The 262,823-nt window shown below is 34.2% G+C and overlaps 23 protein-coding genes, 8 long non-coding RNA genes and 4 pseudogenes across 51 annotated transcripts; 15 read left to right on the forward strand and 20 right to left on the reverse strand.

Annotated features, from left to right (window-relative positions):
• Window positions 1-13,699: 13,699 nt before the first annotated feature.
• On the reverse strand, window positions 13,700-14,421 carry LOC146943549 (chaperone protein dnaJ 20, chloroplastic-like; annotated as a pseudogene).
• Window positions 14,422-17,845: 3,424 nt separating this feature from the next.
• Window positions 17,846-19,009, reverse strand: LOC146943550 (non-specific lipid transfer protein GPI-anchored 11-like). Its single transcript, XM_085748766.1, has 3 exons — window positions 18,617-19,009; window positions 18,419-18,445; window positions 17,846-18,226 (listed from the first exon to the last, which is right to left on the reverse strand). Exons 1-3 carry the CDS (start codon window positions 18,948-18,950, stop codon window positions 18,075-18,077), a joined length of 513 nt encoding a protein of 170 aa, XP_085604892.1. The 5' UTR covers window positions 18,951-19,009; the 3' UTR covers window positions 17,846-18,074.
• A 7,542-nt stretch (window positions 19,010-26,551) lies between these two features.
• Window positions 26,552-30,208, forward strand: LOC146943551 (uncharacterized). The gene is made up of 3 exons (XM_085747719.1): window positions 26,552-26,689; window positions 28,736-29,080; window positions 29,159-30,208. The coding sequence occupies exons 1-3, from the start codon at window positions 26,552-26,554 to the stop codon at window positions 30,185-30,187; spliced, it is 1,512 nt and encodes a 503-aa protein (XP_085603845.1). The 3' UTR covers window positions 30,188-30,208.
• Window positions 30,209-35,181: 4,973 nt separating this feature from the next.
• Window positions 35,182-39,534, reverse strand: LOC146943552 (uncharacterized). Its single transcript, XM_085748767.1, has one exon. It carries the CDS (start codon window positions 38,861-38,863, stop codon window positions 35,201-35,203), a length of 3,663 nt encoding a protein of 1,220 aa, XP_085604893.1. The 5' UTR covers window positions 38,864-39,534; the 3' UTR covers window positions 35,182-35,200.
• Window positions 39,535-41,592: 2,058 nt separating this feature from the next.
• On the forward strand, window positions 41,593-44,919 carry LOC146943553 (uncharacterized). Of its 8 annotated transcripts, none has more exons than XR_015025606.1 (4): window positions 41,594-41,939; window positions 42,092-44,104; window positions 44,183-44,215; window positions 44,717-44,919. It is a non-coding gene; the product is annotated as an uncharacterized LOC146943553 (long non-coding RNA). The 8 variants fall into 8 exon arrangements; XR_015025605.1 differs by having other exon boundaries at window positions 44,722-44,919; XR_015025608.1 differs by lacking the exon at window positions 44,183-44,215 and having other exon boundaries at window positions 41,593-41,939.
• Window positions 44,920-55,903: 10,984 nt separating this feature from the next.
• On the reverse strand, window positions 55,904-57,751 carry LOC146943554 (non-specific lipid transfer protein GPI-anchored 29-like). Its single transcript, XM_085741833.1, has 3 exons — window positions 57,280-57,751; window positions 56,894-56,926; window positions 55,904-56,275 (listed from the first exon to the last, which is right to left on the reverse strand). Exons 1-3 carry the CDS (start codon window positions 57,620-57,622, stop codon window positions 56,061-56,063), a joined length of 591 nt encoding a protein of 196 aa, XP_085597959.1. The 5' UTR covers window positions 57,623-57,751; the 3' UTR covers window positions 55,904-56,060.
• Window positions 57,752-60,648: 2,897 nt separating this feature from the next.
• LOC146943555 (uncharacterized) lies at window positions 60,649-68,238 on the reverse strand. The gene is made up of 10 exons (XM_085741834.1): window positions 67,881-68,238; window positions 66,878-67,444; window positions 64,946-66,759; window positions 64,699-64,829; window positions 64,255-64,321; window positions 63,551-63,638; window positions 63,129-63,298; window positions 61,935-62,078; window positions 61,596-61,724; window positions 60,649-61,036 (listed from the first exon to the last, which is right to left on the reverse strand). Exons 1-10 carry the CDS (start codon window positions 68,116-68,118, stop codon window positions 60,875-60,877), a joined length of 3,510 nt encoding a protein of 1,169 aa, XP_085597960.1. The 5' UTR covers window positions 68,119-68,238; the 3' UTR covers window positions 60,649-60,874.
• A 1,229-nt stretch (window positions 68,239-69,467) lies between these two features.
• LHCB6 (light harvesting complex photosystem II subunit 6) lies at window positions 69,468-70,680 on the forward strand. The gene is made up of 2 exons (XM_085741835.1): window positions 69,468-69,776; window positions 70,016-70,680. Exons 1-2 carry the CDS (start codon window positions 69,541-69,543, stop codon window positions 70,563-70,565), a joined length of 786 nt encoding a protein of 261 aa, XP_085597961.1. The 5' UTR covers window positions 69,468-69,540; the 3' UTR covers window positions 70,566-70,680.
• A 126-nt stretch (window positions 70,681-70,806) lies between these two features.
• On the reverse strand, window positions 70,807-73,206 carry LOC146943557 (uncharacterized; annotated as a pseudogene). Its single transcript, XR_015025612.1, has 4 exons — window positions 72,865-73,206; window positions 72,621-72,670; window positions 72,394-72,538; window positions 70,807-71,261 (listed from the first exon to the last, which is right to left on the reverse strand). The product of XR_015025612.1 is annotated as an uncharacterized LOC146943557 (transcript).
• Window positions 73,207-74,245: 1,039 nt separating this feature from the next.
• Window positions 74,246-77,044, reverse strand: LOC146943558 (uncharacterized). Its single transcript, XR_015025613.1, has 2 exons — window positions 76,434-77,044; window positions 74,246-75,157 (listed from the first exon to the last, which is right to left on the reverse strand). It is a non-coding gene; the product is annotated as an uncharacterized LOC146943558 (long non-coding RNA).
• A 4,291-nt stretch (window positions 77,045-81,335) lies between these two features.
• On the reverse strand, window positions 81,336-82,883 carry LOC146943559 (cationic peroxidase 2-like; annotated as a pseudogene). Its single transcript, XR_015025614.1, has 3 exons — window positions 82,412-82,883; window positions 81,975-82,136; window positions 81,336-81,885 (listed from the first exon to the last, which is right to left on the reverse strand). The product of XR_015025614.1 is annotated as a cationic peroxidase 2-like (transcript).
• Window positions 82,884-83,275: 392 nt separating this feature from the next.
• Window positions 83,276-84,715, reverse strand: LOC146943560 (protein SIEVE ELEMENT OCCLUSION B-like). The gene is made up of 3 exons (XM_085741836.1): window positions 84,191-84,715; window positions 83,965-84,073; window positions 83,276-83,630 (listed from the first exon to the last, which is right to left on the reverse strand). The coding sequence occupies exons 1-2, from the start codon at window positions 84,592-84,594 to the stop codon at window positions 83,965-83,967; spliced, it is 513 nt and encodes a 170-aa protein (XP_085597962.1). The 5' UTR covers window positions 84,595-84,715; the 3' UTR covers window positions 83,276-83,630.
• Window positions 84,716-89,686: 4,971 nt separating this feature from the next.
• On the reverse strand, window positions 89,687-154,017 carry LOC146943561 (uncharacterized). The gene is made up of 2 exons (XM_085741837.1): window positions 153,559-154,017; window positions 89,687-90,182 (listed from the first exon to the last, which is right to left on the reverse strand). The coding sequence occupies exons 1-2, from the start codon at window positions 153,998-154,000 to the stop codon at window positions 89,920-89,922; spliced, it is 705 nt and encodes a 234-aa protein (XP_085597963.1). The 5' UTR covers window positions 154,001-154,017; the 3' UTR covers window positions 89,687-89,919.
• On the forward strand, window positions 106,708-110,102 carry LOC146943562 (uncharacterized). The gene is made up of 4 exons (XR_015025615.1): window positions 106,708-107,195; window positions 108,277-108,801; window positions 109,398-109,443; window positions 109,791-110,102. It is a non-coding gene; the product is annotated as an uncharacterized LOC146943562 (long non-coding RNA).
• Window positions 123,541-124,076, forward strand: LOC146943563 (uncharacterized). The gene is made up of 2 exons (XR_015028108.1): window positions 123,541-123,695; window positions 123,831-124,076. It is a non-coding gene; the product is annotated as an uncharacterized LOC146943563 (long non-coding RNA).
• LOC146943564 (cationic peroxidase 2-like) lies at window positions 138,951-142,570 on the reverse strand (annotated as a pseudogene). Its single transcript, XR_015027978.1, has 2 exons — window positions 141,312-142,570; window positions 138,951-141,112 (listed from the first exon to the last, which is right to left on the reverse strand). The product of XR_015027978.1 is annotated as a cationic peroxidase 2-like (transcript).
• On the reverse strand, window positions 144,002-147,162 carry LOC146943565 (uncharacterized). The gene is made up of 2 exons (XR_015025610.1): window positions 146,171-147,162; window positions 144,002-144,352 (listed from the first exon to the last, which is right to left on the reverse strand). It is a non-coding gene; the product is annotated as an uncharacterized LOC146943565 (long non-coding RNA).
• On the reverse strand, window positions 149,761-152,280 carry LOC146943566 (uncharacterized). The gene is made up of 2 exons (XR_015025611.1): window positions 151,933-152,280; window positions 149,761-150,111 (listed from the first exon to the last, which is right to left on the reverse strand). It is a non-coding gene; the product is annotated as an uncharacterized LOC146943566 (long non-coding RNA).
• A 4,744-nt stretch (window positions 154,018-158,761) lies between the features above and the next one.
• On the reverse strand, window positions 158,762-160,568 carry LOC146943567 (cationic peroxidase 2-like). Its single transcript, XM_085741838.1, has 3 exons — window positions 159,881-160,568; window positions 159,422-159,584; window positions 158,762-159,328 (listed from the first exon to the last, which is right to left on the reverse strand). Exons 1-3 carry the CDS (start codon window positions 160,274-160,276, stop codon window positions 158,907-158,909), a joined length of 981 nt encoding a protein of 326 aa, XP_085597964.1. The 5' UTR covers window positions 160,277-160,568; the 3' UTR covers window positions 158,762-158,906.
• Window positions 160,569-162,604: 2,036 nt separating this feature from the next.
• LOC146943568 (cationic peroxidase 2-like) lies at window positions 162,605-164,331 on the forward strand. Its single transcript, XM_085741839.1, has 3 exons — window positions 162,605-163,241; window positions 163,463-163,625; window positions 163,713-164,331. Exons 1-3 carry the CDS (start codon window positions 162,846-162,848, stop codon window positions 164,129-164,131), a joined length of 978 nt encoding a protein of 325 aa, XP_085597965.1. The 5' UTR covers window positions 162,605-162,845; the 3' UTR covers window positions 164,132-164,331.
• Window positions 164,332-164,637: 306 nt separating this feature from the next.
• On the forward strand, window positions 164,638-166,476 carry LOC146943569 (putative inactive receptor kinase At2g26730). The gene is made up of 2 exons (XM_085741849.1): window positions 164,638-165,286; window positions 165,683-166,476. Exons 1-2 carry the CDS (start codon window positions 164,638-164,640, stop codon window positions 166,357-166,359), a joined length of 1,326 nt encoding a protein of 441 aa, XP_085597975.1. The 3' UTR covers window positions 166,360-166,476.
• Window positions 166,477-166,791: 315 nt separating this feature from the next.
• Window positions 166,792-174,301, reverse strand: LOC146943570 (protein LNK1-like). 9 transcript variants are annotated; one of them, XM_085741842.1, is made up of 9 exons: window positions 174,199-174,301; window positions 172,110-172,206; window positions 170,991-171,138; window positions 169,897-170,432; window positions 169,432-169,783; window positions 168,048-168,707; window positions 167,614-167,762; window positions 167,217-167,352; window positions 166,792-167,131 (listed from the first exon to the last, which is right to left on the reverse strand). In XM_085741842.1, the coding sequence occupies exons 3-9, from the start codon at window positions 170,991-170,993 to the stop codon at window positions 167,030-167,032; spliced, it is 1,938 nt and encodes a 645-aa protein (XP_085597968.1). In that variant the 5' UTR covers window positions 170,994-171,138; window positions 172,110-172,206; window positions 174,199-174,301; the 3' UTR covers window positions 166,792-167,029. The 9 variants fall into 9 exon arrangements, with proteins under 9 accessions (XP_085597968.1, XP_085597969.1, XP_085597972.1 ...); XM_085741843.1 differs by having other exon boundaries at window positions 170,991-171,155; XM_085741846.1 differs by having other exon boundaries at window positions 170,991-171,175.
• A 1,062-nt stretch (window positions 174,302-175,363) lies between these two features.
• LOC146943571 (uncharacterized) lies at window positions 175,364-176,884 on the reverse strand. Its single transcript, XM_085747720.1, has 3 exons — window positions 176,383-176,884; window positions 176,131-176,264; window positions 175,364-176,047 (listed from the first exon to the last, which is right to left on the reverse strand). The coding sequence occupies exons 1-3, from the start codon at window positions 176,882-176,884 to the stop codon at window positions 175,364-175,366; spliced, it is 1,320 nt and encodes a 439-aa protein (XP_085603846.1).
• A 2,506-nt stretch (window positions 176,885-179,390) lies between these two features.
• LOC146943572 (uncharacterized) lies at window positions 179,391-186,228 on the reverse strand. The gene is made up of 5 exons (XM_085741850.1): window positions 184,420-186,228; window positions 184,133-184,295; window positions 180,492-180,655; window positions 180,045-180,303; window positions 179,391-179,782 (listed from the first exon to the last, which is right to left on the reverse strand). The coding sequence occupies exons 1-5, from the start codon at window positions 186,006-186,008 to the stop codon at window positions 179,675-179,677; spliced, it is 2,283 nt and encodes a 760-aa protein (XP_085597976.1). The 5' UTR covers window positions 186,009-186,228; the 3' UTR covers window positions 179,391-179,674.
• Window positions 186,229-188,863: 2,635 nt separating this feature from the next.
• LOC146943573 (uncharacterized) lies at window positions 188,864-189,776 on the reverse strand. The gene is made up of 2 exons (XM_085741851.1): window positions 189,670-189,776; window positions 188,864-189,405 (listed from the first exon to the last, which is right to left on the reverse strand). Exons 1-2 carry the CDS (start codon window positions 189,694-189,696, stop codon window positions 189,082-189,084), a joined length of 351 nt encoding a protein of 116 aa, XP_085597977.1. The 5' UTR covers window positions 189,697-189,776; the 3' UTR covers window positions 188,864-189,081.
• A 1,820-nt stretch (window positions 189,777-191,596) lies between these two features.
• Window positions 191,597-196,981, forward strand: LOC146943574 (CD2-binding protein-like protein). Its single transcript, XM_085741852.1, has 10 exons — window positions 191,597-191,735; window positions 191,862-192,069; window positions 193,124-193,249; window positions 193,340-193,492; window positions 194,121-194,247; window positions 194,426-194,467; window positions 194,925-195,092; window positions 195,191-195,233; window positions 195,410-195,487; window positions 196,333-196,981. Exons 1-10 carry the CDS (start codon window positions 191,656-191,658, stop codon window positions 196,397-196,399), a joined length of 1,092 nt encoding a protein of 363 aa, XP_085597978.1. The 5' UTR covers window positions 191,597-191,655; the 3' UTR covers window positions 196,400-196,981.
• Window positions 196,982-198,997: 2,016 nt separating this feature from the next.
• LOC146943575 (potassium transporter 7-like) lies at window positions 198,998-206,496 on the forward strand. The gene is made up of 10 exons (XM_085741854.1): window positions 198,998-199,339; window positions 200,737-200,965; window positions 201,287-201,535; window positions 201,748-201,798; window positions 202,764-203,024; window positions 203,190-203,242; window positions 203,328-203,442; window positions 203,557-203,811; window positions 204,448-204,970; window positions 205,578-206,496. The coding sequence occupies exons 1-10, from the start codon at window positions 199,070-199,072 to the stop codon at window positions 206,110-206,112; spliced, it is 2,541 nt and encodes an 846-aa protein (XP_085597980.1). The 5' UTR covers window positions 198,998-199,069; the 3' UTR covers window positions 206,113-206,496.
• Window positions 206,497-213,017: 6,521 nt separating this feature from the next.
• Window positions 213,018-225,113, forward strand: LOC146943576 (calmodulin-binding transcription activator 2-like). Its single transcript, XM_085741853.1, has 12 exons — window positions 213,018-213,168; window positions 215,752-215,871; window positions 216,798-216,913; window positions 217,095-217,183; window positions 217,632-217,671; window positions 218,769-218,946; window positions 219,160-219,455; window positions 220,110-220,637; window positions 221,124-221,815; window positions 222,541-223,126; window positions 224,179-224,502; window positions 224,614-225,113. Exons 1-12 carry the CDS (start codon window positions 213,129-213,131, stop codon window positions 224,725-224,727), a joined length of 3,123 nt encoding a protein of 1,040 aa, XP_085597979.1. The 5' UTR covers window positions 213,018-213,128; the 3' UTR covers window positions 224,728-225,113.
• A 3,361-nt stretch (window positions 225,114-228,474) lies between these two features.
• On the forward strand, window positions 228,475-231,851 carry LOC146943577 (putative protein phosphatase 2C 10). Of its 2 annotated transcripts, none has more exons than XM_085741856.1 (5): window positions 228,475-228,930; window positions 229,149-229,842; window positions 229,940-230,216; window positions 231,171-231,325; window positions 231,430-231,851. In XM_085741856.1, the coding sequence occupies exons 2-5, from the start codon at window positions 229,705-229,707 to the stop codon at window positions 231,565-231,567; spliced, it is 708 nt and encodes a 235-aa protein (XP_085597982.1). In that variant the 5' UTR covers window positions 228,475-228,930; window positions 229,149-229,704; the 3' UTR covers window positions 231,568-231,851. The 2 variants fall into 2 exon arrangements, with proteins under 2 accessions (XP_085597982.1, XP_085597981.1); XM_085741855.1 differs by having other exon boundaries at window positions 229,603-229,842.
• Window positions 231,852-238,730: 6,879 nt separating this feature from the next.
• LOC146943578 (ribosome biogenesis regulatory protein (RRS1) family protein) lies at window positions 238,731-241,932 on the forward strand. Its single transcript, XM_085741858.1, has 8 exons — window positions 238,731-238,928; window positions 239,038-239,188; window positions 239,314-239,365; window positions 239,488-239,616; window positions 240,240-240,357; window positions 241,184-241,367; window positions 241,486-241,599; window positions 241,685-241,932. Exons 1-8 carry the CDS (start codon window positions 238,828-238,830, stop codon window positions 241,823-241,825), a joined length of 990 nt encoding a protein of 329 aa, XP_085597984.1. The 5' UTR covers window positions 238,731-238,827; the 3' UTR covers window positions 241,826-241,932.
• Window positions 241,933-242,810: 878 nt separating this feature from the next.
• LOC146943579 (uncharacterized) lies at window positions 242,811-246,440 on the forward strand. The gene is made up of 3 exons (XM_085741859.1): window positions 242,811-242,951; window positions 245,136-245,486; window positions 245,581-246,440. The coding sequence occupies exons 2-3, from the start codon at window positions 245,136-245,138 to the stop codon at window positions 246,217-246,219; spliced, it is 990 nt and encodes a 329-aa protein (XP_085597985.1). The 5' UTR covers window positions 242,811-242,951; the 3' UTR covers window positions 246,220-246,440.
• Window positions 242,813-245,039, forward strand: LOC146943580 (uncharacterized). Its single transcript, XM_085741857.1, has 3 exons — window positions 242,813-242,951; window positions 243,623-244,395; window positions 244,477-245,039. Exons 1-3 carry the CDS (start codon window positions 242,887-242,889, stop codon window positions 244,926-244,928), a joined length of 1,290 nt encoding a protein of 429 aa, XP_085597983.1. The 5' UTR covers window positions 242,813-242,886; the 3' UTR covers window positions 244,929-245,039.
• A 4,162-nt stretch (window positions 246,441-250,602) lies between the features above and the next one.
• Window positions 250,603-254,578, forward strand: LOC146943581 (uncharacterized). Its single transcript, XM_085741860.1, has 5 exons — window positions 250,603-251,684; window positions 251,958-252,050; window positions 253,729-253,799; window positions 253,906-254,084; window positions 254,405-254,578. Exons 1-5 carry the CDS (start codon window positions 251,049-251,051, stop codon window positions 254,560-254,562), a joined length of 1,137 nt encoding a protein of 378 aa, XP_085597986.1. The 5' UTR covers window positions 250,603-251,048; the 3' UTR covers window positions 254,563-254,578.
• Window positions 252,264-256,378, reverse strand: LOC146943582 (uncharacterized). 2 transcript variants are annotated; one of them, XR_015025617.1, is made up of 4 exons: window positions 255,152-256,378; window positions 253,692-254,608; window positions 253,459-253,589; window positions 252,264-253,353 (listed from the first exon to the last, which is right to left on the reverse strand). It is a non-coding gene; the product is annotated as an uncharacterized LOC146943582 (long non-coding RNA). The 2 variants fall into 2 exon arrangements; XR_015025618.1 differs by having other exon boundaries at window positions 253,692-254,600; window positions 255,152-256,353.
• A 2,783-nt stretch (window positions 256,379-259,161) lies between these two features.
• Window positions 259,162-259,598, reverse strand: LOC146943583 (uncharacterized). The gene is made up of 2 exons (XR_015025616.1): window positions 259,460-259,598; window positions 259,162-259,373 (listed from the first exon to the last, which is right to left on the reverse strand). It is a non-coding gene; the product is annotated as an uncharacterized LOC146943583 (long non-coding RNA).
• Between the last annotated feature and the right edge of the window lie 3,225 nt (window positions 259,599-262,823).

The raw sequence follows: 262,823 nt of genomic DNA on the forward strand, positions 1-262,823 counted from the left end.
TCTCAAACAATAATATTAAACATATAGAGTACATTCAACAACTTAAACATCATTAACATATCTTATACTCCATTAACTAGCATCATTAATCTCCTACATTAGTTATACACTTCATCTTATATCATCTTAATTATAGATGTAAACATCATCATATAACATCAATTACTAATTCATAAACATCAGCATACATCATCAAATATTAATTACAAACATCAACACATATATTAATCACAAACATCAACACATATAATGATCATAAGCATCAACATCTAACACCAAATATAATCATAAGCATCATCATGTATTTCACATAAGTATCATTATCAAAGCATATCATTTATCGAAAACAACTTCATAATTAAGTTCGTAATCAACTTCTTAAACAAACATCATCATTAAATCATCATCAAATATAAGTTATGACGACTCTACAATGCAACAACATCTTCAACAACAACTTAGACAACTTCAACAACAACTTAGACAACTTCAATATGCATGTGGTACCACCAGGGCATTAAGCCCCCTTCGCTAAGGTCATAGTTGGACCTGTCGGGCATTAAGCCCCCATCGCTAAGGTCATAAAGAACCTATCGGGCATTAAGCCCCCATCACTAAGGTCATAAAGAACCTGTCGGGCATTAAGCCCCCATCACTGACTATGCAACGACACAATCTTCCTACAACTTGGACAACAACGTGAACATCTTATACAATTCCATTAAAATGGACAACTTCTTAAATCATGACAACTTAGACCGACTTATACATCTTCACTAAGATTCAGCAGCAACAAACAGCTACAATTGCAGCATATAACAGTGCTAGAATATCATATCATCAATAAGAAATGAATCATATCAACTTAACATCATAGAACATAATAATATTATGTATCATACAATACTCACATAATGTATTCCAACATATCAACAACAATAACCACATATACATTAATCAATTACATTCATATCAAAGTCCAAAACATTCTTCAAAAGCAAATCAAGTTTGATCAATGAGACATAAGCCAAATACTCATAAAACACCTCAACTAAATCCCTAATACTTAAGTTGAAGTTGGGAAACCAACCATAAGTTTTTTGACTAACTTGAGATTAGTTATGCTAAGTTTTCTTAAAGTTTTCTGAAGACCCACTTGACCTATTTTCATCATAACTCAAAAACTATGAATCATTTTCATGTCAAACCAAAACCATTAGAAAGCTAACTCAAATATCTACAACTTTTTTGTTTACACCGAAAGCTAATTCGACACGGAAAGGGGTGAAAAAGACACAAGAACGCAACAATCAAAGTTCTGACAGCACGCAACGAAAACACAACAAGCAGTCACCCATGAGGGGCTCCCTTGCTGCGCCCAGGAGTGGAAAACTGCGCCCAGGCGTGGGAAGGCAGTAGGCCACCTGCGACGCAGCTCTGTGCAGTCCCATTTTTTTGGTTTCACCGTTTCGTCCGTAAAAACCTAACCGTTACTCCGAATTCGATTCCGTTTTCGCCTACGCGTTCTATTCGACAAATCCTATCATATTTTACTGAAAAATCATATTTTTAAATCTCCAAAACAGCTTATCCTAGAATCACTTATTTCTTAAAAACACTTAAAATCACTTTTTCTCAGAATCTCAACTTTTCATCCATTCTCATGTTTCTAACCATCAAACTACTTCTAATAACATTCCTATAGGATATCTAAGGTTTGTTCATGATTCTCTCATCAATTCTACGGTTCTTCATCATCTAATCATCAAAATCGCTCATAAATCCTAATTCTTAAACTCACCGACTTCTCATCTAATCTTATGTTTTAAACCTCAAAACTATTCCAATAATCATTCTACGGATTATCTAAGGACTGTTCACAGTTTCTACATCAATCTAACAATTTTCATCCATTAATCCTCAATTCTTCACTCAAAACCCTAATCCTCTTAATCTCACAAACTCTCCCCAACTTTGTTAGATGTAATCTAATGATTTACAACTTAATATTAAAGCAAGACAGTCTCACCCTTACCTTAATTTTGCAGAAATCGCAGCTCTCTCTTCTTCTCTTCTTCTCTGGGCTTTTCTCCTCTTTTCTCCAAAACTTGAACGTACGTTGTCAACTATTCTCTCAACCTAGCTTCCTATATTTATAACTTTCTATTCTTTCTAAATCTATTTGGGCCCAACAACTTAATCTCCTTTCTATTCTAACCCATAATTCTACTTACACTAATAATTCTCATATTCTAATAAATAATAGAAATATGCCACGTAATAAAATACTAACACCTCTTATAAATAATTAAATCACATAAATAAATTCTAACTTAATAAAAATAATTAAATAAAAGGGAGGGCATTACAACTCTCCCCAACTTAAAAGAATTTCGTCCTCGAAATTCAAAGAACAAGAGAAAATAAATTTAGTTATTGCTTCTTCAAACAAAACACAAAACCACATCAAAGTTAGTCAGTTAAACATGATCACATAATAAAACAAAACTACTAACTAGTAAACATGACGACACAACACAACGACTCATCTACTTGGCCGGACGGACCGACCTGCTCTGATACCAATTGTAACACCCCGTTTTTCCAACATAAAAATTTCATATTAAATCAGAGTATTTAAATCATAAACGGAATGTCACATACTACTTTAAAGTCATAAAATAGATATTAATAAATATCCTTCCATGTTCAACATCATAAAAGTCTGGAAATACGCAGTGGAAATAGTTCGACATGAATAAAGTCTTGGCACGCAGGCCTTATCAGAAAATCTCATAATTTGGTTCAATACTTATTCATAAAAAGTTCATAAAAGACACATAAGGAATATATATGAAAGTAAGTCCCATTCCGTTACGTATCAGAGCACCTAGACACAAGTGAGGAGTCCACTCACGAACACTTCTAGTCTTTATTACCTGCAAGCTACCCATACGAAGAGCAACATTTTCAAGCAGAAGGGGTGAGATTTCTCAAACAATAATATTAAACATATAGAGTACATTCAACAACTTAAACATCATTAACATATCTTATACTCCATTAACTAGCATCATTAATCTCCTACATTAGTTATACACTTCATCTTATATCATCTTAATTATAGATGTAAACATCATCATATAACATCAATTACTAATTCATAAACATCAGCATACATCATCAAATATTAATTACAAACATTAACACATATATTAATCACAAACATCAACACATATAATGATCATAAGCATCAACATCTAACACCAAATATAATCATAAGCATCATCATGTATTTCACATAAGTATCATTATCAAAGCATATCATTTATCGAAAACAACTTCATAATTAAGTTCGTAATCAACTTCTTAAACAAACATCATCATTAAATCATCATCAAATATAAGTTATGACGACTCTACAATGCAACAACATCTTCAACAACAACTTAGACAACTTCAACAACAACTTAGACAACTTCAATATGCATGTGGTACCACTAGGGCATTAAGCCCCCTTCGCTAAGGTCATAGTTGGACCTGTCGGGCATTAAGCCCCCATCGCTAAGGTCATAAAGAACCTGTCGGGCATTAAGCCCCCATCACTGACTATGCAACGACACAATCTTCCTACAACTTGGACAACAACGTGAACATCTTATACAATTCCATTAAAATGGACAACTTCTTAAATCATGACAACTTAGACCGACTTATACATCTTCACTAAGATTCAGCAGCAACAAACAGCTACAATTGCAGCATATAACAGTGCTAGAATATCATATCATCAATAAGAAATGAATCATATCAACTTAACATCATAGAACATAATAATATTATGTATCATACAATACTCACATAATGTATTCCAACATATCAACAACAATAACCACATATACATTAATCAATTACATTCATATCAAAGTCCAAAACATTCTTCAAAAGCAAATCAAGTTTGATCAATGAGACATAAGCCAAATACTCATAAAACACCTCAACTAAATCCCTAATACTTAAGTTGAAGTTGGGAAACCAACCATAAGTTTTTTGACTAACTTGAGATTAGTTATGCTAAGTTTTCTTAAAGTTTTCTGAAGACCCACTTGACCTATTTTCATCATAACTCAAAAACTATGAATCATTTTCATGTCAAACCAAAACCATTAGAAAGCTAACTCAAATATCTACAACTTTTTTGTTTACACCGAAAGCTAATTCGACACGGAAAGGGGTGAAAAAGACACAAGAACGCAACAATCAAAGTTCTGACAGCACGCAACGAAAACACAACAAGCAGTCACCCATGAGGGGCTGCCTTGCTGCGCCCAGGCGTGGGAAGGCAGTAGCCCACCTGCGACGCAGCTCTGTGCAGTCCCATTTTTTTTGGTTTCACCGTTTCGTCCGTAAAAACCTAACCGTTACTCCGAATTCGATTCCGTTTTCGCCTACGCGTTCTATTCGACAAATCCTATCATATTTTACTGAAAAATCATATTTTTAAATCTCCAAAACAGCTTATCCTAGAATCACTTATTTCTTAAAATCACTTAAAATCACTTTTTCTCAGAATCTCAACTTTTCATCCATTCTCATGTTTCTAACCATCAAACTACTTCTAATAACATTCCTATAGGATATCTAAGGTTTGTTCATGATTCTCTCATCAATTCTACGGTTCTTCATCATCTAATCATCAAAATCGCTCATAAACCCTAATTCTTAAACTCACTGACTTCTCATCTAATCTTATGTTTTAAACCTCAAAACTATTCCAATAATCATTCTACGGATTATCTAAGGACTGTTCACAGTTTCTACATCAATCTAACAATTTTCATCCATTAATCCTCAATTCTTCACTCAAAACCCTAATCCTCTTAATCTCACAAACTCTCCCCAACTTTGTTAGATGTAATCTAATGATTTACAACTTAATATTAAAGCAAGATAGTCTCACCCTTACCTTAATTTTGCAGAAATCGTAGCTCTCTCTTCTTCTCTTCTTCTCTGGGCTTTTCTCCTCTTTTCTCCAAAACTTGAACGTACGTTGTCAACTATTCTCTCAACCTAGCTTCCTATATTTATAACTTTCTATTCTTTCTAAATCTATTTGGGCCCAACAACTTAATCTCCTTTCTATTCTAACCCCCAATTCTACTTACACCAATAATTCTCATATTCTAATAAATAATAGAAATATGCCACGTAATAAAATACTAACACCTCTTATAAATAATTAAATCTCATAAATAAATTCTAACTTAATAAAAATAATTAAATAAAAGGGAGGGCATTACAACTCTCCCCAACTTAAAAGAATTTCGTCCTCGAAATTCAAAGAACAAGAGAAAATAAATTTAGTTATTGCTTCTTCAAACAAAACACAAAACCACATCAAAGTTAGTCAGTTAAACATGATCACATAATAAAACAAAACTACTAACTAGTAAACATGACGACACAACACAACGACTCATCTACTTGGCCGGACGGACCGACCTGCTCTGATACCAATTGTAACACCCCGTTTTTCCAACATAAAAATTTCATATTAAATCAGAGTATTTAAATCATAAACGGAATGTCACATACTACTTTAAAGTCATAAAATAGATATTAATAAATATCCTTCCATGTTCAACATCATAAAAGTCTGGAAATACGCAGTGGAAATAGTTCGACATGAATAAAGTCTTGGCACGCAGGTCTTATCAGAAAATCTCATAATTTGGTTCAATACTTATTCATAAAAAGTTCATAAAAGACACATAAGGAATAGATATGAAAGTAAGTCCCATTCCGTTACGTATCAGAGCACCTAGACACAAGTGAGGAGTCCACTCACGAACACTTCTAGTCTTTATTACCTGCAAGCTACCCATACGAAGAGCAACATTTTCAAGCAAAAGGGTGAGATTTCTCAAACAATAATATTAAACATATAGAGTACATTCAACAACTTAAACATCATTAACATATCTTATACTCCATTAACTAGCATCATTAATCTCCTACATTAGTTATACACTTCATCTTATATCATCTTAATTATAGATGTAAACATCATCATATAACATCAATTACTAATTCATAAACATCAGCATATATCATCAAATATTAATTACAAACATTAACACATATATTAATCACAAACATCAACACATATAATGAACATAAGCATCAACATCTAACACCAAATATAATCATAAGCATCATCATGTATTTCACATAAGTATCATTATCAAAGCATATCATTTATCGAAAACAACTTCATAATTAAGTTCGTAATCAACTTCTTAAACAAACATCATCATTAAATCATCATCAAATATAAGTTATGACGACTCTACAATGCAACAACATCTTCAACAACAACTTAGACAACTTCAACAACAACTTAGACAACTTCAATATGCATGTGGTACCACTAGGGCATTAAGCCCCCTTCGCTAAGGTCATAGTTGGACCTGTCGGGCATTAAGCCCCCATCGCTAAGGTCATAAAGAACTTGTCGGGCATTAAGCCCCCATCACTGACTATGCAACGACACAATCTTCCTACAACTTGGACAACAACGTGAACATCTTATACAATTCCATTAAAATGGACAACTTCTTAAATCATGACAACTTAGACCGACTTATACATCTTCACTAAGATTCAGCAGCAACAAACAGCTACAATTGCAGCATATAACAGTGCTAGAATATCATATCATCAATAAGAAATGAATCTTATCAACTTAACATCATAGAACATCATAATATTATGCATCATACAATACTCACATAATGTATTCCAACATATCAACAACAATAACCACATATACATTAATCAATTACATTCATATCAAAGTCCAAAACATTCTTCAAAAGCAAATCAAGTTTGATCAATGAGACATAAGCCAAATACTCAAAAAACACCTCAACTAAATCCCTAATACTTAAGTTGAAGTTGGGAAACCAACCATAAGTTTTTGGACTAACTTGGGATTAGTTATGCTAAGTTTTCTTAAAGTTTTCTGAAGACCCACTTGGACTATTTTCATCATAACTCAAAAACTGTGAATCATTTTCATGTAAAACAAAACCATTAGAAAGCTAACTCAAATATCTACAACTGTTATGTTTACACTGAAAGCTAATTCAACACGGAAAGGGGTGAAAAAGACACAAGAACGCAACAATCGAAGTTCTGACAGCACGCAACGAAAACACAACAAGCAGTCACCCATGAGGGGCTGCCTTGCTGCGCCCAGGCGTGGAAAACTGCGCCCAGGCGTGGGAAGGCAGTAGCCCACCTGCGACGCAGCTCTGTGCAGTCCCATTTTTTTTGGTTTCACCGTTTCGTCCGTAAAAACCTAACCGTTACTCCGAATTCGATTCCGTTTTCGCCTACGCGTTCTATTCGACAAATCCTATCATATTTTACTGAAAAATCATATTTTTAAATCTCCAAAACAGCTTATCCTAGAATCACTTATTTCTCAAAAACACTTAAAATCACTTTTTCTCAGAATCTCAACTTTTCATCCATTCTCATGTTTCTAACCATCAAACTACTTCTAATAACATTCCTATAGGATATCTAAGGTTTGTTCATGATTCTCTCATCAATTCTACGGTTCTTCATCATCTAATCATCAAAATCGCTCATAAACCCTAATTCTTAAACTCACCGACTTCTCATCTAATCATATGTTTTAAACCTCAAAACTATTCCGATAATCATTCTACGGATTATCTAAGGACTGTTCACAGTTTCTACATCAATCTAACAATTTTCATCCATTAATCCTCAATTCTTCACTCAAAACCCTAATCCTCTTAATCTCACAAACTCTCCCCAACTTTGTTAGATGTAATCTAATGATTTACAACTTAATATTAAAGCAATATAGTCTCACCCTTACCTTAATTTTGCAGAAATCGCAGCTCTCTCTTCTTCTCTGGGCTTTTCTCCTCTTTTCTCCAAAACTTGAACGTACGTTGTCAACTATTCTCTCAACCTAGCTTCCTCTATTTATAAATTTCTATTCTTTCTAAATCTATTTGGGCCCAACAACTTAATCTCCTTTCTATTCTAACTCCCAATTCTACTTACACTAATAATTCTCATATTCTAATAAATAATAGAAATATGCCACGTAATAAAATACTAACACCTCTTATAAAATAATTAAATCACATAAATAAATTCTAACTTAATAAAAATAATTAAATAAAAGGGAGGGCATTATAACTCTCCCCAACTTAAAAGAATTTCGTCCTCGAAATTCAAAGAACAAGAGAAAATAAATTTAGTTATTGCTTCTTCAAACAAAACACAAAACCACATCAAAGTTAGTCAGTTAAACATGATCACATAATAAAACATAACTACTAACTAGAAAACATGACGACACGACACAACGACTCATCTACTTGGCCGGACGGACCGACCTGCTCTGATACCAATTGTAACACCCCGTTTTTCCAACATAAAAATTTCATATTAAATCAGAGTATTTAAATCATAAACGGAATGTCACATACTACTTTAAAGTCATAAAATAGATATTAATAAATATCCTTCCAGGTTCAACATCATAAAAGTCTGGAAATACGCAGTGGAAATAGTTCGACATGAATAAAGTCTTGGCACGCAGGCCTTATCAGAAAATCTCATAATTTGGTTCAATACTTATTCATAAAAAGTTCATAAAAGACACATAAGGAATAGATATGAAAGTAAGTCCCATTCCGTTACGTATCAGAGCACCTAGACACAAGTGAGGAGTCCACTCACGAACACTTCTAGTCTTTATTACCTGCAAACTACCCATACGAAGAGCAACATTTTCAAGCAGAAGGGGTGAGATTTCTCAAACAATAATATTAAACATATAGAGTACATTCAACAACTTAAACATCATTAACATATCTTATACTCCATTAACTAGCATCATTAATCTCCTACATTAGTTATACACTTCATCTTATATCATCTTAATTATAGATGTAAACATCATCATATAACATCAATTACTAATTCATAAACATCAGCATACATCATCAAATATTAATTACAAACATTAACACATATATTAATCACAAACATCAACACATATAATGATCATAAGCATCAACATCTAACACCAAATATAATCATAAGCATCATCATGTATTTCACATAAGTATCATTATCAAAGCATATCATTTATCGAAAACAACTTCATAATAAAGTTCTTAATCAACTTCTTAAACAAACATCATCATTAAATCATCATCAAATATAAGTTATGACGACTCTACAATGCAACAACATCTTCAACAACAACTTAGACAACTTCAACAACAACTTAGACAACTTCAATATGCATGTGGTACCACTAGGGCATTAAGCCCCCTTCGCTAAGGTCATAGTTGGACATGTCGTGCATTAAGCCCCCATCGCTAAGGTCATAAAAAACCTGTCGGGCATTAAGCCCCCATCACTGCCTATGCAACGACACAATCTTCCTACAACTTGGACAACAACGTGAACATCTTATACAATTCCATTAAAATGGACAACTTCTTAAATCATGACAACTTAGACCGACTCATAAACCCTAATTCTTAAACTCACCGACTTCTCATCTAATCATATGTTTTAAACCTCAAAACTATTCCAATAGTCATTCTACGGATTATCTAAGGACTGTTCACAGTTTCTACATCAATCTAACAATTTTCATCCATTAATCCTCAATTCTTCACTCAAAACCCTAATCCTCTTAATCTCACAAACTCTCCCCAACTTTGTTAGATGTAATCTAATGATTTACAACTTAATATTAAAGCAAGATAGTCTCACCCTTACCTTAATTTTGCAGAAATCGCAGCTCTCTCTTCTTCTCTTCTTCTCTGGGATTTTCTCCTCTTTTCTCCAAAACTTGAACGTACGTTGTCAACTATTCTCTCAACCTAGCTTCCTCTATTTATAACCTTTCTATTCTTTCTAAATCTATTTGGGCCCAACAACTTAATCTCCTTTCTATTCTAACCCCCAATTGTACTTACACTAATAATTCTCATATTCTAATAAATAATAGAAATATGCCACGTAATAAAATACTAACACCTCTTATAAATAATTAAATCACATAAATAAATTCTAACTTAATAAAAATAATTAAATAAAAGGGAGGGCGTTACATCATTCATCCAAGATCCTAAAGGGAGTAGTAAATGTAGCATACCAGGACTCGGTGGAGAATTCATTGTTTGAGCTCTAGCCCCTCTATATCAACGTCCTTGTAGCTATTAATTGAGTTATATAATAACACCAAAAACTCTCTTTTACTTTACTCTATAATAATGAAATTAATATATACCTCAAATCATGTTACTCAATCGGCTTTTTTGTTCCATATTGCCCATCTTATATCCATTTAGGTATTAACTATTAAGTGGTGGCTTTATTGTAGGTCTTTGCTATGCTATACTTGTGTCATCAAGTGAGCATTTGAATGGGTAAGCACGTCACTAAAAAAAGGTACCCTGTATTTAAGGCCAAGCTAGCTGTGCTAAGATCCAACGATCACGGTGCACACAAAGTTTGGCAGCTAGTTTTGTTTAAAACCAATTATACCCTAGAGGATATATATTGTTAAATCAAATAAAAACATTTGGATGATGGTTTCAGTGGACAAAATTAATGCCATATTGTATGCCGTGCATTTTAATTTTTTATATATCATGAGAACAATTCAAATATAAGTATTCTGCTTTTCCTAGCTAATAGACTAAAAAAAAAAAAAACCATATATACTGGCTTTATTGTTTTGTAGTTTGAGAGATAAATTCAAGGAACCATACAACCATGATCCAATAAGTGTCCATGGCCTTCCATTGCAATCAATCTGTCAACCCCCAAAATAGGAAGAAAGATAGAGACGGAGAAAGAAATCAACAGGAAGTGTGTAAAGGAAAGCATATGGTATTTGGCATGGTGACCCAGACATATACTAAACACGACACTGATATGTCAACATTTATTGTGTAATTTGAGAAAATAACAAAATTGAATGTAATCACATGTGTTGGTGTTGAATACATACACATGTCAGACTCCAAAACACACATTTGATCAGAAGTATCGATGTTACAAACACGATGACTCCCACTACAAAAATACATAGAGCATATTTAAGACACGGATAATGATTAAGGAAAAATAACGATTTTATAAATTTAAAAGTAAAGGGTCATGCTAACCAGACATTGGTTAAGAAAGCCAAAAGTAAGAATTTTTAAGTTGGAAATGACACTTTTGAAGTTTTTGAAGAATTAACCCCATGAGAAGTTACAAACTGTTCGTTTGAGATCGAGAGTTACAAACAATCCCTAGATCAGGAATTACACCGAAGCATAATTCAACACACGAGCACTTGACACAAAATCACACTTCAACACTTTCAAACACACTCAACATTCAAAATTCAATCAATATTAAAATACCATAAAATTGTGTGGGATTCATTCAAAAGTGAAAATATTTAATACACATTCAAGGGGAATTGTTGAGGTATTAAAATAACAATACACAACATTCATGATTGAAAAAAAATCAAAATATATATAAATTCATTGAAACGCCGTCTCTTATGTGTGACTTGATACTGAGTGGCCAACTTTGTTTAATCGACAATCTACTGGAGAACACCGTATAGATAATTGTACGTGGTATACTTGTTTTCATCCCATCCAATTAAATGTTTCTTACCCTCCTAAATAGCTTCAAGGTGTCCAAAGTATCCATGGCATGCTCTTCTTCTATCAGAACCTCCACATTTGCTGGCTTAGGCAGATCTCCCTTGATTGGAACCACTACTTTGGAATGAAATACACTATACCCTTGATTGGAGTCACTACTTTGGAATGAAATACCCTATAGAACCAGGAAATGTAATCCGATATGCACTTTTAGTTTGTCTATTTGGAAGACATTCATCTCTGATATGACGGAAGGAACCCTCTGAATGGTACTAATACATCCATATTGTGTCATCACAAGTTCAACAAAGTGGCGATAAATTATCTTGCGGTTGCACTATCTAACTAGAGTACCTACATATGTCGTCGAATAGACACGTATGACGATGTTCATCATAAGGGTTGAAGATCACGTCGTTGACCTCTAAATGATCAAAGAAAGTATTGTAATTGTCTGATGATTTGCTGCTCGTGCCATGAACGAACCGCACTGCATATGTCATTTCGATGATATAGTTGTGGTCGATATCATAGTGATATATACCAATGAAATGCCCCAATCCATAGCTTAGACCTTAAAGACACTTACAAACATAAACACATACTACAAACACCAATACATATTAAATTAAAAATACTTATTAAAATACAATTTTCTTAAATATTACAAAAACAAAGTAATTAAACAAATATTACCAAACCAACTCCTCATAAATACTGAGCATTGTCATTAGGACAAACTTAGCAGATACATATAGATTTTTAGGGTCTGATTGGTGCGCATGATATGACAGAGATATGATAAGATTAGAAAATGGATAAAGATATGATATGATAGTGACAAGATAGACAATTATCCTATCATGTGTTTGGTGCACACATGATAAGAAAGATGATAGCATTATTTTATCCTATCATGTGTTTGGTGCACACTTGTTATTGACATGATAAATAAATAAAATTAGATACACATATCCATCTCCACCGTCCGTCCCCTTTGTCATTCCATCAAACCAGATTCATCCCCAATTCATGGGCAATTGTCTCGTGTTGCCGACATCAAAATAGTTCACAATGCAACAGTCAAATCCCTAATTCATGTGCAGCAACCAATTTTTCTATACACAACTTTAATTTTACACACATAATTAGATCAGATTCATATATCCTTTAATTTCATCCGGTTGAAATTGATTGGGATAAAAAAAATTGAAATCAATTTTCTCAATCAATTAGGAACAAGAAACAAAAATTAACATGAAGAAAATTGATTGGAAAGAACAAGAAACAAGAGTGTAATTCATAATATCAGGTTGGGAAGATATAGATTGGGAACGAAAAAACCAAGAAAATTCATTGGGAAGATATCAGGTTTGTAATTTATTCTACAGGGAACAAAAAAAATAACAAGAAACAATTTTCTCGTTTGAAAATTGGAAAGAAAATTAAAATAATTAACAAAGAACAAAACATGAAGAAACATGGAAAAAGAGGGGGTCGAAGGTTTTACTACGAATGGAGGACGCGCACTTGACAGTTGTATGCTACCATGTTGCTGACCCACCAAAAACTAAGGATAAGAACAATAAAGGATGAGTATGATATAGGATTAGAAATAAGTTAAACTTATCATTTTCGGTTGGTGCACCAAACAACAGATTTAGTCAGAATATAATCTAATCATATACTGTCTCGTTATCATGCGCATCAAATATGCCGTTAAGGTTTAATATATTCTCACATAGTGAAGCGGTACAGTAACATATGGGAATGCACCAACATCTCGAAACTTTTGAGTGAGATTTTTGCCATAAATTATGATTCCAATTTCCATCCACTTCAATAGATCAATATCTACCGTAGTGCGCCGAAAATACCAATTTACACAAAAAATAATAGCAATCCGATTATAATAGTTTGGAGGCCGCTCACAAGTCACAAATAAAAACCACCATATATTTTGAAGAAGTTGCACGTAAATAAATGAAAGAATGTTCTTTGGATCAATACATGAATGAATGTGATGTTAATTATATGAAACAATACATCAACAAAATAATCACATGCAAAAGGAAGCTAATTAAAAGAGTAGTTGTTATCATGATCATCTTTGGTTACATTGTTTTTGGCCCTCATTCTACTACCCCATGATGATGATGATCCAGCCTCACGTGTATGAGACCTTCTATTCAATTCAACCATTTGTTCCATCCATCTACTTCTTCTCAAACCCAAACTCAACTCAAAGTCATATTCTTCTTTAAGCTTTGGATTTGACAAAGTCTCATAAGCTGCATTGAGTTGTACAAACATCCTCGTTGATTCCTCTTTCTTCAAACGATCATGACACACATCAGGATGATACTGAAGAGCCATTGTTCTATATGCTCTCTTTATGTCATCCATTGTTGCACTTTTAGGACTCAAACGTAGTATCTTATACAAGTTGCCATCATCATCATCATTCAACTCGTGATGAATTGGATTTTTTTTTTGTGGCTCTGCATGAAACGCAAAACTGCATACGAGGTTGTCTATTTGAGAGTGGAAGGATATGATGTTGATATGGTTTGGAAATGCTAATTAGGCCTGAGTTTAAGGATGATAAAACATCCATAATTTTGCTTGTTGTTTTTCTCTATGTGGGTGTATAGATTTACATTACACACAATTCTGATATTTATAGTTAAAAGAATTTTGTTTGAACTCGTCTTATTGTTAATTGATTTATATTAGACCATAAGAATACTTAATAATTAAGTCAACAAAATAATTTTATTTACTAATCAATTATTCAATGCTTTACGCGTTTTCGACAGACAATTATTTTCTATGGGTAATACCGGACACGGATTTGGTGCTGTAAGTTTTGCGACAGTTTTATTCTTGGCTATTGGATGGGTTTATGTCAAAAGTCTCAAAATTTTGTAATCCAATCCAATGGTCTGAATTAAAAATTGTGTGTAACTGTGGGATAATTATTCAACTGCAGCAAATCCTAGTTCGGGTAATACCCCTAGTATATAAGAGCTGTATGAGTGTTTGCACATCTTTTTCTTTTTTAGGGGCGCACATATTTTCCTAATTAGTTTTTTTTTTACTAAATTTTTCGTAATTTACTTGGAAATTTGTTTATAAAAGAGTCCATTGCAAATTAGTCTCTGATTTATTATAAAAGAGAGTCTAATTTATCTCAAGTTTAAAAATCATCAACGACTAGTTTGATAATATTTTTGGTCAAATTGACTTGTGAGAAAATTGTCAAGGGCCAATTAATTTTTTTTAATTGTTTTTAGATAGACAATGACTTATTGAAAACCGACACATAAATGAAAGAGTTGGTGATGATTATTCTTTCTCTTCTCTCAAGGGCCAAGATGTGGTAGTAATAAGAAAGACAAATTATTATTCTTTCTCTTCTCTCAACTTGGTCCTCTAAAAGTGTCACTAATAGCATTATTATTCTAAGAGGAGCCGAATTCGAAGATTCCCTAATATGTAATATTAAAATGTTGATCTTAATAATCTTTTTGTCCCTTTCAAAAAAAAAAATCTTTTTGTCAATTGGGGTGGAAACCGTCCTTGGTGCATGTTACACGGTTTTTTTTTTAAAGGAAATGTTACACGGTGTTTTGTCTTGTTTCTTGAGAAATTATTGCACTAAGTTTAAGTTAGAAATCTCATATTGAATTTAAAAGTGAATATTGAATAACGTACAAATGAGATGACTTATATATAATATTTTAAAAATTTAGATAAAAATGTGGTGTCAAATTCTTTTTGTGGAGTTGCTTTTAGTTCAATATGATGACCTCGTGGTTCCTCTTATGACACAAAAGTGGTAAGAGCCGATGATACTAAAGTGATCAATTCATTGTATCGAAAGTATTATGGGCGCGGTCATGTAGCATGTATCATTGATGTGACGATAAACTATGGTTTATTCATGAATAAATAAAATGAATGGTTGGACTCACATTTGAGGGTGTGTTGGGTGAATTTGTCAAAAAAAACTAACATGCATGGATTGTGACCCCTAATCATATTTAATTTTCTCTTATTTAAAACAAGCTCGTGAACAATTAGCATTAGATCATCGTTATAGTGCAGAAACCTAAAACATGATTATGTTGTAATGAAAGTATACAAACAGTAAAATCCAAAGGAAATGGCAACCCTGTTTGGCTGGTACAAACAACCCAATTTGGTCTGTTTACATATATAGTCTGCCGGCAGGGTCAAATGGCTCATTTTATAGGGAAAAAATATAATATAGAGGCAGGCAATGAACAAAACATAATTGTCCTAATCTCTTCCTCTTTTCACAATCAAATCCAATGAATGTATCAAGTTTCTGTTTACATAAGACCAAACAAATTCAAAAGGAAGATAAAATTGGTTTGTCTTTAAAAACAAAAATGAAGAAAAGAGAGCATTACATTAGTATTTGGCAAGATAAATGTTGGATAAATTTGATTAGCTGGGACCCACAAGGGAATGAGACAGCAGCTACATGACATGCATACTAGATCGGCTATATTGAAATATGATTGGTCCTTTTCTAAATCATACCACTAATTATAGGTTTTTTTTGTAGACAAGTGAGAAACCATAACTTGTACATATATAGCTGAAGGTGACATTTAGGCCAAAAATGAGGTCGCATTGTCTCTTATTACGAACTTTCTAGGAGCATGCACATGCTAGTGAGCTAAAACCTTATCAGATTGAGGAAAAATAAAGAGAACTTGTTCAATTACACGTGCACCTAATTTGGAGGGGAATATTATTTAAGACAAAAGATAGTCACTTGACCTAATATAGGTGAAGCTTAATATTTAACTTAAGTATGAGAATATTAATCACCCTTTTTTTTTTTTTTTTACGATATACCAATTTGGTTGTTGAAATTGTGGTAACAATTTGTACCTTAAAGTTTAAATTGTTGAAATTCTAAAATTAATTGTGAAATTCCTTTAAAAAAAAACTTAATTGTGAAATTGAAAAATCTCAATCACAATTTCGATAGTGAATGTTAGGATTTTGCTTTATTTACTGTGTCATGTTCAAATTGAAAATATATACATTGTGTTTGGATACTCTACACGATCGAATGTTCGTTATCAATTACTCCCTCCGTTCTCTTTTAAGTGTCGTTTTAGATTTTTAACATAAAAATAGCTAAGTGAATTTTTGCACATCTTTTTCCTGTTATACCCTCGTTTTAATCCACTAATAATTTTTTATTTTTTTGCACACACTTTATCTTTTCAATAAATTTAATATGTAACAAACAATTGTTAGTTACTACTCTCTTTTTCCAACAAATTTCTATTTTTTTGCGCGCTTTATCTTTCTCTTAGATATGTTCTTTTACTTTGCACTTGAAATTTTTAACAAGTATTGCTCATCTTATTTATAGAATTTTAACTCTTCATGAAACCATTATCATAGGTAACAAAATTTTGTTTAAATTTGAAGATAACAAGAAACAAATTTTGTTTTAAAACAAAACAAACTGACTTTGTTTAAAAAAACAAACTTTAGTTTTCCAAATATATAGCATTAATTAGTTTTATTTAAAAATATAAGAGTAATTGATAAAGGGTATAATTGACAAATCATACCCTTAAAAATACCAAAATGACAGTTAAATAGAAACGAAAAATTCACCGTAAAAAGACACTTAAAAAAGAATGGAGGGAGTAACTACTAGATGCCGGTATGTACGTACACTCTAATATATTTTTACCGTAAAAATTGTTTTTTTTTTTTTGAAGGACCGTAAAAATTATTTTGAAAAATAGTTTAACAATAAAAATCATCATCTTCACTAGGTGTAGTGTGCCTATTATTCAGTTTCGTGAGAAGTCAAGAATCATAATATTAGTTGATGATTTGAAAAAGCCCCTAAAATCTTTGTCTCTAACAATGGAATTATTTTTCTTTCAAAAACTATACCTTTGGTTTACCCAAAAACTATATACTGTGAATTAGTTCAATAAGCTTGGATTAAAATCATTTATCAATGTAGACCGTTTTGTTAATTAAAAGCTTAAATTAAACGGTTAAAGCAATGAAACCCGAATGTAACATGCATGCGATTCCATTGTGTCTCTTGACATATGTACATGTCCACGACACACCAAATAGATCACATTCACACCAAATAATAATAATGCTAAGTACACCATGAATTTTATCTAAATTCAAGTCGCACAGGGATTGAAAATAACTCTAATGGTAAATACTCAAAAACAAAAAACATCAAAATTCAAAATAGTTCCTCATGTAATAATCTTCCTAATATTCCAAAATGGAATTAGAGATGGCTCAAATGCTTGAGAATAGAGATAAAAGGCAAACAAGAAGGGATCCAACTGAAATAGGGAGCAATGCTGATGCTGCGCTCTTGCCACTCGGTGGTGCGGCTGCCGGTGTTTCAGCAGAAGTAGTAGGAGAATATGTTGGGGAGAGGCTTACACCTATAATAATTTTTTTCATAATGATTCAAATTAGAGAATCCAATAATCATGTGAAAATCTAACTCCAAACATCAAATGGTTCAAGACTTCTAATATACAGCACAATTACTTATCAAATGGCATATAGGTATTCGGATTTTAATGTGGAAACGAGAATGATCAAAATGTGTTACATAAGATAAGGACACATACCAGGAGCAGCAGCAGAGGCATTAGGCACTGCAAAAAACAACAATAACTCATTACAAATATATATATAGAAACACAAACTTAAGATTAAAAAGAATGTAAATTTTTCTTCAACAATACATTTAATGAAACAAGGGAATAAAAATCTGAGTAAACTCAAATGGGACATTATAAGCATGAGAAGAAGAAAAAGGAACTCACATCGACAGTTAGAGATAGAAGGAGCAGAAACTTTGCAAGCAAAAGGAAGAGTCAAAGCCTTTGAAACATTCAAAACAACACCTAAATGAGCATTGCTTTTGAAAGCCCCACAAAGACAAGATGGAGCAGTGTTGACGATAGTTTTGAGGCCAGAACAGCATGATCCTTCTGGTTGGATTAGGGTGCTGCCATTTGTAAGAAATGAGAAACAATCAGTCATGGCGAGAACAAGTTTTGAACACTCACCGGAGGGTGATGATGAAGCACCATTGGTAAAATCAAGGGCACATATGCCAAAAATGATGCATAGAATGAGTGAAAACTTTGATGCCATGGGATCAGAGATAGTAGGGTTTAACACTTTGGAATGATTTATTCCTAAGTCAAAGGCTGGTCTTAAATAATGAAGGTGAAATAAAATATTTTTCATGAATCAAAGATAGATTAATTATAAAAGAAAACAATGAAAGCATTTTGAACCTCTAGAAGCACATAGAAATAATACCCACGGATTCTCCAACAAGATTTATTGAACTTTAATGATTATTTTCATCTTATAATATTAATCATTAATTTTAAAAAAATAACTAATGGTTAATAATATAAATACAAATTAATAACACAAAGTATGGTCTTTAGTAAACAAAAAATACAAAATACGGTTTAATCTGAGATCTCTCAACTCTCAAGCAACCTCTCTAGAAATGCTTATGTGGTATCATTTCAATTTCAAAGCTTTCAAAATAACTTAATATGTGAAAATGTAAAAAAAAAATAAAAAAAAAATAAAAATTAGTGAAAATCATTAAAATAAGAGATATAGAAATTAAAAATATTGATTATTTTCTTCGTTCTTCAAAGTTTTTGGAATATTTCTTGCATGCATTAGATAAAAATGAAATTATAATTTAAAAACACAATTAAAAAGAAAGATTTTACTTTTTTTAGTCGATAAGGACTTTGTAACTAAAATAAAAAAAATTCAAATCAAACACTTGAACTAAAGTGGTTAATGAACTTCACCAAAGACAAATTGTTCAAATGAATCAATTTTTTGCCGGACAAACTCCGGAATATTATGAAGATTCATTTCTCTTGACAATTGGGGGGTTAACACCAAAAATAAAATAAAAAATTGGATCAAGTGATACTTATTATTACAAATTTCAATGTTAACTTAAATATCCGATATTAAGATTCGTAAGGTATGGGATATCCATTTTCTATATTTAAATCTCCAAAATAAAATGTTAGTTCAAATATTTAAAATTAAAGTAATAAGAGTAGCACATTATTTCCCTCAAAAATGAAAAGAAAAGAGTAGCACGTTATTATCTTAACATCCTTAAATTTATTCACGCGCGTTAAATTTAACATCACTCGTGAGCATGATCTTTCATACCTAAACGATTGGTGTAATGAATAGTCTTCAACACCCATAAAATAAAATCAATAACAAATCAAAACACCAAATAAGATTATACAATCATCATCAATGAATCATGTATAAGAAATTTCTTTGAAAAATATTCATCACTCAAAGCATGCTTTAAAACGTCAAAAAGAAGCTTTAAGTTAATTAAAAACAACTAAAAAACACTTTAATTGATAATCCCAATTTTTTATGTTACTTTTATAAGTTTTAAACCAAACTTACGTTTATAAAAATGTGGCACTAAAACAAACCTGAGTTTAGTTTATCGTGCAAACGATGACTAACGTGATACGAAAGTATATTGCTAAAGTCGAAGGGGAATTTTTCTTTCAGACAACAGTAAAACCAACGATGTAGCTAGTATGGAAGTGTTGGATGGTGAAGAACCAACACGAGGATAAAATAATTGTAGCGAAAAATGAGTATTTTGAATTGAATGTGTGTTATGACTACATGAAGAACATCAGTAAAGATGATGAGAGAGAGAGAGAGAGTGAGTGAGAGAGAGAGAGAGAGAGAGAGAGAGTTGGGATAGCAACAACGGTAGAAAAGATGGTGCAAAATAGAGGATAGTCAGATTATTAGAGATGGAGGAGGACCTAAAAAAACCATAAGAGAAACTATTATAAAAGATTTAGAAATTAATGAGTTGAACTGAAATATGATTTATTATGACGTAATTCAATCCATGTAACCTACCTTAATGGAAAAAAAAACTTTATCCTTTATTATAAAAGCTAGACTTGGTTAGCAAACATGTTGCCCTAATTTGCCCTAATCCCTAGCATTTTTCCCTCCTACACATGTTAATCTAATCTCACCCGTTGATTCGATCTCTATTCTCAAACTCCTCATTTTCTCTCATATAACTTAGTTAATGCTAATTGAAAACGATTAACACACTTTTAATGCAATTGAAAACGAATAACACACTTTTAATGGCAATTGAAAACGTAGTTAATGTCAATTCGATTAACAACCCACTTTTTCTCTCACGCGTAGCAACACAAACCCTTCTCTTCTCCTTCAAAAACAAACACCAACCCTTCATCTTCTGCCTTCATTTTGATCATTTTTTTGTCCACCACGTCGCTGTACACCACGTTGGAATTCGCTCTTCATTGCGTCGGGGTCGCTCTCGGAAGCTTCTTTTACTTTGCAAGGTTAATTGTTAATTTCAGCTTTTGTATTCCTCATTTCTAATATTGAATAATTCATTGTTATTCATTTTGTTTTTTGTTTGGTTTTTTGCATTCAATTCAATGAATTTGTCGTAAACGTGATCAAGGGGTTATTGGCATGTATGATGCAGATGTGATATTCATCAACGACTTATTTTTAATTGTTTTCTTTTATGCATTTTTCTATTTAGTTTGAGTATTTATCTTCTGTGTTGATGGTTTTGTAATCCAAAAAACATCTATGGATAAAATTTATAATTCTGCACTTCTGTTTCAAGTTCTATTTCATAATTTTTTTTCGAGTAATATGTGTGATCTGTTCTGAAGTCAACGATGGCTAATCACATGTATTTACAATTAGGCTAAAACTCTGAAAAACAGTATTATTCAAAACTTATTTCAGTGGTTATTTCGACTCGACAACTAAGGCTTTGTACATACCTTCACTTCTTAGATGTGCCTGAAGTATAACATTTTTGATTTAAATATACTGTCAACGTATTAGCATGTCAAAAAGTTTATGTCAACATAAAACAGTTTGAAATATAACATATAACAATTAAGTATGGTTAGGAAAGGATAATTAGTTTATTTCCATACATACGTTGTTCATCAAGTCTAACATTTTTCAAATATCATTTGCAAGTACTAAACCTTCTTCAATCACGTCATTCATATAGAACTTAATGAAACTTAATGATATTAGTTATAGCTTATAGGCGACACCAGTCAAATTTGAAAACACATTTAAAGACCTACAATTCGAATTTCAAATATTTATGGAACTTAATGATATGCAATTGTGAATAAAAGATAAATCAATACTTATTATTGCAGAGGTCAAATTATTTCAATCAATAGATAGTTCATTAATGCTATCCAATGGCCACGCCAAATGTCAACTATTGGTATTTATGATTGACACTAACAGCTTTTGGAATTGGAAACGTCATAATGCATTACAAAACACTTGACAATAATTGCTTTTATGGCTACAATGAATATGAATTATTACTGCAAGAAGTGAATGATCATTGACATGTAACACTTTCTATATATTGGTGCCGTCTCCTTATAATTTAGTTGCAGATTTTCAAATATCATTTGTAAGTACTAAACCTTCTTCAATCACGTCATTCATATGGAACTTAATGATATTAATTATAGCTTATAGGCGGCACCAGTCGAATTTGAAAACACATTTAAAGACCTACAATTCGAATTTCAAATATTTATAGAACTTAATGATATGCAATTGTGAATAAAAGATAAATCAATACTTATTATTGCAGATGTCAAATTATTTCAATCAATAGATAGTTCATTAATGCTATCCAATGGCCACGCCAAATGTCAACTATTGGTATTTATGATTGACACTAACAACTTTTGGAATTGGAAACGGCATAATGCATTACAAAGCATTTGACAGTAATTGCTTTTATGGCTGCAGTGAATATGAATTATTACTGCAAGAAGTGAATGGTCATTCACACGTAATACTTTCTATATATTGCCGTCGTCTCCTTATAATTTAGTTGCAGATTTTCAAATCAAAATACTAAACAGCCAGAAGATCCTGTAAATCAATCATGTTAGATCTTAAGTCAACTATTATAGTTTAGGCTATTGTGACTAAACTTCTATCTTATTAATGCAAGCCATTATTCTTCCTTTTTTTTTAACACAAACAACATGCCTACAAAATGTTTTTTTTAAGCTTCGTAGAATGGTGTCCTTAATATAGTGACAATACATCCGCAATAAGAAAAGTCATAATATTGCTACATTATTGATGCAACTTATTATTCTACATTTTTTTTTAACACAAAGTTTGTGCCTACAATTTTTTATTTTTTTTAAATTCTAAGAATGGTTTCCTTAATATAGTGAGAATGCAACCGCAAGAACAAAAGTTGTAATATATTTCAAGGTATTATACTTTTTTTTTCTCGATATTCACCTGAATTTTAAAAAGTGATGTTGCGTTGCTAATTATAATGTACGGGTCTATTTGAGCACGGATCTTTTAAATGTTTATAAAACTTTTATTAATTATATATGATTGCATTGTTGCAACTTATTCGATTAACTTCTAAGCGGTAGGACCCGTGCAGTAGCACGGGTCAAGAGTCTAGTTGTTATTAATGTCTGATGTCCATGGAGCTCAGATATATGTTAACCTAGGAATTATAACCCTACATATTCATTTTTTCGGCCATTCTGTTAATTTGTTGGGTATATGTATCTATAAAAAGTTTATATGGGTGAACAAAAGTATGTTGGAACAAAATGTGTTTAACAATGAACCTTAAAAAGTTTTGATGATAACAAGGTATTAAAAATTGTAAATTGGACTAGCTAATATTTGTTCAAGTGTACAGGACCATAATTATAAAGTTACATCATCATTGGTTCTGAATGAGCAAATAAAGAGCAAAGGAAATGAAGCTTAGATGATTCTGAAGGCAAAGCGCTCCTGAAGTCAAGCTGCTCCTGAAGAAATAGCGCTCCTGAAGAATAGTGCTTCTGAAGACAAGAGGTCCAGAAGCCACATCATCAGAAGCTGCGTCACCAGAAGCTGCAGAAATCATATCATCAGAAGTTGCATCATCAGAAGCTGCCTCATCAGAAGCTATTTCACCAGAAGCTGAACCTCAACTGGATTTACAAAAGATTCAAGATTTGAAGAATTATCAATGCAAAAGCTGTCTATTGGATTCGAAAACACAAACGAAGGATTAGTGGAGTTTTGCAACGGTCATTTCAAAGGTGTTTGAAGGCTTGTGCTTGCAATTTGGACGAAAGCGTTGACATTGTACTTTGTACGAATTGTACAACCACGTTCTCCACTACTCTGTTTTGTGTCCACGCTACAAGACAAGAAAACAGCTCCAGAATACAGCTTCGCCTGCATAGATGTTCCTTTGGATAAGGAATGGATTTCAAATTTGTTCTTCATAGGACAACAACCAAATCAGGCAAAAGATCATTGGTGAAAGATCAAGCTTCAACAACGACTCTTTGGTGTGCTGGCAATTTCACAACGTCTCTTTCACACCTCTATATAAAGGAGTGAAGAATTAGAGTTTTGGTAATGCAAGAACGCTGAACGAAAGACTCACAAGATTTTCACAAGTACCAAACCTCTGCTGAAATTGTTCTGCATTCACTTAGAATTTCTGTGTCTCAAAGTCATATCTTAGAAATTCTTAAGTCCATTGAGTCTGTATCTGATTTGTATTGTGAGCACCTCTGATTGTATATCAAGTGTTCAACCTTAAACAATTTTCTGTGTAATTTTGTTTAGTTAGGAAGTCTCTTGCAGTTGTGCTTGAGCAGGAAGTCTCTTGATTGTGTTCTTGAGCAAAGGAAGTCTCTTGCTTGTGTGCTTGAGCATTGGAAGTCTCTTGCTTGTATGCTTGAGCATTTGTAATCAGATATTACTCATAGTGAAATCTCCTTGGAAGTGCAAGGGGGACTGGACTACTTCCGGATTGTGGAAGGAACCAGTATAATTGCTTTGTGTCGTTCTTCTTCTCTCTCTCTCTCTGTTTTATTCCGCTGCATTTAGATTCTGATTATCACTTCAGAAGCTGTCTCGCTTAGCTTCTGATCAGTGTGTTCAGTTTTTAGGAGAAACGAAGAATTTTTCTAAAACACAATTCAACCCCCCTTCTTGTGTTTTTCTCACCTTCAATTGGTATCTAGAGCCTTGGTCTGTTGTGTAACACTTAACCGTGCAACAGTCAAAGATCTGAGAAAAACATGTCTACTCCTCCTCCTACTGGTTCTAGTGATACTAGCTATAAACATGTCTCACATGATTATAGTGATAGTAAGAAAACCAGTGTTGGAAAAGTTCCAAAGTTCAATGGAGATGCTGAAGAGTTCTCTTGGTGGAAGACCAACTTTTACAGTTACATCATGAGCCTGGATGAAGAATTATGGGATATTCTGGAAGATGGTGTTGGTGATTTAGTCCTTGATGAAGAAGGAGCTGCTGTGGATAGAAAGAAACATACTCCAGAACTGAGGAAACTCTACAAGAAGCATCATATTATCAGAGGAGCTCTTGTCACTGCCATACCCAAAGCAGAATACATGAAGATGAGTGACAAATCCACTGCTAAAGCTATGTTTGCTTCTCTCTGTTCAAATTATGAAGGGAGCAAGAAGGTCAAAGAAGCAAAGGCTCTCCTGCTTGTACATCAGTATGAGCTATTCAAGATGAAGGATGATGAAACCATTGAGGAGATTGTTTACGTTGGATTTTCGTAAACAACCGCTGGTTTACAAATGGTAACTTGCAAGATCAACCAGTAAATCTTAGGACATATTGTGTTTGTTCTTGTTGTTAGAAATTCTGCGTTTTTGATGTCAAAAATATAAGAAATATGATAAAAACAATCGAATTCAATCCACTTGAACTCAATCGAACTTAATAAAGTAAAGTGCAAGAACACTTAAAGAACAAAGGGTAAATTGCATTGATTAAACAAAGGTTGGTACACAGATTCATACATTGCAACTTGTGACTCGTTTCTCGCTTCCATACGGATACTTTGAGTATAAGTTTGTATGACGGAATTGTGACCTGTTTTTCCTATGAAAAACTACTATTTATACTAAGTCTAGAAATAACTACACTTCTTTGAAATTCAAACTACAACTGCCACAAGTCGACAGTTTTACTTATTTGAAAACAAACTTAAAATAAAAACTGACTTAAAGAATAACTGTTGATAACCACCTTCGAAAACTGCTTTATCGAAGTCTTCTAGCATCTTCGAACCCATATTTGCTTTCAACACAACACTCTGTTCGAATCTTCTTTAAATCTAGGTCAACTACACTTTGACCACATTTATTACAGCTAGTAAAATATATTGGCTAACAAATTGCCCCCCAGAAACGCCATTTTCGATTTCACTGAAGGAGAAAAAGACGTTTTTGAAAAAAAAAACTAACATTCTCCATCGAAATGAATGATGTCAGTATTTAATTCAAAACTAATTCAAATTTCCTTTAAATACTGACCCCACAATCTTAGTTAGTGGGCCACGTTCTCTATCATTGGAAAAGACAACGCTTTAATGGTAAAACTGTTAAAATAAGATCTTGACATGTGTCATGATCAAAGGTCCATATAGAAGCAAACTCACCTTTACTCTTTTCACTTTTCACCATTTCATTTTCACTTTCACTGTTCCTCTTCTCCGCCAAAAAAGTTTTCTCGAAGAAAAAACTTTGAACTTTCTGCAACTCCTATCTTTAAACACGAACTATTCATCAAATTCTCACAAAAACACTTAAACAATGACGAATGCAGCAGGAACCTCTCATGTGTATCGCGAAGAACCCATTGATTTTACTAAAGAAATCGCTAATGCTGCTCCTGCTTTTATGAACGAACCAGAGATCAATGAAGCTGAAAAAGCTATCTGGAAAACCCAGGTAATCATCCCTTGTACTGATACTCCATATGCATTTTTAGGCCCCATTTCTCTAGAACCTGAAACTCCAGAGATTAACTCTCTTTTCCCATGCATTGAAACTCAACCTCCTTTAATTTTCACAAAAGGTCCTTTTGACCTAAGTTTTGTAAAATCCAAAATTAGGACTGAACCGAAAACTTATCCAGAATACATTGCTTGGTTAGACAAAGTTCAAAAACAAAAGGGCCAATTTTGGAAAGAGAAAGGGATTTTTGATCTCATCCAAATATCTCGATATGGTCCAAAATACCATAATGAATTAATATTTGCTGCTTTACATTTTTGGAACCCATCGAACAACAGCCTTCACTTGAAATGTGGAATGCTCACTCCTACCCTTTTAGATGTGGCTGGCCTTACTAGCTTAAAACCAACTGGATACACCTTTAATCCAGATGTTACCACTTCTCAATACTCAGTAAATTTCGATAGCCCTGCCTATGGTTTATTTATAGCTAACAACCATGATACCGAATGTGCTGAAGTATCTGCAGATGAACATGTAGCTTTTTTGACCTACTGGTTATCTATGCATGTTTTTTGCTCAAGGTCAGTACAAGTCCCAAAGAAATTCATGTGTCTAGCTAGTCAGTTGCATGAAGGAACAGATATCTGTTTAAACAAACTGATTCTAGGTTCTTTATATGAAACCCTTAACCAAACAACTAATAATCTTAGAGATTATCCCCAAACTGGTGGAAATTTAGTTGTATCAGGACCCATATGGTTGTTTCAACTATGGCTTTTAGCCACTTTTGGATCAAAACTTGCTTCGATCCTACCTTCCTCTTACACATCAGCATACTCAGACAAGACCACTGAAGGTATAGGCTTAGCTATGTTTCACCCCGATGGGAACAAGTCTTCACAACAACTTTTTGAAAATGCTTATACAACCCTGCTTGATTGTTCCATTTTCACCCCTATGATGGCACCATTTACCACTAGGAAATATGGACCTAACTGGTTCAAAGAGGACTTTCCTACTACTTCGAAAAAAGCCAATAAAACAGAAATCAATGCTATATGGGAAGCTTATTTGACCCCTACCTATCTATCTAGCAGACTTACACCTGGTAGCCCTTATGGAGTATATGGTTATCAACCTAACCATGTAGCTAGACAGTTTGGTATGGTTCAATCAAAACCCAGCTCCTTGTTCAAAAGTATAAGTGAATGGAAAATTCCTCTGATCGAACCTGTGTGGAAATCCATAATTCAAGCCAAGAGAACAACTGTGTTCGAGCCTACATATTTCTCAACATCATTTGCATGCTCTGAAGCATTCTTTCGATGGTGGCGAAATTATTACATACGCCAATCCAATCGAGGGAATCCCGATGAATTGCTGCCTCAACTGACCAGTACTTTTCACACTTTGCAGAACAAAGACAAGAAGACTAGAGGTACGCACATTAAAGAAATTCAGCAATTTCAAAGATATTATCAAACAACATATGACCCTTTACATCCAAAGAGGACAGTATATTATGCTGCTCAAACTCTGAGAGATAAAGTTCGAGAGAAAATTTCAGAAACAATTTTTCCCCCTGGAACACCCAATAAATATCTTTATGTTTTAGAAAAGAAAATGAGACTAGCAAGACTTCCATCTTGTAATCTTGCTTTGGCCTTCAGGCCACCATACCCAAAATGGTTACTTTATAATTTCAAATTCCCACAAAATAATTTAGTAACCTATGCTAAATGCAATTTATACCAATATAATGGTGAACTTGGCTATGAATTATCCCAAGTTCGAATCGAAACTCCCAGTATCATGGGTATGATTTTTTCTTTCGCTAAAACACATTAATACTATTGTTAAAAGAAATAGTACTTATCTGTATAATCACATATTTCAGCTTTGCCTTTAACTCCAGGAGAAGCAAAGCTCGATGATGCCAGCACCCAGAACACTTCGAAAAGCAAGTCTGACAAGAAGAAAAAGAAAGCTTCCCAAACTAAAGAAGTTGAATCGAAGAAATCTGAGGCTGCATCGAAGGAACCTCCTAAATCAAAGGAACCCAAAGTGAAAACAACTTCATCAAAAGGACATTCTAGATTGAAGAGCAAGAAAGAACAAGCAACTGTCGATCTCTCTGATGATGATAGTGAGGTGGAGATAACTAAAGAACAGATCGAAGCTTCCAAAGTAACACTTCCCAAAGTCCATACTGAAGGAAGAAGGAAAAGAAAACAAGAACAAATATCACTTGTCCAAGAAAAGGAAGTCGAAGTGGAAGCTTCTGAAAGTTCTCCCCCCATCTCACCATCTAAACCATTCAAACGTCGTCGAAAGACTTCTCATTCTAGTGCTCATTCACATGTTGGTGATAATGGTTCGAAGGTATTTTATCGAAACCATATTTTATACGAAATATCTCTAAATGTCTTGTTTTTTAAGCATCTATCTTATTCTTTTTAGGGTATCGAACAAGAACAAACTAATCCATCACAACATGGGCAAGTTCTTCCTTCTTCGAAGACCACTTCACCAATTGCTGAAGACAAAGAGGATGAGCATGATGATGCTAGCAGTCCAGAAGGTCTTAAAGTGGATCCTCCTCAACAACAACAGGCAGAAACACCCACTGATGACTTGGTAAATGATGAATCACTTAACAATGACCAATCTCATTCTGCACCCACCCTTGGAGATAATGTATCGAACTTTGCTACTGAAGATACAAACATAACTACTCAACAAGATGCTCCTGGTGATGCAGAGATGATTGCTCAACAAGATGCCCCTATGATCGATCTGGAAGAAATCGATCGATTGGCCAAAGATGATCCTTTCAATGCCTTTGCCTTGATAGCTAAGAGTAATACTCTTTTCTCAACTAGCACTGGCCAAACTTCTGATTCATCCAAGGGAAATCCCTCTGAGACTTCAAAGAACAACCTGCTAGCAGAATTTCAAAAGAAGATCATCGAAGCCAACTTGCTAGAGTTGATTGAAAAAGATGCTGGAGCTCTTGCTGAAATCAAGAGTTTATTTGAAAAACTTGGTGCTCTCCCAACTGGTTGGAAGTTTCGAAACCTGTTTAATTATCTTGAACCAATGTTGGAGAGTGCTAATCAAAATTTCCAGAAGAGGAAAACTGGTCAAGCTCAAATGGCAGAGAAGAAAGCGCATCATGATCAAATTGTGATCGAACTGTCATCCTTCCAAGAGAAATTTAGAATTCTTCAACAAGAAAGAAACAATGCGAAGCAGCAAGTGGTTGACATCGATGCCAAGATTAAAGAACTGGAAGCTCAGAAAGCTGAAATTTTGGCTAAGGATGAAGCCAGAAATCGAGAAGCCAATGAAGCTGTTAACAAATTCAAGCTCTCCAAGGAACTAGAGTCTACCATTGCTCAACTTGCAAATGACAACCATGCTCTCGATACCCAATTGGCTGAATACAAAAGCCAAATTGAGAAACTCATCTCATCATTTGAGATTTAGTTCTGTTTCCATTTTATTCTCTAAGACTTTTATTTTATTTCAGCCTTATCGAATATCTTGGTCTATAATGTTTTTATAACAATTTGTGGACCATTTTCTATTTCGAACGACAATTTCTTTTCAATCATCGAAATTCCTTTCTTATTTTCTTGTATCGAATTTAAATTTTATTTAAATCCAAATAAGATTGGAACAATTTCCAAGACATTTTAATGATGAGGAAACAAAAAAGTAACTTTTTGTTTAACCCAACAAGTTAAACTTGCCTAGGAAGTTGAAAAGAAATAAAACAAATAAATGACCTTTTAACACAAATTAATCCTTTTTAAAATAAAACCTTTAAAACTTCCCTCAGATTACGAAGTTAAGTAACCATTGGCCATCGGAATAACTGTTCCCACGTGTCATCATCTTCAAAGCAAGAAGAACCGTTTGATTGAGCCACTTCTTTCAACTTCCCTCCATTATAAATATGATTTTCCCTTTTATAAAAATCACTCTTTTCTTTGTTTCGTCTTCGTCTGAAAAATCTTTCTTACTCAAAGCTTTTCTTTCTTAAATCATCATGACCACCATTGATAATCTGAGTGATGATCTTTTAGTCAAGATTGCTGCAAAGATTGCTGCTCAAAGCAGGAAAGATCTTTTCGCCTTTCGCCATACCAATAGCAGGCATTGGCGCGTCAGTGAAGATTCTGAAATTTCTAGGGCTTTTGGAAATGATGTCCTCTACTTCCTCTACGACCCCAATGAATGGTACAACAATGCTATGGTGGCTCATTCTAAGTTTGCTTTTAAACTTAGACTCTGGAATCATGGCAACGCCATGTTCTGTATTCTTCGAAGCACTCAACACATGTTGGATGCTAATCCAAACATTGAAGAAATGAAACGCCTCCTTACTACTGCTATCAATGCCACTGGCTCTCTGAGTGCAAGGTACTACCTTCTTCTCATCAATGCGCTCTCCATGCCTATGCCAGAAAACATCCTCGAAGACTTCAAAGATCTTGCATGGACACATCGATTGGCAGAATTTCGAAGCGACATTTTGGGAGGAACTTCAACTTATCGATTTCGCTGTCCTTGGTGGAATAGGCCCATGCCTATTTGGCTTACTAGGCGTCGTTTTTGCAACAACTACCACAACTGTGCAGGAGATGGGAGAATTGGAGGCTGGTATTCACTTCTACCTGGGCCAGATCATGACTACTACTTGGTCAATGCTTGCTTCAGGTGTCGTCTCGATACAGAAATTCGCTGGTTTCTCGATCGTTTTGGGATTGTAACTGAATGGTGAAAACCATTTCTAAATGCTTTCTAGACTTTAAGTACTTTGTGTTTTCTTCTGTAATGGTTTTTCCATTTTAAGCATTTCAATGTAACCTGCCCATCAGTTGGCATTTTTAAATTAATGCCAAGTTTTTATTTCGAATCAAATTACTCTTGTGTAATTTTAATTTCTTGTAACATCGGTTTATATTTTTTCAAATATTTACCGTTTATGCGTAGAATTCTCTGATCTTCTTGTAGTTCCTCGATCTCATACGCATTATTCGAAAAAACTCTTAGAATTTTCCATGGTCCTTCCCAACTAGGAGACCATTTTCCTAAACATCGATCCTTTTTATCCATAGGCAAAATAACTTTCCAAACTAAGTCTCCTTGCAGGAATAATTTCGATTTAACTCTTTTGTTATAGGCTTTTGCTATTCTTTCTTTTTGCTTTGTAAGCACTTCTAAAGCCATCAATCTTTCTTCATCAATATCTACTAATTCATCCAACATCATATCCAAATATTGATTTGTTGGAATTTCGATTTGTCTTTGAATTCGAGTAGATTGAAGTAAGATTTCTGTTGGCAATACAGCATCATGGCCATATGTTAATCGAAAAGGAGTAGTATTTATAGATTCTTTAGGAGAAGTTCGAACTGCCCATAAAGCTTCATAAAGAAACTCATGCCATTCTTTGGGTTTTTTCTTTTGGCTAGCTTTTCTTTTGATTATAGTAATCAAATTCTTATTTGCTGCTTCTACCTGACCATTTGCCTGAGCATAATATGGTGTTGAAGTCAACAATTTATATCCCATTTCTTCAGCAAATTTTACCATCTTTCGACCAGTGAATACAGATCCTTGATCTGTAGTAATAGTTTCTGGTATGCCAAATCTATAAACAATAAATTTTTGAATGAAGTTTATAACTTCATCTTGAGTAACATCTTTTAGTGGAACAGCTTCTATCCATTTAGTGAAATAATCTATTCCAACCAAAATATATTTGTAGCCTTTGGATGACTTAGGTTTGATTTCCCCAATTACATCTAAGGCCCATCCTCTGAATGGCCAAGGTTTTACTATTGAATGTAATTCACTAGCTGGTACTTTTTGAATTCCAGCATGTTCTTGACATTCTTTACAACCTTTAGCAAAGTTTATGCAATCTTTTAATATGGTTGGCCAATAAACACCTTGTCGAAACAAAAGCCATTTTATTTTATGGCCTGCTTGATGTGTACCACAAGCACCACTATGAGTATTCGATACAGCCAAATATGCTTCTGCTTCACTAAGGCATTTAAGTAAAACTCCTTCTGGAGTCTTTTTAAATAATTCATTGCCTATTATCACATAACTCAAGGCTCTATATTTGACTTTTCTACAAGTTGTGCCATCTGGATTTTCCAAAAAATTGACTATGGGTTTTCGCCAATCATCATCATCCAAATTGTTAATGACCAAAATTTCAGAAAATTTTGCACTCTGAAGGTATCCTTGAGATGTTTCCATGCCCCCAAGTTTTGGTCTTAACAATTTGTTAGGCACAATGTCCATCGAATTACGCTTTGTTTTAATTTCAATAACCTCTTGCTCTTGTTCCTTCGAAAGTTTGTACCCAGAAGCCAATTGAGCTAAATCATTAGCTTCTTGATTTTCTGCTCTAGGAACATGTTGAACTTCAATTTGAACAAAATGTTTAAGTAATGCATTAACTATAGTGTAATACATTATCAAAGTTTCTTTGAGGCATTTATATTCTTTTGTTATTTGCTTTATTACTAATTCAGAATCACCTCTAATAATTAAACATTTTGCCCCCAGTCCGAGCAAAATCTCTAAACCATTTATTAAGGCTTCATATTCTGCCTCATTATTCAAACAATATTGGCTAATTCGAAATTTATATTTGGTTACCTCATTTGTTGGTGAAACAATAACTATACCTATTCCAGAACCATTTTTATGACTAGACCCATCGAAATACAATGTCCATGGAAATGTTTCGATGCCCCCAGTCACAGGTTCTTCAATGGAATGATCAGCAATAAAATCAGCCACTATTTGGCCTTTCACAGTTTTCAAAGATTGATAAGTTAAAGAATATTCTGTGAGTGCCAAAGCCCATTTACCAACTCTACTATGCAGAATAGGTTTAGATAACATGTGCTTAATAATATCGAAATGGGAATAAACATAAACATCAAAAGGCTTTATATAATGTTTAAGTTTCATACATGAGAAATATAAACAAAGACATAGTTTCTCACTAGGATGATATCTTGTTTCAACATCACTTAAAACTCTACTAAGATAATAAATGGCTCTTTCTATACCATTTTCATCCTCCTGTGCTAACATACTCCCTATAGTTCTTTCAGATGATGCTATATATAACTTCATCTTTTTGTTTTTCAACAAAGGTGAAAGAATAGGAGGATTAGATAAATATGACTTTATGTCTTCAAATGCCTTTTGATGTTCAGGCTCCCATCTAAAAGTTTCCTCTTTCTTTAATCGAAGTAATGACGAGAATGCTTGCGCTCTGCCACTGAGATTAGAGATAAATCTTCTGAGGAAATTTATTTTGCCTAATAAAGACTGCAACTCTTTTTTGGTAGAGGGTGCTTTAGCCTCCATTATAGCTTTAGTCTTATTTTGATTGATTTCGATGCCCTTTTTATGGACAACAAATCCTAAAAAATCACCTGCACAAACACCAAACGCACATTTTAATGGATTCATTTTTAATCCATATTGTCTCATCCTTTCGAATGATAACCGTAAATGTTCTAAGTGTTTGTTTTCAGAAGATGATTTCACAACAATATCATCAATGTAAATTTGCATAAAATCTTCAATAAAATCATGAAACATTGAATTCATTGCTCTTTGATATATAGCACCAGCATTTTTAAGACCAAATGGCATTACTATCCACTCATAACATCCTAATGCCCCTGGGCATCGAAATGCTGTTTTAGAAACATCTTCTTCAGCAATAAATATTTGATTATAACCTGAATAACCATCAAGCATACTCAAATATTCGAAACCTGCTGCAGAATCTACCAACATTTCTGCTACTGGCATAGGATATTCATCTTTGGGAGTAGCGAGATTTAAATCTCTAAAATCAATACAAACTCTTATACTACCATTTTTCTTTTTAACAGGAACTACATTAGCTAACCAATCAACATACCTTGCAGGCCTGATGAAGCCACATTTGAGGAGTCTTTCGATTTCTTCTTTTATTTTTGGTAGAATCTCTGGTGCAAACCTTCTTGGAATTTGCTTCACTGGTTTCTTGTCTGTCCTGATTGGCAATTGCAACTCTACTACCTTTCTACTCAAACCAGGCATCTCATGATAATCCCAAGCAAAGCAATCCTTGTAATTTTTCAAAAGCGCCACAATTCGATCTTTGAAGCTCTTAGGAATCTTTGAACTTATGTATGTTGGTCTTTTTACAGAACCATCTCCTATATCCACTTCTTCAAGAGGATCTTGGGCCTTCATTTTTATTGTAGATCCCATTGGATCTTCTTCAAAACCCAAAGGTTCATCATCATAAATACAATCTAATTTTTTATCATCAATGAGGTCATCAGAATTATTTTCCACTGAAGCATCGAAGACCTCTTCTTCTTTGGCTGTTTCAGCCAAATCGAAGTTCTTCTCGGCTACATAAGCCGTAATCTTTTCCCATATGCTGGGCTCAACCATTGATCACTTATTGATATCCCACCTAGTTGGTGAGATTCCATTTGCTGAACATCCTTGGTCATCAGTGACCCTCTTGTACGAAGTACTTCTTGTCTTCAGCAAATCTTTTTCCTTTACAGGTATCTTCTCATGGCAATCTTCGTTGTTCACCACTACGAAGTCATCGTCGAATGCAGTTTTCCAACGAAAACCCCATTCTGGTGCAAGTTTTACAAAGAATTTTTCTTCTTTAGTCATAGAACTTGATGCATCATTTTCCATGAATGGTGCAATAAATTGAAGCTGTTTGTCAAAGTTCTTTTTGTTGATATCTTGATTATCAACTTCAGCTTTAAAATAATAACTCTGATCAGCCTCAATATTCTCTACCAAACCATCTTTCCTCCAAATCACAATCCTTTGATGCATTGTAGAAGGAACTGCACCTACAGCATGGATCCATTCCCTTCCTAATAATGCATTGAAATTGGCTTTAGAAGGAACTACCAAAAACACAGTTGCTCTGGTTATGCTTCCTACTACCAATTCTAGTTCGATAGCACCAAGAGATTGTCCAGTAGATCCCTCATAATTAGTGAGCACTACATTATGTGGTTTCAAATCACATTCAGAAATACCAAGTTTCCTTAGAAAAGATTGTGGTAAGAGATTAACAGTAGCACCACCATCTACCAACACTTTGTTAATTCCAACACCATTTAATTTAGCTTGAATAAACAAAGGCTTTAAATGAAGCTTCATGCTATCATCAGGTTTCTCGAACACTGCATGTTGATCTTCGATGCAGCCATTATTCATAACATAATAACATAGAGGTCTATGACGAGCCATTTCCTCAGTGAAATCACATTCATCATCATGATTGGCCTTCGAAGATACATCATGTGCATATTCAATTGGTAGTACAGAAACCACACATATAATGTCAAGACTTGGTTCAGAATCTGAAAAAGTAGAAGTTAGAATATCATCATCCCCTTTAGGGATGTTTAAAGCAGAAGATAATGGAGGGAAAATTCTTTCAGTAGCTGGTTTTTTAACCATTTCGAAAACTATTGGTTGTTTTCCCTTACTTTTGTCACCATTAGTGACATCTTTTAAAACTCCTTCCTTTTTCTGGCGTTGAAAACGGCGCCATTGAGTTCTAGTCATAGGATTCTTACCTTTATAGTTATTTTTGTAAGCATACTTGTTAGGATTAGAACTCTCTGGTTGGTCTGGAACTTTGACAGCTCTTTTTACCCATTTTGTTGGTGGTGCTGGAGGCGCAGAATGACCAGTTTTCTTGCCTCCAGAGAAAACCCAAGTATCAATAGGAGACTTCGATGAAGGAACGAACGTCTTCTTATGGTTCTTCATTTGATACTTCTCTGAAGTTTTCATCTTGTAAGGAACACCTCTTTTGTTAAAGCCAAACTTAGAACGGTTCTCGAACCACCCTCCTTTACGTTTTGTTTGAGGTTGATATCCTTCAACTGATTTCGCAGCTTCTTTATCGAACACTGCACTACATCGAGGACAAAGCATAGCATGGGTGTTAGATATTTTACATCGGTTTAAAAAATCAACCAAATCTTCTTCAGCCTTTGGATATGCTTTCTCCATTTCCTTGGCCAATTGATCATCAGTAACCACTGGCTCTTCAATTCGATGGTCCTCAGTAACCATTTCTACATCAATATTATCTGAAATTTCCACCATATTGATAGAAATATCAGCAAACATGGACTCTGCCTTTTTCATAGGATCTCCATCCACTTGTTGTTTTGGTTTTTCTCCGAATTTTAGCCTCCCTTCATCAAGAGCTTTTTGTACAGAATCCCTGAAACGAGTACATCGAGATAGGTTATGACCTAAAAAACCATGGAATTTACAAAATCCTCTTTTCTTCCTTTGTTCCAAAGGAGGTAACTTCATATTAGGTGGCACCAATATTATGCCATCATTAACTAATAGATCAAAAATTTCTTCACTTTTAGTAATATCAAAAGTATAAGTTTTAGAAGGATATTTGTCACTCTTGGGATCTTCAGGATTTTTTCCATTGGATGGCCTCAACATTTTACAAGCATATGGAGGTCCGTCTTTTAATTCTGCCAGGTTTATATCATTGTCTTCAACGATATCTAAACCCCAATCGAATTCGGTTTCACTATCTCCTGTTTCTATATAGGCAATTTTTTCTTTTTTAGAAAATTTGTTATGAGTTCTAGTTTTTTCAGCTTTAAGTCTTTCAACTTGTCGAACTCTGTCTGCCAATTGGGCCATGTCTCTTAAGTACTGGGTATCTAATTTCTTTCGAACAGAATAATCGAGGCCACCAGCAGCCATTTCGACTAATTCATATTCTGGAACAGAAGTAAAACATCTAGCCTTAAGGAGACGAAACCTATTGAGATAATCATCTATTGACTCATGACTTTTACGTCGAACACTGGCCAATTCTTTCAAACTAATCTTAGATTGACCCATGTAAAATTGTTCATGAAAAGCTTTTTCTAATTGGTTCCAACTATAAATTGAATGAGGAGGTAAAGTTGTAAACCAAGTAAAAGCATTTTTTGTCAAAGAACTTGGGAAATATTTCATTCTCAAATTTTCATTTTCTGCAATATTTCCTGCTTCCATGAGAAACCTAGCAATGTGTTCGACAGTAGATTCATCAGTTTCTCCAGCAAATTTGGTAAACTTTGGAATTTTCCAATTTCTAGGCAATTCAGCATCTAAAACATATTCAGACAAAGGAGACACAAAATTTGGTCGACGTAAACCCATATTAAAACCATTTTGGGCTAACAAGGCCTCGACAATACCCGCTATATTATTCTGACCATCGAAATTGTTCCGACGGGCTTGTAAAACCACTTGATCGGCATCCTGGTTTCTATTAACCAAAATGGGTTGCCTTTCAGGTTCTGCCTGAACTTGTGGTCGTACTACTTGTGGTTGGACAATATTTTCATGATTTCGAACCATTGGTTCATCAGCAATTATTTCAATTGCCCTCACATTTCGATTTTGAGGCAATTGGGTATTTTGGATTGGTGGAGCGCCAAAGAAATTGGCAATTCTTTCCATTTGATCAGACAACCGTTGATAACTAGTGTTGGTGTCTCGAATTAAAGGATTTATGACAGTACCAATTTGTTGGGTCATCATATTAATCATATCATGATTAGTTTCTTCCATAGTTTGCCTAATAGCAGCCATAGAAGCGTTGGTTAAATTTTGTTGGGGACTTCTATATGTTGTAGATACCCCAGGACCAAAAAGTTGTGGTAATGAAACATTTAAATTCTCTGAAAACATATTACCACTAGTTTGTAAGCCTTGCATTAATGATGATGGCATACCATATGGCATTGATCTATGATCCCAAACTCCTTGAATAGAAGTATTATTTGGATAATCATGTGAAGTTTGGGTAACCATCGAAGGCATGGCTTGAGAAATTACTGTGGCCATCGAAGGCATGGCCTGAGACGATGTTTGAATGACTGTATTACTAGTTGGAATAGCCTGGGATGTTCTAACATTCCCTGGGGATGAAACATCATCTTCAACCGTCACTTGATCCACATCTTCATTTGAAGATGTTGGATTTGTTTTCTTTTGGTTGTTAGCGCGTGTCATATTAAGAAGCAATTTCTTGTTTCTTAATTGCATACACAACAAAACAAACCAGAATTAAAAGAAACTCTAACAAAAACTATAAACAAAAACACAAACGGTCCCACTGGGCGTGCCAATTTGTTTACGTTGGATTTTCGTAAACAACCGCTGGTTTACAAATGGTAACTTGCAAGATCAACCAGTAAATCTTAGGACATATTGTGTTTGTTCTTGTTGTTAGAAATTCTGCGTTTTTGATGTCAAAAATATAAGAAATATGATAAAAACAATCGAATTCAATCCACTTGAACTCAATCGAACTTAATAAAGTAAAGTGCAAGAACACTTAAAGAACAAAGGGTAAATTGCATTGATTAAACAAAGGTTGGTACACAGATTCATACATTGCAACTTGTGACTCGTTTCTCGCTTCCATACGGATACTTTGAGTATAAGTTTGTATGACGGAATTGTGACCTGTTTTTCCTATGAAAAACTACTATTTATACTAAGTCTAGAAATAACTACACTTCTTTGAAATTCAAACTACAACTGCCACAAGTCGACAGTTTTACTTATTTGAAAACAAACTTAAAATAAAAACTGACTTAAAGAATAACTGTTGATAACCACCTTCGAAAACTGCTTTATCGAAGTCTTCTAGCATCTTCGAACCCATATTTGCTTTCAACACAACACTCTGTTCGAATCTTCTTTAAATCTAGGTCAACTACACTTTGACCACATTTATTACAGCTAGTAAAATATATTGGCTAACAGAGATGTACTCAAGGTTTCAAACCTTAGTTTCTGGGCTACAGATTCTAAAGAAGAGCTATGTTGCTTCTGATCATGTAAGCAAGATACTCAGAAGCTTACCTGCCAGATGGAGACCAAAGGTGACTGCCATTGAGGAAGCTAAAGATTTAAACACTTTAAGTGTCGAAGATCTTGTTAGTTCTCTCAAAGTTCATGAGTTAAGTCTTAATGAACATGAGTCTACTAAGAAGAGTAAATCAATAGCTCTTCCATCCAAAGGCAAGTCATCAAAAGCTCTCAAAGTAGTTGAATCTGAAGAGGAAGAACAGTCAAGTTCAGATTCTGAACCAGATGCTGCTGAAATGGCCATGCTCTCAAACAGACTTCAATATCTGGCCAAGAAGAACAGAAAGTTTCTCTCCAGAAGGGGTAACTCCAGAAGCTCAAAGAAAGAAGATCAGAAGGGATGCTTCAACTGTAAGAAGCCTGGACACTTCATTGCTGAATGCCCTGATCTTCAAAAAGAAAAGTCAAAGGACAAGTCAAAGAGGTCTACATTCAAACCAAGCAAACTCAAGAAGCAGATCAAGCAGAGTTTAATGGCAACCTGGGATGATTTGGGTAGTGAATCTGGATCTGATAAAGAGGAAGCTGATGAAGATGCAAAGGTAGCTGTTGGGTTGGTAGCAACAGCAACTTCAGAAGCTGGATCAGATTCAGACTCAGAAGATGAAAACGAGGTATATTCCAAAATTCCCAGAAATGAACTTGTTGAGTCACTTAAAGAACTTCTTACACATTTTGAAGTAAGAACCAATGAGTTGAAGGATTTAAAAGAAAAATATGCTGATTTGGTACAACAGCAAAAATCAACTCTATTGGATCTGAAAGCTTCTGAACAAGGACTTAGGGGCTTTGACTTCATGTGTAAAACATATGAAGATCAGCTCAGGTTCTTATGTCAGAAGCTACAAGAAAAGTGTAATGAAAAACCTTTAAGTAACCATGAAATTGCTCTTGAAGATTTTATTATATCTGGCATTGACAGAAGCAGAGTGGCTTCTATGATTTATAGCATTTACAAGAACAATGGCAGAGGAATTGGTTTTCCAGAAGTGAAACTTGAGAAAACCAATCTAAAATCTTGTTGTGAATGCATCAAGGAAGGTCTGAAAACATTCTTTGTACCAGAAGGGGCTGAATTGGAAACTGTTGTTCAATCAGAACCTGAAGCTTCTAGTTCTAAGGCTAAGGTTACTTCAAATCCAAAGAACTCTAAGTCAAAGGCTATGATCAAATCTGATTCCAAGACCTCAAAGGTCAGGATCCTGAAAAGATCAGAACCTATTCCTCAGAGTCTGGTGAAACCAAAATCTGGGGTTCTGAAGTCTAAGTTTCAGAAGAAGACAGTTGCTGCTTCTGAAGTACCAAAACCTAAGGTGATGGTTAATCAGAAGCAACCCAACTCACAGCACAAGGTACAAGAAGTGAAGAGTAAAGCCTTAAGTACTAACCTTCCAGGACCCATAGAACAATGGGTACCTAAATCTAAAAATGTCAATGATGCAGGTATGTCTAAGAGCAGTGCCAAAGCAAAGATCATGGTACCTAGACAGCGGTTGCTCAAGACACATGACAGGAGACAAGTCCATGTTCCTCAGCCTAACAATGAAAGAGGGAGGCACTACAAAAAAACGCGTTAATTCTGGCGGTTTTGTACCGGCGGTCACTGTAAACCGCCACTATATCCGGTGTATTGCGGCAGTTTTTCTAGCCGCCGCTTTATACAGTACATTACGGCGGTTTTAACTGCCAGTATTAACAAAATTTAATGGCACAATTTTTATTGTATATTGAGGCATTTTAAACTGCCGCTATTAGCCTTTTTAATTTTTCAACTGAACATCATTGGCGCACTAACTTCCCTCTTATTTTTTCCCAATTTTTTAGGCGCACTAACTTCCCTCTTTTTTCCCCAATTTTTTTAGAAAATTCATCCATATTTTTCTTTTTAACATAAAATAAAATATTTTATAACAAAACATCAAAACCTTCTCACCGATTCCAAACCTTCTCCAAGCTTCCAAAGTTCCAAACCTTTTCCATCACTACAAAAACACCATGCTTTTCACCACATCCTAATCTTCAAACCTTCAATCCCTTCGATTCCTTCCATCAATCTTCGATTCCTTCCTGAATCTTCAAACCATGTTTTTCAATTGATTCCAAAAAACCCTCAAACACCCAAACTCATTCGATTCCCTCAAACCTCTAGTTCCCTAATCTTCAACCGATTTCAAAAACCTCAAACACCCAAACCTATCAATTCCATCTGTGGTCCCTGTCGAACTCTTCTCTCAACATGGTGATGGTGAGTATGAAGTTTGCTTAATCTGAAATACCCAAACCCTCATCTCTGTATTATTCTTGATTTGAGTTCAGTTTTGATTATAAGATTGAAGATTTACTGCTGTTGTGAATTTTTTTTCGTTTTTGATTTTTTTGTTTTTGTTTTGTTGGTAGAAAAACTGAGGTTTGTGAAAAGAAACAAGCGGATCTACTGTTATTTGAGGTGGTTTGCTGCGACCCATCACTGTTATCACTGTTATTTGGTGAGGATATGAGTTATTTAAATTTCTTGTTTTGTTTGAGTTATTTCTTAAAAACCATATCAGGAATAATGCATTTTTTTTAAATAATGTTGAATGGTACTGATACGGTGCATACGAAATTTCAAGACTGATTTGATTTCTCCTATGTACCATATACCTATTTTGTCGGTTTCTAAGAAATAAATAAGTTGATTTCTCCTGTGTACCTACTTTGCTTTGAAAATATTTTAACATCCTGGTAATGATGTAACTTGGAATGTGTAAACCATTATTCTAGATTTATTTTCAATCACTAAGTTTTCAAAAAATAATGAAGCATGCTTCTGTTGTAAGTGGTTTCTATAACACAAAGATTGTATTAATTAGAATATATCAACCTCAATGTGTTTAACTTTTTTTTTTCTCTCCTAAGGTTTCATTATTCAATGTATATTTCTTACTCTCGCAAAGAGTATTATAGGTATGTGGGTGTTCAGATAACAATTTTCAATCCAAATATTGTTTTGTACTTTAATAGTGTCTAGTGGTCAGATAGTGTGACCTTTATTGGGTCAGTGACATGGTAATGGAACTTATGTTTACCCTGGAGGTTGAAGATCATGCCTACAGAAACACTGTAAATACCAAATTTTAGCAGCCCTCACATGCTTACATACAATAATATACCATAAACTGCAGATCTCCACCAGATACGGTACATCATTTTCTTTTTATGATTTTTTTTGTTTGCTTATTCAGTTAAACCTGAAAGATTATCAGTTTTGAGATTCTGGGCTGTGCAATATTTTGGGTTTTCATGTTGCTTTTTGTTGTTTTGAATTTTAACATTTATATTCTAAATGTGTGGTATTCTTTTCATTTTGGAAATAAGGCCTTCTCAATTAAAACTTGGGTTATATGTTTACTTTGTACTAACTTTGAATTGTATGTTATTTTTTATATTTTTGGGTTTTGCATATCTGAAAGCACCAGTATTTATTTTATGTATTGGGGTTTGGCAATTGTGAATGGACTGTTTTATGTTTGACATGTATTATACTTTCTGTACGGTTATGAATCTTAATTATGGTTTATTGGTTTCAGATTTCAATAGCACTATTGACCTTTTGTCCACTTTATTTGCAATTCTTCCTAGCTGAAATTGTGAAATGGACTTCAACAATGAACAAAGAGTTAGGCTTCTGTACTAGAGTTTTTTATGTTCTTAACTGAAGATACAAATCTATAATGAATGCCGCGGAAATAGTAATCTTCAGGTTGATTTCTCATGTTAAGTATCAATACTTTTTTGAACTTGTATTGATGAATCCTAAACACTTATATTAGTTCTGTTATTTCTTATTTTCAAAGCTTGTACTTAATTGAGTAATTTCTTTTACCTTAATTCCATAGTTTAATTAACAGTCTCATAATTCATACGCAGTACTATTTGAAAATTGTTTTTGGCTTTAACAAAAATCAGTTCTCGGAACATCTGATGATGGTCGAAATTGGTTCAATCTTTTCTTTTGTATAACAATTCTCAGAAGAAATTTCTTCCTTTGATCCTTCCATACTAATGATTGTAATGATTATAGTTAAAGAAAGCTAGCTAGTTTGTTCTGCCATTCTTCTTTATAAGGATAAGTGTGTATAACAGAATTTTCTCATAATAAATCTAGGTTGAATTGAATGTGTCTTTCTTTCCATAATCATATTGGTCTCTATTTCTTTGCTCTATATCAGTTTTTTCATTTCTATAACTTTAGAGTTTAATCTGACTTCTTTTGATGTTTGATAAGCTGGTTATGGTTAGGTTGAGTTTCTAGTTTGAAGTACCTACTATAATAAGCTGGCTTTCTAGATTGTGTTGCTTCCAATACTTAATACTTTGGTTGGAGAGAAAGTGATTCTTTGCTCAGCCTCACTTGCATCAACAACATATGTAAGTTATCTTTCTTTTACTTCTTATTACATGCTTCCTAATATCTATAAGCTCTTTTCATAATATATTTTGGTGTAGGCTTGGCTTTCTGGATTAGCATGGGCACCTTGGGTAAAATTGATAACTTTCTATATCAAGTTTTACTTTTACTATGCATCATGTACTTTTACAGTGCCCTTATACAAATTTATATGCTTATATGGCTTGCTTAAAATTTCATTACCTGCATTTCCATGATAAAAGTTCACTATTGTAGGTACCATACTTAGGTGGGTCATTTGGCATTATCTATTTCCTTGAGAAACCTGATATGCATGTTAGATTAGCTTTCCTCATATTGTTATAGTTAGAATCAATTGTCCTGACTCCTGATATTGATAAAAGTTCACTATGTGTTATTTATTACCATCCTGTTATATAATCTATATAGTTTTGCATCTCTTTCCTTTTGGGGAGTTATTGATAGAAAGACAATTGATCAATGAGAGGCTGATTTTGAAACTCTAGTTCCTCTTTTAATACATTGTTTTTTATCAAGTTGCTATTGTTGTTTTGTGAAATAGCATTATGTGAACCTTATTTGATCCATATGTATGTGTTTGCATGTACAAGAGAAGTTGGAGATCATAAAATTAGGGGAATGAGGAGGACCACACATACATGGAAGAGATCAGAGATAAACTCTACAACATAATTAAAGAGCTTAAGTTTATTTTATAAACGTTCACGAGTTTGTTGGACTGTGTTACACATTGTAATATTACAATTTATGTATAAAAATACTTTATACTATTTCTAATAATTGTTATTTAGGTGATTTGTTCAGGTTTTTAATTTTTTTTTTTTTAAAAAAAGGCAATTGTGGCGGCTCAAACTGCCACTATTTGTAATTTTTTTTTTAATTCTAAAATGGCTATTACGGCAGTTCAAAGTGCCACTATGCACACTTTTTTTGTTGTGAATTGTGTATATTCCGGCGGTTCAAACCGCCGTATTAACCAACCAATTAGCCGCCATTATATTCAATGTGTATTGCGGCAGTCTGCATGGCGGTCCGTATTAAACTGCCATTTTAAACTTTGTGGCAGGAAAAATTTCGGCAGTTTTGAAACCGCCAGTCTGGTATATAGTGGCGGCTAAAACTGCCGCAATATGCGATTTTTAGCCGCCGCAATTCACGTGATTTTTTGTAGTGAGGAAATGTGAAATTTGGAGGCAACCAGTCAGGCAAGATCATAGGTACAGGAACTATTGGTAATTCCTCTACCTCAATTAATAATGTATGGTTGGTAGATGGTCTTGAACATAACCTTTTGAGCATTAGTCAATTTTGTGATAATGGTTATGATGTGCTTTTTGAAAAACCCAACTGTACAGTAATCAACAAGGAAGACAAATCCATTGTGTTCAAGGGAAAGAGAATTGACAATGTCTATAAAATCAATTTTTCTGAACTGGCTGATCAGAAGGTGGTTTGCCTACTATCAGTGAATGATAAGAAATGGATGTGGCACAGAAGGTTGGGACATGCTAACTGGAGGTTAATCTCTAAGCTTAGTAAGTTACAACTTGTGAAAGGGCTACCAGACATTGACTATCATTCAGATGCACTCTGTGGTGCATGTCAGAGAGGGAAAATTGTGAAATCATCTTTTAAAACCAAAGACATTGTTTCAACCTCAAGACCTTTAGAATTACTCCATATTGATTTATTTGGACCAGTGAGTACTGCATCCTTATATGGAAGTAGATATGGATTAGTCATTGTTGATGATTACAGCAGATGGACTTGGGTGAAATTCATAAAGAGTAAAGATGTTGCGTGTGATGTATTCAGTAGCTTCTGCACTCAAATTCAATCTGAAAAAGAATCAAAAATTTTGAAAGTCAGAAGTGATCATGGTGGAGAATTTGAAAATGAGCCATTTGAAGCTTTTTGTGAAAAACATGGAATTTTCCATGAATTCTCTTCTCCTAGAACACCACAACAAAATGGGGTTGTAGAGAGAAAGAATAGAACTTTACAAGAAATGGCCAGAACCATGATTCATGAAAACAATTTACCAAAACATTTTTGGGCAGAAGCAGTGAATACAGCATGCTATGTTCAAAACAGGATCTATATTAGACCTATTTTGGAGAAAACAGCATATGAACTCTTTAAAGGAAGAAAACCCAATATCTCTTACTTTCATCAATTTGGATGTACATGTTACATTCTGAACAACAAGCTCTACCTAAAGAAATTTGATGTCAAGGCCCAAAGAGGAATCTTTTTAGGTTACTCTGAAAGGTCAAAGGCATACAGAGTGTATAATTCAGAAACACTTTGTGTTGAAGAATCTATGCACGTTAAATTTGATGACAAGGAGCTTGAAGATAAAACTTCAAAGCAAGGTGAAAGTTTTGCAGAGATACAGGTTCCTGAAGCTACTCAAGAACCTGATCAGATAGCTGAATCTGAAGATAGTCCAGAAGCTGAACCCACATCAGAAGCGCAAGATAAAGCTGCTTCTGATGAAGCACAAGATGGCTCACATCAAGCAGATCCACCCAGAAACACATTCAAACACAAGTCTTCACATCCTGAGGAGCTAATCATTGGAAACAAAGATAGTCCAAGAAGAACAAGATCATATTTCAGACAAGAGGAGTCAATGATTGGACTAATCTCAATGATTGAACCTACAACAGTTGATGAAGCACTTTCAGATGATGGATGGATCCTAGCTATGCAAGAAGAGTTGAATCAATTTCAAAGAAATGATGTGTGGGATCTGGTACCCAAACCTCAGCACAAGAACATTATTGGAACAAAATGGGTATTCAGAAACAAGCTGAATGAGCAAGGTGAAGTAACAAGAAACAAAGCCAGGCTTGTTGCACAAGGGTATAGTCAACAAGAAGGCATTGATTACACTGAAACGTTTGCTCCAGTTGCAAGATTGGAAGCAATTAGGTTACTTCTTTCCTATGCAGTTAATCATGGCATAATATTATATCAAATGGATGTCAAGGGTGCATTTCTAAATGGTGTCATAGAAGAAGAAGTGTATGTCAAGCAACCTCCTGGATTTGAGGATATTAAATATCTTGACCATGTTTTTAAACTGAAGAAATCACTATATGGCTTGAAACAAGCTCCCAGAGCTTGGTATGATAGACTAAGTAATTTCTTAATCAAAAATGATTTTAAAAGAGGACAGGTTGATACTACACTCTTCAGAAGGACCCTTGAGAAAGATATTCTTGTTGTGCAAATATATGTTGATGATATAATATTTGGTTCTACTAATGCATCTCTTTGCAAGGAATTTTCTGAGTTAATGCAGGATGAATTTGAAATGAGCATGATGGGAGAGCTGAAGTTCTTCCTGGGCATTCAAATCAATCAATGCAAAGATGGAGTCTATGTTCATCAATCAAAGTACACAAAGGAGCTTCTGAAGAAGTTCAAACTTGAAGATTGTAAAGTGATGAACACTCCAATGCACCCTACATGCACCTTAAGCAAAGAAGATGAATGAGCTAAAGTAGATCAGAAGCTGTATAGAGGTATGATTGGTTCTTTGTTATACCTTACTGCATCTAGGCCAGATATTTTATTCAGTGTATGCTTGTGTGCAAGATTCCAATCAGATCCTAGAGAATCTCATATGACTGCTGTCAAGAGAATCTTCAGGTATTTGAAAGGAACAACTAATCTTGGACTCCTTTATAGGAAATCCTTAGATTATAAGCTAATTGGATTCTGTGATGCTGATTATGCTGGTGATAGGATTGAAAGAAAGTCAACCAGTGGCAATTGTCAATTTCTGGGTGATAATCTTATATCCTGGGCTAGCAAAAGACAAACAACTATTGCTATGTCTACAGCAGAAGCAGAATACATTTCAGCTGCAAGTTGTTGTACACAACTACTTTGGATGAAACATCAGTTGGAAGATTATCAGATAACTGCTAACAGTATTCCCATTTATTGTGATAATACTGCTGCTATTTGTTTGTCTAAAAATCCAATTTTGCATTCAAGAGCGAAGCACATTGAAATCAAACACCATTTTATCAGAGATTATGTTCAAAAAGGAATTTTAGATATACAATTCATTGATACTGAAAATCAATGGGCTGATATATTTACTAAGCCTTTAACTGTTGAAAGATTTGATTTTATAAAGAAAAATTTGAACATGCACTTTGTATCTGATTAAATGCTTGCTTGCTCCTGAATAGGATTTTAGGTTCTGAAGTTAGTTCAGAAGCGGTAGTCCATCAGAAGCTCTTTATTGAGGTTCTGAGGAAAACTCGCTTCTGATGATGACGTCAGCATCTGAAGTCCAGAAGCTGGATTTGTTGCTTCTGAATAGTTGAATTAGTGGAAACGTTGGAAGTTACCTTTTAAAAAAAAAAAAGTAACTTCTGACCCACTAAATTGGTAGTTACTCTGTGAACTTCTTACGTGGCCTGTATGTGTTGGTGTATAACTAAAAGGGCAATGATGATTTAATAGCTTTGAAAGTACTTTTCACGCGCCCCCAATTTTTGTCATTAATGTTATGTTTGTTTGTCTCTTTTGAATTGCAATCGTTTTACTTTTAACACTTTGTCAATTCACACACTACTCACTCACAACAAACACATTTGCTCTCAAACCTCTTGCGAAGTAAGCGCATTCTTCTCAACCTTAGAACCCTAAAATCTTCATCTTCTTCAAATCTTCGTCAATCATCAAATGGCATCATCAAGCTCGCAACGAAAAGTTTCAGAATCTACATCAAACAAGCAAAGCGTATCAGAATCTGGGTCCATCTACAAAGAGAAGACTATGGATATTCCATGGGAATCCTTAGTAGTTCAAGTAGAGTCACCGGTGGATTTTGCTTCACTCAAGAAGTATGAAGTAAACATGGAAGGATTGATAGAGACTCAGATGTTGTCTGAGTATTTCAAGATGCTAAATGGGCCAACATACGTGAACTTGGTCAAGGACTTTTGGTTAAAAGCTGAAGTGTACAATGAAAAGCCTGCAAAAGTCGTAAGCAAACAAGCTGGGTCAAAGAAAGGGAAAATGATCATGGATATGAATCCTACATCATTTGATAGCTTAGAAATAAGGTCTGAAGTGATGGGCATTCCTATAACCATCACTGAGGACGTTATAGCTAAAGCTTGTAGGATGGATGCAGAGGGAAGATTCCAAGAAATAGTCAGGAAGGAAGATGTCCTGCTACAAGGTTACTACAACACTCTTTTGGGTGGGAAGAAAGATGCAAAGCCTTCTGAAATGGAGATTCACAACAGGATGTTGGTGAAATTCAGTAATGATTGCTTCTTTCAAAGAGCAGGAGGATCTGACCAACCCAACAATCAACAGAAGCTAGCAATTTACTTCATGGCTATTCTGGAAAAGATAAACTTCCCAAGATATGTAATGGATCATCTCTGCTGGGCCATAAATGAAAGCACTATCAGAGGAAGAAAACAAGTACCCTATGGAAGATTGCTGTCTGAAATCTTTTATCAAGGAAGGGTGCTGGAGTTCTTAAAAAGGACAAGGAGTGCTTCTGATAGATGTTTCGAAGTCTCTACTGCTGAAAGGACTATCAGTAGCAGGAGCTTATGCTCTATGAAGTTCATCAAAGAAGCCCCTAAAGATGAAAAGTGGTTAGAGATGACAACTGCTGAAACTGAGATAATCAGGGACTTTCCTCCCATCTTTAAGGAAAGTGACTCTGATTTCCTAGTTCAATCAGTAGCTGAGTACGTCTTGGAGGAAGATGCGAGGTCTCAGGAGGAAGCTGCTCTTGCTAAAGGGAAAGGCAAGAAGGCCAAAGCAGTTGCTGTGTCAGAAGCTGCTGTTTCTGATGCACCTAAAGGGAAAAGGGCCAGAACTAGTTCTGAATCTGATGCTGCTCCTACTAAAGGAAAGAAGGCCAGAACTAGTACTGAGTCAGAAGCTGCTAAACCTGTTTCTATCAAGGAAAAAGGAAAGATGCAGAAGGTTGGTGCTGCCTCTATTCCTCAGAAAAGAAGAAAAGGTAAGGCAGATTTGGTAATCACCCAAGAGCAGCTGGAGGAAGCTCTTGAAGAAATGGAGAAAGAAGAGGCTGATCCCAAGCTGAAGAAGAAGAAGGCTCCCCTTCAACTTGTGAGTCCTATGGTTGAGATGACTCCAATAAGGAAAAGGATGGCAGATGAACGTGCTTCTGATCTTATATCAGACAGAAAGGAACAAAAAGCACAATACATTCATCAAAGAAATGAAAAGATCAAGGCCTTGGGATTGGAAGATTGTGATAGGTTCTACAAAGATAAATTGGCTGAAGTAAGAGCCATTGCTGGTAAGCCTACTGAAGACAATGAGGAAGACGATATGATGCTCATTTTTGAAAATGCTCCAGAAGAGGGAACTTCCGAAGTAGTTCCTCAAGCTGCTGATCCACAAAAGATCACTTCTGAAGCTGGCCCTGCAGATCAGGTAATTCAGATTCCAGTCACCTCTCTCCCCATTTCACCCTCTTCACCATCAGCACCTGAACCAATAGAAGACACTTCTGTCTTAGACAATCTTGCTCTCCACTACTCAGGTGAGTTACCTTTAGACAAATTTACCTCAGAAAAGGCCTCTGAAGCAACTCCAGAAGCAGCTGCTTCTGAAAATGTTGTTTCAGAAAACCCCCATCAACAAACATCGGAACCACATAAACCCACAACACCTCCACAATCACCAACAGCTACCATTGACCCCCAACTCAACACTCATACATCAACTTCACCACAACAACCACCAACTGAAACTGAATTTCAACCTTTACCTGAACACTCCCCAGAACCAACTCCCATGGATGTTGACATCTCTCTAGTCAATGTTCAAGCCTCAACCACTACCACTCACATTGCCTCTGACCAGCCTTCATCTTCAAACACACAAACACACTTTACCATTCCAGTTCCTAACCCTGTTCAAGATTTGGAAATCAGTGATTCTGATCTTGAAATCCTTGAACAATCACCCTCAAACATCTTGGAATCTGGATATATTACTTCTGAGCTTCTGACAATCCTTAGTCAATTGCATAATCTTGTGGATCAACGAAGGACAATTGATCTCACAAGTGCATATGAAGACTCCTGGGCATCACTTCAGAACCGGGCAACTGAGCTAATTGAAAGCTTAAGGGCTAAGTGCATCAGAAGCAAGGAAGCTTCTGTCAGGAAGTTAATGGAGCATCTGAATCAGAGTATCAGAGTAAGAAGTTCTACACTGCTCCTGGCAAACCAGCCTTTCTTCTCAGAAACGGACTACTTGACCAGAGAAGCCAGGTTGTGTAAGCTTCTGAAGAAACAGATGGCACAGCAGCAGCAAGAAGCCAGAGAAAGGGAACAAGCTCTTCTCCAGAGGCAACAACAGCTTGAAGAAATGTTGCAGAAGAAAATTGAAGAAATGGAGGAGATGAAGAAACAACAACAAACCAACCCTTAGTTGCACACCTTAGTGTTATCTTTTGTTTGTTGTTTGTTTTAAATTCTTAGTCCTTGTTTCTGAAACCATCTTGTTTTACTTTTCTATGCTTCTGAATGCTTACTGCTTCTGACTGTTTAGCTGCTTCTGATTTTTTAGATATTCATGTTCATATATTTTTTGATCTGATTAAATTCTTGTATACTCTCTTTTGTTTGAGTTTTTCTCAAATCTTTTTGTCTTTTATGCTTATTTTTTACCTTTTTTTTGATAATGACAAAAGGGGGAGTATATGTGACAAGTATTTAAAGGCTCTGAGCCCCATTAATGGCATTTGAAATTTTTGAAAAACTTCTATCATTTTTTTTACCTTATTGGTATAAGCTATGAACGAACGAAGAAGTATCAAAATTCAAGTAAAATTAATTGAACCATTCTTCTTATCTATAAGTTAATTCTGAATGAGTGTATATGTGTTTAACAATGAACCTTAAAAAGTTTTGATGATAACAAGGTATTAAAAATTGTAAATTGGACTAGCTAATATTTGTTCAAGTGTACAGGACCATAATTATAAAGTTACATCATCATTGGTTCTGAATGAGCAAATAAAGAGCAAAGGAAATGAAGCTTAGATGATTCTGAAGGCAAAGCGCTCCTGAAGTCAAGCTGCTCCTGAAGAAATAGCGCTCCTGAAGAATAGTGCTTCTGAAGACAAGAGGTCCAGAAGCCACATCATCAGAAGCTGCGTCACCAGAAGCTGCAGAAATCATATCATCAGAAGCTGCATCATCAGAAGCTGCCTCATCAGAAGCTATTTCACCAGAAGCTGAACCTCAACTGGATTTACAAAAGATTCAAGATTTGAAGAATTATCAATGCAAAAGCTGTCTATTGGATTCGAAAACACAAACGAAGGATTAGTGGAGTTTTGCAACGGTCATTTCAAAGGTGTTTGAAGGCTTGTGCTTGCAATTTGGACGAAAGCGTTGACATTGTACTTTGTACGAATTGTACAACCACGTTCTCCACTACTCTGTTTTGTGTCCACGCTACAAGACAAGAAAACAGCTCCAGAATACAGCTTCGCCTGCATAGATGTTCCTTTGGATAAGGAATGGATTTCAAATTTGTTCTTCATAGGACAACAACCAAATCAGGCAAAAGATCATTGGTGAAAGATCAAGCTTCAACAACGACTCTTTGGTGTGCTGGCAATTTCACAACGTCTCTTTCACACCTCTATATAAAGGAGTGAAGAATTAGAGTTTTGGTAATGCAAGAACGCTGAACGAAAGACTCACAAGATTTTCACAAGTACCAAACCTCTGCTGAAATTGTTCTGCATTCACTTAGAATTTCTGTGTCTCAAAGTCATATCTTAGAAATTCTTAAGTCCATTGAGTCTGTATCTGATTTGTATTGTGAGCACCTCTGATTGTATATCAAGTGTTCAACCTTAAACAATTTTCTGTGTAATTTTGTTTAGTTAGGAAGTCTCTTGCAGTTGTGCTTGAGCAGGAAGTCTCTTGATTGTGTTCTTGAGCAAAGGAAGTCTCTTGCTTGTGTGCTTGAGCATTGGAAGTCTCTTGCTTGTGTGCTTGAGCATTTGTAATCAGATATTACTCATAGTGAAATCTCCTTGGAAGTGCAAGGGGGACTGGACTACTTCCGGATTGTGGAAGGAACCAGTATAATTGCTTTGTGTCGTTCTTCTTCTCTCTCTCTGTTTTATTCCGCTGCATTTAGATTCTGATTATCACTTCAGAAGCTGTCTCGCTTAGCTTCTGATCAGTGTGTTCAGTTTTTAGGAGAAACGAAGAATTTTTCTAAAACACAATTCAACCCCCCTTCTTGTGTTTTTCTCACCTTCAAAGTATTTTCACACGCAACTAGACTTATCATTTAAAGTGCTTAACTCAGTTGGTAAGGACATAATATATGCAAGGTCCGGGGTTCAAACCTCGGCCATCACAAAGAAAAAAAAGACTTATCATTTAAAATAATTTATATTCATTCATAAATTAACTTACCTCTCTCAACTAGTGCATCGGTTAGTGATTGAATCCTGAATCAAATAGTTAAAATACACAGGCTGGTGTATTATTAATTAGTAAATTAATGTGCCGTTTTATTTAGTTCGAAAAGATGGAAAATTCAAGTGTTTCCAATTTCCCTTTCGCTGTTTATTTGGCGTCTATATGGATGCCACATGGAAACAACGACGAAATTGTTCTGCCATTTACCAATGAATCACAGAAACATACATAATATTCAAAAATGGGAAACTGATTAGAAGCGTGATTGCTGGATATCCCAACGTATAAGCTACCCATCTCATGAACCCTATAATAGTCCAAATTAATTAAAACTGGAGAATTGATTCTAAGCAAAAATTGGGGTGGACAATGCACATTGCAAATCAACGTAGTACACAATCCAAGTGGATAGTGCAGGTCAATCTTACCACTACTACATGAGTATCTCACTCTCTAGCTGGTACACTCGATGAATATTTGATCCTTCAAATATTACTCTATCACCAACTTATTTCCTAAACTATATCACCAATCTTTATTCAGAAAAAAATCCCTTCATGTGTCAAAGAAAAAAAGGAAGAATTTAACTTACACTCTAGAATTTCATTACCTCAAAAAAAAAAAAAACTTTTATCTAAATCAACATACTCTAAGAACATATTTAATGTCTAAAAAAGTTTCATAGGGAAAAAAAATGCTCCTTAATAAAAAACACAAGTCAACCTTAAATAAGTAACTAACGTGTGATTTGGGGACTGGACCAACTAATTGATTGTGATGAGCAAAGTAATGGGTGTAACGGTGGTTCTTTTGAAACTGCTTTCAAATCTATAATAGCATCCCAAGGTATTGTCACCGAAGATGAATATCCATATATACCAAGAAAATTCTCAGACATGTCTATTAAATGATCAAATGAAAGTTGCAGCCCAAATAAATAGTTATGAGGTTGTAACTGACAATGATGAACAACAACTACTACAACTTGTTGCAAAACAACCAATATCAGTTTCCATCGCGTCGGTGATGAATTTACAAAATACAAAAGAGGAGTTTATTCAGGAACATGTGGTTACTCTCAGAATCATGCGGTTACTATAATTGGTTATGGGATAAGTGAAGAAGGGGAGAAGTATTGGTTGATTAAGGGGTGAAAACTGGGGTGAGAGTGGCTACATGAGGTTGCTAAGGGAAAGTGAAGATGCTGGAGGTCAATGTGGAATTGCTAAGCATGTTGGTTATCCCATTATATAGTACTTCCAAGTTTGAAATGAATTTCATTGTGCTGTTATTATAAATAAGTTTTCTATGTTGTCCTTAATTTCCTTTTTCTAAAGTTGTGCTTTTATTGTATTGAATTCAACATATATGTGTGTATGTATGTTAATCAATGAAAAATAAACATTATAATACATTATGTGTTAAATATGACGGATTGTTTTGTAGTAATATTTCCGATATAACATGTTGTGACTTCAAATTTACATCATTGTGTTTAAAAAGTATTGTTTGTTTTAGGACTTTGTGTGAGTCGGGACGGACCCAAGATTCAATGGTGAAAGTAACTATTAACATTTGCTATTCAAAATAAAAAGTGTAACTTTATGATATTCAAAAACTTAGCCAACGACAATTAATAAAAGTAACTATATTAGAAGAAAAATATCAAGAATCCACGTTTAGTAAATAATTTTGCAGAAAAAAGTAGCTGTGGACTTGTGGTGGCCACCATAAAAAGAACCTTCAATGTAAAAAGATCATAAGCAATGAGATCATGCATGTTATTAGTTGGAGTTCAACTACAAGACAATGCAACATTCCGGTCCTGTGTGTCTCTTGACACATGTACTTGTCACCAAGAAACCAATTCCATGACATTCAAACCCATATCAAAATCACTATCAAAATATAAATAACAATAATAATGCTAAACTAGACTTTTGACCAGTGCGTCGCATGAGATTTCTCGACTATAATAGAGATCAATAAATAATCTTTAACCCGTAAGATCGTTGATATGGTAGAAAATATTTTCTTCAAAAAAAAGGCAAGCGGATAGGAATGAAATTGGTGTGCAATGCATTTTTTTAGATGAAATTTGTTAGGTTAAATAATTGCAAACCTAATAAAGCAAATGAGCGGAAAAAAATTAGGTTAAGTTGATGCAGACGTTACAAAATTAATAAATAAGGATTTATTTACGATTGTGGTGCATTGGTATTTTTATTGATGTATTCATATTTATATATGTGGACCGTTACCGTTGTTGTAAACAAACACCAACCTGAATGTCAACACTTTGATTAAAGCAAAAAAGTTCTATTATTGATTATTTAAACACATTCCTCCCCGTGCAACCACGGTGTGAAAAACTAGTACTCAAGAAAACATCAAAAATTCAAAATAGACCCTTATGCTATAACCTTCCTAAACTCAAAATGAAACTAGAAATGGCTCAAATGCTTGAGAATAGAGATAAAAGGCAAACAAGGAGGGATCCAGCTGGAATAGGGAGCAATGTTGATGCTGCGCTCTTGACATTCGATGGTGCCTCTGCCGAAGTTGTGGCTGCTGGTGTTGTGGTTGCGGGTGCTGTAGATGGACCATGCATAGGAGTGGTCCCACCTGGTGCATGAGCAGCTGGTGGGGAAGGTGGGGAAATGCTTCCACCTATAATTTTTTTATTCATAATGATTCATAACATGTATACACAACACAAGAAATTATCAATGCAAGGAAAGCATAACATGTATGAAAAAAGTGATTGAAAGTAATACCAATGCAAAAGAATGAAAATTAGAACAACACTTGTTAATTTTGAGATACCTTGTTGATTCCTACATTTCATTACTAATAGGAGAAAATGTAAATCATGTAGTTTTCAAACAATCTACCATGGTATAAGTAAGATTGAATTATTAACATTAACACCAGACAAGCCCACAATTAACAACATTAAAGCATCGACAATTCCTTAAACTGAGTTGACAGGTATAAATAAAAATCTGTAGAACACATGAACTGAAAAGGACACAACAATTTGCAACAACATATATATGAGACAAAAACAGCAAAATTGGATACGGTATCGATAATTTGGTGGTTGATCTGAATAGATAGAATCTGATATCATATTAAATTTTTATATTACGGGTTTAACCCATTCTTACAAAATTCAATACAAAATATCATATGAATCAAGCATATATGACTCCATTTTTAATTTGGAACAAAATTCAATACAAAATATCAAAACCAAAGATTTGTAAATGGCATAAGGAAACATACCAGGAGTAGCAGCACCAACAGGGGCGATAGACACTGTAAACAAAAACAATTATTCATCATTGTCATGTCACAAACCTAGGATCAAGAACAAAAAGTGAAATTTTTTCTTCAACAAACATTTAAAAAATCAAACTTTACAATAAAAAATAAATCAAGCAAATGAAAAATTAAGGAAACAGAATGGTGGGCACAGACACTCCTCGGATTACGTGTCTTCCAGTGTCAAACACGCTTTGACATGTCGATGTCTGACACCAACACCAACACCACACAGATATATATGATTGCACTGAATTATGTCAATTTTTTAAAAATTATCAAGGTGTCGGTGTTCGTGTTGTTTCAGGTGTCTGTGTCTAAATGAAATGAAAAACAGAAAAACTCACGTCCACAGTTAGAGAGAGGAGGAGCAGAGAGACTGCAAGCAGCAGGAAGAGTGACAGCTTTTGTAACATTCAAAACAACACCAAGATTAGCACTGTTTTTGAGAGCATCACAGAGACAAGTAGGAGATGTTTTCAGAACAGTTTTCAAGCCAGAACAGCATAACACTGATGGTTTGGTTGCGGTACTGTCATTTGAAACAAATGACAAACAATCAGCCATGGTGACGACAATGGTTGAACAATCAGCAGAGGGTGATGGAGCATCGCGTGCTGATGAAGCACTCGGAAAATCAATGGCCCAGATGGCAAAAATGCAGAGAATGATTGAAAACTTTAACGCCATGATGAAGAAAATGGAGAAGAAAGAGAGATTGTTGTGATGTGGAATTGGTTATATAAAGAGTAGTGGAGAATTGTGAAGTGGAGAGTAATGAGGGGAGTTTGAAGAGAATGACTCGGTGTGTGTTAACTGTCTTTGTGATGTGTATAAAATGCATGGAAAAAGGATTGTCTTGAGATAGGGATTAGACCTTACGTATTCACATGGTCAACATATATCTCGAATTAAAATTGGATGGTTTAGATTTTAAATTTTGTAAAATAAAAATTCAAATTTAAAATTTAGATTATCTGATTCCAATTCAACGATCATGAATGTATTGACCGTGTAAATGTGTTGGATATTGATTACAAAAAATTCAAGTTGGTGTGGAAATCGGATTTTTTTTTGGTAGTGTAAATCAGATTTTTTAGTTAAAAGGAAAATAATTTCTAAAATAAATTGATTTTATCCTTATCTATATCTAAATTTTCTGTAGAAAGAAGGTATTTATTTGTTATTATTATTATGTAAAGAGAATGATAAATTTAACTCTTTTTTTTTTTTTTTTTTAAGAAAAGTTGGCAATAACTTAAAAATAAATTATGTGTTTATGGCTGCTGATTTTCGATAATAACCTAGCATTTTTAGAAAATGTATGTAAAGTCTAACTATCATGTTGTCTATTGTAGCATTTTAGGGAGTTTGGACACATCATTTCTGTTTGGCTCAAATCTAAATATGGAGTGAGGCCCTTACTGAAGATTCCTCTCCAAGATGACGTACAGAGGAATATGGCGCTTAGTGTACTTAAGAAGCCTTTTTGCTGATATGACGACTTCTTTGGTGCTCTTGATTTGTTGTATATAGCTTTTCTATTGATTTTGGTCATGGTCGGTTGTGTTCAGCTCTTATGTTGCTTTAGGTCTTGGTCAAACATGTTTATGTTGCGGTTTAGATTGATTTTGAGACAAAAAAGTTATACTATGATCCAAAGAAATAAGTAAATTAATGTGATATATCATCATCATACTAATAAAGAAAAATAAATAAGTAATAGAATATATGTATGTAGCCTAGTTCATTTTAGTTTTGATTTTGAAAATGAATCTAAAATCTGATCCAATCAATTCTTACAAAAATACATTATAACACATCAATGCATTATAACACATCAAATAATATTTGATTTTGTGCAATTTGTTAAAAGTAATCTCAAGAATACAAATCTTCTTAAAGACTAATTATCTATATAGATAGATAGATATAGACTAAACTCTAGAGAGTGGAATTGAATTACACCATCAAAGGATATTAGGTTGGGTGTATTTCACTCCTACATAGAGGGCATAAATTGGTATGCCGTGTGTTTCGGGCATCTTGGTTAGTTAGAAGAGGAGTAGAAGTAGAAGAAAGTAGAATTGCATCTTACGTTTGTAGTTACCCACAAGTACAAGTAGACTCCAGAGAGTGTACGTATCTTACTATTCCAAATTTCACACACTACCACCACTACTCACGTTTGTATTATTAACCCACAACTTTGAGTGTGTTCTTTGAAAGTATCAATGCGAACATGGTGAGTTAGATGTTGCTTTCCAAGACAAATTCGGGCTTCTTGACAGTTTTCATTCTTCTGGAGTTAAACACCATATGTGCACCTTTTTACGAAAGCTAAGTGGACTTTCAATCAAATAATCTCCTTACATCCCAAAATAACTGAGTCATTTGCAATAAAATATGGTACCAAAATAACGGATCAATTTCACTTTTTAATGTAATATCAATTAATTTTTTCAATTATACTCTATAATTAATACTACTTTTATCATTCTCAATTTAACATCATTCACTCTGCATTTATGATAATGTTGAATGTACAAATATTTGACAAGAACACTAAAAACTCTCTCTCTCTCTCTCTCTCTCTCTCATAGATTTTTCTTAATATGTGTATGTGTGAAATGAACAAAAACTCACATATTATGGAACAGAGGGAGTATAGATATCTCTTTCTTACACGGCTAAGTCAACAAGAAAATTAGATTTGGGTTAATCAATTTTTACATTATTGTAATCAAGAGATTAACTTGATTAAAGAGTTTCACCGAATAATGAATTGTTCTTGATAATTCAAATTCAAAAAATTTAATTAGATCTTACTTATTTTCTGATCGAATTTCAGGTTACTAGCCCCTTCCCCTAAGAACCATAAGATCAACACAAACCAAAAAAAAAGACTTTAGGTGGCGTTTGTTTCACGGATGTGAAATGTATGCCCAAGAATAATATACTTAGCAATAGCTGAAATCATAATTTTGGGTACTTTTCAATAAAAAGAAAAAGATGTTTGGTGAGTATTTTATTCTCACCCATTTCCTTGGAAATAAAAGCACCTCGCATATTTTATACCAAAAATTAATTTCCTAACTTTGTCACAAACGGTGCCTATCTTTGTAACTTCTATATTCTGGTGAATAATTTTTACAACCATGAAAAAAACACCGCCTTACGGTACCATATTGCCACCCATCATGTATCTCAATCATCAACGGAAGAGCATAGCTCATTTTTTTAGCTCCCATCTTGTGTTTTATGAATTTTGTTCAAATCATATAGCTAACTTCATGTTTTTAAACCCTTTAATGGATGATATCTATAGGTACCTTCTTTATTCCGGCCATTGATTCCAAAAAAACTATACATGTGTTCAGAATCATACTTCTTCTGCACGGAAAAATTTGTTTTTGGATACATTTTAGGAGTGAAAAAAAAGAAATCACTATGTATGTTTTACTTCAGTTGTGCGTAGCAAACCTCAAATGATCATGACTTTTAGTTTGATCTGAATCCAAGTAGAGGTGCATGACCATGACTATATTATCACTTGGACCCAATTTTTAAAAACCGGACAGGCAATCGAACCGGCAGAATGTACATATATTTCATTTAGAGCGCAGAAGTTGTTTCCATAATGCATTTGATTCTCCCTTTTGGAACTTTTCCATTCAGTAATGTTATTTAATATAGAAATGAGAATAGACAATGGATGAGGTGGAATGAATGTCATCACTTTGCATTCCATTCTATTATTTATTTTTTAATTTTCAAACAGTGGAATGCCATAACATTCCATTCCATTATATACAGTAATAATCCCTACATAGGTGGGAAGTTCATTGGAAAAATTGCATCTCTTCAGTATCATGTTTACCAAACTGGTTGTATGTGCAGGTGAAATATAAATAAATAATGAGATGAATAAACTAGAAATAGCTATGTAGTTTGAACCAATGACACTATAACAGTTACATCATCAAGCTTGCCACCTGCATAACCCACATAGCCTAAAGCCTGAGCTGCATCACCAAAGGGACTTCTAGTGGATCTTGATCTTCCAACCTCTTGTGCCGTCGTCGCCAATATTTCTGCTATTTCCTGCAAGTTATACGTATATGTTAGCATAAGCTACCAGATGTTTTAAGCACATGGTAAACTTGATATTGACCATGATTTTGCCAAGCTAACAAGTTAGCAATAGGTTGGTTGTGTTTGCTCTCACTTTCATAGATGATTTTTTTTCGAAATGTTCTCTACTTTTCTCTTCAACAAGGTAGTAATGTTTTTCTTTTCTTTATTAAAAAAAATCAAGATAAGGAAGAGCTTTGACGCATTGGTAAGGTTGCTACCTTGGGACCAAGAGATCGCATGTTCAAATTTTACACAAAAGCCTCTCCACTTGTGGTGGTAAGACTACTCACATCTACCCTCTTCAGACCCCACTTGGTGGGAGCCTAGCGCTCAAGGCCACACTTTATTCAAAATATCAAAATGATGGAATTTGAAACACGTGTGGAATAAAGTACATTTTATATAATGTGGAGAATAAAATAATCAACTAAAGAATATTTTTTCACTACTCATCATCGCTAAATGTAAGCATTAGAAAAATAGACAGATCCAGATGGAAAAGAAAGAAATAAAGGCGAGAATCAACCTCAGGTTTCAGGCTAGCTTGTAGTGATTTTGATACAGTTGATGCTATTTCTTTCTCATAAAGATTGTCAAAAAGACCATTTGTGCCAAATACAATCACATCACCATCGTTTAGATCGATCTTGTACTCCTGAAACACATTTTGCTTTGAGTTTCAATCGTATTCAATCAATGTATACAAATTATTTTTGTAGGTTTAATGAATATTATTAATTAGTTAGTAATCTAAAATCCTCCAAGCCACCTCTATAATTTTGAGCCTCAATGTTCAAATGAAGTATGCTCAAACATTTCTCAGATCATGTGAAAATGAGGAAATGTTAGGAGGTAGATTACATACCTCAATGATTTCTGAGTGGTCGTCGCCTTTAACTATATGTATCGGAAAACTGAATTCATGAAACATGGCATTTGATGTTTTGAAGATGGAGCCATGTCTTATAATGATAAATCCAGTGTTCCCAACGTTAGCTGCATGGAGGGCCTGCAAATAAATTGCTATACATGATTCACATCGCTGAGCAGAAGATAACACAAAAGTAAAGACACAATTATGATTGCAACCTAAATCTAAGTTGCCAGTAAACAAAATCTATGTCTGCCGGGGATTAACTAATGGGACACCAGCAGCTTATTTAACTGCACATATTTCATATTATCTAAATATAATATGTACAAGCTTCATGACGTGCAAAACAATGGTTTGGCCTCTTTGCTTTTTCCTTCCGAATGAAACGGTTATTTCAAAAGCTTAAGCTTCAAAGGAATGGGACAAAGATGCAAATTATTGCATTTTATAGACCTTATAAACCAAGGGCAGTTCTTACATTACACGGTGGTTTTAAATGGTTACGTTAAGCCCAAGATAAATTCTAAGTTGGTATCAGAGCTTATACTAGATCAGCTGTTGGGTTGCTTGCATCGTCAACACTCCAAGCTCAATGGGCCTCGATGTGAGAGGGTTGGATATTCCACTCTAATTGAGGCCTTCCCCTAGCCACCTAATTGCTGCATTTGGGTTGTGTCGTCTTTGCAACCTCCAACACCTTCATTGTGTTGGGTGTGAAGGGTAGGTTTATTCCCACATTGTCTCGAGATATGGCCTAAGTAGTATAAAGTTTGGACAATTCTCCCCTTACAAGCCGATTTTATATGGTAGAGTTATGCTCAACCCAAATTCTAAGATTTATTTTTATAAACTAGGATAATTCCTCAAATGGCACTTACAAACATGAACAATATCTTAATCAAAGAATACAACACAGTATATATTTACTCATACAGAAGCATGTTAGATATGTAGGAAAGCTGATACACAAAATAGCATAGCGAACTCAAATCACACTAGCAGTACTATAACATAATTCCGGACATATTGACACAAACGTAATACTATGAGGTAACTTAGAATGTAGTATCAATTGAATGAATAACTAAAACGTCACTCAATCTGGCACTGCCTTATCATTCATTTGAGCTACCCACTTATTCTGTTCAAATTTGAACTATTTCGCACAAACAGAAAATCATTTACCAGTCCATCAAAATAAGCAACCAAAACAGAAGATGACCCTGGAGAATGTGTTTCAGCGGTGCTTCTGATAAGAACTTCTGCAGGTTTTATCGTTGAAATGTTATCACAATTTGACACGATATCTTCACAATTTCCCATGAGTTCCCTGATATACACTCCAGTATTACTCCCTGCATAATTATTTCTGGTCTATAAATCTAGTTTACAACTGAAAAATACAAGATCAGAGGTTTGATAATGGAACCTTGAAAAGATACTCTTTACTCAGTCCAACAAATGGAAATAATGTTTTCATAATAGTAAACACAAGTTCACAAATTACAACGAGGAAAATAAAAATATATTTGGTAGATATCAATTTGATGATTCAATTGTACTATCGGAGTTTGAATTTAAACTAACATTCTGTGCAGAAAGGATACCTTCAAGTGACCACTGACCAACTCCATCAGCCACAACTAGCCAGTTTAGGGGAGAAATAATATAAGCATCTTCTCGACTAGTCAGTTCCTGAAAGATGTTATTAGTAGGATTATTTTCCATCTACTTTAAGGATTCAAGCCAAAATCACTTAAAATATAACAAGCGTAGGCGGTCAAATTTCTCATCAGAATGATTTGCAATTACATATTGCGGGCTACATCACTTCTAGACTTGAGTAAATAAATCATTTGGGAGATTCAACAACTAACAACATAGATGCTAAATCCCACAGCTGAGGACAAACCAAGACACACAAGTACTCCTAGAAATTTAACAATTTCATTACGTTCCAAATTTCATCTACTTCTATCACTCGACACACACAAGTACTCGCAGAAATTTATGGTGTAGCTTGTCATTTAAAAACATCAAACATATCAACAACACCAAAACAGAAACAAAAGCAATGACAATAACAATTTTTTCAATACCATAATTTTATAAGCTAGAACAAGGGAAAATCACAAATTTGCAATAATGATTAATTATTAACAGAAAGCAACCCTGCATTATGCCCTAGCAAAATTAAGAAAATATATCTTTTCAAAGTTTGATTAAATTAGGGTACTGAAATTCAGGCATTCAGTCATTTGCAAGTTTAACCTGACTTCATTTCTAATCCCTATTAATGCCAGGACGGTACCTCAGAGGGATGAGGCAAGCAAGCAGCACCAGAAACTAGAAAAAGCTCCGTTCTTGAAATATTTTCCCTGTACACATTCAATTAATCAACCAGCAAGAGCCATGAAAAAGGGTTTGATGAGCATCAAACCTAGATAATAGTATTTCAACAATGATAGTTTTTGTCTATTGCTTGAGATGACAATTAAAAAATCAATGTTTCATTCCTAACAAATCCCATATTTAAATTGCACCATAAAGAACCTCTATATCATTCTCAGACTTTGAAAATTGTAGCTTTATTACCAAATTCAGCAACTAGAATGTTGCCCAGAAACATTTCTTTTCAACGAAAAAGGTGAAAGTTTTACCAGTGTGAATACATTTACCTAACCACATACTGAAGACCGTGTGCAGAAAGAGCAAACGTAATTTAGAATACAGAAAAGAGAAATAGTTGGCATACCCATCACTAGCCATCTGAACTGAATGTATCTCTGGTACCGTATTAAGTATTGGATTTTCATAATCACTTCTTTCAATATTTCCAACATCTATTTTGTTTGCCAAGTCTGAGGATGGAACCAAATCATCCAACTAAACACAAAATTGACACAGAAATCATATTAAAAATGTTAATGCACTCAAAGAAAATCATACACCCAGTAAAGTGTGAATTATAGCCCTCCATAAGGAAAGGAAATAAAACTAACCAATGCTGACTTTTTCATTTCACTTGCATCAACTGAGTCATCCACGACATGGCGATTGCTTTCATCATCGTCAGACCCCAAAGAAGTAGATACCGGTGCCGACTCACATAAGTCAGTATCAACACCGCCTGTCAAGTTGCCTGTTGTACTATAATTAGCTTGTTCAGGTTCTAAGGAAGTGGATAATGGCACCAGTTCACTTAACTCGGTATCAACAACGGCAGTCAGGTTGTCCGTTGCACTATAATCAACTTGTTCAGCCTCTAAAGAAGTGGATATTGGCACGGCCTCACTAAACTCAGCATCAACACCATCAATCTGGTGGATTGTTTCTCTATTAACAGACGGTTCAGAGTCTAAAGAAGTCGGTACTGGCACCAACTCACTTGTTATGCCGTCATCAACATTACCAGTCAGGTTGTCAGTTGCACCATAATCAACTTGTTTAGACTCTAAAGTAGATATTGGCACCAAATCAATATTGTCAGCATCAACACTTCCAGCCAGATTGTCTGTTGCACTGTAATCAACTTGTTTGGACTCTAAGGAAGGGGATACTTGCACCAATTCATTTATTGTGGCATCAGCACTGCCAGTCAGGTTGTCTGTTGCACTATAATCAACTTGCTCAGACTCTAAAGAAGTCGACATTGGCACCAATTCACTATCATTAGTATCAACACTGCCAGCCAGATCGTCTGTTGCACTATAATCAACTTGTTTGGACTCTAAAGATGTGGATATTGACACTAATTCACTATTTTCAGCATCGACACAGCCAGCCATATCATTTGTTTCGCTATCATTAGCTTGTACGGACTCTAAAGAGAAGGATTCTGGCACCAATTCACTTCTTGCAATATCAAGACTGCCAGTTAGGTTGTCTGTTGCACTATAATCGACTTGTTCCGATTCCAAGGAAGTGGATAATGGCACAACTCCATTCATGTCAGGATCGACACTGCCAGTCTCATTGTCTGTTGCACTATAATCAACTTGTTCAGAGTCTGAAGAAGTGGATACTGGCACAAATTCAGTTTTGTCAGCATCAACACTGCCAGTAAGATTGTCTGTTTCACTGTAACCAACTTCTTCAGACTCTAAGGTAGTGGATACTGGCACCAAATCACTCATTTCAGCATCGACACTGCCACTCAGATTGTCTGTTTCAATATAACCAACTTGTTCAGACTCTATGGTAGTGGATACTGGCATTGATTCACTCATGTCAACATCGACACTGCCAGTCAGATTGCTTGTTGCACTAAAACCATCTTGTTCAGACTCTGAAAAAGTGGATACCAGCGCAGATTCAGTTATGTCAGACTCAACACTGCCAGTCAGATTGTCTGTTGCAATATAACCATCTTGCTCAGACTGTAAAGAAGTGGATACATGTTCCAGTTCACTTATGTCAGTACAGACACTACCAGTCACATTGTCTGTTGCACCATAACCAACTTGCTCTGACTCTGAAGAAATTGATACTGGCACCGATTCACTTGTTTTGGCATCAATGCTGCCAGTCAGATTTTCTCTTGCATTACAATCAACTTGTTCAGACCCTGAAGAAGTGGACTCTGGTACCGATTCAGATATGTCAACATCAACACTACCACTAAGATTGTCTGTTGCACTGTAACCATCTTGCTCGGTCTCTAAAGAAGTGGATACTTGTTCCAATTCACTTCTGTCGGCATCAACACTACCAGACTCTAAAGAAGTGGATACTTCCACCAATTCAGTCAAGTCAGCAGCATCAATACCACCTGCTACGCCGTTTGCTGCTCTATCCACACTATTGCCATTGTCAACTGTAGAGAGATGAGCAACTTCAATGTTAGCCTTCTACCTGACAAACAGAACAATAACTATCAAAAACTTCAATGGACAATGTTGTTTACGGAGACACCACATAAGTCAAAATATCACCTTCTTCTTTCTCTTCAGTTTCCAAAGAAGGACCACTACTCAGATCAGAAAACACATCTGACTCTGCTGGAGAAACTGTTGAAACGACAACTTCTTCTTTGTGACTACCAACTTGAGAATCTTCTTCCTCAGACACACTCGGAACAACATTATGCTCAACAGCAGCAGCAGCAACATCTTCACTACAAACTCCATGTTGATCATCACTATCATCAACTGAATCCAACTTAAAATGTTTATCAATTACTTGCAAGTCATTGATCACAGGTGTCTCACTCTCAGGTTCGCTATCAAGAACAACACTGCTTTCGTTTTCACTCTCGAGAAGCGGAGGATTTTGATCAGCAACACCAACTACCACAGTTGAAGATGATTCAATTTCTCCCCTTAAGTTACTATCATCCTCATTGCTCATTTGTTCAACACCATCATCACTTGCCAAAACACTAACACCTTCTTCATCAACACCACCCTCAGGCACGAGTTTCTGTTTGTTTAACTCGGCTATCTTTTCTCTAATCTCGCTAGCATTGCCAAATGTGAACAAAAAACTTCCATCCGGATGCTCTGTCAAAGCAAACAAATCCTCAAGTATGATGAACAAACCACAAGTATCAACGAAAAATACCCTTTTTCAAAGTAGTAGATTTGAATGTTAGTTATACTAATTAGTTACACACATTAGTTAGTTAGTTAGTTACACTTGAATAACTAACTAACTCTTCTTTTTTTTGTCAAATAGTGTGACGAAAATCACACACCGTAATTGGGAATTGCAGGTTCGAATCTACGCACCAACAGATCAAATGTATTTGTAGACATAACTAACTTTTATGTCTAATACTTTAATAAAATAATTAGTGTAACTAATTAGTATAACTAACTTTTATATGAAGAAAAAAAAAATTAAAAAACACCTCACTAACCAAAATGGAAAATAGACAAAAACCCAAGAAAGAAAAAGGAAAAAAAACTAAAAGCTTGAGAGTTAGATGAAGCTTACCAGTTGAAGAGATGACATCAAGTTCTTCATGTTCTTCTTGAGGAGAAGGGGTTGAAGATGAAGTTGAATTGAGAAGTGTAGGGGTGTGGTGAGTAGTGGTGAAGGTGAAGAATCTTCTGGGAAGTGGGGTTGGAGTAGAAAATGGAAGAAGGGTTTGAGAAGGTGGTGGTTTAGGAGAAGGAAGATTGGAGCATGGAAACCATAGACAGTGGAAGCTTCTTGAGAATAGGTTGGACATTTCATCAATCTTTGATTAACATAAACATTAATTCATGGATTATGTTTCTGGGTTTTTGAGTTGTTTAATGTTTGCAATTGCACCTGTGTAAGAAAAAATGAATGAACAAAGGTCACGTGTGAAAAGTTCTGCACCATACATGTCATTAACTAATTGATCCATGTGGATATTTTTATTTTTTTAATTTGAGGTTTATAGTTTATACAGATTGTTTTTACCTTTTCCCTTTATTTTATTTAGATTCTTTTATTATGCTTAACTTAAGATTTAAGTTTACTTAAGTTGAATTATTTGAATTTAACATGGCTTTGAATTTTAGTTGAAACAATATTTGATCATGTTTGATCATGTTTACTTGTCTTTTGACGAGCTATCTGCTCATAATGAATTGGGAGGGTTGAGACTTGAGAGAAGAAAAAAACAAAAACAACTTTGGAGTACATTTATTCATTTATTTATGCTGCTATTTTATTCATTAATAGTCATTATAACCTTTTTTACATTTTTTGTTTTGGAAAGAAACCTTTTTCCCAATATAATTTTCCTTTTTTCCTCCTCACCCATCTGGTAAAGGAAAATATTTGGGTGTCATTGACCTTTGGTGCCATTGGTACCATTAGTTTATCTTAATTAAGATAGAATGATGAATGAATGATTAAAATAAATTATTTAGAGGAGTGAGGATAAGTGGTTAAGAGAAAGATAGAAACAAGAATAATGTTAGCAACACTCACTTTTAAATATTCTATCTAATAGTCACTCTCTTATTGGTTTAAATCATTATGAGTCTACACTTTAAAAATTGAATTCATGCAAAATAGTGGGACATAAGTTGATTTCATCCAATGGCACCAAAAAAATATAAAATTCCAAACCATTTTAAAAAATTTGTTAGAATATCGAATAAAAAATAAAGGTTGTAATAGCGTCCAAATAAGTTACTCTCTGAAGATAATTTTGTTGCTTTTGTTAGATATATACTGTGTGAAAAAAACACAGCAGATATATTGATACCATTTTTTTGTGTGGTCAAGAAGCACCCAATGATGAGAGCCTCAGACACACCTTTGCTTCATTAAATTGGGTTTTGTTTGGATTTGTATGTCTTCCAAATTATCTTTCATAATAGCAAAAGATAGAAAGAGCACAGTGGAGTGGAACATGGTGTCCACGTGGTTGGAAGCCAAATCAGCTTAGGATGGAAATCCATTTCCTATTGGTCCAAAATCTATCCACGATATACCTTAAGATTTCTTGTTTAGATTTCATTGTCCTACATGGCCTTCTTTGAAAACCCCTTCAGGTTCTCTCTCACACACATAAAATACTCTCTAACTAGTTCAATTGCCAAGTGAACTACAAAACCAGTCTCTATTAGACTATTACTCTTCATCTCTATAGTGAGTGTAAAAGATAAGACAAATGGCAGCTGCAACATCTGGTGCTGTGTTGAATGGTTTGGGATCTTCCTTCTTATCTGGAGGTAAGAGGAGCCAAACCTTGTTAGCTACTACTGCTATTGGAGCCAAAGGTGGTGCTGCAGCTGGTAGTCCTAAAAGACTTATTGTTGCTGCTGCTGCTTCTGCACCAAAGAAGTCATGGATCCCTGGTGTTAGATTTGGTGGAAACCTCGTCGACCCAGAATGGCTCGATGGATCGTAAGTCCACTTAACTTAAATCGATTTTACCTTTAGAATTGATTATTTTTTCACAATTTGTAGCTTTTGCTTCTATAATGATTTTTAGCCTTCCACACGTTTACTTAAATTTATTCAAACATAAATCATTTTATGTTCAACGCAGTTCTCACTGAATCAATTATACAAAATTAGTTAACTCAAAATCAATTGTTATTCACTGAATCAATTATGACTTGTTTAATGTTTTTCAATTGTAGATTACCAGGTGACTTTGGTTTTGACCCACTAGGCCTTGGCAAGGACCCAGCATTTCTCAAATGGTACAGAGAAGCTGAGCTTATTCATGGAAGGTGGGCAATGGCTGCAGTTCTAGGCATCTTTGTTGGTCAGGCATGGAGTGGAGTTCCATGGTTTGAGGCTGGAGCTGACCCCAATGCAATTGCTCCATTCTCCTTTGGTACTCTTCTAGGCACTCAGTTGATTCTCATGGGGTGGGTAGAGAGCAAGAGATGGGTCGATTTCTTCAACCCGGATTCACAGTCAATCGAATGGGCCACTCCATGGTCAAAAACCGCCGAGAACTTTGCTAATGCAACCGGAGAACAAGGCTACCCAGGGGGAAAATTCTTCGACCCATTGTCCCTTGCTGGTACCATCGAAAACGGAGTTTACATTCCAGATACAGAGAAGCTAGAGAGATTGAAACTGGCTGAGATTAAGCATGCTAGGCTTGCTATGTTGGCTATGCTGATTTTCTACTTTGAAGCTGGACAAGGGAAGACCCCCCTTGGTGCTCTTGGCTTGTAAACAAAAACAATTTATGTAGATAATTGAACTGAGATGCTAGACAGTTGCAAATGAAGCTTTTTCCTAAGTGTGCTACTCCATGACAAATTTAATTCATGTTCTAATGTTGGATGCATTTATCTTGTCTGTTCTTAGATGTAGTCATTGTAGATAAACCTTGCATTTACCTATATATCTGTTTGATCCATACATGTGTAGCCAATATGCATACAAAGTCTAACCTTTGTCATAAGCAAGAAGATAAAACAAATGTAACGATAAATTGGATTGCATAAGTATTCAGATAGATTCCTTTTTCAAAGTCACAAAGAACAAAATATTTAGATAGATTTCATTGAGAATGCATAAATTAAACGTTCACAAAGTCCTGCATTCAATAGCAAGAGCAGTAAACTAAAAGATGAAGCAAATTCATCTAGGAAGGAAGGAATGAATGTGCTATACTTATTAGCTCCCCATAGCCATCAAAAACTCACCCTCGCATACAACTTCACCACCAACATATGCCTTACCATCCATCTTGGCAATTCCAAATCGCTTCTGCAGCTTGGTAAGTGTCATTATCATAACTAAGGTGTCCCCTGCAATCACGGGTTTACGAAATCGCACTTTGTCTATTCCGGCAAAGAAGAAGTTTGCACGAGAACCACCCACATCAGGCTGTAACATTACCAAACCACCAACTTGTGCCATTGCCTGCAACAAAGATCTCACATTCATGTCCGCTTTTAAAGTACATCATAACATAAACCATATTTCTTTTTTCCTGTTATGTTGTTTGCATAAAACAACAGTTCTCAAGCTAATCCGCAAACTCTGGAAAATTGCATACATTGGTTGTTTATATCCACTCCAAAGGTCTTTCAACTTTTGAGAAATTGGAATCTAAGTAGTATGATTAATGATCTGTACCGTCTTACAAGGAATCAAAGGTTATTGTAAACTGGTTCAATGAAGAAAACAAGACACTAGTTTCAGATGGATATTGAGCTCTTTCTGGTGTTTTTATCAAATTTAAACACTAGTTTTAGACTCCTAATCCTAATCTATCAAGGAAACAAACCATAAAATATAAAGAAATATGGAAACCGATCCTTAGAGATGATTTAGGATATTGTAAATTATTAAGGTACATCTCCAACATTATGCGACATCTGTTTGCATATTCTAACACTACTCTACAAGCTAAAGCTTACTAACCTTGAAGCTTGTTATAACTTATAAATAAAACCTTAAAAAATGACAAATATAATATGTGCTGCACAAAGCATGGTTGGAAAGACAACTCGAGGAGGGTATTGCAGATGTTGGAAAGATGATCATTACTGGAAAGACAACTCAGCAAGATGGTAAGGATGACAACTAGTTTGGATGTTATATAACCAAGGAAGAAAAAGATTTGTTTGAATGATCGTCAGCAAAAGTATTTTGGCAGGCAATTACAATTTATGCACAGAAAGAACTAAAACTTCTTTAAATCGACCAAGAACAACATTTCAAAGCCATCAATATGATTCACAGTGAGAAGCTGGTACGAATCATTGTTTATTAGCCAGTGCCCAGTACTATGGAATGATCGTAGTCCAACAGAGATGGCAAAAGGCTGCTAAAAGGATGTGAATATCAGACCTGTGAGTGTTTACATTGATGGTGGAGAGGGTTTGAAAAGCTAGGTAACACCGAAACCAATCGATAAAGACATATGTAATTATATTCAATTACTTCTATTTTTCAAGTTATTATCAGTGTCGATGTGTCTGGAGTTTTGCATCTGGTATATGTGCGAGTGATTCAATGAATTTAAAGAGAAAAAGAGCAGAGTTGTAACCTCAACCATGAGAACACCCGGCATGATAGGTCTTTCATGAAAATGACCAGGAAAGAAATTGTCATTGATTGTAACATTCTTTATAGCAACAGCAGAAACTCCAGGATTGTATTCAATCACTCTATCTACCAATAAAAAAGGAAACCTGAAACAAGAAACAAGGTGAAGAGTTTGCTTGTTGATTCACAAATGTTTGTTGAGTTGAGTTGAGTTAGCTTACTGCTTACCTATGAGGCAAAATTTCAAGAATCTTATCGATATGCAACAACAGGATACCCTACAAAATATAACCATGGACAAAGTATAATGTTGTCAATTCTCGTAAACTTAGTAGCACCAACACTTCTAATTAAATGTGTGTCAGACAAATATATTCAACTATGTCATTTTCTCAAATTACATGTGTTGGTGTCCGTGTCTATACTGCATAGAGCATACATAAATAAATAAGTGGTAATGAAAGAGACATACTTAATTCAATGGGAATAGTGTGTTGTTGAGGAGGAGCATTAGCTGCGGCGGCATGGGAGGAACAAAAAGTGGTGGTTAGTGGTGGTTGTTTGAAATGGGATCTTGGGAAATTGATGATGAGTGGAAGACAATTGGGTTTGGAAGGAGAATGAGAAGAAATGGGAGAAAGAAATAATGTGTTGGAGAAAGTAGTAGAGGCTGCCATTGAATTGTGTTGATGCTTTTCCTCTTCTAATTACACTTAACACTAATGAGTTTAAGTGTTGCGACATAAACGATGGTAACATCCAACCATATCTACCAGTTTCATTTCAGTTATGGTGGATCCTCCATCGTTGTTCTTGTTTATTCACATTCACACTTTATTGTTGTTTCTGTTCAACTATTCAACCATGACGAAAAAATACAACCAACCAAGCACATACACTCTTTATATCAGAGGTGTCCCCATATCTACACCGACACATAATTACACTGAATTGTAAGATTTTATTAAATTGTTGACGATATTGGTGTGTCAATGTCTATGTCGTGTCCGATGTCAGTATTTGTTTCATAGAAAGAAAAAAAATATATATATATATATATATAAATTGGACAAGATCAGGTGTATATCATCATTCAATCCAAGTTACATTTTTATATTTTAGCTGCAGAAATCGATATTTAACCAAACTCTAAGGTTATTCAAAAAAAAAAAAAAAAACTCTACGTGTAGGAAAATAAATTTGAGCCTTAAAATTTATTGATTTTGTTCGGCTTTTATCATCTTTGCTTTTGAAATCTGAACCAAACCAAATCGATAATGAATGATTTGGTTTGTTTTGATTTAACCAGGCTGATATTTTTCAAATATTATTTTTACAAATCTATGAAAAAAAAATTAATCAATAGTTATAGATTTGTTTTATACTTCAAACAAACAAATAAACTAAAATAAATGAAAATTACATGAATGAACATACCATATTTTATAAGAGAACACTTCTAATATAGTGCCAAATAAAAGAAATGGTCTAGTTAACAAGGGTCTCTGAAGCATTCTTTAAGAATTCTAAAATAAACCATTATTCTTTTAAAAAGTCAAATATTTTGATTTCCAATGCATTAATTACATACATTTTCATAAATACTTATTACTTATTGTCCTTGAAGAATGCTCCGGGCACTCGTTAACAATAAAGTATAATCCAGTTCATGTTTTGAGTGATTTGTTTAGAATGATGTGAAACAGATACATACTAGATCGTATACCCGTGCTACCGCACGGGTCATATATATTCAAACAGTAAGTAACATATTATTCATGGAGAAACTCATTTAACAATATGCAGATTGGCACTACTTCAAAAACAAAATGCAGATTGGCACGTAAACTCAATTTCTGAATAATGTCTTTCAATATAGGACATGCTTTCCAAATATCAATTTGGAAAGTAAATATCAATTTTCAACAAACATCAAAATAGTTGGTAGCTTTTTTAAATATATTAAGCAAAGCTAGCGCAAGAAGCACTATGCTTGCACGGAGGAAAAGAGTACAAATAGGCACCAATAACATAAGGCAACCAAAGAGTACAAATAGGCACCAATAACATAAGGCAACCAAACTGTCACCACCTAAAGCTCATTAAAAAACCTCCTATGTTCCATTCTAACAGATAACAGGAACAAAACAAAACACAAACAGCAGGAGCAAATAGCAAAGGAAATCCTATAAAGCTCCCAAAAAAACAGGACTGCATCACAGTGGCATAAACACGCTTCAGCCATCACCAAACCTGCCAGGCAGCAGCACAACAACCAGCACATAGCAGAAAAGCAAACGCACTCTACAGCTAGCTCCCACCCTGTTGAAGTGGTCACTGCAATCACTGATCAATAACTTTGGTGTCGATCTCTCCCTCTCCTGCTCTTGTTCCTCTAAAAAAAATGCAGAGAAATTTTTAGATGAATTAGAATGTGCCTTTGCTAAAGCAGCAATGAAATTTGAAGAGAAACATGAAGAAGAGAGAGACTAACACTCATATCCTAACTCTAAAAACAAATATTTGGAGATGTGTGGAAATTCAAATTTTTGAGTTAAGAAAGGGAGAAAAAAAATAGATTATAAGGAAAGGAAATGTTGGATCATTCAAGTCTGCAAACCATCTTAATTCAGAACCGAGAATTTCGACCAATTGTCGCAGATGGAGTACTTTAGATAAATGGAAATAAACAGTTAGATAAAAGCACGAACTATAAACCAATTGTCACGATCACCCGTCAATAGTAGCTGACCAATCCACTTTTGCTGCACAAAGACAAACAAACATTAATCTAAATCAACATGCATATGCAATGATTCATAAATGAATGTAATTTTGCTATGTATGTTCCAGATTCATTTTTTACTTTAAAAAAAAAAACCAAACTTTTAGATCGTTGATATTATAATTATAAGTTCAATTATAGGCATAGTTTGCTTGGAAAACATAAGCTACTTTAACAAAAATCTCAAAACAGATAATGAATGATGTTGGGCGTGTGGTGACATTAAAATTGTGTGGTAATATCATATAAAAAACAAACCGCAATTAAGGTCTACCCTACACCAATCATAACTAACTATAGAAACAACACAAAGGAGGACTACCAATTAAACGCAGGAGCATATTGTGATTCATAAATGATGTGTTCAGTATAGAATTTCTGTTTAAAAGCATGTTACTATAAAAGCACTACATTATAACAGGAAGATCATGAAGGCATGTTAAGTATTGAATTTCTGTTTTGATATATTGTATTTAGATTTGTGGTTGCTTTTTTTTTTTAAATTTACTTGTTCATTTCTGTAACTAATTATAATTGGCAATCATATTTTCAATTTATAAACACATAGTGAAGAGGAAAGCACAATCATTAAAGGTCAGCATCAATCGACATATTGGTGTGTTTGAAAAGAAAAAATACACATGATATTTTAAAGTATCAATCAATTTATTAACATTATAATACATTATGGTAAAATCTAGTTAAATATCATCAATTCACTTGCAAACAAACCAAACATGTAATGGAATAAATAAAGTTAGAGAAAAAATTACAGGAACAACATCATAATAGATGTGGATTTAGGATCAAATATATAGTAGCAGTTTGATTTATTGTATATGATAATTCTGTGCACAATGAAAACAAATTGTTATGATCATAAAAAACACCTTGATACATTAATATTGGATGACAAAAATGTCTGCATCAATCCAAACTACACCATTTGTTCATGGAGATTAACGCAGATAGGCAAAACAAAATGCAATAAGACCTAACATGACACCAAAACTCAAAACACGCCACAACAGAATTCTTAAAGATCTGCAAAGGCAATCCCAAACGCTTGACACCGAAATTGCAGGAGTTTTTTTTAATCACACTTACCTTGATGATTCCAAAAAATTACATAAAGAAATCAACAAAAAAATCAACAAAAGAAATTGGAATTGTGAACAAAAATAAGTAATTAAAGTTTTCGATGGATGAATCCTATATGATAACTATAGAGAGATATGGAGAGAGAGAGAGAGTACGAAATTGACAGGAAATGGAGGAGAATCAACGTGAAGCTACATGTTATTTAACTTCTTGTGGGATGCGACCATGGTCTTGCCTTGCCGATGACAGAAGTTTCGAAGTCGGAGCGAGATACAACGCCAACAATGAATTAAATCTTCCTAATACACTTATCTGAATGCACCTGTATTGAATAATCATTCAACAATGTTCTTCCTTTTTACTGAACACAAAGGGGCGTATCTAGGCATATAAGGATATGTATACAGATGAGATGCAGAAGAAGAAACCTAGAGGAAGAAGTGGAGACACAGATGTAGAAGCCGAAGCCGAGAGGAAGAAGTGGAAGAATCACGATTTACAAAGTGGTGGAAAGATGTTTATTGAGAATAGGAGTAGAGAGATCTGTTTAAGTGGCTACCTAATTGAAATGGCAGACATTGTCATTGTTTATTGGTGATAGTATTTAATGGGTATTGTGATGTGTGAATGCAGATTAACGGCTGTGATGCAGTTGGCGCCCAAAGAAAGTGAGATGGAATGTGTGGAGATCTGTTCTGATGGAATCAACGGCCAGCATTACTTCCCGCTTAAACTCATTAGGATTAGGGTTAAGCATCATTGTTAGCATGTATGTTAAGATTAGAAATAAGTATGATAGGCAGATAAAGGTTAAGTTTGATTGGTTTGGTTCAATTTAAATTTGAATATGAATAAACACTCAATCTATTTAATTTGTTTGGATTTGATCTCTAGGATCTTCAGGTCGCCGATTTGGTTGTTACGCCCCCTAGTTCTCATGGGGAAAAATTAACATGGTTTTGTAGGCATTCGGATACCCGCTTGATGATCAAAATAAGAGACATGGATATGAATTTAAGAGCCCGTTTGTTATAGTTTTTTTTTAAAAAAAATCACTTATTTAAAAAAAAATAATCACTTTTAAGAGTTTTGTATCCGTTTGTTACAGCTTTTTAAAAAAATCAGAATTTAAAAAAAATCTAAAAACAGCTTCAAATGAGAAGCTGTTAAGAGCAGCTTCTCAAAAAATAGATTTTTTTTAGAGGAGAGAGAAAATATTGTTTAAAAGATTGAGCTAATTTTGTAACAAAAAATCCCTTTTATATAGTTGTATCCAAACAAACTAGATTATTTGTTTAAAAAAAGTGATTTTTATTACGGTAAACAAACGCAAAATAGATTATGATTTTTCATAAAATCTCTAAAATATAATCTCTAAATTATTTTATGTCAAAATCACTTTTATTTTAATCCGTAACAAACGGGCCCTAAATGTTTTAACAAATTAAATATAACTAGACTTTTGACCCGTGCGTCGCACGAGTTTTCTCGACTATAATAGAGACCAATAAATAATCTTTAACCCGTAAGATCATTGATATGGTAGGAAATATTTTCTTCAAAAAAAAAGGCAAGCGGATAGGAATGAAATTGGTGTGGAATGCATTTTTTTTAGATGAAATTTGTTAGGTTAAATAATTGCAAACCTAATAAAGCAAATGAGCGGGAAAAAAATTAGGTTAAGTTGCTACAGACGTAGCAAAATTAATAAAAGCAAATGAGCGGGAAAAAATTAGGTTAAGTTGTTGTAGACGTAACAAAATTAATAAATAAAGATGTATAAAAAAGGCATGAAATTAAAAAAAATCCAAAAAAAAAGTGTAAAATTCTTGACCAAAAAAAAAGTATAAAATAGAAGGATCGTACGTGATTATTGATATGGTAGAAAATATTTTCTTCAAAAAAAAAAGCAAGCGGATAAGAATGAAATTGGTGTGCAATGCATTTTTTTAGATGGAATTTGTTAGGTTAAATAATTGCAAACCTAATAAAGCAAATGAGCGGGAAAAAATTAGGCTAAGTTGTTGTAGACATAACAAAATTAATAAATAAGGATGTAAATAAAAAAAGGCATGAAATTAAAAAAAAATCCAAAAAAAAAGTGTAAAATTCTTGACAAAAAAAAGAGTATAAAATAGAAGGATCATACGTGATCATTGATATGGTAGAAAATATTTTCTTCAAAAAAGAAAGCAAGCGGATAGGAATGAAATTGGTGTGCAATGCATTTTTTTAGATGGAATTTATTAGGTTAAATAATTGTAAACCTAATAAAGCAAATGAGCGGGAAAAAATTAGGTTAAGTTGCTGCAGACGTAACAAAATTAATGAATAAGGATAAGGATGTCAAAAAAAAGGCATGAAATTAAAAAAAATAAAAAAAAAGTGTAAATTCTTGACAAAAAAAAATATAAAATAGAAGGATCATACGTGATCATTGATATGGTAGAAAATATTTTCTTCAAAAAAAAAGGCAAGCGGATAGAAATGAAATTGATGTGCAATGCATTTTTTAGATGGAATTTGTTAGGTTAAATAATTGCAAACCTAATAAAGCAAATGAGCGGGGAAAAATTAGGTTAAGTTGGACGTAACAAAATTAATGAATAAGGATAAGGATGTCAAAAAAAAGGCATGAAATTAAAAAAAATAAAAAAAAGTGTAAATTCTTGACAAAAAAAAACATAAAATAGAAGGATCATACGTGATCATTGATATGGTAGAAAATATTTTCTTCAAAAAAAAAAAGGCAAGCAGATAGAAATGAAATTGATGTGCAATGCATTTTTTAGATGGAATTTGTTAGGTTAAATAATTGCAAACCTAATAAAGTAAATGAGCGGGAAAAAATTAGGTTAAGTTGTTGCAGACGTAACAAAATTAATAAATAAGGATTTTCTTGAAAGGGTAGTTTTAAAATTTACTTATAACTAGATTTTTGACCCGTGCTCCGCTCGGGTTTATTGTAAAGAAATTGACATACGAATAATAAAATGCAATATATAATTGGTAACGGTGAAAAAAATAACACGTGATAATCTGTAGTAGACAAAATAAAACACTTCATAAAATGTATGAAATCTGAAAATATTATAAAAGAAAATTAGGTTAAGTTGCTGCAAAATTAATAAATAAGGATTAGAATAGAAAATATTTGATTCAATAAAAAAGGCAAGAGGATAGGAATAAAATTGGTGCGATGCATTTTTTTAGATGAAATTTGTTAGGTTAAATAATTGCAACCCTAACTTGCAAATAAGCGGGAAAAAATTAGGTTAAGTTGTTGCAGACTTAACAAAATTACAAGACTTTTGACCCGTGCGTCGCACGGGTTTTCTTGACTATAATAGAGACCAATAAATAATATTTAACCCGTAAGATCATTGATATGCTAGAAAATATTTTCTTCAAAAAAAAAGGCAAGAGGATAGGAATGAAATTGGTGTGCAATGCATTTTTTAGATGAAATTTGTTAGGTTGAATAATTGCAAACCTAATAATGCAAGTAAGCGGAAAAAAATTAGGTTAAGTTGTTGCAGACGTAACAAAATTAATAAATAAGGATTACGGTAGAAAATATTTTCTTCAAAAAAAAAAGGCAAGAGGATAGGAATAAAATTGGTGCGATGCATTTTTTTTAGATGGAATTTGTTAGGTTAAATAATTGCAAACCTAAAAGTGTAGAAAATATTTTCTTCAAAAAAAAAGGCAAGAGGATAGGAATGAAATTGGTGCGATGCATTTTTTTTTTAGATGTAATTTGTTAGGTTAAATAATTGCAAACCTAATTTGCAAATGAGCGGGAAAAAATTAGGTATATTTGCTTCAAAAACAAAAAGGCAAGAGGATAGGAATGAAATTGGTGCGATGCATTTTTTTAAATGGAATTTGGTAGGTTAAATAATTGCAAACCTAATTTAGAAATGAATGGGAAAAAATTAGGTTAAGTTGCTGCAGACTTAACAAAATTAATAAATAAGGATATATATCACATATTTATTATTTAGCTTGTCTAGTATATATAATAAAATTGCGTATATATATTAGAATTATTTTTTGAAAGAATATATATTAGAATTATTTATTCGCTAATATTTTTTTAGAAATATTTTAAAATTATTTATATATATTGTAGTGTCATTGACTATTTTGGATATATAATTATGTGTGTCATGTCATTACGAGGTATGTACCAAAATATGATATGATAACTTAATTTTATCATGTTTGTTATATTGAGTGCATCAAATATATAATATGAAGTGTTTTACTCTGCCCATATAATATAATATGATTATCTAGCTCTATATTCTATTTTATCTCTATCAAATCTTCATCGTCAAACATAAACTTAGTGTTTGTTTGGTATCATGATGAGTTTGGCAAAATCATGGTTAGCTGCGTTGATTTGGTCCAACTCACTTTGATACCAAACATGCTCTTAGTTATTTAGTATCACTCAATTTTGGTATAGTATAGGTGAGCTCTGGGAACACCACTTGGGTACCATTGCGATACCAATGTTATATAACATTGGCCAATGAAGGTGTGCCACATAGCACATATTTTCTCTTTCCTCTTTACACCTTTCTATGTGGCACACCTTCATTGACCAATGTTATATAACATTGATATCCCAATGGTACACAAGTGGTATCCGTGCTCTGGTCCGACAAGTTTGATTACATAAATAGGTCAAATTACTAGTCTACTTGTTGTTATGCCGTAAATATTAAAGAAAATTGCTCTTTATGCACTCATGGTCTGCTCTCAGACACTCAAAACTGACAGAAATAACTTCAACGGCCGTTAATTATTGTTTAGAGGATTTGTAAATTGATTAAACAGATTTAAAAAGTTATTAAACCGATCTAAAAAATGTCGTATGTCAATTAACTCCCGCATTTTAGAGCAAGTAGAGGGTGTCTGAACAGCAACATACAACATTAAATCTAGTAAGTTCAATTATTATGAGTTACGTAAAGAAGCCAAATAAAAAGGACAGGTTGTTTGGTTAAAAACAAGAACCACTTTTATATGTATCACATTATCCTCGAATAATAATTTTATACTTTCAACATATTTCTTTTGATCAAGAAGAAAAAAAAGAAGACTGCAGGTAAATATTATACACTTAATGGCAAATATGCCAACAATACAAACTAATTGAATAAAACATCTTTTGTATTCAGTTAAAAGCAGAACATATCTTGCGGATTTCACCATCAGTACCAGTCTTCACTCCAATGTTGCTCATTTTTACCATTGATTTTCCAAATTCTACGTTAAATGTTAATCCAAGCAACCCTCTTAATCCCAAGTATCTTTGCACAAATGTCTTTGTGGAAGCATCATTCCACAGGGCTTGATCAGATTGAAGAATTCCACGCCCGTTCCTCAGATTAGCATAGTAAGAATTATCAAATTTATTTTAACTTACAGTATCCAATGCAATTCTATTCATGGCACCACTGTTTTGAGGACAAAGTGTTTGTAATTGTGAAAGAAATTAAGGATCTATTGAAGGGTCAGCTGCACCATTTGTAGTGAAGTTTCTCAATCTATTGCTGAAGAACTGACATGCTGTTGTACCTATTGTATGTCCACCTGTGATATATTCATAGAATATTAATGTGAATGCAACTTCAATATGTAATTCGAAAGTGATAAATAAATTTTGAAAATATCTCACTTACCAACTAGGGTGACAAGATCTTGAGTGTTGAGGCCTTTTGCTGCAAACTTTTGTTTCTGCTCATCAACAGAATCACTAGGAGCGGGCAAGCTATTGACATCAGAAGCCTGTGACACGCGGCCGTCTCTGCGCCGGTAGGAATTTGCCAACTAAGACCACCACTCTACAATGCACACATAAATCAATTAGGTCCATCTTTCAACAAATTATGAACTTATTACACTAAGTAATATATTCAACTTATGTCAATTTTATTGATCGAATTTTCTGTACTATTAAAAAGGTTGAATTATTAATATAAAAGAAATGAATATTGATCTTTAATTTTGATGCTTCTAATAGATTAATGACTAAATTCATGAACATAAAATTTTTATTTGTGTATCTAATTCAACATTTTCTAGCAGTATATATAATATGGTTAAGTTAGATGATTACCAGAACAACGGAATCACGAGCAGCAAGGGCAAGGATATCAGCCTCGAGTTTTGTCTTAGCATCATCAATAACTTCAAAACCTCTTAAACCAAGGTTTGGAAGTGCTGTTTTCTAAGAGCCCGGTCCGGCAATGAGAACAGAAGCGTCACAACCTTGGACAAAACAATCATGAAAGTGCATCCTAAGTAAACCAGGAGCTAAAGAAGAATCAGAGTTAGCATGAGATGTAACTGTGGACTTAACAATGGATTCAGCTTGAGAACATGTACTTGAATAGAATCCTACACGTGTCCCTTGGCCATGCACTAATGTATTCACAATACCCAAAACAAGTAAAATAAACACAACCTTAAACAAACTACCCTGCATCTCATGCTCCTCCTCGCAAATTCAGATGCGAAAATGTGTGGCAGCTGGAGCCGGGTTTTAGGGAAATGGTAACTGATTCTTGGAATCTGCATCTAACCGATTCTATTACTCCTAACATTAGTGCAGAAAACACTTTTTAAATCAGGTGAATATGACTTTTTAAATCGGGTGAACATCCGATTTATAGGTGGCCGATTTATAGGTGGCCGATTTAAAAAGTGGATTTGATTTTAAGTCAGCCCCCTTTACCCGATTTAAAATCATTTAATTTAAATCGGTTGAACCCATCTAAAATCTTTTAATTTAAATCGGATGAAACCACTTAAAAAAGGGTGAACTAAGGGCATAAAAAATTCTAGATTTTAAGTCTGTTCTTTGATCCGATTTAATAAACATAATTTAAATCTGTTCAACCCATTTAAAAACTCTTTTTTTTTTTATATATACCACGATTATGGTGCATAATTTAATATAATAACCAAAAATTTCATAAACTTAGCAGCTAATATGAAATATCATATGATCAAATTTCATTACTGACCTGTCATTGTTACAGTATCAAACAAATCCAAAGTTACAATATCATAAAATTAAACAAAAGCTAAACATTGTCTCAAAACCACCATGTATTATCAAAGTACAACAGAGACATACGTAAACAAGCAGAATATGCCAGTGCAGTACAATTGTACCGCATCACATCCCTAGATCACCACAAGCTAACTATGCATTCTCTCCTCTTAGAACAGCCAGCATGCCCTTCCCCTTTTATCACCTAGTATTTACCGAATTACTGCAACTCATGAACCATGCTTATTAATCAAGCTATTTAAGCATTTCGCCGTAGTACCTAAGAAGACAAAACCACAGCCACATTTATATACCAGAGAATTCATAGACAAAACAACAAATTATCAAACACAGCTCAGGGTAGCTTAGTCTACTCTGTTCAAAGACAATTTTCCTTCTAACAGTAAGGATTGTTAAACTTTATTTTGATACAAAGTTTAAATTTCTTGTTGAGAATAAAATTTTGCAATAAGAATCTTTAATTCAGGTTAAAGACAGCTCTCTTCCGGTACACCAAAAAGTTCCATATTGCTAAACACAATATCTCATAAAAGTGGTGAAAAAGACTCAAATTCAGTAGATTATCCAAATTATGTTTTCTACAATGAACTCACCTATAGCTTGGTAGCAAATAGCAAGTTGGTTCTTGAGATGCTCATAGATACTAGTGACTTGTGAGCAAGACTAGATAACTCCCATGCTTCTGAGGCTGATGAAATAGCCCTGCAAAAAGAAGGGTCATCATAGTCATTACCTTAATTATCATTTCAAAAAAATGATTGATTTGATTCAAGTGATGAAAATGTATTATTTATATCATATGCTAATTAGCTAGCTTACCTATTTCTCATCCCTATGAGACTTGCAATTTGTGAAGCACAAGCCACAGTACTTCTGATGACCCAATAGGTAGCAATAGGAATATGAGCACTTGCAACAGACATAGGAGGAGCATCTTCTGAAATATATTCAGATGGTAAATCCTTGAATTCAACAATGCACATAGTAACATCAAGTGCAGCCTTCACTAGCTTATTGAGTGTATCAAACTGTGGTCTCAATGGAACAGAATTCTCTACAATGTCAGGTAGTTGCTTAAGGAGAGCCACAGATTTGGCAAGTGTGTTTGAAACACTTGATTGAGCAACAAGCCAAAACTCTCCAAAAATAACAGCAAATGCTGCTAAGGTTAACACAACTTTTGCATGCCATGGATAGCTAGATAGGTAATTCACTAACACCATTGTTGATGCATGTGCATCTCCACCTCCAGAGCATTTGCATGATAGCTGCCAATATAATTTTTCCAATGGATCATTTTCATTTTAGGCTTTAGAGACCGAAATTTCGACAAAAATGACACATATACTAATCAAAATTTCGAAATTTCGAAAAATACGAATGAAAATTTCAAAAATGATTAATCTTTTTTGAAAATTTCGAATTTTTTTTAAATATTTTCCAGAATATTTTTTATTTTCCATAATTTTTTCATTTTATTAGATTATTTTATTTTTTAATCATTTTTTATTTTTATTAATTTTTCTAGATTTTTTTTAATTTTTTCCTTTTTTTTCAATTTTTTTCATTTTTATTAATTTTTCAATTTTCCAGAATTTTTTTAATATTTTTTTTTCAATTTTTTTATTGATTTTTCATTTTTCCAGAGTTTTTTAATTTTTTTTATTAATTTTTCAATTTTCCAGAATTTTTAAATATTTTTTTAAAACAAAAATGCCACGTGTACCCTAATAAAAAAATAAAAAAAATTATACAGTCAGCGCGCCACGTCAGCAGAATCTGCTGACGTCGCGTGCCACATAGGAGATTCTGCTGACTCAACTGGCTCAGGGGGCAAAACCGAAGAATCTTCATTTTACGAGGACGAAATCTAAAAAAAAAAATTTACAGGGGGCAAAATCAAAAGTCGCCTATATTACAGGGGGTAAAAGCCTATTAACCCTTTAATTTATGCTTAAATTCTTGAGTTTTTGAACAATTTTTTGCAGACGTGTTAAGAACATTACTAAAAGTTCTTCTGCAAAAAATTGTAGCAAAATTTGATTTCTACGTCCAGATTTTGTTAATTTTATTTTTAATTTTTTCCGTTTTAAAAAATTCATATTTAATTCGTTGCATGTTAAAAAATTCTAAATTTTAGTAAATGAACCTTTCGTAGTGTTCTAAACTTGTCTCAAAAAAATCGTTCAAAAATTTAAGAGTTTAAGGATAATTAAACAAACTTTGTTGTAACATGGACTAAAATTAGAAGTAATTTTTTTTGTAGGGACTAAAAAACCTATTAAAATTAAGTAAGGACTAAACTTAGAAGTTCAAAATTTTATAGGGATCAAAAACATATCTAACCCTTATTTTTATTAACTTAATTAAATAAATGGGTGTGGAGGAGGCGCCTTTTGGCTTGGGAGGAGGAGTCTGTTACAGGATGTTCTTTCTTGCTGCATGATATTGTTTTGCATGACCATGTTCAGGATAGATGGCGGTGGCTCCTTGATTGTCGGTTACTCCGTTAAAGGGACATATCATTATCTTACGACATCAGTTGTCCCTGTGGAACGTGGTATGTTTGATGCGGTGTGGCAAAGGCACGTTCCTCTTAAGGTTTCCATGTTTGTTTGGAGGCTCCTTCGTGATAGACTTCCGACCAAAGATAACCTTCTTCGTAGGGGAATTATTCATCAGGACGGCATCTCTTGCATTGGAGGGTGCGGATCACCTGAGACCGTGGCGCACTTCCTATTTCGTTGTGACATCTTTGGTATTGTGTGGCACCATTTATATCAGTGGGTAGGCATTTCTTTGATTGAATCTGTTTCAGTTGGTGATCACCTTCATCAGTTTGGTCAGTTGGCGGGATTACCGAGATTTACTCATTCTTTTCTGACAGTAATCTGACATGTTAGTGTCTGGGTTATATGGAAGGAAAGAAATAACAGGATTTTTCAGCATAAGTCTTTGGAATCAGATCGTTTAGCATACAGTGTCAAGTCTATGTCTTTTACTTGGCTTAAGGCAAATATGTCGACCTTCGCTTTCAGTTATAACGACTGGTGGCGACCCTTTTATGTTGTATGGGTGTTTTGGTGTAGCTTTTTGTGTCTGTTTTATTCCATTTTGCCTTGTTAAAAAAAATATTTACATAGATATTAGTATTGTCAAGTAAAAATTCACATGAAAACCATATCACTGCACTCAGTGTGTAAGGGAGAGATATAAAATAAATGACATGAACCGCACATTATTTCAAAATTGAAAAAAAGTTTTCTCTCCTAGGGTTTGTGACTCACAGATACATTGGTACGAGTTTGATACGAGTATTTCTTTTTTATGGTTTTTCTTTTTGATCATCAAGAGGTGTGTCTCGTCGTCATCCTGAAGCAAGTCGGTATTCATGTCCTTGATTTCAATGCAAAATGGGTTAATTTATTCACATAGCCATCCAAGTAAGGTAATTGGTACATATACTTGTTTTGATTCATCATTGACTATTTCGTTGAGGTTCTTTTGATATATGGCTTGGTTAATTCAATTGGCTTGGTTAATTAAAGTGATGTGTGTTCAACTGACTTGGTTCATTCAATCATCATGTTTTGCTTCAATCATCTAGCCATCGAAATTGTTATGTGGTTTTTGACTTGTTTGCTTTATTATTTTTCATTTCTTTCGAGCGGTGTGCCATGCTAGCAATTGAGTTTTGGTTTACAACAAACTTGTTAGGATAATTTACGTCAGACGGAAACTAAGCAAAACAACCACGAGATATCGGGGATACTATTGTAGGCATGAATGTTAGTAATGGGGATGCTAGTATGAATGTAAACAATAATCCTATGTTTGATGAGTTTGATGTATCGGCGTGTCTTGAAACTCAGGCATGCCGCGATCCATGAGTATCATAGGATGGAATTTCCGAGGTTTAGGTAGCCCGAGTGTGATTCCTGATTTAAAGTACCTAGACCAGCGCTTCAATCCGGACCTTCTATTCTTAGGTGAGACTCTAGTCCACCGAAATAAAATTGAAACTTTTCGTTATGTTCTTGGTTTTGATTCTTGCATTTCTGTAGACCGCCCCAGTAGAAGCGGGGTCTTGCTCTTTTTTGGCGGTCTTCTTTAAATTGCAATAACCATATTACTGTTGAAATTGTTGACTCTACTCTTGGTGCTTGGTGGCTTACCGGCTACTACGAGTACCCTAATGGGGAACGTAGGTGTGCTGTGTGGGATTTCCTCCGTAATTTGTCTGAACAATATGCAGGTCCTTGGTATATTTTCGGAGACTTCATGATATATTGGATAACAGTGAAAAAAGAGGACGTGCTACAAGACCGCAATGGTTAATAAATGGATTTCGTCAAGCTATTCTTGACTCTGGTCTATCTCATGGTCCTGTGGAAGGCTATCCGTTCACCTGGTTTAAAAGCTTGGGGACACCTCGTGTGGTTGAGGAAAGGTTAGATCGAGCACTTGCTAATAATTCTTGGTTAAATCAATTTTCGAATGCATTGTTGGAAAATCTTGTAGCTCCGGTTTCTAACCATTACCCTCTTCTCTTGCACCGTTGTTATGTGTCTCGGCCTCATGCTCCTCCTCGCAAATTCAGATACGAAAATGTGTGGCAGTTGGAGCCCGGTTTTATGGAAATAGTAACTGATTCTTGGAATTTGCATCTAACTGATTCTATTACTCCTAAGTTGTTTGCTTGTGCAGATGATATTTCGGTGTGGAGTAACACCCATTGTCGCAAGTTGAAATCCAATATTGAGGATTGTCATCGTAAGCTAAAGCTTCTTCGTGGTAATAATGCAGGTATGATGCAAGCTGGATTGCTAGAATTGCGTTAGAAAATGCAACGGTTACTCGCTCAAGATGATGCTTATTGGAAACACAGAGCAAAAACACATTGGTACAAATACGGTGATAGAAACACAAAAGTCTTTCATGCTTCCGCAACTGCTAGAAAAAAGGTAAATCGAATTCTATCTATTGATGATAATCATGGGAATAAAATCACTGATACTCGCGGCAGGCAAGAAGCGGCTGGAAATTATTTTGTGTAGCTTTTTCAGAAGCAAGGTAATGTTACCCAGCCCGTCATTGACGTTGTCCGTCAATGTATATCCGCACATGATAATGAGCTTCTCACGGCTCCTTTCTACAAGTGTGAATTGGGAAATACTTGTGTGAATTTCATGGTGGATTTGAGAAAATCTGTAAGGAATCGCGCACAATTCTCATAGATGGTGCCAATGTCTTATCCGAGAACAAAGCTTAAGATGGCGTGATCTCATATCTAGATTCAAAACTAAAATTCTCATATCGATCTTCTCACTATCTAGATTCAACGTATTGTTTGTATCCATGGCAGAAGAGTTAAACTTCCCACTAATTAATTTTGTTTATAAAAAATAAATATTGATTGAATCCGACTAATTGATTATTAATAAGACTTCAATTTAGTTCATTAGATTAAATAAATGAAAGGTGTAACTCTTTAAATTACTTTTTTTTTTTTATTTTGAGGAGAACTCTATAAAATTACTTTGAAATTACTTTTGAAGTTGGTAGATCCTCCTCGTATAAAATAATAGACTTGTTAATGTTATACCATCTCTCGTTTATCCGTTATTGACTTTTAGCAAGTTGGTTTTTTTTTAAAGTTAAAATATGTATATATCAAATAAAACTTTTCATAATAATTATTGCCCTCTCATTAACAAAAAACTATTGTCCTCACATAAAAATAATTGTTGCCAAAGAAACTAGTGCACTTAAAAGAAAAGGGAACACATTGGATGTTATAATATACTAGTAGATATAGTATTTCCTTTTAAAGCAGGGTCGACCTAACCTTCAAATTTTGGGTAAAATAATAGGCGTTCAAAAATAATTTGGTTATATATTTATAATATATTAGATAGTTTATTGACATTACATAGCTTAATTGGTTATGAAAAAAGGCTCATGTACTCTTGGTCAACACCTTAGTCAATACAAAATCAATTTCTTTTAATGTCTTTTTATAAGTGCTTGGTTAAAAAAAAAATGCTAATAAGTGCCCTTAGGCTATTGTTTAAGCATCAAAAGTAGCAACTTTTACCTTGACTTTTACATGTGTTTGACTTGTATTTTCAAAACAAAGTTTCTTCTTGTAGATTTCTTAAACAATGCCCTTAGGGCAATTGTTATCAAGACCCTCTATCTCTTAGGCCGGCCCTGTTTTAAAGTAACACATTTTGTATAAAACAAATAAAATTGCACTTAGAATGAAACTTTTTATATCAAAATAAATGATAAGGCAAATATGAGGAAGAAAGGAAGACCAAATTCATAATTCTTGCAATCAAAATATGATGATTTACTCTAACAAAATTTATAATAAGGCGCTAGATCCTTATTTTTATTATTCAATCAACATAAATTGAGGTACAAGTTAAGAGTATTATTCTCATCACTAAATTGTTTTTTTTCTTCTTTTGCGGTAGATGTTGCATGTGTTACATACAACTTATCGATTATAAGGAAAACTTTATGAAGACGCCTCCTTAATCCTACATGTAGGTAATTGGAGGAGTGTTCCCGCCTACTGGAGGAACAATCGGAGGAATGACCCCACCTACTGGAGGAACAATCGGAGGAATGATCCCGCCTACTGGAGGAACAATCGGAGGAATGATCCCGCCTACTGGAGGAACAATGGGAGGAATGACCCCGCCTACTGGAGGAACAATCGGAGGAATGACCCCTCCTACTGGAGGAACAATCGGAGGAATGATCCCGCCTACTGGAGGAACAATCGGAGGAATGACCCCGCCTACTGGAGGAATGACCCCACCTACTGGAGGAACAATCGGAGGAATGATTGGAGGAATAATTGGAGGAATGACCCCACCTAATGGAGGAACAATCGGAGGAATGATTGGAGGAAAAATTGGAGGAAGAATTTGACCATTTGTGAACTGCAAAGCAACTAAAATAATTAGTAACATTGGAATTGAGAAAGCAACTTTGGAGATTGAAACCATCATACTTAAGAAATAGAGAAATGATATATTTGTATTGAAACATATATGATCTACTTCTTGTTATATATAGCGACGAACATGATGAAGAAAAATATTTTTTTCTTTAAAAATTATTAATTTTTTTCTTCATATTAATTAGCTATTTGACCATATCGGCGGTATACTAATTAACCATTTGACCGTATAGTAAATAAAAATATTGTTTTTTTATATGAATAATATTGTTGTTAATAGTAAAAATAATATCAATAAAAAAGAAGTTTCTGAGTTGGTCAAAAAAATTGACTAAATGTAATTAACCATTTGCATGAAAAAACATTGTATGAAAAAATTGACTAAATGTAATTAACCATTTTGATCGGTTGTGTATGCAAAGTTTTTATAGACCTCCTTAAAAAAAAATTAAACCGTCAACCCACCACCATTTAACTCACACACACACACACACACACATATATATATATATATATATAGAGAGAGAGAGAGAGAGAGAGAGAGAGAGAGAGAGAGAGAGAGAGAGAGAGAGAGAGAGAGAGAGAGAGAGAGAGAGACTAGCGTTAAGACGGACATTTCATACTCGTCTGTCCGCTCTTCTTATTGCGTTAATGCGCATAAATTATAAAAGGTGGTTTTTATGAAATTTTGATTAAAATTAATTTGATTTTTATTAAAATTATAGTGTAGATATTAGATATTTTGTACTTTCAGCATATTAAGCATGTCTCCATTTTGCTTTGCTTGGTGCTGCCTTTCTTCCATTTCGAATTCCTTAAGCCGACTTTGATGCTTTTTATGTAATGCTAGCTTCTCTTCATACTGTGATACTCTAGCATCCCTTTTTTCCCTGGTATTTCTCAAACAAAGAAAAAGGGATCGGGCCTACCCTTGTTTCTCTCATGGCAGCCTCCAACTTTGGATCACCTTCAATGCCAGTTTGTCATACCTTTCACAAGGTTGATGTTGTTCCACTCCTTGTTGGTGTCGCCTAGGCACTGCATGTGGTGCCCATGGTGTGCCAGTTGAACTATCCCACATCCATAGCATTTGCTTTCCTTTGTGTTAGATCGTTACTTTCGCCTTTAATTAACACATGTTCTTTCACAAAGAGCATTTATAATGCTACAATGACCAAAGGTGAAAAGTGTTCCTTCCTTCATTAACTATCCTTCTCAAACTCTCATCTATAAACCACCTCAGATCAATGTCATCCCCATTTAGAATTGCATGTACTGCAACAACCCTTATCAGTCGAAACTCGGATGAACTTCCATTACTTTTTAATGTTTTCACAAGAAACGTAGCCCACACCCTTGGCAATGATTTCATATACTTCAAACTGAAATTATTTGGTAACATACCAACAGTGTGCTTCAGCCATGGTGCTCCTTCTACACACAACTCCTACCTTATGTCCTCCAACTTCTCAATTTCATCCAGACTCTTAATTGCATAAAGTGCATCTCTTCTTTTTTAAATTCCACAACCTATTGGTGTTGGAGTTTCAAGTAAAGTGTTAATAGTATCTGGGTTGAACCTTACATGCTTCCCACACACAAAAGAAACATAAGGATTTGTATCCTTCTTAGTTTGGAACGTGTTTGCAAATAATTCAATTGCAACAGAGCGATTGGAATGTTGAATTATGCTATTCAACTTACTCCATCCTCTCCTTTCAAGCTCCTCTTGAATTCCCGGAATTGCATACTTCCCACTTTGAAAAGCTTTCTCTTCCCCAAATTGCAAATGCTTGAACTTGTTGTATCTCTTATTTTGTGCCTCTCCCATAAAAAGAATTGAACAATCTCTTCCTCTTTTCAGGATCAATTGAGATTGAATTGAAAACAAAAGGGTTTCTTGAATGAAAAATGGTGAAAAAGGGTTAGAAAAGTGTGGTTTATTTTGTAGAGTTTAATGGTGGTGGGTTGACGGTTCAAAACAACTTTACACACAACCAATCAAAATATTTATAATCGTAAGATCAATTATTTAGAATCGTCAAATCAATTAATTTTTTTAATTTATGTGGGATCATTTCACCAACACTGACTTGCTTGATCGCATCAACACTTTTACTTTTTCTAAGGATGGCCTAGTTGATTGACTTATTTTTTTATTCAATTAAAAAATTGAGTGAATTATTATACTCCATCCGTTTTAAAATGAGTGTCGTTTTAGATGTTTACACACATATTAAGAAATGCAATGATTAAGAGAAAGAAAATGATTATTTTACCAAATTATCCTTATTAACTATTGGTTAGTTTTAAAAGTAATACTTTGGAAATAGTATGCAGATGATAAGTGTTTAAAAGTGATATATTTCGCATAGGAGTTTAGTCGTTTTAGTGACTTGTTTTGCAAGATTCTCTATGGAAAACTCCAAATATTGTGTTAATATGTCATTTATGCTTTTGAGCCTTAGTCTACCCTTTTTGTGCAGGAAATTACAAGCAAGGAGCAAGAAATGTCAAAGTTCATGAAGCTACGCCATTAGCGTGTCCTACGCTATTGGCGTGATGAAGAAATACCCAAGGCCAGAGGGATACGCCATTAGCGCACCTGGGGCGTGGATCTGGAGCTCTCTTGAAGAGTACGCTAATAGCGTATTCTGCGCTATTAGCGTACAATGTCCAGAGAGCTACGCTATATGCGTACCTGGAGCGTGGAAGCAGAAGCTGGGTTTGAAGAGCTACGCTATTAGCGTATTTCACGCTATTAGCGTAAATGCTCCAGAGAGCCACGCTATTAGCGTGGCTGGAGCGTAGCAGCAGGGCAAGAACAATGTGGCAGGCTCCCATTGGCCAAATTATAGGCCGCCTTACCACGCTATTAGCGTGAGATGCGCTATTAGCGCAGGTGCAAAAACACAGGCCATTTAAATAGCATTTTTACCTCTCTTTTAGGTATTCACTATTCCATTAAAACATTTGACACATTTCTAGAGAGAGGTTAGAGCTATTTCATAGAGAGAAACACAAAGCAAGTGATTAAGGAGTAGATTCAACCCTAGATTCATTGAGACATCAAGGATCTTGGCATGGAATCTTCATCTTTCCTTCATTCCTTGCATTAGTTTACATGTCTATATGTAACTAACCTTCTTTGTAGTATTGAGGTAACTATCAAGCTATTATGTAATCTTTTGATCTTTTAATATATAAGGTTCTAGCTTAATGATTCAATATTGTTGTTATTCTTGCTTTTAATGCTTTCAAAGAGATTCAAGATGATTTGGACACAAACCCTTGAATCTAGACCTAGAATAACAATCTATCTTATGTTATATCATTCTTGACAAGTTTGTAAACCTTTGATAATTACTTTTAATCAAGCTTTTAATGCTTTCGGATACTTAATCAGGCTGGACACGGTCGATTAAGTCATCCGATCGACTTTGTTATCGTTTAAGGAATTTGGACACGAATGTTTAAACGATAACCTAGAAATAACGATGTCACTTTGGACACGAAGGATATTGTAGAAATGATTGTAATAATATTGGTTATAAAGCTAGAGTCTGTTAATCGATCGAGAGATTGCTGCTGTTATGCTTGCTCGTTATCTTATACCGCAAGCGAAATAGTTCGATCCCCTCTCGTTTTTACTTAAATGTCAAATATGGATATAGTGTTACAAACAAACAATTTATATCCAAACCCTTAATGTGAACGATTGTGTAAATGCTTATGATTAACGTAACTCCCTGTGGAAACGATCCTATATATACTCACGTGTACATAGTTATATGACGTGTAGGAAAAATCTCACATCAAAATGGCGCCGTTGCCGGGGAGTAACGGAAATTTTTATCATAAGTATTGAAACAATTTTGTCATGTTAAGTCAATTTTGCACAAAATTCTTTCATGCATATACTTATACACTTATGTCATTCATTATTTTTTATGCTAACCACCTGGTATAGTCTTGGTGAACTTTGTTTATGCGAGGTACCGTTGATAAGGAAGACCTACAATTTGATCCTGAAATTGAGAAAACTGCTAGGTTACTTAGAAAGCAAGCAAAGGAAGCTAGGAGATTAGCCAGGCTGGCTCAGCCGGAATCTTTACTTTTTATTCCTTCTCCGTCAGGTTCGGTGCATACTATATCACTAGGTGATTCTTCATCACATTCTTCTGCACATTCATCTCCGAGGAGTGATCCAGAAGTAGTCATGGCTAATGAAGATGAGAATGCTCTACCTATGTGGGTTAGTCCGAGGAGGCTAGCTAATCTTGGCAACCGTAATGCCAAATCTTTTGAGCTTAAGTCTGGGTTGATAAACTTGATAACTCATAACCAGTTTACCGGTATGGATCATGAGGATCCATATAGACATCTTACCAACTTCTATGTTACCGCCGGTACACTTGGTATGAAAGAAGATGAGGAAGAGGGTGTGTTTGTGCAATTGTTCCCTCATTCTTTGATCGGGAAGGCTAAGGAGTGGTATCTTGATCAACCAACTTCTTTGATGGAAAATTGGGGTGAGCTAGAGAAAGCATTTCAAGAACGGTTCTTTCCGGAGGATAGGCATCTTGAGGCTAAAACTTCAATTACAACTTTTGCTCAAGGCCAAAGTGAGACTCTTTGTGAAGCTTGGGAGCGCTATAAATCATTGCTAAGGAATTGTCCAAAGCATGGTTTTGATAGCCAAATGCAACTATATCTTTTTCGTCAAGGGCTTCAAGACATGTCCAAGACGATGCTAGATGCAAGTGCTGGAGGTTCTATTGCTTTGAAAAACCCAGCTGAAGCTGTCAGAATCATTAACCAAATGGCGCTCAACACAAGAAAATCTTCTCACAATCGGAATCCTAATCAAAGGAAAGCCGGTATTCTTGAGCTTGAAGCAAATGATGCGGTCTTAGCTCAAAATAAGCTTCTCACTCAACAATTAGAAGCTATGCAAAAGGAGATGAAAGCTATGCCTAAACAAATTCTTGAATCTCTCAAGCAAGAAGGAGGAACCGCTCAAGTCTATACTTGTGGACTATGTACGGGGGATCATCCCACCGGCTATTGTCCCGAGCCCGGTTCTTTTGAAGGGGAAGAGGTCAACTATGTGGGAAACCAACAAAGGCCTAACCAATCACAACAAGCCGGAACCTCACAACAAAATCCGGGTACTTCCAACTTCCAAGGAAGGTATCCGGCCAACCAGAACCAACAAAGACCTTGGAGAACACCGTACAATAATAACTATCAATATCCACCATCAAACTACTACCAACAACCTTACCAACAACCATTCAATAATCAATACCAAAATCCACCACCAAATAACCCCCAACAACCAAATAATTCCCAAAGCACCGAGGAGGTCTTGAAACAATTCATGCAAGTGTCCATGGCTAACCAGAAAAACACCGACGCGTCCATCAAAGGCCTTGAAACGCAAGTTGGTCAGTTAGCTCAACAAATGGCTCAAGGTCCTCCGCAAGGTGGAGCTTTCACCGCTAACACTCAACCAAATCCTAAGGAGCACAACAAGGCATAGCAGTCAAAAGCTATAGCTACAAGAAGTGGGAGAGTAGTAGGTATAGGGGTAGGTGATGATATTGTTGTTGAGGAAAAGGATGATGAGGTTGTCAATAAAGAGGAGTTCGAGGAGGATAGTGTAGAGATAGAGGAGGAAGTGTATATAAAGAATAAAGAAGCATTAGTTGAAAAAGAAAAAAATCAAAAAAGAGATCTAGAGTTACAAGAGGAGATGGAGAGGAAGAATAAAGATGTGGGGAGAGATAAAGGGAAGAAACAAGTAGTTGAGAAGCAAGAGGTGGCTCAACGCTTACCATACCCACATGCTCCATCGAAGAAAGACAAAGAGCGGCAATACGCAAGGTTTCTTGAACTCTTCAAGAAGTTGCAAATTGATATACCATTCTCGGAAGCCTTGGAGCAAATGCCGGTCTATGCAAAGTTCATGAAAGATATCCTTTCCAAGAAAAGAAGAATCAACGATGAAGAGACGATCCAAATCGATGCCAATTGTAGTGCTATTATTCAAAGAACATTGCCAAAGAAAGAGCAAGATCCGGGAAGAGTCACTCTACCGGTAGCTATTGGCACAACACATGTAGGTAAAGCACTACTTGATCTTGGATCAAGCATCAATCTCATGCCTTTGTCCGTTGCCAAAAGAGTTGGTGACCTTTGTATAAAGCGGACTAGGATGATGTTGCAATTGGCCGACAAATCCTTTGCAAAACCACTAGGTATGGCCGAAGATGTTCTTGTAAAAGTGGACAAATTTATTTTTCCGGCTGATTTTGTGGTTATGGATGTCGAAGAAGATGAGGATGTGCCTATCTTAATGGGAAGGAATTTCATGCAAACGGCTCGGATGATGATTGATCTTGATGATAATATCATGAAGGTCAAGGTAAATGATGAAGAGGTTACCTTCAACATCCGAGAAGCTTTGAAGTACTCGAAAGACAAGGGTGCATGTTTCAAAATGGATGCAACCGAAGAAGTCATCTTGACTACTCGGAAGCAAATGCACAATAGAACACCCCTTGAGAGTGCTTTGGTGGACGCACTCAATGCTATTGATGAAGACGAAGCAAGTGCCATTGAAGAGTGTTTGAAGGAGCTAGATTCCTTGAAGGAGGTTCTTCCTAATCAAGCCATACTTGAAGATTTGAAAGAAGAATCCAAGGAAGAAGCCAAAGTTGATGACACCAAGGTAGAATTAAAAGTTTTACCATCTAATTTGAAATTTGTTTTTCTTGAGAAAGATGGTACAAAACCGGTGATCATTAGTAGCTCCTTGTCCATCGATGAAGAAACAAAGTTGGTAGAGGTTCTCAAGGCCAACAAGGAAGCAATAGGGTGGAAGCTATCCGACTTGAAAGGGATAAGTCCATCTTATTGTATGCACAAGATCATGATGGAAGAAAACTTTAAACCGGTAGCACAACCGCAACGCCGCTTGAATCCAAACATGAAAGAGGTGGTGCGAAAGGAAGTAGTGAAGTTGCTTGAAGCCGGCATGATCTATCCTATCTCGGATAGTGCTTGGGTAAGCCCGGTTCAAGTAGTTCCCAAGAAAGGAGGAATGACGGTGATCACTAATGATAAAGATGAGTTGATCCCAACTAGAACCGTCACCGGATGGAGGATGTGTATAGATTATAGAAGACTCAATCAAGCAACAAGGAAGGATCACTTTCCCTTGCCCTTCATGGACCAAATGCTTGAAAGACTCTCCGGTCAATCCTTTTATTGCTTCCTAGATGGTTACTCCGGTTACAATCAAATCGCCATGAACCCAGATGATCACGAGAAGACGGCTTTCACTTGCCCCTTTGGTATTTTTGCTTATCGAAGAATGCCATTTGGCTTGTGTAATGCACCCGCAACTTTTCAACGGTGTGTTCAAGCAATCTTCTCCAAACTTATTGGAAAATGCATGGAGGTGTTCATGGATGATTTCTCAGTTTTCGGTTCGTCATTTGATACGTGTTTGAATAGCTTGGATACCGTGCTGAAGCGGTGTATTGAAACTAGCTTGGTGCTCAATTGGGAGAAATGTCACTTCATGGTTACCGAGGGTATTGTCCTTGGTCATAAGATTTCTGCTAAGGGTATTGAGGTAGACCAAGCAAAGGTCGATGTCATAGGAAAGCTTCCACCACCGGTGAATGTCAAAGGTGTTCGGAGTTTTCTTGGTCATGCCGGTTTCTACCGGAGATTCATCAAAGACTTCTCAAAGATTGCAAAGCCTATGAGCAACTTGCTCAACAAAGATAAGTCTTTTGTTTTTGATAATGAATGTCTTGATGCATTTGAATCTTTAAAAGAAAAGTTGACCACCGCACCAATAATCATTGCTCCTAATTGGGATTTAAATTTTGAATTAATGTGTGATGCAAGTGATTATGCTGTTGGTGCGGTCTTGGGTCAACGTAAGGATAAAATTTTTCATGCTATTCACTATGCAAGTAAGGTTTTAAATGAGGCACAAATCAATTATGCCACAACTGAAAAAGAGTTACTTGCAATAGTTTATGCAATGGAGAAATTTCGTTCTTACTTTGTAGGTTCCAAAATTGTTGTTTATACTGACCATGCAGCTATCAAGTATCTCCTTACTAAGTCCGACTCAAAGCCTAGACTCATCCGGTGGATGTTGTTGCTTCAAGAGTTTGACTTAGAGATCAAGGATAAGAAAGGCACGGAGAATCTTGTAGCTGATCACCTTTCAAGGTTGACAAACAATGAGGTAACCAAGAATGAACCGGAGGTTCGTGAAGAATTTCCAGATGAACGGTTGCTAGCAATCAATGTGAGACCGTGGTTTGCCGACATGGTGAACTACAAAGCAACCGGGTTCATTCCGGAAGATTTTGAATGGCAACAACGCAAGAAGTTCCTCCATGATGCTAACCACTTTGTGTGGGATGAGCCCTATTTGTTCAAAATTGGAGCGGACAATCTCTTGCGTAGGTGTGTGGATGATGAAGAGGCAAAGAAGATCCTATGGCAATGTCATAATTCGCCCTATGGAGGTCACTTCAACGGGGAGAGAACAGCCGCAAAGGTACTTCAATCCGGGTTCTATTGGCCAACTTTATTCAAAGATGCCAACTTACATTGCAAGCATTGTGATGAATGCCAAAGAACCGGATCAATGTCAAAAAGAAATGAGATGCCTCTACAACTCATCCTTGAAGTGGAAGTGTTCGATTGTTGGGGTATAGATTTTGTTGGCCCTTTCCCTTCATCATATTCAAATGAGTACATCTTGGTCGCTGTTGATTATGTGTCAAAGTGGGTGGAAGCCGTAGCATCGCCTAAAGCCGATAGCAAGACGGTGGTGAAGTTCCTAAAGAAGAATATTTTCACCCGGTTTGGTACACCAAGAGTGCTTATTAGTGATGGAGGATCACACTTTTGCAACGCACAACTTGCCAAGGCCCTAGATCATTATGGAGTCAAGCACAAAGTAGCATCACCGTATCATCCGCAAACGAATGGACAAGCCGAAGTTTCTAACCGGGAGGTCAAACGCATACTTGAGAAGACGGTCTCTACATCTCGGAAGGATTGGTCGGCTAAACTTGATGAAGCTTTGTGGGCATATAGGACTGCATACAAGTCTCCTATAGGCCTCACTCCTTTCCAAATGGTTTATGGCAAATCTTGTCATTTACCGGTCGAGCTCGAACATAAAGCCTTTTGGGCATTGAAGTTCCTAAACTTCGATCAAGAGAAAGCCGGTGAAAGAAGAAAAGTTCAAATGCATGAGCTTGAAGAATTGAGAAATCAAGCTTATGAATCTTCAAAGCTCTACAAAGAAAGGACCAAGAAGTATCATGACAAGAAGATCACTCTGAGACAATTCATGCCGGGACAAATGGTATTACTTTTCAATTCAAGACTGAGGTTGTTTCCGGGCAAATTAAAGTCTAAGTGGTCCGGACCTTTCATGGTTAAAGAGGTCAAACCATACGGAGCTGTGGAACTTGAGGACCCAGTCACCAAAGCCAACTGGATTGTTAATGGGCAAAGGCTTAAGCCCTACTTCGGTGGTGAAATTGATCGGTGTTTGACGACAATTTCACTAATCGAGCCATGATTTCTTCAAAATGCGTCAAGCTAAGGACGTAAAACAAGCTCTTGCTGGGAGGCACACCCAGTTTTGTAAGTATTTTTATGGTTATTGCATATAGTAGTAGTACATATACATTTACAGCAGAAATGAAAGACTTTGAAAAACTGATCCTGAAGCCTCACGCCAATAGCGAAATTTGCGCTATTAGCGTGAGAGCTCCAGAGAGCCACGCTATAAGCGTGAGTTTGGCGTGGGAGAAAAAAATTTTGTGGGCCCAGGGGATTAACTCCCCTTAACTTCCCACAACCCCTCTTTTTCCCCTTTTACGGTTTCATTTGTCCATTATCTCATAACCACACATAAAAACTTCTCTCCCATTCCCTAACCCTAGAAATCAAACCCACTTTTCATTTTGGTTCAAGCATCCATTTTTGCATCATTTCTTCTTGCATTTGTGTTGCTTCTCTCTGCATTAACAAGGTTTGATCTTCTCTTCCTATCTTTGTTCTTAAATTTGAAAAATCCATGTTTTTGACATGATTAGAGATGGTTAGGTTAGGGTTAGAGTTTTGATTTGTGAATAGAGATTGTTCTTCATTGATAATAGTTGGAAAAGGAACAATAATCATAACCCACATGCAACAAACATTCATCTTTTGATTTTGACCCATTTTGTAAATTTGAAAAATAAGGGTTTTGAATGATTTGTATGCCAATGATGTGATTTTGATTCCTTTTCATGATTCTATTGTGTTTTAGAGACATAGGATGAAACCTAGGGTTGAAATATGCTGGATTGTGCTGAGAAATTGCAGGAACAAAGATTTTGAAAATTTGAAAATTGCAGGTACGAAGAGCTACGCTAATAGCGAAAATTACGCTAATAGCGCAACTTTTCCAGAAAATTTCGCTATTAGCGTATTCTACGCTAATAGCGAAAGTTTCCCAGAAAAATTTCGCTATTAGCGTGGCAGGCGCTAATAGCGTAGATCTTCTTACTTGCCCAGATTTTCAAAATTTTTGATATTTTTAAATGACCAATTGTATTTTGTGCTAATATTTTCTATGCAATATGTTGGTGTTTCCTGGTTTTGTTGCAGATGGCACCGAAAAATGTTGAAAAAACTACCGGGACTAAGCGTCCTAGAGGCAAAGGTGCCTCTTCCTCTGCTGCACCTGCAATCCCAAACCGTTTCCCCACCCCTGCCCACTCTGCCAGGTTTAAGAAAATGGTGCAGTACAAAACCTGGCACGAGAAAACTTTTGATATTCATCCTAGTGGTGAGCATTCTGATATGCTCCACATTTTCACTGGTCGCAAATGGACCAAACTCCTCGTGCCTGCAACCGAGATTAACACCGACCTAATCAGGGAGTTTTATTGTAATGCTGTCCCTGATGCCTCACCCGCTACCTTTGCTGAGACTTTCTCTTGGACTTCTTACGTCCGAGGAAAGCAAATCCCTTTTGATAGGGATGCAATCAATGATTTCCTTGAAAATGCTTTAAACCTTGAGCCATCTGAGGACCCCACAATGCCCACCTTGTGTACCTATGCTAAGAGAAACGCTCAAGGAAATTGGAAATATCAGCAAATTGAGCGTGATATAATGAACAAGGGTAGGCTATTTGTCAAAAATGACAAGGGAGAGATTAGGCATGCACTTACCAAGGAGATGACAGCTACTGCCCGCTTAATTTTCCAATTCCTTGTCCACAATGCCCTTCCAAGAGCCCATACTTCCGATGCCCCAAAAGCCGTTCTACCACTCATCTGGTGCATTATGAAAGAAGTGCCTGTTGATATTGCTCGCATCATTGCTAATGAGATGAAGGCTGTGGCTTTGAAAGTAGCCACTGGTGCTAAGAAGGTGGCTTTGTTCTACCCGGGTTTGATTATGGGATTGCTGAAGGCTTATGGAGTGCCTATTTCTGGACCCTATGATGAAGATATTGAAGGGGTCATTACTGACACTCATATTCGCACCTGGGAGAAAACAGAGCAAAGGGCAGCTCAATACCATTTCTCTGATGATGAAGGTGGCCCATCTGAGGCTGCTGGTTCTTTTGACTTTTCAGGTTTGCAGACCTTTATGCTGGAGCAGCAGATGCATAACCAGTACGTGAGGGACCAGAACAGCTTCTTGATGGACCAGAATGAAGCAATTTGGAGGAGTAACATGGGCATACACCAGGACCTCTACAATGCTCACATGCATCCGGGAAATGCTGAGTACCCGGTTATGACTCCTGAGCAGTACCAGACTTATGTTCATTGGCCTGAGGGCAGGCCAAATCCTTATGTGGGGGTGGCTGATGCTGTTGATGATGAGGCGACACCTGATGATGCTGGAGTCGTGGGTGATGATGATGATGTGTACCAGGATCTTGATATGGATGATGCTGGAGAGGATGATCAGTGAACTTGAGTTTTTAGTGATGTTTTTCTTTTTGCTTTATAACTCTATGTTTTTATTTCATGTTGGAACATCTGTTTATTTTGGTTGTATTTTGTACTCTTCAAGCACTGTGGTTTTTAGTGCTTGATTTGTTACTTTGTTACTTTGTTACTTTATATTTGGTTTAATAACTTAGCTTTTTAGTTTAATAACTTATGCTTTGGATGAAATTTTTGTTACATCTTGCTTGTGTCTCTCAAAAGAAAATTGCTCATGAACAATAAATCTTAAAGTGCTCCATGGAGCCATGTTTGAGCAAAAGCAGGTGAGTGATAATGATATTACTTGTGATAAAGCGTAAGGCCAAGGTATTGGTTTTCTTTTATTCTAGGTTTTTAATAAGAATTTGAAACTTGTACTTTGCACAAATATATATCATTTAATTCTTTTCATAGACATAAATATTTTTGAACCACTTAGTACTTAACATAAATGTGAGGTAGCTTCAATCTGTTGTATATATGCTGGAGACCAATAATCACCGTCTAACTTGTTTTAGTTATGTTAAATCTGATAATTATTTTGAATTGTTTGAAAGCATGGAAAGGATCAAGGCACTTTTTGAATTGAGAGTAACCAACTTGACCACATAAAGCCTACCTGTGAGAAGAGCGAGTATCTGATACCCCAATCCGAGCCTAATGAATCAAGTCCTCAAACATGAACTGTCAATATTCATAAGCACAATGCTTGTTGAATTTGCCTGGAATTTTTCAAAAAAATCCAGTTCATGCTTGAATCTTATAGGACTTTGATATTTTTACTTTGTTGAACCCTTAACCTTTTTGTACTTTGTCCCTTGCCTTATGATAGGGGAACATTCAATTAGAGTTTTTGTTGTATTCAAGTTGGGGAGAAAAAGGAGGCATTATTTGTTAAGTTCTGGTGAAGTTGTAAAATAACCTGACAACGTTGAATCAAAGAAAAAATTGTACATTTGAAAAAAAAAAAAAAAAAAAAAGAAAAAAAGAAAAGAAAAGAAAAAGGAAGTGAAAAATCAAAAAGAGAATAAGTTGTCAAGGTTATAAGTTTTATTGTTAATCACCAAAGGTTTTAATTCTTGGTAGGGAAGTATATGGATTTCAAGTTGTGATACAAAAAAATGTTCCTCTTTGATAGGCTTTCTGATCAATTGCCCCACATATGACATTTCTTTTGTAGCCCGGCCAAGTTATAACCCTTGCAAGACCTTTTGATCCATGCTTTTATGCTTTTTGAGACGATATTTGGATGGACACCTAACTTAAATAGGATGTTAGCATGATTGTTGGATGTGTGTTCATTACCTCATTCATTGTTATCATTATATTGCATTTACTTTCAAAGAAGTGTGTTAGGTGTGGTTCATAGATAGTTATGTTTATGTATTGAAGTTTATGATGTATAGTTTGTGCTTAGGACATTTTTCGCATTCTTAGTTTGAACCTAGAGTAGCGGAGGACTTCATGCTTGTCCACGCAATCATTTTTGAATCACCCTTTGTTTATTTTTGTTTTGAATTGTTTGACACCATGTTGAAAACCTTGTCCAAAGCCTTGTTAGTTTCCTTTTCAATTAATTTGTTTGAGGACAAACAAAAAGCCAAGTTGGGGAGAGTTTGATAAGTGTTTAAAAGTGATATATTTCGCATAGGAGTTTAGTCGTTTTAGTGACTTGTTTTGCAAGATTCTCTATGGAAAACTCCAAATATTGTGTTAATATGTCATTTATGCTTTTGAGCCTTAGTCTACCCTTTTTGTGCAGGAAATTACAAGCAAGGAGCAAGAAATGTCAAAGTTCATGAAGCTACGCCATTAGCGTGTCCTACGCTATTGGCGTGATGAAGAAATACCCAAGGCCAGAGGGATACGCCATTAGCGCACCTGGGGCGTGGATCTGGAGCTCTCTTGAAGAGTACGCTAATAGCGTATTCTGCGCTATTAGCGTACAATGTCCAGAGAGCTACGCTATATGCGTACCTGGAGCGTGGAAGCAGAAGCTGGGTTTGAAGAGCTACGCTATTAGCGTATTTCACGCTATTAGCGTAAATGCTCCAGAGAGCCACGCTATTAGCGTGGCTGGAGCGTAGCAGCAGGGCAAGAACAACGTGGCAGGCTCCCATTGGCCAAATTATAGGCCGCCTTACCACGCTATTAGCGTGAGATGCGCTATTAGCGCAGGTGCAAAAACACAGGCCATTTAAATAGCATTTTTACCTCTCTTTTAGGTATTCACTATTCCATTAAAACATTTGACACATTTCTAGAGAGAGGTTAGAGCTATTTCATAGAGAGAAACACAAAGCAAGTGATTAAGGAGTAGATTCAACCCTAGATTCATTGAGACATCAAGGATCTTGGCATGGAATCTTCATCTTTCCTTCATTCCTTGCATTAGTTTACATGTCTATATGTAACTAACCTTCTTTGTAGTATTGAGGTAACTATCAAGCTATTATGTAATCTTTTGATCTTTTAATATATAAGGTTCTAGCTTAATGATTCAATATTGTTGTTATTCTTGCTTTTAATGCTTTCAAAGAGATTCAAGATGATTTGGACACAAACCCTTGAATCTAGACCTAGAATAACAATCTATCTTATGTTATATCATTCTTGACAAGTTTGTAAACCTTTGATAATTACTTTTAATCAAGCTTTTAATGCTTTCGGATACTTAATCAGGCTGGACACGGTCGATTAAGTCATCCGATCGACTTTGTTATCGTTTAAGGAATTTGGACACGAATGTTTAAACGATAACCTAGAAATAACGATGTCACTTTGGACACGAAGGATATTGTAGAAATGATTGTAATAATATTGGTTATAAAGCTAGAGTCTGTTAATCGATCGAGAGATTGCTGCTGTTATGCTTGCTCGTTATCTTATACCGCAAGCGAAATAGTTCGATCCCCTCTCGTTTTTACTTAAATGTCAAATATGGATATAGTGTTACAAACAAACAATTTATATCCAAACCCTTAATGTGAACGATTGTGTAAATGCTTATGATTAACGTAACTCCCTGTGGAAACGATCCTATATATACTCACGTGTACATAGTTATATGACGTGTAGGAAAAATCTCACATCAGCAGAGTATTAATTGGAGGGTACAATTGAAAAGAAAAAGTTATTATTGCATTGGAAATTGAAAGCGACACTCATTTTGAAACAATTTTTTTTGACTAAAGCGACACTCATTTTGAAACGGAGGGAGTATATTCTCTCAAGTATGTCAATTTGTATTTGAATTTCATTAATTGAATGGTATATTTGCTTTTGAATTTCAACACCGTCCATTAAAACATTCATTTATTAATTTTTAGGGGTGTTCAAATTCAAATTGATCCAAATAAAAGCGGCAAACCGATAAGAAAACGAAAACCGCATAAAAACAAATAGTATTGGATGTGTTTGAATGTCATTTAATACAAATCGCTCGGATTGGATCGAACTTTTGATTTATTTTTCGAAACCAAACCAAACCACATACATATAATTTAGGCTAAATTACACCAGAGGTCCTTTAAGTTTGAGGTTTGTAACAAATTGGTCATTTAAGTTAGTTTGGTCACACATAAGTCCTTTTAAGTTTGAGGTTTGTAACAGATTTGTCGTTTAGGTTATTTTGGTCACACATAAGTCCTTTAGGTTTGTAAACATTTTCAATCTAGTCTTTATGTTAACCAAACATCACAAAAACGATGATGTGGTGGAAAGACTAAATCGAAAATGTTTACAAACTTAAAAGACTTATGTGTGACCAAAATAACTTAAAAAGGACCAATCTGTTACAAACCTCAAACTTAAAGACTTATGGTTGATCAAAATAATTTAAAAGACCAATTTATTACAAACCTCAAGCTTAAAAAACCGGGGTGTAATTTAACCTATAATTTGATACATATTTACATTTTTTTTATGAGTATGATATATTATATTAAGTTTTTTTTTCTTTCTTTCTATAATCTTTTTTCGGAGATTTATGACTAAGTGGCATCTAAGCTTGCATCATGGAAAGACAAACTCCTAAATAAACATGAGAGAATCACTCTTGATGAAGTTGTTTTACATCTCTACCTATTTATGGTATGCTTCTGTTGTTTCGACAAAATGGGTTTGAGACTAGTACAAAAAACACTTATTAAATCAAGGATTTTAAATGGGTTGCTATCCACATGACTTAAAAAGCTGGGTGTATGGAAATTTTTTACTTCTAATGATATTAAATTGTTTGACCCCATTTAAAAACTATTTGTCAAAATTCAAAGTTTAAACCAAATGTAAAGCGCTACTCCTAAAAAAATTTTACTTTTCATTATCCCTCCCACTTTCCCACTTTTCCCTTTTCCCTTTTCTCCCCTTCACTCGTGAAACTCTCCAAACCCCAAACCGTTCTCAATCGAACACCATCCCTCTAACCTCTCTCTCTTTCTCTCGCTTTCTCGAAACCCTTATTGCCATCCCTCTCTCAACATGAACTCTCTCTATGAAAACCCCATCGGAGAACCTTCACCAAGTCTGATTTCAACAACATCATCAACACAGTCGATTTATTCAAGCTTAAATCAATCCGTTCATATCAAACCCAAGTCAAAAGCACAAAGCTGAGTTCGGATCGAGCATGATAGAAGAATGAACTGAACCAAACAGCAAAGGTAACCGAATTCACGAAGGAAGAAGAAGAAATCGCTTTCAGACGAGATCGGAGTTCAACAACAATAAACACAAGCTGTCGGAAGCAGCTCGAATCCGAAGAAGAGGAAAAGAATAGAGCCGTTTTCGTGGAAGAACAGAGGTAATTTTTGTTTGATTTTGTTTCATAGATCTAGGTTGTGATGTGCATATTTTCGTGTTTTTGTTTGAAGAAATGAGTTTAGAAAGTGAAGGAGATGTAGATCCGTGAAAAACTTTGAAGAAAATAAGAGTTTGAAACTCCGGCGCGGTGGTGCCACCACCGGCCACCACGCCGGAATAGAAAATCTCGTTGGATAAATTTGCATTGGTAAATTTTAAGTGTAATTATCAACTTTGTGTTGAATTGTAATTTTAATTGTTATAGGTATTATGATTTGTAAAATTGATTTAAAAAATATCTTCGCAATCATTCTGGTGAGCGGGAATTTAAAAAGAAAGGTTAGGAACACCTCTCTGCAATGGGGCATAGTGTGGAAAAATTTTACAACCCATAATCACGGTGAAATACTAACTTAACTTATATATTTATCCAAACAATTTATAAATTAATCAACTAAAATATCTTTATGATGGTATCAAGTATCTTTATTTGATAGAGTAGTGTCATTTATAAATAATCAACTAAAATATATAATGTCACTCGATTGCACTATATGTGTGGTGAATCCTCTCTAAAGTGAAAATGCATCAATATATGTAGCTTCTGTTTGCAGGTAGAAGAAAAAAATGCATCAATATATGTAGCTTCTTGAAAATGCATCAATGTATTCTATCTTTTAGTTTCTGTTTGCACTATATGTAGTGACTGAATTTCAATGACTTTTGATAGACAAAAATGCATTTATAATATACATTTCCGAAAAAGCTTGATCTCATTTATCTCAAATATCTAAAAGGTAAATGAATTGAGTAATATCAATCAAATACTGACATTAGCCCTTCCCTTCCAATGATTTTATGAATTGTGTACATGATGTCATAAGAATGGAACTTAAATAGGTTTTCTACATTTCTCTGATTCACGCATCTGAAGCCTATTATAGCTCACTGAAACGCATTCTCACTCAGGTTGCTCAGATCCATGCTATTCGATTTGGTTCCCTTGAAAATTTTGCATCTAGATTGTTAGTTTTTTTTTTTATTTCGTTTGTGATTTTTGCTATAATTTTTTATAATTTCAGGTTGCTAAAAAGAGTGAGTTGATGATTTCGTTTCTGCAGTTGACGTTCTCGCTGATTTCCTTCACTACGTTCAGGTTATGCTTGCTGGTTGAATTGAATTTTATTTCATTTGCGATCTTTGTTATAATTTTGAATAGATTGTTGATGTTACTATTTTGATTTCATTTTTGTTCCAATTTGATTTGTAATTTTTGCTATAATTGTGTATTAATCTTTTACCAAATTCATGAAGAAAAGAGATAAATTTAACTTGTTGTTGATGTAAGCGTTAACCCCTTTTTCCCCTTTTTAATTTGTTGTCAAAGAATTAGGGTTTTGGGATGCTTAATTGAAGCTTCAGTTGGATGCGAAATCAGTTTTGGAGTATGCCGTGTCGAGGGAGATGAAATGGTTGAGATTCCTGATCAATATAGGGCTTTGGAATGAGCAGTTTCTGATTTGGGTGTGTAGTTGCTGGTCAGGAGGAATGAAGCCCTTTCGCTACTGAACATTGATAGTTCGTTCATGGATGTCTTTCAATTGCATGTATGGTACTTACACTTCTAATTATCTTTTGATGGCAACTGATGATGATACTGTAAAGTAGTAATTTCTGTTAGATTTTGAATGTTAGTAAGAAAAAAATTAAAATAAATGCTAGTTGATATGATATGCAAAGTAGTAGGTTTCTAATTATCTTTTGAAGGTTTAAACCCTTGCAACTAACATAACCACAAACATTCTAACATTTGTCTATCAATAAAATTAAAATAAATGCTAGTTGATATGATGTGTTAATTCAAATCATAATCTTTGATTCTAATCTTAATAATAAATATATGTATTTGATTTTAGCATATATAATTCATAAAGGTTTTAACAAATCATATATAATTCATAAAGGTTTTAACAAATGGTCAACGGCGTCAACCCCATCCCCACTGCAGTTACGCCACATTAGCAGTATTTGGCAATTTTTTTTTTACAATATCAACAATGTTTATGCGACCTTGATCATGGCAGTAGAATTCTGACACTTTTTTCTCCTTCTGATTTCAGTATCGGTCATCTATTTGTTTTTGAAATCATTTGTGGGATATTGTTCTACTTATGCTTATACCATGTTTCTTAAATGTGTGCAGGGCATCGATACATATACTCCTCTCCTAGTCTCAATAAACATGAGAGGTATTCAAATTTATGTATTTTTATATTGTAAAAGCATATCATTGTTGATCTTGTCCTTATCATTGGATTTCATTTGAAGTTTGAGCCTAATATGCAGTACCATCTATATCTTAAAATATGTTTTGTTGATTACTTATTTTCATGTTAGATTGCTTTCTCTTCATAACAATGAACATGCTCATTTTTTTGGGTAGATTACGTGCTCATTTATTTAATCTAGATCATATGAAAGGGGTGATGTTAAATGCCAACATGTTTAGTAGGCATGCCCCATTCTTTCATATAATGCTGAATTTATAAAATGAAAATATAAGTAGAGTCTAAAACATGCTTTCTTAATTGTACAGGTTCAAGTAATGATTACTGCAATTGATTCAGTTGATGCTTTGGGCAATAGTGAGGTTATTGGCAAGGAGGAAAAATAGAAGGCCGATGATAAGACTTTGCAAATTCTAGGTTCTAAAGCTAGTGAATTGATTTCTACTAGTAAGGCTGTCCATGTCATGTTAATGGCTTATTTTGTTAGATGAACAATATTTCTCTTATTTTTTATGTTTACATGACGAGACACTGTGGTCTAGAATTATTTTGTAATTTGACATGTACTAGTAAGCACGCATTAAGTTTTAGTAAATTAATATTATTGTTTTATACCTTCATTGATCATATGAAATTTCATATTATATTCAGTACCATAATCGTGTATAAAAAAAAATATAGAGAGAATTTAAATGGGGTGAACCGATTTAAATTCAAAGATTTTTGTCTCTTGTTAGCCTTTTTTAAATGGGTTCAACCGATTTAAATTAAAAGATTTTAGATGGGTTCAACCGATTTAAATTAAATGATTTTAAATCGGGTAAAGGGGGCTGACTTAAAATCAAATACACTTTTTAAATCGGCCACCTATAAATCGGATGTTCACCCGATTTAAAAAGTCATATTCACCTGATTTAAAAAGTGTTTTCTGCACTAGTAGACATTGGATAGAATTATGAGAAGGTTTATCTGGCTTAGGTGATGATTAAAACTATTTTTATTAACTTAATTAAATCAATACTTATATAGATATATATTAGTATTGTTGGTAAAAATTCACATGAAAACCATATCACTGCACTCCGTGTAAGGGAGAGAGATAAAATAAATGACATGAACCACACATGGATAAAGTTAATTGCAAATTTGCAAATTAAAATTTAAAAAAGTTATGATAACCATAGAGTTTTTGAACGCAAGTTGTGCTTGATGCTATTAGGTTGAGGGCACGTCTGCATGAGTGTCATATATCGAATGAAGAAAAGAAAGTAACAAAAAAAAAAAAAAACTCTTAGAGGTGCCACAAAACAACTATAGAAACAAAAGTGTATATCCAACCAATAATATTGACACTGTAGATTGCGTGTACAACAAAATGCATGATAATAAAAGATCAATAAGGTGATCATCAATCTTTACAATTAAAAATAAGAGCAATGATATTTTGACAACAAAAAATCAACTTTTGCTTACATTGTGTATGCCATAAAGCAATTCTAAGCTTGCACATAATCCAAGGTGGTATGAAAATATTAAAAAAATCAGTTTGTATTCAAAACTGTATTAATTTACGGTGGAAGACAATCTTTTGGTTGTCAATTTATCATTTCTCTAAAAATAAATAAAACAAATGTAACTTGATGATGAATATATTAATAAAAAACTTATAATTTACAAATACACAAAAATAGTTTTTTTTTTTTTTTAGGGAACAAAAATAGAAGTTATAATTTTGAATTTATCCGAACATGTATGGGTGGATGCATAGACTATGTATATGATGACGTGGATAGCCTGGATGAAGCATCCGAACGAGATGATTGAAACAAGCAAAATAATAACATTTGCTTGCATCAACTCGTAATGTTACCATAGGGTGGAGTTGAAGATTGCCATCAAGTATGGCAATGTAGAGAACTCATCAGTGCTTTTCTTTTTGTATATTGCTTTATATGTCATGCTGCATTAGTACATTCATGTCAAATAGGGATGACAATAAATTGAGTCAACTTGAACAAATTTCAAAATTCGACTCGATTATTAACACATTGAACTGGTTCATAAACCAAAATGCGGTGAACTTGTGCTGAAAATGAAGTTTTTTAATTAAATGAGTTGAACTTAAACTATATATTGGTCCACTCATTTCGTTCATAAGCAACTTGGATCCCTTAGGATCCAAATTGCACTCTTAGGTATTTCTTCTCTCTTCTATACTAGAGAAATGTCATATTTCTTTCTTATTTCTCTCTCACGTATTTCTCTTTGATAAATCTATCAAAAACAATGTGTAAAACAAAATCATTAAATTAACTTAAATTGACACTAGTAAAACAATGTGTAAAACAAACTCATTAAATAAAAATTTAATCATTAAATTCACTTCACTTTAAATTTACTTGCATCTAGGGTCGGTCCTTTAAATTTAGATGTCTTGAGCGAATCAAGAGAGTGATGCCCCTGTAAATACCAACTCCTATCTTGCTTTTCTCCATTAGAACAATAACGAATATAACATGATGATGAGAAATGCCTACCAGGAGTATCTTTAGGACCATTCACAAGTGACACATCTCTTTTAGGACCATTTCTTAGTAATTCATCTCTTAAGTCATTGCTAAGGCTATTCCATGTTCTTGGATCATAATTGTTCAAAAAAAAAATGTTCTTGGATCATAAATGTCCAATAAAATAGACTGGTTGGACTGTTCACCAACAAAAACAGGTATGTGTTCATTTATAACCTTCATCATCAAAATATTCAGCTTCATCATGATGATCATCTTCATTTTCATAAAATATTTCGCTCTTCAACAATCCTATTTAGTTGTTCACTTTCTAAAAAAAAAAATCTGTTCAAGGTTCAAATTATCTAGGTTTGCATCATTCGGAATAGAAATTTTAGGATGTTTGCCAAATTTTTATCAAGAGCGTCCTTTTGAGAACTAGAAAGAAAGGAGACTGATCTTAAAGTAGCTAAGGTAAAATAATGTGACTTTTAAGTGATAATATGTTGTACCAGAGAAGTGAGTGGTGGTGGGAGAAGTGTACTTCAGAGACTATAATACTAACTAAAGAAGTGAACTCTAGAGAAGAGAATGTTCACTTGACAAAGGAAAACAAGAAAATCACTCACTGTACGTAATTAACATTTAGATTTTAGAATATGGTCGATAATCAAGAATCTATCAGGCTAACGTACGTAGCATTGACTTTCAGGTGGACATTCTCTTTACATTTTCTTCAATTAAACAGAAAATAAAAGAAAAGAAAACAATATAATCATTCAACTTACACACGGGTTATTACACGTACTGCTATACTATTGCATGTAACATGGAACCACACGTGCAGAGGTTGACAAGGGTAAACCCCAATCTTGAAGAACATTGTTATGATCATTAAGTTGCTCTTTAATGCATTCAGTGCATCAACTAGTAGCGGAGCCAGAAATTTTAACTAGTGGAGGCATAATTGTTCTCTATGATTTGCCATTTTTTTTTAAATATTGAATGATTTTCTCATTTGACAAGGGTCGACCATTTGAAAATAGTATCTCCTAATTTTTTCTCCATCACTTGGATGATAATCTGAAAGTCTTGGCCTCAACCCATGATCACCGGAAAGCTTTTCCAAATCCAATTCTAAAATTCTTTTTTTTTTTTTTTTTTTTAAAGATGGACCCAATTTTATACTTCCACATTCATCAAGTGTTTGAGGATTAATTGTTGATGATTGCTCTAAACTTGACTTTTTTTTTTTTTGAATATTTATCCATTGTACATAATTTACTAGAAATAACAAGTTTATTGATCACAATCAACTATAAACACTACTATTTTTTTATAACTACCCTATTAGAGAGATAAGAATGAAACACTAGGGTGTGTTTGTTTCAAGTTTACCAAATTTATTCCTAGGAATAATATTCCTTGGAACATAAAGATGGAAATATTATTCCAAGATATTTAGAAAAAAAATGTTTGTTTAACATTATAATATTCCTGAAAACCATAAAAATATGAATTATAATAGAAAATTACTCATGAACTTATTCTCATCTCCATGAGAACTTTATTCCCACCCTTTTCATTGGGAAATTTTTTTCTATTCCCAAAAACATTTTATACCCGGTAATAAAATTTAGTAAACTTGTAACAAACATAGGTACGTGTATTCCTATCGTTTTATTTCCAGGAATCTACGAAGATAACTTGAAACAAACGCACCCTAAGGGAAGGAAAATGAAATTCTTTGATAGAAAGGTTGATGTGGTTGATTTTTTTATGCATGAAACAAGGATGAAGGGCGTTGTTTGGTTCACTGAGAAGAGAGAGAATTTCGCATGGGTGGGATGGATGTGTGTGATATATGGGGGCTTTGTTTATTTATTAAAAAAAAACTTAAAAAATATGAAAGAGAGAAATGGTTGGTTTCGTCATAATGGGTGGGGGTTTGAGTATTGACCATCAATATATGTATATGTAGTATGTATATATATGAAAGTAGTGCAAGGTAGACCATCAATATATGTATATGTATATATATTTGTGTGTGGCTCCGCCACTGGCATCAATTACTGTGCTAAAAGGAACACAGGTCTAAAAAAGAAAAAATTTGGTTACACACACGTCTATAATATAAGTAGCCTCCCATTTTGGTGTAAAATTTTAGAGGAACTTGTGATCAAAATTAAGTTCTTTCATTAAATGAGTTGAACTTAAACTATATATTTGATTTACAAGTTAGATCGATTATATATATGTGAGCGAGCGCGTGTGTTTGTTGAATTACGAGAGTTTTTTTTTTTATATTCCACTTAGTTATTTCTTCTCTCTTCTATACTAGAGAAATATCATATTTATTTCGTATTTCTCTCTCACATATTTCTCTTTGAAAAATCTATCAAAACAAACAATGTGTAAAACAAGTTCATTAAATTAACTTAAGTTGACACCAGTAAAACAATGTGTAAAACAAACTCATTAAACTAAATTTTTATTATTAAAATCACTTCAGTTTAAATTTACTTACACTGGGGTAAAAATACCGAGAATGAAATAAAATTTACTGCATACAAAACAATATAAAAATCTGTCAATTCTCTATTTTTTATAGGAACAAAAAACAAAATAAAAAATATTTTGAGTATGTTTACCTATTAGGCCGAAGGAAGTGATCATCAAACGACGAAACACATACAGCCATCGGTGAGTGAGTGATGGTGGACGAATGGAGCCTACTACTACTGCTGGTTGATTTATGTATGCATTGTAGAGTGGTGGTTTTAGTTGGCAATTAGTTCCTGCTTGACGTAGAGACGGACGCGTGTCATAAGCATATGATGTCAAAAATACATTTAAGTCTTATTTTTATTAATTTAATTAAATAGATATTTACATAGATATAAATATTGTCCAGGAGGAAGCCGTAGAAAAGCATATAGTGTGAATGGTCTGAACCGCACACTGTGTGTATGAACCCCTCCTCCAAAGCAACATGAGCGATATGGTCCTCCCTTGGTGTTTTTGGATTTCCAAACTGTTGTATTTGGATTTCCAAATTCTATTATCTACCGAAGTTGTTACTAGGTTGAGTTACGACCAGGTCGCTCTCTTTAAGACGTTTCGTGGCACTACCCAAAATTGTGCAAGGTAGACTATCAACCACGCCGCCTCCAGGATAAAACAAGCCCAACTACAACTGTGCGGTTAACTACTGCACCGTAGAAAACCGTTCGAGAATTACACCCTCAAATATGGTACTAGGACCACTCTTTAATACTTAAACCACTTTAATATGGTATTGTTACCACTCTATTATGGTGTCAAGACCACTCAAATATGGTGTTACCACCATTCTAACCTTAATTTCTCCAAAGTATCAATATGGCACTACGACCACTCAAATATGGTGTTACCACCATTTCTCCTCAAATAAAAATATTGAATAATTTTTATATACCGTTAAGATCATTCTTGATTCCGACGGGACATTGTTTATTCCAAATAAGGACTATGATCTTAAAAGCACTCTTCCAAAGGGACATATATTATCGAAGGGACTATGAACTTAAGACCATTCTTAATTCCGAAGGGACATTAAACCGAAAAGGGACTATGGTCTTAAGAACACTCTTAATTCCGAAGGAACAGAAAGGAGTAGAAAAAGGAGAAGGACTTGTCAAACAAGTCGAAGGAGGGAGAAGAGATGAAAGACTCGTCAACACAAGTCAAAAAAGGGAGAAGAGAGAAAGAGTTCCCGACAACTCAATGAAACTCTTTGGTGTGTGGAATGCACTGTGTGAGCTCTCTATTTATAGAGAAAATTCACAACTAATAAGTGAGAAACTTTCGGAACAAGTAATATGAGAAACTATATTACTTTGCGATTAAGTAATTCACATATTAGATCTAGTACAAAAAATATCTTAATTGAGTACTAAAATATATTAAATTTAGTACAAAAATATATCATATTATGTACCAAAATATTTTAGCAAAACTTGGGGACTAAGAAAACACTTTCCAATAATGATTAAATTAATTATTTAATTTATCATTTCCAAATAATAAAATATATATCAATATATTTTTTCTCTAGTGCTTATGTGCCCCCATTAATTAGAGGTACACCCCCACTATATAAATACTACTAATGTGTGTGTTCCATCCGACGTGGGACTTCCACTTTTTTCAATTCACACAACACTAGTTCTACCCAACATGAGAATTTGTGTTTAGTGTTTTTTACTCAATTTCCACACATGTTCCAACAATCCCCCACTTGAATTTAAAAAATGGTTTCAGAAATAACGTCAAAGACGTCTCCATAAGATTTGCTAGTAAACAAAGGTGTCGTCTACAACTTGAACCTTTGCATAGCGAGTAAAATTTGATTAACAAGAGTTGCTTACAGCATTGAACTCTATCTCAGAGATAGAACCCACACACAAACCTTTTCATAAGGTGTATTCTAAAAGCCCGTGCGTTTATGGCCTTGCACGTGTATCCCAGTTTTAACGAACGCTCTAGGTATTCTGCCCCGAATCCCATAGGAACCGGCCCTTAGTTCCACATTCGTATAGGTGAGTCTATCAAGAGTACTCCTGTAGCTATGTACTCCACTCCAAATAGAGTATAGATCTCATTAAGAGTTTCTATTATCTCATCCTTCTATCGCTCCAGGAATCATGCTTTCTTACTTTTAACATAGCATGTTCTATCACTTGTGACTTGTTATTACCCATTGAACCTATTTCTTGGGATCTCCAGTCATGTAGGTCGGGTTACCATCACTTGTGACCTTTGGGCATTAGTCCCATCCTATTGGATGTGTTTAGGACTTTCTTTTTAGTAATTCCTTTCGTCAAAGGATTGACTAATTCTTTATCAGTACGTACATGATCTACTTTAACCGTTCCTTTTGAGAGTAGCTAGCTCTCTAATCTTTTATGTGTTCATGCCTTAATTATCGTCTCTAACGATTCTCAATTTTTGTAATAGCTGCAGACTATCACAATGATTTAACACTTCTGGAAACGGTTTTATCCACTAAGGGATCTCAATTAGCAAGCATCTTGTCAACTTGCTTCTTCACTAGTTTCCTCTAGTGTTCTCATCTCAGATTCATTCCATAGTGGACTGAGTCAATATTATTTGTTTTAACAAACAACTCCTCTAGTGATGCTCAATGTGCAAACACTAGTCGCTAAATATTCATCTGAAAGATGTTCTATTTTATATCTTGTACCATTTAAGTACAATAGGTTACTCCTAGTGAAGTAATCCTAAAGTCATAGTCTTCTTAAGGCACCTCATGACTCTTTCTATAGCATGGCAATGCTTCTCATCCGTCTACTAGTAAACTTGCACAAGAGTTTTACGACATCGGCAATGTCGGGTCTAATACATTCAGTGGCATACCAAAGTATTGCCAATGATGCTCACATTTGTTTTTCTAACTCCATCTCAAGTGTTCTTACACTTGATCATAATATATGATTGCAAGTTTACGGTGAAATAATTACATTTCCTTAAGAACTTATTTTAGACCATACAAATAATTATCTAACTTACAGACCTTGTTTTCTTGTCCATGAATCGCAAAACTTTCAGGTTGTTTCATATAGATTTGTTCTTCTAGTTCACCATAAAAAGAGGCAACTTTCACATCCATTTGGAGTACTATCGAGTTATGAACGACGGCTAAAGGGACTAGTACACTTATGGATATGATTTTCGTGACTGGTGAATGAATGTCGAAGAAGTCTATATTTTTCTCTGTCTAAAACCTTTGACTACAAGGAGAGCCTTGTATTCATCAACCGTTCCATCAGGTTTTAGTTCCTTTTTCCAAAATCCAAATACAACCGATTGATTTTGCAACTATGAGACAAGTCAACCAAGTGTCATGTTTTGTTAGACTCTAGAAGATACATTTCATCGTTTATTGCTTTTTGCCATAATTCAGCATCCAATGAGGATATAACTTCTTTAAGGCTTAATGAATCTTCTTCCAATGTATAAACCAAGTTCATACTCTTTAGCAATTTTAGCTTTCTTACCTCCTTGAGGTTCTATAACATCTCGTATGATGTTTTCATAACTATTTCTAATTACATGAATGTGATTAGATATAGTGCCCCCACTAGTTCTTAATTTTTAGAAGGGAAATTAGTTTACCCCCACTAGTGCCCCCACTATTCTTTAATTTACAGGGGTACTTACTTCATAGAAATCAGCATCTTTTAATTATATGATCACTTTAACATTTAGGTCCTAAAACCTATATGCTTCGTTATTTATAACATACCTAATGAATACACATTCATAGGCTCTACTAGTGAGTTTAACTCTCTTGGGGTCCTGAAGCCAAATGTAGTCCGGACAATCCCAAGTTCAAAAATAAGACAAGTTGGATTGTCTTTTCTTCAAAATTTCTTAATTAGAATTTTTGTTCTTAGACTTGGGTACTCTATAAATTTCAATTTTCGTTATAAAAATTGAACACTCAAGCATATCAATTTTATTTTCCAAAATTCACAGTCATCAATAAATATGATAAAAACATCATTTTATCATTTCTAATTTATGTGTCATCAAATTCACACATATCATAATTTATTATGTTTAGAGATTCATATTCTCTAAATTCTGATTTATATGAACTTTTGGTTCATATTTCTTGACTGCAATAAATAAAATTGTCTAATCATATAACGTTGGAATTAAGTCCAAATTACTCAAGTTTAAAATTAAACGCTTGTTCACACAATAAATTTTGATATGTCAAATATTAAAATCAAACAACTAATAAAATAGAAGGAGATTTTAATTAATTTTGAACATACCATCAAAGGTGCAATCTTTTTGCACAAGAATGTATGGTAGACAAGTCTCTCTTTAAGTCTGAGTCAACTCAGTCTTATTCAGTAGAAATCTGAAATTCAGATTCTTTCTTATTTTTAGAACATGCAACATGTCTATATACCCAATATGCCATAAAGTTTATGACAATTCTTGTTATTGTTTTAAACAATAACTCACGTAAGTACCAGCCAATAAAAAAAACTTTATCAATTCTTGTTACTGTTTAGTAACAAACGGAACCAAACATTTTCTTTTCAGCTCACAACGCTTGTTACGTGACAGCTCGCATTTTTTTTATTTTTAGCTCCAAACATTTTTTTTTGTCTCGTTTCTTTTGTTTTGTAACAAAATAAACTCGTTTGGTTCTGTAACAAATAATTTGTTTTGTAACAAATTATTGTTTCACTATATGGCTTTGATTTCAAAACCATATTTCAAACAAATTCAACGTATTTGAATTTTTTTAGTGTTGTTATTTAAAACAACAATCACTTCATCGTTTCAGTCAAAAGATGTATTTCTATAGCATGATTTATCCTTAATATATTTAGGGACAATTGAACCTTAATAAGTAACTTCTTCGGTAGACATAGCATATCGAAACGTCTTAAAATTGTTGTTTTTGGATTTCCAAACTGTTGTATTTGGATTTCCAAATTCTATTATCTACCGAAGTTGTTACTAGGTTGAGTCACGACCAGGTCGCTCTCTTTAAGACGTTTCGTGGCACTACCCAAAATTGTGCAAGGTAGACTATCAACCACGCCGCCTCCAGGATAAAACAAGCCCAACTACAACTGTTCGGTTAACTACTGCACCGTAGAAAACCGTTCGAGAATTACACCCTCAAATATGGTACTAGGACCACTCTTTAATACTTAAACCACTTTAATATGGTATTGTTACCACTCTATTATGGTGCTAAGACCACTCAAATATGGTGTTACCACCATTCTAACCTTAATTTCTCCAAAGTATCAATATGGCACTACGACCACTCAAATATGGTGTTACCACCATTTCTCCTCAAATAAAAATATTGAATAATTTTTATATACCGTTAAGATCATTCTTGATTTCGACGGGACATTGTTTATTCCAAATAAGGACTATGATCTTAAAAGTACTCTTCCAAAGGGACATATATTATCGAAGGGACTATGAACTTAAGACCATTCTTAATTCCGAAGGGACATTAAACCGAAAAGGGACTATGGTCTTAAGAACACTCTTAATTCCGAAGGGATAGAAAGGAGTAGAAAAAGGAGAAGGACTTGTCAAACAAGTCGAAGGAGGGAGAAGAGATGAAAGACTCGTCAACACAAGTCAAAAAAGGGAGAAGAGAGAAAGAGTTCCCGACAACTCAATGAAACTCTTTGGTGTGTGAAATGCACTGTGTGAGCTCTCTATTTATAGAGAAAATTCACAACTAATAAGTGAGAAACTTTCGAAACAAGTAATATGAGAAACTATATTACTTTGCGATTAAGTAATTCACATATTAGATCTAGTACAAAAAATATCTTAATTGAGTACTAAAATATATTAAATTTAGTACAAAAATATATCATATTATGTACCAAAATATTTTAGCAAAACTTGGGGACTAAGAAAACACTTTCCAATAATGATTAAATTAATTATTTAATTTATCATTTTCAAATAATAATATATATATATCAATATATTTTTTCTCTAGTGCTTATGTGCCCCCATTAATTAGAGGTACACCCCCACTATATAAACACTACTAATGTGTGTGTTCCATCCGATGTGGGACTTCCACTTTTTTCAATTCACACAACACTAGTTCTACCCAACACGGGAATTTGTGTTTAGTCTTTTTTACTCAATTTCCACACATGTTCCAACACCCTCTACAACACCATGATCAACCTCTCCCACAACGATATGATCAACGTCTAGAACATGCTCCTCCCCATCTACTCTCTCTTCCTCAGCGATCTCCCTCTCTACAACAACATGACCAACCTCCCCCTCGGCCATGTGATCAACCTCTACAACATGCTCCTCGCAAGCCACTCGCCCATCCCCCTCTAGATCAACCTCCCCCTCTACAACAACATGACCAACCTTCCCCTCGGCCATATGATCTACAACATGCTCCTCTCCAAGTACTCTCTCGTCCCTCTCCTTGGAGATCTCCCCATCTACAACAACATAATCAACCTCCCCTGAGTGGTATGATCAACCCGAATATGATCCTCCTCGTATACTAGCCCCCCCCCCCCCCCCCCCCCCCCCCGAGTGGTATGATCAACCCGAATATGATCCTCCTCTGAATGGCCCCCAACGTGAATCCAAACACGTTGGGGAGCTGCAATATATATATATATATAGCTGGGAAAAAAACATCAATGAAAAATATGTAAATATGAATGATAAAAAAATAAATTAAATCTTAATTTTATTAATTAAATTAAATTGATACTTACATAAATATATATATATATATATAAATATTCTCCAGTAGGAAGTCGTAGAAAAACCATATCACGACACTCACGGTAAGCGAGAGTGACAACGTGAATGGCATGAACTACACACTCCGTGTATCAACTACCTTTATCTGCAAAACGATTGTTACACAAAGTTAGTGGTGAATTCAAAATTTTAAATTTATAAAAAATGATCATGGTAAATTTGACTTACCGCAACATTCAGGGGTGCCGCAAAGCCACCAATCGATACAGATGTCCAACCAACGATGCTGACGCGGTAGATCGTAGATACAACAAAGTATGTGATGATAAAAATCAGCGCAGCCGTACCCACATTCATACCCGCGATGAGTATGGAAGTCTCTACAAATAAAAATAAATAAACAGATATAACTTAATGAGAAATATAATTAATAAAAATTAGAATGTATAAGTATTAAAGTAAAAAATGTTATAATTTAGAATTTACCCGAGCAAGTGCAGGTGTATAGACTATATATATGAGATATATAGTCTCAATAAATGCGGTGAAGGTTAGGATACACAAGACACTCTTTTTGTGTACCATACAAAAAAAAAAAATTTAACCCTTAATAATAGGTGAACCAGTTTTATATGTATTTCTAAATTGACCCTTTTGTTGTTTAAATCAAAATATCTCCCCAAAACAACCTAATATGCTACTTTGGCCAAATTAATTTCTTCAATATATTTTTTATTAATTGTCAAAAAATCACTTGAAGAACATTTCACCAACATCAACACCAATCTGAATTTCTTCTTTCTCATAGGTTTTCACTCTCACACCAGCATTTAGGGTTGTCACTTTCACCTTCACCGTCATTCCACTTTCTCTAGCTTCACTCTATTTTATTTTTTCAATAAACAAAAAATAAAATAAAAAAATATTTTGAGTATATTAGGCCGTACGAAGTGATCATCAAGACGAAGCGCAACCGTAGGTAATACTGCCATCAGTGGATGAGTGATGATGGTGGGACTCGGGGGATAGCCTAAGGAAATAGGAAATGGCGATAGGATCGTAGATCTGGAAATCATAGAGTAATTTGAGATTTCCAAACACAAGTTATATTTTTGGTGGTGGCCGGGGTTCGAACCCTGGACCTTTGCATATTTTATGCATTGTCCCTTTCAACTGAGTTAAGCTCACGAGGACCAAACACAAGTTATATGTATGTTGCAGTTCGGTCCAGACTCAGTTTGGCCCAATTTGAGATTGCTAAATTTAACATCCTTTCATCATCAATTTTGTTATTGTGTTATTTTACACCGTTGAATTATGTTTCGTATTTTTTTCCCTATGTATGATCAAAAAGATCAACATGGTTGTACGTACGTTCATAGACACAATGAATGTGATGGCCAATCTTTACAATTCAAAATAAAGAAAACAAATGTAGCTTGATGATAAATATATTAATAAAAATTATAATTTATAAATATAAAAAAATAAGTCCCCTAAAAGCAGTAATAATTTTGAATTTTTCCAAGCATGTATAAGATGACGTGTATAACCTAGATGAAGCATCCAAACGAGTTGGTTGAAACAAGCAAAATAGCATTTGCTTGCATCAACCCGACTGCAACAATAGTGTGGAGCTGAACATTGCCACCACGTATGGCAATATAGAGAACTCTTTGGTGCTTTTCTTTTTGTATAATGTTATAAACGTCAGGTTATAGAATATTCATTTCAAATATAGAGACGACAATGAATCGAGTCAACTCGAACAAAGTTCAGAATTTAACTCAATTATTAAGACGTTGAACTTGGTTCATGAACCAAACGAGATGAACTTTAGCTGAAAATTAAGTTTGTTAACTAAATGAACTGAAGTTGAACTATGTATAAGTCCACTTATTTGGTTTATAAGTTAGCTCGATTATATGTATGTGTGAGTGTTTGCGCGCGCGTGTGCAAGCCTGCATGCATGTCTTTGTGAAAATACATGTACTAGTTTTAGTGTGCTTTTGCAAAGTTGTTTTAGGTTCTTTGTAGCTTGATATGTGTTTAGTTTTCTACATTTATCAACATATTTATACACGTATAAATTTTATATCTGTGTTTGTCCTTTAAACCATAACTTTTATTTTAATCCAACTTTTTCCTTTTTAAAAGAAAAGTTAAAAGGTCAAAGATATAAAAGAAAACAATATATTTTAGGAAAATCCTATTCCCACAAATGGCTCATCCCAGTTGTGATCGCCGCCATGATTCTTCTTTTGGTGGCCTCCGTTATCCTTGTCCTTCTGTTCATACGCCACAGCCGCCACAAACAACCAGCATCCACACCCACTACTAGTTGGTTCTCTCTTCGTCCCTTCCCCTCCGCTCCTCCGCTCCCAGAGACATAATGAGGTACTGTTCTCTAATTCCTTGTTTATTTTTTTATTAGATTATCTCGCTGAAGTTGTTAATATATGTGAAGGAATTATATCATAAAAACATCTATTGAATTGACTTTGTAACTTCTATTCTTTTTATTTGCAATAGGTTTTGGATGCTATATTCCAATAATATCGAGACTTAAAGGTGGAAGTTTGAAGTTGGAAACTAGGACATTAAGTGGGCATGATTTTTTCTTCTTCTTCTTTTTCACATTGTTATATATAAGGATAAGGATTTGTATGCCTGTTACATGACCAAAAGCTATATTTGTATGCCTATTAGTATAATGCTTTAAAGTATCAACGATCAACATGGTTTTGCTATTGTTAATTTCAGGGCCGTCTTAAACAATTTAGAGACCCTTTTATAATTTAAGATATTGGCCCCCAAAAAGAAGCACACAAAAAATTGATGGTTTAAAAAAAATTGGGGTCCACTACTATATAGGGAAAAATACATACATATGAAGAAAAAAAAGACTAAATTTATTAAAAAAGAGTCTGCTGGGGCTTGAACCCAGGTGAGGGAAGCAAAAATTCATAGAGACAACCGCTAGACTATGGAACTTTCTTTGTCATGTACCCAACATTGAACATATATAAAGTATTATTTATGGCCTTGCATATTAAAAAAAAAAATTCGGGCCCCCAAAAATTCGAGGCCCGGTGTCATAGCCTCGCCTCGACGGGCTATGGGCCGGCCCTGGTTAATTTATATGTTTGCAAGACTATGTTAATTTTATATATCGCCTCAGCCGTGATGTTATTTTCAATCATTTGTCATTTGTCACATGATCAACCTTCCCTCGGTGTTATGATCAACCCCTAGAACATGATCCTCCCCATCTACTAGCTCATCCGCCTCCTCAGTGCCATGATCCTCCCCCTGTGCAACGACATGATCAACTCCATACTTTCAATAATATCCGTACAACGCCATCTGAATGGCCCCCAACGTGAATCCAAACACGTTGGTGAGCATGCACTATATATATTACTATTTACCTATGTCACCCGTGCGAAGTTACCACCACATCATTAATGAGGGAGCAACGTCATTAAAATTGTTGTGGGTTTAAAAAATTTCATTGACTTTTTTTACTAAGGGGACCAAAAAGCTGGTCTTAGAAAGAAAAAAAAAGTAGACTAAAAGTTCAAAAATATGTAAATAGGAGGATAAAAAATACATTTAAGTCGTATTCTTTTTAATTTAATTAAATAGATACTTACATAGATATAAATATTGTCTAATAGGAAGCCGTAGAAAAACCATATCACGACACTCACAGTACGCGAGAGTGATAATGTGAATGGCATGAACCGCACACTCGGTCTTGTATCTCAAAACGATTGATACATAAAATTAGTGGCAACCTTGCAATTTTAAATTTATAAAAATGATGATGGTAAAGTTGACTTACCACAACGCTCAAGGGTGTCACAAAGACACCGATCGATACAGATGTACAAATCCAACCAACAATACTGACGTGGTAGATCGTAGGTACAACAAAGTATGTGATAATAAAAATCCGCGCAAATACCCACATTCATACCTGCAATGAGTATGATGGGAAGTCTCTACAATTAAAAATAAATAAACAAATATAACTTAATGAGGAATATAATTAATAAAAATTAGAATTTATAAGTATAAAAGTAAAAAATGTTATAATTTAGAATTTACCCCAGCAAGTGCAGGTGTATAGACTATATATATAATGAGATATATAGTCTCAATAAAGCATCCAAAAGAATTGATCCCGTAGTACAGCCAAAGAGTACAGCTAAATAAAGCAACTGAGTATGGCAATGCTGAATACTCTCCCGTGCTTTTCATTCTATATTTTCTTATGAAAGTAGGGCTGCAAAAGCAAATAGTGTATATTCATGTCAAAAAACGAAAAGAAAAGACAACTATAAATCATAATTGAACAGTGGATGAATATAAAAAAGAAAATTAAAAGTGTGATTGTTGTTGCTTCTGTTTTTTTTGTGGGGTATATTTTTTTTTTAAATGTTAACGAGTGCTTCATAACACTCTTCAAAGATCTTAAATAATATGATTTTACGAAAATATATAGCATTTGCTTGCATCAACTCGAATGCAACAATAGTGTGGAGATGAACATTGCCACCAAGTATGGCAATATAGAGAACTCTTTCGTGCTTTTCTTTTTGTATAATGTTATAAACGTCCGGTTGTAGTAGCATATTCATGTCAAATATAGAGACAACAATGAATCGAGTCAACTCAAACAAAGTTCAGAATTCGACTCAATTATTAAGACATTGAACTTGGTTCATGAACCAAACGAGATGAACTTTAGCTGAAAATTAAGTTTGTTAACTAAATGAAATGAACTTGAACTATATATAAGTCCACTCATTTTAAGTTAGCTCGATTATATGTATGTGGGTGAGTTTGTGCGCGCGTGTGCAAGCGAACATACGTGTCTTTGGAATTACATGTACTAGTTTTAGTGTGCTTTTGCATCATTGTTTTTGGTTTTTTGTAGCTTGATATGTGTTTAGTTTTCTATATTTATATTTGTGTTTGTCTTTTAAACAATATAGATTTATGATAACTTTTATTTTAATCCAACTTTTCCTTTTTAAAGAAAAGTTAAAAGGTCAAAGATATAGAAGAAAACAATATATTTTAGGAAAATGCTAAGAATTGGGGCAAGGTAGAAGACACTTAGCAAAGGTCAAAGACATAAAAAGAAAGGAAATCTATCAGACTATCCAATACACGCGAATTTATCCCGACCTTTTTTTTATTCCACCAAGTTGTTTTCCTTTTTTACTTGAATAATGCTGATTGTCCCGAGAGCAGATTTCAAGAATTTGTCCCGAGCGTGTATTCACCCCACTACCAGCTTTTTTTTTTTTTTTTGAGAGGACCCCACTACCAACCCCACTACCTCCTTGTATTGTGGAAAAGCATGGGTTTTTATTGGTTCAATTGCTGTCGGGATGGTTTCGGGAAATACTGTTTCGGGAGATATAGCACTGCTGTTTTTACTTCCACCTTTTACCAACACTTCCCATGTAATCCGGCCATGTGCAATTTTTATTGGTTAGTTTTTATGTTTGTGATGCTTTCGGGATCAATTAGTCGCTGTATTTAGCAAAGCTCAGAAAGAAATCTATCAGACTATCCAATAGCATTAACTTTCAGGTATCCGACTTTCGTGACTTTCTCACCTATTTTTCTCTTTAAATTTCTTCTTAGATTCAAACAGAAAATGAAAGAACGAAAGAATATACACTATTGAACAGTGTAGCCGCACTATGTTGAACAGTGGATGAATATACACTATGATTGTTGTTACCACATTCATACAACAGTGGAAAACAGAAAAGAATATACTACTTTGCAATAGTGTATTTACCTATTAGGCGGAACTTGACCTATATATAAGTCCACTCATTTGGTTCATAAGTTAGCTCGATTATAGGTGTGTGGGTGCGCGTGCGCGAGCGAACATGCGTTTCTTTGTGGAATTACATGTACTAGTTTTAGTGTGCTTTTTTGCATCATTGTTTTTAAAGCATGATGACAAACACTGAAATCTTGAATAAACCTGATCGAGATACATGTACTAGTTTTAGTGTGCTTTTTTGCATCATTGTTTTTAAAGCATGATGACAAACACTGAAATCTTGAATAAACCTGATCGAGGACACTTTATGACCGTACTATGTCAAAGATCAGGTTCTAAACACAAAATCTTTTTTTTTAAAAGTATATACGATATGTTGCGAGTAAAACTTAGTATAAACTAATTTACTCTTTAAAAGGCATTTTTTTTTGTGTCTTTTGATTGTGGATTAGTTTTTTGTATCTATGTTACATGATTTTGGAATAGAGGTTACATGAGTTTTCTTGTATGATTGTGGAATAGTGATTACATGAGTTTGCTTATAATTTCTGGTACTTTGATTTTGAGTGTAGTGAATATGGCATGCTTATATGACTCCATGCAAGAATTTCTCGCTTATATGTTGATTTTATAGGGTGTTTATATGGTATTTTGAGTTTGATATTGATGAATCTATTTTAGAATGTTGATGCTTGTAATTTTTCCTCTTTTAATTAGTCTTAAAACGATTAACAACACTTGTAAGATGAGTTAACTGTTGCAAAATAAACAATGGCAACAACCAACCACATCTATCAGTTTCTTTTTAGTTAGGTTGATCCTCCAACGTTATTCTTGTTTATTCACATTCACACTTTATTGTTGTTTCTGTTCAACCATTTAACCATGATGAAAAAGTATACATATAAATTGAACAAGATCATGTATATATCATCATTCAATCCAAGTTATATTCTTATATTTTAGTCGATATTTAACAATTTAAGGTATCTAAGAAATTAGATTTGAACCATTAAAATAATTAAGTTTTTTTTTTGTCCGTAAAACCATAACTCAAGTGACAATGTCAATGTCAAAGTTGTTATCAATGGTTTTTAGTTTTTACCACTTCGTTTGAACCAAACCAAACTGACAAAGAATGAATTGGTTTGTTTTGATTTAATCCAAAACTTACGAAAATATCACCAACGACAATTAACTACAGTTCATGAGACTTTTTAAATCGATTTAAACTTATCTAAAAAATGACGAACGACAATTAACTACCATTTAATGGCGAATGACACTTAATTGCCGTTCAGCTAACTGCAGTTGCATTTTAGAGCGATTAGAGTGTTTCTGAAGAGCAACATCCATTATTAAATCTGAAGGTGAGAAAAACACAAGAAGGGGGGGTTGAATTGTGTTTTGAAAAATTCTTCGTTTCTCTAAACAACTGAATACCCTGATCAGAAGCTAAGTGAGACAGCTTCTGAAGTGATGATCAGAATCTAAATGCAGCGGAAAAAAACAGAGAGAGAGAAGAAGAACGACACAAAGCAATTATACTGGTTCCTTCCACAATCCGGAAGTAGTCCAGTCCCCCTTGCACTTCCAAGGAGATTTCACTATGAGTAATATCTGATTACAAATGCTCAAGCACACAAGCAAGAGACTTCCTTTGCTCAAGCACACAAGCAAGAGACTTCCTTTGCTCAAGAACACAATCAAGAGACTTCCTGCTCAAGCACAAATGCAAGAGACTTCCTAGCTAAACAAAATTACACAGAAAATTGTTTAAGGTTGAACACTTGATATACAATCAGAGGTGCTCACAATACAAATCAGATACAGACTCAATGGACTTAAGAATTTCTAAGATATGACTTTGAGACACAGAAATTCTAAGTGAATGCAGAACAATTTCAGCAGAGGTTTGGTACTTGTGAAAATCTTTGTGAGTCTTTCGTTCAGAGTTCATGCATTACCAATTCTCTAGGTCTTCACTCCTTTATATAGAGGTGTGAAAGAGACGTTGTGAAATTGCCAGCACACCAAAGAGTCGTTGTTGAAGCTTGATCTTTCACCAATGATCTTTTGCCTGATTTGGTTGTTGTCCTATGAAGAACAAATTTGAAATCCATTCCTTATCCAAAGGAACATCTATGCAGGCGAAATCGTATTCTGGAGCTGTTTTCTTGTCCTGTAGCGCGGACACAAAACAGAGTAGTGGAGAACGTGGTTGTACAATTCGTACAAAGTACAATGTCAACGCTTTCGTCCAAATTGCAAACACACGCCTTCAAACACCTTTGAAATGACCGTTGCAAACTCCACTAATCCTTTGTTTGTGTTTTCGAATCCAATAGACAGCTTTTGCATTGATGATTCTTCAATTCTTGATTCTTTGCAAATCCAGTTGATATTCAGCTTCTGGTGAAATGGCTTCTGATGAGGCAGCTTCTGATGATGCAGCTTCTGATGATGCAGCTTCTGATGATGCAGCTTCTGATGAGATGACTTCTGCAGCTTCTGATGATGCAGCTTCTGATGATGTGGCTTCTGGACCTCTTGTCTTCAGGAGCACTATTCTTCAGGAGCAGCTTACTTCAGGAGCGCTATTTCTTCAGGAGCAGCTTGTCTTCAGGAGCGCTTTTTCTTCAGGAGCAAGTTGCCTTCAGGAGCGTCCAAGCTTCAAATTTTTGTTGTTTCCATAGCTCTTTATTTGCTCATTCAGAACCAATGATGATGTAACTTTATAATTATGGTCCTGTACACTTGAACAAATATTAGCTAGTCCAATTTACAATTTTTAATACCTTGTTATCATCAAAACCCTTTAAGGTTCATTGTTAAACACATTTTGTTCCAACAATCTCCCCCTTTTTGATGATGACAAACAAAAGTATTTAAAATTGATCAATTGTTGTTAATCTAATTAACAAGTTGACTTTGGGGTTCTGAGGTTTGTAAGCTCAGAATCTGAGGTTTGTAAGCTCAAACTCCCCCTGAGTCTGATAGTCTTTAAGGTGAGGTTTGTAAGCTCCCCCTAAGTTCTATCCAGGTTAATTAAATTCATTTTTCGCGCAATAATATTATCAGAGCTTAAAAGCAAAATTGAATCATTGAAAGAATTAACTTATAGATAAGAAGAATGGTTCAATTAACTTTACTTGAATTTTGATACTCCTTCGTTCATTCATAGCTTATACCAATAAGGTAAAAAGATAGAAGTTTTTCAAAAATTTCAAATGCCATTAATGGGGCTCAGAGCCTTTAAATACTTGTCACATATACTCCCCCTTTTGTCATTATCAAAAAAAAATTAAAATAAATCTAAACACAAAAGACAAAAAGATATGAGAAAAACTCAAACATGAGAGAGTATACTAAGCAATGAACTAAATAAATCAGAGCAAAAATCATGTATATTCAATTGTCAGAAGCAGCTAAACAGTCAGAATCAGTAAGCATTCAGAAGCAAAAGAAATAAGACAAGATGATTTCAGAAGCAAGGACTAAGAAAATAAAACACACAACAAACAAAAAGTAAAACACAAGGGTGTGCAACTAAGGGTTGGTTTGATGTTGTTTCTTCATTTCTTCCATTTCTTCAATCTTCTTCTTCAACAGTTCTTCAAGTTGTTGTTGCCTCTGAAGAAGAGCTTGTTCCCTTTCTCTAGCTTCTTGCTGCTGCTGTGCCATCTGTTTCTTCAGAAGCTTACACAGCCTTGCTTCTCTGGTCAAGTAATCCGTTTCAAAGAAGAAAGGCTGGTTTGCCAGGAGCAGTGTAGAGCTTCTTACTCTCAGACTCTGATTCACTTGCTCCATTAGCCGTCTGACTGAAGCTTGCTTGACTCTGATGCATTTGGCCTTGATTTCTTCAATAACCCCAGCTGCCCGGTTCTGAAGAGATGCCCAGGAGTCTTCATATGCACCTGTGAGATCAATTGTCCTTCTTTGATCCACCAGATTATGCATCTGACTCAAGATTGTGAGAAGCTCAGAATTAATATATCCAGATTCCAGGATGTTTGTGGGGGGATGATCAAGGGTTTCAAGATCAGAATCACTGATTTCTAAATCTTGAATAGGGTTAGGAACTGGAATGGTAAGGTGTGTTTGTGTGTTTGAAGATGTAGGCTGGTCAGAAACAATGTGTGTGGTGGAGGTTGAGGCTTGAACGTTGACTAGAGAGATGTCAACATCCATGGGAGTTGGTTCAGGAGAGTGTTCAGGTAAAGGTTGAAGTTCGGTTTCAGTTGGTGGTTGTTGTGGTGAAGTTGTTGTTTGATTGTTGAGTTGGGGGTCAATGATGGCTACTGGTGATTGTGGGGGTGTTGTGGGTTTTTGTGGTTCAGGTGGTTGTTGATGGGGGTTTTCTGAAACAACATTTTCAGAAGCAGTTGCTTCTGAAGTTGTTTCAGAGGCTTTTTCTGAAGTTATGTCTATGGGTAAGTCACCTGAATAGTGTAGAATAAGATTGTCTAAGACAGAAGTGTCTTCTATTGGTTCAGGTACAGATGGTGAAGAAGGTGAAATGGGGATAGGGGTGACTGGAATCTGGATTACCTGATCTGCAGGGCCAGCTTCAGAAGTGATAGTACTAGGTACTTTCAGAACTGCTTCTGAAGCTTTAACAGCCACTTCCTTGACTTCTTCTGACTTCTTCTTGAAAAATTCATCACAATTCTCCAGTCCTGAAGCCTTGAGTCTTTGATCCCTCTCCAAATTGTATTGAGCTTCTTTCCTTTTTAACTCAGCTAGCATCTGAACAGCTTGCCCATCAGCTTCTTTCTCCATATCAGAAGTTACTTCAACCATTGGAGTGAAGGTTGGTTCAGATGCCTTCTTCTTGTGCTCATTTGCCTTTATCCCATCAAGAACTTTATTCAGATGCTCTTCTGTGATGATGGACTCTGATCTGCCCTTACTTCTTTTTATGGGAATAGAAGCAGCCCTAATTTTCTTCTTCTCCATTCTATCTGCTAACTTATCAGCAGCGTATTCCTTAGCCATCCTTTCCATGGCTGGAGTTACTTCAAACATAGAGTTTTTCAACTCAAGAGGAGCTTTCTTCTTCTTCAACTTGGGATCAGCTTCTTCTTTCTCTAACTCGTCCAGAGCTTCATCCAACTTCTCTTTATGGTAGACAGTTTCAGTCTTTCCTCTCTTTCTCTTAACACCTTTCAGTTGCTTTCCCTTGTCAGCAGCAGCTCCAGATGCAGTAGCACTCTTAACTTTCTTCACTTTAACAGGAGCAGCTTCATCCTGAGTGCTTGCATCTTCCTCCAAGATGTACTCAGCTACTAATTTGGCTAAGATTTCAGGGTTGCTTTCCTTAAAGATGGGAGGAAAGTCTCTGATTATCTCAGTCTCAGCAGTTGTCATCTCTAACCACTTTTCATCTTTAGGGGCTTCTTTGAAGAACTTCATAGAGTGTAAGCTCCTGCTACTGATAGTCCTTTCAGCAGTAGAGACTTCGAAACATTTATCAGAAGCACTCCTTGTCCTTTTTACGAACTCCAGCACCCTTCCTTGATGAAAGATTTCAGACAGCAATCTTCCATAGGGTACTTGTTTTCTTCCTCTTGTAATGCTTTCGTTTATGGCCCAGCAGAGATGATCCATTACATATCTTGAGAAGTTTATCTTTTCCAGAATAGCCATGAAGTAAATTGCTAGCTTCTGTTGATTGTTGGGTTGGTCAGATCCTCCTGCTCTTTGAAAGAAGCAATCATTACTGAATTTCACCAACATCCTGTTGTGAATCTCCATTTCAGAAGGCTTTGCATCTTTCTTCCCACCCAAAAGAGTGTTGTAGTAGCCTTGTAGCAGGACATCTTCCTTCCTGACTATTTCTTGGAATCTTCCCTCTGCATGCCTTCTACAAGCTTTAGCTATAACTTCCTCAGTGATGGTTATAGGAATGCCCATCACTTCAGACCTTATTTCTAAGCTGTCAAATGATGTAGGATTCATATCCATGACCATTTTCCCTTTCTTTGACCCAGCTTGTTTGCTTACAACTTTTGCAGGCTTTTCATTGTACACTTCAGCTTTTAACCAAAAGTCCTTGACCAAGTTCACATATGTTGGCCCATTTAGCATCCTGAAATACTCAGACAGTTCCTGTGTCTCTATCAATCCTTCCATGTTTACTTCGTACTTCTTGAGTGAAGTGAAATCCACTGGTGACTCTATTTGAACTATCAAGGATTCCCATGGAATATCCATAGTCTTTTCTTTGTAGATGGACCCAGATTCTGATACGCTTTGCTTGTTTGATGTAGATTCTGAAACTTTTGAGCTTGATGATGCCATTTGATGATTGACGAGGATTTGAAGAAGATGAAGATTTTAGGGTTCTAAGTTTGAGAGAATGCGCTTACTTCGCAAAAGGTTTGAGAGCAAATGTGTTTGTTGTGAGTGAGTAGTGTGTGAATTGACAAAGTGTTAAAAGTAAAACGATTGCAATTCAAAAGAGACAAACAAACATAACATTAATGACAAAATTGGGGGCGCGTGAAAAGTACTTTCAAAGCTTTAAATCATCATTGCCCTTTTTAGTTATACACCAACACATACAGGCCACGTAAGAAGTTCACAGAGTAACTACCAAGTTAGTGGGCCAGAAGTTACTTTTTGAAAGGTAACTTCCAACGTTTCCACTAATTCAACTATTCAGAAGCAACAAATCCAGCTTCTGGACTTCAGATGCTGACGTCATCATCAGAAGCGAGTTTTCCTCAGAACCTCAATAAAGAGCTTCTGATGGACTACCGCTTCTGAACTAACTTCAGAACCTAAAATCCTATTCAGGAGCAAGCAAGCATTTAATCAGATACAAAGTGCATGTTCAAATTTTTCTTTATAAAATCAAATCTTTCAACAGTTAAAGGCTTAGTAAATATATCAGCCCATTGATTTTCAGTATCAATGAATTGTATATCTAAAATTCCTTTTTGAACATAATCTCTGATAAAATGATGTTTGATTTCAATGTGCTTTGCTCTTGAATGCAAAATTGGATTTTTAGACAAACAAATAGCAGCAGTATTATCACAATAAATGGGAATACTGCTAGCAGTTATCTGATAATCTTCCAACTGATGTTTCATCCAAAGTAGTTGTGTACAACAACTTGCAGCTGAAATGTATTCTGCTTCTGCTGTAGACATAGCAATAGTTGTTTGTCTTTTGCTAGCCCAGGATATAAGATTATCACCCAGAAATTGACAATTGCCACTGGTTGACTTTCTTTCAATCCCATCACCAGCATAATCAGCATCACAGAATCCAATTAGCTTATAATCTAAGGATTTCCTATAAAGGAGTCCAAGATTAGTTGTTCCCTTCAAATACCTGAAGATTCTCTTGACAGCAGTCATATGAGATTCTCTAGGATCTGATTGGAATCTTGCACACAAGCATACACTGAATAAAATATCTGGCCTAGATGCAGTGAGGTATAACAAAGAACCAATCATACCTCTATACAGCTTCTGATCTACTTTAGCTCCTTCATCTTCTTTGCTTAAGGTGCACGTAGGGTGCATTGGAGTGTTCATCACTTTACAATCTTCAAGTTTGAACTTCTTCAGAAGCTCCTTTGTGTACTTTGATTGATGAACATAGACTCCATCTTTGCATTGATTGATTTGAATGCCCAGGAAGAACCTCAGCTCTCCCATCATGCTCATTTCAAATTCATCCTGCATTAACTCAGAAAATTCCTTGCAAAGAGATGCATTAGTAGAACCAAATATTATATCATCAACATATATTTGCACAACAAGAATATCTTTCCCAAGGGTCCTTCTGAAGAGTGTAGTGTCAACCTGTCCTCTTTTAAAATCATTTTTGATTAAGAAATTACTTAGTCTATCATACCAAGCTCTGGGAGCTTGTTTCAAGCCATATAGTGATTTTTTCAGTTTAAAAACATGGTCAGGATATTTAATATCCTCAAATCCAGGAGGTTGCTTAACATACACTTCTTCTTCTATGACACCATTGAGAAATGCACTCTTGACATCCATCTGATATAATATTATGCCATGATTAACTGCATAGGAAAGAAGTAACCTGATTGCTTCCAATCTTGCAACTGGAGCAAACGTTTCAGTGTAATCAATGCCTTCTTGTTGACTATACCCTTGTGCAACAAGCCTGGCTTTGTTTCTTGTTACTTCACCTTGCTCATTCAGCTTGTTTCTGAATACCCATTTTGTTCCAATAATGTTCTTGTGCTGAGGTTTGGGTACCAGATCCCACACATCATTTCTTTGAAATTGATTCAACTCTTCTTGCATAGCTAGGATCCATCCATCATCTGAAAGTGCTTCATCAACTGTTGTAGGTTCAATCATTGAGATTAGTCCAATCATTGACTCTTCTTGTCTGAAATGTGATCTTGTTCTTCTTGGACTATCTTTGTTTCCAATGATTAGCTCTTCAGGATGTGAATACTTGTGTTTGAATGTGTTTCTGGGAGGATCTTCTTGATGTGAGCCATCTTGTGCTTCATCAGAAGCAGTTTCATCTTGCGCTTCTGATGTGGGTTCAGCTTCTGGACTATCTTCAGATTCAGCTATCTGATCAGGTTCTGGAGTAGCTTCAGGAACCTGTATCTCTGCAAAACTTTCACCTTGCTTTGAAGTTTTATCTTCAAGCTCCTTGTCATCAAATTTAACGTGCATAGATTCTTCAACACAGAGTGTTTCTGAATTATACACTCTGTATGCCTTTGACCTTTCAGAGTAACCTAAAAAGATTCCTCTTTGGGCCTTGGCATCAAATTTCTTTAGGTAGAGCTTGTTGTTCAGAATGTAACAAGTACATCCAAATTGATGAAAGTAAGAGATATTGGGTTTTCTTCCTTTAAAGAGTTCATATGCTGTTTTCTCCAAAATAGGTCTAATATAGATCCTGTTTTGAACATAGCATGTTGTATTCACTGCTTCTGCCCAAAAATGTTTTGGTAAATTGTTTTCATGAATCATGGTTCTGGCCATTTCTTGTAAAGTTCTATTCTTTCTCTCTACAACTCCATTTTGTTGTGGTGTTCTAGGAGAAGAGAATTCATGGAAAATTCCATGTTTTTCACAAAAAGCTTCAAATGGCTCATTTTCAAATTCTCCACCATGATCACTTCTGACTTTCAAAATTTTTGATTCCTTTTCAGATTGAATTTGAGTGCAGAAGCTGCTGAATACATCACACGCAACATCTTTACTCTTTATGAATTTCACCCAAGTCCATCTGCTGTAATCATCAACAATGACTAATCCATATCTACTTCCATATAAGGATGCAGTACTCACTGGTCCAAATAAATCAATATGGAGTAATTCTAAAGGTCTTGAGGTTGAAACAATGTCTTTGGTTTTAAAAGATGATTTCACAATTTTCCCTCTCTGACATGCACCACAGAGTGCATCTGAATGATAGTCAATGTCTGGTAGCCCTTTCACAAGTTGTAACTTACTAAGCTTAGAGATTAATCTCCAGTTAGCATGTCCCAACCTTCTGTGCCACATCCATTTCTTATCATTCACTGATAGTAGGCAAATCACCTTCTGATCAGCCAGTTCAGAAAAATTGATTTTATAGACATTGTCAACTCTCTTTCCTTTGAACACAATGGATTTGTCTTCCTTGTTGATTACTGTACAGTTGGGTTTTTCAAAAAGCACATCATAACCATTATCACAAAATTGACTAATGCTCAAAAGGTTATGTTCAAGACCATCTACCAACCATACATTATTAATTGAGGTAGAGGAATTACCAATAGTTCCTGTACCTATGATCTTGCCTGACTGGTTGCCTCCAAATTTCACATTTCCTCCCTCTTTCATTGTTAGGCTGAGGAACATGGACTTGTCTCCTGTCATGTGTCTTGAGCAACCGCTGTCTAGGTACCATGATCTTTGCTTTGGCACTGCTCTTAGACATACCTGCATCATTGACATTTTTAGATTTAGGTACCCATTGTTCTATGGGTCCTGGAAGGTTAGTACTTAAGGCTTTACTCTTCACTTCTTGTACCTTCTGCTGTGAGTTGGGTTGCTTCTGATTAACCATCACCTTAGGTTTTGGTACTTCAGAAGCAGTAACTGTCTTCTTCTGAAACTTAGACTTCAGAACCCCAGATTTTGGTTTCACCATACTCTGAGGAATAGGTTCTGATCTTTTCAGGATCCTAACCTTTGAAGTTTTGGAATCAGATTTGATCATAGCCTTTGACTTAGAGTTCTTTGGCTTTGAAGTAATCTTAGCTTTAGAACTAGAAGCTTCAGGTTTTGATTGAACAACAGTTTCCAACTCAGCCCCTTCTGGTACAAAGAATGTTTTCAGACCCTCCTTGATGCATTCACAACAAGACTTTAGATTGGTTTTATCCAGTTTCACTTCTGGGAAACCAATTCCTCTGCCATTGTTCTTGTAAATGCTATAAATCATAGAAGCCACTCTGCTTCTGTCAATGCCAGATATAATGAAGTCTTCAAGAGCAATTTCATGATTACTTAAAGGTTTTTCATTACACTTTTCTTGTAGCTTCTGACATAAGAACCTGAGCTGGTCTTCATATGTTTTACACATGAAGTCAAAGCCCCTAAGTCCTTGTTCAGAAGCTTTCAGATCCAATAGAGTTGATTTTTGCTGTTGTACCAAATCAGCATATTTTTCTTTTAAATCCTTCAACTCATTGGTTCTTACTTCAAAATGTGTAAGAAGTTCTTTAAGTGACTCAACAAGTTCATCTCTGGGAATTTTGGAATATACCTCATTTTCATCTTCTGAGTCTGAATCTGATCCAGCTTCTGAAGTTGCTGTTGCTACCAACCCAACAGCTACCTTTGCATCTTCATCAGCTTCCTCTTTATCAGATCCAGATTCACTACCCAAATCATCCCAGGTTGCCATTAAACTCTGCTTAATCTGCTTCTTGAATTTGCTTGGTTTGAATGTAGACCTCTTTGATTTGTCCTTTGACTTTTCTCTTTGAAGATCAGGGCATTCAGCAATGAAGTGACCTGGCTTCTTACAGTTGAAGCATCCCTTCTGATCTTCTTTCCTTGAGCTTCTGGAGTTACCCCTTCTGGAGAGAAACTTTCTGTTCTTCTTGGCCAGATATTGAAGTCTGTTTGAGAGCATGGCCATTTCTGCAGCATCTGGTTCAGAATCTGAACTTGACTGTTCTTCCTCTTCAGATTCAACCACTTTGAGAGCTTTTGATGACTTGCCTTTGGATGGAAGAGCTATTGATTTACTCTTCTTAGTAGACTCATGTTCATTAAGACTTAACTCATGAACTTTGAGAGAACTAACAAGATCTTCGACACTTAAAGTGTTTAAATCTTTAGCTTCCTCAATGGCAGTCACTTTTGGTCTCCATCTGGCAGGTAAGCTTCTGAGAATCTTGCTTACATGATCAGAAGCAACATAGCTCTTCTTTAGAATCTGTAGCCCAGAAACTAAGGTTTGAAACCTTGAGTACATCTCCTCAATAGTTTCATCATCCTTCATCTTGAATAACTCATACTGATGTACAAGCAGGAGAGCCTTTGCTTCTTTGACCTTCTTGCTCCCTTCATAATTTGAACAGAGAGAAGCAAACATAGCTTTAGCAGTGGATTTGTCACTCATCTTCATGTACTCTGCTTTGGGTATGGCAGTGACAAGAGCTCCTCTGATAATATGATGCTTCTTGTAAAGTTTCCTCAGTTCTGGAGTATGTTTCTTTCTATCCACAGCAGCTCCTTCTTCATCAAGGACTAAATCACCAACACCATCTTCCAGAATATCCCATAATTCTTCATCAAGGCTCATGATGTAACTGTAAAAGTTGGTCTTCCACCAAGAGAACTCTTCAGCATCTCCATTGAACTTTGGAACTTTTCCAACACTGGTTTTCTTACTATCACTATAATCATGTGAGACATTTTTATAGCTAGTATCACTAGAACCAGAACCATTAGGAGGAGGAGTAGTCATGTTTTTCTCAGATCTTTGACTGTTGCACGGTTAAGTGTTACACAACAGACCAAGGCTCTAGATACCAATTGAAGGTGAGAAAAACACAAGAAGGGGGGGTTGAATTGTGTTTTGAAAAATTCTTCGTTTCTCTAAACAACTGAATACCCTGATCAGAAGCTAAGTGAGACAGCTTCTGAAGTGATGATCAGAATCTAAATGCAGCGGAAAAAAACAGAGAGAGAGAAGAAGAACGACACAAAGCAATTATACTGGTTCCTTCCACAATCCGGAAGTAGTCCAGTCCCCCTTGCACTTCCAAGGAGATTTCACTATGAGTAATATCTGATTACAAATGCTCAAGCACACAAGCAAGAGACTTCCTTTGCTCAAGCACACAAGCAAGAGACTTCCTTTGCTCAAGAACACAATCAAGAGACTTCCTGCTCAAGCACAAATGCAAGAGACTTCCTAGCTAAACAAAATTACACAGAAAATTGTTTAAGGTTGAACACTTGATATACAATCAGAGGTGCTCACAATACAAATCAGATACAGACTCAATGGACTTAAGAATTTCTAAGATATGACTTTGAGACACAGAAATTCTAAGTGAATGCAGAACAATTTCAGCAGAGGTTTGGTACTTGTGAAAATCTTTGTGAGTCTTTCGTTCAGAGTTCATGCATTACCAATTCTCTAGGTCTTCACTCCTTTATATAGAGGTGTGAAAGAGACGTTGTGAAATTGCCAGCACACCAAAGAGTCGTTGTTGAAGCTTGATCTTTCACCAATGATCTTTTGCCTGATTTGGTTGTTGTCCTATGAAGAACAAATTTGAAATCCATTCCTTATCCAAAGGAACATCTATGCAGGCGAAATCGTATTCTGGAGCTGTTTTCTTGTCCTGTAGCGCGGACACAAAACAGAGTAGTGGAGAACGTGGTTGTACAATTCGTACAAAGTACAATGTCAACGCTTTCGTCCAAATTGCAAACACACGCCTTCAAACACCTTTGAAATGACCGTTGCAAACTCCACTAATCCTTTGTTTGTGTTTTCGAATCCAATAGACAGCTTTTGCATTGATGATTCTTCAATTCTTGATTCTTTGCAAATCCAGTTGATATTCAGCTTCTGGTGAAATGGCTTCTGATGAGGCAGCTTCTGATGATGCAGCTTCTGATGATGCAGCTTCTGATGATGCAGCTTCTGATGAGATGACTTCTGCAGCTTCTGATGATGCAGCTTCTGATGATGTGGCTTCTGGACCTCTTGTCTTCAGGAGCACTATTCTTCAGGAGCAGCTTACTTCAGGAGCGCTATTTCTTCAGGAGCAGCTTGTCTTCAGGAGCGCTTTTTCTTCAGGAGCAAGTTGCCTTCAGGAGCGTCCAAGCTTCAAATTTTTGTTGTTTCCATAGCTCTTTATTTGCTCATTCAGAACCAATGATGATGTAACTTTATAATTATGGTCCTGTACACTTGAACAAATATTAGCTAGTCCAATTTACAATTTTTAATACCTTGTTATCATCAAAACCCTTTAAGGTTCATTGTTAAACACATTTTGTTCCAACAAAATCTAGTCTGTTGTATTACTGAGTTATGTAAAGAAGCCAGATAAAAAGGACTTGTTGTTCAGAGCACTTTTATATGTATCACTTTATCCTCAAATAATAATTTTACACTTTCAACATATTTCATCCGATCAAGAAGAAGAAGAAAGAAAAGACTAAAAGTAAATATTATACACATAATGGCAAATATGCCAACAATACAAACTAATCAAATAAAACCACTTTTGAATTTAGTTGAAAGCAGAACATATCTTGCGAATTTCACCATCAACACCGGTCTTCACTCCAATGTTGCTCATCTTTACCATTGATTTTCCAAATTCAACATTTAATGTTAATCCAAGCAACCCTCTTAAACCCAAGTATCTTTGCACAAATGTCTTAGTGGAAGCATCATTCCATAGTGCTTGATCAGATTGAAGAATTGGAAATGGTTTTTTAACGTTTCTAATTAATGGTGGCTAAAAATAGAAAAAATAATTGATATATAACTTTGACGTTTCTAATAGTTGGTGGCTTAATTGGAAATGATTTTTAATATTGTTGTCACTAGTACAACATTTTCTAGTAGTATCTGTTCTAATTTCTAACTATCGTTTGTTCAGCAATTTATCACTATTAAAGTGAAATACTCAACATACAGTTAAGTTTGTTAACTACCAGAACAACAGAATCACTAGCAGCAAGGGTAACGATATCTGCACAAGAGACAACACCGGGGCATGCAGCCTCGAGTTTTGTCTTAGCATCATCAATAACTTCAAAACCACTTAAACCAAGGTTTGGAAATGCTGTTTACTCGGTGCCTAAGCTGGCAACGAGAACAGAAGCGTCACAACCTTGGACAAAACAATCATGGAAGTGCATCCTAAGTAAACCAGGAGCTAAAGAAGAATCCGACTTAATGTGGGATGTAACACTGTGGACTTAACAATAGATTCTGCTTGAGAACATGTACTTGAATAGAATCCTACATGTGTCCCTTATCGTTGTCCATGCACTAATGTGTTCCCAATACCAAAAACAAGTAAAATAAACACAACCTTAAACAAACTACCCTCCATTTATATTATATTTTTGTAAATGCTCTACAAGTGAACTAAAAAGGAAGCTTAATTAAAAGAAATGAAATATGTGTAGCTGTTTAGGTATTTAGATCATCTACCTTGAAGCTCTGGTGCTTGACCCTTGCTTTGTACCGCTAACATTCTGAATGAATAAAAGAGTGTGCAAGGGTCTCTATTTATAATGCATCATTACATAAGGGTTAAGAGAAGAAAACTATGGTTTTCCAACTAAAACGACTTGGAAAACAAGCAAAACGGCACTCCCTGGTTGTGCTCATGCGCATGGCGCATAGAGTGAGGGACATGGGTGCATGAGATTGTAGCCAGGGCTTCCTCATGCAATTTTGTAGTTTCTGTGCAGATTTTGTCGTTTCCGTTCTTTTTTCGAGCGTTCTTCCGTCTTGCAATGCCTTGGAACTTGAAATAAATTTTCTTCACTTTGTATTGCCTTCAAGAATCATTGATCTTTAATCTTCATATTCTTAATTCTTCATGTGATGTCTTGTTTTGCCAATTTACATGATTTCTTACTAAAAAGACTCAAAACGCGTAGTGGATTGAGCCGAAGTCCAGTCTGAAACTGGAAGTGCATTGCGAAGCTTTGCCTTTGGTCACAGGAGAAAGAATCGGATAAGAGCGATATTGAAGAATTTGTACCGCAGAACTAAGAGTTGTGGTGGTGCTTGAGTTGTCTCTAGCACGAGTAGACCGAAAACTGGCCATCGGAAAGTCGTAATTGTGACAGTTACATTTGTGAAAAACATTTATGGTGGTGGATTTGAGAAAATCGATAAGGAATCGCAAACAATTCTCATAGGCGGTGCCAATGTCTTATCCGAGAACAGAGCTTAAGACGGCGCAATCTCATATCTAGATTCCAAACTAAAATTCTCATATTGATCTTCTCACTATCTAGATTCAACGTTTTGTTTGTATCCATGGCAAAAGAATTAAACTTCCCAATAATTAATTGTGTTTATAAAAAATAAGTATTGATTGAATCCGACAAATTGATTATTAATAAGACATATATTTAGTTCATTAAATTAAATAAATGAAGGGTGAGGAGATAGAGTAACTCTTTAAATTACTTTTTTTTATTTTGAGGGGAACTCTTTAAAATTACTTTTGAAGTTGGTAGATCCTCCTCGTATAAAATAATATAGACTTGTTATGCCATCTCTCATTTATCCATTATTAGGTATATAACCCGTGCATTGCTTGAGTTTGATTATAAAAAGTAGCAAACTTGTTAGGTTTCCTTTAAAATAAAAATTTGATAGTTTTCTTGAATTATTCGTTGATTTTAAAATGAGTATTAAAATATTTTTACACTTATTTCTTTGTCAAATGAATATAAAATACAGAGAGTAGATAAAAAGATCACTTATGACACAAATAATGTGTCGCTCACCTATATTAAAAATCAATAAAATTGGATTTGAACTATAATAAAATTGAAAGATGGAAAATTGTCAAAATAAAAAGAAGAGGTGTTTTAGAGATGCCACACAGGGACAATCCAAACTTAAGGTTAACTCAAGCATAGTTTACGACTTGTTTTAATTTAACTCTTCAATAATTCTTCTAAAATCAAATTTAAAAGGGATAAATGATAGTCACACCACTTTAACGAAATAAATAATAAAAATAAATAATACTCACACCACTACGAAGATTGTAATGCAAACTTTATGGAAACATTCAAATCATATTACAACCATGTGCAAGAGATGGAATATTAAAAAACTAGTCTTATTATGCATACAAATTTTTCTTTTGTCGCATAAACTTACACAAAGAAAGACTATGTACATCAATTTAATTTGGCAGAGGAAAACGAGAAGAGCAATGTTCTTGAACTATGGAACAACAACAACATATCATGTTGAAATCCCCCCTACAAAAACATGTTGAAGTTAATAGTGGAACATACTTCCTCCGTCCCATTTTAATTGAGCATTTTGTTCATTTCACATGTATTAAGAAAAAATGTATAAGTGAAATAGAGAGAAAAATAGTTGAGTGTATTGTTAAGTATTTGTGTATTTTTCTACGTCATAAATGCAAAGTAGAATATATTGAATTGGGAATGATGAAAATAGTATTAATTAGAGTTATAATTGAAAAAAAGTAATTAATATTGTATTGAAAAATGACATAGGTCAATTTTTTTGGGACAATATTTTTTACAAATAACTCACTTATTATGGGACGAAGGGAGTAATAGTTTAAGTCTACCAACATTTGTAACACCCCGTTCTCCCAACAACGTAATATTAATTATTAAATCAGAGTAATCACACAACGGAGTGTCACACTACTTTTCAAAATTTCATAAATAGAAAATATCTATTTATTTAAATCCAACATTTAGAATATCTTAATAAACTGCAGCGGAATAATTCTTTAAAAATATAATTTCAACCAAAATTCAACATCAATGAAAATCTTGGCACAAAGGCCCCAACATAATTCAACTTTATTTTCAACAACGATAAACTCTAATAGCAAGTCTTTTCCAAAATATGTGATACATAAAAGAAATGAGAAGACATTCGCAACGATTTCCCCATCCTAGTATGTATCAGAGCCCTAGACACTGAGCCGACCAAACCTACAAGTCATCAGTACCTGCACATTACCCACGGTCGAGGCAACATATACGCAGAAGGGGTGAGAAACTTATCCAATAATAATAATATATAATTCAACAAATTAATGAAAACAACAAAGCATATCACAACAGGCATCATTAATAATGTATATGAATAAACACATAAGCAACGACATAATTATTTTCAGCAACAAGGTACATCAACAACAACAACAACAACAACGTTATCCACAACGACACCGACAACTCGACAATGCGACAACGACAACAACTCGACAATGCTACAACGACAACAACAACTCGACAATGCTACGACAACAACAACTAATGCATCATGCAGGTGGTACCAATCTACGCGCGTTGAATGCTAAGCATTCCAGGGCATAAGCCCCCAACAAATTGGATGGTTAAAGCATCCCAGGGCATAAGCCCCCAACGGGTGAATGATAAACATTCCAGGGCATAAGCCCCCAACGGGTGAATGATAAACATTCCAGGGCATGAGCCCCCAACAGATGTGAGTATGCAAATGGACTCAACTTGTGTATATCAACATACAACTCCAACAACGACTACAACAACGACATATGTGCCTACAACAATTATGACACACTCCCCAACTTCGACATTAGATGATACAACAACGTCAACAACGGAGAACAACAACATATGTGCCTACAACAATTATGACACACTCCCCAACTTAGACATTAGATGATACAACAACGTCAACAACGGAGGACAACAACATAGCATATAAATAAAATCAATTACATTCATCTCAAGGTTCAAAACATCCTTCAAAAGCAATTAAGTTTTGATCAATATCACATAATCCAAATACTCATAAAACATCTCAACTAAGTCCCTAACACTTAAGTTTGAAGTTGGGAAACCAACCATAAGTTTTGGACTAACTTGGGAATAGTTATGCTAAGTTTTCTTAAATTTTTCTGAAGACCCACCTGGACTATTTTTATCATAACTCAAAAACTATGAATCATTTTCATGTCAAACTAAAACCATTAGAAAGCTAACTCAAATATCTACAACTTTTATGTTTACACCGAAAGCTAATTCAACACGGAAAGGGGTGAAAAAGACACAAGAACGCAACAATCGAAGTTCTGACAGCACGCAACGAAAACACAACAAGCAGTCACCCATGAGGGGCTGCCTTGCTGCGCCCAGGCGTGGAAAGCTGCGCCCAGGCGTGGGATGGCAGTAGCCACCTGCGCTGCAGCTCTGTGCAGTCCCATTTTTTCGGTTTCACCGTTTCGTCCGTAAAAACCTAACCGTTACTCCGAATTCGATTCCGTTTTCGCCTACGCGTTCTATTCGACAAATCCTATCATATTTTACTGAAAAATCATATTTTTAAATCTCCAAAACAGCTTATCCTAGAATCACTTATTTCTCAAAAACACTTAAAAATCACTTTTTCTCAGAATCTCAACTTTTCATCCATTCTCATGTTTCTAACCATCAAACTACTTCTAATAACATTCCTATAGGATATCTAAGATGTGTTCATGATTCTCTCATCAATTCTACGGTTCTTCATCATCTAATCATCAATTCACCACCTTTAACCTAATTTCCAATTTTCATCAACCCAATTTCTGATCACCCAAACCCCAAAGTGATTTGCAACAATGTTTATAGGTTTATTAGACAACATACGGGATAAAACAACATATAATCATGCAATTCAACAACAAGTTTCATCATAATTCATCATCTAACATAACTTCTCAACCCTAAAAACCAAGAACAACAAATTCATCAATTTCCAAATTATATATTATGATTATTGAAAGGAATCCCACCCTTACCTTATCTCAGCAAATTCTACAGCAAAAACGATTGGATTCTCTCTTCCTAGCTCTTCTCCTAGCTTTCTCTTGGTTCTTCTCCTTTTTCTCTCCAAAAACCAGTTTTTCTATTGTTTGTACGTGAAACTGTTTATCTCTGCTTCTCTTTCTTTTTCTCCCAAAAATATAACTTCTTTCTTTTCATTTAACTCCCACTAAACTCTCATAATTACTAATTAACTCCCATTAACCAAAATATTAATATTTTACTCCTATTTTTATTTCTCCTATTATTTCTACAAATAATAAAGCCATATTCATTTAAATAATATACAACACATCAAATACCAAATAAATCATATAAAATTATATAAAACACTCAAACATCCACTAAAAATAATAGAATAAAAATGGGGCGTTACAACTCTCCCCAACTTATAGAATTTCGTCCTCGAAATATTACCTCAAGCAAACAACTCAGGATATGACTCCTGCATCTTACTTTCCAACTCCCAAGTAAGATTTTCACCAGTTGCTCCTCCCCAAACAACCCTCACTAGAGGTATCTCCTTGCCTCTCAACGTCTTCACCTTGCGATCATCAATCCTCAAAGGTAAAGTCTCCACCGTAAGGTTGTCTCTAACTTGCACATCATCTCTAGGAATAACATGTGAAGGATCCGCTACATACTTCCGAAGTTGCGACACATGAAACACATCATGCAAGTTCGAAAGATGTGGTGGCAAACCAACTCTATAAGCCATCGTGCCAACTCTCTCAGATATCTGATAAGGACCAATAAACTTTGGAGTCAACTTCTTGGACTTCAATGCACGACCCACACCGGTCATAGGGGTGACTCTCAAGAACACATGGTCACCCTCTTGAAATTCAAGGTCCTTCCTACGCTTGTCATGATAACTCTTCTGTCGACTCTGCGATGCTTTCATATGCTCTCTTATCATCTTGACCTTCTCCGTGGTCTGCTGAACTATTTCAGGTCCCAACACAACACTTTCACCCGACTCAAACCAACATAAAGGAGTCCTACACCTTCGACCAAGTCTTCTAATGATTGAAACAAGTCTTCTAATGATTGAATCGTTCTTTCTGACTGACCATCCGTTTGCGGATGATACGCTGAACTCAACTTCAATTGAGAGCCCAAAGCTTCTTGCAAGCTTTTCCAAAATCTCGAAGTGAACCTCGGATCTCTATCCGACACAATACTCGACGGGACACCATGCAACTTCACAATATTATGAATATAAATCTCCGCCAACTGAGCTACTGAATAGGTGATATTAATCGGAATAAAGTGTGCCGACTTCGTCAATCTATCAACAACAACCCAAATGGCATCATGCCCTCTTTGAGTGTTTGGTAAACTCGTCACAAAGTCCATGGATATGCTATCCCATTTCCATTCCGGCACATCTAATGGTGTCAACAAACCAGCAGGCTTCTGATGTTCAACTTTCGATTTCTGACAAGTTAAACAAGCATAAACAAATTGTGCGACATCACGCTTCAATCCAGACCACCAAAACAGTTTCTTCAAGTCATGATACATCTTTGTAGCTCCCGGATGGATACTCAAGCTACTTATGTGACTTTCTTCTAAAATCAACTTTTTCAATTCATTATTATCAGGGATACAAATCCTGCCTCGGAATCTCAACACTCCTTGATCATCAACCTGGAAATCACCATCTGCAGTCTGATTACTAGCAACCATCAAGTCTACAAATTTCACATCAACTTCCTGCGCTTCCTTGATACTTTTCAAGAAATCATTATTAATCTTCAACATACCCAACTGCACACTCTGAGGTGCCAATTTACAAACAAGACTCAAGTCTCTAAACTGCTCTAGCAATTCAAATTCTTTTACCATCATAGCCGACATGTGCAATGTTTTCCTACTCAAGGCATCTGCAACCACATTGGCTTTACCCGGATGATAATTCAAACCAAAATCATAATCCTTCAACAACTCTAGCCACCTTCTCTGCCTCATATTCAACTCCTTTTGATCAAATAAATATTTCAGACTCTTATGATCACTAAACACTTCAAATCTGGAACCGTACAAATAGTGCCTCCAAATTTTCAACACAAAAACCACAGCAGCCAACTCTAAATCATGTGTAGGATAGTTCTTCTCATGTATTCTTAACTGTCTCGAAGCATAAGCTACTACCTTGCCATCTTGCATAAGCACACCGCCTAAGCCCAACTTAGACGCATCACAATATACCACAAAAGGTTTATCTGGCTCTGGCAAAATCAAAATTGGAGCCGTCGTCAATCTTCGCTTCAACTCATTGAAGTTATTCTCACACTGAGCATCCCACACAAAAGCTTTACCTTTACAGGTCAACTGAGTCAATGGAAGTGCCAACTTCGAAAATCCTTCGATAAATCTTCTGTAATAACCAGCCAAACCAAGAAAACTTCTAATCTTCGTAACTGACTGAGGAGTCCCCCACTGTGATACCGCTTCAACCTTTGACGGGTCTACAACAATACCATTACCAAAAATAATATGGCCAAGGAAACTTACTTCACTTAACCAGAACTCGCACTTTGACAGTTTTGCATACAACTTCTTTTCTTTCAGCACCTGTAAGACAATCTTCAAATGTTCTGCATGCTCTTCTTCATTCTTAGAATAAATCAAAATATCACCAATAAATACAACAACAAACTTATCCAGAAAAACATGAAAAATTCTGTTCATATACTCCATGAACACACCCGGCGCATTAGTAACACCGAAAGACATCACTTTATATTCATAGTGTCCATACCGTGTCCTAAAGGCCGTCTTCTGCATATCTTCATCCTTCACCTTAATCAGATGGTAACCTGACCTCAAATCAATTTTACTAAACACGCGAGCACCCACTAATTGATCCATCAAGTCGTCAATTCTCGGAAGTGGATACCTATTCTTTATCGTCACTTTATTCAGCTGACGGTAATCTATGCACAATCTCATGCTACCATCCTTCTTCTTAACTAGCAACACAGGTGCTCCCCAAGGTGACACGCTTGGTCTTATAAACTTCTTATCAAGCAAGTCTTCTAACTGTTTCTTCAGCTCTGCTAACTCAACTGCTGACATACGGTAAGGAGCCATCGACACAGGCTTCGTACCCGGCACAAGATCGATCGAAAATTCAACCTCCCTCTCTGGTGGTACATCTGGGATCTCATCAGGAAAAACTTCAGAAAATTCATTCACAACGGGCAATCTATCAACTATCGACTGACTCTCTACAGACAAATACGCCATCAAGGAAAACATTAAGTTTCCATCATGCTCTAATCGCTTCAGCTGCTTGGTAGATAAAAATTCTGCTCCACTCTCTTCTTCAGCAGAAGAAAAGTACACCGTCTTTCTAAAACAAATAATATGAACATGGTTGTACTCCAACCAGTTCATACTAAGGGTTACACAACAAACAACAAACAGGACAACAAGGACAATACAAAATTGTCACACAACACTACTAGGCTCGACACGACTCTACTAATTGGCCGGACGGACCGACTTGCTCTGATACCAATTGAAACACCCCGTTCTCCCAACAACGAAATATTAATTATTAAATCAGAGTAATCACACAACGGAGTGTCACACTACTTTTCAAAATTTCATAAATAGAAAATATCTATTTATTTAAATCCAACATTTAGAATATCTTAATAAACTGCAGCGGAATAATTCTTTAAAAATATAATTTCAACCAAAATTCAACATCAATGAAAATCTTGGCACAAAGGCCCCAACATAATTCAACTTTATTTTCAACAACGATAAACTCTAATAGCAAGTCTTTTCCAAAATATGTGATACATAAAAGAAATGAGAAGACATTCGCAACGATTTCCCCATCCTAGTATGTATCAGAGCCCTAGACACTGAGCCGACCAAACCTACAAGTCATCAGTACCTGCACATTACCCACGGTCGAGGCAACATATACGCAGAAGGGGTGAGAAACTTATCCAATAATAATAATATATAATTCAACAAATTAATGAAAACAACAAAGCATATCACAACAGGCATCATTAATAATGTATATGAATAAACACATAAGCAACGACATAATTATTTTCAGCAACAAGGTACATCAACAACAACAACAACAACAACAACGTTATCCACAACGACACCGACAACTCGACAATGCGACAACGACAACAACTCGACAATGCTACAACGACAACAACAACTCGACAATGCTACGACAACAACAACTAATGCATCATGCAGGTGGTACCAATCTACGCGCGTTGAATGCTAAGCATTCCAGGGCATAAGCCCCCAACAAATTGGATGGTTAAAGCATCCCAGGGCATAAGCCCCCAACGGGTGAATGATAAACATTCCAGGGCATAAGCCCCCAACGGGTGAATGATAAACATTCCAGGGCATGAGCCCCCAACAGATGTGAGTATGCAAATGGACTCAACTTGTGTATATCAACATACAACTCCAACAACGACTACAACAACGACATATGTGCCTACAACAATTATGACACACTCCCCAACTTCGACATTAGATGATACAACAACGTCAACAACGGAGAACAACAACATATGTGCCTACAACAATTATGACACACTCCCCAACTTAGACATTAGATGATACAACAACGTCAACAACGGAGGACAACAACATAGCATATAAATAAAATCAATTACATTCATCTCAAGGTTCAAAACATCCTTCAAAAGCAATTAAGTTTTGATCAATATCACATAATCCAAATACTCATAAAACATCTCAACTAAGTCCCTAACACTTAAGTTTGAAGTTGGGAAACCAACCATAAGTTTTGGACTAACTTGGGAATAGTTATGCTAAGTTTTCTTAAATTTTTCTGAAGACCCACCTGGACTATTTTTATCATAACTCAAAAACTATGAATCATTTTCATGTCAAACTAAAACCATTAGAAAGCTAACTCAAATATCTACAACTTTTATGTTTACACCGAAAGCTAATTCAACACGGAAAGGGGTGAAAAAGACACAAGAACGCAACAATCGAAGTTCTGACAGCACGCAACGAAAACACAACAAGCAGTCACCCATGAGGGGCTGCCTTGCTGCGCCCAGGCGTGGAAAGCTGCGCCCAGGCGTGGGATGGCAGTAGCCACCTGCGCTGCAGCTCTGTGCAGTCCCATTTTTTCGGTTTCACCGTTTCGTCCGTAAAAACCTAACCGTTACTCCGAATTCGATTCCGTTTTCGCCTACGCGTTCTATTCGACAAATCCTATCATATTTTACTGAAAAATCATATTTTTAAATCTCCAAAACAGCTTATCCTAGAATCACTTATTTCTCAAAAACACTTAAAAATCACTTTTTCTCAGAATCTCAACTTTTCATCCATTCTCATGTTTCTAACCATCAAACTACTTCTAATAACATTCCTATAGGATATCTAAGATGTGTTCATGATTCTCTCATCAATTCTACGGTTCTTCATCATCTAATCATCAATTCACCACCTTTAACCTAATTTCCAATTTTCATCAACCCAATTTCTGATCACCCAAACCCCAAAGTGATTTGCAACAATGTTTATAGGTTTATTAGACAACATACGGGATAAAACAACATATAATCATGCAATTCAACAACAAGTTTCATCATAATTCATCATCTAACATAACTTCTCAACCCTAAAAACCAAGAACAACAAATTCATCAATTTCCAAATTATATATTATGATTATTGAAAGGAATCCCACCCTTACCTTATCTCAGCAAATTCTACAGCAAAAACGATTGGATTCTCTCTTCCTAGCTCTTCTCCTAGCTTTCTCTTGGTTCTTCTCCTTTTTCTCTCCAAAAACCAGTTTTTCTATTGTTTGTACGTGAAACTGTTTATCTCTGCTTCTCTTTCTTTTTCTCCCAAAAATATAACTTCTTTCTTTTCATTTAACTCCCACTAAACTCTCATAATTACTAATTAACTCCCATTAACCAAAATATTAATATTTTACTCCTATTTTTATTTCTCCTATTATTTCTACAAATAATAAAGCCATATTCATTTAAATAATATACAACACATCAAATACCAAATAAATCATATAAAATTATATAAAACACTCAAACATCCACTAAAAATAATAGAATAAAAATGGGGCGTTACAACATTGGGTATATTAACTTGAAAGCCATCCTCTAGACCGTGCATCAAAGCATGTGGGTTTCAAATGTGATTATGCAACCTCCATATAAAGCACTCTTCATTGGGAGATGAAAAGACCAAATGAATGAAAATAAAAATGTTTGTAACAGACGGATAGTTTGAAAGGAACAGACCAATAAAAGATCATCGGTTACTATAATAATGGTGTGAAATAAGAAAATGTGATTTTTTTTAAGGAGTTAGTATCTTCAGACATTAAATTCATATAGTGGATGTTATGTAACCCATGAAGTTGAATGAATTGAGTAAAAAAAAATGAAGGCGAATGAATTATAGGATGAAGAGGTTTTTAGAGTGCCACATAGGCACAATCCATACCTAAGGTTAACTCAAGTTTAGAACTTAAGATAGTATAGAAGATAGATAGATAGATAGATAGATAGATAGATTGACTTTTTGTAAGTTAGGTTTTTTTTTCAAGTTGAAATATGTATATATTAAATAAAACTTTTCATATTATAACTATTGCCCTCTCATAAAAATAATTGTTGCCACTTGCCAAAGAAACTAGTGCACTTAACCTCTCAAGCAAGGACTTTAACCTTAAAATTTTGGGTAAAATAATGGGAATTCGAAAATAATATGGTTATAAATTTATAATATATTAGATAATTTATTGACATTACATAGCTTAATTGGTTATGAAAAAAGCCTCAATTACTCTTGATCATGGATTCAAATTTTGTTCAACACCTTGGTCAATACAAAATGAATTATTTTTAATGTTCTCTTATAAATATTTGGTTAAAAAATATATATTTTAAAAGGCCTCAATAAAAAAAATTATTTGGACCTCTTAATCTATTAAGTCGGCCCTGTTTTAAAGGAAACACATTATGTATAAAACAAATAAAATTGCACTAAGAAAAATATGAGGAAGAAAGGAATACCAAATTCATAATTCTTACGATCAATATATGGTGATTTACTCAAAAAAAAATGATTTACTATAACAAAAGTTATAATAAGGCGCTACATACTTATTATTATTATTATTCAATCAACATAAATTGAGGTACAAGTTAAGAGTATTATTCTCATCACTAAATTGAATTTTTCTTCTTCTTTTCGAGTAGAAGTTGCATGTGTTACATAGAAACTTTTGGAGGAACGACTGGAGGAATGTTCCCGCCTATTGGAGGAACAATCGGAGGAATGACCCCACCTACTGGAGGAACAACCGGAGGAATGACCCCGCCTACTGGAGGAACAACCGGAGGAATTACCCGGCCTACTGGAGGAACAACCGGAGGAATGACCCCGCCTACTGGAGGAACAATCGGAGGAATGACTCCACCGACTGGAGGAATGACCCCACCTACTGGAGGAACAATCGGAGGAATGATCCCGCCTACTGGAGGGACAATCGGAGGAATGACCCCGCCTACTGGAGGAATGACCCCACCTACTGGTGGAACAATCGGAGGAATAACTCCACCTACTAGAGGAACAATCGAAGGAATGACCCCACCTACGGGAGGAACAATTGGAGGAATGATTGGAGGAACAATCGGGGGAAGAATTTGACCATTTGTCAGTTGTAAAGCAACAAAAATAATTAGTAACATTGGAATTGAGAAAGCAATTTTGAAGATTGAAACCATCATACTTGAGAAATAGAGAAATGATATATTAGTGTTGAAACATATATGATCTACTTCTTGTTATATAGCAAAGAACATGGTGAAGAAGAATTTTTTTTCCGTTAGAAATTACAAATATTAATTAGTTATTTTTTTCATATTAATTAGCCATTTGACCATATAGGTGGTATACTAAATCTAAATAAGAATACTGTTGTTAATAATAATAATAATAATAATAATAATAATAATAATAATAATAATAATAATAATAATAATAATAAGAAGTTTCTGAGGTTTCTGAGTTGGTCAAAAAAAAAATTTGACTAAATGTAATTAACCATTTGTATGAAAAAACATTGTATCATTTATTATGATGTTGTGCAGTTAATCTAATATATATATATATAGTTTAATGGTGGTGGATTGACGGTTCAAAACGACTTTGCACACACAACAAATCAAAATATTTTAAATTGCCACGTAAATTAAAAACATTATTTGATGTGGCGAATCTAAATGTTTTGATCGGTTGTGTGCAAAAAAAAAAAAAATTGAACCGTTAACCCACCACAAACACACACGCTAGCGTTTAGACCAGGGCCGGCCCACAGCCCGTCGAGGCTGGGCTACGCCACTGGGCCTCCCAATTTTTGGGGCCTATAATATTTTTTTATACATAAGACCAAAACAAAATCCATTATATATTAATAAAGTTAATAAAGATCAGTCATGCTGCAGTGGTTCGGTGGTAAAGCCTTATGCATTTTGCTTCAATGTCTGCGGTTCAACACCTGCAAGGCTTATTTCTTTTTATACTTTTTTTTGGGGCCATGCTTTTATTTAAAAAAAAAGCCTTTCATCTTTTTTTTTTTTTTTGTTACCAAGCCTTGCATCTTTAAGTATCAGTAAAATTTGGATGTTATTTTTAATTTACATAAAAAAATTGTTTTTTTTTTGTTGCGGCTTTTATCAGTGGGCCAACTTCTAAAATTAAAACGGGGCCTTCAAAATTGTTAAGACGGCCCTGGTTTAGACGGACACTTCATACTCGTCTGTCTACTCTTCTTATTGCGTAATGCGCGTAAATTATAAAATGTGGTTTTTATGAAATTTTGATTAAAATTAATTTGATTTTTATTAAAATTATAGTATAGATGATAGATATTTTGTACTTTCAACATATTAAGCATGTCTCCATTTTGCTTTGCTTGGTGCTGCCTTTCTTCCATTACGAATTCCTTAAGCCGACTTTGATGCTTTTTATGTAATGCTAGGTTATCTTCATACTGTGATACTCTAGCAGACCATTGTTTCCCTGGTATTGCTGAAACAAAGAAAAAGTGGTCGGGCCTACCTTTCTCTCTCTCATGGCAGCCTCGAACTTTGGATCACCTTCAAACCGATTCATAGGTACATACATAGCTTTGCTCCTATCAACTATGGCATTATCCATCCTCAATGTCAGTTTGTCATACTTTTCACAAGGTTGATGTTGTTCCATTCCTTGCTGGTGTCGCTTAGGCACTACATGTGGTGCCAGTTGAACTATCCCACATCCATAGCATTTGTTTTCCTTTGTGTTAGATCTTTACTTGCGCCTTTAACACATGTTCCTTCACAAAGAGCATTTATAATGCTATAATGACCAAAGGTGAAAAGCGTTTCTTCCTTCATTATTTATCCTTCCTCCAACTTCTCAATTTCATCCAGACTCCGTTTGGTTCGAGAATTAGGAGGGGAGGGGAGGGGAGGGGAGGAATTTTAACGGAGGGGAGGGGAGGGGAGATATTTTAATTAAAAGTGTGTTTGGTTCACAAGGGGAGGGGAGGGATTTTAAAATTATTTTACTGTTTTACCCTTAAACTTAATTAAATAAGGATAATAAAGTAACGAAACAATAACGATGTAATCGATAACAACATGATGTAGACGATAATAATGGATTAGTAATAGGGTTGTTACAAGGAGTAATAAAAGTTGTTACAAGATAATATAACCTATAGCCTAATAATAGTAAAAGTTGTTTCAAGCATAATATAACATAATAATAATAATAAATGTTGTTACAAGGATAATATTGAGATTTTAAATTAATATAAGGATAATTTTGACAGTGCAATAAAATTTGATCATCTCCCCTCCCCTCCCCTCCCCTCCCCTCCCCTTCTAAAAATTGAACCAAACACTTTAAATTGAAAATCTCCCCTCCCCTCCCCTCCCCTCCCCTCCACTCCAAAATTCTCGAACCAAACAGACCCTTAATTGCATAAAGTGCATCTATTCCTGTTTAAATTCCCCATTCTAATGGTGTTGGAGTTTCAAGTAAAGTGTTAATAGTATCTAGGTTGAACCTTACTTGCTTCCTACGCAGAAAAGAAACATAAGGATTTGTATCCTTCTTAGTTTGGAATGAGTTTGCAAATAATGCAATCGCAATAGAGCGATTCGATTGTTGAATCATGTTATTCAACTTAGTCCATCCTCTCCTTTCAAGCTCCTCTTGAATTACCGAAATTGCATACTTCCCACTTTGAAAAGCTCTATCTTCCCCAAAATGCAAATGCTTGAACTTGTTGTATCTCTTATTTTGGGACTCTCCCCTAAAAAGAAATGTATAATCTCTTCCTTTTTCAGGATGTGTTGAGATTGAATATAAAACAAAAGGGTTGTTTGAATGAAAAATGGACAAAAAGGGTTAGAAAAGTGTGGTTTATAATGAGAGAACATTTGTGTTGGTGGAATGGGTTTTTGTTGTTAGACCAAAAATAAGGGTTGAGGAGAAAAAGGGCCGAAGTCCCCTTATGTTCCCGGGCCTCACGTGCGCTGGGAGGTGTTAGCGCAAGACGCCCACATGCGGCACTAAATATTTTTTATTCTTTTTTTATTAATTTTTAAAGGTATGAGTTGTCTCTCATAAACCGCTCTTTTTTTTTGTCCCCGTGAGCTTAGCTCAGTTGGTAAGGACAATGCATAATATATGCAAGATCTGTGGTTCGAACCCCGGACACCACCCAAAAAAAAACCGCTATTTTTAGGTCAATAGCTCAACCTGTACCTTCCTTAGGGTTTATTTTTATGGTTGCCTACTAATAGCTTCCCACATTTTTCCTTGTGTATGATAAGGTGTTTCTTCATTAGATCGGGTACTGATGGTCGGATTAGGTAAGTGTACCAAATCGCTTGCCAAGTAATAAATTGATAATTAGAGTATCGTATCCACATGAATTGTCAATTCAACCAAACAATTTGTGTTACTTATTTGGGAACAAAATAAAATAAAAGAGATAAGGGTTTAGATTTTTGCAAAGTTAATATATTTGCAACAGAGAAAAGTTTACCTGTTTTGATTGCAGAATGTTAGTGGAGGTTAGGATTCATTGAATCCCCTCTATTTAGTTGTTGGAATTACTTAACAATCAAGTCTTATTCATGTTATTTATCGTTATCTATCTAGGTGATGAGTTCATGGGATTTTACTACCTGTTGGCTGTCAAGTTCCACCTGCTGGTCACACGGTGATCATTACGTGTGGGGTCTTACTCTCTTAAAGATATGGGCTCATTCCCCAGCTGTCGAGTTGCACCTGCTAATCACAAGAAAGTACGTGTGGGATCTTACTATTTCAGATGTAATTGAAACATAGATTTAAATTGGCTTTCCTAAATTCCCATCAGTGAATTCCCGATCTTCCTAAAGGTATGCCTTTCTATGAATCTTAGAAGCACATAACACATTCTCCCTCTCTGTATTTCTACAAACGGGCATCCCTATCAGCGTCCACCTTACCGAAGTGAAATAAGAATGAAGTTACTGTGCTAATTTAAGTCATGAATGTTTCCTTTATTACTCAACTAATAACTTCCTGAGTTTAGTAGATATACATCAATATTAGGTATGTCACCTCCCTAAGTACTTACTTTCAGGGTTTGCTCGCTTTCGGCGTCTTTCCCTAGTTACTAATTCTTTACTTCTTGATCAGACAAATATAAATCAATATTAGGTAACGTCACCTCCATAAACCTAAGGTTAACTCAAGTTTAGAATTAAAGATAGTGTAGAAGATAGATAGATAGATTGATTGACTTTTCGTAAGATAGGTTTTTTTCCAATTGAAATATGTTGATATAAAGTAAAACTTTTCATATTATAAGTATTTCCCTCTCATAAAAATAAATGTTGCCAAAGAAACTAGTGCACTTAAAAAAATAAAGGAAACATGTTGATGTTATAAAATAATGGATAAAGTATTTATTTCTAAAGAAAATACAATAATTTGATATGACTTTTTCACTTTCCGATTACCCTTCATTAAATGTAATCGAAGTTTGATGGTGTTGAAATGAGGGGAGATTGATGTATTTTGAAAACTAGATGGGGTGTTTGTGTTGTTTAAGAAAACCTCAAGGGAGATCAATGTAATTTACCCTTAGTATTATTGAATTGTCATATGGTTGTTTGCTTTCTCTAGAGATGATGTGGGAATGATGTGTAAGTGTTTCTTGTTCCACTTAAGTCGGTGAAAGAGGTGGAGTCAACAGAGATTAAACATCGTTGGTATGTAAGGGAGGTGCTTGTCAATTTAACAACAAAAATAAGGGAGGTTAATGTTCAATTAAAAATTAGAGGTGTTTGTGCTATTTAAGAAAACCTTAAGAGAGTTCAGTGTAATTTGCCATATTCAAAATTATCTAAAAATTTAAATATTGTTAGATGATTTTGAATTTTCTTTTCTGAAATTAGATTTGAATTTTGGATTCTTTTTAAAAATCGGACCAAACCGCATATATAAATGAAAATATATATTCATTCTCAACATATTTCGTGTGAACAAGAAAACAAACAAAAAAGAAAAAAGACTACAAATATTATACACTTCAATAGCAAACATGCCAACAAGACACACCAATCAATAAATCCACATATGCATTTAGTTGGAAGCAGAACATATCTTGCGGATTAATTCACCATCAGTACCAGTCTTCACTCCAATGTTGCTCATTTTTACCATTGATTTTCCAAATTCTACGTTAAATGTTAATCCAAGCAACCCTCTTATACCCAAGTATCTTTGCACAAATGTCTTTGTCGAAGCATCATTCCACAATGCTTGATCAGATTGAAGAACTCCACGTCCGTTTCTCAAATTAGCATAGTAAGAATTATCAAATTTGTTTTGACTTCCAGTATCAAATGCAACCCTGTTTGTAGCACCACTATTTTGAGGACAAAGTGTTTGTAATTGTGAAAGAAATGAAGGGTCTATTGAAGGATCAGCTGCACCATTTGTAGTGAAGTTTCTCAATCTGTTACTGAAGAATTGACATGCTGTTGTACCTATTGTATGTCCACCTATAATATATTCATAGAATATTAATGTGAATGCAACTTCAATATATAATTCTAAAGTGGTAAATAAATTTTGAAAATATTTAGATCTCTTACCAACAAGGGTGACAAGGTCTTGTGTGTTAAGACCTTTTGCTGCAAACTTTTGTTTCTGGACATCAACGGAATCACTAGGAGCAGGCAAGTTATTGACATCGGAAGCCTGTGACACGCGTCCGTCTCTGCGCCCGGTAGGAACTTGCCAACTAAGACCACCACTCTACATTGCATACATAAATCAATTAGGTCCATTTCAACAAACTTTGAACTTATTACACCAAGTAAAATATTCAACTTATGTCAATTTTATTGATCGAATTTTCTGTACTATTAAAAAGGTTGAATTATTAATTAATATAAAAAAAATGAATATTGATCTTTAATTTTGATGGTTCTAATAGATTAATGACTAAATTCATGAACATAAAATTTTTATTTGTGTATCTAATTCAACATTTTCTAGCAGTATCTCCTTTACTATAATTTGTACAATATATAGTTAGGTTAGATAATTACCAGAACAACGGAATCACGAGCAGCAAGGGCAAGAATATCAGCACAAGAAACAACACCGGGACATGCAGCCTCGAGCTTTGTCTTAGCATCATCAATAACTTCAAAACCTCTTAAACCAAGGTTTGGAAATGCTGTTTTCTCCGTGCCTGAGCCGGAAACGAGAACAGAACCGTCACAACCTTGGACAAAACAATCATGGAAGTGCATCCTAAGTAAACCAGGAGCTAAAGAAAAATCCGAGTTAACGTGAGATGAAACTGTGGATTTAACAATGGATTCTGCTTGAGAACATGTACTTGAATAGAATCCTATACGTGTCCCTTGGCCATGCACTGATGTGTTCACAATACCCAAAACTAGTAAAAGAAACACAACCTTAAACAAACTACCCTCCATTTATATGATATTTTTGTAAAGGATCTCAATAAGAGTTGAAATTAATACAGAAGCTTAATTATATGAAATGGAATATATGTAGATGTTTAAGACTTTAGGTGAATATAAAGAGTTTGTATGTAATGATTATTGTATTGTAGTGAAATGGAATATGCAATGCCATGCATGCTGTGCAGGTATTTATATGGAAAGGTTTGGACTTTTGGGGTCAAAATGAAGAGAAATAGTAAACAAAGACTGCTTATATAGGTACAAATGACTACAAGTGGTGTTGTGAGTGGAAGACATGTATAGAAAATAATTGAAATGATTTTTGGATATAATGGGCTGGGGTGGCCCTCTAAATTTGTCTTATGGTGTTTATATATGCATGCTAGCTAAAATACAATTAGTTTCCGCGTTAGACTTTTGAGGATGAATGTGTGTGTATGTATGAATGTCAAAAGTGCGGTATACTTTATCTTAGTGACTTGAATGTGTCTAATCAAACGATACCTTATTTGCCTAAAAGTACTTGGATGAATGAGATACTATGATATCTCTTTTAGATAGGTATGTATTTAAATTCAAGCCGGAAAAGTTGTGTTAAATATCTTGAAGAAAGAGTTTTATCACTAAGGTCATATGTAATTGGCAAAATATAGATAGACACCATTTTTCCATACTACTTTTGTACACACCCTATGTGGGAGGGTATTTTGGTAATGTGTAATAAAGGATATGTAGTTATTTTGGACCCACATTGTCACATGTTGCATTTATGTGTGGGAGTTTAAGGGATGTATGTCACATATGTATGTCTATGTATTATCACTCTATGTAATTTGATAGATTAATCTATGTAGTTGCGCAGTTCAACACAAAATAGAAGGACACTTTGTTTAGAACGATAAAAATATAAATTTTAGTACAAAAGTTTCATATTTAAGTTTCGCTAGTATTCAAAGGTATATAAATGTAAATCATTTTATTAATCCTCTTTGAACATAATTTTTTTTCCTACCGATCATCCACAATGGGACCCCCAATTTAGAGCTCTTAAACGGATCTCACGTGTATACGTCATTTTTTACAATTTTTTAATAAGAATACCTAATAAGCAATCAATTTAGGCCCAAATTTTTTGCAATTTCTTATGTAAATCCCCTTGAATTTCTTATATAAACCCCTATAAATTGGACAATTTCTTTAAATTTTTTATTATTTGCTTGCAATTTCTTATGTAAACCCCTATAAATATATTGCAATTTTTTTTTCGCCCGGGCTTTATAAAAATCCTGGCTCCGCCACTGGTCTCACTGCTAACTATTCATTTAAGAATGTGGTCTTAAGTGAGACCATAAGTCTTAGAAGACCTCAAGATACTTATTAGATATCAAGTCTTAAACAGTAAAGACATCACCATTCAGGATCATCTTAAGATATCATTCCCTCACTCTAAATGTTTTATATAAAAATAAGAATGTGGTCTTAAGTGAGACCATAAGTCTTAGAAGACCTCAAGATACTTATTAGATATCAAGTCTTAAACAGTAAAGACATCACCATTCAGGATCATCTTAAGATATCATTCCCTCACTCTAAATGTTTTATATAAAAATAAGATCTTTCGTTTGAATGGCTTAGCTACTCGTTTTGTCCCACGCAGATATTCTACTATATGATTGATGATTGGATGATTTCAACAACGATGTCTGTCTTGCATGACAGCATCACGCGTTTACTTTTTCAGAGGATGGGCCTGGTTGATTGACTTACAATTTTTATTCGATTAAATTAAAAAATTGAGTGAATCATTGTATTCATCTCATATTGTAGGTTTGTATTTCAATTTAATTAATTAGTCGATCAAAATAATCATCAATTATTCTCTCAGTTTCTTAGTGAGTATTAAGAAAAATAGTAACTGTAATATAATTTATCAAAATATGTATTATTTTTACATATTCACCCTTACAATTATTCACCCTTAAATATATATATATATATATATATATATATATATATATATATATTCACCCTTACAATTATTTTTTTTAGTTGTCTTATGCATGATTTTTTGGTTGCCTCTATTATATTCACCCTTACAATTATTGATATTGAAATCGTATGAATGTTTGAGAGAGTTTATGTTTTTTAATAAAGAAACCCATATATTTCAAATTATCAGTCTCATCCCCATCCTTACATATATTTACTCATTCGTATATTGTATAGCATCCACATATTACTCAGTCTCATTCCCACACCCACCCACCATATATACATACATATATTATATCAAATTATCCATATATAGATCATTTCAATTATTTTTAGCTGCCTCAATTATTATTTCTTTGCTTACTCATTCTCTTTATTTCGATCGACCCCAAAAGCCCAACCCTATTTTCCATATAAATACTTCCATCCCATGCATGTCATTTGCATTGCATTTCACACCATTAATATACAAAGCTCTTTTATATTCGTCCAAAGCCTAAACTTCTAAACCATTACACCTTTCCTTTCATAAATAAATTTTAGTTCACTTAATTATAACTTCTTCTTAAATTTCTTACAAAAATATATGGAGGGTAGTTTGCTTAAGGTTGTGTTTATTTTGCTTGTTTTGGGTATTGTGAACACATTGGTGCATGGCCAAGGGACACGTGTAGCATTCTATTCAAGTACATGTTCTCAAGCAGAATCCATTGTTAAGTCCACAGTTACATCTCATGTTAACTCTGATTCTTCTTTAGCACCTGGTTTACTTAGGATGCACTTTCATGATTGTTTTGTCCAAGGTTGTGACGCTTCTGTTCTCATTGCCGGTCCTGGCACTGAGAGAACAGCATTTCCAAACCTTGGTTTAAGAGGTTTTGAAGTTATTGATGATGCTAAGACAAAACTCGAGGCTGCATGTCCTGGTGTTGTCTCTTGTGCGGATATCCTTGCCCTTGCAGCTCGTGATTCTGTTGTTCTGGTAATTATCTAAGTTAACTATATATTGTACAAATGATAGTAAAGGAGATACTGCTAGAAAATGTTGAATTAGTTACACAAATATAAATTTTATGTTCATGGAATTTAGTCATTAAAATTAAAGATCAATATTCATTTTTTTTTATATGAATAATTCAACTTTTCTAATAAGTTCATAATTTGTTGAAATGTGGACCTAATTGATTTATGTATGCATTGTAGAGTGGCGGTCTTAGTTGGCAAGTTCCTACTGGGCGCAGAGACGGACGCGTGTCACAGGCTTCTGATGTCAATAACTTGCCTGCTCCTAGCGATTCTGTTGATGTCCAGAAACAAAAGTTTTCAGCAAAAGGCCTCAACACTCAAGACCTTGTCACCCTAGTTGGTAAGAGATCTAAATATTTTCAAAATTTATTTACCACTCTAGAATTACATTTTAAAGTTGCATTAATATTCAATGAATATATCATAGGTGGACATACAATCGGTACAACAGCATGTCAATTCTTCAGCAACAGATTGAGAAACTTCACTACAAATGGTGCAGCTGATCCTTCAACAGACCCTTCATTTCTTTCACAATTACAAACACTATGCCCTCAAAACAGTGGTGCTACAAACAGAATTGCATTGGATACTGGAAGTCAAAACAAATTTGATAATTCTTACTATGCTAATCTGAGAAACGGACGCGGAATTCTTCAATCTGATCAAGCATTGTGGAATGATGCTTCCACAAAGACATCTGTACAAAGATACTTGGGTATAAGAGGGTTACTTGGATTAAGATTTAATGTTGAATTTGGAAAATCAATGGTGAAGATGAGCAACATTGGAGTGAAGACCGGTGTTGATGGTGAAATTCGCAAGATATGTTCTGCTTTCAACTAAGTGCATATGTGGTTTTATTGATTTGTTTGTATGGTTGGAATGTTTGCCATTGATTTAAGTGTACAATATTTACTTATAGTTTGTTTTTGTTTTCTCTTTTTATTTTTGTTGACCAAACTAAAAATGTTGAAAGTGTAAAATTATTAAAAGAAAAGTGTGATATGTATTATTATATACTAATAATACAAACAAATTTTTCACTGGCCGTCCAGACTGAAAAACATAGCAAGAAGAATCCAACCTTTTTCAAGTTCATATACAGCTTTACACGACATGTCCAAGGTTGTTTTTGTATCAAACTATGTAGTAAATCACATCATGTCATATATCTTATTATTCTGAAAAGAATATCAATAGGTAGATGCCCTTGTTATTGTCTTCAACTAGGAGTGACTAATTAGGTATATTGAAAAGAAGATAGAAATGAGTCTCATGATTCATTTTCAGTTTCACTACTAAATTTTCTATGTCATAGCTACAATACTTCTTTCAATCTCAACTTCATAATGAGGTTTCCCCTTTTTGTTCTTCAACTTGTTGCTTTTTCAGTTCTTGCAATGGCTCAAGAAGGACCTAAAGGGGATAGTGAAGTCCAAAATAAATCTTCGGACGATAAAAACAACAACAATTCCAATCTTTTATTATTAATACTCAACGTGGTTCTTCTTCTTGCAATTATATTGCTATTGATTCTTTACTATAACACATCAAAAAAGCTCAACAGAATAGTCAAAGGACACATTAACACATTTCATGAACAAGAGAAAGATGTTGAAACAAGTATTGAGAAGAGGATAGAGATAGGAGAAGGAACAACAATGATGACAGTAGAAGAGAGAAAGGAGTTAATGTTCTTTAATGATGAGACAAAATTTCAAATGGGAGAACTTCTTAGAGCTTCTGCTGAGGCATTAGGTCATGGAATTATGGGGAATAGTTATAAGGCTATGTTGAATAATGGACCTACCATTGTTGTAAAGAGGTTAAGAGACTTAAAACCATTCACTAAGGAGGAATTTGCAAAGATAGTGAAAATGATTGCTGATCTTAAACACCCTAATTTGTTGCCTTTGCTTGCTTACTATCATTCCAGAGATGAGAAGCTAATGCTCTATAGATATGCACAGAATGGAAACCTTTTCTCACGACTTCATGGTAATTTACATCAACTTGCTCCTTTTTTTCATTCTGAATCTGTACATTAGTTTCAAGAAAACATATATAAGTTGAGTTTTGAGACACTAATATTTTCCTTATTTTTTATTGAACCGACATCGATTGGGTCGCAGTATCAGTTGTAAGGACGGGCAATACCATGAGCTTTTAGCTTATGACTAGCGCCACTAATTGGTGTTAAAGTTTCAAACAATTTTCAAGCAAAATGTTTTCTTTGATCAAAGTATAAAGAAAACTTGCATGTTAAAGTTTTACATAGTCTTAACATAGGTTTTCATGCTAAATTCACAATCATATATGACAATAATGTATAGTTACAAAGGGATTTTTGTCACAATAATGAATTAGTAACCAAATTGTGCATGACTTTATCAGATGGAAGAGATGGAAACAGGGTTCCATTCAATTGGAACTCAAGATTATCAGTGGCAAGAGGCGTGGCTCGAGCACTGGAATACCTTCACCTCAACAACAAGATCCATAACATTGTCCCTCATGGAAATTTGAAGTCTTCAAATGTACTATTTGATGAAAATGATTCAGTTTTTGTATCTGACTTTAGCCTTGCCGCGTTAATAGCACAACCAATAGCAGCTCAACATATGGTTGTTTACAAATCACCTGAATATGGTTATGCAAGAAAAGTTACAATGCAATCAGATGTTTGGAGTTATGGATCACTTTTAATAGAACTTGTAACTGGGAAAGTTTCTATGTGCTCAGCTCCACAAGGGACTAATGGTGTGGATCTTTGTAGTTGGGTTCATAGAGCTGTGAGAGAAGAATGGACAGCTGAAATATTTGACAAAGAAATATCTTGTCAAAAGAGTGCTCTTCCTGGGATGTTAAGGTTGTTGCAGATAGCAATGAGATGTATTGAAAGGTTCCCAGAGAAACGTCCTGAGATGAAAGAGGTTGTTAGAGAAGTGGAGAAAATACAACAGGTACACTTGATGTCAGAAGATGAGGATGATGTGTCTTGTGATGTGTCTCTAACTGATGATTCCTTTTCAACTAGTAACTCAGGGATGTTTATTGGAGATGAAAGATAGATAGGTTGATAGATAGATTATCAAATTAAGGTTGGATGTCTAAACCTATAACATGTTCTTTTTGTTTTTGATATCAGGGTACAGTGCACCAAAAGAATAAAGTTACATACTTCTATGATGTTTGTTTCTGTCTCAATATGAAGACTTAAACCCATTTTTAATTTGGCATTTAATTATATGAGAAGAATAAAAGATATATGATCAAATGCAGCTCATGTGTTTGCATCTTGTCAAAAATTTACTATATATCTTGCCAAACAAATCAAATATTTTAGTCTTCGAAATTGTAGTGATTGAGAGATTAAATTACACAACGTCTATAATTTCAAAGATGAAAACAGTGATTCACTTATATCTTTTGCTTAAAGATACAAAGGTAGTTAAATAACCACCTGCTGCACAAGATTTTGGTGGTCTTACACATGAAAATAATTGAGTGTAACACTACTATGCATCATATATTGCTCCCTTATGATCAGCACAAATGTAAAATGTGCATCAGTATCACGTTACAAATTACAAATGTACATCAGTGTCATGGCATTCAATGCAAAACTGGATTGCGAATTAAAATTCCAAGTAAACCCGAAATAATTATACATCATCTTATACGATGGCATGAAAACTATAAACTACACAGCATGATGTGCCAAAGTTGGTTTCACTTTCACTAGGTGTTACTCCCTAAAAGCTTTTTCTCTACATCGGTAGAAGAATCTTCCTGAAAGAACTGATTCTCAGCCTTTCCTGGATTGCTTGCTGATTCATGTATCTGTCAGTTAAACCAGAAAATGAGGCTAGGACCAAACAATAGCTTTCTACTTCATTGAAACATGTCAAAAATCATGAAAACATACCGCTGCATTGGATTTGAAAGGTGCAATATCGTTTGGAAGCAAAGTTGATGGATCTGTCGGCCTGTGAAACAATAAGTGTGCTATAGACCGATCAATAGGATTTGTGTTGGTTTCGATATCAATGAACCCTGTACACCTGAATGAAGCTATGTGTTATCAAAAAGAAGATTAATTCATAAACACTATTTTAAAATAGATCCAAAAAGAATTGTTTTGGTCTAGCATGTGAATAACAAAAGAATTTTTTTGGAAACGCTACAAATTGCAGATAAGAACTCACGACTACTAATACTTGAAATAATGTTACACATTCATTCAAACTCTGAAGCCACTTTACAACAGGCCAGCTACCTTGTTATCGAGACAGATTAATCTGATGCGATAAAGTGAGCAATACCTGCTTGTATCCTGAGCCATTGTGTCTCTGCATGCTTCAGTACCATCTCCAATGCAACCATTTGCGTTTGTTATAATATGTCTTTGCTCAGCACTCTTAGCTAAACGGTATAAACTGTCCCTTATGCACAATTTGGTTTTAATATCCAACTGCAATCAAAAAAAGGTGATTGGTTTTCACTTTTCAGCAATAAGTGGCATATTATATACAGATAATAAACCTTAGCCTCTTTTGGTTTACAAAAACATTTTCAATTACAAAAACTTCTCCTTGTTTTCATTTTGTTTTCTGTTATCAAAATTTTGCATAGGAAACGCGTAAAAATGTTTTTATTAAAACAAAGTAAAAACAGGTGACAGTTTTGCAATTAAAAATGAACTTGTGATATATAAACAATTTTTTGCACAAACTTGAACATCACAGGATTCTAATACCTGTTCCAACACCTGTTGCAGGTGGCAAAAGCTATTTGCTTCAAGTGAGTTTTGGTCCAGAGAAGAGCTTATGGGTGAGCTTTCTTGTACAGTTAATGAGTCTATTTCTGAAGAAAATCCTAGACTAACCCCTCGAACTTTACTATGACCTTCATTTTCATTTTCAAATTGATGAGTTACCTGCTGAGAAGAACCTTGACTGTGAAATAGCATTTCATTTGCCCTTTTTTCATTTTTGAAACTCCTACTTAAGAGGTGATCATGGCTATGATACTTTTCTCTCTTCTCATTAGTTTTTGAGGCAGCAGCCACCAAAGAATGACCATGAGAACTATCCATGTTTGAGGCATAAGACAAATCTATAAATGAAGGAGACATATGTCCGTCATGTTCAGCTCTTAATCCAGAGAAAGTCGAAGAGAGTGAAGTGTGATTTAGAGCATGACTAAATTCTAGGTGCGTTGAAGGAATTTGTGTCAGTATGCAACCTAAAGAATTAGAATCTATGTTCTGCTTATGCTTCTGGATACTACCAAGAGAAGTAACACCACTAGAAGAGGCTCCACACCGCTGATTTATGTCTGCATATTGCTCAGGAGGAGTATAAGGATGAACAGAATTGCCATTTTTTCGCTTTCCTGCTGATGACTTTGGAAGCTTCTGCAATTGTAATACAAAGAAACTGTTGGTGATATACAAATTGAAACAGAAGAGTTTAATTCAGTTTACAGTTTCACACTAATAAAATACACCAGGCATTCAGAAACTAACCCACCCTTGCAATCAAACTTGCATTGTAAACAAGACAGACCCAACAAATTACCCTCAAAATGAAAGAATTTATGAGTCCTGCATAAAGGTCAAGCACAATTTCCAATCAAGTGAAAATAGTGAAACATGAAAAGCACTATTCACGAAAAATGGAATGATTACTAGACTTCCCTAAAAGTACACTCAGCAGTATCAGTATTAGTATTAGTTAGAACTCTAATCAGGATAAAAAAAATTAGGCCATGAATATACCATAAAACCATCTTACAAAAACTATAGACGAAAATATTTCAATTTCTGTATAAATTCATTATTTCAATTCCTTAACGTAAAAAATGAGGGTGGAGGATTAGTTTGTTTTTCTAAAATATAAACATCTTGGATGAATCTATGATCACACTCAGAGACCGGTTGAATCCCATTCTAGAATATATGACTTACGAGATCAGAGGCACATGTCAAAATTATTTTGTCATGTGCCTTTGAGGGATCATCATATGGAAATTTGTATGAGCCTTGTGGTTTTCATAAAGAACCCACATCGAAATATAGCTTCACAATTTGAAATTCAAGAATTCATAACCCACATCAAAACAAAATGCAATTAACTAACCTTTTCTTTCGGCACCAAGACATCTTTATGACCAGATTTTGTGTCTGATTCACTGAACATTGATAATGAAGCAGGGACAACATTGTCATCCACATCCATTTGAGATCTTATCTTCTTATCACCAGGGGATGACTTTTTGTTTGAACCATTGACCGGAAGAAATCCAATGTTTTCTTTTGAGGAATCCATATTGTATTCTGATATGTTTTTCAATGGACTCATTTCTGCATAATGAAGCTCTATGTCGGACTTTAGTGCATCATCAGAACCCTCAGCACCATGTGAAGAAGAAAACCAGCAGAACTCCTCTTCATTATTGAGACTCTCCATTCCAAAAGTTAAATCACAGCTTCTGCAATTGAAAAGTGATATTTAGATATTAGTATGATGATTGCGATGAATCAATTAATTTTGCAGACAAAGGGAAAGATGGGGAAAATTCTGCCAAATTGGAGGGTTTCTTACAACATCCTGTCAACATCGTCTAAGTTTCCTATATCCAGCCATCCATCATTATCAAGAAAACTGAGTTCATTATCGTCTTGAGATATGTCATTTATTGGATATTGACACGCACTATCATCTTCCACCACACACTTGCCTTCAAAGATGGTATCATCTGCACAAAGCTCGCTACCACCAGAATCTATATTGCTGCTCTTGAAACAGTGCTCAGACATGCCTGTATTGTCTGAAGTTAGCCCTTTTGCTTCTCTGTATGAGTCACCATCACATGACGAAAATACACCCTCAGGTGTGTCAGACCATGAACCTTTTACTGGTATTCTTTCATTTTGGGTCATAATTTGCAAGTATAATTCCTCTTTACCGAGAGTTCCATAGCTACTAACATTACCACTACTCTTTATAGCATCAATCTCATGAAGTGATTTATTACAGCCATCACCCTCTATTACAAACTGATTATTGTGTTGGCTACTAGAATGGGGAACTTGGAGATCATCATTCTCATCAAATTCACCCCACCCGTTATCTTCAAACTGTAACACAAAGACATATATTAAGCACATTACTTATGTAATCTGGCATGGCATAAAATGACAAATCCATAAAAACGTAAAATCAAACCCAATAAAGAGAAAAATAGAAAACATCAAATTAGCACGTACGTCAAAAGCTAACAAAAATACAACCCACTGCTACTGATATCAGCAGTAAAAAGGAAATGCAACAGCAACAACAACCAAACCACTAAGTGGGGTCGGCTACATGGATAGAACGACGCCGTAATGTTCTATCATATAGTAAATAGTAAAAAGGAAATAACATATGATAATGCATCCTCATAAGATGTTTGCTTTTATTTATTTTGTTATACGAGGGAAATTTTACCCTGCAAGGTTTCTGAATAACCTTGTGGTAAAAAATTGACCTCGGAACCATATCATGCCAAAATTCAAATTGAACCTCAAGGAAGTTTATCTGATGACCAGTTAAAAGGGATATTAAAGAACCGACTTGAGCAAGATAGGAAAAAAGTGGAACTGTTGCAAGCAAAGAGTAGAAGGAAGGTACACTGATATAAGTTTCAAGTTTACCATTTAACAAGGATTGAGTTCTGTATACTTCACATTAACATTAATATCAGCTACACCCACCACTAATCGGCAATATGTTTCTCAAGGGCAGTGTGTCTGGAGTTATTAATAGCTACCAAGCCACTTCTGAATCCCTAGCACGTTGAACCTGGATTGAACAACAGCCTGCTTATAAGATTATGCTACTGATCAACATCAGTACAGCAATGTAAGCGTCGAATGAAGTCCAAAATCAGATACTAATATATATCATCAAAAGATTACAGAATGCTTAACATTATATGGGTAACAAATACATATTCTTCAATTATCTCCAAGATATGCTACCAAGCATTAGCAATAGGATAGCATACTTGTGACAATTCCTCCAGCTCAACACACTGCTCAATGTTGACTTCATTATTTTAGAAATGTACATAGAAATGCTCACTGGGGAACAACACTAAATATATGGCATCACAGGGATGCCAAAGAAAGGAAAATCATTTCAATGAATGTGTTACAGGGATAAAGAGAAACAATCTCTAATTAAGCGGGAAAATCTTTAACCTATATGATTTCTCAATGATAGGTCGTCTAAAAGAATTTGAGGAAATCTTTTATTTGATGCAGAAAAAAAAACACTTATTTATGCTGGGTAAAGATTACTGTGCCTAAACTGAACCATTATTATAATTGAGAAGTGACAACTATAAAAGGGAAAGTTAAACAGTGCAATCAGTAATAGATAGCTAACTGATTCTAGTCAGAAAAAATTTGCAGTTCATCTGTATCTTATTCCGTGAGATCACAAGGTAACAAGGTTACTCCAGTTTGGGTTTGAGACATTTACCGACTGGCGACCATCTTAACAAGTTCAGGATAAAAAATGCACTTTTGAATTTGAATGACAAGTGTATGAGAGCAGAGTCCAAAGGTGACTCAAGAAAAATGTCATCGTATTTGTGGTCTTATATGGAAACGAATTAGGGCCGGTTGTATGTTCTGCATCGTGTTAAGATTGGAATTTCAAGTGGAGACAATAAAAACAATTATGGTGCTTTATGAGTATATTGTGGCAAAACCGCAAAGTAATATTGTATTTCAAATACTGGAGTTGAATTTAACAATAGTTCATACCTCAAACATACAGATGTTTGACATTCCTCTCGGATCTTCTATCCACCACTAATGATACATTCAAGGCGTGATCCAATGTCATGTTTATTAAGCATACCTGTCATCAAAGATATTTTTCAATCATGGAATACACCAATCATAACCATATCTAAAGTCACAAATTGGAAACGCCAACGAAGGAACAAAACAATTTCTATAAGGAAGAAAGAAATCACATATTAAGTTCTATGCCAATTATATTGTGTGTCAGGTGCTACAGATCTAATAGTGGAAACACTTACGACTCAAACATGATTTTAGTATAGCATCGCTGATGATAAAGTAATTTCAACATCTAATCTCTAAATCACTTTCTAAACTAATCAGCACTCACATATCCACTGTTTTCAGAAATTATGAATAGCATCCATCGATGATACTAACAGTTCATAACCGGCGGTGAATTCTTGTGGTTAGGTTAACACTTATAGTTGACTTGTTAAGAGTCATGAGTCTAGAGTGATCCCACGATCTCTATTAACCAGTGTGACCTTGGAAAACTTACGTACAAAAATAATTTGTCAAAGGGTTTAGATAAATCTGCTACTACCTTTTCAGTCAAAGAAATACAAAGCCGTCACTACCGTTGCAATTATAGGTATCTCTAGATTATGAAATGTGATTCAAAACTTTCCTGTTTTAAGTTTCATAAGCTGTACAAACTTTTTATCATTGTGTTAAAGTAAAGCCTGGTAAAAACCTTCACCAATTATAGACCAGTTTGACAAACATACATTAGCTAAGGAAAGCTACGAAATTATCAAATGTTATATTTATGGTTTAATTGCAGTTTTAGTCTCCCTATTTTCACCATTTTGCGAAATTGGTCCCTTATTTTAAAATTTGACAGTTTTGGTCCCTCCATCAAATATTTGGTCTACAATATTATGATATGTTTTCAATTAAGTTTTTAAGATAAAAATTTCCTTGATGTTGATAGTTTTCCATCATCGCATCATATACCAAGTCATTTAAAACATATCACATCCCCAATTTTTAGTTCAAAAATACGTGGACGACCAAAATTGTCAGATTTTAAAATAGGGAGACCAAATACTCGATATGGTGCAAATAGTTGGACCAAAATTGCAATTAAGCCAATATTTATCTTTCTATAAAAACATGAAACAAGGGTAACCAATGGCGAAAAAAATCTTCTTAACTTTAAGCATAAAGCATAGCTAATAAATATTAGAGATGTGTTATTCGAACAATCATTTGATTGACAACTTATTTGAAAAACATTGATTTACAAAGAAAAAATAGGTATTGGCACGAAAATCAAAGCAATGGAGATATAAGTAAAAACATAATGTGAGTATGAGAGAGAAAGTTGCCATAAAATGGTTGTACAAATATCATTTATCTAAATATTATTAAGTTCAATTAACTTCAACTTACAACACAGGCTCTGTTTGGATAACCAACTTATAAAGTTAAAATGTTTTTGAATAAGCTATAAGCTTTCTTCATAAACTATCTTGATGAAAATAAGTTGAAAACAACTTCCTTTGTAAGTTGTCACCAAAAAAAAAAAAGGTTCCCTGAAACAACCTCATAAATGTTTATATCAGTGAATAACCTCAAATAAGTCAATCCAAAAACGCGCGTAGTAATTAATTGATATTAAAAATTATTTAGAAAATAAAATGAGCAAGGAAACAAACAAAAATTGAAGATCCAAAATATTGGAAGTTCATTTTCACCGTTTCCTTATTATCCAAACACTACATCAACCAGATTTCTACGTTCTAATCAAATCAAAATTTACAAAAATTAAAAAATAGAGTGAAAATCACAGCAACTAAAATAAAACTAAAGCATGAAAAAATAACTACCAACTTATTTAACTAGTAATTAGTAAAAATAACACAATAAAAGCAAGTAAATCTCATAGATATAAATGGAGTGAATTAGAAGCTCTTAAGTAAAATTAATCATAAATTACTTAAAAAAAATAGTACAAAGAAGCTGAGTTAGAAGATAGTTTTGCTCATATTGATAAACTAAAGAAGAAGAAGAAGAAGAAGAAAGAAGTGAAGTTAGTTACCAAAACGTGATTTGAGCAAGAAGTGATTATTGGAAGCTTTTTTTTCGCGTTGTTTGGGATGGGATTAGTTTTTGATTCCAGAAGACTCTTCTTCCTTCAACTTGCACGAACAATTTTATTTTTTTTATTTAATTAATTTAGGTACGACGGAGAAACCGACACGTGGCATGGAAATATAGTTCGTGGTTGGGAGGTGGGTGTTTAAGATCCGATCAGTTACTGTGTTTCTATTGGTCCACAGTCAGCTTTGCTTTTACAAACTGACACGTGTCCGGTTGCATTTTTGTTATACCCTACGCACGTGCCTAACCAATATTTCTGGTTTGTGTTGCTTTTCTTTGAAACTCCTCTTCTTTTCTTGTCCATACAAGATGTTTGTCATGTGAGTGGTACCTATGTAGTGTATACTTTCATTAGGTTTTAAGATTTTTGATGTCATAGAACAACTAAAACAATGTTTTTTTAGGAGAACTAAAACAATGATGTCGTCTTCATCATATCATAAATTAGTAATAGCAGCCTCCTATGTTTATAGAAGTTGTGATTTTGGCCTCCTAACTAAAATAATTTGATTTTGGCCCCCTATGTTTTGCCCCCTTTGCACTTTTGGCCCCCTAGGCCAATTTTGACCAAGTCAATGCTGACGTGGCGGCACATTTGTAATTTTTTTTATTTTTTATTTATATTCTTTTAATTAAAAAATCTTTAAAAAAGTATTTTTTTTATTTTTTAATTAAAAAATAAAAAAAAAAGTATTTTTTTAATTAAAAAAAATTTAAAAAGTATTTTTTATTTTTTTAATAATTATAAAAAATAAAAAAAATTACACACGTGGCGACACGTCAGCATTGACTTGGTCAAAATTGGCCTAGGGGGCCAAAAGTGCAAAGGGGGCAAAACATAGGGGGCCAAAATCAAATTATTTTAGTTAGGGAAATGTGAACCAGTGCCCCCGGGGCACTGGTTAAGGAGTTAAATATAGTAGTATCTTGCATTGAAAGTTGTGTTGTCATTGCATTAAAAGCTTAAAAAGTGTTCTTTTTGACTTAAAATTTCCACTTTTGGCTTCCTTAACCAGTGCCCCGGGGGCACTGGTTAACTTGACCCTTTTAGTCAAGGGGTCAAAACTGCTATTAAGCCTTTTATTTTTTGAGAGAAAACAAACTTATAGCATTTCATTAATCAAAGTGTTTTTAATACAATCTGGTATTTCAAATAGAACCTGGAGACTAGTTAACAATAAGGTCGCCTTGGCTAATTTATGAGCAACCTCATTTGCTTGTCTCCGTACAAACTCAACAGTCGAGTTTTCATAATAATGCCTAAAGAGAGTTTTACAATTTTGAATAATGATACCAAATTCAGTAACATCATGTCGAGAAGATAAAAAACCATCCACCACTCTCTTCGCATCCATCTCAAAGTCAATAGGTCCCAAGTTGAGCTCATGCACCCACTTTAGTGCTGAAGTTAACCCAAGAGCTTCTCCAATATGAACTTCACATATGGGACTAAACCAATCAGTTTTTGCTTGGACAAAAGTACCATGTTCATCTCTAATACACATACCTAATCCAACCTTATTCAGCTGCTTCGGAAAGGATGCATCAATATTGCATTTGTATCTACCTGCGTTTGGTTTTGTCCAACAAATATTACCATGTTGCTGCCGAGGCACAATATATGTTTGCTGCAGATTTCTAGCCAATTTCCACTCATACAAGCTGTCTTTCGCGCGAGATAGAACAAAGGTGTTTGCATTTGTAACCTTATTCCACACCTTATTCATTTGCTTCCAAATGCTCCAAAGAATGCAACAAAAGGCTGCTGCATCTTCGGCTGCCAACACCTACAGAATTTTAAAAACAATTGTTTTGTTGTCATAGCCTTGGCTTAAAATAGCAGAAATGGAAGAGTATCCTTCCCACATACTCCAAACAGAAAAGCTACTTGGGCAATGAAAAAAGAGGTGAAAAGTATCCTCTTCTTCCGAGTTACACAATGAACAAACAGTATCACAATTAACCCCTTTGTCTCAGAGTCGCATTCGAGTTGGAATAAAATTCCTACAAATTCTCCAAATAAAGTTTTAAACTCGAGACGGCATTTTTAGTCTCCAAATTATATCCCAAGAACCGGAAATCTTAAAATGAGATACATCAAAAATTTCCTGCATACACATACGATATGCACTCTGAACCGAGTATTCACCATCTATTTCCTTTTTCCAAACTAAACGATCTTCTGTCACAGAAGGATATAGAGGTGTTTGTATTATGTTTTCCACCAACTGTGGACTAAAATTAGCTTGCAGAAAAGGAACATTCCAGGCTTTTAGATCTTGTAGCAGGCAGTCCTTTACTCGCAAATGTGCTAAAGGAGAACCATCACTGATAGACGGTGTAATAATAATATTATCTAGTAACCAATTATTATTCCACACAGATATAGAGCTCCCATCACCTATTCGCCATCTGTTGCCCGCTCTTAAAATAAATTTGGAGTTGCAGATACTTCGCCAAACAAAACTAGGATTATGGCCTAAAGTTGAGTCAAGAAAATTGCATCTCGAAAAATACTTGGCTTTATACATCCTAGAGATGAGTGTGTCCGGGTTAGTCATAATTCTCCACCCTTGCTTCCCCATCATAGCAGTATTAAAAGTTCCTAGACTTTTAAAACCCATACCGCTATCTTTTTTTTGCATGGAAAGTTTGTCCCATGATAGCCAATTAATTCCTTTGTTCTGTGACCCTGAGTGACCCCACCAAAAAGAATTTAACATTTTTTTCAATTTCATCACACAAAGACGATGGTAGAGTAAACAGACTCATGAAGTAGGTTGGTATGGTTTGAAGCACCGATTTAATTAAAACCTCTCGACCAACCTTAGAAAGGCACTTGCTACTCCAGGAATTAATCTTTTTCCAAATTCTATCTTTAATAAACCCGAAAGTTGCTTTCTTACTTCTACCAATCATAGAGGACAATCCAAGATACTTCCCCGTTCCCAAGACTACTCGAACTCCGAGTATATCAGCAATATTGTTATGATCAGTACTAGAAACATTTTTACTGCAAAAAAATTCTGACTTTTGAAGATTCACAATCTGCCCAGATGCTTTCTCATAAATATTCAAAATATTCTTCATCTTCACAGCTTGAGAATTATTTGCTCTAAAGAACAGAAAACAATCATTTGCGAAGAGTAAATGAGATACAATCGGAGCATTATTACAAATTTTCACCCCATTAATCTCGCCTCTTGCTTTAGAATTTCGAATAAGAGCAGTGAGTCCTTTAGAACTTTATGTTTATACGTATTAGTGGAGCTTGAACAAATAATTTTGAGGTATTAAAATGAAAATAAAAATGTTCAAGTTGTAGATGAAAAATAAAACAACAGATTTAAGGGTTTTGAAAAGAAGGAAAAAAAAAAAGAACAGACGAAAGAAATAACGGATTTTGGGAAATGTGGGTTTTGGGTATTCATTTTTCTTCATAATAATATAAAAAAAAATTGAAAACTCAAAAATGGTATTGGAGGAGACTTTTAAAAGGTTTAAATGAATTATTTAAAGTTAATCTATATTGTTATAATATCCTTAAAATTAAAAATATATTTATCATAAGCATTAATTTATCATTTTCTACACAAATATTATTTTAAAAAATGTGAAAGATTTCTGCATTTTTCTCTATATTTTCCGGCCCCAAAGTCCTCCCTTTTCCTCCCCTCCAAACTCTCAAACAAAACCTAACATAAGTATGGCTACATGTACAATTTTTTTTCCTACATGCATCCCGGAAATTTTCGGTTACACCCAAATTTCATTAAAATTTATTAATAATACCAAAATTGTCATGACTCATCTAATTTTTAAAACCTCTTTTTCATCTCTAACTTTAAATCTTCATATGCTCTCTCACAAACATTCATGGATATGTGACCAATTTAAATGAAATTTTGCTTCTTCATTGATAATTTTATGATTATCATGTTTTTTCTTCAATTTTTTGTTGTTGCTTTGTGTTTCAAAATTGTTCTTCCATTCACTTCAATTACTTTTTCTTTTTCTTCCAATTTATAGGTTAGTATAAACTCATTTTACATAATTACTTGTAAATTCACTTTACATTCACTATCATAAACTCAGTTTATATGATTTAGGTAAATTGAGTTTACATAGACTCGTATTTTTTTCTTCAGTGAATTGATTTGTTCATTATATAGTGCATGTAACTTCAGTTTACGATTGCGCATGAAATTTGAGTTTACGTAGAAGTATGTAAACTCAATTTATATGATTGACTTACATAAATTGAGTTTACATAGACTTAATTTATGTAGATCATTTATTTTATTACAAGGGCATTTTAACCATTTTGAGTTGTAACTAGTTTTTTTGGGGTGTCACTATAAAAAAAAAAAAATACATGTACCATCGGTTAAAATAAAGAAATACATGTGTGTAACATATATACAAATAAATCTACCAAATGTTAATAAATGTATTTATGTTAATAAAGAAAACACAATTAATATTGCATTAATTTTAAATTAAAAAATGTTTTTGAATATTATATAAACCACATACAATTGATTTTTTTTCTCATTCTCATGAATTCAACACGACTCATGTATCATGCATTTCATTCCATCACAAACAATGTTATCGATTAAATGCATGAATCACAACTATATCTTGCAAATATCTCCAAAATTCTTCATGTATTGAATATTACTTATGGAGTCATGCATTTCAATCGCAAACACCACCACCAATTATACATACAAACCACTAATATATCTTACATATAATGCATATTTCTTTCATTTTTCGTGTATTAAATATGATTTTTTTAATTATGCATATTATGTGAGAATCAATATATAATATATTAGAAAAGGGAGGGGCGTGTCCTCGTGAGTTTAGCTCAGTTGATAGGGACATTGCATTATATATGCAGGGGCAGAGGTTCGAACCCCTGACATCCCACTTCTCCACATTTAAAATGTGTGTGAGCTCTAATCACTAGGTTACTTGACAAAAGAGGGGCATATGCATTTCATAATAACCTCCCTTCGGGTATTCCATTAAATGGAGAATTTTGATCGACCGTTTCTTGTTTCTTGAATCAGGATGATTTTTGTATGACATTCTAATCCTAAATTAAAGAACAAAATAGAATTATGGAAAATGTTTATGCAATTAAAAACCAATATAATCCATCCAAACAAGGAAGTTACTTTCAGAGATATTCTTTACGATGACAACGTAACACCTTAATACTACACACTTCAGCTAGTGAAAATATCATGATTAAATAATAAAATTCAACAACATGAGATCATACAAGGCAACAAAATAGTACATTCGCATGGCATGTCTATAATCTAAATAAGAGCAAAATTGTCTAAGATATAATTGTAGCAGCAAACTCCAAAATGATCAATGCCAAGGGATAATATACATCATTTCTTCAAAAGCTTCTGCGAGAAAATCTTCTTGGAATACGGGCTATTTCGACAAATTGCTTTGTAGGACTCAATTTTTTCAACCAATGAATTATACACATGGCCCTAGTTTATAAGTATACATAAAACATGTCAGAAAAGAAACATTAACAAAAATATCAAGCAAATATAATAAAAATTTAGCTACTCTAGAATGAATAGAGAGAAAGAAATTGATAGTTGATATTTCAACACTGAACGCTTTAGATGAACCAAATCTAGATAAGAGGAACCAGAATGTTCAATGATCAAGCCTCAAAATGTTAAGACATGCATTTATTAGTTATTATTAGAGATATGAAGCAACAAATAAAGTGTGTGAACAAACCTCAGAATGCCGAAGAGCTTTCTGAATAACATAATTTGCATGCGGATCTTGAAGCAATAGGTCAAAGTGAGGATCAGAAAGCAGTTCATGAATGATTTTTGCCCGATTCTCATCATTGAATACAACCAGACATTTTTCAACCACACGACTACTGAACTTCTGCATTGACATATGCACATAATTACCTTCAAACTGCAAAGACAAAGTTGTGGCAGCAGATGGAATTCTAAAATCCAAAACATATTGAACAACATAGTTTCTGCATAAGAGAACAAGAGTCGATGTGAATTGATTTGTTGGCTACAAGGAATTACATATTTAATAACACATGTGAAAATTATGAATAGTACTCTATTGAAGTGAATAATTCAGACAAAAATGAATATTTCTAAAAGTGAAAATTAAGTACCAAATTTATATTCATAAGAAATGTGTTTTTAATAATACCCATATTTATCTTGAGCTAGCAGAAGTGCATTAGCAGATATTTCTGCGACCAATCTTTGTCTATACTCCCCACTTGAATAGCGAATGCATTTTGGTAAAACACAACATCCATGTTGATGAGTTGCAATGTCAACACAATGTCGTGCAGCAGCAGCAAAGATAAACTGCACAATGCAAAGAACAGGAGAAACGTAACTGTTCTGCAACAAAATATCAAATTTTGTACACATATATTTTGCCTAAATCAACTAAATCAGTACTCCCTCCGTTTCAAAATGAGTGTCGCTTTAGCCAAAAAAATTTGTTTCAAAATGAGTGTCGCTTTCAGTTTCCAATGCAATAATAACCTTTTCTTTTCAATTATACCCTCCAATTAATACTCTACACACTACTTCCAAAGTATTACTTTTAAAACTAACCAATAGTTAATAAGGATAATTTGGTAAAATGACCATTCTCTTTCTCTTAATCATTGCATTTCTTAATATGTGTGTAAACACCTAAAACGACACTCATTTTGAAACGGAGGGAGTAGTAAAGAAAATACATCTGTGACAAACATATCTGCCTAAATCAACTAAACCACGTAAGCCCTTTACCCTATAATTTAATTTGAATCATCACAAACTAATCATTATTGGTTAATTTGCTTTAGGACTCTCTAATCTCTACTCTTGAAAATGTTATGCAATTTAGAAATCTTAAATAAATTATTTTTACAACGTAAGTAAAGGTCACGTGTATTCATTATTTCTGAAGCATTTAAATTTTAAACTGACAAACATGTGTATTTGGATTCTCTCTGTGTATAATTATAGCCTAAAACAAGCTATGTTTTAGATGACATATCCAAGCTGTTCATGACCATTTTCATGAAAACATTTTAAATTAGCTCTTGTGAGTGTATCATCATGCATTCCATCTACCTTGTGTTGATACTTGGTTTATGTCAAGTCCAACTATCCTATGTGCAGGGCTCCAATTGTTAAGACCAACCCTGCAAGTTTTTGGAGTCTGTTGTTGATTCTCATTCAAGTTATTTGGAACATACCCAAATTGAGATTTTTGAGGAAAATAGTGGTGAAAGTGACATCAGTTTATGATTTGAAAATAGGATTTCTAATTCGGAATTGAGGAATAGGGTAGCAACATAAGAAGGGCAATTAGAGGTATGTGAAAATGGCAAGCAAGTTGTCAATGCAGCATTCAGCCTAGGAGATCTTGTTTCTATGGATGATTCTTTTGTTGCAAATATCAATCTTTCTTTTGCGACTGTTCTATCAATAGAATACAATGGTAATGGTAATTCGAGTAGAACGAGTTTTAATGAAAATACTATTTCAAAGGTAACTAGAATAGACAAAGACTGACATTTGGATTTTTTAGGGTGCTCCTAGTCCAATGAAGAGGTCCAGTTCATACAACGGGAAATTTCTTCAGTCTTGGTGTAGCCACACTAAAAAGAAGCCAAATGCTATTTTGGGAAGCTTTTAAGGTATTATTATGGCTTTTTTTGCTAACTTAACAGCTGGAATTTACATGTAAATTCAAAGTTATGTCTGCATCAAAAACACTAAGTGATGCATCAAGTCTACAATAGCAATACAAAACTGTGGAATAGGGTTCTATAACCCTGGTGCTACATTTGAATTTCCTGTTTTAAGGTTGTTTAACAATTCTACATTCAACTCTTAAGTTAAAAATAGTGAGGGGTGGAGCACAAAAAGAATAATCACATCACTGCATTGAATTTTATGAGAAGGATAAAATAAACACAAACATAACAATCATTATAACTTATAAGTGTTATTATCAGAAATAAAGTGTAAATTGATGACTATAACTCATTATTTTAAAGAATCAGATTTTTTTTTTAAGACGAAAGAATCAGAATATTTGAAATTTTGAATGACAAAAGTATAAAAACATTATGATGAAGGCTATACAGCATAAAATCCCAACAGAAAAACAAAGGCCTACTTAACGTACCATCTAATAATGTAAGACTCTTAACACATATTATATGTCAGGGGACAAATGAACGAGGCTAAGAGCAGACTTGACATATGTACACTTTCAGAAGAGTGGATTCAAAGGTTCTTGAGACTGATTCAAATAAGCATCAATGTTTTAGATCATTGTCAGATTGTTCTTCTGAATAATAATAATAATAGAACTGGGGTACAACCTTCTAAGGTGCTTGGTACATGGTTCATGAGTACTGGTTTCACAAAAGTAGTGGAAGAAAAGTGGAGGTAGCTACAATTCTCAGGCTGGAGTATATATGCTTTAAAAGAAAAACGAACTTAAGACACTGAGTCCTATAAGACCCCGAAAAAGTTTCTCCCTAATTGGGTACTTAATAGGTAACAGGTCTTAAAAGTTTAAGTCCCTCCTATTGGAGATGGTCTTAAACATCTTAGAGGCCATGTTAGTTTGTGCTTACGACAAAGCAAATCTGACATGGGAAAAAAGATCATTTGTCTCCTTTTCTTCAAATAAATAAGTTTTCCCTATTTAAACATAAGATTAGGGTTTTTTAAAATGAGAATTCTTCGTCCTTTTTCCCAAATCTTTCAACATTTATAGAATTATTAATCAAATTCTCTAGCACTTTATTTTTTGAAATGCACAGTCAAACAAACATCAACATGCTCTAGTTATTTATTTTTTCTGAGCATTAAGTATATATGATGATCTGATGAACAAGCTCTCTTTGTACATAGAATTCCTTTGTTCTCTATTTGTCTTTGTTACTTTGTCTATTTATTGGTTAGGCATTATTCACTAGTTAGTTGGGTCTAATCTTTAAGTCTGGTAGTTTCTTTTATTTATGCCGCCACATACACCTCCGGTATATATGAAAAACTATGAGGTATTGTAAACAAAATATAAAAAGGTTCCATTAGCCTCCATTATTTAATGATGAAATACAATATCCACTTTATTTTTCTCTCTTTTACCATTCTGAGTCATTTTATAGTCTTTCTATTCTTTCTTCAATCCTATTCTTGTTATTTTGTTTTAAACATTTTCATTTCTCATTTTCCATCTCAAGTACACAAGTATGATAAAATAATTACACCAAACCCATATTTGTAAATATGGTGAGTTAGATTAACAAAGTATGACATAAAGGATTAATTTATGTTAATGTTATCAAGTTAAGGGATTAAAATGACACTTTCTAAACGGGGAGGGGGAGGGGATGGGGTGTCGTGGGTTTGAACCCACACTCATGGCCTAGTCGTGCTAACCACAACAGTACCGCATGAGGGAGTAAGAAAATTAAGTAAAACAAATCATTTTATATGCTTAGATACCATGTCCTTTATTAGAATATCAAGTATAACAAATGTCAGCTGTGATACTGAACTTGACATTTCTATTTGCCTGTGCAGTCATAGTTTGACTATATGCTTCTGTCAAAAAAACTATTTCATACCAGACCATAATTGAAAGAAAGACGAGGCCACAATTTTTCATTAGGTAAAACATAAAGAAAGTATTAAATAAAAAAAATTGCAAACAAATAGAAGGCTTAACCAATTTAGACGAGGTGTTGCAATTACTAATAAAATAGAATAGTGCATCAGGTGACACATATCCCGTTCAAAAAAGAATTAAGAAACAAGTCATACCTTGTTATCTTCATTTCTCAGGCATTCCAAACAATGCTGAACCACATGATTTCCATTATTGTCTTTTATGAGAATCAAAAATCCTGGTTCAAGAGCTGATACAACTAATGAAACTTGTTGTCTAGTTTTGAGAGTCTCAATCAGCTTCTGCACAACACGAGTGCTGATAGAAGGAGAGAAAATTGAATAAATAGAAGTGAATAAACAGTAAAGTTCAACTTATCACGTTATAAGGCATGATTAGTTATGAAAGTACATCTCAATCCTTAAAATAGTTGCATGACTACCCGTGAGTATTTAACGAGATTCTGACTAGCTGCTCTGGCTCCTGGATAACCATCAGTATGATTTGCATCCTCTGCTCTTCACTACATACATCCAACAACTTCTGTATAAGATAATTTCCAAAAGGACTCATCATAAGTTCCACCACGTGAACAATGATCTCGTTAAATATCATTTGAATATCTTCCATTCTGCCTTCATCAAACATTCTTTGCAGGAACCTGCCACCATTTTGATCTTTGGCCATTAAATATATGCACCCTCGAGCTTCCGACAGGGAATTATACTTAGGTTGCAAAGTGAATGGTGAACCAGTCCCATAACGTCTAGGATTTTCACAAGCTCCCACAACCTGTTGTTGAATGTCTAGTTCTGACCTATGTCGATGCTTAGCAAAGCCAAATTCATGCGCAGCATTCTGAAACCTTGATCGATCTGAACCTCTTGCACCAACATAATTTAATCCTTCACCCTGTAAGATGAAGCTCCCCTCACTTGTAATTGAATCTATATCTACATGTCCTTGTGGGATTCTAGCATTTGAAGGTGGCACAGCTCTAGGACTAGTCCTAGAATTACCATCATGAAGAGAATCGAAAGGCAATCTTGACATTGAAACTTCATGCAAGAAATCCATTCCATATGTTTGTGCATAAAGTGAAGTATCATTAACAGCTGAGTTTCTTCTCAAGGATGGTGTAACAATCTCAGGTGTCAAACCTCCTCTACAATAGTAATCATTCATCGTCTCTCTTCTATGATAAGGAGAATCCATTGAACCACCAAAGTCATTCAATTGAGAGTACACAATGTCTCGCACGCGCAACCCAGGAACAGACCCTGCTGATCCAAATGAATTAGCTACTTCGTGAGCTCGGCTTAATGCTGAATTCCTTTCAGCTCCATGATGATTGATAGGGCTTCTCAACATAGGGGATTGAAACCCCACATAATCAGAATCCAAAAAACCACTCTTATAACTATCAACATCCACATACTTATCATGATTATTATAATTATCAACATTGATTGGATTCAAAAAAGTAAAATCACTAACATTACTAGGATTCTCTTTTTGTTGATTACCATTACTACAACCAATGTGCATTTTACTGAAATTGCCACATAGATCAACAAACCTCTTAGACTCAGTGTTGTCCTTGAAATCAGGAATCTTAGAATCCAACCAGAATATGTTGTTGTTAGGGCTACAGCCATACGATGTTCCCGTTCCGGTTCCGGTTCCAGAAGACATGGTGGATTTAAGATCCTCCATAAAAGATGATGGTGTTGTTGGTGATCCATTATCAGAAAACAAGCTTGATGAAGAACCATGATCAGATTGAATAGAAAAACCACTTCCAGTAGTGACAGTTGATGAAGACCTTGAAAAATTCATCTGATTGAAATTCTCTTCATCATAATAAAAATTCATCACACCATTACCAAAACCATAATTTTCCTGTTTCATTACATGATCATGATGATCATGAACAAGATTGTGTGATGATGTTGCGTGAGGGATCTCATTCAACAACATTTCAAACTCTTTTCCATCATCTTTCACGTTTTCTATAACCTGTTTCACCATATCAAACAAACAACAATGATTTCTTTCACACAAAGAACAGAGAAATTCAGTCTTGAGATAGTGATTGAAGAAGAGTGAATGACAGAAAAAGCTTGAATGGATTGATCGTAGAATTAGGGATTGAAGAATTGAATTGGATTTGATGCATTTGAGAAAAGTAATGATCTCATTTTGGGGTTTGTTTTTAAGGAGTTTGGTGAAGCATGCAAAGATTGAATACACACCGTAACACACAACACAGAGAATAAAAACAAACAAACAAACCAAACACTTACGTTGGCAGCGTATGTGTTAAGTATTCAGAAACACTTTTTGTGCCAAGTAGATAACTCTCGGCGCAACTACAAATACTAATCTCAATCTCTCGAATCGGATATTTACTCATTTAGATACACGTTCGTTTCATATATATCTGAAGAGAAAGAAAAAAAAAACTCATATGTACGTGGAGAAGTCCGCGTTTGAAATTCAATCGCAACGTCCGACCTAAATTTTTTGACATTTTTATCGGAATTTTAGACCGTTTCAAAGACACTTTATTGCTTTTTTTTTACGAATATTATTTGAAATTTTTATTGGGTTTTTTATTTTTTTTTAATGTTAACTAATAATTAAGATGAAACTTTAAGCGTATTGGGCACGCTTTAAATGATTTTTTCTTTAAGGATTTAAATGATAATTGTTTAATTGTTTTTTATTTGAAAGATTATTGTTTAATTGTTATGGTTGATATTCTTAAATAAAATTGAAAAAGGAAAGTAAATATAATTCAAAAGAATTTATGTTGCTTGATAACTTACCGACCTCCAAATATTTGTTAGGATTTGTTTATTAAAATAGAGGGCATTTCAAATGAGAGCACTTTTTAAATGAGAGGGTGAGAGGAACAAATATAAACCATAGGATGTAATTGAACGGTTCAGATTAAATTTTCCTTATAATGCACTACTGTTGCCTCTCTATGTCTTCTCTCTCAATATTCATTCATTACTCAGAGTTCACATCGAAATCACCGTACTTTGTTCATTCATAGACCGTTTCCTCTCAATTTTTCATAGATTTTCAATATGATATATAAAAAGCTGATGGTTGATTTCCTTGTGCCCATTCAAAATCGTTGGACCTCTCTGTCTCTCACCTTCGATTTCTTTTTTAGTGTTGGTAGAACTCAGATTCAAGAATTAGGGATTTAAAGCTCTCTGTCTCTCACCTCTATTCCTTCATCTCTTTCGTTTTTATTGAAATTTCTCTTTCCGTCTTCTCACCTCCATTCAGCAATTTTCACTTGTTTTACCCCCTTTCAGATCGTTTTACTCTTCTAGGAGGAATTGAATCTCTCTTCTTTGTTTGTATGTTCGCCTTCACAAATCTCAGATCTTGCTTCATCCTTCTAGATCTCAATCTTTATACGTATATGATCTATGCGTTTAAATAAGGTTTCGTTATTATTTTCTTTTTAATTTGTGTTGACAAATAAATATTGTCATGTTCTTCAATTGATTATTTAATTTCAATTGGAAGTGGAAAAGTTTATGAAAGTAATGAATTGATGTGGTTGTCGGTTGTGGAGTCCATACAAAGTGCTTAATGTTTTTTCAGAAAATATATCAGTAAGAACGAAGATGAAATAAAATATCTATGAACATGTATAATCTATGAACATGTATAATGCAAATGTGAACGTGGAACAACAACGAAAGTATGACTGTAGAATTGATTAGAGCCGTTGATTTTAATTGAATGGTCAAGATTAGATCCTCTCACCCTCTCACAATAAGAACTCCTCTCATTTGAAACATCCCCTATTAAAATATTTCTTTTTATAATATCTATAAATAAATGCCCTTCCCTTAAAAAAAATGCCCTTCTTTTTTTTTTGTACAAAATAAACACTCTCCTTTAATTCCCCTAAGAACAAAATCTCTCCTTTAATGATTTTTTTTTTTACGTATTGATCACTTTTTCTTCAAAACAAATCTCTCCTTTTATGATTTGTATTTTTTTTACGGATTGATCACTTTTTTTGCTACTTTACGTATTTATCATTCTGGTAATTAAAATTAGATTTGCCTTTTGTGCTTTGCCTTTTTTCTTTACCAAAATAAAAAATATATTTCTTTTTCAATTTAACTAATCGGATAATAAATTACATCCAATAGTACTATCACTATGAATTCAAATAAAATATATTTATAATAATAAAGACTAGTTTAGTTGACAAAAAATTGATTCACCGTAACATAACATTGTAACCATGAGGTCCGTCTAAGCATGATGTACCTCCTTAGCCTAACTCATCAAAACTTTTATTTATAAGAAGAAAAAAAACCATGAATAAATAAATAAATGACATCCTTTAATGATTGTAGTTTTTTAATATTTAGTATTTGTTTATAAAGATCAGTTTTTATATTGTTTCTAAATAAATGCCCTCATATTTTTTTTTTTGAAGGAAAATGCCCTCATATTTAGTATTAGTATTTATGAATTTATTTATCGGAAAGTCCCTAAAGGACTCATTGATTTGATTATTTATGACCAATGATACGTTTTTATTGAATTACTTAATGCTTAATTAAAAAATTCCTTTTCAGAAAAAGAAAGAAGCGCCGAATTTTAGAAATCTCCCGTTATACAAGGTATTTGATTGATAAGAATTAATGCACCAAACTTTACTTAATACATAATTTTTTTTTAGGGAACTTAATACATAAATTTTTAAGATTTGGTCTCAAAATACTTATAAAATACAACAAATTAAGTATAAGTGCCTCTCAAAAAAAAACTAATATGAGTAACGTAAAACAAGCCTTTGTCAACATTTTTGTCAATAAAATTCTTGGGAGATAGGAGTAACAACCGTAATTACATTCGTTTTAAAAAGAAATTGCAATTTTTTGTTGGAACAAGTAATAATATATAGAAAATCAGATAAGTACAAAATCAGGAATTGAAACATGGAAACAAGAACAAAAGCTAAAAAGAGAAACAAGCCAAAAAACCAAATTGCATATATTATAACCCTCTTTTGATAATAGAGGTTAATATAACCCTAGAAAACTAATTAACTAGGTCACATAATAGTGCACGAACTTGGAGTCCAAAAAGGATGAACCGATGCTGGAGGTGGTGGTTGAGGGAATGCCAATAGTGGAGTCTCATAGTAAGCTTGATAGCTAGTGTAAGGATCAACTCTCCCATGAAAAGAATACCTTGAATCATAAAAGGGATAAGGCCTTAATCTTCCATGACTAGGTTCCACCATTCTTCTATCAAAATATGGACCATCAAATGGATATGGATTTCTTTCCACAATATTATAATCCTTGTCAAATATAACATTTGGTTGATGATGGTATGGATACTGTGGTGGTGGGTAATAGTACCCGTGATTAGGCTGCACCATCAAGTATATCAAACAATTAATCATTGGTGACATTGTAAAAAATCAAACAAGAAAAAAATTGATAGATCAATAACCTAAAAAAAACCTATGAAGCATGAACACTTCAAGTCTGACACCGATGCAACACCAAGATATATAATCACACTGGATTATGCAATTTTCTCAAATTTTTAACGGTGTCGACATGTTGTATCAGTGTCGTGTCAGTATCCATGATTCATATAATAAAACAAATGTTTGAGTGTTACAACTTACCCCTCTAGCCGCTGGATATGGATACATATCTATGTGAAACGATATAGTAACTTATAACTTATCAAGACCAAAACGTTACAAACTTGAAATGATGAAGGAACAATTATGAATTGAAATTAAAAGGTTGCAGCCTGTGGTGTCAATATATAAGCAAGAAATGTCGGTGTATATATGGGTCGGATTGGCGCAAAAGGATATGGGTCTCCAAATATAATAATTCTTTTTTAATTTATTGCCTTTTTTTTATGAGCCAATTGAATCTTTACATATCATTTCTTTCTTTTTTAAGTTTCATGTTACTGATATTGATTAACCTTTCAAACAAAAAATGTTACTGATATGATAATTTTCACTACAGAGAGCATACATACAAGGTTAATTCTCCTATATTAAATACGAATTTTCTCTGTACACCAGAGATGGAGATTGTACCCATACTCACTTATTTATTTAAATGATCAAAGTCTTATTAACAATTGAACCAATCCTTATTTTTAGTATTTATCGCATATTGAAAAATATTATTTGATATACTTCGTGTTATAAGACATATAGAAAGAAAAAAAAAACAATATTAAGGGAAAAAACAAGAATTTATGATCTTTTTTACAAGAGATTAAATGAAAATTTTAAAGCGTATAATACTGGCAAATTTTCCTTTTTGAAGGCAATACACGGATTTATCATTTGGAATTTATATGTAAATTATGAAATATTAGTGACATTTGAAATGTCGCATTACCCTAAAAAAAATGAAATGTCACATTATTAAATTTTTTAAAATCTTTGATTTTACCACCAACAATGTATTGCTCCGAGTATTATAAGATTTAAATCACCTTAAATAAAGTCTTTACGATTGGTCTGCTAGTGAAGAAATTGGATAGTATGTATGAGATTTTAGGTTTAAACTTCGTTACCTCTATCGTATACAAGAAAATCCTCTTAAGCTTAGGAGGCCGCGTGAAATCTACATTCGGAATTTTCATGGACATCATCTATAATATGTGGATGGACCTCCGACTGGTAATTCAAGGAAGCGTCAAATTCTTACTCAAGTCGTCAAGCGAATAGTTTCATTCTTTTAGGGACCAGACACCAATCAATTTCTCTTTTTAGCAACAAATTACGTCAATTACGAGTCACCATCTATTCTTTATTTAAGGATCCATATAAACAACCAGTGGATATCATCAACTATTGGTCCACTCAAGACTTAATACATGCCATAACCTGACTTCACTAGCTAAAGACTTAGGGGGTAACTGTTACATACTAGGCTAAAGTCCATTTCCTTAATAACCCCGACCATTCCAACCAATAGTGTACACATGAATTACAATATAAACTTTCCCTAAATATTGTTTATAGGTACATCATCCCACCTCTTTAGGAGAGAAATGAGCTTTTGTTTAGAGTTAGGCGAACCCAACGTCACTACAATCCGCCACCATGTTGTAGATATTAGATCTTTGCTGAATTTAAATCTAAAACGTGTAGTTATGTATTCTAACTACCGATATTTAAGTATGTTTTTGTTCCTCATTATATTCGAACTTTTTGATTTAGTCCTCTTAAAAGGTCTATTTCATTCTTAATTTCTTAAGTTTTTTATCACTACTTTTGATGTTAATTCACGTGTATCATTTAAGATTTTATAAAAATTCACTAAAAAAATCTGAAAAGTACATATGACTTGATTTAAAATAGAGAAATCAAAGAAATTAAAAAGTTAGAAGATTTTTTTTAAATGATTAAATCGAAATGTTAAAATATTTAACCATTATCAATGTTCATTTCAGATTATACAATACAATGAGCAATTAACCCATGATTTGAATTGAATAATCTAATTCCATTTTTCCTTTATTTCCAAAAAGAAGAAAATTCAAGAGAATAAGAAAGAAAATAAGAGAAACTTGTCCTCGTCTGTGTAGAAGCTGAAAGTGTTGAACAGCCGCTTCTTCTCTCTGGAAGGAAGCTTCAATGTCAGGTGAAGGTTCATCTCGCAGCCGCGGCAAACGCCCTCTTCCTGAAGACAATGACGATTCCGCCAAAAATCCACCGTAATTCTTCTTCTTCTTCTTCTTCACTCTAAAACCCTAATTTGATTCCATTATTTATTATTATGAGTTTGTTGAACTGAATTTTATCATAATTTATTTGAATTTATGCATTAATTTATTATACAGAGCAAAGAGGGTTAGGTTTCCGAAGGGGAAGAAAGGGAAACCAGTTGAAGTAATAGTGGAGAAAGTAATTGCTGAGGAGGATGTCAATGATTTGTCGAATCCGGCTGTTGCTGCGAAAGAGCGGGTGAAACGGAGGAATCAAATTACTGCCGAGCTTATCAGTGACGAAAATGGAGGTATCTCCAAGGTTGCTGAAGTTACATATAAGGTTTGTTTTTTTTGTATTTTAGGTTTTTCTTTGAGTTTTTGTGTTGATAGATAATGGTACAAACTATTTGCAGCTTATAGTACACACACTTATTATGATAAGCACTTATGTATAAGCTATTTGCAAAAGATTAATGAAATAAAGTTAGATTGTTTTCGTATACGTTATAAGTTGTTTTCATAAGCTATCTTGAAGAACTTACGAAAATCAGCTGAAAACTTCTTATGAACATTGTCATAAGCTACTTTCATAAGTTCTCCAAAATAGTCTTACAAAACTTATGTCAGGGGATAAGCTCAAATAAACCAATTCATCAAATAGGCCCAATGTTCAGAACATGAGATTTAAATTAACTTCATGCAGAATACATTATTTGAACAAATGGATAAAAAAGGGTACTGTGAGTGGTAAATAATCAATTTGTAACATTTTTCTGTTAATGGAATTAAGAATGTTCTAGAGTGGATTTTCGTTATAAGAATATACTTATATGGTGTACGAGATGGAAGGCAGTCAAATCACTACACTAGAGGTAGAGTAAGGCCTAAAATTACTATAAGAGAAACTATTAAGAAAGATCTAGAGATTAATGAGTTGTATAAAAATATGATAATAGAACATTACAACGTTGTTTGATCCACGTGGCCGATCCTGCTTAGTGGTATAACATGGCTTGGTTGGTTGTTGTTGTTGCACTTTGCTGTTACTTGGGAGTTTGAATTTACTCCATTGTATACAGCTTGTTGATATATTCCAGTTTTCAGCACTTGGTTGGAACATTTCATTAATTGGCAATGCTTGGATATAATCTTTTTTTTTTTTTTTTCCTAAAATAATTTGTATTTGTTGTATGGAGTGTTTGTAATGGATTATTGTAGCGTAAATTATATGCTTGTGAAGTTTAGAGCCAGTTGGGTTTAGTTCAAATGCATTTTCGTACCATGATTCTTTTGTAAATTGGCAGTATTTTTATAGTCAATTTGTTCAAATGAACATGTCATTGGGTTCATATTATGGATAGGCAGGCTAGCAGATTAATAATGTGTGTTGGCAGGAAAATGAGAATTTTGTTGAGGACGGGATTCAGATTGAGCCTTTCAACCTAGATAAAGAAAGGGAAGAAGGTTATTTTGATGCATCCGGAAACTTTGTTGAATATGTAAGAGATAATGAGATTAAGGTGAGGTATTTCTATTTTCTAGTATTTTAATTTTTTATTCATGATTATTTATTTTTTATTCAATTAATAAGTTGTTAAGGATTCTTGCAGGATGCATGGCTTGATAATGTTGAGGTTGATCCTAGATTTGCTGGATTAAGCTCTGTAGCAACAAATGATGAAGAGGAGGTCCAAGAGCTTTCTTCTAAAGATGTGGCAATCATGAAGAGGCGCATTGCAAATGTTCTTGAACCAGAGGAAACAGTAAGTCCTATGTTTTATCATTTGATTCATTCTTAGGTCTGATTGATTTGAGAAAACAAAATAATGCTAATTTGTAATTAGTGACAATAGGAAATGAAAACAAAAATTATTTTCTCTAACCAAGCAAACCTTTAAATTGTTCTTTTGGTAAACATTGTTGAGGGAATTGATAACCTTTAAACATTTATTGGTTAGTTCATCCTCTTAATGTGTAAAGAATGGGTAATTTTGAAGTTGGAACTAGGAACTGCCGAAAATCAAAAAGGGAAATTTGCTGTTAATTCCATAGTAGGCTATTCTCTGTTACTTTAGACCTTACATGTAACTGTTTTTCTCTCCCTCATGGTTGGTTGAGAAAAACCAGGTAATCGGTAATCCCCAATTTGGCTTAAAAAGGGGGTTCCAAATTTTCTTTAAAATAAAGGAAGCAAAGTATTGTTGTAGGAAGTTATATTAGCTTGGAACTAACTACCATTGTTAATTTTATATAATATTTAAATGTGTTCTCTTAAAGTCTTGCCATTGGAAATCACTTTAGTTGACGGTAGAATTTACGTACATACTTATTTTGTTAAGGGATGTTGAAGGTCATTTGTTGGTTTGTGATAATTGATATCTTTTCCAATAGGTCTTACAAGGCTTGAGAAGGTTAAAAGGCAGCGGTGATAGAAAGACAAAAATGTCTGGTGAGACTAAGATTGTATTTGACCAGCTAACTGAGGATGCTATGAAGCTTATGGAGAATGGTGAATTCAGTTAAGTCATTCTCATTGGGCTTTGTAGATATTGTCCATGGCTAAGACATGTATTTATTATGACAGCCTGATGGTACCTTTGTCTGTGTTGTCCAGCTTGCTGTGCTTCTAGATTTGTTTTTACCACATGATGCTTAATATTGGCTTCTTTCTGTTTGTCTGTTTGTGTTTATTGCAGATGTTTATCATGAACATAAAGAGGTTTTTGAGCGTGAAGCAGGTCAGTGTATTACATCATGCCTTTGCTTTATTTTTATTATGTTTAATTGTTGTATTCACACCTTTATTTTTATGTTTTGTGACTCACAATTGTGATATGAGTTACTTTATTAACACGATGGAATATGCTGGTTAATTTATAACTTAGCCATGTATTTTAATGACATAATTCTATTCCACTTGTGTTGGTATTATGGTCGGGATGTGAAATGAAATATTTTGCCGTACCATCAGTGTTATAATAAGAAAATTATTTTTTGGACCATCGCATTAAGCTTTAAACTTAGGGGAAGTTGGTCCTGGGCATTATTTAATCTCAATATTTTTCTTGTCTCATCTTCCATGAATAATGGTATCAACGTATAGATTTACAAGGACTGAAAAGCAAGGAATGGTACATGTTTTTGTAGGAGCACCGATTACTAATGCTTATACGTTTTACAATCTCTCTCTTTCAGATGGATATGAGAAATTGGTCAGGGCAAGAGAAGAAGGCATATCTGGGAACACGGATGATTTTGATATGTTTGCCGATGATGACGGACAAGCTGCCGCTAAGCCATCTACAGATGAAAATAATGCAGTTAGTGAACCATCATCAGATGCCATTAATTCTTCTACAGAGGGTAAAAACATTGCCTCTATAACTTTGGCATCTGAAATGGCAATTTCGTTGCTGTATTTCATCTTTAATGTCTTTAATCGGTTCTACTTTTCTTTCCAGGCGGAGCTTTGCAAAGTGATTATGTGTATGATGAATCTTCTGGGTATGACTTTTTTTCCGTATACTTTTTTTGAAAATAATCTAAAGTGATCTACAGTACTCACCTATGATTTAATGATGTAAAAGTTCATTTAGTACTCATTTGTTCTTTCTCTTTATGAACTCTTAAAAAAAAATCTGTTGAAAACATGATCTGACATCAGTTGTTTATTGGTCCAGGTATTATTACAGCAGCAGTTTGGGCTATTATTATGATCCAAGTACAGGGCTTTATTGCTCTGCAGCATCAGGGAAATGGTATTACAAAATCCTGATTCATCTTAGTCATGTGTCATTTTTATGTCTTTTAATTGTAGTTTCTTTATTAGCCTTCTTAAACATCAACATGCCTTTAGATGTGAGTTCTTTGCTGTTTAAATCCTAAACCTATTCTGGTTAGATAGATATTTCTTATATGAAAACTCTACCTAGAAACATGCATTATTTGTACTTTACTTTAAGTTTGATCTTGGGTGAAAGTAAAAAGACCGATGTATGACTGTGCTTGTGCTAGTCTAAGATAAGAATATGCCAATAGTTAGAGGGAGAAGATTAGATAAAGTTATAGCTCAAACCATTGAGAACGAGACATAGTCTGTGTCATGTCACCTTTTGACACATTTAGCCAACCCTACCTAATGGAAAAATGTCCTACTAGCTGTATGTTTGTTGCTGATTGATAGACAATGCTATTTTTATAGGAACAAGAGAATCCTACCTAGAAAAGAGGTAGCGGTTTAATTTACTCGTTTATCTATAACTCAGGCTCTTGAATTTTTGGTATTTCATGTTGGATGGATCTTGTTAAAGTAGCTGGATAATTTTTCTTTATATTATAGATTAGGTATTGCAACATTCAAGCCCTGTAAGAATCACATGAGGGGCAAAGCTCTCCCTCTAGAGTTTAATGTTGTATTTCCTGGGTTCAAACTTGAGAACTCTGGTTAAACTGTAAGAAACCAATGTCATCTCATTCAATCGCTCCTGAGTAGTATCTGTATAGTTTATTTTCTGCATTTAGTGATCGGTTCATTCCTGGTCTTAATGATAATTGTCTTTGTAGCTCACTGTCACTGGGATTGTTTATTTTTGTTTAAACACAGGTACTCATTTAATGAAGAGACTAGCACCTATGATGAAGTTAATGAGGTTGCATCCAATTTGAGTTGATGGGCATGTCTCGGGGGAGTACAGACAGTGTATTAACATATCCACAATCATTGTCTTCCAGTGGCATATGTACAGACAGAAACATTATTCTTTTTTTTTTTTGTTCCCACACTTTCTACTTGTTTAGGTGCTAATGCCGGCAGTTTTTCTTCTGCCTTTATAACACACATACTCTTTCGACCTGCAAGTTCCAATAGCATGTTTCTGTGTTGATATTGCGATGAAAACTTGTAATCGTGCTGAGCAGGCTGTTACGGCAGAAACAAACACAGCAGTCGTCAGTTTACGCTCCAAATTTCAAATTTATTTCTGCTTGTGCAATTGGATAGCTGTTTATTTTGGCGCCAAATTTAGGACGTTACTAATGTTTTGCTTGCTGTGAGTACTAGTCGCCTTTTTTTTTTCAAGCTAGTCACTTTTTTTTTTTTTTTTTTAACAATAGTACTAGTCACACTTTATTAGTGAAAATATTTTATATTTTTATATATGTGCTGTAAAAATATTATGCATTAGTACATCGTGTAAGCTCTTATTGACATAGTTATGGTTCTCAATCCACAAATTATGCGACAAATTCTGAAATTTGCACTCCTTTCGTGTAGTTAGGCTTGTGAATTGAATCACGTACGTATAATTTAGTGTATTCAGGCTTGAGAGTTGGATCACATACACATTTTATTTATTATATATGCAATTTTGAATAATATGAAAACAAACATCTAGTATTGTGTCGTATTAACAAGTTAATAAAGCTATATTAGTGGTATAGACTGCACGAATAGTTGTATATTGTTAGGGATAGCAATTGGACCCAGGTTTGATGGACACCTGCAAAAAATATCCGCAATGGGTAGGGCAAAACCCCGCTTTTATGAGTATGCACTTGGTCTGGGTAATTACCCGCAAATTTATATGGGTATGGGTGCGGGTAAGGGCACTATACTAGCCAACTCCGCAACCCGCATATACATATAATAAATATTTTATTTAATTTTGGTGCACAATTATTTTATTTATTTAGCTATTTAAGCATAAAGCTAAACCTAAAAACTAATACGGTAATCGTTTCATCCTTATCTTCGTAAGTTCACTAGTTACAAATTTATGATTTAAATTAATTTGATGTTTATTTTAGCATATGCTTTTTTATATGTATTTTGAATGTTTTTATTTTAATTTTTGAGGAATATTTTGGATGTTTTTTTATTTGGTTAAATACTACGATTTCTACTATTTTATGAGTTGCTTAAAAAAAATGGATCATATTTTTATTTCAATTGTGATATTTTTTAGTCTTTTTATAATTAAAGTGTGGGTAATGAGTATGGGTAAGGACACTTAGGTGCCCAAAGGGTATGAGGAATGACACTAAAGTTGTTACCCACGAGGGTACGGACTCAGATACAGACATTTTTTACAAACGCGGGTATGGGGAAGGGTACTATAATATCATACCCATTGGATACCCATTGCCATCCATATATATTGTAATATTTTTACTTTTGTATACTTTAAATTTAATGCGGCTTTTTATATTACCTTTTATATGTCCTCGTGGGCTTAGCTCAATTGGTATGAACAATGTATAATATATGCAAGATCTGATGTTCGAACCCACTCAAATCGGAAGTCTTTGCAGACACTTTAACAGTAAACCATGTTGTGTTAGGACGTACTAAAGAACATCATCAACAAAACAAGGAGGAGGTAAATGTTATAAGACTAATACTGTGTTTTGCTTTTGCAGCTTAGTTTATTTGTTCATTATTTTTTTCGAAGTCCCATTTTATGGTAGCTGCTCGAGCATTATAGGACTGTTTATTGGTCCACCCAATTCATACAACTCATTTTCAGGATAACAGGAGTAGAATACAGAAGGAATGATGTTTTGACATTGAAATTTTCATGTAAAATAAGATGCTTTTCATTGTTGTGCAAGTATTTAAAACGCATGTACATTGTATAATAGAAAAAGTAAACGAGATATACATAAAATTATACGCTATCACGTATGCTACATGATATAGGTATTTTTGATGCTCAATCGTATTGAAAAGGAATCAAGGAATCAACACACGTAAAAAAAAAAGTGAATAAAGACATTATACCACTATAGTGACACAAACGACAATTATTTGAGTTTTTTAATCATTTGATCCAAGATTCGATCATTTTTCATAATTCTACTTTATCATATTAATTTATGAAATAAAATATTTATGAAAATATATCTAGATTTAGCAAAATAGATTATCTTTTTCAATGAAAGTTGATTTAGTTGATAATGATTGGACTCATATGTGTAAGGTCGTAAGTTCAACATATCATCAAAACTTTTTATTTTATAAAAAAGAAAATAAATTTCCTTTGTTATGATTATGATGATAATTTTATCATTAAAATCAAATAATAATAATAATAATAATAATAATAATAATAATAATAATAATAATAATAATAATAATAATAATAATAATAATTTATTCAATAATGTAATATCATGTACCAAAAAAATGTATTAAATTTCATAAATAAAATGTAATAATACGAGACTTGATTTTCTTATATTATATTTTATTTTAATTCAAGTAATTTTCCATTGGTGTATGTCTCACTCTCACGCATGATCACACACACAGCAGAGAGTACAACTAACTGTAGTTGAAATCTATGGCAGAAGAGAGTGGTGATGAAATCAACGGTGGATTCTCAATGGACTCAACTGAATCACGTTGGGTTTTCCATGAAGATGAAGACGCATCTGATATTGAAGAATACGACGCCGATTTGAGATTCAGAGGACGCGTTAATGTACATGATTCCGAAGAAGAAGATGATGAAGATAACGCTGAACAAAAACTCATTCGTACTGGTCCTCGAATTGATTCCTTTGACGTTGAAGCTCTTGATGTTCCTGGTGCTCATAGAAATGACTATGAGGTTCTTCCTTTCTCTATCTTAATCATGCAAAGGAAATTTATCAAGATTTTGTTTATAGATTCTGTTACTTACTTTTGAGTTGAATGTGGAATTTTGAAGATTCTTGTAATGCTTGTTTATGAGGTATTTTGTTTTTAGATACGGTAATTGAAATAGAGTGAGTGAAGTTGTACTTGGGCCTGTTTGGATTTACTTATTTGAGCTTATCTACTAGCATAAGTTTTGTGAGACTATTAGGGAGAACTTATGAAAACAACTTATGACAATTTTCACAAGTTTTTTTTTTTGGCTTATTTTCATAAGTTCTTGAATATACTAGCTTATAAAATCAGCTTATAGCATATAAAAAAAATCTAACTTTGTTTTTTAAATTTATAAAAACAGCCTATGTAAGCTCAAACATAAGCTCTTATCATGATAAGCACTTGTGCTATAAGCTGTTTATCCAAACAGGCCATAACTCAACTGACAAATGGCGATATTGTTAGGTTGGACACCTTCATTGAGGTTTGAACCCAGGACCTCACAGTTGTGTGCGAGTTTATGTGCGTGACCAAAAAAAGAAATAGAAAGGAGTTTTTTTTTTTTTTTTGGTAGATAGACGGAATGACAATAACCACTTGAAAACTCAAACACAAGTGGAGGTTCCCTGGTTCACGGCGTCCAACCTAACAATTTTGGTATTTGCCAATGGAGCTATGACTTGTTGACAAATAGATTGGAGTTTAGTTTAGTAGTTGTAGTTGCTTGAGAATATTTTGATTTCAATTTTATTTATAATCATATATAAGTTGAAATTTCAGAATGGAAAAATACTTAAGTCAATCTTAAATTTAATGTTGCTATTTCATGTTCCATCTTTCTTTCCGTGTACGTGTGTTTGTGTGGAACCTTATAATTGTTAATTGAATATTATGAGTTGGTCATAATTCATAAGTGGAAAATAAAGAGAAAAATAAGTATGAAATTTAACACGGTTTAACCTACAGGCAATAAAGAGAGATAATTTACAATGATTGGTGAGGATTAAACAAGTATCTGCCAATGCACCAAATAACGAATTCAGATTCACTACAGTACACCTTATCTCTCACAAATTTTACAACTTAACTAATGATTTTACAACACGAGCTAATTAATAATGTTTAGTGTCTAGAGATGCTTATTTTTGTTGTTGTTCAACTTCTATTACTTTTGGATGTTGATAATTTTATTTAGCTTATGGATTGTATGAAACCTACTCCACAATTCACTGATGCATTGTATAAGGCTTGTGCTTGCCCTTTAAAATCTGGTGCTGCTCATCATAAGAATATGAAGTTATAAACTGTAGTGAAACATAAAAATCCTGTATATAAATGTTTTATGATTGTTGTCTTCATAATAATTTATTGCAGGATATCAGCGTAGGAAAGAAAATTGTATTGGCTTTTCAGACTCTTGGTGTTGTCTTTGGTGATGTTGGAACCAGTCCATTGTATACATTCAGTGTTATGTTTAAAAAGGCCCCTATAAATGAAAATGAAGACATTCTTGGAGCATTATCACTTGTGTTGTATACTTTAATCTTGATTCCTTTGGTGAAGTATATCCTGGTTGTTCTGTGGGCCAATGATAATGGGGAAGGTATATATTAAGTTAAATATTCTAAAATGGATTTAATTTGTATGCACCATAAAGCATTTTTACACATGCATCCAATCAAATCACACCCACCATAGTGCCTCATGAAGATATTTGTGGAGACATTTTAGGAACCAACTTAAGAAAGTGGCAATATGGTGTGATTTAATTGGATACATGTGTAAAAATGTTAAACACCGTCAGTGCATAAAACTGAATCTCTTCTAAAATAAACCTTTAATATTACTCGCCTTTCTCTCTCTGACTGTCATAGTGTTCCAAGAGTTACGTCCTCAATATCTAGATGATTTCAAACCACTGCAGGTGGTACTTTTGCCTTGTACTCCTTGATTTGTCGTCATGCTAAGGTGAGCCTTCTTCCCAATCAGCTACCATCAGATGCCCGTATATCAAGCTTTAGGCTAAAGGTGCCATCCTCTGAGCTTGAAAGGTCATTGAAAATCAAGGAAAGACTAGAGTCTTCTCTGACCCTGAAGAAGACGCTATTAATATTTGTGCTTGCTGGTACTTCTATGGTGATCGCTAACGGTGTTGTAACACCAGCAATGTCAGGTTATTAACTACTATTACTTTCTGTATTTTTTAAATTTCTTCAGACTTGCCTTGGTCATGTGTTTGAAATGATACCCATAACATACCTGTAATGATATCTTGTTAGATGTGTTCACGGACAACTGGTGTTTTCATCACCATTTGAAAACTGTTATAGTGTTTTTTTCTTTTTGGTATAATAATTCTCACTTTCTATCCATGTCTTGCTGCAGTATTGTCATCTGTTGGTGGTTTAAAAGTTGGGATAGATTCGATCAAGCAAGGTATTACATTAACCTATAAATCAATTCTTTTATCTGTAACCTGGGCTGGTCCAAGGCAGTGAAGTTAGGGCTTTAGGCCTGAAGAAAATTTTTTGTAGAAAAAAAAGAAAGGCCTTTCATTACAGAAAAGGCCCAAATTTTAAGCTGTCTCCTTTCAGATGCCCCTCTCAGAATTTGCTTTAGGCCTCGCTCATTGTTGGGCAACGCTGCCTGTAATAGTTATGGATGCATAGGTTTGACATTGTTACCATCAAGACCAACTTTAGATGCAAAGATCTGGTGACATCCAACAATCAACAACTTCTGTGGAGGAAGAGGAACATGGTCTGAATTCCCATATTTTTTAAGTGTGCATGTTTCTTCTGCAATATCCTGTCATTACCCGGGGATGGAAAAAACTCCACATGCAGTCTTAGGAATGAATAAAGAATTCAAGGACGCTAGATGTCAGAAAAGACTAAGGAGGCTTAGCTCGATTAGGAAAAATGAACTACAAGCATGTTTCCTGTGTTGACACAAATCACAAGACAGTGGATAAATTGGGCAAGTTTGGCACCAATTTTATGGCACTCTGCAAGACTAGGGTGACCCAGTTGAGCATATATTAGAAGGGGAAATTTGTGTTACTGCAACTATGAGGATGCGTAGTGAGTTGGTAGAGGTCATTAGACTTGCATATGATGCCAATCATCGAACCTAAACTCCAGTTCTACAGTATTTACTATATTTACATGATAACGTACAAGTAGAACTGTCCTATATACACAATTTCTCACTATTTAAAAAATATTTGCTACTGAAGTCTATTGACTTGGTTTGAGAGAATGGAAAGCCTTTCATGTTTTAGTTTTGTTTATGAGGGGGTTAGACAGGTGGACATATTAATAAGCTGAGCTGATTTATAAGCTTATGATTTGGTCATTTCTATAGTTGCTTTAATCTTTTCTCCATTTTTAACTATGCAGATGAAGTGGTGATGATTTCAGTTGCCTGCCTTATTGTTTTGTTCAGCGTACAAAAGTATGGAACGAGTAAAGTGGGACTTGCAGTAGGACCTGCTTTGTTCATATGGTTTTGTTCTCTTGCGGGTATCGGGGTATACAATCTTCTCAAATATGACAGAAGTGTCTTGAGGGCATTTAATCCCATTCATATTTACTATTTCTTCAAGAGGAACTCAACTAAAGCATGGTATTCTCTTGGGGGTTGTCTTCTGTGTGCAACTGGTAAACAAAATATGCAGGATCTTGAAACTGTGAATATAATAATAGTATATATTTTTATCTGCCCACAGTAACTTCTTTATTGTGGTGAATATGCAATATAAATGTTACCATTGCTGTACACAACCAGTTCAACTATATTAAAATTCTTACTGAACTGTGTTGCAGGTTCTGAAGCCATGTTTGCAGATCTTTGTTACTTTTCTGTACGATCAGTGCAGGTAAGGTCGTATTTAGTAGAGTATCATGCTTCTTTCATATCTAGTTTTGTACTAATATGTGACACTCGATGGTGCTAATTTGCAGCTTACGTTTGTCTTTCTTGTTTTGCCGTGCCTGCTATTGGGTTATTTGGGTCAAGCTGCATACCTTATGGAAAACCATGCTGATGCTGGTCGGGCCTTTTATTCTTCTGTTCCGAGTAAGTATTGACAATATCATTTTTACCCCGGGTTGTCTTTGCGTTAGCTTTCTTTTCAGTGGGCTGTTTCAGCAAATTGCAGGATTTTCAAGTAATACTATTCTCTGTTTGCAGGTGGTGCATTTTGGCCAACCTTCCTCATTGCTAACATTGCGGCACTGATTGCAAGTCGGGCTATGACAACAGCAACATTTTCATGTATTAAACAATCAACTGCACTTGGCTGTTTCCCTCGTCTTAAAATCATTCACACCTCCCGAAAATTTATGGGCCAGATCTATATCCCTGTCCTAAACTGGTTTCTCCTGGCTGCTTCGCTGGTGCTTGTCTGCTCTATATCCAGCATAGATGAGATTGGAAATGCCTATGGTAATGATTGTTTTAATGTTTTTTAATATCCGCAGATAATATGTAAAATTTATCAGCAATATTTATGTTGCTTTGTGAAATCGAAACTTGGTGATAATGTTAATATCACATTTTTGTTTAGATCAACATATTCAGAACAGAATACTTTGCATCAAAAGCATATCTTACTGTAATTATGTGGAAGAGCATTGACCTCCCGCTCATATTTATTTTGAGTGGAGAATCAATGATACAACCGGAGCCTTGTAAAAGAAGACCTGATTTGCTTAGAGAATTCCATGCATGAGACCCTAAACCCTATTGTTGCCCTTTTTTTTCCTGAAAAACTGGCTGTAGCTCAGAACAATGGCCAATTGTCAATCTGTGTATGTGTTTTAGGAGGTAGTAGTTTGGCTATGGCTATCATTTTTTTCCACATTTGGTATGGTCACATTTCTATTGAACATCTTGAACTTTGAATTTCTGAAATGAATAGATCCTGATCGACAATAATTTGCGTCTGCAATCTAGAACGGAGGGAGAGTTTAGCTTTCGTTGGCTTTTGGGCACTGAATTCAGTTCATTATTACTATGTTATTAATTTATTATTAATTATTAATGAACTCATGTCACACTTTTTCCTTTTTCCACTTTCAGGAATTGCTGAGCTGGGGGTGATGACGACGACCACTGTCTTAGTAACCCTTGTTATGCTTCTTATATGGCAAGTACACATCATCATAGTGTTGTGTTTTGCGGTATTCTTCTTGGGATTGGAGTTGACTTTCTTTTCATCTGTTCTGTGGAGCGTGGCAGATGGAAGTTGGATAATATTGGTCTTTGCTGTAATAATGTTTCTTATAATGTATGTATGGAATTATGGAAGCAATCTCAAGTATGAAACTGAAGTCAAGCAAAAATTGTCAATGGATTTGATGCGAGAATTAGGGTCTAATCTTGGGACAATACGTGCTCCTGGAATCGGGTTGCTTTATAATGAATTGGTCAAAGGAATACCAGCAATTCTTGGACATTTTCTGACTACACTTCCTGCAATTCACTCCATGATCATATTTGTAAGCATCAAGTATGTTCCGGTTCCTGTGGTGCCTCAAAGTGAAAGGTTCCTTTTCCGGCGAGTCTGCCTCAAAAGTTATCATATATTTCGTTGTATTGCCAGGTAACCAGATCCTTTTATTTGCATTTTCGGTCTGTGTATAAGTGTATTAAAAAGAGGGGATGTTTACTTTTACACCCTGGCAAAGTGGCTTAACCTTCTAAGAGTTAAATGGATTATCAAAATGTTACAAACCTACAAGCAAATTAGCTGAGAAATGTAGTGAAAGAGAACAAATTTGTAGGGGTTGATTCGAAATGTCTGCAGAAAAGGGAGAGAAGTCTCTCTTTCCAAAGGGTTTTTATTCCACAAAGGGTTTCCCTTTTTCAAGAGAGTTAATAGTCAGTTTTCCTATTCTATCAATTCAGATGTCAGAACCAAATAGTCTTCTACTCCTCTCTTACTATTTAAGTTAACCACCAACCCAGTTATGCATCTCTAACGTTTCACTACCAAAGTAATTTTCTAACTATCTGGTATGCTTTAGCCGCTTTCATTTTTGTCCTGGCTTCTTCCAGAAATGGAGCTCCTAAATATTTCTTTTAGACACAACTTGTGCAATAGCTTCATGTGAATATCACTTTAAGGGGTTCATTTATTGAAACAATCAATAATGTAAGCTGTTTTCATTTAATAAAAAGTATTTCTATCTGTGCTTTTATGTCAACAGATATGGTTACAAAGATGTTCGAAAGGAAAATCACCAGACTTTTGAGCAGCTGCTGATCGAGAGCCTAGAGAAGTTTATACGCCGTGAGGCTCAAGAGAGATCACTAGAGAGTGATGTGGATGACGATATTGATTCAGAGGATGAGTCCTCTAGTTCTAGAGTTCTAATTGCCCCCAATGGAAGCGTTTACTCACTTGGGGTTCCTCTTCTTGCTGATTTTCAGGATACAAGCGCCTCTGTTTTAGAAGCGAGCACATCAGAGGTTTTAAGTTCCACAACCTCCGATTCCCTGTTGTTTGATGCTGAACAGAGCCTTGAGAGGGAGTTGTCTTTTATTCACAAGGCTAAAGAATCTGGAGTAGTTTATCTTCTTGGTCATGGAGATATAAGAGCAAGGAAGGACTCTTGGTTTATCAAGAAGCTAGTAATAAACTATTTCTATGCCTTCTTGAGAAAGAATTGCAGGAGGGGGATCACAACTTTAAGTGTGCCTCATTCACATCTGATGCAAGTCAGCATGACTTACATGGTTTGAAAACCAATTTTACTGCCCAATGGAACAACAATTTACTTGGAAACCACAGTGTGATAGCGGTAGCAGGTCCCCAAAAGGTTTTATAATGGAGTGCACAGTTCGATCTGTAAGCTTGATCCCTTCTAGTTGTTTGGTCTTGGTCTAGCTCATCATCAGAAATCATAGTGATGTTTGTTGGGGTTGCGTGGCTGCCATCTTCATATACGGAATTGAAATACGCTGATAACAAAAAGAACAAATATGTTTAAAAAAATCAACACAGCATTATGTATACACATCTGTGAACAATTCCACTTCAACGCGAATGTACAACTATATAGACACCGAGTATTGTACAGTGGCATTGAATTGCCTTTACTATAATATATTCCTTTCTTCATGAAACATTTACTTGGCCGAAACTCCATTGAAATCATATTTACTTTTCGTCTAAAATATTTGGATGTTGTGTCTAATGTATTTAGGTTTTTTATTTCACTAATTCTGGAGTGAAGTATTCATTCCTGTGATGCATCTACGAATCACTATGTGTCAAAAAAATAAGGTTGGGGGATAACTCTCAAGATGAATGGTTTAATTCAAGTTGTAACTGGAGCTTACTACATCCCTGAGTTGAAGAATAACCTCCTGAGTATAGGACAACTTCAATAAAAGAAGTTAACTAGAGTTTTCAAAAGGATTTGACAACACATGCAAAGGAGGAATGGTACTTAAAACACCACCAGATCAAAATTTTATTATTCAACTTTTTCTGCAATTTTCACGACTCACTTCTATGTAAAGTCCAATTCATATTTACTACGAAAGAACAATATTACAATTTGCATGCATGCTTAGTAAGCATACAATCAATCGGTTCACAAACCACTCATAGAATAGACATGTAGCTCCCGAGTGTTTTTCCAAAAGCCTACCATCTCCATGGCATCAAAGTTTTCACTCATTCTCTGCATCATTGCCATCTGTGCCATTGATTTTACCAACGGTGCTTCATCACCATATCCTCCAGTGATTGTTTAACCCCTCTTCTCACCAAGGCTGATTGTTCGTCATTTGTTACAAACGTCGGCACCATAACCAAACTAGGGTCATGCTGTTCTGGTTTAAAAACTGTGTTGCAAAGTGCTCCGTCTTGTTTTAAAAGCTTCAGCTCTTGCTTCTGTTTGCAAAGTCTCTGCTGCCTCTCTCTCTCTAATTATGGATGTGAGTTCTATTTTTATTTCATTATCCCTTATTTGGGTTTTCTCAGATTTGTATCCTTGTTTTATTTTTTAGGGTATTACTTTTTTACTATAAATTTAGTTTTTTAAAAGTTATGCTGAAGAAAAGTTTATGCTTTTCTTAATTCTAGGTTTGTATTTGTTGTTCATTGTAGTCCTAGTCCCCCATTTGGATTTTCTCAAATTTTCCATTCCCTTGTTTTTGCAATGTCTGATACACCTGCTGCTGCTCCTGGTATGTTTATTCATATGTTTATTCATGTGTAACACATTTTGATCATTCTCGTTTCCATGCTTAAATCTGAACATTGCGTGTCATTTACAAACATTTGGTTATGCGTATGATGTTTTATATTGATTTAACCTGTATAATAAAATCCGGACACCTCTAAAATTAGGTGTGTCGTCTGACATATGTCTTTGTCCGACACTCATACGACATATACATGAGTTTAAGTTAAGTGCCCTAATTTCTTTTCATTGCTTTAACACTCTTAATTGGATCTTTGTCCGACACTTGCACGACCTGTGTAGGAGCAGCTAAGACATGTGTCCTTGGACACAAGGTTAAAGAGATGTGTCAAAGCATTGTTGATCGATGAGGGGTTAAATATATTAAATTTTGTTACAACAATTTTTAGTTTTTTTGATAGGATATGGATAAATAAAGTTCAAATGCTGCCATATCTATATCTTGTTTTAATTTTTTTTAAAGAAATAAATTGCTCAATTTTGATATACATGTACATATTTTGATTCTAAATTTAGATTTTTTTTATAAATAATATAAAGATTTTATTTAATTATAGTACATAAATTAGTATTTGCGGAGCTGTGTTACTGTCTCATGTTTTTTACATTAGTAGTGTCAATGTTTCCATGTCGCATTAGGTGTCTGCATCGGAGTCCGATTTCATAGGAGTTTAGTCCCAAAATGAAAGTGGGATCATATATGCTTGATTCATGTTACTCAAAAAAAACTCAAGTCACACATGATTGTTTCTTCTTCTCTTTTTCTTTCTTTCAAAGGAAGTCATGTGATTGTTAGTATTCAAAGATAAGTTAAACCTCAATATAAAAATGATTTAATTTGAATGCACTAAAGTGTAAATGTTTTTTACAATGTTAATCGATCATAACCGTTGAATCTTATGATTTTTTTTACTTATATCATGTATGCACATGTTCAATAGTGATGTGTGTTGGGTGTGACATGGTATACTTTCGAAAACTTAAGTCTTACATTGAAAAGAAATTGGATAAAAAAATTGATTATAATATAAAAATCTAATATGATATTAGATCTTCGGAATGTTGAGTATCATATCCAATTTTTATGTTTATGTTTCATATGTTTATATTTACATATTTGGCCCTGTTGGATGTGACATGGTATACTTTCGAAAACTTAAGTCTTACATTGAAAAGAAATTGGATAAAAAAATTGATTATAATATAAAAATCTAATATGATATTAGATCTTCGGAATGTTGAGTATCATATCCAATTTTTCTGTTTATGTTTCATATGTTTATATTTACATATTTGGCCCTGTTGGGTGTGACATGGTATACTTTCGAAAACTTAAGTCTTACATTGAAAAGAAATTGGATAAAAAAATTGATTATAATATAAAAATCTAATATGATATTAGATCTTCGGAATGTTGAGTATCATATCCAATTTTTCTATTTATGTTTCATATGTTTATATTTACATATTTGGCCCTCTTATTATAAAAATGATAGTTGTGGTCTCTCCATCGTATTTTTGAACTAAAAATTGATGATATAATATGTTTTAAATGATGGGGTACATGATCCGATGATGTAGAAATATCAACATCGATAAAATAGTAAATTTCCTTATAAGCTTCTTTAAAAATGTTATATAATCATATTTTAGACCAAATATTTGATGAAGTGATTAAAACTATCAAATTTTAAAATAAAAAATCTAGTTCTACAAATTAGTGAAAATAGAGATCAAAATTACAGTTAAACCAAAACCAAAATCCTTTGAAAAATTTTAGTTTGACAAATATAAAGAAAGAAATAAAATCAAACAATTTACTTTGAAAAATACAAAACCAAAATCTTTAGAGATTTTGTTTTCAAAAAAACGTCTCACACGTCCGTCACATTTAAGTTTTTACCCTGTTCAGATTATATAATCCAAACTATATATATCAGCAGAACCAGAAACCCTCCATCATTTCAAAAATTGCAAATTATTCCCTGAATTTCTACCAAATCACCAAAAATCTGAACCACCACGCATTGTGTGGTTCTTGAAGTATTTTTGATCAAATTTATCACATTTCAAGCCTTTTTGACCACCGAACATAAGGTAAGGTAACATTTCTTCAATCATTTGTTCCTTAATTTATTCTTTTTTTATGTGGGTCTTGAACTAATTTAGATTATATAATGCGAAACAAATTATTTATCATTTCGAATTATATAATTCGAAACAGTTCAGGATGCGCTGAAAACATTTTTTTTAACTTTTGTGTATTTTTGTTCAGGATGCGCTAAAAACATTTGTATATGTGATTTTGATTGTTTTATATATGGACCAACGTTCAAACGTGTTAGAGGCGACAATACTACAATGACTGCATCAACTAGACGAGAGCGGTTAGAGCAAGCATATGTGGAGGGTTGGGTGAGAAGGGGTCGAGGAAGGGGTGACATGAGTGATGGATCTGGATCATCTCAGGGGTCACGGGCCTGAGCCCAAGCCCTAAGTTTCGGAGGAGGGACCACAAACATCAAGAGTATTTGAAGCATGACGAGGTTGAGGATGCTCAAGATGATGAATTTCCATATGTTGAGAAGGAGGAGAAGGCACCCGAGCTGGATTCATATCCTCATGTCTGTTCTCACCCCAATGTGTGTATCATGTGGAAGGGAGATGTAAGATACTCCCACTTATATATTATTGTTATTTCTGTACTAATTTTTGCTTATATCATACGTGTATTATTTTTGGTTCTATTGTTGTCGAACCATATATCATAATGTGGATTGTAATGTTATAAGCAAGGTTTAGACAGTTTGCGGTAGTCCTCGTGAGCTTGGCTCAGTTGATATGGACAATACATAATATATGTAAGGTTCGGGATTCAAACCCCCGCCACCACAAAAAAAAAGACAATTTGCGGTGGATTAATTGAATTTTATTTAACAGTTAAACCCTCGTGAGCTTAGCTCAGTTGCATACTTCAATATTTTCATTCACTTTTCATTCAATTTAAAATTTTATTTCTTAGTTTTATTTGGGTGTGATTCATGATATCGTGGTCACTTTTGGCCATTCATACCATCCTCAAAATTGTTATGCAGTTTTTATGTGATAATATGACAGTCAACAATGAAGTTTTGATGATAACAAAGTATAAAAGAAGCTCATAATGTTTATTCTTTAGAAGATGGAGTATAGCCTTAATGTTTGAGGCCATGTCATCTTATTTGGCTTACATGGACTCTTGCTTGATGATCACACTTGATATCTAAGCTTCCATATATTCCTGCTTGACAATCACACATGCAAGCTGAACTTCCGGAGCCTATTGCTTTTTCCTTTGAGCAGCAAGCTCCTCTTTGATCTCAAATTTGAAAACTAGAGCAAGAGTCTCAAAGATCTCTCTCCTAATAAATAACATACCAAACACTAAAATTTTAGCAATCATCTACGCAGGGCCGTCCTTAAGAATTTGGAGGCTCGGCTCTAGGAATGAAAAGAGGCCAGTGATAAAATCAAAACGTATTTTTTTTTTAAAAGAGCAATGTTCTATTTATATTTTTTAAAAGATAAATATAAGGTGCCGTATATATGTGGTACACCCAAAGGTGAAAATGACTACCGTATACATGAGAAACCCCCACCTAACACCAAAAGCAAGAGGATCTAATTCTAATAGGCCTAAAAGGCTAAAACAAGGTGACAGAAAATGGCTGGGGGTATTAAAAAAAAAATTGGAGGGCAGTAGTACTAGTGGGTATTAATTTTTTTTTTAGGCCCGTGGTTGAGGGAGGCCCAGCTCTGTCGAGCTGTTTGCACCCCCTCAAGGCCGGGCCTGCATCTACGTTGCCAAGTGCGAGGTCTAGAGTTAGTAAATATGATTTTTTTATTTATTTGTAAAAGATGTGATAAACATCGTTCGCCACTCATACATCCAATTATAAAGTATCAAGTTTATGTCCCGATAGATATATAATTGTTTTTTGTCAAGTTCTAGATCACTTTAAGAAATTTACTTTTTAAGGTGAATAAATTAAGTGTCTAAGATTCGAGTTGTGATCTATGTATATGTAATGCAATGTTTTTATGAGCAAAGCTAAACTCATTAGGATAAAAACATCCAATTTTTTTTTTAAATAAATCAAAATGATATATATTAACAACGGCGATGATAATTTCTCAGAAGTACAAGATGTACCAGAGAACTCACCCCGACAAAGAACTGTTTAACAAAGTAATTACATAAAAGGTCAGTCGATACCCAAACAAAATAAAGGGTCCGACCACCATCTTTGAGAGTCATATACAAAATATTCAATTTAAAACATCCAATTTAAAAGAATAAATATTCAATTTAGTCATTAAACTATCACTATCTCACCAATTTGGTCCATAAAATTTTAAAATCAACTAAAAATCTCTAAACTAGGAGTAATTCATCAATTTGATTGATCTAAGGGCCAAATTCATAGACAAAAGTATAGTTTAGAAATTAAATTGACGTATTTCTTATAATTGTTCTAATTGATTTTAATAGTTTATATGACAACATTTAAAAAAAATTAGGAATTAAAAACCAAATTTAGGAACTAAATTAACTGTTAAATCAATTTAATTAGTTTTTTGTTAAGGAATTTAATTGGATGAAGCTAGAAGATTTTTTTTTTGACAAAAACAAAACGATATTCATTCATTCAAATCGATAGAGTACATAAGATACAAACATCGCTAAAAACGTAAAGGGTGAATCTGCGAACAAACTTACAACACCCAAGTTAATAGCATAAAACGGCAAAATGCCTACAAAAAATATGATAAAACCTAAATCACCGAAATTCACATGCTTCCAGATCTGCAACGTTGACGCCCAAATCATTTGTTGAATTTGTAATTGACTAATGCCGATCTTTCAATAGGAACTAAACGACCACCGCGACAAGATGCGAAATCAAACGCCGCATAAGACGACGAACAACATAACGCCGCACTTAGACGACGAAATCACAAAAAAACACAAAAGAAGAAACTTGATCTATGTGAAAACCACTTATTTAAATTGAAAGAAAAGAGAAAAAAGATGTAGAGGAGGTGATTCTAGGTCAAAAAATGATCTAAAACCATCCCTCATCGATTAATGAAGGGGAAAGAAAGTTTAGAGAGAAGTTGAAGTTTCTCTCACTAAAAAGTTAGAGAGAAGTATGTCCACCAGACATCCGATTGAATTAGGATATGAATAGCTAGAAGATGGAGACCGTCCGCGATTCCAGATATTTGGTCTGAAATTGACCCACCTAGCCACCACATGTCACAAAACCATTGGCCTCTTTGTCATCAACAAAACTTTCATCAATTTTCCATACACTAATTTGGACAAACAATTTCACGGAGTAAAATTTTAAAAATAGTTATAAAATAAAGACAAATAAATGTCAAAAATGCAGCGTCAGTTTTTCACTTTGTCACGTCACTTCAGAGTTGAGAAAAAAAAAGAACGAAGACGAAGACGAAGACGAAGAACATTTCGCGTTGATCTCAGATTCACTCTTCGCCATGGCTGAACCTCCTTCTTTTGGTTTAGGTCCTCGATTAGGTCACTTTTCTATCTAATTCTTTGCTAATTAATTCTTCAATGCTTGGATCTTGTCATTATTTTATGTTTAAATCCAAAATTAGGGTTTGATTACTGTTTTACTTCAATTAGCTTTTGTTGATGTCAGTGATATGAATCCTTGATGCGTATTGCTTCACTTTAAGCATCTGTTTGAATAAGTGCTTATGTATATGCTATCTGTATAGCAAACGATAAAATTAAGTTCAACTGTTTTTTTTATAAGCTATAAGCTGTTTTCATAAGTTTAATTGTTTTCATAAGTTTGCTTTTATCTGATGGATAAAGCAGATTACACAGCTCCGGTTTCTTTAACTTCTTTGATGAATGAACTTAGTATTATCAAATTTGTTACTATTTGAAAAAAAAACTTAGGTGTTGTTTGGATAAACACCTTATTTTGTAGCTTATAGCATAAGCGCTTATGAATAGAATATTTCTACAATACATGATAAAATTAAGTCAAACTGTTTTTGTATAATCTATAAGCTATTTTCATAAGCTATTCTAGAGAGCTTATGGAAATAAGCTGAAAATAGCTTATGAGCATGTCATAAGCTGTTTTCATAAGTTCTTCTAAACGGTGTTGCAAGTGATTTTGCCGGTAGATAAGTTCAGATAAGCCCATTCAAACAGGCTCTTATTTGGGTCATGAAAGCTTTTTCGTTTAGGCTGTGTAAAGTTGTGTTGTAATACCATAGGGAAGAAAACTTCAGCCTGGTTGTTAGAAACAAGGAATGGAAGATGATGTTTGGTCGATAGAGATGGAAGCCTTAGGAAGGTGGATTTCATCTGCAGTTAGAGGAACTTCAATAACTTCCAAGGCCGGCATGGAAGCCTGAGACTGACGTGACATATTATTTAATAGCTGAACACCTTGTTATAGTCATTGGATTTTTTTTTTTGTTTTGTTTTGTTTTGAATTTTCACAAAAAGCTGTTTGATTCCTGCGAGTTGCCCAACCACAAGAAACTATTTAGTTTGCTAGAAGCAATGCTAGGACATCTGATGGCACGGTTTGCAAGGATCTTTGAAAGAAAAAAGGGTTAGGAACACTGAATGCAGTTATGACAGGACACAATAAGAGGATATGTCTATGTTAAAGTGTAGGATATAACTTGGCGGGATAAAAAAAATACAAGATAAAAATATGAATCCTGACAAGAGCGACTATAAGTGTCATTACAAATTTATTTCTATGAGAAAATTTTAAATGTAATTAAAGAGGCATCATGTTTTCAAAAGTCATAATTGTTAATATGGACAAAATAAAACACTCTAATTTATCAAGTTCTCATAACATTTTACCCTTATTTGTACGAAAAAAAGTAGGATTCAAACTAGTGGTATTTTATAATACCTGATGTGCATATGAATATAACTTTAGTAAGGCAGCCATACAACAGCATTTTACCCTTGTTTGTACAAAAAAAAGTAGGATTCAGACAGACTAGTGGTATTTTATACTATCTGACATGAATATGAATATAACTTTAGTAAGGCAGTCATACAACTAGGGTAAGAAAAATGAATTTAAATGGAGGATACAATAACATAGAAAATGGCCATATCACTAAGTTCTATTTATGTGACCGCTGAAAGAAGAGTCTAGTGGATCTATTTATGTGACCGCTGAAAGAAGAGTCTAGTGGAATTGGTGGTGATGTAGGTCAGTAAATGGCTTATTGGTGAAGATTGCAAATTAGAAATATGCAATTCGTGACAGCATGTATCAATGATTTGACTTTAATTTCTATGTAGGAAAAGGGATGTTTGGTGTGAAACACTGGTTGTGGAATCATCATTTGTCAAGTTGATTTGAACTCTTGTAAATAGCTAGTTGCTTTCGTGGACTTGGTATTATAATTTTATATCACTTTTTACATACTCAACATATATGGCAATTCAAAGTGGAAGTTAAACTGAAGGCTTGCATCTATTATGTGATTTTATTAATTTCAAGCAACCCAACACCTTTTTCATGATATAATGTGACGCCTTAACATTTTTGGTGGAGATGCTACTTATTTATCATGTAGATTTGATTGACATACATCTTTCGTTTTTGTTAGATAGAGAAATGGTTGGGAAGAGGGGGTCTGTCTGACAATACCCACTAACAATTATTAGCATGTTCAGAGAACAAAAATGACTCAGTATCCACTTGCATTCAGTTAATTTTACCAGAAAATCATTTCTTCTAAAAAGTCTCAAGTCTCAACATTTTGATTTCAAATTTTTAATGATACTGAACACAAAGCTAATCCAAACACTCGCTTAAATAGACTAAAGTCGAACAGTTTCTGAAGGAAATTTTATATTTGCTAGCTAAAGTGGTTTGTTAGAGATAAACGGGTTGCTTAATGTGTGCATTGACTGGACACTTTGACCTCAATATTCAGCTGATAGCTGACGGCATGTGTTCAGTCGTATATTTCCTTTTAGTCAGTAACTAATTATTTTCTTATTGATGCATCTGACTTGTGTGGCTATGTTTTAGTTCTTTAAGTTTGCTTGAATAAATTTTTATGCGTATGTAATACAATATCACAATTTTATGTGCAGACATTCAACAATTACAATTTGAAGCCCAACATCGGTGGTTGCGACCGGCAGAAATTTGTGAAATTCTTCGTAATTATCGGATGTTTCATATCACACCAGAACCTCATACAAGGCCACCGAGTACGGTTATTGCATATGTTACTGATAAATTATTTAGCACCTCTATACACTATCATGGAGTTCTTAGATATATATGGGTTAACAAATTCACACAAAAGCCTAAGCTTAGAAGCATTTTTTTTTGTTGAATTGTTTTTTTGGCTTCTGGGTTTTAACATAGTTATTTACTGGAATTAGTAACAGTCTTCTAGGTGTAAAATGTTGTGGTTTGGATATGACTGTCTGCTCTCCTTAGGTCCGTTTAGCTGAATTTAGTTCCTTTCAAATCTGTATGAAGTTTTAAACTGCTCATTATATGTCCACTTTGGGCAATTCGTAAGTAATTTTTCATGAAATTTGGTTGCAAAAGAGTACCTCATGCTTATTGCATAACCTTGATAGTTCAGTAGTTTTTAGGACATTATTTCTAGTATTTTGCTTCTGGTGAAAATCTTGCTTTATTTGAACTTCAAGCTCCTATTACTAGTGCATGCTTCTAAAGACACCAGATAGGTGGCGTTTGGTTCAAGGCATATGATTGTATTCTTCGTATTGGTTTTCCTGATAATAATACCAGGAACATTATTCTGAAAAAAGATGTCTGGTAAATATTTATCATTTCTAAGAGCGCTTTAAATTTTTTTCAGTTCAAAACTAAATGAATTTATAAATATAATAAAATAAGGTTGAATGAGGTTAAAGTGGGAAGATATGGTTAGAAGAATTAAAAAATAACTTATATTCCGATGGTAATATAAGATTCCCACCGCTTCACATGGAATGGATAGCAGGAAAAAAATCTGTAATCTAGATTTCTGAGAATAACTAACATCCATGAATATTTTTTATTACCTGTACCAAACAGAAGGAAACTACATTTCCCTAGAATAGTTTTTATTTATACACGGCTTTAAACAAACACACTCTTAATGGTTTGTATTTCACAGGTGGTTCACTTTTTCTTTTTGACCGGAAGGTTTTGAGATACTTTAGAAAGGACGGGCATAATTGGAGAAAGAAAAAAGATGGAAAAACTGTGAAAGAAGCTCATGAAAAATTAAAGGTAACCCAAAATTCGAACGAGTTATTAGTTGTTGATGAATCTAGTCTTTGTAGGATTTACAGATAATCAAGTCTTGGTAAAACTTATGTTTTTTTAATCAGTCTTCTTTAATTGTAAAGCAAGTTTCTATACCATTAAATAATTATTCACTGGGGTGGTTGTATCCTTCAAGCAAATTTAGGTGGGAAGTGTTGATGCGTTACACTGCTACTATGCACATGGAGAAGAAAACGAAAATTTTCAAAGGCGAAGCTATTGGTTGCTTGAACAGTGAGTATGAACTAATTTACTTGAAAATTTTGTATACTCGTATGTCATAGAATATAAATTACAGTGATATTTCACACACACGTGCCTTTCTATTTTTCTTTGAAGTGCATTTCTTCTGTGAATAGATCTACACTTAGCATTTCTTTGGTGTTGTGTACCCTCATGGATACTTCAATGAAGGTGCTAGCTTAGATTTGCTAAGTTGGAAGCCTCACATCATTCTTACTCTTTGCTGTTCTCTTTTGTTTTTTAATATTCTCCGTTGTATTATCCTCCCCTTGGTTATAATCCAGCTATTTGTCCTTGATAATTTTTCCGTTATGTCAAATTTGGTGATAGTAGTTTTTTATTTTAATGCCATTTGGGGTTGTAAGTTTTCATATACATCTACCCAGTATTTTATTCCTTCTTATAATTGATAAGAATATATTTATATATTTTACTGCAGGGATACCCACATAGTATTTGTCCATTACTTGGAAGTTAAGGTATTTTCTTTGTTTTTTGCTTTTACATTCCTTCTGCTGTTATTCTTTTTGTTTTTTTTTAATCAACTACAACTGTCTTTCATTTCTTGCTTTAGGATTATATGTTGATGACAAATTGTAGATTGTATCTTTGACTTGGTTGAAACATGTTATCTACATAAATTGAGTTTTGCTGTTTTAGAAAATAAAGTGAAACATTCAAGGAAAAAAGAACGAAGCAGTAGCAATTATTCTAATAAATGCTGATCAGTAATGAATATTATTGATAGCACTTTAACTCATTTTGGTTTTTTGTTATTAAATAGCTAAAGCTCTAACTAGTGTTGCCAAATGAATTAATGAGGTATATCAAAACCAGTGGAATATGAAATCGCCATGTTTATGATTAAGGATAAAAAGTCACCAATCTATGTTCTAATGCAGCTTCTATTTGAGTTCTTTATCAATTTCTTGCCTTGAGGATTGTGGAATATGCTTTCTTAGTATCAATGTTTAGCAACCAAGTTTAAGCATTACACCTTACAAAATATTGTTGTGATGTTTTAGCTTCAGCTGATATTCTATTTTGTATTGTCATGGGAAGTCCCCGTCCGTTTCTGTTAAAATCTCAACTGATGACACCAATATAATGATGAAAGAACTTTTATTTTCATAAGAAAAATAATACTAAAAAATAGTTTCGTGTCTGTTTAAGCTTTTTAAATAAAAAAAATCATTTCTGATCATTTTGTGATGTTGTTTCATTAGCTTTTGAAAGAAAGATGTTGCTATAACTATCTGTTCAAAGAGGGGGGTTGGGTAGCTCAACTGGTTTGAGCTAAGGGATAAGAAATTGGAGGTCCTGGGTTCAAACCCGAACGAAGGAGAAAAACTAATCTAACAACTAATTACTGACATTTGCCATTCATAAAAACAAACTATCTGGTCAAGGAAATGCTTTTTAAAAATTTAACCAGATAAAAAGAGTTTCTGCTCTGAAAAATAATCATTTTAAGCTGTTTGATGTAGAGGGATCCTTGTTTTGTAGTTCTGGTATTGATTGACTTGTGTGCTCTATAACTTATTAATAGATGTATTGTGGATTCTTTATCTTTCAGAGTAACAAGTCAAATATTGGAGGAAACACTGATAGCAATGAGGTCATATCAGATTCTCAAAAGGTCAACTCTCCGTCGTCTGGCATTCCCACAACTTATAGTAATGTGCCTTCTCTAAGTACAGATTCCATGAGCCCAACTAGCAGCTATACATCTTTACGTGAGGATGCTGATTCAGGTAATTCTGTTTAAATTTTGTTCATGGGGTTTCAAAATTTTGCAAATGGAGCGAAGGTTTTTAATATCTGTGTACTTTTGCCTGAGATATTTGTGTCAGATTATGGTCCCTTTAAATGCCACGTTGGCTTATGTTTATTGATCTTTGTTGTCTGACATTATTATTTGTTTAACCTCTCAACTAAGTTTTTCTGTACATTGAAAATATTTTCAGGCGATCATGGACAGTCATCAGTTTCTGGAATGGATTATATCCCACCTTTTAACAGGGATACATTTAGAGGAAATGGTGCTACTTGCATTGATGGCCAGGCAACATGGGACACAGTCTTGCAATGCACCTCTGAGTTGCATGCTGATCCTTCTCTTGTATCTTTTACTTCCATCCCATCTGGTTCACTGTCAAACATCCTTGACCAAGAAGATAACATTTTGGGTGACTTTTCTATGAGCAGAAGTGGCCTTACTATTGGAGCAGGGAGTTCTCAGCCTCTCCAATCAAATTGGCAGGTATTTTATGTAACTGCCGAATATACGTATCAGTACTCAGTAGCATCATCTGTGGCTATTATATATATTTTGGAGTGAAAAGTCGTTGTGCAAGAGTCTTAGAGACTGATAGGACACTGTAGTAACTAAGGCGATGTAAGGAAAACAATCTGCATGCAGGGAATCACAGCCAAGAGGGAGAAAGTGAAAGGTTTCCATTATTTAATTAATTGTTGAGTTGGCAGTAGGGAATATAGCGGGCGTGTGATTCAGCAGAGGGTGTATACAATGAGGGAGGAGTTACAGGGGTTAGGTTGGGAGAGACTAGACATGTTCTAATTGCATAGGTTATTTTATTTCTAGTTTCTGCATTTTGTACTTCAGAACACAACCTATTTATAGTATACAATGAGTGACTTGAACCTTGTCCAGAATTATGTATCCATCTTGCTGTTGGGATGAGCTTTTACTAACTCGCCCTCTTCCTTAATACCTAATTGATGACTTATTAACTTGGCTTGGTGTCAATATCTTTTGATTGCTTGATTTGAAACTTTGATATTTTGATTGAGTTTGTTTGGTTTATTTTATATGGAGTTAAATGTTTAAACTACTATTTATGAATTTTAGGCAACAAAGTTTAACTATTTTCATATTGCTATTGATTGGACACAGATTCCTTTTGACGACAACACGGGACATATGCCAACCTTTACCCAATCATTGAGTTTGGAATTTGCATCTGATTATGGAACTGGTTTACTAGGGAACGAAGCTGATAATGGAAGTTCTGTAATTGATCCTGTCTTGTTTAGTTTTCATGGTGAGCCAAAAGAGAAGCTTGCACAACAAAACTATTTGGAAGAGAAGGTAGATGGACACCCGCGAGATGACCTTAAGTCTAATTCCACAAAAGAAGTTCCTAGTGAAGAAACTATTAATTATCCCTTACCTGTGAGACGCACATTATTGGATAGGGATGAGAGCTTGAGGAAGGTTGATAGCTTCAATCGGTGGATTACTAAAGCCCTTGGAGAGGTGGACGATTTGAATATGCAATCCTCACCTGGTATTTCATGGAGTGCAGATGATTGTGGGCATGTGATAGATGATACCTCCCTGAGCCCATCTCTGTCTCAGGATCAGCTGTATAGCATAGCTGATTTTTCACCTAAATGGGCTTATGCTGAGTCGGACACTGAGGTACTAATTTTAGGGATAATAGTTTCAATGATGAAAGGCAGCAAATGTTGAGAAGAAAATAAGGACAAAATATCAATTCTTACTATGTTTGCATCCATTATTAAAATTGAAAAATTCAACCAATCATTTACTTACTCTTTTGTTTCCGTCTTTTACCCTCTTCTATAATGGGAATAGATATGTATTATATGTGGCATTTTCAGATACCAACAACTCCCCCTCTGGTTAGATGCGCACAGTTTCTCTCTCTCAATATCTTAGTTTGAAGTGTTCTTCATTTTGTATTTTTTTTTTTGTTGCATTTCTTTTTACATCTTGGTATTTTATAATGGATCCTAACAATGTTCCTTCTTTTCTCCTCCTTTAGTATGCTATATTTGTTTATTGGTTGCACTTCTTTTCTATTTGGATCTTCAATGCAAAGATGAATCGAGAAAGACCTAGATTCAGTTTGTTTGATATCTTATCCTTTTGGAATCTGTGCAGGTGTTGATTATTGGATCCTTTTTGAAAAGTCAACCAGATGTTACAACCTGCAACTGGTCCTGTATGTTTGGGGAAGTTGAGGTTCCTGCTGAGGTTGTAGCTAATGGAATTCTGTGTTGTCAAGCTCCTCCTCACAAGGTTGGGCGGGTCCCTTTCTATGTAACATGTGCCAATAGGTTAGCTTGCAGTGAAGTGCGTGAATTTGATTTCAGAGATGGCTATTCTAGAAATGTAGATTATACAGATTTTTTCAACAGTTCGAATGACATGCTACTTCATTTGCGGCTGGAGGAGTTTCTTTCTTTGAAACCAGTGCACCCTTCAAATCAAACCTTTGAGGGCGATACAGAGAAAAGGAGCTTAATTCTTAAGCTTATTTCACTGAGAGAGGAAGAAGAATATTCAAGTAAGGAAGAGCAGACTGTAGAGATGGATATATCACGACACAAGGTGAAGAAGCATCTGTTTCATAGGCAGTTTAAAGAGAAACTGTACTCATGGCTTCTTCACAAGGTAACTGAGAGTGGTAAAGGGCCAAATGTGTTAGATAAGGACGGGCAGGGCGTGCTACATTTAGCAGCTGTTCTTGATTATGACTGGGCAATAAGCCCAATTTTAGCTGCTGGAGTTAATATCAACTTCCGTGATGTGAATGGTTGGACGGCCTTACATTGGGCGGCATCCTGTGGCAGGTTAGGATAATTGAGAATTTCGCCCCTCTTTTTTGTGTTAAGTTGATTCAGCATAACACAAGTTCTGTCCACTAATTTGGTTAGACCTTTCTTTATTACCCTTGTTTTTAGTATTCTTACCTAAGTGATAAAATAAAGAAGAAGATTGGTTCTTCTTTCTTTTATGATTTCCTTCCTCGCGTATGTATAAGACCGAATCCATTCGATTTTTACTTTTCAAAAGGATTCCTAATCCTGAACTTTTCGAGGAATCCTTCATCAGTGGTTGTGAATGACCTATTTTTATCAATCTTTATGACTTGCTCCTATGGAACCTAGGTCTAAAAAAATGGAGAAATAGAACCATCTGATTTGATTCGTTCTCAATAGTCACGAGATGATCATCTTAGACTTTTTGAGCTGTGAATTTATTTACAAATTCTGCTTGTCCTAGAATACAAAGCTGGTTTAAGTTTCTTTCTGCAAAGGAAGTAAGAAAATTCATTTATGTTGCATGAATACAAAACTTCCCCTTCCCCTCCCCCCTTTAAATTTTTAAACTGTTTGGTGCTAAACATAACAGCTGTTTTTCTTACGCATATAAATTTCCTCACTTAGAGTTATCCCTGAAGTAAATGATTTGGCCAGTTAAAGGCAGATCAGAGTACTTTCTACAATTTTGCTTTAAGTATTACGTTCATCATAACTCAAATTGGTTCATATATCTTCTGTCGTCCTTTGTTCAGAGAGCGGACAGTTGGCTTCCTTGTATCCAAGGGTGCTGATTCTGGAGCATTGACGGATCCATCTCCAGAATCTCCTTCAGGCAGAACAGCTGCAGATCTCGCCTCTAGCAATGGGCACAAAGGGCTCTCTGGTTTTCTAGCAGAGTCTTCATTAACCAGCCACCTTGAATCCCTCACAGTGGATGATCTACACAAAGGTAGTCAGCAAGAAGTTTCAGGAACAAAAGCAGTGCAGACAGTTTCAGAACGAACTGCAACACCTGTGGTCTATAATGATACGCCTGAAACCCTCTGCCTTAAAGATTCTCTGACTGCTTTCCGTAACGCGACACAAGCTGCTGATCGCATACATCAAGTATTCAGAATGCAGTCCTTTCAGAGGAAGCAGTTAACTCAGGATGAGGATGATGAATTTGGTTTGTTAGATCAGCGGGCTCTTTCTCTTCTAGCTTCTAAGGCACGCAAGTCAGGACATGGAGATGGCTTAGTCGTCAATGCTGCTGCAACTCAAATACAGAAAAAGTTCCGTGGTTGGAAGAAGAGAAAAGAATTCCTGATCATTCGTCAAAGAATTGTTAAAATCCAGGTTCAGTGATTCGTTCTATTTACTTCATTCAATTTTAAAATTATGGACATTATTTTGGCATAGATTAGATTTTCTTATTGAAGGTGCAAAATTGATTATATTGGTGAGGAATTTGTTCAATAAATACTCTGGTTAAGAATGCTAAAATACTTTGGTAGTACTGTTGAGTTTATATAAAGAGGGGATACAAAAAATGAAGACTTTGAACTGTGATTGTAATTTGCAATAATTGTTGATACAAAAGATTAAGCACCAACCCTCATTGATACTAGTGCAAGCTTATCTTAATTAAAAAGGAAAACGAATTATGGTAATAACTCAAATATGAAAAGTAATATTAAGATATAATTTTAGATATTAGACACTAGATAATAATATCATAAGATCTTTTCATATCTTCTAATGCATACTTTTTCATCTATGTTTGCCCCTTCGATAACTTGTGTACATGTGGATCCCACATTGTGATTGTCAAGTTTGAGAAGGCAATGTGAAGAGAGCATGCGTTAAAAAGTTCATATTGGGTTCATTTTACAATGCATTTATACGCGTTAACCCCCCACCCCAAATCATCACATCATATCTCATGGAAGATCCAGGGCAATTAAGAACCATTGAAAGGAGTGGTATTTTACTTTAAACTGAAGTATACCATTGAATAATATCAATATATCATACGGTTCACAATTACATTGAAGTCTTTCCTTGATTACCCTACTGCTACGACCTGTTAAGGAGTAAAATTAAAATCTTCAAACTGGTGAGATACAACTAACATTCTCAAAACAATATTTTAAAGCTACTAGATAAAATATTCAGGGACTACCAACGAGCTTGTAGTTCAATTATCTCTAGCCCAAGTTTTAGGTGTGATGTTGATGTTTGTGAAGCCAACTTTGCCATTTCCCTATCGTAGTGCTTTGCACCTCTAGTGTACCCCAAAAGTAACAGACAGTCCTCGTCGTTTCCTTTTTGGTATCTATTATTTTTTACTATCCCTATGCATTTTGTGACTTGCTTCCACTGACTCTGTATAATTTTGTGGTTTTAAGGCCCATGTAAGAGGTCACCAGGTAAGGAAGCAGTATAAAACTGTCATCTGGTCTGTGGGAATCCTGGAGAAGATTATATTACGCTGGAGACGCAAGGGCAGTGGTCTACGTGGGTTTCGACCAGAAGCCCTTAATAAAGCCCCCAGTCAACAAAATGATTCTCTGAAAGAGGATGATTACGATTATTTAAAGGAAGGGCGAAAACAAAAAGAGGAAAAGATCGAAAAGGCCCTTTCTAGGGTGAAGTCCATGGTTCAGTATCCAGAGGCACGGGCTCAATACCGGCGGGTGCTAAATGTTGTTGAAGACTTCCGTCAAAAGAAGGTAAATTTTCTAACATCTGGAAATTGTCTAAACTCGTTAAAATATTATGCTTAATGATATGCTCGCAGTAACTTTTTTTGACCATGCTCACAATAATGTTATATCTGGCAGGATTGTAATATGGGTTTGATGAGTTCTGAAGAGACAGTTGATGATGTGGAGGATTTGATTGATATTGATATGCTTCTAGATGATGAAAATTTCAACCCTATAGCATTTGATTGATTATCTGCAGGTTGATCCTTTCGTCCCCGCTGTTAATATATGGCCAGTTGGCTTTGTTTGGCATAGGGGAAGTCCTGACATCGTCTTGATGTAAATATTTCTAATCCAAATTACTTGGACAGAAGGCTGAATATAATATATACATAGGTTTTAATAGCTAGCATGCATTTTGATTGGACATTTCAGATACTGTAATCTAATGAGACATGGTTTGATTTTATTTGTGGTAATTTTTATTATGACTGGATAAGATTATTTTTATAATTGGTTGGGGTTGTAACATAATGGTGTAGCTTAGCTTGCTTACTGAAATTTGTACAAAAGTCGACTGTGGCCGAGGAATTATAACTAAGTGCTAATTATTATCTGGCTTGTTTTATTGCTTACATTTTTTCTTTTCACCCTATCATGAAATGCTTTTTCAGCTTCATGTATGTATATGTATATATAATAATAGAATGAGTTGGAAAACACAACAAAAGTACTAATTTGAACTCATCCCTAATCTGATGCTTAGGCTTTGTTTGACAAGAAATAGCATGTAGCTGATGATAAACTAGTTTATAGCAGATAAACTTGTATTGAATAGCTTGTAAGCTTTCTTATAGCGGATGGGATAGTTGATTGAATTTGTAGTGTTTGGTGAAATTAAGGGTTGAACTAGTTTATAAATATGAAATAACATAACAATTTTATATTTCAATTTTTCCAAGGAAGATGAAATGGGTGAAAGTGAGAGAAAAGGGATAAGCTTAGCTTTAAGCTAATTGAATTAATTTATCAAAATTATCTATAAGTTAGTAAAAATAAGCTTTAAATTTGTGCTAAAAAAATATTATCACACGTTTTTTTGTTTTTGTCATTGCCAAACAAAGCCTAAAGTGGTTATAAAATGAAGCTATTTTTTGAGGGACAAGGTCAAATCCAATCCTAGGTAGATTGTGTTGAATCAGGCCACTGAGCTGAACCAGATAAAAAAGATTGTGTTGAATCAGGCCACTGAGCTGAACCAGATAAAAAGAAGTCATTGAATTTTTCATTTAGTGATAATAAAGAACCAATTGAGACATTGCAGGATAGGAAGAAGCAGAAGCAGGGGAAGGGAAGTTCCTGTGTTAATCATGTGAGGGGACATTTACATGTGCTTGGAGAATCCCCACCTCGTACTCCAGTCCTTGATAATACTACTTTATGACTATTTTAACGCGTGTAAACTCGTGGCATGATGAATGCTGATTATTGTGATGATGTTGACCATGCGTTAACTAATTGCACTACATTTTCCTTTTCCTCTTTCTATACCTTTGTGAAATTTGACTTGGCTTCCTTCCATCAGGCAAAAATTCATGCAATGCAAGGGGTGTTGACCCTTTTCATATTTACAATATCATAAGCAAGAAAGTCTTAAACACCTTAACACCAAAAATTTAATTGAATTTGGAAGTCTTATTTATTTTTAAGCAAGAAAGTCTTATCTATTATTCAACAATCGTTTGTTCTTATAACAAAACAAGTTTAAATGTATGGTATTGCATTACATATACTTGTGCGGCGTGGAGTCTGACTCATCTCTTAAAAAGTAGATATTTTTTTTAAAAGAATTCATCCCTTGATAGAATCAATTATTAAAAAATTTACATTCATTATTGAAATTGTTTGAATATTTCTTTGAATAAAAATTGTTCACCATTTCGTAAAGTAGTTGACATCAGTGCTGTAAGTACACAATTCATATAATGATATCAAAGACATTGGATATACTCAGACGTGAAATTGAACTCGCAATTTTTCATTTCTCAACGTTTTGTCAGCGTAAGTTTCAACATTAGGTTCTTTTGAAACAAAAAAGTAGTCAACAATGTTTGATTCATGATATCCAATTAATTAACGAGAAATACTAACAAATGCCCTTAAAGTACTTCCACTGGTCCTATTTATAAAAGAAAGTTGGGTCAACAAAAATTGACGTATTTGGACTAAATTTTTAATCAGATACATCAATTTTTGTTGACCCAAATTTCCTTTATAGATTTTTTTTGGTTACCCAAATTTCCTTTATAGACAGGACAAAAAGGAGTAGTATTGTTTAAGTAGTCAAAAAAGGTAATTTTTACATAGAAAAATGTGTACTTATGACTTTGAGAAACATTTGCCTTGTATTTTAAAGACATAATTTCGTTTTTTTTTTTTGTAGTGGCCGATGTTTGAACCCCGGACCTTGCATATGCATTGTCCATGCCAACTGAGCTAAGTTCACAAAGACTTTTTACGTTATTTAAACAATGCTATTAAGATACTTGTTAGCCTAACCTTAATTAATTATAGTCAAGTATTATATTGAGAAAAGTAAAATTCATCGGTTTAAAATATATTTCATCAGTTTTTTTTATTGAAATAAATGTCATTTATAATTAGTATACAATTTTTATGAATATGTATCATATCATAATGTGTCACAAATAAAAAATCTAATTGAGTTCAAAATCGTTTTTAAGACTAAACAGTAAAATTGCCATTGTAATTTGACCATTTATCTTTTACTGGTATATAAACACTAGTGTATGGATTTAGAACAAAAAACAAAAGCTAGACTGCTAGAGAAGGAAACTTTTTGACTTTCTGAGACACTGTCAGCAAAGTCCATTATCTCTACTACCCCCAACAAATTTAACTTCATGTGAAAATTAAACAAGAGTCCCACGAGATTCCTTGCCTTCAAAGTACTCTTGCAAACTTCTTGTATTCTTCCTTCTCACATTTGGCATTTATTGTCTTGTTTGAAATAAGTTAAAAAAAATTTCAAGATTAAACCCATGATACTTTTTTGTCTATACTCAAAGATGACAAGAGAGTTTTAATGACTTACCTGAAAAATCTATACCAGCAGGGTTGACTTACTGAATGCAGTCCAATTATTAATACTCCTAAAACAAATTTGTACTGTAAACCCGATGTGAAAACCCAAATGTGCAAACCCAATGTACACTTAATCAACTTTCGGAGCCGACCCACTTAGGTTGGTCTGGTGGTATTGGCTTGGGTCTTGGGAGTGTGCTCCTCCGCAAGGTCTCAGGTTCGATTCTCTCTGATGTCAATTTTGGTGGGCTATTTAGCTTATTCAAAAAAAAAAACTTTTGGAGCCGAATTGTTCGAGAAAACTCAATTGAATTTTTGGTTTGTTCGAGAAAACTCAATTGAATTTTTGGTTTAAACAATTTTTTTTAGACCTTTACTTACTTTCTTATCGAACTTCGTATAAACAGATTATTTCCTCTTAAAAATCGGAAGAAGTGTGATCAATGAATATCTTTTGAGACGAACAATTCTTTCTTATCGAACTCTGTATAAACAAAGAAGTGCAATTCATATGAATCCAAAATGAATTTTTGGATGAAACAATTTTCAATCATTCTTTATTTACTTCGTAATCATATCAAAGTTCAAATTAGCAGATATTTTAAGTTAAACATAAAAAAGAATACTAACAAATGTCTTTGAAAAGTTGGTCAAAAAGTGGTGTAATCATTCATAAAAACAAAGTAAAAACTTTGCGTTTCTAAGACAAAATTTCTACTACCATGTTTTCTTACTCAATGCCTTTGGGGCACGTTAGAAAATAAAATAAAATAATTCAAAGTGCTGTTGGGGTCAGCACATCAAATCAAATAAAGATTAAAATACAAAAAATGCAAAAAGTCAACAAGGGCAACCTCTTCCTTATTTGTGTTTTGCAGCCATTGAAAAAACAAAAGACTTTCTCAATTCTCAACAATAATCTTCTTAATTCTCAATAATAAACAAAACCAGATGCTTACAAATTCTTTCCTATTAATAAGCTCTTTGGTAGTTTCTATCAGAAATTCAGAATAAGCTTTTCTCTGTTCTCAGTGATTTTTTGTCCTTTTCTCTTCATTTCCGCAACAGAACGGCAAAATCCGTGACCACCCACTTCCTATAAAGATCTTACCTCTCATTTTTCAGGAAAAAGTTTAAATTTTTTGATTGGTTAGTGAGTTTTTCACTGAATTGATCATCTGGGTCTTGAAAATTATCATCTGAGTGAAAATTCAGAGGTTTTGAAAGTTGTGGACTTTCTTGTTTTTGTTTCGAAAATTTTAGTTTTGAAGATTAGCTGAAGAAGTAGATGTTGAGAGAGAGTTGAATTAAATGGATAGTCTCTGTTGCTTCAACTCTTCCCGAAAGGTGATGATGTTTTTACTTTTATTTTGTGTTTTTTTGGTAGATTATTTTTTGTGTGTTTTTGTTCTTTCTTTTGTCTTTGGAATATGGAGTATATCCAATTTCTCAACGTTAGAATTAAGTTTTGGTGATTTGAGGATTGTCCCAAATTTAGTTTTTAATAGCTTACTTGATGAACAAAATTGAAACTTGGGATTGTTTTATGTTTTTATGGACATCAGCAACTTCATAACAGTCGTGGATGCTGTGTGAGGTTAACAATTAACACAGATATGAGCTTATGTAGCACGGTCACTTTAGATTGAAGGTGTGTCTGGTGCGCGGCATGACACTGATACATGAGGCACATTCAAACTACTGGTGTCGGCGTGTCTGTGTAAGTGACATGGCCGGCGTCCGTGTCTGTGTTTATGCTTCATAGGTTTGATAATACTGACTAAATTTAAGCATTTAATGTTTGTCTAATTTTCAGCTATGTTTTACTTTCATCTTGGATTGGCGCCATATATTATATTTTGGTTGTTGTACTGGTGTGGTGCCATTTTATGTTGAAGACTAAACCAACATTGACATTTATGTTATGTGGTATCTATTGACATTTCTTGTAATGCTAGTAATTTGTTAAAAGTGGTATATTCTTTTGTTGCTATTGTATTTTAACTTGCAACGTTTTAGGGTGTTGGAGGACGTTCTTTATGCGGCTCTGGCAAAGGCAAGAGCCTTCAAGGCCCTCTTAAGTATGGCTTTTGCTTAGTTGAAGGGACACAAGACCACACAATGGAGGACTTTCACGTTGCGAAAATCGTCCAGTTCAACGGGCGAGAGTTGGGACTTTTTGCTATATTTGATGGACACTCGGGTGACACTGTGCCTGCCTATTTACAAAAACACCTCTTTTCTAATATCTTGAAGGAAGTGAGTTTTTCCATTGTTTTGTTATATGTTGTAATGTCTTTCGGAACAATTTTACTTTTGAATTGAAAATCTCACAAGTTATGATTGGTTATGGCAGGAGGATTTTTGGACTGATCCAAACAGTTCGATCATCGAAGCTTATGAGGCAACTGATCAGGCTATTCTTTCTCACAGTCCTGATTTGGGGCGTGGAGGATCGACGGCAGTGACTGCCATTCTAATAAATAATCAGAAATTATGGATAGCAAATGTTGGAGATTCACGAGCAGTTCTGTCGAGGAAAGGTGTGGCTATACAGATGAGTATTGATCACGAGCCCAATACTGAAAGACGCATCATCGAGAATAAAGGCGGTTTTGTCTCAAACCTTCCAGGTTCTTTAATAAACCTTAATCTCTTATGAGATATTGCTTACGTACATGTTGAATGCTTGATTCATCTTGTCATTCTATGAGGTATCACAGCTTACTTTGTTTATAAAAATAATTTTCTACCATCAAATTGAAGTCTTATGCTACAGCAGAAATTACCTTTCCATTGTTGATGAAAACCTGTGGATGTATTTGCTAATAACTTGATATTCATTCTTCGTACATCTTTTATGGTTCATAAGGTGTGCGCTCAAATTACAAACTTGAAAGTAAAATTACAGCCTATAACATAAAGTGTAGAATCGTCTTGAGAAGTCATGGACCATGTAGGAATCCATGTTTAGTCCCAGTTTAATCATGCTCTAATTTATGACATACCCTGAGCTTCACTTGTTTAGAAAATAGGCCTGGATTTATTATGTGTTGCCTCAAAAAGCCCAACTTGATATAACTATATGCTAGAGAATAAAGGGTGCTATAGTTTGACAAATTTAAGCAAAAATGTCCCTAACCAATAACCATAACTTCCTACTCTTATTGATTTGAGTCCTGCATTGGATGTTATAAGGCCCAAAACAATTTATTGTAATTAGGAGGTATCTCGCACCTTACAAGTCGGTTTTGTGAATTCTAAGTTGATACCAGAGCCTACCTTAGATCTATTGGACTATCTGTTATCAACCACTTGGTCACGCTTCTGATATTGAGTCTCACATTAGTTATGATATCGCCTAAAATATATTTATAAGTAGGAGACATCATTCACTATAATTTTTTGAAGCTGAATTAGACTCAACCTAAATTTTGAAACTTATGATAAGGTTTATTTAGATGGTAGAGACCTAACATCAAACCCAAGTTTTGGCTTGTTAATGTAGAGGTACATTGGCAAACATTGATGTTAAATCCGTTTTGGTTGAGTGTTGTGAACTTTCTCACTTGTGGATGTTATATCAGGTGATGTTGCAAGAGTGAATGGACAGCTTGCAGTTGCTCGGGCATTCGGAGATAGAAACCTGAAGTCACACTTGCGATCTGATCCAGACGTAAAACCCGACGATATTGACCAAGATACTGAGCTCTTGATACTTGCTAGTGATGGTCTATGGAAGGTAAGTAAAACCTTAAATTTATCTTCTAATGTCCGCAATTGTTTCTAAAATTATTATTCATCTTTACACTTGAGTTTGAGTCTCAATTGATTACATATTTTCAGGTAATGGCAAACCAAGAGGCAGTTGATATTGCAATAAAGATAAAAGATCCACAAAAGGCAGCTAAACAACTAACTGCAGAGGCATTGAAAAGAGAGAGCAGGGATGACATTTCCTGCATTGTAGTTCGCTTCAAGTGATAATACAAGTTCTTACATTTGTTTGAAAATCTCATGAAATCAATTTATCAGTTTGGAATTTTATGCAACATATGTTTGCCCTTTTTCCCATGTAAAATTCAGTTTGAAGCTCTTCGATTCAATTAGGTGGTACCATTCAGTATTTCTTGATTTCTTATGTGTAGATTGACACAGTCATTTTTTTTTTGTAATTTGCATTATAACATGAAGCAGTGTGAAGATGAACATTGGTTTTTATATTGACAATGGGAATTGGAATACATGAGTGGCTCTAGCTTGAGTAACTTGATCCTCGGCTATAATATAAGCGACTATGTTTCTTATATTGTGTGTGTGTGTATATTGGAAAGTTATTTTTAACTTGATTTCTGTTTAGTGACATTCAACTATGTAAATGGCAATTGAACATGCATTCAATTGTTTAGAACTAGTAACTATATTATGCATTCCATGAGTTGTTGCAGTGATAAGTTTTAGATAAAAATGTGTTATAACAACAACGTACAACCAAAAATTAGTTGCTAAACCAGAATTTCCACTTAGTGTTAGCTTCAACCCCCAATAAGTTCCAAATTTATTTAGCAGAAGCCAATAGAAGTGTCAAAAAACAGAGAAAAGCAGCAGCAGCAGAAGCACAAAAGCAGAGCAGGTGTTAGCAAACGTTACTTGCTTCCATTCCGTGCCCCTTGGCCTTGTAGGTAACACACACCTTAGAGAGGAAGAGGATTGAAAGACTCGAGTTTACAGATTCCCAACCATCTTAATGTTTTCTATGGAGAGCGATGCGTAAAGTACTACACATGCGAGAGAGGTTAAATCAAAGAGGGGTACAATGTATTAGGGAAGAAATAAAGTCAGGACTCCGCCTCAGAATGTAGCACAGGATTCAAATCACATCTAGGTAAAACCGTGACTCAGTACTATCAAGTGTAATATTGATGCAACATGATATTCTGAAGATAATTGTTCTACATAGAAATGTGTGTTCGCAATGATGAAGGTAGTTTGTAGCAGGGTTTACAAAGAAATTGGAAGCTAAACCTGATGTCCAGAAAGCAGAGGCAGCAGGCTTTGCTAGAGATATTGAAATGGCCGCAGGACTTGCATCTCACACAAGTGCAGATTAAGACAGGTTGCTTACAGGTGGTCCAGAGCTTTCGATCGAAAGAATATATCATGATAGGAATAGAATATGAGGTTAGTTATATTAGGAGATAAGTTAATTGAGTTGCTTACGAGCTAGCTCGGCATAAGACTTCTTAGCTGGTCACCAAACATATGAATGAAATGCATTAAGTTTGTTTTCGTAAGACAATAAAATAACTGGTGAATAGCGTAAACATATAGTAAATGAGTATTTCTAGTTAAAGGGTTGAAAAATTTAGTAATTTTAACTTACATAATAACAATTTAGTACCATAAACTAATGCATTGTCATTCAAAAAAAAAAAAAAAGATTATGGTATTTTTGGTGTAGTTTTTTTGAAGACAAATACAATCTATATTATATACAATTGCAAATGTTTTACCATGACCTATATTAAATGCTTCTTTTCTATTAGGCTCTCCACATATGCATTGTGCCACTTGGCAAGTGATGATTAAAATTCCCAATTTTCATGACACTAATTATATAAGCAATGTTAATTAGCAAGATTAAATTTCTCATTTGACTTTTCTCTGTCGTCATTTAAATTTGTTAATTTTTTTTATTTGATCAAACAAAAAATAATAATTCTAAGAATGCTTGACAATCCTTTGAAAAATTAGTTATCAATCCATGAGGGTCAGTTGAACAAAAAAATTACCCTACAAATAAACGTGTAGAAGAATAGTGTCCAACGAAAAATTAAGGAGAGAATATTAGTGAAATATTAATTAGAATGAATCCAATTATTAGTGAAAATGACTAACAAAAAACATGTAAAAAAAATTAGTAAAAATTATTAGAAAAACACGTAGTAAAATATTGGTGAAAATGAATCTAAAGAAAAAAAAGTGGAGCAAAATATTAGTAAAAATTATTATAAAATTGTGTAGCAGAATATTATTGAGAGAGAATTGTGTTAACTTGAAATTGTCACATGATGTGATTTTAAAGCATATTCATTTTCATTAAAATCTAATTACTACAAAAAAATTGACTTAACAAAACTACATCTCTGATTGTCCTATAAATAGGCTAATTTTGCAGGCACTTTCCACCACATCGTTTCTTCCGTCTCTTTTTCAGAAGTATACTAATATCCTTGATTTGATGCAAGCTTTTAAAAGTATCAAAATATACTCAACAATGTATAGAGAAGTTTTTTTTTTTTATGGGATTTTGAAGCAAAAGGTTTTTCTCCTTTTACTATGCATAAGGGTGAACTAGCTATCATATTCTTATACTTTGATATGCCATAATTTTTTTATGTGTTATGAAACTAAATATTAGATGTATTGGTTTTTTACTAACCTCATGTGCATGGGTATACCATTATATATTTGTGGATACTTTACTATTCATTTATGTATCGTGAGTTTAATTTTGTATGAATTATCCTTATATGTATAGAATCAAAGAAAAAGTTAATTGATATAAGAATTACTTATCAATTACTTATCAATTCACTTTTAAAAGCTATTTTGTGTTTCCATAGGGTTTACCACATGTATCGATTTTTTTTTTTTCATATTCTATTTCACATTGATGCATATATAGGAACTTTGGTTGGAGTTGACACATGTTTTTTTTTCCTTCAATATTCTATTTACAAATAGGAACTTTGGTTGCAGTCGTTTGAATTAAAAGTTACAGTTGTTTGTAATTAATCAATAATTTTTTTGACAAATGTAAATAATCACTAATAAATAATATAAACATACTATTAAAAAATTAAAAAATGTCATTACATATCACACTATTCTTATTATGAGTTTAAGTATGAGATATCCGTTGAAATATAATGTTCAAACCAACAAACAAATAAAATGTTATTTGAGCTTGAAATATATTAATAGCACATGCAGTAAACAAAAAAAGTTCTTAATGGTTTTGAATTACCATTTCTCATTATAAATTTTTAATGGTTTCCATGTTATAGGTAGGAAGTTTCTCATGTCATTTAACAGTGACTAATCTTCGTCGAAGAATCTATAAATCAGTATAGGTTGTCCCTGAGACGATATTTTTTCTTACACAAATCTCACAGCACTCGGATCAATTCATCGGTGGTTTTTCCAATATTAATATTTTATCAAAAAAATTATGGAGATATTCACAAATAAAACAGATCATATATCACCAAATAATATTAATAATTTAGAAACTTTGAAATACAGTGTATATAGACATAATAATATACAACATTCATAATTTCATATGTTACTTCAAAAAAAAAAATCATATGTTAATGCAATTTAAAATATATATTAATGCAAGAATTGACCGATGATCGTCATTTATTAGTAAATTAAATGCTTTTTATTTCTGAAATTGATGCTATTTTGAAAAATCAAATGGGGGCATTGATGAGAGTGGTCCATTTTTCCTATAAATATGTAAAATTCTAATGTGAAAAAGCACACAACTTTGCCTATTTTTTTATCCTTTGTTTGCTATCAAGGTGTGTTTTTTGCTTTTTTATTTTGGCTCCTTTATTTATCAATTAGTCTCTTTTTAAGATTTAGTGTTTTTGTTGTCAAAAGTACGTACATTTAATTATTTATTCGGTGTTTCGTTTAGGGAAATGATAATTCTTACAAATCAATGTGATAACAAAATGTAAGAATAACATTTTCTTTGTTTTCCTCTCAACAAGAAAAAAGAATTGTTTCTTACTTTCCTAACCACAGTTTCCTCGGTCTCGATCTTTTTTAAATGGTGATAAAACTTGGTTGACCACTTTTTCTTCAAAATGTTTTCATATTCTCTTTTTATTCTGCAATAATCGTTATATTATTATTTTTATCAGAAAAAACTTATTTATTTATTAAAAAAAATCATAAAGAGTTAATTATTGTTTTTCTGATTAATAATGGGTTTTTTAATATTTGCAATATTTCACATGTTAAAGCAATTAAAAGTAACAACTTTTTATTGAAAACTAAGAATTTTTTGCTAAATAATTATATATTTAATATAGAATGTATAAGTTCAAATACAAACATATGATTTTGAACTTCTAACATGACTAAATTTGTATATGATAGAAAAACTCAATAATAATATATTTATCTTCAACAAAAAAAAATATGTCAAAAAAGAAAAAAAAATTAATACAATGTATATCAATCATAAGCTATTATATTTCACTTTATTAACAAAATAAGTTATTTCTATGTTCCATAAAAAATCATAAGGAGCTTATTTGTTTTATTCATTTTCCTAATATCTCATCATATATTGGTAGATCACACTAAATCTTATTTGTAAATTTTTATACTAAATAGTTTTCATTCTTTCCTATTTTTTCCTGGAAAAAATAGGGCTCCAAGATCAAAGAAATTTTTTTACACTAAAATCCCCAAGACACTCCCTAACAATTACAGTTTCTATTTAGATTGGGAAAAAAATGATAATACATGTTTTTAAAATAAAAGACAAGATATGCTTGCATTTTTAAAATAAACTATATAAATAATCAACTAAAACTAATAAGTTTGTGGTAGGAGAAAATTTGCATTTTCTACTTTAAAATTGAAGTTTGAAAATGAAAAAAAAAGGGATAAATCTTTAGACTCTCAAAACAATCTCCATAATCTCAAATTTTCACTTTTTCATGTCAAAACACTATTTTCATGATTTCTTAACTTTTTTGTTGCAACAGGGCATCTAATATGTATTTTTTCTGCAAAGGGAGGAAGCATCGCTTTTTATTATTTATAATATATAATTGGAGTAAAAACTGTTCATTTGACATCTACGCAATTGTGTTGCTTCAATATTACACTATATGGAGCATCTTATTACCTTTTTTTAGAAAAAGTTATTACTTATTTATCGCTTAATAAAAATCTAACTTATTCTACATTTAATTTTCAACCTTATTCAAGTAGATGATGGTATAGTATATGGACTGTTTTTATGTTGATGATCGGTTCATTTTTCAGTTTTAAACACGGTTTGGTGCTTTAATGGGCCACACATAAACTTTTCTGCTATATAGTTTAATATTTGTAGACGGGATCATTTAATTGTTCCCATGATTAATGATTTTTCATTTATTTGTTAGGACTTATTAGGGTTGAATTAACTAGGTTGTTATGTTATGCATGCATGTATTATGTAGAGTTGATCTACATTGTTTGAATTTAATGGTGCATATTCTCTTCTCTAAAACAAAATATTTTCAACAAGAGACATGAACCAAACTTACCATCGAACCAATTTATTATTTTGTATTTTTTTCTACTAACGTTAATTTCTTACTATTTGAAATAATTCATGTTTGATTTTTTTTTTTATAACAAAATTCATGGTTTATCATTTTCCATTTTTAGACCTGGGTTGGTACTTTAATCAATCACACGTAACCTTTCTTGCTATATGGTTTCATTTTCGTACACGGGTTCGTTGGTTGCTCCCGCGATTAATGTACGCGGGTTCGCTAGATTACAATCATAGTCCTCCTTTTTATCAATTGTAACACAGAAGAAGGGGACAAAATGTCTAAACCTTCTAAGTGAACATAAAATGACAAAATAAAAATAAGACTTCTTTAATTGTAATGTACTCCCTTTTTTTTTCTAGAATTTTAAGGTATTATTTATGTACCTCCTTCGGTCCTTAATATAAGAAAGGAAAGCGAAAATCATCAAAACCAATATAATCTTAATCAATGTAACTTTTTAGATATTTTTACTAATATACCCTCATAAAAAATATCATTAAATAAAGGATAAAAATGTCTTTTAAGCAATAACTATATCTTAAAAGATGTGGCATTTTTTTTACAAATAAGATCACAATTTTTTTTTGAAAATTTTCTTATAATAAGGACCACATGAAATATTTTTTTAAAAAATATTATTTAATATACATAAAATAATTTATGGAAAAACATTTCCCGTGCAGGGCACGGGTCTCAAACTAGTATTCATTTATTTAAATTGACAGATAACAACTATAACAACATCAACTTCTTGCACTGCTGACATAATTTAACAAAATCAACGCCAAACCTAATTATTGTATTGAATAGTTTTATGCTAAATTAAAACTAACACCTTTGTACCAAAAAAAAAAAAAAACTAACACCAACGTCAAAAAAAAAAAAAAAACTAACACACACCATTTAAATATAAATTATGGTATTCTTTTGATGATAAACTTAAATTATAGTGTTACATTCAACAAATGCATAACATGAATGAAGGATGTTCTTCCTTCAAAAAAAAAAAAAAATGAATGAAGGATGTTCTTGTAACCAAAAAAAAAAGGACGTTCTTTAATTTAAAAGATCAAATTACTACTTATAAATTTAGGAACTAAATACCAAATAATGGTTGTATATGGTAGAATGAGTTATTATTGAATTTTAGTTGAGAGAGATACCAAATTTATTGTTTGACGGACCTCGAATATGATACATTGAGTGTAATTATGGTATTAGGAACTAATTTTTTTTACCCTAATATGATTTAAATTTGCAGATTTGTGAGTTAGTTTGAGACCTATATGACTATTATTTTTAAACATTAACTACACTTTATCCGAGTATTGAAGTTCTTTTTAACAACTTACAACATAAAATTATCAACAATAGTAGTTTTTTTTTAAAAAACAATTTTTATCCTCTATAAAAATGATTTTGATAATAGTAATTGTTTGTTTGTTTTGATATGCATATTAACCCGTTTAAGAACTCAGTATCTTTTATGGACATGTCAAGACAAGTTCTATGCAGTGAATATGCGGATGCCTGTTTCTTTTTCCAGCCTATTAACTAAATATACAATTTTTGTTTCTTTAGATTTTATAATCTGAATAGGGTGCATGAGAAGGTTGGAGGGTGAGATAAGAAATTCTTTGTGCTTAGTTATGAAGAGTGGGTTAAGTTAAACAGATAGATAGGTCAGCCCACATTGGCAACGGTGCGGGTCAGCCCACATACCTAACCGGAAACTTACAATTCTTTGTGTTTCTATTTGTTGATAGGAATACGAAACAATCACATTTTAGGGTTTAGGTTAACTTTCTCTATACCTTACCAAACAACCCTCATCACTCATTTGATTTGTTCCGTTTCAACTCTCTGAAATTGAATCAGAAAGAAAATGGAGATTGAGATGGAGGCTGCTAAGAATTTGTTCGAGGTTGACCTCGGTAATCTAATGGCCTTCGACTCTCATCATTCATACCCTTCTCAACAATCCAGGTATGTACACCTCCTTTCTTCCTTTCGAGCGCCGCCACTTCAATTTGATTTTTCATTTTCATTTTTCAATCTTTGATACATGTTCTGTTATTAATCTATTCTCTATTAGGGTTGAAGTGGTTAAGGAGTGTTTACAAAAAGGCACTGAGTTAGTTCAAGCTATCGCTGATTCTCTCTTTATTTTACCCTCTACTCAAGATGTTGAAGGTCCCCTCGTTCAATTGCCTGCCCCATCCACCAGATTACCCAGAGAAAAACATGTATGTACCCTTCTTATTGAAGAAGAAATTTTATTTATTTATTTATTTATTTATTTATAATATAAACATTTCTTTATTGATTCGTGTGTTTATCGTTTGCTCATAAGGTTTTATAATGTTTTCAGCTGCCAAGGCCTAAACCTCCTACTAAATGGGACCTGTTTGCCAAAAATAAAGGTTAGCTGTGCTGTGCTGTGCTGTGCTGCTTTTGTTCATGTTGTCTGATTTGGTTTTCGGATTAGACTTTTTTTTAACTATTTTATTACTTACTGAACTTTGTTATGAACTTTGTTATGCAGGCATTATTAAGCGGAACAAGGACAAACAAGTTTATGATGAACCATCTGGAACCTGGAAACGCAGACATGGATATGATCGTGCTAACGATGAAGAAGCTATTCCTATTATTGAGGCTAAACCTACCGATGGTAACTAATTCCACATTCAATCCCTATTATCGAACGTTTGGTTATCGCTGTTGGGGACAACTAGGAAATAGGTTTCAATTTTAACTTTGGATACTTGCGAGGCAAACCTATTTAACATGTGTGTACTAAAACAGTACAAATTAGAATAGACATTGAATTAGACCTCCTTTGGCATGTTTAAAGATCCAACATCTAAATTAGGAACCGTAAAAAGCATCAGATCGTCCACAATGTTTAATCATAACATGATAATCACCTTATGAGCTTTCAAGAGTAGTATCCATGATTTACCCATCAGTCAGGACTTCAAAACTTGGAACAAGTTACTTTTGTTATTATTCTTTTTGGGTAATTTGTCAATTTTGTATTTGATTCTGCCTTTTAGAGATTATCATTCTTGTGCGTGATAATCTAGATCAAGTACTCTGATTGAAGTTTACTTGTATTGAATTCAAACTATTTATAAATGTTAAGGGAACCTCTTGTTCTATTCTTATGATTTTTCAGAATTATTTTAACATTAAATGTTTTCATGTGCGCATACAAAATTCATACTTGAACTTTGCATTTTTACAGTTTTCTATGTAGTGCTATATCGTTAATGGTATTGTTACATTTTGCAGATCCAGACGAGGATCCTTTTGCCAAGAGAAAAGAAAACAAAAGGGGAAGAGTTGATAAAAATGAGAAAAATCGGATACAGAATTTGAAAAATGCTGCAAAGTTTGGGGCTTTACCTAGGTAACTCTCTTAACCATTTCCAATAACTAGCCTTGAGGTTTTCGTTGCATGGTTGCATTCTATTTATTTCTATCCACTATACATCATCTGCTCGTGCTTGGTGTCATTTATCTGTTGCAATCACAGTGTTTACTGTTTTACAAGTTTGTTGGAGAATTTTGATCCATTGCTATTTGTATACTTACATATGTATTTGGTCTTTTTCCCTACCTTGACATATCCATGCATTGTTTTCTGTTGAACACTTTATCTGAGCTAGTTGTATCTGCAATGTTATTAATAATGAGTTTCTAGGAGCTATCAATTACTTTGTACAGGGTCCACTTAATTGCGGTTGAACATACATTAAGCTTATCCAATCTATAGATTTGTAAATAATCACATGATTTTGTTTCTTTTTGTAATAATTCTCCTTAAAGAATTTACGATTTTTTTCCTCTGAACTATGTACAAACTCCTTAGTCTGTTTAACAGTTTTGCAGAAATACTAGTTATGAGTCGCCATACGTCTACTTTAGACATTTTAACTTTATCCATAAGGTTACTATGCTTCAGTGATTTGGAAGTGCGTAAATATGTTAATTAGTTCCTTTGTTAATTAGATTTGCAAATAATCACATGATTGTTTCTTTTGTAAGAATTCTCCATAAAGAATTTTCAATTTTTTCTCTGAACAATGCGAAAAGTCCTTAGTCTGTTCAAAGGTTTTGTATATATCTACTGTTGTGTAACTAGTTGTGACGTCACTCTGATTTCTTTGCATTCTTTTACACCTGTAACAATTACAGTGGAATTGGGCTCTAATTCTAAACAATTTACCATGCAGCCATGTTCAGTTGGCCGCGACTTCTTTGCCTATAACAGGAACCCACGCACCACAAAAGAAGGTTACCAAGGATGAATTAGGCAGTGTAGCAGGTTTTGCCTCAACTGCCACAGCTAGTGGTGGGAAGTTTGACAAAAAATTGCCAGGTGAAAAGCCTCCAAAACATAAAGGAAAGAATCGAAAGGTGTGTACTGTACTCTTACAGAAATCAGTTTATCTTAACCTTGTAAATAATTATTTGTCTAAACAGTTAACTTTCATTTAATTGACTGATTAGCTTCCTTTGTTATCTTCTCATCTAGTTCCTGCCGGTAGCAGAAGGAACAGGGGTAGGATCAAAGGAGAGGGAGCAAACTGAAAATATATTGAACAAGATCATGTCCAAGAATAATCATGATATACTCAATGTTAACAAGGTACATTCAAGTTATTAAGTAACTAGTGACATTGATTTCAATTGTTATATTTTTTCTTTTCATAATTGTACTCTCTGCATTCTAGGCTGTCACAGTGACCAATGTGAAGAAGGAGAAAAGCCGAAGGAATGATAAATCGAAGGCTTCAGCAACTAACAGCAAATTGAAAACTCAGAAGAAGCCTTTTAAAAAGGGTGCCAAGAAAGGCAACCCAAAAGCACAGTAATTTTGATTTTTATGGAATCTTGTAGTTTTTTGGATACACTTTTCAGTGGTTTAATGTTTTGCAGAAGATTATTTAACATATCTATTGCTATCCATTTTATATTGTCATTTAAGGCTTCCATCACAACACCAGGCACCACAAGTGATTATACTGGAAATTAACAGAGGAAACTTTTAATTTGAGCAATTTAATAAAGTAAACTTATTGTCATAACTTTTACCTAATAATAATGATATCTTAACACATTTATAATTTATCATCTGTGTGTACCCAATAGGATCAATAGTTTTTTTCTTTTATTTTCAATAGAACATCAGTCTTTACTTTTTTTTTTTTTTTTTTTATCAATGATTGATATGATATTTTGTCTTGCCTTTGGTACCGAGGTGGAAAGAGCTTGATAGTTTAAGGGCAATGTTAAATTGTATCTTTATGACATGTTAATAAATCGATTGCAAAAATAGTTTTTGAAACTGTGTATTCAATATTTTAAAAGTTTTAAAATTACTTTTCAATGCAAAGTTTCTGTTTTACGCTACTTAAATTATGCAGTTTAATCCAAAGGTAATTGAAAAGTAATTTACGCTACTTAAATTATGTCAGTTTAATCCAAAGGTAAATAAAGTTTAACTCGTTCTATGGAGGAGTTGAATTTGAGTACTCCCCAACAATTATTGCCATCTATTTTCTTTTTTCGGATAAATAAATGTTGGTAAGCTAAGGGGGTGTTTGTTTGAGGGTAACAAAAATAATTCCAAGGAATCTAAGGCTGGAATTCAACATTCCTTTGTTTGGTAAGTGGGAACCACACAAATATGTCCAGGAATACAATTTTCCCAGGAAAGCCATCTACCCACGTTTTCCCCCATTTCTTCCCCACGTTCACCCTTTTTTCCATCCCTTTTATTCCCATGAGATAGCTTGGGAAAGTTTTATTCCCAGGAAATGAAACCCATGATCTTGAATAAAATACCATATTTGCCCTTGCCATTCCCGCTAAATTTTTCTCTGCTATTCCCGCTAATTTTTTCACCCATGATCTTCTATAAAAAAAGAAACCCATGATCTTTGTAGTGTTCATCAACTTCTTGTTGTTTGGGTTTTGGATTTCACTCTTCTCTTCAAGGTACCATCTAATTTCATTTTAATTCTTCCATTACTCAACATAGATTTGGTGATTTATATCATTTCTCTGTTTTTTTTTATCTTCTGATGCTGCTTATTGCTTTGTTACTAAATGAATTTGTCATTTCTCTGCTTGCTTATTGCCTCTGATGTCGCGTCATTTATCTGTTTGCTTTTTGTTCTTTTTTTTTGTGAGAATTTTAACCCAGCTTTGTTGCTTAATGAATTAGTCATGCACAGATTCAATTGTTTTAAATTGTAGATTTAATACTCAAATAAAATGCTAGTACGAGAAAATTATGTATCAGAATTTTAAATTGTAGATTTTAAAGTGTATTAACTATGAAGTATATATATCAGAATTTAACTCCTATAAAATAAGTGAAAAAAGAAAATAGTTATTATATATGTATGTGGAGTATGAAAGTGCTCATAATCTCAATCGTTAAGTATATAGAACTCTGATTCTGAAAATTAAGCATATAGCATTTTTTTTCAACTTTTATACTTCTTAATATTATCCATATATGATATTCCCAAGTGTGAAATATTATCTAAGAAAGTGAAATTTGTCAAATTTGGAATCACTATATATTTGGATGTTAGTGCTCTGTTTAGAATGTTATATATGATGTAATTCCTATGTTTCTAATATAGTATTATGACGTGCAGCAATTTTTTGTTTTTAATCATGACACATTTGATGGAAATACGTGAAAGGAAGAAAAAAATTATAGCAATGTTTATGATATATATGGAGATGTTGAATTACTTTATGCTGATGACAATTGTGTTATGCTACCTTGAGTTAAGTAAGCGTTCAAAAAAGCGAAAAAGGTCATGGGATTTTTATGAAAGAAGTTTAATTAGAGAAGTCCATTTTCGTAGAATTATTTACATAAGTGATTTGGCTTGCATTGAAAATACAAGGATGGATAGAGCTGCTTTCCATAAACTATGTGACATGTTGCAAGTTATTGGTGGATTGCTTCCTACTCGACACATGTGTGTGGAGGAGTTGGTGGCCATGTTTTTACATATATTGGCACATCATGTTAAGAATAGAATGATTAGAAGACAATTTGTTAGGTCTGGTGAAACGATTAGTAGGCATTTCAGTAATGTATTATTGGCAGTTTTGAAGTGTCATAAAGAATTGTTAAAACAACCTAAACCAATTTTGGAGGGCAACACAGACGAACGATGGAAATACTTTAAAAATTGTTTAGGAGCTCTTGATGGCACTTACATCAAGGTCAATGTGCCGGAAGCTGACAAAAGTAGATATAGAACAAGGAAGGGTGAGATAGCTACAAATGTGTTAGGTGTATGCTCACCAGATTTACAATTCATATATGTCTTGCCTGGTTGGGAGGGATCAGCTGCTGACTCTAGAGTCCTTAGAGATGCTATTTCTCGACCAAATGGTTTAAAGGTTCCTCAAGGTACAATAGTATAAATTAATATAAAAATAAAACATGTCTTGCATAGTTTATGGATTTTAACTTCAGTTTTATTTATGATAGGGTATTATTATTTATGTGATGCTGGATACATGAATGGAGAAGGATTTCTTACTCCTTATAGAGGTCAAAGGTATCACCTTAGTGAGTGGAGGAATGGATTACAACCATCTACCCCTAAAGAATTTTTCAATATGAAACATTCTTCAGCTAGGAATGTAATAGAAAGATGTTTTGGACTTTTGAAAGGACGTTGGGCTATATTGAGAGAGAAGTCATTTTATCCTGTAAAAACTCAAGGAAGAATAATAGCAGCTTGTTGTCTTCTACATAATCATATTCGCAAAGAAATGACATTGGATCCTTTGGAATTGAATTTAGGAGATGATGACTTCTCTGATGAAGTCATGTCCGGTGACATGATAACTACGGTGGAGCCAAGCACGACATGGAGTCAATGGAGAGATAGTTTTTCATTAGATATATTTAATAGGTGGAGAGGTGGAAATCATTGAAAATTTTCATGTTTTTTATTTGACATTTCAATTTGATTGTAATTTTTACTTTCAATGTACTGTTGAGTTTGATTTAAAAGGTTCATTAATCAAATCTGTTTCTTTTTATGAGTTTTTATTTGTAAAATATGTGCTTTTAATATGATTTTATTTATTTTTTGTTCTTATATATTTTGACATGCACGCACTTGTTGAGTTGTTTAATAGATGGACGGGTCGTCTGAAAATCAAAATGTAAGAAGCACAAAGCGACAATGGACTCCTGAAGAAGATGGAGTATTAGTGGAAGGTTTGTTGAAATTAGTGGACGAGGGTTGGAAGGCTGATGCAAACTCATTTAAACCTGGGTATACTAAAGCATTGGAGAAATATATTCACAACAAATTCCCAGGTTGCACACTAAAAGCTAACCCACATATTGAATCAAGAGTGAAACTGCTTAAAAGACAATATTCTGCAATCAAAGATATGTTGGGTCCAGGTGCAAGTGGTTTTGGGTGGAATGATGCTGAAAAGATGATTGTAGTAGAGAAGGAGATTTATCGTCAATGGTGCAAGGTAATATAAAACATACTATTCCACAATTGATAAATTCATGATAATTTTTTTTGCATCAAATTTATATTTCTAAACACTTTTTCCTTTAACGCAGTCTCACCCTACCGCAATTGGCTTGTTTGGAAAACCATTTCCACACTATAAGAGCTTGGATACTGTATTTGGAAAAGATAAAGCATCTGGTAATGTATCAGAAGACATTGGTGATATGCCTACTGAGATGGAGAGTGAAAATTTTCAATCAACACAAGAAGGCGGATCAGGAATTAATTTGAATGATGATGATGATGAGAATTTTGAGTCGCAGGTGCCAGAAACACCCACAGCTAACACTATTGCTCCGGGATCAAATCCAACAAACCAACCTCCACGTGATTCTACTAATCATAGGACCGGAAAGCGTGGGGGAAAAAGGGTAAAGTATAATGATGATGCTTCTGATAGCATGTCAAATTCATTGAACAAATTGGGTGAGATTTATGCTAATGGTGTTGAGAATATGAAGCAAGTCTTTACTTCTTGTTTTGTGCACGAAAAACACACAGCTGATAGGAGGAACCAGATTGTCTCTATTTTAAAAGAAATTGAAGGATTATCCGATGCAGAAGTGGTAATGGCTGGTATCCTTATCACCAAAGACAATAACCTTTGCGACTATTTTTTCACAATGGATACTCCTGGATTGAGGAAGCGGTTTGTGGACATTGTTTTGAGTAACAATGGTTCTAGGTAGAATTTAGAATGTTCAATGCTTTTCGAATTTCGTAAAAAAAACTCAGTAGCCACTGTCTTTAATTCCTTTTATTATTTAGTTGTATCCGTTATTATGGTCTTTATTAGTTGTGCAATGACTTCGATTATGCTTTAAATTTATTTACTCTATTGGATATGTTACTAGTGCAACTTTTGATTTATTTTTGAAAAAGTGATTTTGCTGGTCTCATATTGGTTTCAGTTTATGCATAATGTTGTAGCTAGTTTTTAGTGTCATTTTTTAGTTTGTTCTTGTGGATTTTGCAATCTTCTTTAATAGTGAAGATGGGGACATAACTGATTCTAAGTTTATGTGTAACATCAGTGGTGGCTAGTGTTATTTCAACAGGTTGTGGCTGTAGTAAAATTTATTCAATTACCTGGTTTATAATTTTTGTTGTCACTCTTTGGCAGAATTGGAAATTAGATCAGAGTGGTTTGTGCAGGTTCTGAGTTGGCTATAGGAAATTTGTGTCTGTGAAGGCTTTCTGGTTTCATTTCAGTTATGTACCAACTTTGCTTTTGCTTTAATTGCATTTTTTTTTTGTTGCTGCCATGTGTTCTTTTTAGCACTGTTGTATTGTGGTTTTTGTTGATGTTTGTTTGCTGCAGAGAGTATTTTATGATGTTCTAGTGTCTCTTTTTAGCACTGTTGTATTGTGGTTTATAATGTTGATAGGGTTATTCAGAAACTGTTATAAGATTCTATCATTACTTGAAGCTTCATGTGAAACTGAAGCTTGCAGCTTATTGTTAGGGGCTGATTTCAAATCATTGATGACATAAAGAGCAGTGTAGGTTCAGCCTTGTTTTTGCTGTCGGATCTGCAATTTTGTGCAGTTCCATTCCATACTTTTATGATTTTTTAGGTGTTTGCGGATCCTATTGCTTTTCATTTAGTTTTGAGTCTGGTATGTCCAATTTTCAGTGCAGGTTTATGCGTTGTTTTCGACCTGCTTTGGCTGGTTTTTTTCTTTCCTTCTTTCTTTTATGTTTCTACTATCTCGCTGCTTCAGTAGTTTTGTTTGCACTCTTCTTGTGCGTTTCCGGGTATACCTTGTGCTTGGACGAGTGTTTATCAATACCTTGTGCTGGTATGTTGCTGCAATCCGTGACAGACTGCACATTGTTTTACATATAAAACACTTGAACAATTTCATTTGATTTCTGCATAATTTGTTGACTGATTGTAGCAACATCTATTGTATGACTCTAAAAAATGAGCTTGTTTCTTGATCTCCAAGAGCATGGTAGTCAAACAATGCATGAACTCCTTGACCAATACATCCTCACTCTGATCCCAGCAGGGTATATTTTTATTTTTTCTTTACCTCTATTACCAAGCTATTTACTATGTATGTGGTTATCTGCTGGCACTGAATTTGTAGTCTAACTGTATTTGTTTAGGGAAAAGTCCAATTTACTCCCTCCAACTTAGGATTAGGATCATGTGCTTTTAGTGCTCAAACATTAAAAATGTGCAATAAAATCCTCAAACATTAAAACTGTGCACTTTATTCCATCTTTCAAACATAAGCAAAAATTGTCATGCTCAAATAAATTTGACCATTTTTTGTGCCAACTTTCTTCATGGGAGAATTCCAATTTATCTTCTTCAATTTAGGTTCATGTGCACTCTGGTCATAGACTTTGTTTACATTACACAGCATATTTGTGTAGGTACAGGTCTCTAAATTGTTGATTGAGAAGGATGATATCTAGAAAGGGATCATAGAAGCTATTGCTCAACACTATATTATATGTCTTGTTGTGGGAGCAGCTACACCAAACATAATGCTGACTTTCTTTAATCTTATAAGCTGAATGATTCATAAGGGGGACCATTAAGCATTACATCGATCGCACACTATGAGGCACATACACTTATCGGATTAGGCGTGTCCTAGTGTCGGACATGTGTCGTGTCCGACACCGACACTTATAACTATACCGAATTATATGATTTTCTCCAATTATTAACAGTGTCGGTGTGTCTGTGTCATGTCTGATGTCGGAGTCCGTATCTGTGCTTAATAGATCGTACATAGTTGGGATGAACAATATATGTTCAATTAAACATGTGACTACCATCACAGCGTGCATCAAATATACAGGATCCTATACAATTAAGCAAAGTAGCAACTAATTAAAGAGGTTACATGAACTTATTGAACTTGCTGGCAAGATCAAATCAACTTTAAGGATCTGGTAAATTTGTATTCCCACTTAAATTAAATTTTATAACTTATCATTTCTATGTTGAGTACTTTTTTATTAACACATTATGATTCTCCAACCATGAGTATAGATAGCTATGTGTACCTATAATTATAAGTTCCGTTTACGAAATGATGTAAAGAAACCAACCTCCCTCCTTGAATACATTCACAACAAGATCCAAACAAATATGCATAGATAAAATGATAATGTTCCATTTGGGTAGGGATGTCAAACAACTGTTTTCACAATTTTGATTTTGCATGGGTATCGAAAAGTAGAATGGAATTACAATCCAGCAAAATTGGAGTGTAAAGAAGGATCACTGATACACGTTAGTTTTATGGTTTATACAATGAGGGCATTTGTGTAATTATAATGTTCATTCCCAGGATTCTACATCACAAACCAAACGTATTTTACCTGTACCCAGGAATTATTTTAAAAAAAGTTCCCAGGAATTAAACAATTAACCAAACACTTTTTTCTATATTTTCCTGGGAATAAAATTTTAACCTCTCACATTCCTGGGAAAGTTGATACCTGGGAATAAATTTTGTAACCCTCAAACAAACGCCCCCTAATAGCTATGTTTGTCCATCTTTGGATGTGATGCTCGATTAGCAAAATCACTAATCTTTCGTATATTTCTTTCTTAATACTACTTTCGTGTTCTTTAGTTCCTGGTAGCCACACAAGTGGGTGCAATTTTGTTTTTGTTCTTCAAGTTATTCTATTAGAGATATAGGGGATCATCTAAATTAGGTTTGAATATAAGATTTCTAGCACACTTCTCAGAACAATCTATTCCTCAAACACGCTACTTATCATATGCTCTTTTGGTAGATTGATGTAAAGAAAATAAACATTGAAAACTTACACGCACGTTAATAGAGGAGTAAGGATTCAAACTTTGATCACGATCTTCTGCCTAGTAATTTTGACATTTTTTTAAATTAAATTAGGGCATTGTTAGAGTGCCCAAGAGAGCAAATTGTCAGGAGAAACAATTTGTCAATACTCTAGGACCTTTAGAGAGGAAGATGCCATATCTCCACCCGTAACTTTAACATTAGAAATTGTTCAAAAAAAAAACCTTTAACATTAGGCATATGAGTCCTAGTTCGACTTGATGGAGAAGGCGGGAAGTGGAAACTTGGCTTTAGAAGTTTATAGACGCCACATCTATAAGTTTTTTTTTTGGTGGAAAAAGAGGGCTAAAAGCCCCAAGCGAAAAAAACTACAAAGTTACATGAATATTCCTAGGCATACAAGCCCCAGAAATATCATCAAAAAGGAGACTCGAAACCTCACTAGGAGGAGTCTCCATGACATGAATGTCAAAAGAATTTAAAGAGAAACTAAAATTAGCAAGCCAATCAGCACTTCTATTTCCTTCCCGCCAGGTATGGTTGAATTGCACCTGCCAGTTTAACTTTAAAAGCTCTTGAATACGGCACACCAAGGTGGGTGCTTTGCCATTAATTTTGACGTTCCCTTTGATCATGTCAACCAAAGTTTTTGAATCACTTTCTACTTGAAGGCGATGAAATCCTAGTCTCCAAGCAAGCTGCATTCCCAAGAACATTCCCCACATTTCAGCAGTGAGAGCATCACAAGTGCCTATTTTGCGACAGTACCCTTTAAGCCATCTACCATCTGAATTCCTTAAGAGACCACCACAACCGGCTAGACCCAAAGTATCTTTGTAGGATCCGTCACAGTTAAGTTTAATCCACCCCTCTTCAGGCCTTGTCCAACCAATGAAAATGGTGTCGTAATTGCGAAGGTTCAAAGGATGGTTGGTGTAGTTGTCTATATCTTCCACCATCTTGAAAATAGTGAAGGTAGGATTTGTCGGACGCTGAAAATCATCTTCAAAAATAGCTTTGTTCCTCCACATCCACATGTACCAACACGTGACCATAAAAATTGATGTCCACTTCTTACTTTGAGCGCCAAACAGCTTATGATTAATATTCTTGAAGATCCAGTCCCTGCAATTAAAAGAAAAAAAGTTAGTGATTTGATTTGAAGGTACTAACATATTCCATGTCTGGGTTGCAATGGGGCAATCCCGCAAAACATGAAGAATAGTTTCATTGTCCCTCTGACACCCAGGGCATACAGGAGACACATCTATAAGTTATTATGTTGGTTTTGCGACAGGTGTTATTACCTATACTTGAAAGTTTAAATTAGAGATGTGAGATGTCCATGTTATTTTTGTTTTTATACGTTTTGTTTTTACTTATTAAAAAAATGGAACATAGAAGATGATGCATCATGTAACCGCTTCATGAATAGACAATCCGCAAACATTGCATTCCAAATCCATGTTGTGTTGAGTTGGCCTTATCTTGTCATCTTTGCTCACCGTCTTCATTTCCATATTCAATCCATCTATCAATCCTATGAATGCATAATGCAAATTTAAAAATTACCATAAATACTTTTTTTCCTCTTTTTCTCATCATCATATAAAAATAACTCACCCATTTGAATTTCTTCAAAACCCATTTTAAAATCTTCATAAACATCCACCTTAATCATACAAAGTTTCATTTTTGTTATTATTATTTTTTTCTTTCTATGTTGTCTAAGTTTTCAAAATGCATAAGCTTTGCAGCTTCAAGAGACTGGTTATACCGTCATTCCTTCACCGTCGCCGGTCTCCGGTCCGTTGTGACCGATCTCGGCGACGGAACCACCATGCATTGTTGGGTGCCTAAGTTACACAACCCATGTAAACCATCTCTTGTTCTTGTTCATGGTTTTGGCGCCAATGCAATGTGGCAATATGGTGAACATCTTCATCATTTCATCAGACAGTTCAATTTGTATGTGCCTGATCTTCTCTTCTTTGGTGGTTCTTTCACTTCAAGGCCAGAGAGGACAGAGTCTTTTCAAGCTCTGTGTTTGAAGAAGCTCATGGAGGCTCATGGTGTGAATAGATTGAGCTTGGTTGGGATAAGCTATGGAGGGTTTGTAGGGTATAGTTTGGCTGCTCAGTTTCCTGAGGTGGTGGAGAAGTTGGCTTTGTGTTGTGCTGGTGTTTGTTTGGAGGAGATTGATATGAAAAATGGGTTGTTTAGGGTTTCTTCTTTAGAGGAAGCTTGTAGTATTTTGTTGCCACAAACTCCTGATAGGCTTAGGGAATTGATGAGGTTGTCTTTTGTTAGGCCTGCTAGGGCTGTGCCTTCTTGGTTCCTTGAAGATTTCATTCGTGTATGTACAAATGCTTCTCTCTCTCTTTTATGATAATCAAGATCTATACGTAGCACTGACAATTCTGATTTGAAAGCGCGTTAGGTGTCCAACATGTATCAATGTTCTACACCTACACATTTTATTACATTCAATTACTTTTATTTTCTCAAATTTTACTGTTGTAGTGTCGTGTACGATGTCTATGTGGTGTTATGTGTCCGTGCTTCATAGATTATGATCAACTGATTTATCATATTACCCCTATGATGATTTTATTATTAATTTTGACAGGTGATGTGCACTGATCACATTGAACAGAAGAGAGAGTTGCTTGAGGCAATACTAAAAGGTAGACAACTTTCCAACCTTCCAAAGATCAAACAGGTATATATATAATGTTTATGTATGTCCTCTCATTATGTCTTAAAAATATAGCCTTTCCTTATTTTTAAATTAAACCTCTAGCTTTCCAACCTAGTAGATATTTGCTCAATTGTCATTGCTGTCGCTGTTTTCGATTGTGTTTGGATTTTTGGTTTGAAGAGCACAAACTTATGTTTGAGTGAATCCATTTCTCCTGGTGAATTGACTCCATAATTTTCTTTCAAACTGAAATCCAAACACATTTTTTTTTTTTTTTTTTTTTGATAAAAAGAGGGCCGAAGCCTGAAAAGAAAAATTACAACTTAATTAGACGAGGAGTTGAGACTCCAGTTACATCAGCAAAAGTAGATTGCCTAATACGAGCAGGAAATTGCTCATATATCATCACTGAACTACCACCTTCACAACCCATAGATGTCAAAGCATCCGCACAAAAATTAGCTTCGTGTTTTGAAATTCGGATGACACACTTTCATTTCCCAATCCTTTTCCAACCAATGAAGAATGTGTTGTATCAACCTGGAACCTCTATCACTCCCTGTCCTTCTTGAATTGAGGGTATTTACCCTTGGAGTCCATTTGAAGCTCAACTCGTTTGAAACCACAAGTCCAAGCCGACTCCAAACCAAGCAACACTCCCCAAAGCTCCGAAATATACACACTACAACTTCCCAAATATTTGGAAAAACCGCACAACCACTCACCGTGCTCCCCTCGTAAGACATCGCCACAGCCTGCACCCGTGGTCCCCTCTGCTGCGCTATCCATGTACAATTTCACCCAACCCCTTTGTGTGGATGCAACATAATGTTTTCTGTTACTGCATTATTTTTCAAAATGGCAACTTTACTACTTGCAATATCATAGCATCTCACCCTCATCTCCACAGTCCACATCAAGCCACGGTCTTAAAGAATAAATGAAGTTTTCACCATGATGACATTTATTCCTTCAAAACCATATTGCATGACAAGATGTGGCCCGAACACCAGTCCACACCACCTCCTTGTGCCATCCCAATTCTGTCTCCATATTTAAGTTGATCCAAGACATGAGATTGCGATTGAAAAAGTCTTCTCTGCAATCTATTCTCAATAAATTCGGCCAAATTTCCATCCTTAGAGGACAGTCTCTTGAGACATGTAATGTAGTTTCCTCAACGTCATTACAATGAAAACAATTTGGTTCTCCCAAATGCATGTGATACTATTAGTCAACAACCGGTCATGCTGCAGTAACCAAATGAAATTGTAAATCTGCTCCGGCACCTGCAGCTGCCAAATTCTCGACCACATCCTTCCACCTACAATGAAGACATTTTTAGTTTTTATACTACAGTCTACTGTCTTTTAAAATAATTTTTTCCTTGGTCTCATCGCATGAACATCTTTGATTTTAGGCTTAGTACCTTGTTTACGTTGGACTCAGATTCCTTGCTGTAAGAGAAGCACACCTTTACACGCTGTAAATAATCCTGGCTGTTATTTTGAGATCAGATGGTCGAGATTGAAAACTGTGTGATGCAGTTACATTATATATCTTGATTATCATAAAAGAGAGAGAAGCATCAGTACATTGATTGACACACACACACACACACACACGCAACCCAGTCAGTACATTACAATTTATATGATTCACCTTTTGAATGTTGACAACATTTTGGTTTTTATTGAAGAAACCTACTCTAATCATGTGGGGAGAGCAAGATCAGATATTCCCTCTGGAATTAGGCGTCAGATTAAAAAGGTGATATTTCAACTCGGTGGAAGTTCATGTTTCTGCTTATAATTTTCATTGAAAGCGTGCTTCGTATTAAACTAGTTAGCTTGGACCTGTTTTCTCTATGGAGCAGGCATATAGGTGAAAATGCTCAAATGGTGATCATCAAGAATGCAGGGCATGCATTGAACATTGAAAAATCCAAAGAGTTTGCTAGACACTTGAAGTCATTCCTCATCGATGCAGGGTCGCGCCCCTCCTCTCCACCTTCTTTGAAGGAGCAAATTCAAAAGACATTTTGGTTTGATTTCAGTAAGTCATAGTACTTGTCTTTTTGGCAAGGGCAGCAAAATGATGAATATTTCAAATTCATGACTTTTTAGCTTCTACAAAAACCTAAAACCAATTAACACATCCAATTTTCCAAATCCAAATAGTGAAGGGAATTACTACTTTTACTTGGTTGGTTTATTGCAAACAAATGTTTAGTTAGACCAAGTTTATTTCTTCCCTTTGTTGGTCATGCTTGGTGGTGGAGGAGCTTCTTTGTATATATTTACATAGAATTTGAGATGATATATATGTATAGGATCTCAATGTATATAAATAATACTTATTTTGTGCCATTGCAGTCAGGTATAGATCAGGATGGGGTGCATTGGCATGGTGTGTTGCTCTATTATTATTGCAGCCAATATTCGAAACCAAATTATTTGTAATACTTCTCATCATTTTTCTTCAAAATGCCTCTCTCAGTTTCCTCTTCATTCCTAATAAAAAATTGAGATGAACCAGTTGCAGTGACACATTAATAGCATCCATTATTTGCTGCACCACTTTTAAATTATTTTTTTTTTTAATAGCAAAGAGAACTTTTATTGAGCATAAGATGAGACTAAGTACAAGGTACTAGATCCACACTATAAGATTAAGATTAATTATAATGAGTACTTGTTCCTCCCACAACAGAACTAGCCGATGTACAAAAAACCATTTTTTAATATTCTTGAATTGAATTTTTCATGTAATATTATGTTTTGTCAGTCTTTTTTTAAAAATTCCTAAAAAAGATAGTCTTAATATTGAAAAACTGACATAGAAATGTCAAATACTTCATATATATTCTCCCTTCACTTATTCTTGTTTAAATCTAATTTTTCATATTCAAAAATCTTAAAACTAAATTATCTAATCTTTTGGAGCAATGTCTTCCTTCATGAGCCATGATTCAAATTAAAAGAAAAAACAATGAGCCATGAATGTTGTTCGTCTCTTATTGGTGAACAAAATGTGCAATTCACATAGTCACAAAATATAGCATAAATGATGATAATGCAGTATAAACATAATTTAAAGAACTAGTCCAAAAAAAAAATTACCTTAAACGATTGCATGATTTTTGTTTTGTTGGAGATTTGGTATTTGGTTGAAAGACCCATTAATCTGATTGTCTAATCTCGGTGTCAACTTGCGTGTTTCCATTTAAAGTTAAAGCAAATCTCACCAATTATAGTATGAAGAAGAATCGAACATAAAATCTGGAGAGAAACACACTTTAATGTCAAAAACCAACATCACACAGCCAACTCAAGTGGCTGCTTTGATGATAGCTTAATAATAGCCAAAATCTCCCAAAAATAACAATAGGAGTAAAAATAATCAAATTGAATTGAAGGATATCTCCTTTCCTAGAAGTGACCTCGTCCAATATATTGCCCTCCCATTAAGTCAGTACCCAAAAATAGCAATAGCAGTAAAAATTATCAAATTAATCATTCCAGAAAAATACTTCTTCTCCCATTAAATGAAATAAAGTAAAAGTAGTAAGTAATCATGTCATTATCTCATTATTATCATTACTATTACTAAGAAATACTTCTTGCTACACCTAAATGTTTCTTCACAATCTCATAGTATCATCATCGGTTTATGTTATGTTATTTATCTAATTATAAGGTATATATATACTTTAGTTTATGCTCTACTATATATTTCTCTTCAAACCTTATATTTGTAGGAATTCGATCCAAATATGTTTCTTTACCAGATTGGGATTCAGTGTCTTTTTGTTGGTGGGAAAGTCACCTGACTTTGATGCATTTTTTGTGTATTTTATGCAAGAGAAACACGATAGAGAACAATATAGAATAGATAGATAGAAACAAAGTCTTAAAGTTAACGGATTCAAATTTGTTTTACCAAGTGACTTGTAATTTTTTTTTTTTTTTTTGTCGTAGTAAAATATCGACCTTTAGCGCAACTATAAATTTGTGTTTATAATCAGTTTATGGTTTTGTGTTTGTATAATTCTATAGTAACTAATAGCGATGGTGGAATATTATTATCTGTTTTTCTTTACTATCTTCGTATAAACTAATTTTGACTGATTTGGTTGTTTAAATTGACGCATGTAACTAATGAATGATTCACTGCAAGCAAGGGTTGAAGATTTTCACGTCTTAGAAATTGTTGATAGGATGACATGTGTGTTATCTAAGATCCAAGTCTTGTGGATATTGCTCATTCGTGGTTGTTTTGCTTTTATCCCGGATATGATTTCCTCGATTAAGAATGTCTCAATCTTCAGGACAAGAGAATAAATTTCCCTGAGAAAAGAAGAATTTAGGCTTAAATATATTATTCGTCCCTGCAAATAGGGGTCGCTTAAAATTTTATCCCTGCAATCGCTAATCCTTTTTTTTTTTGCCACTGCAAAGTTTAATCAGTTAAAAATTCATCCCTTGACCAAGTTAATGACTGCCACGTCATCAAATTAACAAAATGGCATGGGAATTAACGAAAATACCCCTGGCTTATTTTTTTTTTTTGTTTTTTTTTCCTTCAAAAAAAAAAATTCAGTTTTTTCCCAAAATTTTTTTACGATTTTTTCCCGAAAATTTTTCAGTTTTAATTTTAACAGTTTTTTTCAGAATTTTTTTTGACTTTTAATTATTTTTTCAGATTTTTTTAATTTAAAAAAGAATTTTCAAAATTTTGAAATTTTTTTTTTTTTGAAGGAAAAAAAAATTAGCCCAGGGGTATTTTCGTCAATTCCCATGCCATTATGGTAATTTTGATGACGTGACAGTCATTAACTGGGTCAAGAGACGAATTTTTAACTGATTAAACTTTGCAGGGGCAAAAAAAAAGGATTAGCGATTGCAGGGACGAAATTTTAAGCGACCCCTATTTGCAGGGACGAATAACATATTTAAGCCAAGAATTTATTAGTGAACTGTGAGCTGTTTAATAGTGATAATTTTGTCTATGTAAACTTATTAGTAGGACCTCTTTTATTATGAAGTGTGTTTGTTGATAATTATTTTTATTGATTGGATCTCTTATATTGATTGTAAATTGTACTTTTTTTTTTATATAATTTCTTTTATTGAATTTTGTTGCCTTATAAAAAAAACACACATGGAATTTGGTACAACAGAAGTAAAAGTGAATTTTTTGCATCCCTGATTGTTTTGTTGCCGTCGTCGTTGTTTAGTGGCTAATTATAATTTTGTAAAGACATTCTAGTTATCCATAACTTCTATGAAACTCAACAAAACTTCTGACGCTATTAAACGTCATTAAAAAGTAAAAGAAATATAGATTGAAGAGTTTGCAAATGAAAAGTATAATAATATTATATATGACATGAAAATAAAAATAGGATTTGAAGTAAGATAAAAAATCATTTTTGACCTAACTATTAAAATTAGGGAAATATTAAGGGGTGTTTTTGGAACATTTCTTAAGACATTTAAATGGTAATTTTTAATGAAAATTATTGTATTTAATGCATTGAAAATTGAAATAATTGATTTTTTTAGTGGATAATTTCTTGAATTAGAGAGTCTAGTTCAATTGCGTAGGAGGTTATTGGTTTGGGATGAGAAATTGGAGAGTGAATGTCGTGCACTTTTATTACCCATTGTTTTGTCTGTTGATGTAAATGACAGGTGGATTTGACAACTTCATGTCTCTTCAAAATACAATGTTACTAGCTTCTACAATTATTGGACTACAAGGGAGCAACCTTTAGACAATGATCACACTGCACTCATTTGGCACAAGGAGGTTCCTTTAAAAGTCATCATCTTTGCTTGGTGTTTATTATTCAACTGAACAACTTAATCAAGAGAAGGATTCTTCAACTGAATTCATATTATTGCTCAGGTGGTTGCAGCTCTCAAGAAGACATCGATCATCTATTCTTGACTTGCGATTTTTTTGGTCAAATTTGGTATGCAATTTATACTTGGCTAGGACTGGTTTCAGTCAACTCACGCATGTAAAGGACCACATTCTTCAGTTCAGATCGTTGGGGGGCTTTTAAAAAAACACTTGTTCTGCTTTTTATTTGACATGGCTTTCTTGTGTTTGGACTTTTTGGCATGACAAGAATGCTAGAGTTTTTCAACAAAAGGGGGACTCCATTAATCAACTTATAGAAAATGTTAAACTCCAATCCTTCTAGTGATTGAAGGCGAATCGTCATAGTTTTGATTTTGGGCCTGTTTGTTTCAGATCTTTTTTTTTTTTAAAAAAAATCTATTGTTTCCCTTAAAAAAATCACTTTCTTCATTTTTAAGTGTTTGTTTAGGATTTTTAGAAAAATCATTTTATCAAAAAAAAAATCTATTTTGACGCTAAAATGAAAAGCTATTAAGATTAGCTTTTCTCAAAATCTATTTTTTTTCAAAAACAAGGAGGAAACACATGTACAAGTCAAAACTCATTTTTTTCAAAAAAAAAAAGATTTTTATGGGTAGTAGGCAAACAAAAATAACTTCAGTTTTTTTTTAAAATCTCTAAAAAAATCTCTAGATTCTTTTCAAACAAAATCTTTTTTTTTTTTAAAGCTGAAACAAATGCACCCTTTACTTATCACATGTGGTGGCTAAACCCACTCTCATGTTTAGGAGTTTTTATTTAGTTTCGGTTTCTTTTATTCTCTTTAGTGTTTGCCTAATTTTTGGCTATATCATTAAATTTTTGTTCTTGGTTTCCAGATGTAGCTGATATTATTTTTCTCTAGTCTTTCTCCGGCACATCTTGTGAGTGAACGACTAGATTTCTGGTTAATTTATTCCATTTTAGTTTCTTCAATTTTTTTCTTTTTGGATTAGAATGCTTAGAGAGTGTACTGTAGACACTCGTTAACAAGACCCTTTAAATTATTCTTATAGGTGGTGGAGCTGGAAATAAGGTGTGATATGCCTAAGTTGGATGTCAACATGATACCTCTAAAATTAAGAGAGAATAAGACAATATAAATAATATTCGTTGTTGTCTTACATAATCATAAATCTAAGGTTCGGGAAATTAGGAAAAGAAAAAAAATTAATTATTTGGGTGCCCATACAATATTTAAATGACATATTTTGGAATAATCTATCATAAGGCATATTTCGCATTTATTTTTCTAGCACAATAACTCATTCTCTTTGCAAGGCATTTTTGTATCCCGAGGATCTGGGACTCAAAATAGATCCTCAAACTGAGAAAGATTACTGACAAATTTACATACGTGATCAATGCATTTAATAGCTAATAAGTTGTTCAAAGATTTTGGACAATCATCATCAGTTTCACATTTAATATGTGCTGCAATGAAAAGAGATAATAAAATAATGTTATCAAAACTATGAAGTAAAGAAGAAAGTGTGAAAAAGATAAAAGAAAAGGCTTACCACCACGAACTTTCGCTGATAAAATAATTAAGAAAATAAATATATTCATGGCATAAAAAAATTTGAGAATTTTAACCATATTTTTTTTTCTTTCTACTTTGCATGTATAAAGTAGAATATGGTTTGATATTTATAGTGTATAAAGTTCATGTTATTTTATAAATAATTAAAGTGTCATGCTAACCGGTGCCCCGGGCACTGGTTAAGGAAAAAGTTTTATTTTGTTAACGTTCTGATTCTCATAGGAAGGTGGTCATAGTAATATGAAGTCTGACATGAGATAAATATAGTCTGAACAAGAATTGTTCTACACATGAATCGAACGACCGTTCTCCCAAATGATATGTTTTTTGTTGGAGCTCATTAACCACTTGAGTTCAATCACTTGATTAATAAATAAAATAGTTTTTTTTAGTCTTTCATGATAGTAAAGAGAACTTTTTATTTTTTTTGACCTTTCATTAATTATTCATTACTTTATAATCATTAGTTATTCATGAATTTACTTTAACCGTTCATGATAGTAAAGAGATTTTCTTTTTGGAATATGTTAAAGTTATTTGTTGGAATAATTTACCATTGTGGTGAGAACATGTTTATGCACAACTGTAACGTTTTGTCAGATCAATTTTTTGTTGATAATTTTTTTTTTGAAGAAGCTAAAATGGATTTAAAAATCGAAAAACTTAAGGTCTGTTTGAAACATTTCTTGAAAACTCTTTTTTTAGTTTTTAAAAATTTTAAAATAAAAAATTTACTTGATTACAATGTTCTGTAATATTGTTTTTAAAAACTGTATTCAATTTTCTGGTTTTTAAAAGCAAAAAACCATAAAAGCCTAAACATGTTTTGCATTTCAGTTTTGACTTTTGTAACCAAAATTCAGAATTAAAAAGACACGGAAAATTGTGTAGTTTTCACTAATGGCAGAACCTTAATAATATGCAACTTTGTTCTTTTTGTTCCTTCGATAAAAAAAACTCCAACATTCATTTCAACATGTTATGATCTTTTTTTTTTCTTTTGTCAAGTAACCTAGTGGCTAGAACTCACACAATTAATCGTGGAGAAGTGGAGTGTCCGGGGTTCGAACTTTGGCCCCAGCATATAAAATGCAATATCCCTACCAACTGAGACAAGTTTTTATTGTCTCTTCTCCAAAACTGTTTTTAAAATTGAGAGTACCAAACAACTTTTTTTATTATTTTTGATTTTGAAAATAGAATTTAAAAACTAAAAATCAAAATGAATTCGAACAGCCCATACCCCATAGTCTCTCAAGCACAAGATGTGGCAGAGGAGAACTAAGAGGATAAAATATTTGTTACATCAGTATTCCAAAACAAAGAAAGCTAGCACTAAAGCCACAACAAGTTTGCCAAAGAACACAAAAAAACTGAAACAAAAAGAAGCTAAGTAGCTACTCCCAAGCACAAAAGAGGATTAAGCCACCATGTGTGCTAATTAAAAGCAAGATTAGGATGGTTTGCCTTCAACCACCAGAAGGATTATAGCTTAATTTTATTTATAAGTTGATGAATAGAATTTCCTTTTTGTAGGAAGACTCTATAGTTCTTGTCACGCCAAACAATCCAAGTACAAGAGAGCCAAATCACGTAGAAAGTAGAAGAAATGGGTTTTGAGAAGCCACCTAGTGAACAAAATTGAAGAATATGTTCATGAACGGCTTGACTGAAGCCAATCCTAGCCAAGAATAAATATTGTACCAAATTTGTCCAAAAAAAAAGAAAAGAAAGAAAGAATGCATATTAAATAAGAAAGAATGCGTATTTAATATTGTAATTGCATGATTTATTCTACATTATGATTCACCCCAATCTTTTTTGTCAAGTAGTCTAGCGGCTAGAAAAATTCACCTTAAAGGTGAATAAGTGCGGTGTCAGGGATAGATTCACCCCAATTATATAGTTCATATTGATTTAAAAAATAATTTGGTATTAAATGTAAACCAAAGTAGTTTTTTCGAAATCATTTATATCTATTATGGAAACATGTTTTAAGTAGATTAAGGTTTCAAGTGAATTTATAACATTTTCTATCCAAAAATAATTGAAGGTTTAAAGACTCAACGTTAAAAATATATATGCAAATGACGCTTATTTATCGGCACCCTTAAAAAATTGTCTCGATAAGCTTAGCTCAGTTGATAGAGACATTAAAAAGTGAATTTCTAGCCACGAGGCGACATGACCAATGCAAACACATGAAAACGTCTATATAAAATAAGTGGTCTAGTAACAATGTAAATTTCCCTTGGCACCTCCCTAAACCCTAAACCTTAAAACCCATATTGACACCAGAGAGAATCGAACCTGAAACCTCGAAGAGGAGCACACTCCTCCCAGACCCCCCACAAACAACTTGAAACAAGATGTTCACCTATGCATTGCACAGAAAAATTTGATGGCCAACTAATGAAATGGACTTAGGGGGAGTTTGTTTCGGTGACATACAAATTATATCGAGGAATAACTTACCTGGGAATAAAAATATGAAAATTTGATTCCTAGTTATTTTAAAAAAAAGTTTTGGCAAATAAATTGACATTCTTGAGAAAATTGGAAGTTACAAAATAAAAAGAAAAAAAAGAAATGCTAGGGTCACATACTCTATCACACTCTTCTAATACACACCAATTATTCTTTGCCATATCACCCACTTATGTTGAATCTTTTACCTGCTACCGGTGAGAACTTGCAACCATTTATTTTTTTATTTTTTTTATCATCAATTGGATTTTAACCTTTCATCTTCCTTCACAATCTCTCAAAATGATTGATCTCATCCGTCAAAAGCTATCAGTATAATTGTAATAGCAGACACAATTATTTTCTCAACTCCTTTCTTTTGACTATTGTCGTTCTTGATTCACAAAGATAACAAAAATTACTTTAAAAAACAATTTAATTAGGAATTGAGATCTGGAAAGCATACCCAATATCAATAGAAAACTTCATAGCACAAATTTCATGGATAACCAAACAACTGAAAAGTCCCTATAGACTAACTGACAAAATCCATTCAACCAAATTTTCATGGATAACCAAATTTTGTCCTTTATTTTAAGTTGTTGGTTCTGATCAGTCAATTACAAATCCTTAAAGAATTTATTATGAATAAATGAAATCCAAAAACCGCAATAACATTCACTGAAGAAATGTGAACAGAAATGCAATTATGCGGTAATTGCATTAAACAAGAGACTAAAAGGAAACATAAACACATGCAGTTATGCAGGAACTGCGCAAACCAAAAGCACCAAATCTAGAATCACTAATACATCAGAAGTAAATATGGGCAGAAATAGCAGATTATGCAAAAACATGGAGCAAAAAAAATACGC

This window comes from Medicago sativa, chromosome 2 (assembly GCF_051527215.1).
Source record: "Medicago sativa cultivar Bolivia chromosome 2, Bolivia_mono, whole genome shotgun sequence".
Taxonomy (NCBI): domain Eukaryota; kingdom Viridiplantae; phylum Streptophyta; class Magnoliopsida; order Fabales; family Fabaceae; genus Medicago; species Medicago sativa.

Bases quoted from the DNA above. Each gene is read 5' to 3' on its own strand.
- LHCB6 (XM_085741835.1), top strand. From the start codon at position 69,541: ATGGCAGCTGCAACATCTGGTGCTGTGTTGAATGGTTTGGGATCTTCC. The intron at 69,777-70,015 runs GTAAGTCCACTT...TTTCAATTGTAG, and splicing joins CCAGAATGGCTCGATGGATC to ATTACCAGGTGACTTTGGTT.
- LOC146943560 (XM_085741836.1), bottom strand. From the start codon at position 84,594: ATGGTGTTAGTGAATTACCTATCTAGCTATCCATGGCATGCAAAAGTT. The intron at 84,074-84,190 runs GTAAGCTAGCTA...TTCTTTTTGCAG, and splicing joins CTCATAGGGATGAGAAATAG to GGCTATTTCATCAGCCTCAG.
- LOC146943575 (XM_085741854.1), top strand. From the start codon at position 199,070: ATGGCAGAAGAGAGTGGTGATGAAATCAACGGTGGATTCTCAATGGAC. The intron at 203,443-203,556 runs GTAAGTATTGAC...CTCTGTTTGCAG, and splicing joins CTTTTATTCTTCTGTTCCGA to GTGGTGCATTTTGGCCAACC. The intron at 203,812-204,447 runs GTAATGATTGTT...TTCCACTTTCAG, and splicing joins TGAGATTGGAAATGCCTATG to GAATTGCTGAGCTGGGGGTG.
- LOC146943551 (XM_085747719.1), top strand. From the start codon at position 26,552: ATGACGAATGCAGCAGGAACCTCTCATGTGTATCGCGAAGAACCCATT. The intron at 26,690-28,735 runs GTAATCATCCCT...GCTGCATCGAAG, and splicing joins AAGCTATCTGGAAAACCCAG to GAACCTCCTAAATCAAAGGA. The intron at 29,081-29,158 runs GTATTTTATCGA...TATTCTTTTTAG, and splicing joins TTGGTGATAATGGTTCGAAG to GGTATCGAACAAGAACAAAC.
- LOC146943571 (XM_085747720.1), bottom strand. From the start codon at position 176,884: ATGGGTTTTAAAAGTCTAGGAACTTTTAATACTGCTATGATGGGGAAG. The intron at 176,265-176,382 runs GTATGTGTATGC...GAGAATTTGTAG, and splicing joins CTCGGTTCAGAGTGCATATC to GAATTTTATTCCAACTCGAA. The intron at 176,048-176,130 runs GTATGTGGGAAG...AAAATTCTGTAG, and splicing joins AAGTAGCTTTTCTGTTTGGA to GTGTTGGCAGCCGAAGATGC.
- LOC146943580 (XM_085741857.1), top strand. From the start codon at position 242,887: ATGATCTTTGTAGTGTTCATCAACTTCTTGTTGTTTGGGTTTTGGATT. The intron at 242,952-243,622 runs GTACCATCTAAT...TATGACGTGCAG, and splicing joins ATTTCACTCTTCTCTTCAAG to CAATTTTTTGTTTTTAATCA. The intron at 244,396-244,476 runs GTACAATAGTAT...TATTTATGATAG, and splicing joins TGGTTTAAAGGTTCCTCAAG to GGTATTATTATTTATGTGAT.
- LOC146943572 (XM_085741850.1), bottom strand. From the start codon at position 186,008: ATGGTGAAACAGGTTATAGAAAACGTGAAAGATGATGGAAAAGAGTTT. The intron at 180,656-184,132 runs GTATGACTTGTT...TGCATTGTGCAG, and splicing joins TGAGAAATGAAGATAACAAG to TTTATCTTTGCTGCTGCTGC. The intron at 179,783-180,044 runs GTTTGTTCACAC...CTTATAAACTAG, and splicing joins AAGCTCTTCGGCATTCTGAG to GGCCATGTGTATAATTCATT.
- LOC146943581 (XM_085741860.1), top strand. From the start codon at position 251,049: ATGTTGTCTAAGTTTTCAAAATGCATAAGCTTTGCAGCTTCAAGAGAC. The intron at 251,685-251,957 runs GTATGTACAAAT...TAATTTTGACAG, and splicing joins TCCTTGAAGATTTCATTCGT to GTGATGTGCACTGATCACAT. The intron at 253,800-253,905 runs GTGATATTTCAA...TCTATGGAGCAG, and splicing joins TTAGGCGTCAGATTAAAAAG to GCATATAGGTGAAAATGCTC.
- LOC146943577 (XM_085741855.1), top strand. From the start codon at position 228,895: ATGGATAGTCTCTGTTGCTTCAACTCTTCCCGAAAG. The intron at 228,931-229,602 runs GTGATGATGTTT...GCAACGTTTTAG, and splicing joins GCTTCAACTCTTCCCGAAAG to GGTGTTGGAGGACGTTCTTT. The intron at 229,843-229,939 runs GTGAGTTTTTCC...TGGTTATGGCAG, and splicing joins TTTCTAATATCTTGAAGGAA to GAGGATTTTTGGACTGATCC.
- LOC146943574 (XM_085741852.1), top strand. From the start codon at position 191,656: ATGTCAGGTGAAGGTTCATCTCGCAGCCGCGGCAAACGCCCTCTTCCT. The intron at 194,248-194,425 runs GTTAAGTCATTC...TGTTTATTGCAG, and splicing joins TATGGAGAATGGTGAATTCA to ATGTTTATCATGAACATAAA. The intron at 195,488-196,332 runs GTATTACAAAAT...GTTTAAACACAG, and splicing joins TCTGCAGCATCAGGGAAATG to GTACTCATTTAATGAAGAGA.
- LOC146943579 (XM_085741859.1), top strand. From the start codon at position 245,136: ATGGACGGGTCGTCTGAAAATCAAAATGTAAGAAGCACAAAGCGACAA. The intron at 245,487-245,580 runs GTAATATAAAAC...CCTTTAACGCAG, and splicing joins TTTATCGTCAATGGTGCAAG to TCTCACCCTACCGCAATTGG.
- LOC146943573 (XM_085741851.1), bottom strand. From the start codon at position 189,696: ATGTATCCATATCCAGCGGCTAGAGGG. The intron at 189,406-189,669 runs GTAAGTTGTAAC...TTGATGGTGCAG, and splicing joins CATATCCAGCGGCTAGAGGG to CCTAATCACGGGTACTATTA.
- LOC146943555 (XM_085741834.1), bottom strand. From the start codon at position 68,118: ATGTCCAACCTATTCTCAAGAAGCTTCCACTGTCTATGGTTTCCATGC. The intron at 63,299-63,550 runs GTATCCTTTCTG...ATAATTATGCAG, and splicing joins TGGTCAGTGGTCACTTGAAG to GGAGTAATACTGGAGTGTAT. The intron at 61,725-61,934 runs GTATGTAATCTA...AATGTGTTTCAG, and splicing joins ACCACTCAGAAATCATTGAG to GAGTACAAGATCGATCTAAA.
- LOC146943576 (XM_085741853.1), top strand. From the start codon at position 213,129: ATGGCTGAACCTCCTTCTTTTGGTTTAGGTCCTCGATTAG. The intron at 216,914-217,094 runs GTAACCCAAAAT...AAGCAAATTTAG, and splicing joins AAGCTCATGAAAAATTAAAG to GTGGGAAGTGTTGATGCGTT. The intron at 224,503-224,613 runs GTAAATTTTCTA...TATATCTGGCAG, and splicing joins AAGACTTCCGTCAAAAGAAG to GATTGTAATATGGGTTTGAT.
- LOC146943554 (XM_085741833.1), bottom strand. From the start codon at position 57,622: ATGGCGTTAAAGTTTTCAATCATTCTCTGCATTTTTGCCATCTGGGCC. The intron at 56,927-57,279 runs GTGAGTTTTTCT...TTTTGTTTACAG, and splicing joins TCCTCTCTCTAACTGTGGAC to TGTCTATCGCCCCTGTTGGT. The intron at 56,276-56,893 runs GTATGTTTCCTT...AAAAAATTATAG, and splicing joins TGTTGGTGCTGCTACTCCTG to GTGGAAGCATTTCCCCACCT.
- LOC146943569 (XM_085741849.1), top strand. From the start codon at position 164,638: ATGAGGTTTCCCCTTTTTGTTCTTCAACTTGTTGCTTTTTCAGTTCTT. The intron at 165,287-165,682 runs GTAATTTACATC...TGACTTTATCAG, and splicing joins CCTTTTCTCACGACTTCATG to ATGGAAGAGATGGAAACAGG.
- LOC146943570 (XM_085741840.1), bottom strand. From the start codon at position 172,133: ATGTCAAACATCTGTATGTTTGAG. The intron at 170,433-172,109 runs GTATGAACTATT...TTTGTGTTACAG, and splicing joins CAAACATCTGTATGTTTGAG to TTTGAAGATAACGGGTGGGG. The intron at 167,353-167,613 runs GTATTGCTCACT...AGCTTCATTCAG, and splicing joins ATGGCTCAGGATACAAGCAG to GTGTACAGGGTTCATTGATA.
- LOC146943568 (XM_085741839.1), top strand. From the start codon at position 162,846: ATGGAGGGTAGTTTGCTTAAGGTTGTGTTTATTTTGCTTGTTTTGGGT. The intron at 163,242-163,462 runs GTAATTATCTAA...TATGCATTGTAG, and splicing joins CTCGTGATTCTGTTGTTCTG to AGTGGCGGTCTTAGTTGGCA. The intron at 163,626-163,712 runs GTAAGAGATCTA...AATATATCATAG, and splicing joins AGACCTTGTCACCCTAGTTG to GTGGACATACAATCGGTACA.
- LOC146943552 (XM_085748767.1), bottom strand. From the start codon at position 38,863: ATGCAATTAAGAAACAAGAAATTGCTTCTTAATATGACACGCGCTAAC.
- LOC146943561 (XM_085741837.1), bottom strand. From the start codon at position 154,000: ATGATGGTTTCAATCTTCAAAATTGCTTTCTCAATTCCAATGTTACTA. The intron at 90,183-153,558 runs GTGGGGTCATTC...TTCCTCCAGTAG, and splicing joins TCCGGTTGTTCCTCCAGTAG to GCGGGGTCATTCCTCCGATT.
- LOC146943550 (XM_085748766.1), bottom strand. From the start codon at position 18,950: ATGGCATCAAAGTTTTCACTCATTCTATGCATCATTTTTGGCATATGT. The intron at 18,446-18,616 runs GTGAGTTCCTTT...TGTTTTTTGCAG, and splicing joins TTCTATCTCTAACTGTCGAT to TGCCTAATGCCTCTGCTGCT. The intron at 18,227-18,418 runs GTATGTGTCCTT...AAATTATTATAG, and splicing joins TGCCTCTGCTGCTGCTCCTG to GTGTAAGCCTCTCCCCAACA.
- LOC146943578 (XM_085741858.1), top strand. From the start codon at position 238,828: ATGGAGATTGAGATGGAGGCTGCTAAGAATTTGTTCGAGGTTGACCTC. The intron at 239,617-240,239 runs GTAACTAATTCC...TACATTTTGCAG, and splicing joins TGAGGCTAAACCTACCGATG to ATCCAGACGAGGATCCTTTT. The intron at 241,368-241,485 runs GTGTGTACTGTA...CTTCTCATCTAG, and splicing joins ATAAAGGAAAGAATCGAAAG to TTCCTGCCGGTAGCAGAAGG.
- LOC146943567 (XM_085741838.1), bottom strand. From the start codon at position 160,276: ATGGAGGGTAGTTTGTTTAAGGTTGTGTTTCTTTTACTAGTTTTGGGT. The intron at 159,585-159,880 runs GTAATTATCTAA...TATGCAATGTAG, and splicing joins CTCGTGATTCCGTTGTTCTG to AGTGGTGGTCTTAGTTGGCA. The intron at 159,329-159,421 runs GTAAGAGATCTA...AATATATTATAG, and splicing joins AGACCTTGTCACCCTTGTTG to GTGGACATACAATAGGTACA.